Source organism: Diceros bicornis, chromosome 41, assembly GCF_020826845.1.
Source record: "Diceros bicornis minor isolate mBicDic1 chromosome 41, mDicBic1.mat.cur, whole genome shotgun sequence".
Classification (NCBI taxonomy): Eukaryota; Metazoa; Chordata; class Mammalia; order Perissodactyla; family Rhinocerotidae; genus Diceros; species Diceros bicornis.
Genome location: NC_080780.1, coordinates 10,994,337 through 11,282,694, shown reverse-complemented (window position 1 = coordinate 11,282,694; position 288,358 = coordinate 10,994,337). Strand labels below are relative to the sequence as shown.

The window sequence follows — 288,358 nt, the reverse complement described above, 5'->3', positions numbered from 1 at the left end:
CTTTTTCTTGCCTAGTTGTTGTGGCTAGGACTTCCAACAGTATGTTGAATAAAAGTGGCAAGACATCCTTATATTGTTCCTGATCTTAGAGGAAAAGCTTTCTGCTTTTCATTGAGTATGATATTAGCTGTGGATTTGTCACATATGGCCATTATTATGTTAAGGTACATTCTTTCTATGCACACTTCATTGAGATTTTTTTATCATAAATGATGTTGAATTTTGTCAAATGCTTTTTCTGCATCTATTGAGATGATCATATGATTTTTAGCCTTCGTTTTGTTAATGTGGTGTGTCTTGTTGATTGATTTGAAGATGTTGAACCATCCTTGCATCCCTGGAGTAAATCCCTCTTGATCATGGTGTATGATCCTTTTAATGTATTGTTGGATTTGGTTTCCTAACATTTTGTTGAGAACTTTTGTATCTATGTTCATTGGAGACATTGGTCTGTAATTTTCTTTTTTTGTCGTGTCTTTGTCTGGTCTTGGTATGGGGTAATGCTGTCCTTGTAAAATGAGTTTGAAAGTGTTCCTTCCTCTTCAATTGTTTGGAATAATTTGAGGATAAATATTAACTCTTCCTTAAATGTTTGGTAGAACTCACCTGTAAAGACATCTGGTCCGGGACTTTTGTTTTTGGAAATATTTGATTACTGATTTAATTTCATTGCCAGTAATAGATCTATTCAGATTTTCTATTTCTTCATGATTCAGTCTTGGAAGATTATATGTTTCTAAGAATTTATCCGTTTCTTCTAGGTTGTTAATTTGTTGGCATATAATTGTTCATGGTAGTCTCTCATGATCCTTTGTATTTCTGTGGTATCAGTTGTAACTTCTCTTTCATTTCTGATTTTATGTGTTTGGGATCTCTTTTTTCTTGGTTAGTCTGGCTAAAGGTTTATCATTTATTTAAAATCTTTTCAAAGAAACCGGCTCTTAGTTTCATTAATCTTTTCTACCATCTTTTTAGTCTCTATTTCATTTATTTCTGCTCTAATTATTATTTCCTTCCTTCTACTAACTTTGGGTTTTGTTTTTTCTTTTTCTAGTTCCTTTAGGTGTAAAGTTAGATTTTTTATTTGAGATTTTTCTTGTTTCCTGAGGTAGACCTGTATCACTATGAACTTCCCTCTTAGAACTACTTTTGCTGTATCTCATAGATTTTGGAACATTGTGTTTCCATTTTCATTTGTCTCAAGGTATTTTTTGATTTCCTGTTTGATTTCTTTGTTGACCCATTGGTTGTTTAATAGCATGTTGTTTAGACTCCATGTGTTTGTGCTTTTTCCAGTTCTCTTCTCATAATTAATTTCTAGTTTCATAACGTTGTTATTGGAAAAGATGCTTGATATGATTTCAATCTTCTTAAATTTATTGAGACTTGTTTTGTGGCCCACCATGTGGTCTATCCCAGAGAAGGTCCTATGTGCACTTGAGAAGAATGTGTATTCTGTGGTTTTGGAGTGGAATATTCTGTGTACATGTATTAAGTCCATTCAGTCTAATGTGTTGTTTAAGGCTGATGTTTCCTTATTGATTTTCTATCTGGATGATCTATCCATTGCTGTAAGTGGGGGGTTAAAGTTCCCTACTATTATTGTATTGCTTTCAGTTTCTCCCTTTGGTTCATTAATATTCGTTTTATATATTTTGGTGCTCCTCTGTTGGGTGTATATGTGTTTATAAATGTTATACGTTCTTGCTGAATTTACCCCTTTATCTTTATGTAGTCCCCTTCTTTGTCTTTTATTGCAGTCTTTGTTTCAAAATCTATTTTGTCTGATATGAGTATAGCTACATCAGATTTCTTTTCATTTCCATTTGCATGGAATATCTTTTTCCATCCCTTCACATGCTGTCTGTGTGTGACCTTAGTTCTAAAGTGAGTCTCTTATAGGCAGCATATAGATGGGTCTTGTTTTTCATCCATTCCACCACTCTGTCTTTTGATTGGTGAATTTAGTCTATTTACATTTAAAGTAATTATTGATAGATAGGTACTTATTGTCATTTTGTTAATTGTTTTCTAGCTTTTTATAGTTTTTGTTTTTATAGTTCATCTCTATTCTCTTTCCTCTTCTCTCTCTCTCCTCCCTTGTAGTTTGATGGCTTTCTTTGGTGTTATGTTTAGATTCCTTTCTCATTTTCTTTTGTGTATTCACTGTTTTTTCTTTGTGGTTACCACGAGGTTTATATATAACATCTTTTGGGTATAATAGTCTCTTTTAAGTTGATAGTAACTTAAATTTGAACACATTTCAAGTCTTAACATTTTTACTCCCCTGCATTTTATATTTTGGTGACGCATTTTACATCTTTTTACTTTATGCAACCCTTAACTAATTATTATAATTTTAGTTAATTTACTACTTTTGTCTTTTGACCTTCATATTTGATTTATAACTGAATGACCCACTACCTTTACTATAAATTTACTTTTTCCCATGAGATTATTACTTTTGTATATTTTCTTATTATTTTTTCCATTTACCAGGAACTGCTTTTTTAAAAAATTAATTTATTAAAATCATATTGTCTTCCAGGTATATTATTAATTAGTGTCTTTTCTTTTCAACTTAGGGAAGTCCCTTTAACATCACTTGTAAGGCCAGTTTAGTGGTGAAGAACTCCTTTAGCTTTTGCTTATCTGGGAAAATCTTAATCTCTCATCCAATTCTGAATGATAACCTTGCTGGGTAGAGAATTCTTGGTTGGAAATTTTTCCCTTTCAGCACTTTGAATATGTCATACCACTCCCATCTGGACTGCCAAGTTTCAGCTGAAAAACTTGCTGATAGCCTTATGGGGTTTCCCTTGTACATAATAAGTGTTTTTTACCCTGGCTGCTTTCAAGATTCTCTCTTTATCTTTAACTTTTATCATTTTAATTATAATGTGTCTTGGTGTGGTTCTCTTTGTGTTCCTCTTATTTGGAACTCTCTGGGCTTCCTGGACTTGGATGAGTATTTCTTTTCCCAGATTAGGGAGGTTTTCTGCCATAATTTCTTCAAATAATTTTCTGGCCCTTTTTCTTCTCTCTTCTCTTCTGGGACCCCTATAATGTGAATGTTATTCCACTTGACATTGTCCCAGAGGTCCCTTAAGGTATCCTTGCTTTTTTTTTTTTTTTGGCTGCTCTGTCTGGATGAGATCCATTGCTTTGTTTTGCAGCTCACTGATTTGTGCTTCTACTTCATCCATTCTGCTGTTGAACCTCTCTCATGTAGTTTTCTCATTTATAGCTTCTGTTTGGTATTTTCTTATATTTTCTCTCTTTTTGTTGAAGTTATCACTGTGTTCATCCATTCTTCGCCTGAGGTTAGTAAGCACCTTTATGACCATTACTTTGACCTCTTTATCAGATAAGTTACTTATCTCCATTTTATTGAGGTCTTTTTCTGGGGATTTGTCTTATTTATTGGTTTGGAACCAAGTCCTCTATCCTCATACTTTGCCTGATTCTGTCCATATGTATTAGGTTAAACAGCTACCTCTCCTAGACTTGAAGGTGTGGTCTTGTGTAGGAGATGATCCATGGGGCCCAGAAGTGCAATCTCCCCTGGTCTCTGGAGCCAGGTGTTCAGGGGGTGTCGCTCATGTGGACCGCATGCCCTTGCCACTGTGGCAGGGCTATGGCGACTGTTTGGTGAGGGTGGGGTGCAATTCTCTCACCAAGCCTGGTTGTGATATGGCTACTGCATGGAGTGAATGGGGCTCAGGGTGCTTGCGTGGCTCAGTTGTAATGTGGTTGCTGTGTGGGGATGGGAGGGGGCAAGGCATTCACCCAGCCCCGTTGCAGCCTGGCTGTTGTGCAGGGTGGGCAAGGTATAGAGCACAACTACCAAAGCTAGAAGGAGAGCACCAGAGCTGCCAGCTCTGTCACAAGCAAGTTAGAATGAGATTACAAAAATGGCACCTGCCACTATTTGCATCCCTGGAGAAAGTCACTGCAGGTTCCTGCCTCTCTGGCAGCCACTTTAAAATTATTAAGGGGGTCACTCTCACTTATGATCTCGGTGCTTTTCAAACTGTTGCTTTTGCCCTGGATCTCAGGGTGAGTGGCTTTGTGCATGAACCCTTTAAGAGCAGGTTCCTGGCTGCTGTGGGGTGCACAACCACCAATGCTAGCAGGGTAGAAGGAGGGCACCAAGAATGTTGCCCACCAGCTCCGTCACCAGCAAGTTAGAATGAGATTGCAAAAATGGCTCCCACCTCACTAGCATGAGTCTTGATGTATCTAAGAGGTGTTGTTTATGTCCATTTTATTTTAGGTGGTTTTTAAATATGTCCAGAAATTTTTTGACACTCCTGCCAAGAGGTAGAGTCTATGTCTCCTCCCCTTTTGTCTTGAGTCAGGTTTGTCTTGGAGTCAGCTCTGACAGCTGTAACAAAATACCACAGACAGGGGGCTTAAACAACATTTTATTCTCTTAGTTCTGGAGACTGGAAGTCTGAGATCAAGGTGCCAGTGTGGCTGGGTTTTGGTGAGGGTCCTTTTCCTGGCTTGCAGATAGCTACCTTTTCACTATGTCTCCACATGGCAGAGACAGAGAGAGAGAGGGAGAAAGCTCTCTGATATCTCTTATGAGGGCACTAATCTCATCATGAGGGCCCCCCTCCTCATGATCTCATCTAAATGTACTTAACACCCAAAGGCCCCATCTTCAAATACCATCAAATTGGGGATTAGGGCTTCAACATATGAATTTTGGAGGTGATAAAATTCAGTCCATAGAGCCTTGATCTGGGGCATTTGTGACTGCCTTGATGATAAAATACGGTGATGCTGCATAACTTCTAAAGCAGGCTTAGAAAAGGTCCTGTAGCTTCTGATGGTTTCTCTTGGGATGCTTACTTTTAGAACCCAGCCACCATGCTGTGAAGAAGCCCAGGCCACATGGAAAGTCTGCGTGTAGATGTTCCACCAACAGCCTCACACAAGATCCAGCTGATAGCCAGCATCAACCACTAGCCATGTGCATGAAGAAGTCTTAGAGAGGACTCCAGCCCCAGCCACTGTCTGACTATAATCACTTGGAAAGAATCCAAGTAAAAGCCATCTAGCCCATCCAGTCAACCCCCAGAACCAAGAGGGAGAATTATAATAAGTGGTTATTGTGGTTTATGCCACACAGCTATGGATAACCAGAACAGCAATCCTCACTGGCTATTATTTGTTTAGTTATTGCTCTTCAGAAAAAGCCTGACTTTAGTGTGCACTGTCCCAGCACTCCTGCATGCCAGGCTACATTAGAACAAAGGGCCATTGTTTTCTGCCTATCCTCACTGCACACACGTTTAGCCCAGCCATAGTCAGATACTGAAGTTCTTTGTTTACGGTGGTAGTTCTCAACCAGAGCTACATGTTAGAATCAGCTGGAGAGATTTTAAGAATTCCCCATGCCCAGGCTACAACCCTGTTAAATCGGAATCTTTGAGGATGTGGCCCAGGAATCAATATTTTTTAAAGCTCCCCAGATGATCATAATGTGCAGCCCAGCTTGAGACTCATGGACAGAGTCATTGAGGATCCAGGCCAGCTTTCTGTAGAAGTGCTAGCTTCCTCATCGCTGAGTATAATGATGCCAGCCCTCCTATGTCCTGGAGGAGCACTGCTACTCTCACTAGGAAAACAGGATAATTTGTACACAGGGATAAATTTACTTTTCTCTATTTCACTTTCAGTGAAATATTCCTGACCTACATTATTCTTTTATCTAATGCCCTTCCCTTCTCCTTTCTTCTCATCAGGGCCCAGAGTCCAATTTCCTTCATGAAGTGTCCCTGATCATTCTAGGTATATGAGTAACAAACCACCTTAACAAATCACCCCAAAACTCAGCAGGTTAAAACGACAATAGAGGGGACCGGTCCCTGGTTTAGCGGTTAAGTGCATGCGCTCCGCTACTGGTGGCCCGGGTTCTGATCCTGGGTGCTCACCGACACACTGCTTGTCCGGCCATGCTGAGGCCGCATCCCACATACAGCAACTAGAAGGATGTGCAACTATGGCATACAATTATCTACTGGGGCTTTGGGGGGAACAAAAGGAGGAGGATTGGCAATAGATGTTAGCTCAGGGCTGGTCTTCCTCAGCAAAAAAAAAAAAAAAAAAAAAGAGGAGCATTGGCATGGGTGTTAGCTCAGGGCTGATCTTTCTCACACACACACACACAAAATGACAATAGACATTTATTATTTTATATGGCTTTCTTTTGGGTCAGGAATTTAGAAGTGCCTTAGCTAGGTGGTTCTGACTTGGAGCCTCTCATCAACAGTGAGCACATCAGGAAGGACTGACATCTGAATGCTTGACTGGGGCTGGGGATCCGCTTCCAAGACGGTGCACTTGTGTGGCTGGCAAGTCGACATTAGCTATTGGCAGGATGCCTGCGTTCCTCTCCATGTGGACTTCTGCATAGGGTTGCTTAAGTGTCCCTATGATATGATGTGTCACAGCAGTAATCCAGAGAGAGTGAGGAGAAAAGCTGTGATGTCTTTTATGACCTAGCCTCTAACCACATATCATCGTTTTTGCAATACCTTGTTGGTTACACAAGTCAGGCCTAGTCATGGTGGAAGGAGCTGCACAGGGCATGGACATCAGGTGGTGTGACTCACTGGGGGTCAGCCTGGAAGCTGGCTGTCACACCAGGCCTCAATCACCTCTTCCTTCCTCACTCTACACTAGTAGTTCTCAAACCTGGATGATGTATGGAATCATCTGAGAAGTTTCTAAAAGTAAAGATGTTTTGAGAAAACCTGAGATGTTTTGATTCAGGCATGCCTGGAAATCCGTATTTTCAGTCTCCCAAAGCAATCCTGGTGATCACAGTGGGAAATTATGGTCTATTCGATTATGACACTTAGTTTCTGGCCCAAGGCGCCTCTTTTAGGTTTTGTTCCCATGTGCCAGGCCGCATGAGGAGGATCCTGCACGGCAGGAAAGGAGCTCCTGTGTTAGTTCAGTAACTGCTTTTTTTCCTTGCTCCTCTTCTGGCCACCCCTTTATTCCTGGCTCCTCCCGTTCTTACGTCCACCAGACAAGTTGCCCAACTGGCCACTTTCATGGATCCAGACCTTTAACGCAGGCTCTCATCCTTGGAGGAGAGTGTTTTGAAAGACTGAAAAATGGCCTCGGGACCTCCCACAAACATGTATGGCCTACAACCATGGGAATATACGTGTGTGGGTGGTTTAACTCTCCCCATCTCAAGAATGAAAGTTTTACAGGTCAGTTGGGCAATTCTTTAGGTGTGCTGGAGACTCTCCGTGCCCAGCCGTTGTCTGTTTTCTAGTGTTAAGAGTTGAAAGCACAGGCTCTGGAGCCAGACTTCCTGGGTTCAAATTTCGCCTCTTCTACTAACTGTCTTGTGATTTAGGTCAGGTTATTACAGTTTCTGTGGCCCTGGTCCTGCGTGTGGAAGTGAGTGGGAATAGCTCTTGTCCCTGCTTCTCCTTCATCTGCCTGGCCCAGGGGCTGTGGTGTTCACGGCACACACAGAAATCTATGCCAGAGCTTAGACAGGGGCCAGGGACCTGAGCTTGTTGGGCTGGCAGGCGGTGATAAGAAGGGGCTGGATTTGGCATTCATGAAGGGATAGTGAGTGTGACCTGCTGATGAATTCCAGCAAGAGTCCCAGGGTATATGAGAAAGAGGAGTTAATGAGGATTCTTCGAGTTTGGACTTTAAAATGGGGAAAATATTAGTGCCATCTGCTGTGATGGGGATGATTGAGGAATCCACAAGTTTGAGGGGAGTTGGTAAGAGCTTAGTTTTGCTTTTATTAAACTTGAAACACCTTCCAGACATCTACATATGCACTGAGATATGTGAGCTCGGATCTCAGGGAAAATTTGGGGGCTGGAAATAGACATTTAATAATCATGAGCATTATGATGTTATTAAAGCCATGGGACCTAGGGTGCAACCACAGATAGAAAAGGAAAATGGCTGGGAACCAAGCTTGGGGACTCAGTGTAGAGGGCAGGGAGCCAGCAAAGGGCCCTGCAGAGGAGCTGTCACTGAGAAAGAAGCATCTCAAGGGGGCACGTGGGTTCTAAGGAGATAATTTTTTAAAAGGTGAGAGATATTAGAACATGTTGTATGTTTATGGTGATAATCCAGGGGAAAGGGGTAAATTGATGATGCCAGAGAGAGAGGAGATAACTATGGGAGAAAAATTCTTGAGTTGACAAGAGGAAATGGAGTCCAGAGCACAAACGGAGGGGTTGCTCAAGGAAGGAGCAAGAAAATTTTGCCAGCTGTCATGGAGAGAACAGGGAGTTGATGATTCTAGGTCCAGGGAGTTTAGTAGATGTGGTGGTGGGAGGTTGTTGCTTCTATTTACTCAGTGAAGTAAGAGGCAATGCCGTGGATGGAGAGTGAGGGAGGAGGGGTGTGGGAAGTTCAAGTTGTGAGAAGTTATGAAATAATCTTGAAGGGAAGTGAGAGAGTAAAGGGGTTCTAGAAATACGATGGGATCACCGGGCAGGGTAGGGGCCCCTTGGGATTTATAGTATAAAGGGAGAGGCCACAGCACTAACACCACACTGAAGTCACACACCTGCAATACGAGGAATCTCACCTGCTGCTCAGCCCTGCCCTGATAGGATGGCTGTACCAGGAAGCCATAGTTGAGCTGAGCTAAAGAATGTGCCTCCACTCTAAGAACCTAGGAAGAGAGCTACAGGAGGGGAAACCATGCTGAGCACCAGGACAGATGACCTTGTGGTGTATGAACAAATGGAGCATTTATGTCACTGTTGCTTGGAACCAGTAGCAGTGACGGCAACAAAAGGAAAGCAGCCAGGAAAGGTCTGAGGGCCCCAGCATTTCCCCTGACCAGGGAAAGAGCTGCCTAGCCGGGGCTGCCTCCCTTCACGCTAAGCACTGAGAAGGAAACAGTGAGCACAGTGGACACATCCACACCTTCCTGGGGCTCAGAGTCCAGAGGCTGTTTTCCATTCACTTGTCCAGGGCGGCCACTCTGCTGACTGATCATCAGAAGGAGGTTCTTGACTGTAATCCAGCCTCTGATGCAACTGAAGCATTTGGAATTTGAAGGCCAGCTTCACTCTGTGCCCACTAGATGGACTCCAAATCATGAGGCCAGTTGACTAGGTGGGCCCTGAGCCAGGACTTCACCTGACACTTAATTTTCTTCAAGGTTGTGCCAGCAGCCCTCACTTCCTCGGTGAGGAAATGGAGCTCCTGGCCATAAAGTCCATCCTTCAGGTCTACAGACCTCCTACAGCAGGGATGTGACCAGCCGTGCTTATCGTCAGGCCACTGGAGCTTCCAGCAGCTGCAGCCTCTAGCAGCCAGCCAGCAGTGGGGCAGTAGGCCCTGTCCTTTTAGCACGTGGAGTTCAAGGTTCCTGAGGTGTTTTCTCAGGTTTTGTCCAGAAAACCATGGTATCAAGAGGGTAACATATCTACCCAGAGGTCTTGGGACACACTTATCCAGAGATCTTCACAGTCCTTGTCTTAGCTCAGGACACTGTAATGAAATGCCATAAACTGGGTGGCTTAAACAACAGTAATTTATTTCTCACAGTTTCAGAGGCTGCAAAGTCCAAGACCAAGGGCCAGCAAGGTTTGGCTTCTGGTGAGGACTCTCTTCCTAGTTTGCAGATGGCCACCTTCTTGTTGTGTGCTCACGTGGCAGAGAGAGAGAGCACTTGTACCTCTTCTTGTATAAGGACTCAGTTCTATCAGGTCAGAGCTCTACCCTTATGACCTCACTTAACCTTCATCAACTTCTTAAAGGCTCTATTTCCAATACAGCCACATGAGAGATTAGGGTTTCAACATATGAATTTTGAGAGAAGACAATTCAGTCCATAGCACTGCCATAGCCTGTTAAAAAGAAAAACCACAGGCCCAAAATGGCATAACTTGTGCTAAAGCCCAAAATACCAAACCTAGAGTTAATATCTGATCTAATTGCAGGCTCAACCTCCCCCAGAAATGTAATTTTAATCGGCCAGTCTGAAATTTTCTAGTCAGCACCAATGAGGTAATCTGTCACAGGCCTCTCCATCCTCAGAGGAAGAAGATAAAGACCCCTGCCATCCCCTTCCCAGGAGTAGATTGGCTGGCCTAAAAATAATCCTTTCTTTTCTCTTGCTATTAGCTCTCTTGCCCTACCTTTCTTCCTATAAGAACCTTCCATTTTGTACAACCCCACAGAGCGCCCTTCTACTTGCTAGGTGGGATTGCTGCCCAATGTGTGAGTTGCTTAATAAAGCCAATTAGATCTCCAAGTTCACTTGGTTGAATTTTGTTTTTTTAAGAAATCCCACCTGGACCTGACAGTCCCTTCCCGAGTCCCGAGCAGGCTGTCTCCAGTAACATTCGGCTGCTCTACCAGATTACCCAGTCACGGCTCTGGAAACAAAAACATGCAGCGAAGGTAGCTCAGGGGTGGTGTACACTCTGGAGGATGAGTTTTTGACTCAGTGCTCCACTGGGCCAACCCTGCTCTAGGATCAGGGAGCTCACTTTGCTTCTCTGGATTTCTGGGGGCTTTGCATCAGAGTGGGCATGTTTTACATCAGAGTTACATGCCCTGGGACAAAGGGCTGATGTTCTGGGTCCTGAGGCTGCAGCACCTTTGGAGGAGAGCAGCTGTCTTGTCAGACTTCATTTTGGCTCTTCTGGCTGTCCTGACACCATGACGCCATTTCAGGAATGGGGTGTGCTCAGTGAAAGGTGACCACCTCCTCTCAGGCTTGGCTCAAGTCTGGCAGGGAACCATGTTTCTTGAACGCATTCTCTCCCTGCTGCCTCCCCTGATTCACTGTTTGACATGAACACTAGGAAAGGAACAGGGAGTCTGTTGCTTGGCATTTGTCCTAATTTTAGGTGTAGGCTCAGCTGACGTCCTTTTATTCTAGCTGGGGCTAGCAACAGAAGCCCAAGTTGAATCTGCTTAGAAAGACGAGAACTATCTAGACTCTCAGAACCAGGAGTTCAGCATGTTTCTTCAGCAATAGCAGAATTCTGGTTCTCAACCCTTATTGTCAGGAGGCACTTTCTCTCCGTCTCTCAGCTCTGCTTTGCTCTGTGAGGCTCGTCCCCGGTGGTGGGAAAGATGACCTCCAGACACTCCAGGTTCACATGATTCCTACAGTTTACCATCTGATAAGGAAAGAGAACGTGGTCTCCTAACACCTCATCCCTCTCCCCGAATATTCTGATTGGTTTTGCTTGGATCATACGCTCATGCCTTAACCAGTCTCCATGTCTCGAGGGATGGGGCACATCGACAGGCCAGCCTGGGCCCTGATAGCACTACATCAGGGGCAGAAGTTTCCATAAGAAAGGCATGTGTGGCAGACGGAAGTGTAAACACGTCTGCCGTTTAAGCTCTCTGCTGCACACACCCGAGGTGGAGGTTTAGCTGGGGTGTGTGTCGACACACAAGAGAGCACTGGAAATTACACCTGCTGCTCTCAGGACAACAGGACCACTCGGCTCCCACTGCAAAGTCCACACACAGAGGTTCTCCGGATGCCTCCGTTCAGGAAACGTTGCCACTTTGGTTTTCATCCCTTGTCCATCGTACTTCTAGCATCTTTGCTGGATTTGGGTTCTAAGCAGCACTGTCATGAACAACGGGTTACACGGAGGAGAGTCAAGGAGCCTTGCTCTCCCATTGCTGCTGTCTCCCTGTGTGTAGTACTTACTGGCCACAATCTTACAGCTTCAGCTCACCACAAGGTGGCCTTCTGCCAGTGCAAGCCTTCCTTGATTTACCCTTTTCTTTTCACTGTGACCGTTCTCCAGCATGTCCCCCACCTCTTCCTCAGACTCTACCCTCCAGCACAGGGAACTCAGGTGGTGAGGGGTGATGGTGGGGAGGTGGATGGTAGCCAGGATGACCTGGTTTCTTTGAAATCATGTTCCTGGCTTCATGGAGCTTGTGGAGAGGTTTTTGGATTTTAATAATTTTTTGCTCTTTGGGTGAAAGCCCAAGGTGCCCCTCTGTCCTGCCCTCCCAACACTCACCATTGTGGAGATGGTGGCATGGTGTTAGAGCTGACTGAGAGGAAAGAACGTAGAAGAAAAGAGGATGTGTTGCAGGATCTCAAAAATATTTGTGTAGTCATTTAATGTGTTTCTCCTCCATGATCCCCCAGCATCATGAGGGTAGACATTGTGTTTGTACTGAATATGACTGCACCACGGCCTAGCATGGTGCATGACACATAGTGGTCAGTGAAAATGTTTCATGAAGGAGTGAATTAATGATTAAATTCCATCTGGAAGGAACTTTAGAGAAGGAAATGAAGCTAACATCATTTGTACATTACTTTGCAATTTTCAAAGGACTTTCATGTTCATTTTCCCATTTGATCCAAATGTATGCGGTCACTAGCATCTGCACGACTGATGACAGTGGTCCCCGCAGGAAGGCACGGCAGCGTGCCCACAGGCACTTATGTGAGCAGTGCAGAGCTGGGATGGGAAAGCAGTCTCCTGACCTATTCCATCTTGTTCAGCTTGTTACTTTCCCAGATAAAGAAACTAAAGCCTACAGAGGTCAGATCATCTTTACAGGGTCACACAACTAGCTTACATGGAAAACAGAATCATGGTGAGAATCTATCAGGTAAAAATAAGCAGTATTTCCCCCAATTATTTCCCTCTGCTTATTTTATTCTGGTCCAAGGCAGATTCCTTAGCCACTGTGTGAATACGCTTTCCTCACCAAGATGTTCCTTTAGAAAAAGTGAAATAAAATTGAATTTGAGGTCTTCATTTCTGTGAATATTGAGAGGCCATCAATCTTACTTGCTATTCACATTCTCGTAGGAAAATTCTGCCTCCGCATAGTAAAGACAATTTAGCATGCTTCTTCTTGTCCTTTCCAGTATATTCAAAATGAGAAGAAATAATTCCAATCTGGAAATGCCTTATATTTTTGTCAGGGTTTGGAAGAGAAGCCCAGGGCTAGGAGTACTGGGTGTGAATGTCTCCCTGACCCACGTTCTGCAGAATTGGGAATTAGTAGAGAGGAAAGATTGACTGGGTCCTCCCAATGCATGAGAAGACAGTGGGCCCTTGAGATCCAGTTATTCTCTGGGTCTTTATAGCTGCCCCCATGTCTTAATCCCATTGTGCTGGGAAAAAAAACAGGGTCTCCATGTTTTCCCTTGCATATTAGTACTGGGCGTCACTCAGGGCCTCCATGATAGAGCAGGACAGACAAGGAAGCCATTTAATGGTACTTAGAAAACAGTCTAGTTATTTGCAGTTGGAATATTAAAACCAAAAGAAAGAAACTACCTTATTTAGAAGCACCTTGTGGTCTGAATCACCTCACTAAGTCACCTCATTAAAAGAGATTCTTATTTTCATAGGTTGCTGGATATTGCTGCTTTGGAAAAGCAAAACTTGATGGGAAATTGTTGTGTTAAGTAGAACTATTTACTCAATTTTTCAGCAGCAGATAATAAATTACTACAGGCTTTAAAAGATAATTTCTTATTTGTCCTTGATGAGTTTACTTGTTCTTAAATAGTAGATACATCTCTGCCTTTTTAGATAGCTTCTCCTGTTGGTAATATTTTCAAGTAGAATAATACAATCTAAGAGAACAGATTTTGCTTTAAGAAAGAACCAACCTCACCCTGTGCATCTGTGGCAAACATATTTGTGGCTCAAAGTATTTGCTGCTCCTCCCTGTTGAAGGATTATAGAACCCTGTGGAACTCAGATATGGGCATGGGACTGACTTTTGCCAATGAAGAATGAGCGAAGGTGACAGTGTCATTCCTGGCAGAAGGTTTATGAGCCAGTGTGGTCCATTGTCCTGGATGAAGTATCTGTTCTGGGGTCCAGGAGAAAGACAGTGCAGAGCAGATGAGCAGTTGATCCACCATGGACGTGAAACATGAGCAAAGAAATAAGCGTTTGTTGCTGAGCGCCGCCCAGATGTGGTGTTGTTATTCCAGCATGACTTCTCCCATCCTCCTGAAGCAGGCTCCAGTGGTCTCTCCCAGGGCCTTCTAACAGTGATCTCTCATGTGGATATTTCTTTGTGTTACCTGGATATTCTGTTTAGTGCCTTTAGGGGAGGACAGGGGTTATGCTTTCTGTGGTTTTATCCAAGTCCCTCAGTGTTACTTCTGAAATCTCAATCCCAGTCCACTGTCCTGAAGAATTCTTTTTAGATAACTTTCACCTTTGATGGTGTTTTCTTCCTTACTCTTCTCACCCTACTCTTACTGTCATTATGAAAGGTTTGATTACGGGCAAAAGAAGGTTTTAATATATGCAGCTTTATATATTCCTTGTATTTTTTTGTTCTCTTACAGTAGTTAACACAGGTCATTATTTAATGCAAAACAAATGTTTTTTGAATATCTTTACTGATAATAACACTACCTGGGGAGAAGATGAGAATATACCCAAATGTAAATGAAATGAGATTAGCCTCTCTCTGTCTCTTTCTTCATAAATCAAAGGAAATAACAATCAAATGACATGAAATTTGATAATCTGGTCCACCTTCTTTATGTTCTTATGCTCATGCCTATTGACCATGTAGGTGTAGTTTTAGTGGATTAACAAAGCATTTCAAGTTTTACTTTTCCTCGTTTCTCCAGACTTCACAGATTCTACAGAGAGACCTAATTTTGTGGATACATCTTGGCTTGGTTTTTAGTCAGTTATAGTCATGACTTGTGATTGTTTACATAGAAAAACCCCAAGGAATCTACAAAAACAACTGCTAGAAATAATAAAAGATTGCAGAGAATATGGTTAATGTGCAAAAGTCAATGTGAATTTAATATATAGCAGTATACAATTGGAAAATGAAATTTTAAAAATTCCACCTACCATAACAACAGAAACATACAATACTTTGCAATAAATCAACAAAAATGTGCAAGACTTCTATAGTGAATACTACAAAATGGTACTGAGAGAAATTAAAGAAGAGTTAAATAAATGGAAAGATATACCATGTTTATGCGTTGGAAGACTCAGTAATATTGAGATATCAATTCTCCCCAAACAGGTATTCACTGCAATACCAAGTATAACCTCCAGCAGGACTTTTCATAGATATTGACAAGATGATTCTAAAATTTACATGGAAATGCAAAGGACCTAGAATATGCAAAGGACCTAGAATATGCAAAGGTATCTTGAAAAAAAAAGAAAAATTGGAGGGCTTACCCTGCCCAATTTCAAGACTCGTATAAAGCTAATAAAGCTACAGTAATCAAGACAGTGTGGTACAGGCATAAGAACTAACAAATAGGTGAAAGGGACAGCATACAGAGTCCAGTCCCAGACCCGCTCTTGTATGATCATGACTTGGCTTGGGAACAGTGGTTCTTTTTATCCTATGTTCAGTGTTCTCAAGACAAGGAGATGTGTGCTGGCTGAAAAAAAGACTGTAATTTGTAGGACAAAACACAGCACATGGTGATATTTTACGGAGTTAAAAGTTAGAGTCATTCACCATATTCATTGGAAAGAATCATCATTCTCCCTCCTCCTTCTGCCTATGTAGTAAATAAGAATTATATGACAGATATAAATCTGACATTCTCATGTAATCTCTGTACATCTTTCATGTCATCTATGAATCTTATATGTTCTTGGTCAGTTCTGAGTTCAAATAGTCTATCATCTGAATCTTATTGTTACTTAGACTTGTCAGATCACCAGTCCTAATTTGGGGTTCAGAATATTGGTGTGGGGTGGTGGCAGGAGTCCTCTTTCTTAGGAAGTTCTGATGCGCTAGCCACTGCATGACCTAGAGCCAGGAGGGGCCCCTCCCATCCCAGGAGTCATTACAGCCACACATGTCAAACTCCTGGGTACAAACACTTTACGTACATTGGACAGTTTAGTCCTAAAATCAACCCTAGTTGGTAGGATTATTTTAGCTACTAGGTTACTGACAACTATGTAAACTAAATTAGATTGAAAGATCAGTTCCTCTGAAGAGACCAGAGACATAGGAGCCAGCCAGACTAGAAACTTTTTATGGATTTTGATACAGGTTTACAAGTCCTTATCTGCAATTGTGAAATCCAAAACAGCTCTGAAAAGTGAACATTTTTGGTAACAAATTTGGTGGCAAAATCTGACCTGATGGCAGCCCTACATACTGACAGGCATTGTGACTCTCCTAGACGGGACTAAAGTGTTTGCCCATGCAAGCATTTTTTCCCTTGGAGCATCTCAAGGCAGTTTTATTTTGGGAAATGATGCCCTGAGATCATCTTGCTATTGCTATGTAAGACCTCCTAATGTCTTTTTTTGCATGAATTTGGATTTTCCTTTTCAGTTTGCTTTGATTCACTCTTTACTGCCTAAACGTGCCAGGTGGTTATTTGATGGCTCCTATCCTAATGATCACATCTATATGCATAATTCTTCAGGGTTCATAAGGCAGTTTTGTGTTCATTATCTCTTTTGGTCCTCGGTAAAACCCCTATTTTTTTAGCAGTGTGGACGTGGAGACTCAGGACACAGCTAGTGCGCGGGGAAGCAGACCTGGAGCGCGGCTCTGGCCGTCCTGCGAGGCCCGGTGCCCATCGGGGACTAACCAAAGTGCTGTCTTCAGGACGGCTTGTCAACCGCCCTGACCAGCAGTAAGAGTCGCGTGTTGTAGATAACATACACCCGCACACCTAAAAGTGAAAAGTTAGCGAGAGCAGCAGTGGAACAGCCCCAGCCGGGGTGCGGGGGTCGGGGGTGGGGGCGAGGAGCCCGTGCTGCCGTCTCGGGGCTCATTTCCTGCCAAGATTCAGATCGCAGGAAAGACGCTCTGCAACTTTCGCCGGCTCTGTGTCCTTTGTCGCGGATTCTCCCCAGACTCTGTGAAGTTGAAAAGTCAAGATGAAGTCGGTGCCATTTTATTGACCTGAAGGGTGTGGTGGTTCAGGGAGTTTTCTTGCTTCTGCAACAGGCTGGTAAAGAGTCTGGTCCCCAAACTTTCACAAGAGCCTGCGATTGATTCCCACGCTCTCCAGCAACGTCGGGACCTGATGCACTGCAGACCGCCTGGCTCAAACTCTTCATTCCGGAACAGACCACTGAGGCCTACGAGGGGAAATCACATCACAAATATGGTATCCGTAAGGCAGTCGGCAGCGAGTCGGGGCTGGAATTCAGCTTCTTCACTTCCGAGTCCGGGTCTAACACGTCTGGTTGCCATTGCTGCTCTGCTCGCGTCAGTCTCTTTTATTGTACATGCCAGGCTCCACCGGCAGAGGGCACCGACAACCTGCCGGTGGTTTCCAGAACGTCGGCGTCTAGTCCCGGCATTTTTAGGAGTGCACTAACATTTGATGAAATATAATACGGGGATATTGCATTCATAGGTTGTAAGAATAGACTGAGTACTTGAGCCGCTGGTTTTATAAAACGATAGGAAACATAGCGATGTACTCTGACTTGGAGATAGATCCATCTGTGACAAGTGGACGCTCACTGGCCAACTGGGTTTAGAGACGCAGGCCTTTTGGCCCAGCACTTCAGAAGTCACTGATAGCTCTGTTCCTGCGTTACCCAAGCACAGAAACACCCTGCCTTTTGTCCTGAGATAAAACAGGTGGAAAAACTGGGACTCATTCCCTCTTCTAGAACAATTCATCATTCCAACACTATCATATTAAAACACGCTCACGCTTCCCACAGTACACGGTTCCCGGCAGTGCGGCAGAAAGTCAGGGTGACCCTCTGCTCTGCACATTCCAGCTGTTTGACCTGGTGACAATAGAGGACCTTGCAGGACTGTTGTGGGAATTAAGTGAGACATTTATGAAAGCCATCTGGCACGACACCTGACGCATGGCAAACAGCAGCAGAGAGCACCTGTCTGCAGGTGAGGCCCCTGGCAGTGAGGTTGGGCTGGAGGCAGCGGGTCCCCTGAGATTTCTGACGGATGTTGGGAACATGGGCTTGGATCAGGATGCGAGCAGAGGCCCGCGCCTTGAACGCGGACATCCTGCGGGGTAGTCAGGAGGGCCACTGTCAGACAAGGGGTGGGACTGCGACACGAACAACGTGCGTGTGTGCGTGCTGGTGCGCGCAGGCGCCGTGTGCGCGCGTGTGTGCGCGTGTGAGTGTGCGCGCGTGTGAGCAGGTCTGGGATGGGAAGAGCATTTAAACGGCTCAGCGCCTTCTGTTCGCTCTGGGTCTTGGGACTAGAGGGCTGAGCCTGCAGGTGGCGCTGCCGGTCAAGCCAAGGTTTCTCGTTCTCAATGGGATATTAGAAATTCCCTAAGGAGGCACCTGCCCCAAAGTGTGTTCTCCTTAAAATTACCTTCCCTCTTTTCTTTCCCCCATCTCCCTCTGCCGGAGCTTTTCCTTCTCCTTCTCTTCCTCTCCTTTCCCCTGCCCTCCGCTCCTCTCCTCTTGCCTTCACATCTCCACAAGTTAGAAAGAGTGTGAGTGAGGTGACAGTCCCAACAGGAACCCATGTGGAAGCAGCAGAGACAGAACCAGCCAGACGTGGTAGGGAGACACGGATAAAAGAAGGACAGTGAAGCAAGGCGGAGTTGGTGGTGGTAATTGCAAATTCGATGAAGTGCAGAGCCTGCTGCTGTTTTTATTCTTCTCTTTTAGCGGGAAGGGTGGTAGGAGGGAGTTACTATGTTTGGTTTACATATGCAGTAAATGGGCATTTGGCCCTCAGGAGAGGGGAAAAGACTAGAGACATAAACTTCGATATTTTCCACATGGAAGTTATAAATGAAGCCACGAATGTGAATAAAATCTCTGAGGTGTACAAGAAGAAGCTGAGAGGGGCCTGAATTGAAAATTGAAATGAGTTCCTCTCTAGGTCCCAAGAGGGAACAGAGGAGCCTGAGGAGAAGATTGCAAAGGGGCTGGCAAAGGGGCTGTGAGAGGTGTGGGCAGGAACCAGGCTGCAGCAGAGAAGGGGCAGAAAGATGATGTGAGGAAAAGCACGGCCAGAGATCGGCAGGGCTTCCTCTCTTGGGACCTCAGGCGCTGAGAGTTGATTAGCTGCCATCATTGGCAAGTGCAGGGATTTGCGGTTGAAGCCACTTCACTGGGTAGGCTGAACAATGAGGCTAAAGGCAGCCTCTTCTCTGCTGAAATTACCAACAAAAATCACCACATGATGACATTGTGAACAAGTGAAACGGAATATAACAGTGAACTAATGCAATCAAAGGAACAAGATGGAAAGGATAAGGGGAGATACCAACATTCATTGAGTGCCAGTTTATGTCATTCTCACAGTTACCCTCTGAGGAAGGTATTATTGTGTCCATTTTATAGAGGAGTAGACTGAGGTTCAGCCAAGCTATTTATCCAGGGTCACAGAGGTAGTAAATGGTAGAACCACTTCTAGACAAGTTGAGTGACTCTAAAATCTAAGTTTCTTCCATGATGTCAAACAGCCTTCTAGATGCTACCTGCCTACTGGTCTGGACTGTCAGTTTTCTTTTGAGCCAATTCCTCTGTGCCCATGCGCCACCCACTTAATAAAATTATTCAATAGACACTTCTCAGTCCTTATCTCCTGTTACGTCCCTGTGGTATTTGACCCAGACTGTGTCCTCCTTCTTGAAATTCTCCTCTCCCTTGATTTCTGCAAACACACTTGACCATTTCTTTTTGATACCAGCTCAGCACAAGGTTGACATAAGGGAAGCCATATTGTAAAAAAGAAACCGTATTGTAACTTTGAATGACTTCTGATTAACCTAGCTGGATATGCACCCTCCAGAAGATATACATGTTCTGTAGATTTTACGGCCCCTCCCAGCTGCTATAAGTTGATAACTTTGTTCTTTTGAGTTCCTTAGGAATGTGATGACCCCTGGGCAGAGAGTCTGTGCTGAGAGCCATCATCAATGACAACTGAAAGATTTGGGTGTAGGGCGTTGCTCCAGGTCTCTGATGCATATCCAGTAAAACAAAAGATTATCAGGAAGTAAGGCCAGATGTCTGTCCCACCTGAAGACCGGATGCCTCCCCACACTTGGAGACCAGCCCCCTATATAACTGTCCTGTTGTCTTTGTTCTGTAAGGTGGTTCTTTTGGACATTAGTCAGTCATCTTCCCCCTTGCTAGCAAGCTGTAATAAAACCCTTTCTCTCCTACCACCTTGCCTCTCGACCATTGGCATGTCTTGTAGTAGGCAGACGACCCCCCCCTTGGGCAGTGACATTCTCACTCTGCTTCATTGACTTTTCTTTCATAGTCCACTCTGTTGACACAAAATAACCAATAACCATTCTATAGATAAAAAGAATAAGGTGAGTTATACTTAAGCCAGAGTGAGGATTATAACCCAGGAAGGGCTTAGAAAGCATTCCAGAGAAGCATGGTTTTCAGCACAGTCATATCTTTTTAGAACAAAGAACATACATTACACACACACCCAGGATACATTTTTATCAAAATTTGAAAGAGGTATTCAATTGCAAATTAGCAGGTCAACGTGACCGTGATGTCAGGAAAGGGACTAATCCTGGCATTACCAATAGGGCGCAGGAGAGGAAGCATACATTCTCATCTTAAGAGAATGTGTTCTTTACTTTAATGGTTAAGCAGATGTGCATGTATGTTTGACAGGCCATAAGTCAGGCTTTGTAGTTCAAGCCGAATCAGTTTTGAACCAGAATAGTTACCTCAATATCTGAAAATCTCTTGTCAACTCCCTTAATTGCTAGTGATCTCCAGAATTATGTCTTGGATATCTTCTCCTTTAACTTGTCAACACAAATAATCCATAATCAATCTATAAATCAAAATTGGGGTGAGTTTATTATGAGCCAAATTTGAGAACCGCATAGCCCGGGACCTTACTTCCCTAAGGAAGGAAGGGCACCAAAGAAGTGGGGTGTACAGAGCGGATATATACTGTCAAAGAGCATGTATCACATATGATTGCAATGTCCCTTTTACAATAGTCGCAAGATTGCCCTGCCAGATTGCCCTGTGCATAGCGATTGATGGACACTGCAGGTAGCAGGTCTGCTGTCTCAATGGGTGTGGCAGGTAGCAGGTCTGTTGTCTCAAGTTGGGTGGTCACAGGATGAGCGCAGCAATCAAATCCTGGCCTAGCGAGAAATGCCTGTCCTTAAGGAAATGCCAATGTGGGGGATGTTGCATCCATATCTTAAGGGCATTTGTTCGTGTCTTTGGGACATGTTAATTGCTTAAAGCAGATATGCAATGAATGTTCAGAGGCCACAGGCCCCTTTTGGAAAAACAAAGTCAGGCCTAATTAGTTTTACATCAAATGGCTTCCTCATATGCTCCAATATATCCTATTGCCTGCCATTTATTTATCAAACTTTACACGAGGAAACACAAATTAAAATGACTTTACGGGCCATGGAGGGAACATGAATGTGAACAGCCAATTAATGTAAGAAAGCAGTGACATGAACCGCTACTACTAGGTTCAGAACGACGACACAGAGACGTGTGGTCCAAGTGAGGGGTAGTGAGGAGGGTGGGCAGTCTATGAGAAATGGGCCAAGCAGTATCTAAAAGGGGCTTAGGCAGGAAGAGACTGGGAGAATGTCGGATGAGAAGGAAATTAGCCTGAGGAAGTTGGTGGGAAATTTGGGAATAAAGGAGCTCGAAAATATATGGCTAGTTAGGCCAATTAGGTATCAGAGGCTGGGAGATCACTTTTTTCATCATGCCCTTAAACAAAAGCTCTGAGTTGTATTTATAATAAGTCAGTAAATAAATAAGCAAGCAGGCTCCATTCACAGCAGCCATCTCTAGCACATCCCTGATATTTTTGAGGTCAACATTAGAACTGGCAGCAAAGCAGGAGACGTGAACCAAGGTTGGGACTGTGTCACAGTGGAGATGGGTCACCAGGACAGGGACCACTGAAAGGGCTCCAAAGGGTGTTATTGGCAAAGAAGTGGCTCCCACTAAAAAATAAGAAATTCTATTCATCTTCTCATTTGAAAAAATTTATTTTTAAGACATGTTCATTGTCCTTACTAGATATTCTGCTGGAATCAGGTGGTTGGATTAAAGTCTGATGACAGGCAACTGAAATTTTGAAGCCACCGTTGCGTCCTTAAAACGTTTTTTATATGGATGGGGGAAATTGAAATGTGAAAACTTCACACTGTTGTACTTCTACAGTCATGCTATTAGGTGAGGAGTGTGTTTGGACACACGCTTCAGGAATCCTGAGACGTCAGGGTGGCCACCAGAAGAACGTTTGATGTGGGAGTCCCTGAGCTCTTTGAGAAACGGCCCGGAAGTTTTGAGCACCAGCACTTAGGATTCTTAGGGGAGAAGATTCATGGACACAAGTGGAGCAATGAAAGTTGCTTTACCCTGGGGTATGAGGGAGAATCTCTAGGAATACATGGAATTTCATGGATCTCATCCAGGAATACCAGCTCATGAAAAGAACACTTAGGGAATGTGGTGGTGACACTTACATGCCATCAGCCCAACCCTAGCGAGATTTAAATTCTTGCACAGAAAGGACAGCAGACTAGAAGAGCAAAGCCACCTTTCAAATGCCTGTGAAGGTCATGTGAAGATTTGAAGGTGGAGTTGGAAACCCCCCGGTAACCACAGTGGTGCAGTGGAGAGGTGTGCTGGAGGGAATCCTGAAACTGTAATGACTTCTCTGTGTCTCCTTCTGCTCCCTCCTGCCAGGCTCTCAGAGCAGCCTGGTCTTCATTGTTATTATCATTATCCAGGTAAGCAGGTGAAGGACCTCCCCTCCAAGCCCCTGTGTCCCTGCCATCTCTCCTGCACCTGCGCCTGCTTTTCATTTTATTCCTGAGGCAAATACAGTCCCAGAGATTATATTCTACCCTAGTACTCCTCTGGCCAACTCTTAAGAGAAGGGTGTTTCAGCTTAATTTTCAGGCAACAGCGCCCCCAGGACCCTGAAATCATTAGCTGTATTTTGGCACATGCTGTATAACAAGTCCCTGCAGACAGACTTCAGACTTCTACCCTTCAGACCAAGGCCCTTATACTCTGTCTTGGATTTGTGATGAGGTTTCCCTGGCTCTTTTCCTGCCCCTTCTCTCTCCACACTCTTGGGGCAAGCATCATTCATGAATCAAGATGCTCCTTTCCACAGTGCCTTAGACCCACTGTGGGCAGCTGTCTCCAGCTGATAGGAACTGGTGCCCAAACTGAGATGTATTTACCTGCTGAGCCCTAGATCTTTCTAGCCTTGCCTTTTTTTGGGGGGGGGGAGATTGACCCTGAGCTAACATCTGTTGCCAATCCTCCTCTTTTCGCTGAGGAAGATTGGCCCTGAGTAACATCTGTGCCCATCTTCCCCTACTTTATATGGGACACCACCACAGCATGGCGTGAGTAAGTCCGCACCCAGGATCTGAACCTGTGAACCCCAGGCCGCTGAAGTGGAGAGTGTGAACTTAACCACTATGCCACTAGGCCGGCCCCTAGCCTTGCCTTTTACTGTACCTTGTGGCCTCACTTTGCTCTTAATTCCTAATTTGGGGCTTCCCCTTCCTAACTCCATATCTTTTCTCAGGTAGTGATTTCTACCTAGAATGCTCTAGCCACCACACAACAATTCCTCAAGTCAAGACTCTACCCATTCAGACCCCAAGGTGTAGTGATGCTGAATGAACAACAGAAACCCACACTTCCCTTACTTCCAATAGAAAACCAGGGAGGACCTCTGAAGAACAAAAGGGACAATGACTCTGCAGGGTGACAGCAAAGGAGGACCATACCCTAATCTCCAGGGAAGCTTTCATTCACGTCACTGCTATGGCAACGATTGAGAGTGCAGCTCTGCACTGTGCATGTTTGGCTTCTTAGCCAGCACAAGAGGCGGGAGGCTTACATTGCCCTCTGCCTGTAGCGCTGGGTGGAGGGGCTGTACTCACCCGGTCGAGGCGGCCACTCCTAAGATGCATGAGGACTCCCGGCCCAGCCAGAAAGGACCCCTCAACACGCATGTGGACAGTGTGGGCTGGAGATATTCTTCACACCATTTTCACACACTGTGACCAGGCTCAGTGAGATCTCCCCATGCAAGATGAATGAATGGATTTCCCTGCACATGCCAGTTACCTCCTGTAAGAAAACATGCAGAGTCAGGATGTTCCCAGTAGCTGTGCATCACTCAGAACACTCTGACTGCATGCCTCCCAAGAAGCAGGGTGCAGCACCACCAGTTCTCCCCCCAAACAGGTCCAGCTCCACACCACATTAACAAGGCATGGATGCTTACAGAAGATTTTGAATGTATTCAGTGTAGAGGGCTTATGTTACAAAGCCTTCATTACAAAATGCTCTAACTTTTGTTTTCTTTTTCCCTGAATTTTTTCCTGGAGTCAGCAGCCTCATCTTTCCACCTAAAAGTCACTGTGTCCGGGCCTCTCCGGCTAGGCTGGCTTCAGCTAGACGTGTAGGAGTGGAAGTACTCACCTCACGTCAGTGACGTGAGCAGGAGAAGACAAGTGAGAGAGATGCTGAAGGAAGGAAAGTTCTGGATGTGAGATGAGAAGGAGTGGAGAGTAGCATATGGTGACCCATGAAAGAGGGCTGGGGCGAGGTGGTCCTATGGGAGAACCCAACTTTCTGCCTAATTGTGTGCTGTGTTTTCTGGGAGTGAACTGGTCAGTCAGTTGCAGTCTTGGGGCAGTCTTGGGGCAATTCCCTAAGGAAATAATTTAGAATCCCATTGCAGGCTGGACGCTATGAAAATCAGAACAAGCCTTCCTGCTGGAGACGGCTCAGGGTAATTTCCCAGACTGACAAGAGAGATCTCCAGGGAGGAGGACCCAGACAGTGAAAGGAAAGAGGCTCATGTAAGCCACATTATTGTGAAATTTCACAGCTCATAGGACAAAAGGCAATACTAATGGCTTGTGCAGTAAAATAAACAGAAAACAACCATAATAACAAAATCTCACCATCTAGAGGCAGTATTCAAAATATCTAACACTTGGTATGGCCTGGGCACTGACCCATCAGAATGGATGCTACCGGAAGCTAGCACTAAAGCAGGCATTAGACCTTTAGCTATGTGGATTGTGGAAAGTCTAGGGGATCCAAAGAGAGCCTGCAGTGGCCAGGAACTGGGGGATTTTGGCAGAAGCTGGGGGGAGGGTCATAGGACACCGGCCATGTACCAACAGGTACAAAAGAATTTCTGTATTTTGGGGGCTGGCCCTGTGGCGTAGCGGTTAAGTGTGTGCACTCTGCTGCTGGCAGCCCGGCCCGGATCCCAGGCGCGCACCGATGCACTGCTTGTCAGGCCATGCTGTGGCAGAGTCCCATATAAAGTGGAGGAAGATGGGCACAGACGTTAGCCCAGGGCCAGTCTTCCTCGGCAAAAAGAGGAGGATTGGCATGGATGTTAGCTCAGGGCTGATCTTCCTCACAAAAAAAAAAAAAAAAGAATTTCTGTATTTTAACAATGGATGTGGCTATTTTTAGTGTTAACCAGCTGACTCGCCACCTTGCTTGTTCCCCTTCCCCTCCACCAAACCAGGGAACCGAATCAAAATTGTATTCTCAACACTGGTTCAATGCCTTTGGGTATCTGAGAAACAAAAATTCAAACTAGAATTCTTTACTTAGCCACATTGTCTGTCAGATATAAGTGATTTTCAGACTTGCAAGGCCTCAGGAAATGTAAGTCTGCAGTACCCAATGCAGTAATGGGTTCAGGTTTGGTGGTGCCTGAAGCCTACACAATTTGGGAGACTCTCTTTAAGAAAAACATTAAAAATTATTACCACAGGGGACCGGCCCAGTGGTGGAGTGGGTAAGTTCTTACTTTCCAGTTCGGCGGCCCAGGGTTCGCAGGTTCGGATCACGGGTGTGGACGTACTCACTGCTCATGAAGCCATGCTGAGGCAGCATCCCATATAGAAGAGCTACAACTCTACAACTATGATACACAACTATGTACTGGGGCTTTGAGGAGAAAAAAGGAAAAAAAGAGGAAGATTGGCCACAGATGCTAGCACAGGGGCATTCTTCCTCAAAAAAACCCAAAATTACTACCACATCATTAGGTACAAAAGTGAAAATTTATTTAGAATCATAAAAGAAATCACAACTAAATGCAAATAGCTTTAAATATTAAAACATTATAGGGGCCAGGCAGGTGGCGTAGTGGTTAAGTTCGCGTGCTTCACTTTGGTGGCCCGGGGTTCGCAGGTTCGGATCCCAGGTGCAGACCTACCCACCGCTTATCAAGCCATGCTGTGGCAGGCGTGCCATGTATAAGGTGGAGGAAGATGGGCATGGATGTTAGTCCAGGGCCAATCTTCCGCAGCAAAAAGAGGAGGATTGGTAATTGATGTTAGCTCAGGGCTAATCTTCCTCAAAAAAAAAAAATGTTAAAACATTATAAAATCCAGAAAAATTTTGATTCATTAACTGATTTCTATTATATTTTTAGCCGACATTTTTCCCATACTTTTTGGTTACTTCTTCATATGACAACTGTTTTATAATATTTTTATAGAGAGAATAGAAATATTCAGTCTTTTCTCTACTATAACAAACCTTGATCAAAGGTTTGTTATTGCTCATGATAGTATAGGAAACTAACACATTCATACTGGGATATGACCTCAGGCCCTGCCCTGGTGAAACCTGGTGGGAGTGAAGAGACACAGTGAGCGGGGGAGTGCTCCTGGCAAGAACTCAACTATACGTAGAGAGGTCCATGGCTCTTATACCCAAACTCAGTGTAAATCCAACTCAGCTTCCCCTTAGCCAAATTTCAAACATACTCATGGACCACTCCACTGTTACCCAGCAATATGGGAGGTGTGACAGAGAAGGAAGCAGGAGAGAGAGGTTTTCCTAAACAATTGCTGTTAAACTGTCTTATTTCTGCAGATTTCATAAAAATGCACTATCACGTGACCCTAAGGCAAAGGATCTTCCTTCCTAGGGCATTGGAAGAGGCACAGGCTAGCGAGTGGCCTCTAAGCATTTATGCTTCATTAACATCCTGGTAAGTCCACATTTCCTGCTCTGTGTCTGTCCTGGGAAAGTCCTGCAAGGCTGTAATCTAGCAAAAACAAGGAGCAAATAAAAAAGAAGAAGGTGTGGGATCCAGGACATAGAGGGTCCCACTCAAGAGCTCTGAGGAGAGCTGCTGGAAGACAGAGCTTCCCAGCCCTGGAAAGCAGCACGTTTCATTGAAGCGGGAGGAGGAGGACGCCTGCAGTGCACATGTGGTTTCCCAGAAAAGCAGCCATGGATACTTTGAAGATGCCCCAAGGATCCCACAAAGAAGCTCAGCCATAAGTGGCCAGACTATGCATCATCAGATGCTCACACCACGAAGATGATCTACTTTTTGCAGTAGACTTAAAAAACGCCAAGATGGAAAGAAAACTTGGTGTCCAACTGACTGCTTACTATCTCCAACAGCTAGGAATCCTAAATTATAAATCAGATCAGAAAAGGAATTAGTACAGTAATTTGGTAAATATTTTTATTTCCCATTTGTCTTTGATTAATAAATGAACATTGGTGATTATATTTTAAAAAGAGAGAAATGCATCCTGTCTATAATTAATGGAAAAATAATGTAGATATAGATATGTAAGGATATAATTTAAAGTTATAAAGGTAACAAATAAATAAATTGAAAAAGGCATTATAAACATATACTTCATATACATATATATGTGTATAGTATGTGAGTGTGTTGTAGAGAAAGATAGTGGGGGTGTAAGCAAACTGAATCCTCACTTAGCATAACAGAAAGTTAATGGATAACAAGTAAAGCTGATGCATCCAGAAATAGCTCCATGAGCTTGTTATTGAGGACTTCAGAGGCAGCCACAGAAGAACTAAATCAGAAGTGACTAAAGGTGAGGATTGCAGGATTGAAAAGCAGGATTGAGGGTGGGTGGCAGGCAGGGGACCATTGTTTTTCTTTATTAGTGTCTCTACACTATTTGATTTTGAGAAAACATGTACATGTTATTCTGATTAAAAAGAAATGTACAGCATTTGAAAAGCAGCTCAGGAGATGAGCCTCACTCAGAGTTGGGGCTGTGGGATTCATGTCAGTAACAGCACATCACTGTCAGTTTTCATTAGTTAACTCTGTTTTGCTACCTTGTCATATGTGTGTCTGTGTCTTAGTCAGCTTAGGCTGCAATAATAAAAGACCACAGATTAGGTGGCTTAAACAACAGACATTTATTTCTCATAGTTCCGGAGGCTGGAAAGTCCAAGATCACGGTGCCGGCAGATTCAGTTCTTGGTGAGGGCTCTCTTCCTGGCTTGCTGAAGGCTACCTTTTCACTGTGTGGGAGAGAAAGAGAGCAAGCTCTCTGGTGTCTCTTCTTATAAGGGCACTAATCCCATCATGAGGGCCCCACCCTCATGACCTCATCTAAACCTCATTACTCCCAAAGGCCCCACCTCCAAATACTGTTACATTCAGAGTTAGGGCTTCAACATACGAATGTTGGGAGGACACAATTCAGGCCATAGCAATATGCAAGTGAGAATGTCGATGTGCTATTGTTCCAGGATGTTAGATTTAGGTTTAGAAAGAATTTAGACTTGACTGAAGTCACAGGGCAAGTTTGCGGGCAGAGCCAGGGTGCTCTCGTCTGTGGAGTGAATGAACCGTACTGGCCAGTGGGGTCCGTGAGGGCAGATGAATCTGAGCAGTGATAAGTAGTGCATATCTCCCTCCCAGCCCCTTGCAGAGTCTCATTTCATTCGTCATTTAATGTTTTTGAGGAATCCAGCAGGAAAGAAAAAACCTTTTTTCCCAAGCATACTTTTTCCCAAGGCAGCAATTCTCAAACTTTCTTTAGCAGGACTCCTTTTCATTCTTAGAAATTATTAAGGACTCTAAGGAGCTTTTGTTAATGTGCTTTATATCCATCAATATTTACTGAAACAGAAATTGAAGGTAAGAAACTTTTAAAGCATTTATTAATTCATTTAAAAATAACATCAATAACAACAATAAACAAAAATAGTAATAGTAAACAATAATAAATAAAAATAATAAATGAACAATTTTACAAAAAATAATTGTATTTTCAAAAGAAAATGTAGTGAGAAGAGTGGCACTGTTTTGTAGTTTTAAGCATCTCTTTGATCTGGTGTGCTATACTATTATGGTTGAAATGTTTGCAGAAAACCCAGGAGGAGCATTTAAATGTCCACTTTGGATGATTATGGATCTTCTTTTTTGATACTACACCAAAACTCAACCACAGTCCCTTCCTAAAGGTTAGCTGCAATGTGGAATTGGAAACCATGTCAATTACATTTTCATACTCTGGTGCATTAAAATCAATTGTTCTACCTTGCAGTTTGAATAGAGGTTTTACCTATGCATGATTTTGTCACATTTTTTGACATTGGTCATTTGGAAAATACTGAATCTTTGAGTTATGAAGTTTTTCAAATGTTGGCACATTTCATTATACAATATCAAAAAATCACATCTGTTAATATCACTGCTGATCTTATCACAGAGGTTACTAGGTATTGGGAAACTATCAAGCTTATGGTGGCAGATACAGGTTTTCCAAAGCTCTAGTTTTTGTTAAAAAGCTTGAATTTTCTCATGGCCAACAAGTGCTCTCGATATTTTCCTTGAAGCGTCAGGCTTGGTTTGTTCATTTTTGAGAAAATGTCTACCTAATGCCAAAGTGTGAATAACGTATTTGTCTGTCAGTTGTTCGTTCAAGTAAAATTGGCATTCCATGAAAAACTAGCTAGCTCAGGTTGCAAATCAAATGTAACCTCAGGAAAGGTTATCATCTCCTTCTTGAGATAACCACCATCATCAGCATGCAGCTGAAGTGCTTTATGTGTACTTCTCATTTCATCTCACAGAATACTAAAAGGACATATAATAATGGGCTAAGATTTAATGAAATTAATAGTTTTTACCAACTTATCAAGAACATTCTTAAGAGAAACTAACCTTATTTATTGTTGCTGTTATTATTTATTTTTTTGTGACTGTAAGTACATGGTGGTGAAGAAAGCAGTGGTTACCAGCGCAGTTTGGAGCCATTGTGTTGACTCATGTGAAGGCACTGGCAGTTTTAGCCATCACTGCTTTTGTACCATCAGTGTAAGTGCCAGCACTGTGAAATCTCCATCTTTATTCTGTATTTATTAGTTTGCATTCTATTTTAAGGAAGAGCTTTCACTTCTCCTTTATTTGTTTGTCTTATACTGATATGGACTCATGAATTCCTATTTGATTCAATGGTTTACAATCTGTTATGATCATCACTCATTTTGTCCAAATTGTTATAGATTTGGAAATCTCTTGGAGCTGGTTCTCATCTGCTTCTTTCAGCTCATTTCCCCATCACGAAGATGGTCTTGGCATCCTGTGCCTGTCACCAGCTGGCCCCAAAACTGCGAGGCCATGTGGACTCTGGGCCTGTGACACGGTCTCCCCACATTTCAGCTTTGAAAGGCAACATAATACAGTAATATCTTTTTCTCTCTCACTTACAGCATTTTTTCAACCTTCAGCTTCATTTGGCCTTTATCTGGAATAGAATTAGTTTGTAATGCAGTCTTTTCATTTCAGGAGACTCAACAATATTTATATTATTTTAGAATTTCAGCCCATGTACTATTGAAAAGTTTGTTTCCACAGATTTTTGACTCAACAAAAGATCTGACTGCATACCTGGAAGAGTTTCCTTTGCAGAGGTGACATTTCTAAACTCTCCTTGATACTGATATTAGACCAGGTGTCTGAGAGATATGAATGGCTTTATTTGCCAAACCAGATGAAACCGTCTCCGTCTTCCTGAGTCTAAGACGTGAGGAAGACCTGGCAGATGCCCATAAAGAGGAAAACTTCTGGTGAATGCATTTTGTTCTTATTTTACCTATTTGTTTATTTTTATTCATTATTCTTCACTGACCTCTGAACATGGACAAAGATAAAGAAGTAATGACAAAATAGGAACAGGAAAGTAACATTTCCTGGCACTTACTACTACTAGGTCCTGAACTGGGCTCTTCACAGACACTATCTCTTGTAATGTTCTTGACATACCTGTGAGATACGTGCTGGTGACCCCTCACTATAGTTTGGAGTCTAACCCCTTGCTCATGTGATTTTTCCTATCACAAGTAAGAGCCCACACAATACTGAGTAAAGCTTGTATTTACGATAGCTACTGGAACTAACACTGGCCTGGGTGCAACGTCTGTGGAGTTGGTTGGCATTAGCCAATCCAGTCCACACTGACAGGAAACATGTTTGGTGGAGTCATGAGGTGAAAACCCTCAGCTTTCATAGGTGCATGAGCAGAGCACGAGCAGAGGCAGTAACTCCGTATGTCTCCAAACCAGGCGACATGTAGCTGAGGCATTGTCTCTTCTATGTGCTCAAGGACAGGTGTGAGACGTCACAGAATGATCAGTGGGAGCAAAGAATGGTGCAATTGCTTCAGAAAGAGATTCTGGCTCCCATAACATCCATGATTAGGGGAGGCACAAGTTCTGGACTTATGATGAAGCAGCCAGTAACCTTCTCGCGGAATATCCTACAATTCTGTCATGTGTCATGAGTGCGTTATCATCTTCTTTTCATAAATGAAGCAAGTGAAGTGCAGCATGGTTAAACTAATTGTCCGTGATCACAAGACCACCACAGAGTCCATCGCAGAGTTGAGTTAGGATTCCAACGTGTGTGTGTCCACAGCCAACGTTCTTCTCAGTGAGTCACACCAATGAAGGAGTTTTTTGTTTTTCTTTTTGTTTTTTTTTGTGAGGAAGATCAGCCCTGGGCTAACATCCGTGCCCATCTTCCTCTACTCTATATGGGACGCAGCCACAGCATGGCTTGACAAGTGGTGCGACGTCGGCGCTCAGGATCCAAACCTATGAACCCCAGGCCAGCGCAGTGGAGCACGTGCGCTTAACCGCTGCACCACCCGGCCGGCCCCAGAAGGAGTTTTTAAAAGACTGAAAAACTAAGAGAGGCAGAAGGACAGATGCTGTGCAGGTGTGGCAGAGGACTAAGAGGAGAAAGTGGGAAAAGATTAAAATTAGGGAGCCCAGGTGGGTGGCAAAAATTGCCAGAAATTCTCTCTCTCCTCTTAGTGGAAAAGATTTTCTTCACCCACAAATAAGGGTGCAGTGCTTCAAGGCACGGCAGCATCAGGCTCCTGCATGGCAGTTCACTTTCTGTGGGGTTTCAGGCCCTCAGTTTATGGCACTACGGGCACAGCCTTGGTGGGAGTTCAGTGAGACACGAGCGGCTGTAGCCTTTCCAGCTCCCCTTATCTCTATGGACAGAGCCACCTGGCGCTCCTGTCACCTCGTTGAGACACTTCTGCCTTCAGAAAATCAGCTAATGAAATTCAGCCTTGTTCCAGAATCCCAGCTGGAACTCAGGGATCGTGGTCTAGCACCAGCCAGGAAGCCAATGGTTTAGTGCTGTCCTGGGAAGATATCTGGCCCAAAGCTTCCTCTGTGTCTACCTCTTCCCCTCTGTTCCACTCCTATTTGTCTTTTATGGGCCAGACAAAGTAGAAGGAGGGAGAAGGAAGGGAGGGCAGGTGGAGGCAGCCATTCCATTTTATTTTTCTCAATTCTGGCTCACTGTTCTGCTGTCATAGCTTGGTTATCACTTTTCACCAGAATTTGAGTTGTCCTATAAGACTGATACATTCGTTTCCCAAAATTGACACTCACATAGGCATATATTCTTTCCACTTGTCCTTTTTCCCCACTTGTAGGAAGAGAATCTTATTTTACATAATCCTTTTTATAACATTGTGGTCCCCTTATGGTTTATGGTTTCCCAATGTTAGGGAACAGGCTGGGGCATGTAGGCTTTCTATAAAATATTTGCTTAGGGGGCCAGCTCCATGGCCTAGTGATTAAGTTCAGCATGCTCCACTTCAGCAGTCCAGGTTCGGTTCCCAGGTGTGGACCTACACCACTTGTTGGCGGCCATGCTGTGGGAGCGGCCCACATATGAAATAGAGGAAGACTGGCACAAATGTTAGCTCAGAGTGAATCTACCTCAGCAGAAAAAAAAAATTTTACTTAGACTTGATGAGAAAATAATTGTGCTTGTATATTAAAAAGTCTGATTTTCCTCAAGATGAGTCCTTTAAAAATGAAAAAGCTCATTTCCCTAGAATCATTGCACATTTTTAGATAGGACTAGAAGCACCCAAGACTGCCTAGTGTTTATCTCATATAAGCTTGTAAAAATCACACCAATGGCTAATTCGAAACACTCACTGCCAAGGAAGTGCTTCCTCAAGTATAACCACGTCAGCTTCCTTCTTTTTTCAGAGAACACAAAACAAAGTAAGCAAACAGCATGTCCCCACCTCTGTGTGAAACTCATTACAGACATGCAGCCTGTAACTGAGTCTCTCCTCAGTCTCCCCCGGTTCTCTTTTTTCTTTTTTTTTTAGTAGTCTGTTTCTTTTTGTTTTTGAGGAAGATTGGCCTTGCGCTAACATCTGTTGCCAATCTTCCTCTTTTTCTTTTTTCTCCCCAAAGCCCCAGTAGATAGTTGTATGTCGTGGTTGTACATCCTTCTAGTTGCTCTATGTGGGATGCCGCCTGAGCATGGCTTCATAAGCAGTGAGTAGGTCCACGCCCAGGATCCGAACCAGAGAACCCCTGGCCGAGGAAGCAGAAAGTGCAAACTTAACTGCTACACCACCGGGCAAGCCCCCCACCCCCATTCTCTTTTTCAAAGCAGGGATAACAGGAGAGAAGCTAGCCTGCTGGTAAGTGCATACGTCCAAAGGGAACACTGTGCTTAGACAATTCAGCAGTACCCCGCCATGAAAGGCATAATTAGCTTCTGTACTTTGTTTCCCATACAGCAAAAACATCCAGGATCTATTGTTTAAATGGCATGTACTTTGGGGCAGGCCTCAGTTCAAATCCTAGCCCTGACATTCAGTATTTGTTTGACTAATAAGCGTGTTATTAAGGGCAGTTTCCTCATCTGTGAAATGGGAACATTTACTGAGACCCTAGCCTCGGCAGGATGTGAGGACGCACATATAAGGACATTGGTCCTTGGACATGCATAATAACACTGGTATAAGGACACACCACCTGTGTCCAGCACAGAACAGATCCTCAATGAATACACAAAACACGGAGGAAGGTAACATCTGGATCCAAATTTCTTTTTCTGTACACTGAATTCTCTCCAAATAGATATCTGCATGTGTTTCTTTTATTATAGACAGATTGTCTGATCTTGAGACTTTAGAGGTGATAGACCTTAGAGACTCTCTGGTCCGACCTCCTCATTGTAGGGAGGATGCGGGGTTTACCCAAGGTCACACCCAGCCATGAGTGGCAGAGCCCAGGTGAGCTGCTTGGATGAGGAGAGAAGGTATGTTCCTTGTCCATCTGTGAGATAAAACCGCACTTACTCATGAAATAGGTGCTGGTATTTTTTTTTACCTTCTAATTTTGGAATCTGTAGAGTCAGCATAAACTCATGCTTTTGAAGCTACCTCAAGGCGCTTTTGTTACTGGAAAATGCATATGGATGGGCTGGACCCAGACAGTGGATTTCATTGTTTTGCTGGGAAGAAAGGCAAACTGAAGCTCCCATCACCTGCCAATTAGTCTTGGTCTACCTCCAACCCAAACTTGCGCTCAGTGAAGCAGATGAATAAAATGATGGGGCATCTCTGGCTGCTGAGAACACTTTGATGAATATGCATGTGAAATAGGCAGCGTGGCTTAAACCTTTTTTTCACCCGGGAGTTTGCCAGTAATGTTTCTCCTTTCTTGTTTTTTTGTTTTTTTTTTCTACCTTAAAGGATGCTAGAATTGTGGAGCCGGAAGGGATCTTAGGGAAGACCATCTGGTCTAGTCTCCTCATTTCAGAGATGAGCAGACTGAGGCAAGAGAGGCAAGCCCACTCAAGAGCACACAGTGAATGGCTTACAGACCTGGGACTAGACAGATCTTACAGCTCCGGTTCCCAGCGACGGTCCATGTCCACAATGCTGCAGACACTCACATGTTCTTGCTGAAGTTTGTTTATTAAGACCATATGGAAAGCAATTTGAGGCTCAAGTTACATGCATGTAAGAGAAATGTGTTGTCATGAGATCTGTCTGTGCAAAGGGCCTGAGCAAATCATGGGGTCACTCTCTGTCTTAATAGCATAGGCTCTGACAATGTCATCTTGGGACCCACTAAATGCATTCTTGAGAAATAACATGAACCTTTCTATTTCTGCAGAGCTATTCCAAACCAGAGGAGCAATGACATCATTTACGAACCCTTGTCTCACTTAGTAATCCTCACACATGCAGCAGCCTCACTTACCCAGCGGGGCAAATACCCTGATACCATGCACCATGAAGAGGTGAGCCATCGTAAAACTCACCGTGGAAGACAGATTCATCCCAGGCTAAAGCAGGAGGAATAGGGCCTTTAACTCTCATCACCTCTTGCCTGAATGTAAAAGAAACTGCAGGGCTGAAAACGAACTAACTATATCTTGACAAAACATGAGTAATATGACCAACACAATGTAGGGTGGAAAAAGCAACCTCAGGAGACCACCTAAACTTGGGTTCATTTTAGAGCTATAAGAGTCCAGCAAAATTAAATAATATACTGTTTAGAAATGCATTCTTTGTGATAAAACTACTTTTTAAAAAACCAAGAGAGTGATTAAACACACCTTTCAGGACAATGGTTAGACCCGAGAAGGCGGCAAGGGTAGGTGACAGGAGAGACACAAAAAATGGGTGATATTTTTATTTGTAAATTGTGTGGTTGGTCCAAAAAGCAGGGGAAGGGTCAGATATGAAGCCAACTTCCGGACAGAACTTCTGACTTCTTAGCAGTTTTGCAGTCTTCATTAAGCAAGATGTCTTATTCCAATAATTTCAGATAATTTACTAGGAAGAGTACCCTATATTTTATATTGTTTCGGAATGAAAATTCCAACATAAATGAGGCCATGTGCAGTTCTGTAGTAAATGATCATCATAACTATCCATGTTCTGTTCTATTAGATGGACTAAGTTGAGGAGACCAAGAGGTAGAGAGTAAAAACTGAGTTGCAACATGCAAGAGATGACAAAGTCATAAAAGAAAGTCTTTAGGTAATAAAATAAATGCATTAAGGTGCTTGACATCCCTCCTGGTGGTAAGATGGCTGCTGCACCTCCGAGCAACACATTAGAATCCTAGGTGGGAGAAGGGGCAGGAAAAGAAGTAAGGGGCCCCAGACCCAGTTCTGTGGGCCCTGAAGCACGAACAATTTTCAGGCTCTAATGTCCCCCCCAAGGTTAGCCCAGTGAGTGCCACACTCCTGTATGGAATGGGAGTGATGATGCAGAAAGATAGCAGAGGGCACCCAAGTGCGGCTTGGATGAGAAGAATCAAAGCCCAAGTCAAGAGAACGGGAAGGGAGTTATGTGGAGAAGAAGGGAAGGTTTTTCTTCTCTACCTTTCCTCTAGAAACACAAACAGGGATGAAGCACCTGGGCAGAGGTGGAAGGAGTGGGGTTGTCTGCTCCGTTATAGGGATGGGTGCAGAGAAGGCTGAGGAATAAAGTGGAGGTGAATAGGAGCTGTGAGGACTGTGTTAGTGAAGCCGAGTACCTGAGGGGTACTGTAGCTATTAAACCAATTTGCTGTTTGTCCTATTTGACTTGGGTGACTCAGGGGGTCTCCAGGATCCGTGAGCTTGTTTTACAGGGGAAAGAGAACGCCTTCAGGGAGGTTGCAGTCACCGGCTGGCTGGGCCTCAACAGCCCTTGAAGCCCAGATGTCAAATTGCCCTGGGGCTTATCGGGAGTGACCCCTTAGTTTCTCCAGAGCTCCTCCTGCCTAGCCCCTTAGCTCTATAACCCTCCCCCCCTTTCTGTTCTGGAAGGAGGTGGATTTGAGCAAACCCAGGCTCCCACCTACTCGTTTTGACCAATTTGAATAAATCTTTCTCCATCTGCAAGGACTGATGTCTCAGTGCTTGCCTTGCTGGGCATCAGGCACACAATCTTAAAATTAAGAGGTTCGGTATCCTTAACTCCTGCTTTCCCAGGCCTTCCCCTCCAGTCATCGTTGCCTCAATTAGGGTCAGCTTTAAGAGGACCTGGTCATTTCCAGCAAGGGCAGGGGCAAGGAGACTCTGGGAGCCTCACCCCTACCAGTGGGTGGAGGCCAGACTCAGTCTTCCTGCCCTAAACCTTTATTACGGAGCGAGGGCTCTCTCCACCCATGCGCACAGGAGCTGATACTGTGTATACCAGTCTTTGAGGGAAGAAAGTTTATTATGCAATCATTTGGCAAGGAGACAGGAGGACAGGCTCTCAGATCTGTCTCCTCGATCGAGGGTATAGGGTAAGGTTTAAGGGATCAGAGAGGGCAGGCTGGTATGAGGAAGCAGGAAGCAGGCAGGATGAGTTTTGACGGGGAAGTCAAAATTTTCTCTTCTGCACTTGCTTGTGGCTGGCTTTCTGCCCCTGAATAATAGCGTTAACACTCAATATTAAGATGAGGTCAGCACGGTAAACAAGAGTAAAGTTGTTCTGTACATTTAAGTCATTGCCTTCTCTACTGATAAGAGTTTCTAGAGATTTAGTCATCATCTCCTTACTGGCTCAGAGAGGAAGGCACCCTTACAAATGGAGATTTCTCTTATGAATGTAAATTTCCCTTGCAAATGGATAACCTCTACTAGGTTTTTTAGAGCTTTTCCCTGTGTCGGCTGTTTCTTAAATATAATCAGCCTAAAATAATTATTATGCCAAAAAGGCATATTTTGGGGTGACCAATTCTGTTTCTGGTCCTGTGGTTACACCTTGCTCTCAGCATTGCTGGGGTACACCTGGAGGCAACTCTGGGTTTCTGCACGTCTACCAAGTGCCAACTTTCCCCTCTGATGCTAGCTGCGTCTGCCTGGGCCACACAATCAGCTACAACTTGATTTCTCAGCTGCGCCTTCGTTTCTCAACTGCCTTCTAGTTTCCTCCTGGGGCTGCTGCCTAGCCCTGCACTTGGACTCACTTAGCTGGGCCCAAACACCCTCTTCCAGTTTTCCAGTCCCCTTTCTATGGGTTGGACTCCCCATCAGCTCTCCAGGGTTCTGGTCCACACTGGGTAGAACATGCAGTGTAACTGTAGGATTCCAAGGTCCCTGGCATCCCCAACATTCTAGAGACACATCCCAGCCCACCTGGGTACTCCCTAACATCAAGCCTCGGTTTGCCACCCTGTCTGATGGAAGTTGTGATGGGACCACTGATCACCACCCTGGTGAATTTACACCCTATATCATAGTCCTGTTTTCCCACAGCTTTCTGCTTGTTGTGTGCACTGGCTTTTATCTATCCAACAGTGTTTCTTCTGTCTTATTTTCTGCTATGGTAGCCCCAATTGTTTAGTTAGCTGGCAGAGATTCCTTGATCCTGGGAGGGTGAGCAACTACTCCAGCCCAAGTGGATGAAAACTGACTGCCCTACAAAGATCTTGTATTCTTGCTGCTGTTGGCCATTGTTCTGGCAGACGACATATAACCAATCTGCTGCATATCCTGATTCAAAGGCACTAGACTCAATTGGCATTCCTCCATCTTCTTGCCTGGAATTCTAACCTGTTATCTGGAGGTACAGTAGCCATCCTGCAAACTAATGTGATGATGAAAGCAAGCACAACAAGGATGGTAGTGTAGGAAGAAAGAATCTGGTTCCCGAAGACGATGTTGAGCAGCTGCATCAGCCCTGAGTTGCCTGCTTCCAGGCTTGCCGTAAGTAAGGAAATTAAATTCCTTTTGGTTTAAGCCTTGGAAGTCTCTGAATTTAGGCTTTTTCTGACAAAGATGAAGGGCTTTGACAGAGGGGAAGGTTTCTCCTGCTGAAAAAGTATGGTAGTCTGAAGCCTACCGGGCTCCAGAGAAGTGGGGAATCTTAAAGGAATTCACAGGCAGTGGGTGTGAGGAAGCTTTTTTCTGGCCCTGGGAGGAAGATGGGCTGGGTCATATAGGTTGATTCCTTAGCATGGAGGTGGCTGAGTACCACCCTGGCAGCCAACAACGTCCAAGAGTTCTTCTTGGAAAGACCGTCCAGGCTGTGACAGAACCTGCTGTTACCATGCAAAGGGGCACGATCTGCTTGCTGCCTGCCAAAAGCCAATCGTCAAGAGGCAAGATGGTGGCAGAGAAAGGTCATTTTATTAAGTGATATACTAGCAAATTGGAAGATGGTGGACTAGCATCCTAAAGAACCATCTTAAGGAGGGGCACAGAATCTTGAAGCAGTTATATAGGGGAAAAGGTTAGGAATGTTGACCCTCTGGTGTTACAGACTAGGGGTGGCCATACCAGATTTTTCAGTTTTCACTGATGATGGCTATCAGCATAGACTCTCTGTTTGGGGGTCATCACATTCCTAAGGAACTCAAAAGAGCAAAGTTATCACCTTATCACAGCTGGGAGGTACATACATAAGCAGGGGTCAAAAATCTACAGAGCAGGTAGATCTCCTGGAGGGTGCACATCCCACTGGGTTAGTTAGTCAGAGGTCATTACAGCATAGTTTCTTTTCTAGAATATGGCTTCCCTTATGTCAACCTTGTGTTGAACTGATATCACTGCCAAGATTTTTCAGGTCTCCCCACTGCCACCCCTCCTGCTAATTTATGTGGGGATGGATTACTCTGCTGGGAAACACCAGAGAAGCATTTTTAAGGGTTGTCCAGGAATCACATGAACCTCCTACCAGTTAAGTCCCAGGGCTGCTCCTTTGTTTTTAGGCTCCATGGGTGGCATGGGAGATGTTTCTTCCCGGGGGCTATGAAGTCAGGATAAGGGAAACTGAAAGCAGCAGCGGCACTCAGAATGTTTCCCTCGACTTTTCTCACCAAAAGCTAGGACTGTGGAAGCGAGAGCTAGGAGGCTGTGAGGGCAGAAGTGAGCAGATGGTGATGAGGGCAGCAGATCTGGAGGGATGGAGACTTAGGTCTGGAAGTGCCAACTGAGGAGCTCTCCCAGAATAGAAGAAACCACCTCACTGGGAGGATGTGTGGTCAGGCACCAGAGAGGTAGACAGTGTGTTGAAACTCAAAAATCTCTGGGTAAAAATACCCTGAAGACAGATGAAAATATGGGAAAACATTTTTATGTCCTTGGAGCAAAGGAAAGCCTTCTAAAATAAGATACATAAAGCAAATACTATGAGGGAAAAAATTAATTTGATACAAAAATGTTAAAATTATGTTTCACCAACAATAATATTTACAATATATAATGTAAGTGATTAGGAAATTGAAAATGAGAATCCAGGTTACATAATGAACTCCTATAAGTCAATAAAAAGGAGACAGACATCCCAATAGAAAAAGGTCACAAACAAAATTTGAATGGGTAATAAAATAAGAAAAATAAATGTATTTTGTATATTTTTATATTTATTGTATGTTTTATTTAAAATAAACATATTTTTACTTGCAAATATGAAAATTAAGAAGTTGCCCATCTTTATTAGAAAAATGCAAAAACAAAAAACAAAGCAAGCTAAAACAAAAACAAACCAGCTATTTAACCTCCATTGAACTGACACAAATTATAAAGTTGGATAATATTAAGAATTGGCAAGGATGTGAAAAAACAATTCCCTCATATTCGTCTGGCAATTTGACAGTATTTAAACTAAAATATCCCACCATTTGACAAATCAATTCCCTATTGCCATATCCCTGAGGGAAACTTGCAGAGGTACACAGGACGGCATATGAAATAATGTCCATTCCAAAAGTGTTTATAACAGTGAAAGATGAGAAGCAAACTACCAAAGGTCTAGCAACAGGGAGATAGCTGCTTTAAAAAAAGCTATGGTCACTCTATGGAGTACTACACAATATTTAGATAGAATAAGCTAGATTTCTATGTCATAATAGAGAGAGGTCTCCAAAACATATTGCTGAGAGAAAAGAGCAAGCTACAGAATTATGAAAAGAGCTTTCATATTCCTCTTCCCTATCAAAAAAAAAATCCTTTATCATCTGCAATGTTTTAGTTTTTAAAAGGATAGTTGAATTCATAAACACGTTACATGGATATAAGTATTAAAGGCTATACACACGTATTGCAACATTTATTAAAGGACATAGTGGAGGGAAGCAGGAGTCACACCACTGTGGAATGAGAAATGAACGATGTGCTCCTGATACGAGTCAAGAAAGAGACATGTGATATGGGACATCTCACAATGAGAGATTTCAACTAGTCATTTCATTCTGCTAATCATCTCTGATTATTGAGAAAGTAATTGTACAGAGCAAGGAGAAAGTCACTATGGGAGCCTTCCCATTCTGGATCTAAGTGAAGGATTGGTTATTAAGAGAAGAAGATGGGCATAGTGAAGGCAGGGACTATGTTAGCTCAGTTTCCCAAACCTTTACTGACCACTGAGTAAGTGCCAGTTACTGCTCTAGGCACCAGAGAATAATGATTAGTATGGCACAATCTTCGATTCCAAGGAGCCTTGACTCCAAGAAGGGGAAAAATTCCATACAATAGAATTTTCAGTGTTAATGTGATGCATAAGGGGTGCAGTGCGCTATGAAAGCCCTGAAGAGGGGCACTAGCCTGACCTGGGGGTTCAGAAGTGGCTTCCTGGAGGAGATGGCACATGTGCTGGGTCATGTTGGATGAGTGAGAGTTGGATCCCCTGAGGAAGATGGGAAGGGCAGTACAGAGGGAAAGGTGGCATGAAGCATGTGGCATGAGGGGCACCACTCAGCGTGCTTTACCAGAACAGTGAGGGGACAGTGATGAGCTATGAGGGTGGAAAGGCTGGGCTGGGTCATGAGAGCTCTGGATGTCCTGCTGAGGAGTTTGGACTTCATCCTCATGGGCAACAAAGGGGATTCAGAGGATGAGAGCTGTGGTCAGATCTAGGTTTAGATAAATCCCCTCAGCAGTGGTGGTGGAGCAGACGTATTTGAGGACCCCTTCGGTGGAGTTAGGAAGACTAGTTGGTGGGCTAGTCTGGTGGGTCCACGTGAGAGGTGGCATAATGTCTGCACTTCTTTAGGGTTTGCAATAAAGAAGGAGGGGAAGTCTGGGCTGAGTTAGATAATTCCAGACCTGGTCAGGTAGGTCTCTTCTCAAGGGACAAGAGGAATAAGCTTCTTAAAGGAAAGCTCATTGAAGAGGTTTTGAAGGTCCTCAAAAGGAATAAATATAACCCTGAGAAAAGGGACCACCTAAAGAATCCAATATGGCTGTCTGGGAACTCCTTGGTGCCTTCAGATTCAGGTATGTAAAATCATCTGTGTCGTCACAAGAAAAAGAGTGACATAAGAAATAAGCTGTAGGCTTCTAGGGGAGGGCAGGGCCATATCAGTTTGTTCCCATCAAATTCCCCATGTCTAGCACACTTTCTGGCACATAATATGTATCAAGGAAATGGACGAATGAATGAATGAATGAATGAAAACTCCTAGCGGTAAGATCTGAATAAGTCGTCCCTGCCTGGCTAATATCCTATGATAGTATTGTAGAAAATGCTAAAAGGAAACAAAATGGACATTTAAGGTTACTTTTGGAAAACAAAGAACTGCCTTTTGTGGATGGGTGCTGAAAGATAACAATCCTTGACTCGGCAACTCCTGGTTTTGGACTGAAAATGAGAGACTGTGTAGAAGTGAGACGGGACTGCGGTGGGCAGAGTGATGGGATGTAGCTAACAAGTTACGGGTCTAAAGGAGCACAGCCCACAGAGCACAGGTCACTGCACCCCTGGGTACTGGCCTGTCTGTGTCAATATCCCTACACACTCTCTCCATCACCGGGTGTGGGTAGAGAGCGCAGCAGGGTTCCCAACTGCATGGTAAAGTTTTGTCCTGGAAGTGTCTTGACTCACCTCCTTCACAGCTGAGAGTCAGAACAAATCACAAGGCCCGCTCGCCTCCTAGGGGCAGGGAAGTGCAATCTCCCCTGTGCCAAGAAGAGGCGGCACGCCGGGCAAGGCTGTCTCCAGAAGTTCTACCAGAAGTACAAATGAGAATTTATTTAAAATACACTTCTTTTTCCTTTAAGGAGATCTTTTTGTTTTTCTCAAAAAATGCTTCGTTTCTGTATCTCCCATATTATGATCTGTACTTTTTATACTAAAGAATATTATCCTACCTCTCATGCTCATTTTTTTGTTTATCTGCTTGCCCTTTACCAGGTTGTATGGTTTCAGTTGGGCTGCAACCATTCTGGTTGTCAGACTCTTCCTCTGGCAGCTGAGGGGCCGGGTGTCCACACATACGGCTCCTAGCCAACTTTCTGGTGTGTGTGCGTGTGCATGTGTATGGGTGTGCATGCGTGCAGCTTTCTTTGTTTCGGAACACTAGCCTTGGTATTCTCACAGTGCTCAACACCTGTCTCGGCACAGAGTAGGTCAATGAGAGCTGCAGGGAGCCGAGGTTCTTCACTGCATGCTGGTTAACACTGTGGACCTGTGCACTCTCAGGGGGCAGGAACCAACCCTATCCCAGAGCTAACTAGTTTTACTCTGTGTCGGGAGACCAAGCAGTGCGGTAGCTGACCCCCAGGATATCAAGCAGCTATGTGGGCTCTGGTCCCTATCAAGGTTGACATGATTTCTCCTATGTCCAAAGTAGTAGTATAATATTGCATTTCAAGTGTTTCTTCATCTGTAAAATGGGAAAATCATCTCTCTTCATAGTGTAGATGTGCACTCAGCACAGCGTCTGGTCTGCATTAAAAAATCAGTATATAGTATTAATTGTTATTGCTTCTTTAGTCAATTCTTTCATTGTTCCAAGTATTAATTAGCACTTTACTGAATCATTGAGTGTATTCCTTTTGGTTAATGTAATGGATGAAGCTTGGAATAGTCCTTTATTCTTGGACGCCAGCAGGCCTTTTTCAACTAGGCTACCTGGAGAGAATTAAGTTCTATAGAAATAATTTGAGCAACTGCTGTCTCGATTCTCCCAAGGATGGTACATAACTAGAACAATTCTAGAAGAGTAGGGGAGAAATTATCAAATATACAGTAGATTCTTGCATGCTCTAGGGCTAAGTTCTCTTATGGACTGGCTTTGGGGTGGGCTGCTTAAAGTGAAAATATTTAAGGATACTCGTCGTAACCCCCACTTGCTCCAACTCACTTTTAAAAACACATTTCATACCTTTCTGTTGCTGGTGCCTGTAGCCAATGAACTTAAAAATATTTTTTGTTTCTTAAGCTCTAAAATATTATGTATTGAAACTTTGACCTATAATGGCCAAGACTCGGATACTTGGATCAGTATCTCATTTAAAGAAAAAAGATCCAAACAGAAATTCCAGGTCATACTTGGATCTCACTTAAACTGTAGAGAACATGTACTCTTGTTAAAGTCCTCTATCCTTCCCTAGTCTCTTGCATCCTAAAATAAAGAAGCTTTTCTGTTATAGACTGAATGTTTGTGTCCCTCAAATGCATATGTTGAAGCCCTAACCCCCAATGAGATGGTATTTGGAGATGGGCCTTTGGGAGATAATTAGAGTTCGGTGAGTTCGTTAGCGTCCTTATAAGAAGAGACCCCAGAGAGCTGCCTCTCTCTCCCTCTCTCTCTGCCATGAGGGGACACATCAAGAAGACAGCTCTCTGCAAGCCAGGAAGAAGGCTCTTACTAGGAACCAAATCAGCCAGCACCTAGATCTTGGATTTCTCGTCCCCCAGAACCGTGAGAAATACATGTCTGTTGTTTAAGCCACTCAGTCTCTGGTAATTTTTTCTGGCAGCCCGAGCTGACTAAGACACTCTCGCTCTAGAGGTGCTCTGTCATCCTATGCCTGTGCGTCCATCCTCAGTCATCCCAAGGACCTGTGCACTCAGCTCAAAATGCTGCCTGCACACCACATCCTCCCTACCACCCACAGTGCCCAGGACTGCATTCTGCTTCCATTGATGGCTTTCTCAAGAGACACTGCCACAAGGAATTTGTTCTGGGGAGAGAGATCAGGAAGAAGAGAAAATTAAACACGAAATTGCTAAATGTTTTGTTGTGAGTAGAAGGAAGAGAAAGGCTATGAATGGACATACATTAAATTTTGTCCCAACACAGGTACCAAAGTAATATATATTCATTATAAAAATCCAAACAACACAGAAATATAGAAATAAAAAGTAAAATTCCTTCCTTACCACTTTATTATTTCACATTTCACTTCCTACTCACCACAGGTCTCCACCATTAATGGGTTGACATTAATATTTCCAGATGATTTCCAGATTGTATGTGTGTGTGTGTGCATACACACATACACACAGGTGTAGGTATATACACAAATATAAGCTATTTTAAAAAAACAAAAATATTATTCAGGAACTTGCTTTATTTCATTTAAAACTATATCATGGGGATATATCTCCATGTTATTGCACATGGATTTATCTTGTTCTTTCTAACAACTGCACAGAATTCCATACTATGATGCTCCATGATTTATTTAATAATTTCCCTTTTGATGGACATCAAAAACTTTCCATTTTCCCTCTATTACAAATAACGTGTTAGTGAACATTCTCATTCATATATCTTTGTATAATTGTTTGAATATTTGTCTTAGCTCAGACTGCTCAGACATACTATAGACTGGGCAGCGTAAACAATAGACATTTATTTCTCACAGTTCTGAAGGCTGGAAGTCTGAGATCAGGGTGCCAGCATGGTCAATTTCTGGTGAGAACTCTCTTCTTGGCTTGCAGATGGCTGCTTTCTCAGGGTGTCCTCACACGGCAGAGAGCAAGTGAGCTCTGGTCTCTTCCTCTTCTGATAAGGGCACTAATCCCATCATGGGGCCCCAGTCTCAAGACCTCATGTAACCCTCATCGTCTCCCAAAGGCCCCACCTCAAAATACCATCACATTGGTGGTTAGGGCTTCAACATATGAACATTGGGGGAGACAAATTCAGTCAATAGCAATATTATAGTAAAGTTTATTTCTACAAGTGAAATTGCCATATCAAAACATACACCCATTTAAAATTTTGATTGTCCTCCAAAAAGTTTATGACACTTTGTATTCCCACCAAAATGTGTGGCGAAAAGAGATTATCATTTCATTTTAATTGGCATTTTCTTGATTGTTAGTGAGGTTGAACATATATTTTCTTAAGTGTTATTAGTCATTTATAATTTTTCTATGAATTATCCATTTACACACTGCCAAAGTTTTAGTGGAGTGTTTAACTTTTTTAATGGATCCTTTGGAATTCTTAAGATTTTAGGACATTAATCCTTGATATATCTCAGTTTTTTCTCCTCATATGAATTTTGACTTTTTAATGTGTTTATTTTTTTCTTTAAAAAAAAACCAAAAATTTAGGTAGCCATTATACCAGTCTTTTTCTTTATGGCTTTGGAGTTTTGTTGTTATGCATTAGCATCACATTCCCATCCTAAGATTCAAAAATATTCACATATATTTAGGGGGCCAACCCCATGGCCTAGTGGTTAAGTTCAATGTGCTCTGCTTTGTGGCCTGGGTTTAGTCCCTGGGCACGGACCTACACCACTCATTGGCAGCCATGCTGTGGCAGCGACCCAAGTACAAAATGGAGGAAGACTGGCACAGATGTTGGCTCAGGGTGAATCTTCCTCAAGCAAAAAGAGGAAGATTGGCGATGGATGTTAGCTCAGGGTGACTCTTCCTCAGGGGGAAAAAAAATTCACATATATTTTGCCCATACATTGATTGTTTTGGGTTTTATGTTTATTCCATCTGGAATTTGTTTTGGGATAAGCTGTGGTATAGACGTCTAACTGATTTTCAAATGTATACAAGTTTTCTCCAAAACCATTTATTGGAGAGCCTTTCATTCTTCTACTATCTGGAAATGTTATCATATGCTACATTTTCATGTACATGTGTCTGTTTCTGAACTTCTAAGTTTTTTCTGTTATTTTCTGTGACTCCATTGGTACTATGTAGTTTTAATTATTCTAGTTTTATATAGTGTATTTTTGAATTATTATGTCACTACTCAATTGTTTCCCAAATGTTCTTGACTATTGTTGTGCATTTTCTTTTCTAGATTCCAAATTCTAAAACTTCTACTTCATGAAATAATGATTTAAAGTTTCATTTTTAACATTGAATTTATATAATAATTAGAGGAGAATTGGTATTTTTACAAGGTTAAGTCCTCATATGCATGAGCTTAATATATCTTGTAAGTCTTCTTTATACTTCAGGAAAGTTTTATAGTTGTTGTTTTCATACTGTTCTTGCACATTTATGTTTATATCTAGCTATTTTGCAGTTTTAGTTACTATTTTAAATGGGATTCTTTTCCATTACATTGTCTAATTAATGATTGATGGTATATAGGAAAGCTATTGATTATATTTACATATGGTCACCCTACTGAATTTTCTCATTTGCTTTAATAATTTTTTTCAGTTAGTTGTTTTGGGGTCAGCAAACTTCTTCTGTAAAGGGCCAGGTAGGAAATATTTTTGGTTTTGCAGGTCACAGGATCCCTGTTGCGACTACTCAACTCTGCCATTGTAGCGTGAAAGCAGTCATAGACAACACATAAAGGAGGAGGTGTGACTGTGTTCCAGTGAAACTTCATTTACAAAACCAGGCTGCTGGCTGGATTTGACTGGGGCATGGGATAGGGTTTGCTGACTATATTCGAAAGATGCAAATATATCATATATAAATAATATGTTTTTCCTTGTCTTCAAAACAGTGGAATTCAGAAGAGTATTGAATAATAGAAGTGATAATAGTCACTCTTGTCTTGTTCTTATTTAAGGTGTTGGTATTTTACTATTGGCCAGCCCACAGATATTCCAAATACCAGCAAGGTCACCCATGGTGAACAGATTTCAGTGGAGCTTCTGGATTAAGACAGACTAGGAAGAAGGACCTGGCCACCCACTTCAGGAAAAACTGGCCATGAAAACTCTATGACTAGCAGTGGAGCATCATCTGATGGAGCACCAGAAGGTGAGAGGACGGTGCAAAAAGACTGGGCAGGGTTCCACCCTGCTGTACACAGGGTCACTAGGAGTCAGAATCCACTTGACAGCACTAACAATTAGATTTCACCATTAAGGTCAATGTTTCTTATTAAATTTTTGTGTGTGTGTGAGGAAGACTGGCCCTGACCTAACATCTGTTGCCAGTCTTTCTCTTTTTGCTGAGGAAGATCTGCCCTGAGTTAACATCTGTGCCCATCTGCCTCTATTTTGTGTGTAGACACCACCACAGCATGGCTTGATGAGTGGTGCATCGGTCCACACCTTGGATTCGAACCTGCAAACCCCAGGCTGCTGAAATGGAGCACAAGAACTTAACCACTATGCCACCAGGCCGGCCCCTCTTATTAAATTTTTGATAGATATATTCACCCAGTTAAAGATGTTGTCATCTATTCCTAGGTTACTAAGAGATTGTAACAGCCATATGGTTGAATTTTATCAAATGCTTTGTGAGCATCTCTTAATATTTACATTTTTCCTATTATTTGCTTCATGCATATAAACAAAATATCTTATATTGAACTGTCCTTGAATTTCTGGAATAAATGATTCCATTTCCTATATTTCATTTAGGATTTCTACATCTATATTCATAAGTGAAGCTATAGTTTTCTTTTTGTGGTATTTCTTTGATTTCTATTACTATTCTAACCTTGTAGAATCAGTTAGGAAGCTTCCCATCTTTTTCTATGTTCTGAAATACTTTAAAAGCTATAGAAATTAACTATTCTTTGCAAGTTTGCCAGAACACCCAAAAACTCTTTGGGTCTAGTGAACTTTTTTAGTGATGGATCTTTGCCATTTCAACTTCTTCTATGTTTTTGATCTATATGAAACGAGTGTTCTCTCTGAATGCCTCTCTGTCCTTGATGAAGCCTGTGTGCCATATTTGGTCAATTTCATGTAGACTTGCCCTGATGGAAATTGGTCAGCCAAGTGTAAGTGTAAGAGCAAAGGAAAACTGGTCATAGGTTAAAATATTCTTGTTGGTTTTTCCCCATTTCTGCTTGGGTTCAGGAAAGGCTAAATTACACAATGGTGAAAGATAGAAGATGAGGGCTCAGGAGAAGTAGAAAAGGTGGAAGAAGCAATTTCTTTAGAAGTAAAAATAGTTGGTAAGGAGTGGCTCCAAGCCCTCTCCTCCAACCTCCACTTCCACCTAGGTGGAGCATCACTGGATTTTTTAATTGCATCACTGGTTCAAGGAAAGAGGGATTATGCACTTTAGAAAACTGAATGGACCTTTAGGCTCCTGGAAACTTGGGGTCTCCCACTTTCTATTGAGTTGTCAGGTCCCATTTGCTTGGGCAGTACCACCTTCAATTCCAGGTGTTGGGGACCCTGGGCTGTAGAGCTCTCTAGTCTCCCTGGTGTCCCCCGACCCCGCCCAATCCATAGACTGTATCCTTTCCCAGAGGTGGAGCAAGAAGTACACAGAGCCACCCACCTGGAGCCTGCCCCTCCTTTTCTGCACCATGCTCAGGTGCTGGCAACCTAGGGGTTCCTTGCCCAAGTGATCCGGAGCTGGAGGCTTGTTCAGCATCTTCACTGTGCAGACCTCTATGCTCAAGGAGTGGCCCAGGGGTGACGTGTTTGGTCCAGGCTTGAGCCACAGGTGAGAACAGAGCAGTTGGTGCTGCGGCTCCATCTGTGCTCTCGCTCTTGTTCTACATGTATAATGGACCTAGGAGTGGGAATGCTCTTTGCTTGGGCTCAAAATGGTTAACTTTCAGGAATGGGGTAAAGGATATATTTTTGTTTCCTTTAGAACCTAGTATTCAGGTTTTCTTGATACTAGAATGTAGTATAAAGGTTTAGAACCTAGTATTTCAGCCTGGAAAAAGATTCCAGGCTGCCCTGGAGGAGGACTTCAGAGTGTAGCCTTGGCTGGCCTCCCACAGTTTGTATCTCTCAGGGCTCTCAGTGTGTCAGATGGAGGAAGAGGGTGAGGCTCCTTCAAAGTACACATAAATTACAAATGTATGCCCACAGGCTCTTGATCATATTTTGTTTACTGTTTTTGAGACCAGGGCAAAAATCAGATGTAATCTTTTTTTTGTGTGTGAGGAAGATCAGCCCTGAGCTAACATCCATGCTAATCCTCCTCTTATTTTGCTGAGGAAGACTGGTTCTGAGCTAACATCTATTGCCAATCATCCTCCTTTTTTTCCCCCAAAGCCCCAGTGGATAGTTGTATGTCATTGCTGCACATCCTTCTAGTTGCTGTAAGTGGGATGCGGCCTCAGCATGGCCGGAGAAGCGGTGCGTCGGTGCGCGCCTGGAATCTGAACCCAGGCCGCCGGTAGCGGAGAGCCGGTACCTAACCACTAAGCCATGGGGCCAGCCCCTCAGATGTAATCTTATAGCCTTTCTATCCAAGTTTTTAAATGTCCTTTTCTGGGTGTGGAGGAAGGACCTTGACGGCATAGAGGAGGAGCTAGGATACTTCAAAGCCTAGAGAACTTGCCCCAGCCCTGAACAAGGGGAAAACCCAGAGCAGAAGCAGGAAAAACAATTCAGTCCTCATCCCATTCATGGGACATCTTTTCTCTCCCCAGAATGTTGTAACTACTTTTACAAGGTTGTTGGCCCAAAGGCAAAATCTCCTCAGGCTGGAACGCCATCTGCACCGGGCTTCAGCTAGAATTATGCGGGTAGATGGTGGGAGACTATGGTGCTAGTAAGGTGCCCTGAGGGGAGGGTGTTCTGTTGGGATAGTAAGCCATGGCCTCCTTTGAGGTGACATTGAGGTTCAAGGCAGCCCGTGCCCTTGAATACTCCCCATGTCTGCCTCGTTTGCTGAAATTTGCTTTTCTGTATATGGGGCTAAACCCTCAAATGGAAGGCTTTGAGGTCTACGAGGCTTTTCCCTTCTCAGGGCGCCTTCCAATGCCGGGGTGTGGAAGCTCAGGAGGCCAAGAAGCCAGGGAGGCCTGGGGGCCCAGCAGGGACACTGGCAGGTCCCTAATACGCCTGTTCTTCAAGGAGCTAGTTATCCCCAAGTCCTGCTTCCACACGAAGCACAGTTCACTCTCAGCTCAATTTGTACGTAGGCGACTGATGATCTTCAGAATGAACAACACAAAAACAAAGCTGCGGTTTTCCTGGAAATGATGCGAGTTAACACTGCAAGCGTTAGGGGTGGCTGTGAGCCAGCAGAGCGTGACATCTTGCTCTCGGTTCTCCTGTGTAAAGAAACGAGGTGGAGCATGGTATGGGGACCAGCTGGTCCAGGGACTAGTGGGGCAGGGAGGGTCAGGGCCTCATTCTGGAGTCAGAGTCTATTGGGATGTCAAAGAAACCAAAATCCCCGTGGACTATTCCATTAGGTCAGGGAAATGGATTCCAGGAGCTAGTTCCACCCTCTGAAGCAGCTTAATGAACTACATGCCCGCCTCCCTCTGCCCTGGGCTTCCCCATCTCCCACCATCCCCGCTGCTCAGTCCCTGATGCTCGCGTGCTGGGAGTTGTTCTTTCTTCCTCATGGTGTCATTTGCTCCATCAGTAAGTTTTCTTTTTCTCAGTTGTTGAGATGAGTTTAAATCCCCTAACTCTCACTCTTATGGCTTGTACAAATGAGAAAACTCTTCTTAGTCATTTATCTGTTCAAACATTTAAATGTAGAATCTGGGTTTTTATAACACTATCACCTTAATCTCGACAGAACAATTTCCTTCAGCACTAGTGTTTTCCATGAAGAGTGAATAATGGCTCCCTTAAACGAAACATGTTATGTAACAGTCCCCACCATACCAAAGTCCTTGGTGGAGTGGGAAAGTCTTCCCAAATGTAAGGGAAGTTGATATTTTAGGGGAGGACGAAATTTTCCTCTACCCTGTAGGTTCTTCTGGCTGGTCTAAGAATTAAATTGACATGAGACAATAGTGGGAGAAAATCAAATAAATTTAATAACACGTATACATAGGAGAAACCCAGGAAAACTGAGTAACTAACTCATCAAAATGGCCAAAGCCACCACCTTAAATACCATCTTCAGCTAAAGTCAAAAAAGGGTGTTGGGAATAGTGGTTTGGGACTTCAAAGGGGAGGAAGGCAATTCACATGGAGATGGAAAAGCAAATGTTTGGTAAACAAGAGTTTGCCATGCCTTGCAGAGACAACGGGACATGGAGAGGACTTTGATCAAACCGGCCTGGCGAGCTTCCTCCCTGTCCACCACACCTAGTTCACATGGTACTATAGTTATCTATGGTGAGAGCTCCTTCCTAGAATGGGCCTTCCATCTTAAATTCTTTTCAGGCAGTTAGAGGGAAGGTCAAAGTTTCTTCCTGAGTCTTTTGTTCTTAAAAATAATCAGCCCCAAATAATCCTCAAGCCAAAGAGACACATTTTGGGTGGCCAATCCTACTCTCCTACAATGGAGAGAGTGTGAGCAGCCGAGCCTGAGGTCCCTTTGCACAAGGTTGTGGTTCATTAATTCCTCCGCATTTTAGCATTCATGATTTAGCAGAATCACAACAAAATTTCTGTTCACTTTGGTGTTCTGAGGAAATAAAATCTTGCTTGCCAGAGAAAAATCTCTTCCACCAAGGCATTCCCTCTTTGCTCTGTGAAGGAGGAGAAACTATGAAGGAAATCTGGGAAGGAGAGCCCTCAGGAGGGAGTGTGAAAGGTGAGAAATGACTAGGATCTGAAGTGCTCTAGTCAGAATGCACTGTGCACAGCACTGCACTGAAAAGAAAGTGTGTCCTAATCCCACTCACACATAGGAAACTTCCAAACATTAAAATATCATCAGGCACTTGGGTGTAGACAGCGATAGTGGGAGAGGCTGGGGGAGGGCAGGAGAATATGGGAACTCTCCATAGTTTCTGCTCAATTTTGCAGTTTTTGAACCTAAAACTGCTCTAAAAATAAAGTTTATTAATTTTTAAAAGTTATCAGGAAAGAATATCTACAGTAGATCAGATATGATTAATAATGAATATCAATACCACATTCTTAACCAAGTATATAATATTATTTTTATAAGGTACTTATGAGTAAAGAACAATGGTTTAAATACATCTAATTTTTTAGTACTCAATATACAATCAACATGTTCTGATCAATAGTGTAAACCGTATAAAAGAGTCTTGCTTTTCATTTGTACCAATATTGCTTTTACCATTGCAAAACTTTACAATGTTAACAATGCACGATACATAGAAGCTATAAAGCTATTGCTTGCTTGTTTCAAAATGAAGTTATTGCTGTCTGTTGCTAATCAGTTACATTGTCACCTCTAATATCAGTCATTGGATCTACAGGATCTCTTCATTTCCAAGAGATTATATTATAAAGTAAGATTATTTTGTAGCCAAATTAGTTCAAAAGGGTTCCTTTGTTAAAAAAATAAGTAAATGCACCTGAAAATGTATATATTTAAGTTTTCCCCTGTAGTTTTATCTTCTAGATGAGAGGGTAAGGATCTTAGTACTTCTGCTGGCAATTTAGACAGGACAGACTTGTGACTTCAGAGGGGATATTGTGGCTGTGCAGTTACACATGGAAGAGAAAACAATACTAATTGCTGCAGTTTTTATCCCAGATATAATTTAAAAAGTATATATATAAAAAATGTGTCTTAAAGCAAGAATCCTCTTGTTGGACTCTTGTTCTTTTGTTTTTAAATTTTTTTTTTTTTTTTGTGAGGAAGACTGGGTCTGAGCTAACATCCATTGCCAATCTTCCTCTTTTTGCTGAGGAAGATTGGCCCTGAGCTAACATCTGTGCCCATCTTTCTCTATTTTGTATAGGGGACGCTGCCACAGCGTGGCTTGATGAGTGGTGCATAGGTCCACGCCTGGGACCTGGGCCTGCGAACCCCAGGCCGCTGAAGCGGAGCATGTGAACTTAACCACTATGCCACCAGGCTGGCCCCATTGCACTCTTGTTTTCATAAAGGCATCCAACTACTCATGCAATCCTCTTGACGTCCACCTTTTGCGATGTAAGTGAGAAGTCAATGTTTTCTTTCACTCTGGGAAATAAAGGTTACTTGGTTGCTAGAGGGAAGGGCAATAAGTTGGTTGCACAGCCAGTAAAGAATGCTCACTATCTTTATTTTACTACCAGTTCACCTTTTTTTTTTTTTTTAATTTGTCCATTTCTTCTGGCTTTGTCAGTTTTTGCTTTGTGCATTTTAAAGCTGTTGTTTGGTGCATACACATGTAGCATTGTTATATCTTCTTGGCGAATTGACCCTTTCATCATTATGTTATGTCCTTCTTTATCCCTGCTAATTTTCCTTTTCCTGATGTCTACTTTATCTGATATTAATATAGCCACTCCAGTTTTCTTTTTTTTTTTTTCCGTGAGGAAGATTAGCCCTGAGCTAACATCTGTCACCAATCCTCTTCTTTTTGCTGAGGAATACTGGCCCTGGGCTAACATCTGTGCCCATCTTCCTCCACTTTATATGTGAGATGCCACCACAGCATGGCTTGACAAGCAGTGCGTCAGTGCACGCCCGGGATCCAAAACCTGGGCTGCCGCAGCTGAGCACACGCACTTAACCGCTATGCCACCGGGCCGGCCCCACCAGTTCACTTTTAATAGAGGGAATGGAAAAAAGGTATCTGTTCTATATTTCCTTTCCTTTTCATTGATTGGTTAGTCCTCTCCTCTCTGGTACTTGGGCAAACATTGTGGAACTCCGTCTGCGCAGGTTCCTGATGCTCAGTGATGGACGGATGCAGAGGTCTTTGTGGCTTCGCGTTCTCTCACTCCGGAAGTACCTCCATCAGTTTGCGGGCAAGTCTACACCTGTGCTAACCCCTGGGCTGGCAGTTCTCAACCGTGGCTGCACATTAGAATGACTTTAGGAACTTTAACAAGTACAAATCCGGGGTTTTACCCCTAGAGATGTGTATTTTCCTGTGCAGCTGGGCCTCCAGATCTTCCAAGGCTCCCCAGGTGACTTCACTGTGCAGCAGGGCTGAGAAGCCGCCTCTGGGTGGCCGTACTTAGGCTCGGTAAGACTGTTGGCAGACTGCATCAGAATACGGACTAACCAGAACACGCTAACCATGATTAGGGCTCTCAGATATTTCTAGTCTACATTGGTAAACGCATGTCAGTTGTAAATATAAAAATAAAATAATTTGCTTCAAAGTCAGTTTAGTATATATAAACCAACAAAGTGCACAATTATTGCTTTTCTTACATTTATAGGGTCATATAGGCAGAGGAGTGGAGTATGGTATGCAGTTGGACCCATGTGTTAGTGAGAACAGACAGTTATTCTTTTCCCCTAAAATTGCCCCAAATACACTCAACAGAATCTGCTTCAGAACAACACTAAGCTAAAAGTGCTTTCCACCTTTTCTCATTTCATAAATATAAAATTCTGATTGTCTTCTTCATCAGGATAGTGACCTAGCTCACCTCTGCTGTGAGACTGTGCCTTTTCATAAGAGAGATGTTTCTCTTGCTTTTATTAAATCCCTTTAAACAAAGATTTCGGTTTCATATTTTGACTGCAAGAGAGCAGTCTTTCTAAAGTAAACTGTTTTCTTTAGTAGAAAAATGAGTTTTCCTAAAAATATACCTTACAAAGTTAGTGCTACATAAGAGGATAATACTCCTCAAAAAAGTTACAAAAATAGATTTACATTTAAAAATCCTATCTGAAGGTGCCTTTAACAGTACAAAAACATATGCTCCTGATATGGCAGGTGTGGCTGGTAATAGAGGCTGAGATATCAGTTCACTAAGGTTTTACAGCCCTCAGCCAAAGAAATGAACAGAGCATTATGTTGTAATCGTGTGCTTATCAAAGAAAGAAATGCAAAATAGACATTAAGGGCAATTTCAACAGCTGTCACTTTGAGCGAGCAGCTCATTCACTGGGGGAGGAGGCTGATTTTTCTAACTTACTTCTTAGAAAATGCAAACTGTCCCAGGGCTTTATCAAGGCTCAGATTTGGGTATTTGCCACTGTCAGGATAAATTAGCTACTGGTGACAAGGAATTAGAGGCTTTTGGAACGGCCACTAGTGGCCAAGTCCCGGGCATATTAGGGACAGCAAATTGTTGTCTGCTGCATCTGGGCATCTCTACCACACACAGTCTCTTCTTCTACCCTGACTTGGGGGCCTGGTAGAGACACAGAGGTATGTACCACTGAAGGTGACCTCACCCCTGGTTGCCCATTAGAATCACTGGGGAGCCTGAGATTCTGATTAAATTGGTCCAAAGGGACCCCAGCCCCTTTCTTTGTAAGCTCACTGGGTAATTCTAGTGGCCAGCGAGGGTGAGAACTGTGAGTCACTGTAATCCAACAGCCTCATCCTATGCTTGTGCTACCTGAGGCCTGCGGGGTGAGTTATGAGCGGGAGGCCATCAGCCCAAGGCCAAGGCTCCCGCGTTGAGCCTTGCCTTCACACCAGTGGTCCCCGAACTTTAGTGCTACCAGAACCACCTCGGGGAGCTCTGAGACGTCCCTGGTCCCAGGCTGCAACAGTCTTTTTGGTTGGTACCCAGGAGATTCCCAAGGGTGGCCACGCTTGTGAACCAGTGCCTTTGGCCTGAGCAATTCATGGTTTACTGCTGTCTGCAGTTTGGGGGTAGGGCTAATGCTCAACACCAAGAACTTTCAGCAAATACCCCGGAGCCTTGTCATCAACTGGAATGCAATATGACGCCTCCACAGTGCTCCCAGTTATAAAATCAGTGCAAATTTAGAGTTTGGAACATTCACCTCTGTTTTACTTCATGAGGTGACAGAAATATTTCTTCTGAGCATGATTGCAGGGACTCCTCAGAGATTACATGAGAAGATGTATGTGAGGATGGTGGCCAATTGTAAATGTTAGCTGTGCCAACTCTTACTTTCCCTAACTCTGTTTCCAAAGGCCAGATCTGAGGCTGAGGCCACGGGGAAAGGTTCCAGGAACTGACTGAGGAAGAAAAGCAGACAGCCTCTCTGTAGGGTCTTGGGGACTGTTGTCAATGAGGAAGAACCAAAAGGACAGAGCATAAGCTTTGAAATCTGGCCAATCGGTGCCATGATATAGAAATACTGGCGCTCTGGGGAGCCCCTCTCCCGACTCGTCCCTCGGTGACCACTGGGACCCTTGACTAGGCTCTGCTCTAGGGCTCCGCAGCATCTACAAACCCCCCTGCGTCTCCCTGGGCAGACGTGGTGAGGACATTTTGGGAAACACAATCTTAAAATTAAGAGAATTTAGCAATAGATTTTATGCAGGAAAATTGAAATACAAAGAAGAAGAAAAAACTTGAATAGTTTTTTGCTGTTTTATTATGTTATAGTAAAATATTTCAAATTACAAAAATACTACGATTTAACTGCTACAATTTGACTGGTGTACACTTGCTCTCCCTCAGCAATCATCTGTTTCTTGACAAATAAGTAATAGCAGAATGTGAATTATTCTGTTTCCAGTGCTAAATAAACATCTGATGAAAATATTTTTTTATGTTCTGAGGTGAATAAATAATGAAAGTGGTTTACTGACAATGGCATAAAATTTCAGAATCTTAGAAATGTTGTTTAATCTTCTCACTCATCATTTTCAAGTCCTCAGTGGGGATGCAACATGCAGTGAACTTGGGGGGTGCTACCAGCCTGATCCCCAGGCTGAAAGAGCAGCTCGTTAAGATGACAGCTCAGCCTCTAAACCTACTTGATTAGTGGTTCCTCTGGCAGATGCTTTCTTTGTTGGGGTTCTGCTGGAAGTACACTTTCCATTTCTCCTGTGGCTAAGACCTTGTTCATCTTTTGGCCCAACTCCACTACTGCCTCCTTGACGAGCCTTCCAGGTCTCCCCAGGCAGAACCATGACTCCCTGCCCTGTGCTGTCATAGTGCTTGGCTGACATACGGTTAGCATTTGTGAGTCCAATTCTTTTGTTAAATTGTGAATTTCTTGGAATCAGGAATTATGTTTTATTTACTTTTGTATCTTTAGTACCCATGCCAGGCTGGTATAGGTGTTAAAGAGTATTTGAGAACATAATGGAATTGAAGTGAATATAGTTTATATTTCCAGTGAGACAAAATAAAATATTTTGGTAACAAACTGAGGCCCTGATCTATCTGAGAGTCAATAAATAATTTAAAAGCAAAAGGAAAATTTTGTATGTGTGTGGTTGAATGCATCCATTGGCCAAAAATATTGTCTGAAACATTTCTTCCTTGATAAACTGGATGAGGTGGATGTTGACTAAGAGTATTTAAAAAGCTGCTTGCAAAGGACTGCCATTAACTGATCAGGTTGCAGGAACACACAGATTAGGAAAAAGGTTGGTGTCCCACCTTGAGGGTATTATGCTAAGCAAAACAAGTCAGACAGAGAAAGACAAATACCCTACAATTTCACTCATATGTGGAAGATAAAACAAACATGTAGATATGGAGAACAGACTGGTGGTTACCAGAAGGGAAGGGGGTGGAGGGAGGGAGAAAGGGGTAAAGGGGCACGTGTGTATGGTGATGGATGGAAACTAGACTTTTGGTGGTGAACACGATACAGTCTATACGGAAGTCAAAACATAATGATATACATTTGAAACTTATACAATGTTATAAACCAATGTTATCTCAATAAAATAAAAAAAAAAAAGGAAAAAATGCTGGTATCCTAACTAGCTGGATCCTCCAATTACAGGGAAATTATTTTAAGAGGGAAAATTTTTTTTCTTCTAATACACCTGTAGATGTTGTGAAGGCATTATCATCTATTTCAAACTCGAATTTCATATTTACCACTTGAACTCCACAGTATACATAATGCTATCCTTATACCTTCCTGTAAAATGTGACCACAGTGGTGAGGGCATAGATACCCCAGAGCCTGGATCCTTTTATTCACAAAGGGCAAGGAGGAGCTTTGGGAGCAGCTTACCAGGGAGGAACAAAGTACCCTTTGAGTAAAAAACTTTTAAAGTGAATTAACAAGAAAATTACCTTCCATGAGTAGCCTAAACTATTTTTTTGGTGGGGAAAGCTAAATGAGTTTTAAGAGCGGCTTCATTTTTGCAGTCTGCTACGTCTGCTCCCTGACCCCCAGAGGACTTGATGTATTTCCTCTGAGACTCGAATTTGGGGAATATGTTCTTGTGTGAACTTTTGCATTGTTGTTCCATCTTAATAAAAGCCTATTGGTCTGAATGCTGATGAATCAAATATGAGCTGATCTTGGTTATTGGTTGATGTACCGTCAAAGCATATTGAGTTTTAAAACAATGGAAAATAAACAAGTCAGTCTAATACTTATAATTAGAAAACACTGGTCAACCAATGGAGAGTTAAGTACCATGGAGACATTTATATAAAAGTCTGAGGAAGAATTCTACCCCCTCTGTTTCTTCCTTGCCAGGAAGGGTTCAAAGTGGCTTATCCTCTTGTACCTGCCGTGATTTGACACAGTACCAGTCAGGCCTGCTTAGGACATGGAGGACTTCTTGTTTATTTAATTGTCTTGCAATGGAAGAGTCTTGATGCAGAGCTGATGGAATCAAGTGTTAACTGGAAGACTGGCCCTAGCTTCTTGGTCTCAGTCGGGCCTGGATCAACTCAGTGCAGCAAGTGCTACCAGCAAGCTTCTTCCTCGTCGGCAAAGCCCATTGAAAACAAAGTCAATAATGACAATCAAAAACTCCAAAGGTCCCACAAACAATAAAACTCTTTATGTATATTTCGTTTTTTTCCAAATATATCTCATTGAAGGGTGAACTTCTGTTTAAATGGACAACATTCTTTCTGGATGCCTTTCATGGAAGCCTCACAGTTTGAAGACAAAGGAATGTTCCAGGAATGTCCCTGCAACTTCCCAAAGTGCATCCGAGTAGAGGGCGCTTTCTGGTTGAAAGATGGACCTATCAGAGCAAATATGGCCAAACCAGTCCATGGGTCCAAGAGTTAACGTGAGCATGGCCATCAGGACTGGAGCAGCTGCTGTGGCTTGGTCCTGCGGGGCTGAAGAGTGTGGAATTGTTACGGCTTTTGCTATCCTCCATGGTCACGCTCCAATAAATTCACTGCTTGGTGGTGCTACCCTTAGGTATTCTGCATTTTCAGCTGCAGGACCCTTAAAGATGCCATTTGACTTGGCTTCCTTGGGAAAGAAGTCCTGTTGGTAGTCAGGGTTGTCCAGGCTAATTTGGTGGTTTCCTTTCTGTGCCCAGAGGGCAGGGCCATCAAGCACACTGTTGTTGCAGTCAGGATGGGTGGTGTTGAGATACTCAGGGTTGTCCACGGCGTTGCTGGGGGGATTTTGATAGTGAGGGTCTCTGCCAGGAGCTGGATTTAAAGGCTGATTGTGATAGACGGGGTTCTGGACAGAGCCTGCAGGCCTTTTGGGAACGGACTGGTTTATGTACTCTGAAATCGAAAAGAAATCGGAGGTAATAAGCAAAGCATCATCCCAAGCTGGATTCCATGGCTAGTTCTGAACCCTGTGGATATTCTTCAATGAGGCAACTGATGAAGGGAAGCCTGGGGAGATGACTGTCTTGCTACTGCTGCAAAATAAATTGTGTTCTTTTCTGTACTTCTCAAAGCAATGGGCACATTTATCTTTCCCAATTTAAAGTTCTCAGACGACAGCCTGCCTTGAGGGGCAGGCTGTATGTGTGCAAGCAGGTGAGGAGTGTCTGGGGATAAAGCTTAGATTAGGGATATACATGTTTCACAGGCCAAGAATGGAGCCAGGAGAGAGAACAGGGATCGAATCTGTCGTACACATACATACACAAACACACTCACAGACACGTGCTCTCTCACACATTCACACAATGCTCACACACATTCACACACTCACACAAGTTCACTCATTCACACAATGCTCACACACACAAGTATATCTTTGCTGTTTGCTTCAAATTCTAGAAAATCTACAGATTCATTCTAAAAACAAACCTCCAACAAACAACCTGGACATGACTTGCGCTCAACACAAAGACCTGTGTGCATGTTCAGGTGTGTTGTATTGATCTGCCTCTTACTCCTTTCATTATGGCTGCAAATTGGCCATAGTCTCCACCTTTGCACCACGTTGAAGGAAGCAATTAGCCTAGGCACCAGAGGACGGAGGCAGCTGCTGCCAGATTGGGGGCTAAGGAGCATGACTGCTTCACAGCGAGCCACTCACCAGGCGCTGGGAGGAAAGTGTCATCCATGTCATCCTCAGTCAAGGTGCCGGTGGGGTCTGAGCTGTACCGCTGCAAGAAGCTGTCTTCCTTGAGGGGACAGCTCTGCTGGAGGAAATGAGGCAAGGTTACTCTAGTCTGTGCCGCTTAGACTTCAATGTATGTAAAAATCACCTGAGATCCCGTTAAAATGCAGCTTGGGGTTCAGTGGGTCTGGGGAAGGGCCTGAGTTTCTGCATTTCTAACAAGCCCCTGGTGATGCCCATACTGCTGGTCCACAGACCACAGTGCAGGCACCTGGTCTGCTATCCAGCAGAGCTTTCTGCAACCAGACATGTTCTAGAATCTGTGCTCTTCAAGATGGTAGCCACTGGCCACATGTGTGAGGAACTGAATTTTAAATTTTATTTAATTTTAGTTAATGAAAATTTAAATTTAAGTAGCCACATGTGGCAAGTGGCTTCTATATTGGTGGGTGTGGGTCTAGATCAAGGCGTCAAGTAATCAAGCATCAGCATCACCCAGAAGACTGGCTTAAATGCAGATGATGGGCTCCACCCCTGCAGACCCTGCCTCAGCGGGTCTGGGCCAGTGGCCCAACAATTTGCATTTCTACTAAACTGTCAGGTGATGCTGATGCTGCTGGTCCATGAACCACATTTTGAATAGCACTGTGATAAGTGACAACTAATTGCTGGCCTTAGGGTAGGGGGTCAAGGAAACCGTGCAGGGAAGAAACAATACAGGAAGGAAAATCAAGAGTATTTGGGTCAAGAGGGGCATTTTCTATGTCTAATAGAGCCATGATACAGAGCTGTTATTTAATTACTTAATTCCAGTTTATTAGGTTTTCATACATACCCCATTTCTATCAATGCAAACCACAGTGGAATTGTTGCTGGTGGCACTCTGGAAAAGAATTGGTTGTTTATGACATGCTTGCACATTCTCACCCATTTCCACTGAATGCAGGAGGTAGGTCTCATGGAGTGGTTACATTTAAAGGTGCTTAATTTTTTCTTGACTCATTAGCTTTAGAAAAACTAGGTTTAGTTCTGATTTAATTCTGTTTCTTAATGGACCTAAAAAGATTGCAATCCATTTGCTGCAATGCAATAAAATAATTAATACATTTAATTGATTCATACTGATTTTGGCTTTACCATTTGGTTAAAATTTACTTCTCTGTATCTATGTGAATTCTATTAGATGGGTATCATTTTCTCCAAATCGCAATTTGTTCAAACCAATACACACAGCTTGAGAAAGTGAAATTTCGTACCAGAGAACTTATGAGGGGTGTCCGGGATGTGGAGGGGCTGTGGAAGAAGCCCTGCTGCGGGATGAGGTACTCGTCGGCATCGACCACATCTTCCATGTCCTCTTCATCCATCAGGGCACGATAAAAGTTGGAGTCTGTAGGGCTTGGCAAATGCATTCTCTCATCTCCCTGGTGCAGAGATTTTTGAGACCATTAGAAAGATCCAGAGAGATGCTACTCCACTTCCTGGCTATAGGGGTAGGGGTCTATTGTCAGCAGGTGCCTGTATGTTTGCCAGTTTAGAATAAAATCCCCCTGGTTCCCTGACATATAGCTGCTTCCTCCCCTCCCCCTACCTGAAATTAAAACATTAAAAATTCCTTGATGTCTAAAAGCCCCTGAATGACTGGAAACAGCTTACAAGGGAAAAGAAAGGAATGAAGCAGCAGCATTTACTGAGTGTGTACTGTGTTGTTAGGTTCTGGGATATTGTGATTTATAATGAGACATATATATTTGGTCTTCATCCACTGTTCTGGGGCACAGAGCTCCTAAAACCCTTGGAATTTCCTAAGTAATGAGACCTATAAAGGTGTCTTTTGTTATGTTAATGAGGTGACTTTAAGACCACACCTAAAGATGGGGGCTGGCTGCCAGTGGAGCCAGCTATGGGATTAGAGGGCTGGCACTTTCAGTCCTGCCCCCCTGACCTCTGGGGAGGGAAGAGGAGCTGGAGGTTGAATCCATAGGTAATGGCCTATGATTTACTCCATCATCCCTCCCTATGTAATGAAGCCTCCATAAAAACCCAAAAGGACAGGGTTCGGAGAGCTTCCGGGTTGGTGATCAGGTGGAGATTCAGGGAGAATGGTGCCTGGGCAAGGCATGGAAGCTCTGCACCCTTTCCCCTTATCTTGCCCTATGCATCTCTTCCAACTGGCTGTTCCTGAGTTATGTCCTTTTAAAATAAACTGGTAATCTAGTGAGCAAACGGGTTTTCTGAGTTCTGAGAGCTGCTCTAGCAAATTAATTGAACCCAAGGAGGGGTTCGTGGGAACCTCCAATCTATAGCCTCTATAGAAAGTCAGAAGCACAGGTAACATCCTGGACTTGTGATTGGCATCTAAAGGTGGGAGGATAGTCTTGTGGGAGTGAGCCCTTAACCTGTGGGATATGATGCTATCTCCAGGTAGATAGTGTCAGAATTTAGTTGATTTGTAGGACACCTAGCTGGTGTCGGAGAATTGCTTGCTTCGTGGTGTGGGGACACTCCCCCCACCCGACCATGCACCCGCACACCCATACATACACACACATTGGAATTGCTAAGCAGAACCTTTAGGTGCTATGCAATGTATTTTGCATATACAATTTCACTGAATCTTTAAAACAGCCCTCTCAGCTTGGTTTTGTTAACCTAAAGCGGTAAGTGCCGAGTTGGGGATTTGAAGCCTAGTTTGCCTGATACCTAAACCCTGCTTCTCCATCAGACCTAGCTAAGGGTTTGGCTAACTGAAATATGAATATAACACGTGGAGCTGAGCATGCGGCAGCCTGTGTTCAGCACTAAGATGGGGTTCAGATGGGGATGACGAACGGAGTTGGGGGCACCACAAATGAACTCCATTTGGTTCACAATTTGGCCTGTGCCTTAACCAAGGCTTGCTCCGATGCATCAAGGATCTAATGCTGTGACCTGGGAGGCAGGAGGCCGTGTTGGCACACCATAGAACACAGTGACATCTAGTGCTCACTAGAGGGACTTCTCCCAATGCAAGTGCAGACTACGATCTGGTACCTGGATGACAAGGTAGCGCTGGGGGTCTCTGGCCATTTTGGAGAATTCAACGATCAACTCACGGAACTTTGGGCGACTGTCTGCATCTATCATCCAGCCTGGGGAAGGAATGAGGAAAAACGGTACAATTAGAACCCTGAAGGAAATGGCAAAGATAGCAGTGCTTAAAGAAAGCATTCATGGTGAGATCCTTTTAGACAAATAAATGATGAAGAAATCTAACTTTGGGATAGACTTTTCAGTCTTGGCAAACTAGCACTGATTACTGAATCAGAATGACCATAACATCCCGGAATTTTCTGCGCCGACTCTCCCGAGGGCCAGCAATCTGGTGCTGTCACCTTGGGTGATGCAGCCGTGTTACTCTATGCATCGCTATTTTTGAACTGTGCTGACTGTAAGGTGCCCTTGTGTCCAGGATCTCAAAGCCCTCACTCGACATTCACTCTCATCTATATTCACTCAGCAGTCTTGAAAGTTGGAAACTAGATTCAAGGTAGGGAAATATAAAGACTTTCTTTAAGAACCTCGGGGTTTGGGAACTCCACACAAACACGCTGGTGCTTTCATGCTATTACCTGCTCAGTAATCATGCATCAAGTGAGAAGGGGATGTTTCAGAGCCTTCCTTAGGAGAATACTTTTGTTAACCATGCTAGTGCATTTGATTACACAATGATTTAGGTCTGGATTAAACAAACTGGGGGAAGAGCTAATGACTGGAAATCCTCGTGCCTCATGAGGGTTCCCATTTATTTTCTATCAGCCGGATGTCAAGCTATTTTAGGCCAGACTGCTATGTGACCTTAGACAAATCATGTAACCTCTCTGGATTCCAGCTTCCTCGGCCCAGAGCAAGGAAGTTAAAATAGACGAACTCTGTGGTCTGAAGTTCAGAAAGGCACTAATATTTACATTAACTTGGCTTGAGCATTCTCCCTGTGCTACTTTCTTGGGTAAATGCTCATCACACACGTAATGTCACCTTCAGAGCCTACTGAACTTGTGATTCTGGTGGAATAGTACCATCAATCAAGTACCACTCTTAGTTGGATTGAAATGTTTACTTGCTACACTGCAGAAGGCCTTACATAACTCCACTATTTAGGAGGTTTAAGTTAAAGGAGAAATGTTGCTTCTATTGGCCTCATGTGGTTACTCATTGTTAGGCATTTAAAAACATTCAGTCTCTCTGGTAACAGGCTTCAAAATGTGGGGCAGCTTTTTCACTGAGCAACTCAGAGAACAGAATATTTTGGTGTAATAGCTTGTGGAGGACTTCAATTTTATTTATTTGCTTGCAAACATGGGCAAATGTCAGGTCACATGCTCTATGAGTCAAGCAAGCGCTTCCTGAAGAATGCTGGAGCGGGGTATTCACAGATGTTTCTGGACTTGAGTGCTTGCTGTAAAGAATGTGACAGTATTTCTTAAGGGGAGAGAAGGTCCCGATTGTTTGCCTAAGGCAGCAATGCCTTTCCAGGCAGAGCAGGCGGAGCGTGGATGGGCACAACAGTCACTCACACTTGACCATGATCATGTAGACATCGATGGTGCATATGGGCGGCTGCGGGAGGCGCTCTCCTTTCTCCAGGATGGTGGAGATCTCACTTGCGGGGATTCCGTCATAAGGCTTGGACCCAAAGGTCATCAATTCCCAAACGGTGACTCCTGAGAGGATGAAGTAGTTGCTTCAGGAGTTGATAATAATCACGACACCCTGTCATTAGTCATCACTGTTGGTACTGTTTCTAATGTTTAAAAACCTATTGGGCAATTTACTTGATTGCTGGAAACCTCAGTTTACCTCTCTGTAAAGTGGGATAATGACAGTATCTGTCTCATAGGATGGTTGTGAGGATCAAATGAGATAATACAACTGAAATGTTCAGACAATGCCAGGCAAATAATAAGTGGCCAGTAAATGGCGAACTTTAGGAATAACAACAAAGACAGTACAAGCACTCTAACGATGTAAGTATTATGATGTTATGGAGCAGGGGTTACAGACTCAGACATCTGCCCTGAGTGACTTGTGTCTATGGAAGTGGAAGGATGGAGATTACAAACAAGCTTATAAATAGTGCATTTTTAAATAATAAAAAAAATTAGAAACAAAAAAAACCCTATGTTCTTTTCGATAAACATAAAAATCCCATACTTTTTTGTTGCAAAGTCAAGCAATCATCTTGATTGAAAAAAATCAAAGCAGTAGTAATTTTAGAGTTGGTGTTTTTCAGACCCTCTCTGAGCTCTGATGGTCCTTCCATCTCCATGCCTCCTTTGATGGAATTCTCTGCTCTAGAAACAGGCAAACACCTTAGGGAGCTTGTCCCCACATGGACAGCGAAGGTGCCCCGTGATGCCACTAGAGGTGACCTCAGTGGGACTGAGCCTGGGTCCACACACTACATAGGGAGGGATCAGACACAGGAACCCAGCAGTTTCCTGTTCTCCAGTGGGTCCGATGACCCATTTTCTTTAGATTTGGCCTCTAGATACATATCACCACAGATCTGCTTGGATTTTCCAGGACCATTCCAAAACTGAATGAATGTGAATTAATATATAGAATGCAAGATTGGAAAATGAAGGAGAGCAATGGTCCAGGGATAAGAAAATAGATTCTTCTGTCTTCCCCCACCATATAATCAATACGGACTTGGTGAAAGAAAGAAAATCTCATTTCCAGATCTATGAAGTCAATTAATTCTCACCTAACTAGGTTTAAACATGCAGAATAAATTCCTGTAGGGAGGCAAGCTTTTTAGGTCTCTGAACAAATGGTGTAAGAGAGGGGAGTGTGTGTCCCTGGCTGTGGGTTATGAGTGGGACTGGAAGGTGGTATGGCTTCTCGCTTTTCAACTCCTAAGCAGAACACGTAGGTCCCTAATTTGTTAAAACATTTGGCCTTGACTGGAGACTAGAGCGTGGAGTAATAGGATATGTTCTTTAAACTAAAAATTCAGGTTCATGGTCCAACAATTCCACTGTGCTGCCAAGGGTAGCAGATCATAATCCCCTACAACATAATCTCCATTGAAAGGAAAAACACACGACCACTAGAGTGATGCTGACTTTCTGATACTGGGTGTCAAAGGTTTTAACTGAATTTAAGAAAGTTTTCATTTATTCGACAAATGTGGACCAAGTGTGGACTGCGGGTTGGCACACACGGGCCAGAGCACAGAGGACAAGGAGCCACACGATATTGGAAAGGCAGAAGGAGCCAATCGTGGTTAGGAGTGCAGATTCCATCTGGAATACACTTGGAAAACCAAAGAAGGATGGTAAGCAGAGAAGTAAAAGTCTAATATAGTAAAATGTATCTCGTCTGTCGTCTGGAGAATAGATGACAAGTGTGCAACACAGAAGGAAGATCTATTAGGAGCTCTTGCTGTGGGTCACTGAGGAAAGGAGGTGGCTTGGGCTAGCGTGGTGACAATGGAGATGACTCTGGGTAGGATCCGGAAGTTGGAAAAGAAGCATTTCTTTCCGTGCCTCTTGGGGAGCAGACATAGCTTGAAAATGACTGAAAATAACAAGGCAACAGAAGAGGTTTATTTCCTTATCTAGTTCATTAATTGCAGGCAGCTCAGCTCACAGGTACAGATAAAACTTCACTTATTCATTCACAAAGATCTCTCTTTGTAAAGCTGGCATTCTAGCAGAAGAGACAGACAAAGACACATGAAGTTAAAACAAATACATTTGGAATATTAGGAAGTTAATAATGCTAGGAAAAAAATTAAATGGACGATATGCTGAATGATTCTGTTTTTGTGATAAGGACTAAATTCCTCTTGGAAATTCCTGTCAATGTTGCTCTCCCCAAATACACATATCTTTGGAGGTGGAGTGACTCCTCCCCTTCACCCCCATTGCTTTAATAGCTGGGGATAGGCTGATAATTCACACCTAAATGTAGCAGATAATGTGTTTTGCAGGCTTTCAGCAGGTTGCTGAGTGACATGTGAGGATTGAGGGTGATAACAGGTGAAAGTGCCTAGCATAGCAGTCACTGAAAACGTGTTAGTGACACTTTCTCAAAAGATGAGGCCCTTGTAGGCTCAGGAAATCCTTTGCACAAAGGCAATGAGGCAAGAACATGAAAGGCATGTTTGAGAAGACGGAAGCACCCCAGAGGATAGAGCGCAGGCCTGTGCAGTGAGGGGGAAATGGAGAATCGGATCCTGATGAGATAGTCCTCACTAGAGCTACAAGCAATAAATACTTCCCTTTTCCTATTTTTTTTTCCCACAGACACACCCTCACAGTGCATTTTTGTCAAGCCATTCTCTCCAACACACGAAGACTACCATTCAATACATGAAACAATAGCCACTGAGTCAGTCCATCACAAAACCTCATTTCTCTACCAAGAAACTCTTCCCCATGAAGCCTCATTTGTCATTTCCCTTTTGTTCACTTTAAATTCATGGCAAGAGGTCAAGTTTGATTTGATTTCACAGATACAGGCAGTTCCTAAATAAGTTCAAGTTCCCTCTCCCTCCAGTCACCTTCTCTTGACAAGTTCACTGATCTCTCTAGCAACATCTATATGGTAGTTAGACTCAATTTCCTTTGTCATGTTTTCTTAGCATAATAGATAGACAGCAACTATTACATTATTAGTCATTGTCTTGGAAGAAAATACTTGAATGACAGAGCATACAATGTAAATCAACAAACAATAAAGCCAGTTAGCCTCAGTACAAACTCATTAGCATCAGGATTTTGACTCACCATAGCTCCAGACATCACTTTGGTGGGTATAAATTCGGTGTAAAATGGATTCCAAAGCCATCCACTTGATAGGCACCTTGGGATAATGGGAGATAAAGTAATAAGACAACTATTAGCTTCTCTCTGTTGAAAAAGTTAAATCATGCTGGGACAAATTATGAGTGACAAATGTGGGGAAGCGAGGCCACTCCCACACGATCCCCCAAACCTAGTGCTCCCTCCCAGCAGGAGGCATAGGTTTTAAATCTGGCAGACAACAGGGCTGTTCTGTTAGACCCCAGAGTTGATTTCACAACCACCACAGCCGAGCACCTTTGGTCTGTGGGCTGTTCTGGTGAGCTGGGTGCATGTGCTGGTACCTGGGGTCCCTGGTCATACCCTGTGGTCCTATCCACCCCGTGTTTGTGGGTGTTTGCAGGGGCCAGCTGCTTGGAGCCATACAGGGCAGAGTGAAGCTTTTTAAGTGGGGTGCAGCTGATCCAGACCATTCTGGAAGGCCTAACAGGAGACCTGTGCCCTGGAGAAGCCCCAAACCCGTTTGAGAGGAGGGAACCAACTCTACTGCTGCCAGTGCCAGGTGGCAGTCCCAGACCCTCGGGAGCCCTTGGAACAACATGGCGAACTTTCTGTATTTCTGAGATGTCCTCAACAGCAGTGTGGCACCAAATTAGCTGTGACATTTCCCAGCAGTTCTTCTGAAGGGTGCTTTATCCTGTAGGGGGAGGTTGAAATCTAAGCTTGGCTAACAGTCACCTGGAGATGGAGCTGAACTCATATTTACTGCCTTTGGTCTCTGGACATGTCAGAAACGTCTTTACTCACTCTCCCAGCAAATCCTGCTCCCAAAGCAGCTCTGGCTTGCACTGCCAGAGGAAGACCCTGGCTGGACCCAGGTGTCGATGGCAGCTGCTGTGACCTCACCCAGAATGTCCTGAGAGTGCCCTACATCAGTTAGTCTGCTGGCGGGAAAACGCTTGCCGATCGACAAGCCAGCTCCTTACTTTGCCTCCTTCTGCGTGGTATTCTTTCTCCTCAGCACCAAGCAGTTTGGCCAGCCCAAAATCGGTGATCTTGACATGCTGTGGTGTCTTCACCAGGACATTCCTGGCTGCGAGGTCACGGTGCACCAAGCGCCGGTCTTCCAGGTAGTTCATGCCCTGAAACGTGGGGCCACGCAGTGAGGGGACGGGTCGCACAGCGGAGCCCCCTGAAGAGTACAGACTCAGCAGAGAGGGCAAGGCCCTACGGCGGGAAAGTGGTGCCCGTGCTCGGGGATGTGACGTCACGTTCGCACCAGACTCGGAGCTTCTCCATGTCAGGGACTATGTTTGAGCCCACTTACGTACCTCGCTTGATGGACACAGTAACTCGCACCTTGTAAACGTTAACTATCTACTGAATAATGGATGAAAAGACAAATAAATGAAGATATAACCAGCTGCTGATTTATTAACTTTTCTCTATCCGGTTACTCAAGTGTCAAACCCAGATGAAGCAAGCAGAAGAGGACAGTGAAGAGCCAGAGTTCCGCCCCAAGGGTGAGGCCTGGCTGGAAGTTTACTCTGGAACTTTGCCCACCGTGCCCCCTGCAGTCTTTCCTTCCCTGCACTTAGTTCATCTGTAAAGTGGGGAGGGTCACCTGACCTCCCCAGGTAGGAGCAGAGCAATGCCTCTCAGTGTTGGGAAGCCACACTCTCACTACGGTTTCCTGGACTATCTTACATGATTCACTAGCAGTGAAGATTATTGTCCAGTTTTATTTTCTCTCATGTTTTTTTAAATTGAAATCATATGCGTGTTGAATTTGCTTTTATAAGGAGCCACTCCCCACGCTCTCCCTGGCTGCCTCCATAATCCTGTAGTAATCTAAGAGAAAGAAAGAAATAATATTTGAGAAGCACCCAGCACAGTGCCAGACTCATAGCGAACTCCCAGAAATATGGCCCCAACTCCAGGCCTTGCCCCAAGCCTTCTTAGCGCCTTTGTCACACGCACTTCCTCCCTGCTGGCAGGCAAGGGTCACTTGCGGCCTCCACTCCTCCTCGCTTGGTGCCTGCCTAGCTGAGCCAAGCTCCCTTGGACCCTACCAAGCTCCAGCCTATTGGCATGAGCATGGCAATCCTCACTCCTGTGCAGGGCCAGACTGGTGGGCGGGGGAAGCTGTGGATGGGGGTCAGATTCTGCAGACATCTGGTGCTGTTTACACCCCATCCTCTCCCACCTACTCACAATGCACCCTTTCTCTCTCCAGCCAGGAAAGGGAACCACATTTCCAATTTCCTTTACAGCTGATACCATGAGCTCTCCAGCAAAGAGCAGGCACCATGGAAGTGCTTACTGAACTACACAGAAGGGAAACAAATGGGTTTAACCCACCAGGCTTCACCCTCTAGCTTTTGTAGCTGTGCAGGGATCTCTGTTTCAGCGCAACTGCAAGAAAGAGCTGTAGATAGGATGGATTCCCAAATTTTCTGGCAATTCTTTGCTTCCTTTTGCACAGATCTTAGGTAAAAATTATTAGTTAGCTTGTCATATCAGAGTAAAATTTTAAAATTTTTCCTTCTGGAGCAAAACTAGCCATCACAGGAAACTGAGATCTTATAAAGACATTACCAAGAATTAGTCTTCAAGGTCTATTTTTGAGGTCTTTAATGTTTTTCTTTTCTTGGGGGAAAAAAAAAATGATTGACTCCCACGTCTCCTGTCTCTCTTGTATTGTCTAGAAAGTACTGAATGTTTAAGATGCTGTTTGATTTCAATGCTTCCCTTTCTAAGATTTCTCAGGTGCTAGGAAATAAGGTTAACGGGGCTCACGTCTACTCAAGAGGAAACGAGCAGGTTCTTCTCCGGACGGCACTTCCAAATTAGGCATTATTATTTAGGAGCAGTGTGTGGAGAGGGAGAGGAAAGGAGCAGAAACTGAGAAAACGCTTCCAAACAGAGGACCGACTTACTAGGCCCTGTCACCCCTCCTGTGACCCCCCTGCACAGGGGGCTCCTTTCCTCAGCTTCAGTCTCCCTGTGATTCTTGGGACCCTGATTGTTCTGTGCTCAGTCCCCCTGTGTTACAAAAGAGTAAGGCCTCTATTTATTAAATATGATGTACTCTCATCCATTCAGAAAGGGTTAATTATGCTTGGCCTCTTGCCTGGTTGGACCCACCATCTGCATTCTGGGCTATATTAGCTCACTGTTCTTTCTCTCTCTCTCTGTACTTCTCTCTCCTACCCTTGCTTTCTCTCTCTCCCGCCCCACGTATCTCTTTCATTCATTGCTTCACCACACATTTCCTGGAGATCTCCTCTGTGGTAGGTGTTGTGTAGGTGTCGTACATACACAGAGTAATACATCACACTGAAGTCCCTACACACAGGAACCAGTCAACCTCTCCCTGTCCCTCTCCCTTTATTTAAAATTCGTGTTGTTTGTGAGTTCATTAAACCCACAAGGAGGACTTCAGGGGGCATTCCCAGCTTGATTTAACCACCATCACTAACTTTCATTTTGCCTCGTTAAATGCCTAAAAGAGAACCTGGTACACCAGACACATTTTTACAAAAGTTTGTTGAAGAATGAATGAAGGAATGAATGAATGACAGTAGCAGCTGACAGTTTTGAGCACTGTGATGTGCCAGGCATTTCAACCACATCTGTTTGGAAGCCTCTTTTGGTGCTGGCAGGCCTGGCAGCCACATGACTGCCTGAGAGCAGGCCCAGAGGGTCCAGAGGCCGGGGTGATGCCTCACAGACCAAGTCCTCCGAGTGCCCCAGACCACCATCGGGACTATGGCCTTAATTTCCTGCTGGCGCCTCCAAGTGAAACTTGCCTCCTGGCCCAAAGGCTGCTTGGCATGCCAAAAAAACCCACCCCAAAACCCAACACCCCAGCACCTCGGCCTTGTGCCACTGGGTAAGTTCTCCTGTAAATCTAGTAAGTTGAACTGAGCTCCACTCCCCCCACCGCCCCCGCAACTTTCCCCACCCCAGACCTTTAAAGGACCAAAGCAACTTGAATAAACTGAGATGTTTGCTCAGAACATCAGTCTTCAGAGAAGGCTTGGGAAAGGGGCGGAAAGAGCAGTTTACATATTCCGGAGCACACAGCAGCTAATCAGCCAGAGGGGTTTAAATCAGAGATAATTTGGGGACAACGAGATTAGACCCATTTGAATTTAGATAAAACTCTATTCATCAGTCTCTGTCCCACACTATAGAGGCAGTTTGAAAGGCCATCTCAGTGCCCAGCAGAGTTATATTTTAACCAGTCACCAAAGATAAGAGCAGTGATTTTGCTCATGAACTCTCACAATCTAAACAGAGACACCACAGAGAGCAATGTCAGCATAAGCCTCAGTGGGGCCTCCTGGGAAACTCACTTCCTGATTCTTCTCTGAGATCCTGACTTTAATTTAATTTAATGTATTTATTTTTGTTAATTACTACAGGACAGCTAGGATGAATTTTTGAAATATTGAGGTTAAAAGGGAATTTGAAGAGCCAACCTGGAACCTCAATGTACAAAAGGAGAACACAGGACATGCTTCCCATGGATTGTGAAGACTTTTCTGGCACAACACCTATGGAAGAAGCAAGGACTGGGGGTGGCTGGGTTGACACTTAACAGACTCCCAGGGGCTGCAGCATCCTACAACTCTTGGGCGGAGTCCAGAGTAAGAGGCTGTACTGGGCTCCATTTCTGTTCTGTTTTATAAACCACCACGTGAAGAAGTTGGGGGCGAGCACTGATCGAGTGAACACAGAAACGCCAGACAGGAGGAAGTGGACAGGCTGGCAGAGGGTTTGGCAGAGTAAAGTCAATAGCATGGCTTACCCACCATTGAGCCCCTGCTCTCAGAAGAGGCAAGAAATTGTTTGGATTCCCTATTTGGTAGACAGAGATCATGGAGCACCAGCACCCCACTGTGCAGGCCAGAGGACAGCGAGGCTCACGCTGCCTGGGCTCTGCCCTGAGCTGGACATCGAATGCTGGTGCAGAGCAGCACTTGGGAGCAAGGCTGCCTGGGGTCCAATCCTGATTTTGCTACTTACTAGCTTGAGACCTTGTTACTTAAACACGTATACCTCAGTTTCCCTGTGTGTAAAGTGGGCTAAGCGGAGCTGAAATGAGTTAAGCCATACAGACCACTTAGGATGGTGCCCAGCAAGAGTCCTCCATAGGTGCCCGTGATTGTCATCATTTCCTCCGAAATGCCAAATCCCTCCTCTCTTCTCTGTCCCTTTTGCCATGACTTTGAATTAGGCCACCTCATGTCTTGCTTAGACTACTGCTACACTTTCCAAAAACACTGTGATTGTGAATGAATTCCTGCGTGGCGCCCTTTGTTTTTGTGATGCAGTTGTTTTCTCGGCTGGGCTTGCAGGGCCCCGCGGGGCCTCCCCTCTACCTCCCTGGCCCTGGCCAGGCTCCAGCTCCTCACTGCTCCCCTCACTCTTCAGCAGCCCTCAGCGTTTCTGGGCCACAGCCTGCTCCGTGCTCACCCTGTGCGTCAGCACCCTCTCACTGTGTGCTCACCCCTCAGACAGCCCACCAGGACAGAGCTGGGCCTGTCACTCATAGCCATAACACAGGGCTCTTGAGGGTGAAGGACAGGCTGGCTTGTTCACTGCTGTCTTTCCAGTACCCTGTGCTTGGCTGACAGATTGAGCCCACTCTGCTGGTCCCCGTGTGACTTTCACGGCAGCCTTCAGGAGCCTGGTCCTCCTCGCCCATAGCTCTCCAGCTCTGACCCACTCGTTTCCTGCCGCACTGTTAGCTCGGTATGGATCTGTCTCCCCAACTTGTTTTGTAAGTTTGAGAAGATAAGAAACGTTGTCTTACTTCTATATAGATTTCACATGATACCTAACACTGGCAGACAAATGCTCAAGAAATAACCCAGTGAGATGTCTAAAAGTTGATGAATATACTCTAATAGCATAGCAAATTTTGGCTTTTTAAGAACATACTGTAAAGTGATCATTTAGATTAATGAAGTTCAACTGTAATCTTTTGTGGAACAATGCAAGAGTAAATAAAAAAATAATCCAAATGACTAAAATATCTGGTAATTGGACCTGCGGTTTGGCTCTGTTGCCTGCCCGCTGTCTTTTTGCCTCGGTATTTACGCAAGTGTGTGCTTTGAAGGTGAGTGGCTCTTAGAAGTCGTCCTCTGGCCCCTGTGGATAGGAGGGGCCAGTGCTGATCACTACGCTGGGGCTGCACAGTTAGTGGGGTGGGGCTGCATCTTGGACCTCACCTTCATAAATCCTGACGTGGAGCACAGAAAAGCCAAGGGGATGAGGGAGCAGCCCCAGGCAGTGAAGGCCAGAGCCCAGCTGGGACCTAAACAGGAAGTTGTGCATTTGAAGCTCACAGAACAGCAGTGTCTCATCTCCACAGTAGCTGACTTAGAGGAACGCACCATGGCTCCTTCTCTAGTTCCTCATCCAGCATGGTTTTCACTCTCTCACACCCTTGCTCATCTATTATGAGCACATGAAAATTTGTCAACTTGGGTCTCATGACATGGCACCAGGAACTAAACACAAGTGGCCCGGAATGTTCTACATCACAGTGGAGTGATCGCTTCACTGCCCCTCACCTAGACGTGATAACCCACAGACGGCTCAGCCCGTCTCATCTCTGTTCCTTTTAGCTGCTCACGTGCACTGACAGTTCTTATTAGTGTGTGAATAACGAAAACACCTACGGCTTTTTCAAATGAACCTAGACCAAACTGTGTATCCCGTGTACTTGAAAAATAGATACTTTGCACTGAATTTTTTTTGAAGTCTGTCCTTATTAAGTTTTATCTCATAGATTGAACCAAGCATAGTTGGTGCTTATCAAGTTGTGGTCAGAGAATGATGCCCATAAATCAGCTTCTTTCTGGGATCCTCTCCCTCCCCTACCAGCTATTTTTAAATCTCACCAGGGCCTGGTCTCAAGAATTTTAAACTTGCATTATTTACCTAAAAACTCAATTCTGTGAGATCTTAATCTGGGTTAGGTGATAAGAAAGCTCTGTTGTAGAAAAAAGTTTGGGAAAATGTTAGATTAATCACAGTCTAGACAGCTTCATTTATTGTAGGACTCTGCAACAATGTGCATCGTGAGCTCTGAGGGGAAGAGTGTGACACGGCAGCGGTGTTTTCCAAACCGAACTGATGATAGGATCTTTTGGACTAGAACATTTTATGACATTACTGTGCCATCTACTATATTTTGGGATTCACTATCTGGCTTATGTTAAGAGTTATGTTAGAAAGAGTGGATGGATACACTTTCTGAAGCAACTAAGTTACTCCCAGGGAGTGAGAGCTCCCCATACCCTCCCGAGGCAGGAGTTTAGGAAGTGACGATCTTTCTGACTGGTAAGCAGTGATGGCACCACAGCTGCTGAGATCTGACAACAGAATCCATTTTCACCGTGGACGGCAAGGCAGTGGTGTGGCTCTCTTCCGTTCTCCCCATCCCAGCCTGATTTCTTTCCTAGGCCACCTATATATATTTTTTTCTTTTTCCTTTTGCTTGAGTGATATAATTTTATTTGTAGTCTTAGCAGTTTAGCCAGGATAATGAACTTGCATAACAGTGGTCAGCTCTCCATCAATATTTAGAAAACTTCCTAAGACAGTCCATGCTTTTGTGAACAATGCAGCACATTTATAAGTCAATAAATCTCACTTTGAAAATGCCAGGAGTTTAGCGTCTGGTCAGCCACTAAGTGTTTCTGGGTAGTTTCACTTCTAACTTTTACAAAGAAAACTGTTTAATACTTAAATAGTCACTAGCCCAAGAGCAAATTTCTCTCTTTACAGTTGAGGAAACCATTATTTTCCTTTCCCTCCAGGGATAGACACTCCATCACTACAGCTATTCACAAGCAGCTATTCCAAGGCAGTGGAACAAGGGTTCTTTTGTGAATTAGGAAGCAAACCTATCATAGACAGGCTCGCAGCCACAATGTGGAAGAACTTCAAATCAAAGTAAGGCTAAACCAAGTACAACAGGCAGGACAGTGGATTTAAGTAGCAGGTTGAAATTGTGAGTAATATTAGATAGAGACTACTCTGGAAGACTTTCAGGCCCCGAGAAACTTAACTCAGAAACTTTGGTAACTCATACTTGGACAAGGCCCAGGCGAAGCTGAATTCTTCCTTGTGGTGGGAACTGCCATTTCTGGGTTTTTGTGTTTTTTCATCATGCTTGTAAAAGGTTGATTTTGGGGGTCAAATAAACTTCCATCGTGCAGACACCAGTGGTCAGGTAGATTTGAATGTAAAATTGCGAAGGAGAGAGGGAAAAGGCTCATGAACAAGAGAAGAGCTGGAAACAGGAGATGCTGCTCTAAGAAACGACAAACTGATGCAGAACTAGATTAAGACAACGTTTCAGCTTAGATTTTAGTCACTAATCTAACCTAACTTATCCAAAACATGGGGAAAGAAGGGAACATTTAGTGAGCACCGGCTGTGTGCAGGGACCCGTGGCAGGCACTTCACGGAGGCTGACTGTGTTGTCCTCACTACCCGGGAGACAGACGGCAGAGTCCCCTTCATAGGCAAAGAGACTAGGCGCACAAAGACTTAGCAACTTGCCTGAGGTCACAGGGCTAATTAACGCCAGAATGAAGATTTGAATCTGTAGTCCACTGGCATCATAGGCCCAGCTCTGTATTCGGCAAAACTTGGTGAGGCTATGTGCCGCATCACATGAAAAGTCACTTTTGTGGAGCCGCAAATTGACCCAAGATAATTAGAGAAGAAACGGTAAACGTCTGGGCCCCCTCTGGTGAAGTGGGCCTCATGCATCAGGCAGGAGAAGCTGCCACGAGCGTGCAGAGTTCTGCAAGCCCTGCCCACGGTGGGCATGCAGCCAGCACAGCCTCTCACAGAGCTCCCCTCCCTGGGGGGCAGGTGGGCACAAACTCAAGTAAACAAGTAAATAAACCAGATCTCCCCAGGTAGCACTATGTGTTGAAAAGAAAATTAAACAAAGAAAGCAGGTAATAGAGACTGTCTGGGGAGGGAGGGCACGCTTCTGGTTTCCTGCCCTAGAAAATCAGGGAAGAAAGCTAAGAAGAATTTCTGGCTTCAGGAGTCAGGAATAATTCTACATTCAGTAAAACCTACTCAGAGTTAAACACCTCCTCCCCTAGATCAGCCATGGTACTGGGTTGAATAGTGTCCCTCAACATTTCCTGTCTACCTGGAACCTCAGAATGTGACCTTATTTGAACCGGGGGTTTTGCAGATCTAATAGTTAAAGATCTTGAGATGAAATCATCCTGGATTTAGGGATGACTGGTGTGCTTTAAGAGAAAGGAGAGGGCAATTTGGATTCAGACACAGGGAAGGCCATGTGAAGACAGAGGAAGAGACTGGAATGATGCTGCTACAAGCCAGGGAACACCAGGAGCCACCAGAGCTGGGAAAGGCAAGGAAGGATCCTCCCCTAGGGGCTTCGGAGGCAGCATGGCCCTTCTGACACCTTGATTTTGGACTTCTGACCTCCACGACTGTGAGAGAGGAAGTTTCTGTTGTGGTAAGCCACCAAGTTTGCAGTAATTTGTTGTGGCAGGCCTAGGAAACGAATACAGTCACACACAGAAACAACAAGAATTTTCACGAAACCACAGCATCTGAGGCTCACACACCCTCTTCCAGGACCATTATCTAATAATGACGGTGTGACTCCTCTGCTGTGTGACCAGGGTGATAGACAAGAGAATGACAAGCACACCAGGTGATTGGTGGTGGTCGGAGAGGGAGAGTGCCCCACGTCCCAGGGTGCTGGAGCGTCCAGGGGCCGTAGCTGAGAAATCGACACCAGACAGCACTGGAATAAATAGCGATGTGCTGCTGTCTGGTTATCCTGGGAGGTGGCCTCCTGCTCAGCCAACCTGGCCCAGAACCTCAGTGTCAGGAGGGGAGACTGCCTTCCCCCAGTGCCATTGCTCCTAACAAGAACCCATCCTGTGGCGTCACGGGCAGTCACCAGCTGAGTGGTGCCCAAAATATTTCTGTTTGTCTTATAAGTCACTTTCCACATCTGCTGCGAGTTGAGTGAGCAAGTTCAGAGCATCCTCAAGAGTAATTCCACAGGACCAACACCTGCCACTATGGACCAAGGGTGAGATGAGCAATGAGGAACTGGAGGAGACCTGGGGGATGATGTGCTCCCTGCCTCGTGGTCCCTGGCACACCTCTTAACACCCTGCCCATTGTCTGAGGGAAAGGAGGGAATGATCAATGTAGGCACAGAGAGGGGTCCTGCCCACAAATTCCTTCAATTAAACTGAGTACAATGTACACCCACTCTCAGAACAAAACAGAATTTAGCAAACCGGGTTGCAAATAACTGATGCAGTGGTGGGATCAAGAGGGAGAAGCTTGAGATGAAAGTAAAAGTCCTTCTGAGACCATACTGTTCATAATTGCTAAATACCTTGCTCAGTGCTCCATTCCTGTCCTAGCACACGGGTGGGGCCACCTGGCCACTGTCTGCCCTGTCAGCCTCTCCCTCACGCTGGATCAAGCCAGTGCACAGGGGGACACGTGAGGACCCCAGCGAAGCAGCAGAAGCATTTGTTCACCTCTGTCAGTCCCCCTTCAACCTGTATACCAGGCTGGGACCAGCACGCCCCCGCCCCGCCATCCACACAACCACACTGTCCCCTGTGTCCTCCGCTGAGCCTCAGCCAGCCTGGCCTGCCTTGTTACCAAGTGCTGACTGGGTGAAAACCACATCTCCTCCTCTACCAAAAATTGCCATAGTAGTCAACAAAAAGGATGCCAGAGAAATAAGAACACTAACATCAAACCATACTAAGCACCCCATAAAGAGAAAATTGTTCAAATGTAGCCAATGATTAGATTTTCAACGTGCAGTGGGACAGGCACTGATTTGATGCAAAAGACCATCAATTCAATTTCACCCAAAATAAAGTGTACCTTGTGTGTATGCGTGCGTACACATGTACACATACCCTCTTGGCAAACTCTTAGTTATCTCGGGATGGAGACCCTAATGGTTGATTTTCCAGTTGCCTTTATTTTTCCCCTTGCCGCCTCCCTTTGGGGCTCTCGGGACTCTCACTAATGATCACAGCATCCCAGGAGACGTTGGCATGAGCAGCAAGCTCAGGCAGCTACACGTCCCGCTGAGTGGGAGCCTCCGCCCACTTCCAGAGCCGGCCGCCTGCTCCGTGTGCGCTCTCCGGGCCGTGCTCTCCCTTTACCTTTGCAATCTGCACACACCAGTTGAGCAGGTACTGGGAGCCAATGTTGTCCTTGTGCTCGCGGACATAGTCCAGGAGGCAGCCAAACGGCATGAGCTGTGTGATGAGCTGGACCGTGGAGGTCAGGCAGATGCCCAGGAGGCGGCACACGTGAGGATTGTCCACACTGGCCATCACGTAGGCTTCCTGCATGGAGAAGAGGAGAGGATGGCATCAGAAAGGCTCCCCATGGTGGAAAAGGGCGAGACACACAGACCCCTTTCCAGGTAAAAAAGCATGAATGTGATTTTGAGTTTCCAAATGTGTACTTGTGGAGGACAAGCTAGCCCAGGAAACATCTAGTGCAGTGGACATTCACGCAGGACATTTCTCTGTGACAGAGGAGGCTGTGAAATGACCAGGCATTTTGTGGAAGACGGCGCCCTCCTGGGCGCATGTAGGGATTCCTCTTCACAGAGACACCCAAGCAACATTCGCCATTGGCAAAACGCTGCATGAAAACAAGACCCGATGTCTCCACGTTTGGGCGTTGCTGACGTCCTCGTTAGGAACACCTCCACCTCCAGACTGAAGATGCTGCAGTTGAAAACGTTGTCAGGGAGTGTAGAAATCCACGTTTGGTCCCTACACCTGGGATAATGACTTGCCCACTGAATCCGGACCCCTCTTTCGAGGTACTGCAGAGGTGTGGTGGTGAGAGCTCTCAGAGGAGGTCGCGCGCCAGCTGGCAGCCATGGAGAGCACTGCACTTCTCAACAGAGCAGTGTTTGTTCCTGAATGTGCTGTGGGCAATGGGGAGGGCGCCCACCTGCAACGCTGCTATGCTCCTGGGGCCACCTCTGCGAAGTAGAGCTGGAGAAGCCCTGCCACTGTACCCATTTCAGGCTTTGAAACGGACAGAGGGCATTAAATCTACAGTGACTGCAGACTTGGTTGGCTGCCCAGGCCTCATTTCTAAAGAGAGGTGGTCTGTGTTGCCCCCTGCCTCAGTTGCGGAATGGGAAAACCACACTGCTCTGCAAAACGCACCATCCCCCCCAACCAATTTGGCCAAGGCAGGAGTCTTTGTTTGACACAGATCCATGATTGTGGACTTTATTTTAACCCTTCTGCTCTTCTCGGGCAGAGGAAGCTGATTTTATTTACAACCATGCACACAACCCTCAAGTCCGACTAAGAATTAAGGAATCCTCAATTTCACCCATAAATTATCCCCCTACCTTTGAAATACAGAGGTGGGGATCTTTTATTTGGGTGTGAAAGCGACCACATGGCCTGCAAGAGAAAGTTCAGAGGCTCCTTTCCACATCTCGGCCACTCCAGTGGTTGGAGCATGGGCGTGGGTGAGCTGGGCTCTCCTTGCAGAAGCGAGCGCAGCTGGGCCAGGTGAAGGCACCAGGAGGGGGTGCTCTGGGATGCTCCAGAGCAGAGAGCACCGGCAGCCAGAGGTGAAGCAAGAGACGGGTGGTGGGGCAGAGGCAGCATGCATACATATTCCTAAACACAAAAAGACCACCCCAGCTTCTGGCCTTTACCTTCCCCTGGCCCTTGCTGTTCCCCCGGGAGGCTCCAGGCCCTGCCCATCCAGCCCTTCCTCGTGTAGCCCCCTCCTCCTCCTGCTCTCTGCTCTCTCAATCCTTCCTCAGGCCCTGGCCCATGAGGCCCTTTGTCCGGAATGCCCTTCCACCTCCCCTTTCCCTGGCTGACTCCTCCTCAGAGGGGCCTCTCCGATCCCCCAACCTGAGTGAAACTTTCCTGGCACCCTGCAGTTTCTCCTTGGGGGAGCAGGCTCTACATGGCTGGGGAACTTGCTAGAGATGCAAATTCCTGGGCCCCACCCAGGCCCTGTGTGAGAGGCAGGGAGGTAGGGCCCAGGATCTGATCTGTTTGAACAGACCTCCGGGGATTCTGAGTGCTTTGGAGCACTCCTCATAATCTGCACTTAAATATTTGTGTGATTAAAAAAAATGTCCTTGCTCGCCATGCTCTCTGAGGAGAGGTCTGCACTCTAGCTCCCAGAACACACCCAGTGCTCTTTCCCACCAAACCCTGTGGGCAAATACTACGTATCTGTTGCTTCAGTTTCCCCCACAGATGTCCATGAGAATGTGGTAAGCACTTGGGCGGGAGGGCTGGACCTCTTCTTCTTTTGTTATCCAGTGGCACCCACCACACATCTAGGCACATAACTGCCTCAACAACATCTGGGTTGAACCACACGGAAACCATGCAAAGCCAGAAATTCAAAGCAAATCAGAGACCATGCCAATTCCATTAACAAAAGAAATCCTTATTGCCTTTAATATTTGTTGCCGACGCTGGGATGCTTTTGTGAGCAGTAGGTGCTCTGCTTTCAAGTAGAGGCTGTATTTTTTTCTTTTATATTGAGAACTTAATATCCCAACAGTAAGGAGTAGATATTTAATACTTACGGACATTAGAACTTCCCTCCATCTTCGAGAAGGGCTGTTTATAAACAGTTAGAACTGGAAAGGCCCGCAAGTGCATTTCTCCTGGGGCCGTTATCTGAAGTCTGAACAGGAAATTGAGGCCCAGGGAGGCGAATGGCCCACCTGAAACCACGTTCTGAGTCTCAGCCCTGGGCCTACATGGGGTGTCCTCCCCCTGAGCCGGACCCTCCCTGACCCGCTGCTTGCCCCACATGCCATGTCGCCTGGTGGCCTCCCGTGCTGCCTTGTAGAGTCTCTGGATAAAGTTCTACCAGGAAACTCTGGACACTATGACACACACAGCACATATATAAATCTGTTTTGCATTCTCTTTCCATTGCCTGCCCTAAATTTAAACTGGAAAGTCTATGGAAAAATTAATAGGCCATGCGATTGCCAGAAAAGCACAAATCACATCTGTCCCCCAAGCCTGGGAAACTGTACAGCCATAATACCAAAGAAATCCTCTGGCCGTTCTTATTTTCTCAAGATCTGGTTGAGATTTGGAAACATATTGTATTCATTTTAGAGGGGAGAAAAATCTGCAAACTGGAGTAGTTTAAGCTCCCATCTGTTGTGGGGCCGGCGAGGAGCTGACCTGGACCCAGGAGTCAGGGAACAGAGCACTGGGCGTGGGTGTTGGGCCACACAGAGCCTGGAGCCCTGCCAAGTCCTGATCCTATTAAAACTTGATAGAGCAACAGAACCAGGTCTTCACTTCCGCCCCACCCCCTAGGCACAATGGGGACACTGTTTGGTCGTGTGTCCTGTTCAGTGTGCACAGAAGTTAAAGTGAGCTTTGTTCTTTGCTGTTTATCTTGGAATCTCAAAGGTGCACTGTGACCTACAGCAAGCATGCTTGGTATTCCACAACAATCTCTGAATTAGCTGCCCAGCCAGGCCTGCAGGCTGGTAGGAGGAGCCGACGCTCAGAGACCACAAAGGCTCATGCCTGAGTCACGTGGCAGGGGTGTCTCTGAGGCTTGGTGACCTTGAAAGTTTATTATTTTGTCCCCATTGCCCAAATAACTTGGTGCCTTCCTTCTTGCTTGTCTTCCTCATCTGTGAACTATTATAAGAATTGGGGAAAAGGATTCCATTAGATTTTAAACTCCTTCAGCAGAGGCATATGCCTGATCTTAAGAATGAAAAGAAGATGGCCCTACATTTTTGGCACTTTACCAGTTAACTAATCTACTGGTAGCAACTTAAACCAGGGGCTACAGTGTGTGCGTGTTGGGTCTCAGTGTCTGCCCTCGTGGGGGAAGGAGAGTCTGAGGGGACCCCTGACACGTGCCTGTGAGCATTTCGAAGAGCACACCAGTCCCCGGGGCTGTCCTACCACAAGGTTAACTTGCTCTTCAGCTCACTGTGGAAACTGGCCTTAGAACCGCTGGCCTTTGCTTCCTTTAGCAGAAACAGCCTGCCTCAGCCTCCCCTTTCCTTCAGGGTGCTCTCCATCCCTGCCCCACACTCTGCACCGCCGGGTCCCTGTGAGCGCCGGGCAGATGGAGCCGCGGGAAGAGCACATGAGGACGCCAGTCTCAGGCATGGTGTCCACTAAGTCACAACACCTGATATGAGAGGACCAGACAGAGATGACCAGAAAGAAGAAACGGAGGTGGGGGAGGACAGGAAATAAAAACAATGGAGGGAGAGCAGGAGAGAGGCAGAGCAAGAGGCTAAAAAGGAACTTTTTAACTTTTTAAACTTGTAAGTCTTTACTTTCTCTGTCTTCCACCCCTCCTCTGCCCTACAAAAGCCCATTTCCCCCAATTTTAGAAGTGCTGGGGAGCCCTGTTCAGTGAAAACTACTTCCTTCCCCAAAGCATAGCTATTGTCTTCAAAATCACCCTTATTCTGCATTTCAGAATGCACATTTCAACAACATTTTGTGAAATTTATTAGAATTTCTTAAATGAGTAAAAAATGAATTAAGGAAGTAAGTTCTGCAAAAAGATTTTCTTGTTAACAGTACAGGTGAGGGAGCCAGAGGTTCTAAGTGAAGAGATTTCACAAATGGCTCGTCCACTACATTTCCTGTGGTTATGTTAACAGGAGTTGACATTGTGTTAGTAGAACTTCACACTAATTTGTAAGCCATTAAAATGAAAGATAATTTTGCTTGATAAGTACATCATCGATATGTGAGATTTTCTATTGCGCTGTACTAACACATCATCTTTCATTGAGAAGTGAACCAGGGCTGGCCCGGTGGCTTAGTGGTTAAGTGCGCGCGCTCCGCTGCTGGCGGCCCGGGTTTGGATCCCGGGCACACGCCGACGCGCCGCTTCTCTGGCCATGCTGAGGCCGCGTCCCACATGCAGCAGCTGGAGGGATGTGCAGCTATGACATACAACTATCTACTGGGGCTTTGGGGGAAAAAAATAAATAAATAAAAATTATTAAAAAAAAAAAAAAGAAAAGTGAACCAGAGCAGGAATTTCCTCACTATCAGAAAAGAAGGGAAGGCTGCCTGGAGGAAAGTGAAGTGGAGACTGTTTTGCCACTGGGAAGTTCATTGTGTCTAAACACATTTTAGAAAAGGCTCATGTTTGTTTTGCTTACTATATATCCTGTGGGTTAGATACAAGAATGGAGAATATTACATCTGACTTTTGTCCTTCTTGGCTAATTTCTCTAGATTTTTGAGGCAATAAAGGCTGTCATTTTCCTTTTTCTTTGACTTTGTTTCCCTTACCCACTGCTGAGCCCTTTACCTCTCCTTTCACTGGGTCTGCCTTGGGACAGGGGCAAGAATTTTCATGAACCGACGACAAGCAGTGGCCAACGTTTTTAACACAAGACCCTGGAGGGTCTGCACACTGCATCTCCCTCAGCATCTCCTTGAAGTGGGCTCTGCCAAATTCCAGGATGGCTCAGCCTCTTTCTAAGAGTGGGCAGCCCCCACACTGGCTAATGAGGGTCCAGAGGAGGTGGAGAAAGTTCAATAGAATGGAAACTAAAAACATAACAATCATCTTGTGGAACATTCTAAAGACTTACTCCATAAAAACAATCAGCAGACACTGGAGAATAACATTTAAATTATTTTGAGAGAAAGTACAGCAAGTGGGCAACCGTTTATAGAGTGGGCATCATATTGTTAATCCTAGGGACCTTTAAAAAGCCATTTCAAAGATAAGATAACCGCCAAATGAACGTGAGTTTCAGAGTCAGAAGTAACTAGGTCTGGAATCCTACCCCAGCCGTGTGAACCTCAGCAAGTTTCTTTATGCCTCCATTTCTTCATCCAAAAAATATTGAGCATAATACCTACACCACAGGTTCATCAGAAGCATTCATGTGATAATGTGTGTAAAGCAACTGGTACTGAGACTGGCCTCCGGTAAATGCCCAGCAACTCTAAGTTTCTATCCTTTGGGGCAGATTATACGATAGATGAGCTGAGTCTTCTCTATAAGAGAAGGCCTGAGAGGGAATTATGCCAACTATAGCTAGAAGGAAAAAAGATATAAAAATTGAACATTTAGAATGTGGTGATGAAAAAAGTCTAAAACAGAGCAACATGCTGCCAGACACCAGAAAAGGTGGCTTCTGACATCTAGGCCTCTGGACAACTGGAAAACAAAGCAGACACTCACATCAAGAATTTCCTTGTTGGCTTTTGGAGACGTGGCTTCTCTTAATTCCTTGATAGCCACAGGAATTTTAACCTTCTCACCTTCTGGGATCCAGAGTCCCTACAACAAAGACAGAGGGAAGACATTAACTGGCAATCATCATACCATGCAATATGCAACTTGTGAGCTGGATGGACTTTTATTAGTGACACCATCTCAAAGGGTGAGGGACATCGAGCACAGCTCTGCACTGCAAGGCCACTGGGAGTAGGAGTGATGGCATCTCAGCAGCTCTTTAGCTATCATGTGCCATGAATTAGTCACTTAGATTAAAAAAACCCTAAACTCATGCTAGTTATAAAACCAGTGTAGATCATTTCATTCAGAATTCTAAGATGCCAGGTCCAAACTCAACTGAAATCAGACTTAATGCAAAGAGAATCTAGAAAAACAAATTAAGAGGAAGCTGTTTTGACCTGGGCTTTATTTGGATGCTGTCACTCAGTGATAGGCAACCCTCCTTCAGACTCCATCTGTGCCACCCACCCTTCTAAAAGGTCAATGTGTCATCCATAAAAATGTTTTTGCCTGTGTACAGGTCTCACAGGACCACTTATTTGCCATCATGATTATAAAAGATTTCCTCTCAATAACTTAAGAAAAACGTTGGAATTTCCCAAACTCTCAGTGACACAAAGAACAGACCATGATGATAAGCAGACCACAGCCAAGGACTCTGGATTCACCCACCTAGAATGTGAGGGGCCTGCCAACCCAAGCCCCCAGAAGCCTTGGTGTGGTGTCTCCAGCAGCCTCACCTTGTACACTGTGCCGAATGCTCCAGAACCCAGCACCTTGATCTTTTTGAATTCTGTTTCCTTTAAGATCCTCAAGAGAGCTTGGTTGGGAGCTTCCCCACTGGGCGTAAGAGGCTCAACGAGCTGTGAGAGACAAGGAAGAGGAGCAGATGCTGCTCAGTCCCAACACTCAACACCCACGGGGGAGGAGGGTGTCAGGCAGGTCCAGACACAGCACTGCGTGGTTGTGCTTTTAGCACAAAGAACTCAAAAGGAGAAATGGATGCCCTCTCTAAAGAACTGCAAAACAGACATGGTAGGAACAGGGACTTCCTGATACCAGTGTCCTTGAACAGAATGGCTCCACTTTAACAAAGGCAGTTTCTGTTTCCAGGCTAATTAGCTGGAACTGAGAAAATTTTGGTGAGCAAAATTTTTACACAGTGGTCATTGTGATAGCCTGTCCGGCCCCCTAACACACAGGTGCCACTATGCTACGAGCTGCTGTGGGTCTCTCTTCCCAGCGACTCTGGCTTCGGACACACTGCTGGACACTTGGTAAGTGTCAGGGATAACACAGTCACACACAGAGCTCAAAAGGGAACAGCACTCATGTGGACGATGGCATTTTCCAAAGTGGCATCTCCTCAACCACAGCGCCTTCACAGGAACTCAACACACACCTATCCACAAGCTCTTCTCCTGGGCAAGTGCACCGGTGCTGTACTGTAAACGGGACTCTGCGTGGCTTTGCAACCATGTTGTGTGACTTACCCTAGACACATTTGCATTTCACTGGATAGAGGTACCCAAATGTAACGAATTGCTTGTAATTGGATATTCAGAGATTCTGGTTTTTCCATCCCAAGAAATAAAGCATAATAACACAATTACATATTTAAAACACAGAATTTCAAATGGCATGTCTGCACAGCCCTTGGTCCTACCTGGGGCAGCGTCGCTTCTCCAGGGGCGCTGGCGTGGCGGGCACTCACCTCTCTTTCCTGCAGGAGTCTGCGCAGAGTGCGCTTCCGGACGATGTGCCGCCTGCGCAGAAAGAGGCCAATCCCAAGGGCTACCACCACCACCAAGAGGAGGCCGCCCACAATCCCAGTGGCGATGGATGGGATCTTGGGCCTGGAAAGAGGTGGAGACACATGGGAAGGTAAGGTTTGCTGACAGCTTTTATGACACTGGCATTTTACATATTTCTGGCATGTCTTGATACATTGACATCATTTAAAACTATCTCACCAAGTGGAATGCTGAGCAGCTTTGAAAAGGAGGAAAAAAAACTAAGAGTTCTGGGGTAGTTTCTAACTTCTTCCCACCCACCGCCTCTGCTCCGCTCTTGTGCATTTTTTAAATGGAGGTATCATCTGGACCTCTCCATATGATGGTTATATTTTAATCTTGATTAAAGATTGATGATGAAAACACATCATTCAAAAAGTAACTCAGACTTCAATAATGCTTTTTATATGAATTTGTATGTATCCCCAGAGTATCTCCATCTGTTTGAAGCCTGGCACTCCACATGCAGCAGATATGTGGTGTCTACTGACCAGGCAGGGTGAAGGGACCCTTTCAATAACATAGAGGACCCCTAAAGGAGTCCTTGGCTTTCAAGATGGGACCGCAGCCATGTGAAATGTTTTATGAATGAGCTTGAAGGAGGTTATCAAGTGACAGGCTGTTGACACAGAAAGCATCCTTGTCACAGATGAGCGGTGTCGTCACGCAGCCTCAACCACTCTAACACACCCTTCTCCCACGAGGTGGAGTTTGATTTTAGCGAGGGCAAAAATGTAAAACACAGGTTCTGAAGCTCACTGGGCAAGAACCATCTGAAGTGGCAGATTCTGAATTTAGAACCTTTATAAAGTTATTATTTTCAAGTATCTACGCCATTTAATCTTCCGCATATTTTCAGGTAAAAACGTTAACGAATATCAAATCTCAATTAGAAGCATCACTTGCACCCAAAAAATGTGCCAGCATCTTTACAAATTTCTCATAAGTAGGTCAAACGTACTTCATGAAAACAATATTTACAACACTTTCTTCTTAGCGAGTGCAAAAGCCACCTCCTGCTTTACATCATCCCCCAATTAACGAGTTTGAATTAATGGATTTTTACTATTTGAAGGGAACATAGGAAGATATAAAGAATAATTTGTTACAGAGTATGTGTTCCATGGGGAGCCGCAGATGAATGACAAGAGAAGAAACAAAATCTACAAGAGTAAACAGAACAAGGAGTGGTCGTTGACTGGTTTCAAGGTGGGGATGTGACAGAAAACATCATTACTGAGACATTGACTTGTAGCATGAAAAATAGGAAAAATTGTGCCAGGCTCCTTGTAGGCTCAGTGAAGAGGTGGGGACAGGAAATCTTTATTTCTGAGAAACTGCCTTATTTGTCTTTAATGTCTCACTTGACGGTAGGAGGGATGTGTTATCATGGCTAATTCCTGGGCAGAGGCGTAGCTGATGTTGAGGCAGGGGTGTTGAGGGATGGAGTTTTGTAGAAATGGCAGAGGGCCTGGAAGTTTGGCTGGTGGTGGGACATCAGGGACAGCCAGCAGGTGCCGTGTGTAGCTCTGCTTCCTCGCGGGACATGATTAACTGACAACGGCGCTCTCCTGGGGGTCTGCACCAGGACCCCCAGCGCGGCTTCCCTCACTGCAGCACCTCCAGCACCGAGGGCAAACGGAGCAGAACCAAAATGCTGCAGGAAGTCACGTTTAGAAAAGGAAGTAAGGGGAGAAAATCCTCCCAGGCTGGAGTTTTGTCATCAAACAGAAAGGTCATTCAAACACAGGATTGGGATGGGACCAATGGGGTCAGTGAGGGACAAAGATGAGAGGCTGGAAGAGAAGGAGCCAACAGAACTGGTATGACCAAGGGGGCAGAAGTGGGCTCCACAGAAAGAGCCGTACTGCACAGTCAGCACCCCCACGCGGGGCAGGACCCCGCACCCATGTCCTGCGTCCCTCCACTGAAGAACAGTTCACAAGGCGGGCAGTGGGTCGGGGGGTGGTCTCTGCCAGGGAGGCCTCTGCTGGCCCAGAGAAGAAGTGAGGGCTGACGAGGTGGACACAGCCAGAACAGCAGGAAGCATTCTCTTTGCCCAGAGCACACTGGGTCATTTCAGACAGGGCCCGTTAGAAACAAAGCTGTCACACTTACCCATTCGTTGCACAGCCTTCAAGACCTGGCCCTACACAGCTGTAGGAGTTGAAAGAGAAATACACATGTTGATCATTCTACTTCTTTAGCATTTTTTCTTGGAGAGTTTTTATTAAATCATAAGGCAATGTGTGTTAAATTACTCTCAAATCATTAAAATCCCAATGTGTCTCAATTTTGGGGTGGTGGTTAATCATTTGTTTATTATGCATTTATTCATTTGTTCATTCACTCAGCACATATTTTTGAGTGTCTACCCTGTGACAGGGATTGTTCTAGCATTGAACAAAGTAGACAGTTTCTGGTCTTCATAACTGAAATGTTTTCATGTGTTATTTTTGACATAGTATAGCTATCTCACAGCTGGCTTGAATGTCAATACAGGCAGGGGAGGAGAGGAAGTTGAGACTAGAACCATTTCTTGGGCCATGTTGATCAAGGGGCAGGGGGAGAGGAACAGATGAGTAAAGACATGAATCTCAGTGGCAGAGAAGTGGCGATGATGATTTCAGACCCAGGAAGCCAGGAGCAGGAGCCGGCTTGATCCACTTCCACCCAACTGAAATGTCTTACATGAAGCAGAGACAGAATTTGTCTTAATGTGACCTTGAACAGCTGGGTTCCCAGTGGGGGGAGACCACCATTAGATGATTACAGAATGACGGTTATAAAGGCAGGGTAAGTTGGCTTTGAAGTACTGCAACATTTGCCAATACAAAAGTCAACAGGAAAACAAAATATTCCAATTAAATGGCTAAGACTGACATAGCATGGCCCAGGGAAAGAAGAACTACATTTCTAACATATGAAGAGGACTGGGGATGTGTGTTTGACACTGTCATCTGGTCCTGAACACTTTCTCTCTCTTTCAAAGGGCTCTGATCTCTACATTCCACTCTTCCTGGTTTTAAGGGTCTAAGCCCTCCCTCTTTTCCGTGGTGTCAAACAGTGCAGTCTTGCCCCTGCAATGCATTTTGGGCCTTCATGCCTACACTGGACACGCAGGCTTCTTCAGGCAGTGGAATATGCAAGGAAGTCTGTTATGTGATAGTCTATTATCCCCTAGGAAAACCAAAATCATAAAAGACAAAAAACATTCACTAATGGATGACCACTGATAAAATCTGACCCTACTCACAATATCTCCCCTCACTAGTGTTTTTTCCCACAATGCCTATCAGTGTCCAGACTGTAACAGAATGGGAACACTATGCAAAGTGGGTGCAAAATGAAATTGTGAATTTTGGACAAGATCCAGGATTTTATACAGCCTCTGACAGTGCTGCAGGGATTGCGAACAAGAAGCTGTTGACAAGTGAGAAGCTCAGAGGGAAAGACGGGCCAGTGTACGCTTGAAGAGATGACTGACAAGGACAGTGACAGGACGGGTGCTGTAAGAAAGAAGGATTTGAGTATCAAGAGATTACAAGGTCCTTGGGACAGCTTATGGCGCCCTTGATAATTCTGCAGAGATGACTGTTGTACATCAAGTAAAAGAGGCTGTATCATGCTATCATTTAATTTTGTCAGAAAATTATTCTCTATCCCCCACTTAACTTATGCTTTTTTGTTACATGTAATTAAAGTGGGCAAAATTTCATATTGTTTAATTTATCAGGATAAAAATTTCAAAGAAATCCTCATGACTTACTATGAAAATGTGGTTCCATTTAAAAATGGATTTGCTTCCAGTTTCCTTACCATTCTCTTGGGTCACCAGAGCTGCCACGGTGGGCAGGCCTTGGGAAGCAGGCAGCTCCCGTGCCATACTCTGGGCTTTGTCACTACTGGCTAATGAGTTGTGGTGATGACTGAAACTTTTTAAGGCTTCCTTCAACAATACAAATGGAAAAATCCATACACCAAACTGAGGCAAGGTATGTGATAATGTTCACATCACAAATACACAATAAAAGAAATGTTTTCTTATTTTCCCTTATATTGCCATCAACATTTCTCTATATTTTAAAACTTAAATCCATTTACATCATGTAATTCCCATGTGATTAATGACTTTGGGAGAAGATACAAATAGTAATAACAGGATTATATAAAACTATATGTTCTTCTATCAACAAAAAGGCTCAGAATAAGGAAAGTAATCAAATATATGAAAGATAAAATATTGATGAAACTGTATGTCAAAGGCATAGCACCAGGATTTTATTTGAAACAAAGGGAGAAAGAGACAGAAATTGTAGAAGAAAATACAAGAAAAAATGACCATTAACATTTTTTATTTAAATCTTGAGTAAATTCCCTCTTTCTATATTTGGCAAACTGTATCTTATACAGTTTAAATTTATGGAAAATTCCAACTGCCCAAAGACTTTCTGGACGCCCCCCACCCCCACCCTGCAAGCCCAATGACACACTCACAGACACACAAATATATATATGCATCTATTTCTAAAAGATATAAAAAGGAGGTAAGATGCAACATTTGTTTTATACAGCTAATATAATTCTGTTTTATAGAGAATCGGGTCCAAATTGCTTATTTTTTGGGAATATGAAAAAAAAGATTAAGTGAAAAACTAGCAAAGTGTAGTTTATACCATGCTTTGTAGAGTTTGTCATTGGTCAATATGGCCAGCATGCTGATATACCCGAAGGGAAATATATGAAAAATCTTAAATTGCTACCAAGGAGGTATTTGGTAAAATTCAAAGCCCATTCTGGATTTAAAAAAATAATTTAAAAGTAGGAATAGATGACAATTTCCTTAACAAGATAATAAGTATCTTAAACTAATAGCAAATATTGTTCTTAATGGTGATTCATTACAGCCATTCCCACCACCATCAGATATAAAATTCCGATGTCCACTACGCTGTGTCTGGTGTTATTCTGGAAATTCTGCCCCTTGTAATAGGATCTGAAACTTTTGAAAAAGAGATGAAGATACCATTACTGGAGATGATAGGACTGTATTACTGGAAAATTCAAGATCATAAACTAAAACACTAATTTCAAAGGAAGTTCAGTAAAGCCAATCAAAGCAAGACGAATGTGCCCCTACTGCCACCAAAAAATCAAAAGGTATCTTATATATTAGCAACAACAAACTAGAAGATATCTAGAAAACAAGATCCATTTCACAACAGCAAAAATAAATACAAAATACTTAGGCGGGACACGAGAGAAGAAAACTGCAAAACTTGACTGAAACGTGAAAAAAGATGACTTAAATATATGGAGAAATATATCATTTCTCTAATATGGAATGGGAATACAAAACACTGTAAAAATGTCAGCCCTACTCAAATTAATTTTTTGGCGTTAACTTTTGTTTTTGTTTCTCTTGGCGGTAAACTTGGCAAAATATTGCTAGATCATTTGGAACAAACCAATGGATTAGACTAAGATTAGTAGGCAAAGCCAATCATTTGCAAACCACAGAAGAAATGCCCAGGTTTCTTATATGTTAGCTGAGGATTTACCTTTCAGTCACCTAGGACTGAAACTTCTGGACCACAGGGTCACAGAGTGATGGAGCCCTTCTCTCTACCCCATGGGGGCTGGGACTCAGGAAGGTGAAATGACAAAAGCTGACCATGGTACTAATCATTCCTGAGTCCAGGTCACTTGTCTCCAGGCCCAGGCTCTTCCATATAAATGTAATTAAAATACTTCTTGGTAAACTTAGGACATTTTTGGAAAATTTTTCAAGACTCTTGAATTTTAGAGGTCTAAGTGGAAGGTTCTGCATCCCTTAAGAACACTAATCATGGGCCAGCCCCGGTGGCCTAGTGGTTAAGTTTGGCGCGCTCTGCTTTGGCAGCCCAGGTTGGGTTCCCAGGTGTGGACCTATACCACGCCACAATGGCCATGCTCTGGTGGCAGCTCACATACAAAATAGAGGAGGATTGGCAACAGATGCTAGCTCAGGGCGACTCTTCCTCAGCAAACAAAAAAAAAGAGGAAGATTGGCAACAGATGTTAGCTCAGGGTGAATCTTCCTTGGCAAAAAAAAAAAAAAAGAACACTAATCAACACCATTGTCACAGGCATCATCACCACCACCACTACCACCAGCACTGGCACCAACAGCACCTCCCTTCAGCAGCATCACTGCCACCAGCACAGTCACCACCACCATCGTTGTCCTTGCTGCCTCACGGCCAGCCGCATCACCACCACCACTGCCCAGGTGTTCCAGGCACTATTTTAAGTTTTTGTTGTCAGTGCTGTGGAGTCGATTCCAACTCCTAGTGCCCCTGTGGACAGCACAGCGGAACCTGCCTGGTCGTTTTGTGCCATCCTCTCCCTTTCTGGCGCTGTATCAGACAGTGCTCTGCTGCTGTTCACAGGGTTTCCATGGCCACTTTGTTCATAAGTGGGTGGCCAGGTCCTCTTTCTAGTCTGTCTTAGTCTGGAAGCCCCACTGAAACCTGGGTGACCATGCTGGTATTTGAAATACCGGCGGCAGAGCTTTCAGCATCACAGCAACATGAAGCTGCTACACTATGACAACCAACAGATGGGTGGTGTGGTTCCCTGACTGGGAAACAAACCTGGGCCATGGTGGTGAGAGTTCTGAATCTTAACTACCAGAGCACTATTATTTTCAGTACATGATACATATTAATACAAGTTCACAAAAATCCTGTGAGCTATGCATAAAGTATTATTATCCTAATTTATAGATGAGGAAAGGGAGGTACAGAGAAGTTAAGACACTTGCCCAAGGCCACACAGCTAGTGAGAGATGGATCCCGAGGAGAAAGAGTAATGGCTCCAAATAAGGTTGAGGATTACGAGAGACACAAGGAAAAGGGGAATATTCTATATGACAACTCAACTTCTCTTTCTGATTGCTGGGAATAGTCATTTGATTGCCAAATTTATCATTTCAGTAAATAAGATACAGACTTTCAGTGCTTCTGTAAATTGCAATCAAAATAGTTTTAATGTACTTAGTAACAGCTTAGTAATCAACTAGCTAAAAGAAAGAGTGTCTTTAAGCAACATTTCAGGCAATGTTATCTTAATCACAAAACAACAATAAAAGATTCCCATATGAATCCCGGTCATCTGGAAAGATTTGCAGAAACCTCAGAGACCTGGCAGGCCCTATTGCTGTCACCCCACCTGTCACTTACTCTTTCTTGTTGGGACGTGCTGGTACTGCAGAACAGAGCCCTGGCATGACCAACACCATGAGAGGCTGAGAGGCATTCCTACGGCCCCAGGATCTGCCCACAAGCATGTCATTGCTGCTGCCACAGCCATGGAGACAAAACACCGGAAGTAAACGACTCAAATACAAACCTCTGTAATTTGTTGCCTGGAAATTTTGGAGACATTTTCAATCTACAAATTTGCAAGATAGGAAACACTTTGTTGCTCTGCATTTTCTTGTCTAGGCTGGGCTGCCACTCACCCGTAGGTACAGTTTGGATGGCACAGTTGACACACGTGATTGGCATCCGCAAACTTCCAGACCAGGGTGTTGTTCTCCCCCATGATCCCAGCCGGGCAGGCCCTGACGCAGTGGGGGCCATCGATGTAGTGCGCACACTTCACGCAGTTATCTGGTCCCTGCACCAAGGTGGGGAAATACATTTATGTATGTCTCTTTCTTTTTCAAAATGGAAGTAACTTTTTACGTAAGATACTTATTGTGAAAAAAGTCAAATAATATAGAAGTTCTTAAGTAACAAACAGCAAATTTGTCAGTGATTCTGCTTGCTTGATATGACCACTGTTAATAGCTTAGTGAAAAGTCTTCCTGATTTTAAATGCATATGATGTATAAAAACACAGAAGAAACTATACTATATACTTTATTTCATTTTACTTAATACATTGTGGGATCATTCCTTGTCAAAATGATCTTGATTGACCTTCGTGTATACTTATATCCTTATTGTCAAGTGGACTTTCTTGCGTATCATATTTGAGGTTCAAGGGAAGCTCTGAGGGAAGCCAGACTTGCCAAAGCAAATTTAAGAAAACCCACATCTACATTTTTCCAGTGATGAGAAGGTGGCAAGTGGCAAGTGAAGTGGTGGCTGCAGAATTAACTGTGTCACAGGCAAAATCTGCTTCCCTTTGTCAAACTTGGAGCGCTCTCACAAAACCCACAGGAGCGTCACCCTCGGGACTGCCGGGGTCGTGTCCCACACGCTTCCTCAAAGGGCTGAAACGAGACTGGTAGGGAAGGACTTTCCCGTTGGCTAAGTTCTCTGACGTCTGAGTTTTGTCCACTCAAGACTGAGTGTTCCCAGAGCCAGAACAACCAGAGGGTGAAGTCAGCGTCACCAGTTATTGTATTTCAATGATGAAAATGGAACCCAACGCCATGGAAACTTATACATCAGGGGTTTACTTTGTAACCAGCCATGCGGCAGCCTATACCTCAAAACAAAGTCTCCTCACCTTCCTATTTAGAGAGAACTTCTGAAAACTGTTTTCAATTAGTAGATTTAGATATGGTTGCTGAAGATCAAATCCAAACAGAGCTCCATATGTAAATAATATTGAGCATTAACAACATTAGGGCACTGGTGTGAGAGGGATCTGTCTTATTTACATGCTTTAAAAGATGATTACTGAACATGTAGATATGAAACTGAATTTTGAAAAGTTTCCGTAGGTGTTTCTTTAAAAATTCTTCAGATAATTATAAACTAATGTTAAACAAGAATTTGATAATATTTGATTAAAATGATAAAGCAAGGACGACAGATGTCAGAAATAGTGACAACTGGCTGACAATATCCCCAGTCCCAAAGGCTCCCTGTTTTGTGGTGAAAGAGTGGTCATCATTAAGTGTGTCGGGGGATGTTGGACAGAAAAGGTGAATGCTCCTGCCAGGTGGGCTGTGTGACGCCTTCAACTCCATCACAGACCCTCTGACCCGGCTGTGAGGTCAGAGCCTCTTGTCTGGGAAGTGGGCTTGGACGACTGTCCGCAGCAGCTCCAGGAGGACACTGGGTCATTGTCGAGGCTCTGCAGGGCTCTTCCCTGTGGCGCGTGAGGGAATAACACCAAACGTGCTCTTACGCGGCCGGTGCAGGTCACATTCTTGGCCTGGGGCAGGCACTCCGGATGGCACTGGATGCACTCGGAATTCTCCACAAACTCCCTTGGCTCACTGAGAGGAGGAAGAAAGGAAACTGATCAGTGCCGTTCCAAGAGATCCTGCTTCAAAATGCTGCATGGTTACAACTGTCTGAGTTGATGTGTCTGAAATCTCAGATGACATGAATCACCTCTCTCAGAAATTCACAACAATTTTAGGTGCAAGTCAAATGATTGAGACTCTAGGACTAAATAGAATAAAGTGATTCTGAATTAACTGAATCCTTGGTCATCTTCTCCCTGCACAAACACATAAGCTTCATTTATAATCAAAGCAACTTCCCTACATTTTTCTACAGGCACAGTTTTTGTATACTAGGGAAGCAACCCAACAAATGATAAAAAAGAAAACAGTCCTTAAGAGGCACCCCCTCTCTCCTGTATCAGATTCATGGATATTTAAATTAAACTGGAAAGAAATGGTAACTAAACTAATGCACAGGAAAAAGAAGGAGAGATATTAAAACTTGCTCAAGGGGTAAAAACAGTACTAAAATCAGTAAATATGGAACACAGGTGTGAAAAAATTTGCTTGTAGTATTTTCACCATTCTCCAAAGATGTACATCAATGCTAAGCAAGAAGCTGATGTTTGGTTGAAAAGACAAAATAGTTGTGACGGCTGTTAAGAAGACTGCAATCTGCCTAGTGATTAACCACGAGTCTTCGCTCCAGGCAGTGAACAAGGGATGTTTACACCCAAAAACATGTTCCATAAGTCCTCCCTTCCAGGCAGATGGCGTCAATGAAACCAAACACTTGGAACTCTTTTTTCCTGTGCTTCTTCTCTGGGTTACCATGGTTGCTGAAGGACCTGTCTTGAAAAGGGAGCAGGTGCTGCCAGACACCAGGGTTCTCTATGGCAAAGGCACGGGGCACCACCGATGTCGTTATTTTAATTACTTTGTCTCTTTAAAGAGATGTGAAAACTGCAAACATGAGATTAGTGTCAATTTGTAGCAGTCAGGATTGCACAGTATTTCCTACTTGTTGAAACAGCACCATCAATTATGCAAAATACTCTGTTAGGTTAATAAGCTTGCCAGCTAAAGGATTCCTACAGAACTGAACTTGGTCCTCATTCTGCTCCTGAATGTTTCTGGATCCAAGCTGTGGCCTAAGCCCTGATAGCAGAACAGGAAGTAAGATTTTCTATAGCCATATGTAATGCCTATGGCTCTTCTCTACCACAAAATTTCCCTTTTTTCTTCAATTTTTTTAAAAAACTGACTCTGCCTCTCCCTTTCAATTTTAATTTCCTATTAATTTATTTTTAGTCATTATCTGTGGTCATTCAAAGCTTTACATTAATATCAAGATTCTCATAAAATCAACAAACTATATACTTTTTATTCATTGCAAATAAATTCAACAAATGTTATACAATTATTTCTTTGTTCATGGTTATCTTTAAAGTTATTAGCACTGTTCAGTGTTTCTTGAACATATAACAATAATTAACCAGGAAATGTAATTTGTATTAATATATTTTGACACAGCAGGATGAGTGTACTGCAAAGAAAAGAACAAACGGCCATGGTCTTGGCCATATGAACCACCGATGACTGTTCTATTTGTCTTGGGAACTTTGCAGGTGAGAAAAATATAAGATATTTCCATAAAAAGAGATTCTATAAATTATTGGATTGGATTAAGCAATGAAAAAATTTTGTTCATTTCCTATTGTGATTAACAGTTGCCAACAAACAAAAACAAAAGCATCAAACTGAATAACTATAAACCTATAAAAGCTATAAAATCCTGTCTTATTTTTCTATCAGAACAAATGGATTAAAGAGAACCTCCTACCCCTCCAGAATGCTGCACTTCTCCACACACTCCTTGCCACGGCTCACGTTCTGGCAGGACACGCAGTCTCTGGGATCCGGGCCCCAGCAGCCCTCTGATGAGCATAACGGATGACAGATGTGGCCAGTGGCCTCTGAGAAGACAGAGTGAGTGCAAGGAGTCAGCTACGGAAAAGTGAGCAGAGGCCCAGTTGAGACAGGCCCTGTAAGTGAGGTGCTGGGTCCTCTGTGACCTTGAGTTTCACAGACACACTGGGGGCCCCGAAGGATCAGTGACACAGAAGTGGCTTCCAGCGGCTGACTGCAAGTTTCCTTTTCCCTACTGGGGGCCGAGGGGACCTGGACTAGACCTGGGTGGTATTTTGCTGATGAATGTCATAGCTGATGGTAACAATAGGGAAAGCTTGTGGTCACTTGCCATGTGCCAGGCACCGCGCCAAGAGCTTTACGTACAGAATTTCATTTACTTCTCTCAATAGCAATGGGAATCATCATCAGCTCCATTTCATGGATGAGAAAGCCAAAGCTTAAAGATATTAAGTAAATGGACGAAGGTATCAAAGCTAGGAAGGGCTAGAGGCAGGATTCGAACTCAGATGTGTTTCTACCAGGGGCATGGTCTCAGAACAAGGAGATGGTGCACGCCCAGCTTTGGCAGCACGCTGTGGCTCTAAACTCAGCATAGGAAATGCCAGTGTGGAATGCTTATCCCACTCGTGTGTGTGCGCGCATGCGCGTGCACGCAACTATAGTCATTAGAGGTGGAGATGAGCAGGGAGGAACCTACAGCTAAAATGTCATATAATTAACCCTACATTTAGTTTATAAACTACAAATAATTGATAGCATAAACCTCAAGGCAAATTCATCCTGTGAAATGAGAATGATCTAGAAACAATTCTGATGAACTTCACATAATAACTTCACAATTAAGAAAATATAGACTTCTTTTAATTTGCTTCTTTAGGAATGAAAAAAGTAATTTAAATGTGTAGGAATGTCCCTTCAATATTTTGAATCAAAACAAGTGACCCATTGGAACCATTTCCACAACCAAACCAAAGTGATTACTTACTGCAGTCTTTTTCACCACTGTTGTTTATAATTTTGGTTTTCTGACTTGAGGTCCCAAATAGTTTTTTCCAGTTTATTGTATTTGCATAGCATAAGTTTCGGTTTCCGGAAATGATCACATCCCCATCACTTATCTCCTTGAGGGAGCGTAATCCCAAGGACATTATGTCCAGGCCGACGACGGCAAGAGAAAACTGACCACTAATTTGGAAAGAAGAAAAACAACATTCTGAAAAATTATGATAACATAATATCACTAAAAACTTTATTTTTTTTTTCTGGACCACTTTAGATTTACTGCAGACTGCCTTTCAGTGATCGTAAGTCACACTGTGGAATGTATGTACTACAACTTTTGAAAATGGCAAGTGTTTTTTAAGCTCCTCCAGGAAAAAGCTAGCTCCTTGTTCATTTAGTATCTTTAATCCCAGTAGCAGACTGCGGGCTGAATAAATGTGTTTTTTTGTTGTTTGTTTTGTTGTGTGAGGAAGATTGGCCCTGAGCTAACAACTGTTGTCAGTCTTCCTCCATCCACCCATCCATATATTGAACACACTGCCATAGCATGGCTTGACGAGCGATGTGTAGGTCTGTGCCTGGGATCTGAACCTTCATACTCCGGGCCCCTGAAGAGGAGTGTGTGAACTTAACCACTATGCCACCAGGCTGGACCCTGAATAAATGTTTTAATGTCATTATTTTATTTACTGCATTTTTATTCTGCCTGGGAATTGAGAACATGTTCCAATCTCTCAAACATCCAAATACATTTCAAAAGTCATAGGTTCATCTTTCCATCCATCCACTCATCCATATATTCAACAAACATTTGAGGTAATATGTGACTAATTCTCTGTAGGTTAAGTGTATGTTTCCTATTCTCAAGGAACCCTTTGTCTAGTGAGGATATAATCATATGAGCAGATAATTTTAACCCAGCACCATTAGTATGGTGATAATGGGCATCACAGAGGCAAAGAGCAGGGGCATCTAAACAAGCCTGGGGAGGGATGTCTAGGAAGGGGTGGCTTCCTGGAAGAGGTGATGCCTGACTGTGAGGACCTCAGGAACAGGAACTATGATATTTTCTTCACCACGCAACACTGGGCTAGAATCCCACCAGGAGATCAGTATGTGTTCATCAAGCGAGTGGATGAAAGTTATTCAGACTAAAGGGAGGGAAGTCCTGAACCAGCTGAAGGAGCGGGAAGGTGAGAAAGCACCGGACAGCTGCTGAGAACCACGAGCTACTGCTGGAGCAGAACTGTGGAGGCGGGGAGGCCTGGGAGAGGGGTCTGGGGAGGCTGGAAGAGGCCAGAGCACAGAAGACCTGGACAGCGCATGGAGGAGCTTGAGTCGTTGTTTGCAGATGATGGGAAACCACAGGAAACATATCTGCATTTTTAGGAGGCTCACTGGACCCCAAGACGGAGAAGGAGCCAGTTGAGACAGTACTGAATGAAGAGGCTGATAATTAAGGCGTGAGATGACAAAAGTTTCAAGTGTAATTTGGAGACTCCTTCTCTCCTTGTTTCTCTCCCTCTCTCCACCCTTTCTCCCTCTCTCTTCCCACAGTCTGGCCCCTGGGGAAAGCAAGGCACCCTGTGTAGAAGGCCTGCACCACCACTGTTAGGAATTCTCCCCAGCACGCACCCAGGGGAGCCAAGATGGCAGAGACACAGCTGGGGTCTTCCCTGCAGGGCAGGCCTGGCCTTGGTGAGCCACCACCTTGGGACCAGCAGTCACCCTGCCCCCGTAGGGACTGTGTTTCACTGGACTTCTTGGCAAAAACAAAAAAGTAATCTTCATCTTCTTTAAATCCCTAAAACTAAGCCAAGAAGTATATACCAATCACCCAGGAAAACTGATCCCAGTCTCTTGTCTCTGTGTGAACCTCGGGCAAAGGAAGTATTCCTGAGAGCTCAGAGCAGAGGGGCCTTTCTGGGAAGCGATGGTAGCTAAGTGTTTAGCATCAGAGACACATAGCCAAGGCAGTTTTTGGAAAGCAATGCTTATTTTATGTGTACCATATCCTGATTTTCTTTAACATTGCACAATACTATGTAGTCCTTTTAGGGGTCAATTATGGGAAATAGTTCTTGGAACCAGACTGTTTCCAAGTCATGTTTGACCAAGAGATTCCCAAATTCCTCCTCACCATAAAACTCATTATTACACTTATTATGTTAAAGATGCTTGTATGTGTGTGTGTGTGTGTGTGTGTGTATGTGTGCGTGTGTGTGTGTGTGTGTGTGTGTACTTCACTGTTGCAGTTGGACAAGTGGAAATCCCAAAAGAAACATTTAATGCCCAAAAGCCCCTCAGGTCCCCCGATACGATGTGCTGAGAAGGACACGTCACCTCAGCGCTCTTCTTGCCCAAAATGCGTAACACCAGTTGACTCTTGAGAAAAAATCAGCCATTCTACAAAATGCCTGACCAGTACTTTTCAAAAGCGTCAAGGCCACGGAAGAGAAGGAAAGACATAGGAACTATAAGATCGCAAGGGACTAAGGAGACGTAACACAACGGAATGCAATGTGGGATACTGGACTGGACACTGAAACAGAACAAAGGCATTCATGGAAAAATGGGTGAAGTCATAACCAAGTCTGTGCCGATGTTAATTTCCTCATTTTGATACTTACGCTAGGCTCATGTAAGATGTTAACATTAGGCGAAGTTGTGTGAAGGATATAGGGAATTCTCTGTAGTGTCTTTGCAACATACTGTGAGTTTAATTTCAAACTCTTCTGTAAGTCTTATTTCAAAATAAAAAAGTAAGAAAGGATCTACTGGGCTCTGGCTGAGGTCAACTTACTGCTGCTTGGTTCTACCACGTATGATTTCCAGGTTCTCGAAAGCATGGAGGTCAGTCCTGTTTTCTGGCCAGGCCTGAATCAGCAAAAACCCTATAAGGCAGTAGGAAGATTCAGACACACACCGCTTAGAAATTTCTTTCTTGTATGAGACATTATTATAGGATTCTCAAGAGACTATAGTAGGAGCAGGAAATGTGAACGTTTGGTTTGATTCGTGTTGTCACCTTCACTGAGTCTACACACGCACGTGCAGACGCAAGCCAAGGCACAATGCTCCAGCGGGCATCCTGCCCCTCCCCTGGAATTCCTCTGCCTTGCTGTCTCTCTCCCACTGCCCAACTCCCATCCAACAGGCTGTCCCCATGCTGCTGTGGCCCTGAGAACCTTGCTGGGCTACATATCTGATGACCCAAACAGGCTCCTGCTCTCGATGACAGTGGCCCAGTATTGAGCTGTTCTTACATACAAGGAGATTTACATATTTTCCCTATTTAATTTCAATCTTCAAAACAATATTGTTATTTAGGTCTCATTATTCCCTTTTTAGGGATGAGGGAAGTGGAGCTCTGATGGCAGACATGGACCCAAGGCCTGCTGGTGACCGAGCAGGGACACGAAGTCTAGTCTCCGAGACTTGAGAGCCTGTGCGGTTCCTGCCCCATTTGCCCTCCTTCTCCCTCTACCCACAGAAGTCGCTGGGCCATCAGGACATTGCCCTAGGCTGGGGAGCTGAGGGATTCAACATGTTCACACGAAGTCATGAATGACCCGACTCTTTGCTTAAAGTGTTCACCCCTCACATGCAGGGGAAATTGCATTTTTGAAAAATATCAAGGAATTATTAGTCATTAATGACAGAATTTCAGAAAAAAGCTTTTTATGCTGAGGGAGAAGGAAATATGTCTAAAAGTTCTCTCTATGAAACCCTGATTTCCCCTTCATGTTCATATGAAATGTTGCAGCACACACCTGTTATCTCCTTCACAGTTTTTAGAATATCCAGTTCCTTGGGATCCAGAGGTGGGGTCCGTGTGAAGGAGTCACTGAAACAAGTAAGGGATGATTATTGATTCCCAGTCTCTACCAGTGAACGAGGCAAATATTGTTTTTCTCTACACCAGTAACTTTATCTGTTACTTACCCCCTAAATGCTACTGGCAGGATGTGAAGATCTCCACTGATTGAGGTACAATTTTTGAAGTGTTTAATATTGGTAGCATTTATGGAAAGTGTGTCTTTAAATTCACCAATTCCTATTCCGTTACAAACTGTAAAGATAAGGGAGATGTTTATTGCATTCCCATTTGCTGAATTAGGAATTGCTAGGGTTCCCCAGGCAGTGGGGAGCAGGAAGGGAATTGTAGCCCTGAGAACCATCACTGCCATGCCATCATTCATTCACTCAACAAACATCAATGAAGGGCCTGCTAGGTACCAGGAACCTTGGTGGGCTTTGGGGTTACAGTGGCTAGAGAAGGAGACACTGTCGCTGTTGTGGTCCTCACTGGACTGGCATTCTCCTCATTATTTCCCACTTGTACCAGAATCTAATTGCTCTTAACAACTCCTGCTTCCTCTCCACAACAGTGCTGTCAGGACTGCATCTGTGCACATGCTCAGTGGGTATCCCCCTGCCTAAACCTTCAATGCCTTTCCACTGCCCTAACCTAAGTGGCAGCTTTGTCTTCTACCTTAAAGAAACCATGCACAGATTTTTTTGGCAAGAGTAAGATGCATTCATTTAAGAAAATATTGAAAACACAGAATAAAGAGGAACAAAATGACCAGCAATTCCACTATCTACCTTTAATATTTTAGAAAATTTCGTTCCAGCTATCCTCCATGGTTATGTCCCACTAGATATGTAGTTGGTATTTTGTTTTTCTTCTCTTATTATGCCATGAACATTCGTCATATCATTAAAACTATTCACAGACATGATTTTTAGCAGCTGTCTAATACTACATCACAGGAAATACTGTCATAACTTTTATCAGATAAACTACTTTTCTTCCAGTGTTTACGTGAACCAAATGCTTTGATCTGTGTCCTATTGCTACATCAATCTAAAATGCCCTTTTCCACGCTCTGAGCCCATTTATTAATTTACATCCTCTCTGGAATCTCCATCTCAAATGCCATCACTACCCTAAAGCCCATTTATCTGTCACAGCTCTCCCTCTAGAATTCACAGTGCAATTTTTGGTACCTATCTTCCAGACTTTACCTTTACTTTGAAGTATAATCACTGAAAATCTCACTGTTCAGGATGAGGTCATATCCTATCCTCCCACAGGACTTCCTGGGGACACGGTCACACCCTGCTACTCCACCATCCCCTCTGTGCTCCCTTTGCTAGGAGTCTCTTGTCGCAAAGAAACCTCCAGCTGCCAACTGGATGCCGAGCCCATCCCCCCAGGCGCTGGATCTCCACGCTGCCCTGTGCTGCATCTACCCCATGTGGGTTGTGGAATTCAATGGCCAGGCTAGTTGGGGATTCCCAGGATCTGGCTGACTACAGAGAATGAGATGGTGTCAGCAAGACAAGCCCTGGGGCAGTCACTTGCTATACAGGGACTTGCCATTTAATTACGGGTCTGGAAGAGAATGCCACGTGTTTGATAGAAGATTCATTCTCTCTCTGCTTGTGTGTGATGGTGATGGTGGGGTTACTTTAATTCCTAAATTTGGAAATAAATTATACATTCACCCCTAGACACATCAGATTTGGAGAAGCTGTGGGCCATCAGCACCCACATGTTTCAGGCCTTTGTTTTCCCAGCACCTCCTCCCTCACCCAGTGGCTTTGCCCTAAACACACAAGGATCTCAGTTGGCCACTACTCCAAGGATGTGAACTGGGAGGGTAGAAAAATAGAGCATGAGGCTTATAGGAGAATTGAAATGTTTGTTGAACAAGAAATAAAAACAAAAACAATCTCTGATTTTGTCTATCCATTTGAGGATGCTGATAGTAACCTTCTCTCTCTTCGGTGACTTAACTCTTCTTTTTTTTTTTTTTTGTGAGGAAGATCAGCCCTGAGCTAACATCCATGCTAATCCTCCTCTTTTTGCTGAGGAAGACCGGCTCTGAGCTAACATCTATTGCCAATCCTCCTCCTTTTTTTCCCCCAAAGTCCCAGTAGATAGTCGTATGTCATAGCTGCACATCCTTCTAGTTGCTGTATGTGGGACGTGGCCTCAGCACGGCCGGAGAAGCGGTGTGTCAGTGCGTGCCTGGGATCCGAACCCGGGCTGCCAGTAGCAGAGCGCGTGCACTTAACCGCTAAGCCATGGGGGCCGGCCCCTTAACTCTTCTTTTTCACTTCCTCTGTGCCAGGAACCCCCCACAAGTTTTTTTTTTCTTTTTCTTTTCGTATCCATTTTTTTATTGATATCATAGTAGTTTACAACATTGTGAGATTCCAGTTGTACATTATTATTTGACAGTCACCATATAAGTGTGTCCCTTCACCCCTTGTGCCCACCCCCAACTCCCTTTCCCCTGGTAACCACCAAACTGTTCTTTCTGTCTGTGTGTTAGTTTATCTTCCACGTATGAGTGAAATCATGTGGTGTTTGTTTTTCTCTGTCTGGCTTATTTCACTTAACATAATACTTTCCAGGTCCATCCATGTTGTTGCAAATGGGACGATTTTGTCTTTTTTTATGACTGAGTAGTATTCCATTGTGTATATATACCACATCTTCTTTATCCAATCATCTGTTGATAGACACTTGGGTTGCTTCCACTTCTTGGCTATAGTGAATAATGCTGCAATGAACATAGGGGTGCATAAGCCTCTTTGGATTGTTGATTTCAGGTTCTTTGGATAAATACCCAGTGGTGAGATAGCTGGATCATAAGGTATTTCTATTTTTAATTTTTTTGAGGAATCTCCATACTGTTTTCCACAGAGGTTGCACCAGTTTGCATTCCCACCAGCAGTGAATGAGGGTTCCCTTTTCTCCACAATTCCTTTCCAATATTTATTTTTTGTCTTGGTGATTATAGACATTCTAATGGGTGTAAAGTGATATCTTAGTGTTGTTTTGATTTGCATTTCCCTCATGATCAGTGATGTTGAACATCTTTTCATGTGCCTATTGGCCATCTGTATATCTTCCTTGGAAAAAACTCTGTTCATATCCTCTGCCCATTTTCTGATCAGGTTGTTTGTTTTTTTGTTGTTCAGTTGTGTGAGTCCTTTATATATTGTGGAGATTAACCCCTTGTCAGATATATGCTTTCCAAATACTTTCTCCCAGCTGGTGGGTTGTCTTTTCATTTTGATTCTGGTTTCACTTGCCTTGCAGAAGCTCTTTAGTCTAATGAAGTCTCACTTGTTTGTTTTTTCTTTTGTTTCCCTTGTCCGTGTAGACATGGAATTCGAAAAGATCCCTCTATGACCAGTGTCAAAGAGTGTGCTGCCTATATTTTCTTCTAGGAGTTTTATAGTTTCAGGTCTTACCTTCAAGTCTCTGATCCATTTTGAGTTAATTTTTGTGTGTGGCGAAAGAAGATGGTCTACTTTCATTCTTTTGCATGTGGCTGTCCAGTTTTCCCAGCACCATTTATTGAAGAGACTTTCCTTTCTCCATTGTATGTTCTTAGCTCCTTTGTTGAAGATTAGCTGTCCGCAGATGTATGGTTTTATTTCTGGGTTTTCAATTCTGTTCCATTGATCTGTGTGTCTGCTTTTGTACCAGTATCATGCTGTTTTAATTATTATAGCTTTGTAGAATATTTTGAAGTCAGGGATTGTGATGCCTCCAGCTTTGTTCTTTTTTCTCAGGATTGCTTTGGCTATTCAGGGTCTTTTTTTGCCCCATATGAATTTTAGTATTATGTGTACTATTTCTGTGAAGAATGTCATTGGGATTCTGATTGGGATTGCATTGAATCTGTAGATTGTTTTAGGTAGTATGGACATCTTAACTATGTTTATTTTTCTGATCCATGTGCATGGGATATCTTTCCATTTCTTTATGTCATCATCGATTTCTTTCACTAACATCTTATAGTTTTCATTGTATAGCTCTTTCACCTCCTCGGTTAAACTTATTCCTAGATATTTTATTCTTTTTTAAATTTTATTTATTTATTTTTTTCCCCCAAAGCCCCAGTAGATAGTTGTATGTCATAGCTGCACATCCTACTAGTTGCTGTATGTGGGACACGGCCTCAGCATGGCCGGAGAAGCGGTGCATCGGTGCGCACCCGGGATCCGAACCCGGGCGGCCAGCAGCGTAGCGCACACACCTAACCGCTAAGCCACGGGGCCGGCCCTGATATTTTATTCTTTTTGTTGCGATTGTAAATGGGATTGTATTCTTGAGTTCTCTTTCTGTTTGTTCGTTATTAGAGTATAGAAATGCAACTGATTTTTATAAGTTGATTTTGTACCCTGTGACGCTGCTGTAGTTGATTATTTCTAATAGTTTTCCTATGGATTCTTTAGGGTTTTCTATATATAAGACCATGTCATCTGCAAACAGCACAAGTTTTACTTCTTTGTTGCCTATTTGGATTCCTTTTATTCCTCTTACTTGCCTAATTGCTCTGGCCAGAACCTCCGGTACTATGTTGAATAGGAGTGGCGAGAGTGGGCACTCTTGTCTTGTTCCTGTTCTCAGACGGATGGTTTTCAGTTTTTCCCCATTGAGTATGATGTTGGCTGTGGGTTTGTCATATATGGCCTTTATTATGTTGAGGCACTTTCCTTCTGCACCCATTTTATTGAGGGTTTTTATGATAAATGGATGTTGTATCTTGTCAAATGTCTTCTCTGCATCTATTGAGATGATCATGTGGTTTTATTCCTCGTTTTGTTAATATGGTGTATCACACTGATTGATTTGCAGATGTTGAACCATCCCTGCATCCTTGGTATAAATCCCACTTGATCATGGTGTAAGATCTTTTTAATGTATTGCTGTATTCAGTTTGCCAACATTTTGTTGAGGATTTTTGCATCTATGTTCATCAGCGATATTGGCCTGTAATTTTCCTTCTTTGTGTTGTTCTTGTCTGGCTTTGGTATCAGGGTGATGTTGGCCTCACAGAATGTGCTAGGAAGTGTTCCATCTTCCTCTATTTTTTGGAATAGTTTGAGAAAGATAGGTATTAAATCTTCTTTGAATGTTTGGTAAAATTCTCCAGAGAAGCCATCTGGTCCTGGACTTTTATTTTTTGGGAGGTCTTGGATTACTGTTTCAATCTCTTTACTTGTGATTGGTCTATTCAGATTCTCTATTTCTCCTTGATTCAGTATGGGAGGTTGTATGAGTCTAAGAATTTATCCATTTCTTCTAGATTGTCTAATTTGTTGGCATATAGTTTTTCATAATATTCTCTTATAATCCTTTGTATTTCTGTGCTGTCCATTGTAATTTCTCATCTTTCATTTCTAATTTTATTTATTTGAGCCTTCTCTCTTTTTTTTCTTAGTGAGTCTGGCTAAGGATTTTTCAATTTTGTTTATCTTCTCAAAGAACGAGCTCTTCAGTTCAATTGATCATTTCTACTGCTTTTGCTTCAATTTAATTTATTTCTGCTCTAATTTTTATTATTTCTCTCCTTCTGCTAACTTTGGGCTTTGTTTGTTCTTCTTTTTCTAATTCTGTTAGGTGTAGTTTAAGGTTGGTTATTTGGGATTTTTCTTGTTTGTTAGGGTGGGCCTGTATTGCTATGAGTTTCCCTCTCAGGTCTGCTTTAGCTGCATCCCATATGAGTTGGTATGGTGTATTTTCATTTTCATTTGTCTCCCCCGATGTTCTGATTTCTCCTTTAATTTCTTCAATGATCCATGGTTGTTTAGTAGCATGTTGTTTAGCTTCCACATCTTTGTCACTTTCTCAGTTTTTTTCTTGTAGTTCATTTCTAGTTTCATAGCATTATGGTCAGAAAAGATGCTTCTTATGATTTCAATCTTCTTACATTTATAGAGGCTTTCCTTGTTTCCCAACATCTGGTCTATCCTTGAGAATGTTCCAAATGCATGCTTGAGAAGAATGTGTAATCTGCTGTGTTTGGATGGAATGCTCTATGTATATCTATTAAATCCATCTTCTCTATAGTTTTTCATTTAATTCCACTATTTCCTTATTGACTTTCTGTCTGGATGATCTATCCACTGATCTAAGTGGGGTGTTAAGATCCCCTAATATTATTGTGTTGTTGTTAATATCTCCTTTTAGCTTTGTTAATAGTTGCTTTATGTACTTTGGTGCTCCTGTGTTGGTGCTTATATAAATGATATTTCTTCTTGGTGGAGTGTCCCTTTTATCATTATATATTGCCCCTCTTTGCCTCTCATTGCCTGTTTTTTCTTGAAGTCTATCTACTTTGTCTAATATAAGTATGGTGACACCTGCTTTCTTTTGTTTGCCATTAGCTTGGAGTATTGTCTTCTATCCTTTCACTCTGAGCCTGTGTTTGTCTTTAGAGCCGAGATGTGTTTCCTGGAGGCAGCATATGGTTGGATCTTGTTTTTTAATCGATCCCACCACTCTGTGTCTTTTGATTGGAGAATTCAATCTATTTACACTTAGAGTGATTATTGATATATGAGGGCTTAATGGTGCTATTTTATCCCTCATGTTCCAGTTCTTTTACATTTGCTTTGTTTCTCGTCCTGTGTGTTTCTGACTACCAATTCAGTTTGGTAGTTCTGTATGATGGTTTTCTCAGCTTTCTCTTTATTTTATTGTGTCTCTGTTCTGTTTACTTGTTTAGAGGTTGCCATGAGGTTTGTATAAAAAATCTCATGGATGAGATAGTTCATTTTCTGATGGCCTCTTCTTTCCTTAGACTAAGTCGATTGCATCCCTTTCCTCTTCCCCTTCTAAGCTATTATTGTCACAATTTATTCCATCTTGTGTTGTGAGTTTGTGTTTAAAGTGATGAGGTTATATTTATTTTTGGTGTTTTCCTTCCCTTAATCTTTGATGTCATAATTGTTTGCTAACCTATTCTGATAGAGAGCTGCAATTTTTCTGATTTTGTCTACCTATTTTTCTCCTTGCTCAAAGCTTTGTATCCCCTTTCTCTCTTTTTTTTTTTTTCCAAGCATGAAGGCCTTTTTGAGCATTTCTTGTGGTGGGAATCTTGTGGCAATGAACTCCCTTAGTTTTTGTTTATCTGGGAAAGCTATTATTTCTCCATCATATCTGAAGGATATTTTCACTGGATAGAGTATTCTTGGCTGAAAGTTTTTGTCTTTCAGAATTTTGAATATATCATTCCACTCTCTCCCATAGGGCCTGTAAAATTTCTGTTGAGAAATCGGCTGAGAGCCTGATAGGAATTCCTTTGTATGCATTTTTTTTTCTTTTTTGTCTTGCTGTCCTTTAATATCTTTTCTTTGTCATTGACTTTTGCCAGCTTTACTACTATAGGCCTTAGAGAGGGTCTTTTTATGTTGTTATATTTAGGAGATCTATTGACTTCATTCACTTGTATTTCCGGCTCCTTCCCCAGGTTTGGGAAGTTCTCAGCTATAATTTCTTTGAATAAGCTCTCTGCTCCTTTTTCCCTTTCTTCTCCCTCTGGAATACCTATAATCCTTATGTTGCATTTCCTAATTGAGTTGGATATTTCTCGGAGAATTTCTTCATTTTTCAGTCTTAGTTCTCTCTCCTCCACCATCTGGAGCATTTCTGCATTCCCATCCTCAATAATGCTTTCTTTCCTCCACATTTTCAGCTCTGTTCTTTAAAGATTCCAGATCTTTCTTTATCTCCTCCATTGTGTTTTTCATCTCCAACATTTCTGATTGGTTTTTCTTTAGTTTCGATCTCTTTTGTGAAGAAGTTCCTGATTTCATTGAATTGTCTATTTATGTTTTCTTGTAATTCATTGAGCTTTTTTATGATAGCTATTTTGAATTCTCTGTGGTTTAGGTTATAAATTTCTGTGCCTTCAGGATTGATTTGTGGGTGCTTGTCATTTTCCTTCTGGCCTGGACATTTAATATATTTTTGCATACTGCTTGAGGGCGTGGGCTTATTTTTCCTCATTCTGAAACCTCTGACCGCAGCTTCCACCTGCCGCCACTAGGTGGGGGTCAAGAGCTGCGTATTCTGGGCCTGCTGCGATCTGCGGGCACTCTGGCCGACTGGCTATGCTGGTGCTGCAGGCAGGGGGAGGGGCTCTTTCTTTCTCCTGCCCAATCCCAGGGGCTTCTCATGCTTCCCTTGCTATCTGCTCTCCTGGGGTACTAGCGTGATGAAAGCACCACCACAACAGTTCAGTCCCCTCCGTATGGGAATTTCCCACAGGCTGTGAGAGAGCTTGGAGAGTGATGGTTTTCCCACAGAGGGTTGCCTCTCGCCCCTTCTCTCTTTGAGAGCCATGCCGACCTGGTCCCAGGGTTGCTGTCATTGGGGAAGGAGAGGAGTTCCCCTTACCTCCTTCCACTTTCTCTGGGGGTTCCAGCACCTCCACCTTCAGATGTAAGGCTGCATGTGTCTCTCAGACGTCTTTTGTGTTGTGTGAGTGTCCTCTGTTGGTATTTGAATGTCCTTTTTGTTGTTTCTTATGGGGGAGAGTCTACGGGGAATGCTCACTCCACCTTGATGCTCCCCAAGTTTTTATTTCCTTCCTTCCATGTCTCCTCTGCCAGGAAGTTTCCTGAAGCCAAAGGGTACTCATCTCTGAGGGCACCAACCCACCTGCCCCACAGGAGTTACAAGACCAGGAAGACAGACACGGCCAGGTTTGGCCTGGGACTGAGACTACAAGAGCTTCAAATCTCAACTCTGTCATTCCCAGCTGCTGGACCTTGGACAAGTCATTTAGATTCTCTATGACTTAGTGTCCTCATCTGCAGAATGGGGATCATAAAAACACAGACCTCCTAGAGGGGTTGAGAGGATTCGATGACTTGGAACATGAAGGCTGAGCCTGCTCCATGAAAGAATACACATGAAGTGTCTATAGAAGCAATCAGTTTTAACTGAAATCACAGATGGCTTCATAGGGAAGGTGGCATCTGAAGTGGATATTCCAGGTAAGCAGCTATTCATTGAGGTGTTATTTATAACAGCAACACAGTGGACGCAATATAAATGACTGTATGAAGGGAGATGGGCTGAATGAATTATGGTTCAGTCACACAGTGGAGTCACTTACAAAGCAGAATGAGGAAGATTCACACAGCCTCATCTGGAGTGACCTCCAGGATATGTTAAGTTTAAGCAGCAAGGTACAAAGAGTGTAGAGAGTATGTTTTGAGTGAAGACATGATCTGGACACGGGACGTGCCAAAGGGACACAGGAGCCAGCTGGAGAGGCTCCTACCAGCCACGTGTGAGACACTAGAATGAATAATGACAGGAATGGATTACAATAAATTGAATAAAAAAGGATTCTATAATTTCACATGGATACTAAAAAAAATCTTTTTTAAAAAGAATGTCAACTAATAAATGTAGAAGAAATAATTGAAACAGGAAATAACTCTTCTATAACCACCAGGAAATCCAAGGAACACTACCTGAATCATATTATCAGATTTGTCATCATGAGTAATGGGATAAAATGGCATCGTGTACCACCTGCCGTGGTCCAGTGAGAGGAGATCAATGGCCTCTGCAGTGCTCCTGCCCAAAATGCTCAGCCAGAATCCAACTCTGAGGAACAACAACCTGCAAAGCTACATTGAGGGACATTCTGCAAAACACCTGGCCTGGACTCTTCACAACATCAGGTCACGGGAGAGAAAAGAAAGAATGTGGGGGAGGGGAGCTGAGAAAAGTTCATGAGTAATGAAGAGTATGGAGACAGCACATCTAAATGAACCCCATGATCCTTGACTGGCTTCTGGATGGAAAAACGCCTAAAAATGACTTGGGATAATAGGGGAAGTTTAAATTAAATCGAATACTAGAAGATAGTAGTGAGCGAAATTAAACTCGGGATGAGTGTGAAACTGTCTTTCATTACTTAGGAGAATGCCTCCCTTTGTAGGAAAAGTATGCTGACACATGGAGGGGTGAAGTGTTATAGTGTCTGTAATCACCACAAAGTTCAGAAAAAATGCACACACGGATGCACACATACATGTACACACACACAGAGAAACACAAACATGGAGAGAGTGAAAGCAGTGTGGCAAAATATTAAAAATTGGTGAATTTGTGTGAAAGGCATATGGGTGTTCTTTGCACTATTCTTGCAACATTTCTGGGTGTTTGAAAAATTTCAAAATAAAAGATAACATAAAGGCCAAGTAGGAATAAATTGGCATTGAGGATATTCCAAGAACAGGACACGATATAAAGGAAGGAACAAATTTCTGAGGCTAAAGAAAGAAATTTACTCAAATCTCTTCTAAGTGTGATGCTGAGGGGGCCTGGCAGGGGAGCTTCAGGACCAGAGAAAGAGCCTTGACTCCACACGGAGCAGGCTCCCTACCTTTGCGACAAGGCCCTTCACACTTTTTACATTTGCGCACTCCGTCTTCCTCCACCTCGTAGCTGTCAGAACTGCAGGCGCGGACACAGGAGCCATGGTCTGTAACCACATAGTTACCTGGGGAAGAAACAATGAAAGGAAGGTGGCGAAGGAGGCTCCAGGTGCTTCTGGGTCTCACACAATTGTCTCGTGTCCTCCTATAACGGGGCTGATGAAAAGGGTACATACTCCTCTGGTTTTATTTATTTTAAAGACAAAGAATGAAAGGCTGCAAACAGAAAAGGAATAGAGTTCAAGAGTTTTAATAGCTTTCCACACCATGATATGGAGAAATAAAGATATCTCATCACAGGCAAGAAAACAGATGTGTTACAGAGAAAACAGTGTGCAGGTTCACAAGTTTAAACACCTCTGCAGTTCATTTATTTGTGTAGGTTCTACCTTCGGGACTTATGGTTAAAGCTTGAATATTTATTAAAAATACGTGAACCTAAACAAAGACCACTCTTCCACTGAAGCTGCTACATTTGAGGTTGCGTTTAATTCTTGTGGGTGGCGTCTTCCCCTTCCATGATCCTCTTGGCCTGGCGATCTTCCCTTTGCTGGGGGTGGTAGGACCAACTGGTTCTGCATGAAGCCAGGTGCATGGGTTGTTTTCTCAGCCTCCCCTCCCCCTTGAAGTAATTTATTTGTGCCAATATTAACATGAATACTAATATTTTTTAGGAGCTCTATGTGTTCCTGTTTTGGCTTCCCCAAGTAGCTCCTCAGACATATTTACTGGACATTTGTCATTTTTCTTCTGTGAGTTGTCTGCTTGTGTTCTCTTAGGCTGTGAGTGTTCTCTTGTGTATTTTTAAACTCTACTTCTTTCACAGATTATATCTGTGTCATAGTTGTGGCAAGTTTTTCTTTATCTTAGTTTTTCATTTACCTTACAATGGCTTATTATTCCATTTGTGTTTTATTTTTTCTGCACAGAATTTAAAAATTTTCATATCCACAAATCTGGTAGGGCAAATCTCCCCTTCATAATTGTTCTTAATTTTTTTTTCCTTAGTGAATCACCCTCCTAGAAATCAAGATTGGTTTCTAAAGCTCTTTAATCAGACAACTCTACACTTTCTCGATTAGGAAATAATTCACGTCACCATTTCCCCAAACACTATAGCCACTTGTAGAATGCAAACATAAATAAGCAACACTAAACAACTGAAGCCAAACCCAACAACAAACAGAGCCTGTGCGGCACTCCTGAGAGGCACGGCTTTCATCAGAATCATAACGGCCAAAGAAGGCCGACAGGCTCTCTAATTCAGGACCATCGATACCTGCCTGTCAAACGGCCCGATCGCTGTGGCCTTGTGCCAGTCAGACAAGGGAATATTCTGGACTGCTACACTGGACCTCAGTTCCAGGGGGCCACACAACAGGCAGGTCTCTTGTCCTGGCCACCACAGCACGAGCAGCCCCACCAAGGAGCAGAGCGGCAGCCCTCACCTGTCGCCTGCAGCGGCAGGCTGGCGTCTCGCCTGTACACCCAAACGGGCCCACGGTCACCTGCCTGGCCACGAAGCAGACACACAGACCCAAAGACTCCCCGAGACAGGGGACTCAGGGTTCCAGTAGGAGCCCAAACAGGAAAGGGCTGCCAACCAAGGCAAGGGGCCCTTTGCGATGCACTCACGGGGGCACTTCTTCACGCAGGTGGCGCCAAAGCTGTACTTCCCATCGGGGTTGACGTCCATCTGGTACGTGGTGGGGTTGTAGAGCATGAGTGGCGGGCAGGTGTCCTTGCATGTGGCTTCGTCCCGGAACTTGCGGCACACCTGTCACAGGAGAGGTGGCATACTGGTCAGGCTGGGCCAGGACGCTCAGCAATGTGTGACTGGGTGCAGAAAGCTCATGTTACAGTCCTTACTGTGCAGGCGTGCGATTAGGGCAGAAAAATCTAGCAAAGTACTTTCAGCAGAGTCAGAAAGACCTTTCTCTTAAATATACTGTCCCAGCTGTGATAATTTCTGGACTATGATGAAAGAAAAATACATTTCTTTATTAATTTACAAAATGATGAAGGAGTTCACACACCAGAGTGGTAACTATGGAGTGAAATTATTTTTAAACTCAATTTACATTAGGTTTCCCTCATAAAGAACACTTGAGATACGTTTTAGAATTTATTGCCAAACCACAGAAAACCTTGACTAGGAAGGGTGCCATGCACAGAGGACCAGACCAAACACAGTGGTGGCCTCTCCAGCTACACATTAGAATCAGCCCAGACCAAACGAGGCAAAATCTTTGGGGCCGGGTCCAGCCTCTGGAATTTAAAAATCGTCCTTTCCCTGACACAGTGTTTTGGATTCCACCTTAGGTGGGCCTCCTTGTCTGGAGCCCACGAAGGTCTTGTCACACTCGGCGCTGACTCCAGGACTCAGCTCTGCCAGTCCTGGTGTCTCCAGGACTTCCAAGGTGCTCACAACCAAGAGGCCACCTATGTGTGGTGTACCCACAGCCTACTGGGGCAACAAGGCTTTTGTTAGAGCTTTCTGCAGGAACAGGGACAAAAGTGAGTGCTTCAAGACCCCTTGGGGGTGGGCAGGAGGCAGCTGAGCCATGATGGAAAGAGCAGAGGGACTGGGTCAGAAGATCCAAATGTAGTCCCAGCCATGACACTCAAGATCTGTGTGGCTCTGGATGGGTCTCTTAACATCTCTGTATATATTGTAGATATATATCTCTATATCAGTATCAACTCCCTAGGTTTGTAACGAAAATTAAGTTAAATGATAAGGAGTGTGACAATACTGCTGCTGGCCACAATAAACATTAATGACAAATAACACATATTTCATATTTATGCTCATTCTATGCCCAGATCCTGGTTATGGATGCCACATGCATTGTGTCATTTAGACTACTTGACAGTTAGGTACCTTACTATCCACCATTGTCAGACGAGGAAACTGAGGCATGGTGATGTCATATAATTTGCCCAAGGTCACAAAGTAGGTGGTGAAGGCAGGACAATAAAAGATGGTTTGTTACTTGGCAAAGGACAACATCCATGTCACTACTACCAGCGTTAATCGGCAGACTTCTCCCACAGAGAGGCCCCTAAATCCTGGGCCAGAGAAGCGCCCCATGTTGGGCTGGGGCGCTCTTACCAGGCAGTCACTCTCCCGGGGCCCTGTGCAGCCGGCAGCACACTGGTTGTGGCAGCAGTCGCTGGGGGACCTGCCGCGGCAGCGCCCTGAACACTGCTGGGCACAGATGGTCTTGGTCACTGAAAAGAGCAAAGGTCACCCATGAGCTGAAGAGCAGAGAGGACGGAAGGGTCATTTCCCACGGACCTTGCAGAGTACTTGCAAACAGTGGATGAACAAGTGAAGGAAAGGATGGACTCCACAATTCAGTGGCTTGTTAACGTCCTCAAACATTCGCATTCTGCCAAATGACACCGAGTCATGACGTTTCTTTATTGTACTCCTTTTTTTTCCTATTTAGAGCTGAGTTTTGGGGTAATACGGACAGCATGCACAAATAACAAAAAGGCCTGACAGGAAGTAGCATTTAAAAGGACATAACAGTCATGTCACAAGTAAACTTAGGACAGATGGTCAAGTGTTAAGCTGACATGTCCCCAGATTCCTTGGCCATCCACGCTCCTAAACAACAATTCTCGCAGGAAAAGCCTCTTGAAAAAAGGTGCTTGTGCTTCTACGTAGGTGGGTACCAAAAGAGAGGGGGAAACGGAGGGAAAGCAAGAAGTGTAGACTCAGGTAACAAAGTCTTCCATTCTCAGAAAAATCTGCCAAACATATTGTTCAGAGAGAATGCCTGGTAGACGGGTGGCTGACTTTCACTTATTTACGACAGGCTGAAGCGCCAAGAATAGCCCACACGGGATTAACCGCATGCAGGGAGATTTGCAAGACCGTCATTCACATTACTGCTAACATCTGGCCTTATCACCAAGGATGCTTTTTGGAGTCTTCAAAGGGAAAACAAAGACAGTCAGCTGAGTATGAGGGGGAGGAGGTGGCCACATATTTATCTGAAAGTCTGCTCAGTGACTTACATTTCTGGCAGTTCTCTTTTCCCACACCCCAACAGCTTCCATTGGGACAGCCTGGATCACACTTTTGGCCTAAAATATAAAAGTAATAGTTAATTCATATCTCAGGGAAAGGCAACGAGTGACAAGAAACTGACACTCTTCTTAAGTCCCTGAGCAAAGTGACATTCTAGAAACGAGGAATAGCTTTCAAATTTCTTATTCTGTTTGTTTGTTTGTCTGGTTGCTTTGTAAGATGACTTAAAACACTCTTGTAGGAATAAAAAGATGAACCATGTACTGCTTCTGTTTACATTTCAGCTGTGGAAACTGAGGCAGAGAGTGATTATTGACTTCTCACAGGCCGCAAAAACCAGGATTTAAATGAACTCAAGGGTCCAGATTTCAAATTTGCTTAGGCTTGGAAGCCTAGCATCTCCCACAATAAGGTTAAGAGTGTTGGCACACCAGCCATCTCCCACAGTAATGTTAAAAGTATCTAATCTGGTGCACCCACTACATTCTTGCTATGTCCAGTCTTGAGTGACTGGGTGGTCAGTCACCCAGGGGGAGCTGGGGTCCTGTAAATAAAAACCCCTGGACTCCAAGTCAGAGAGAGGCACAGGATGCTGCACAAAGAGTGAAATGTTCATAGTGTGTGTCACTTTGTTGATTATCTAGAACCTTAGCTATTAATTTGCAAGCTACTGTCTGAAAATATTTGCAATTGATCAATCAATTTTTGCAGTTTTTATAAATGAGCAAGTACAAATTACAGCTGCAGTGGTTTTTAATCTCATTAGTTGTGTTTTGTTTTTATCAGCATTGAAAAGTCTGAAGACCAAAGTGTTCTATCTATACATAGAGAACAAGTTGACACTAAAGTTGTCATGCAGTTTTCTGCATGGCGCAGACACAATAACCTAAAGGAGTTAATATGTGTCCCAACGTCTCCCACAGGCAGGAAGAATTTAGTATCTGAGAGAATGTAGATTTCAAACAGAAGAGCTGACGATTTGTCACGTGATTGCTGAACCAGGACACCCTTTTAATATGACTGACAATCTTTACGATCATCCCGGGGCGGGAAGGCATTAATGCAAGGCTGGTGCTCCTTAGAATCATGCAAGACCATGAGGCTGAACCCTAGATGAACGGTGTGGCTGTACGCTGTGAAGACGGAGAGACACAGAGAGAGAAGGAGACAGGGAGAGCAGCAGCAATGCAGATAAATGTTAAAGTGCTTGCGTCTGTATGGGGATATGTTATTTTCGCTTTTTACCTTACACTTCCCCTATTTTTCAAATTTCTATTATAAGCATGTAATACGTTTATAAAAGAAAACTATTTAAAATAAAAATGTTTAATGGCATCTTTCTGTAATAGAGGAAAACATTTGAAACCAAGGAACTCAAGGTCTGCTTATAATTCTATTCTTAACTGTAACAGAAAAGAAATGCAGACACATTATATAAGATAGGGATAATAGAAAAAAGCAAAAAGAAGAAAGCATCCAGAGGTAATTAATACAGACATGGAAGTGTATGTGTATATAAGAATTGATGTCACACTATACATTGCATTATAACTTAAAAAAAAAACTAATAAAAGGTTATGACAATTTTCCCCTGTCTTTAAATATCCTTCTACCTAACATGATTTTTAATGGCAAGGCTGTATCATAACTTATTTAACCAATCTCTTATTTTTAGATGTATAAGTTGTTTATAAAATTTATTATAAACAAGACTGCAAGGAATATTTTTCTACAAAAACGCTTTTTTACATTCCTTATGATTTTCACTCTCCTCATTATTATTATTTTCTTTGGTGAGGAAGATTGGCCCTGAGCTAACATCCATTGCCAATGTTCCTCTTTTTGCTGAGGAAGATTAGCCCTGAGCTAAACATCCACGCCCATCTTCCTCCATTTTGCACGTGGGACGCCGCCACAGCATGGCTTGAGGAGCAGTATACAGGTCCGCGGCTGGGATCCGAACCTGAGAAGCCCAGGCTGCCAAAGTCAAGTGCGCACACTTAACCACTATGGCACCAGACCAGCCCCTCCCCTTATTATTTATTTTCTTATTATTCCTAGACACGCAATTCATGGGTCAGAGGTGTGCACACTTTAAAGCTTTAACACATATTGCCAAAATTCTCTCCCTGCCTATGTATGTATGCCCACAAGCACAATATGAGAATTTCTGTTTCTCCACACCCTTGCTGATCCAGGTACCTAAGAATCAAAATGAACCCAAAGGGGCTGGCCCGGTGAAGTGGTTAAGTTCTCGTGCTCTGCTTCAGTGGCCTGGGGTTCGTGGGTTCAGATCCTGGGCATGGATCTATGCACCGCTTGTCAAGCCCTGCTGTGGTGGCGTCCCATATAAAGTGGAGGAAGATGGGCACGGATGTTAGCCCAGGGCCAATCTTCCTCAGCAAAAAGAGGAGGATTGGCATCGGATGTTAGCTCAGGGCTGGTCTTCCCTACCAAAAAAAAAAAAAAAAAAAGCCAAGGGGCCAGCCCCATGCCTTAGCGGTTAAGTGTGAGCGCTCCGCTGCTGGCGGCCCGGGTTCAGATCCCGGGCGCGCACCGACACACCGCTTGTCAGGCCATGCTGTGGTGATGTCCCACATAAAGTGGAGGAAGACTGGCACGGATGTTAGCCCAGGGCCAGTCTTCCTCAGCAAAAAGAGGAGGATTGGCATGGATGTTAGCTTGGGGCTGATCTTCCCCACACACAAAAAAAAGAACAATGTAATGTTGGGGCACATTTCTTGGGGCACATTGGGTAACCTTTCTAAATCTCAAATGCCTGTTCATCAAGCACTTAAATCACCTTGTGAGATTTTTGGGTAAAGATTAAATGAGATAAGTTCTCAGAAGTCATATGTGGCCTGAAAAGCACTAGGTGAGGGCGGGGTTTCTCCTTCCACAAGGAGAGTGTCAGGCTCCTGAACTTGTCACTGGTCAGGTAACAAATGTGGAAAATGCAGGTGGCAGGTGAATGGTGATTTGGTAATTTCCAATGTGACTAACCTAATATCCCTAGTTCCTTCTAAAAAAAATCCTTTATAGTTCTGCCACTTTGATATTTTCCCCCTAGTAGTAAAATCATTCCAGAAGAATTTATTGAATAATGAATTCTTCCCTTATTTGCTTGAAATGTCATTTCTTTATGGACATTTGATTTAGTTAGGCTTATTCTTATTATGTTATTCTTACATGTCTATGGCTTATTCTTATATGTCTATTCTTAACAATATCATATTGGTTTATAGTTCATAGCTTTGTAATATTTGAATCTTGTTCTTGCATAAACCTGTCCATCACTCTTCTTTCTCAATACTTTCCTGCCAGATCTTTCCCACGGTTGCAGTGTGATAAGGGCTGGTGTGCCAATTTGGGCTGCCTGATCTAGTCCATGGCAAACCCATACAAGCCTCACAACCTTTACATGTCACTTCTTTTGTTATAAATGCGCAAAATTTAACCTCCCCATTGTCCATTAGATGGCTGAGGAAAGGCGAACTGTGATCTCATGGACAATATAAACTTTTGCATTGTAAAATAAAGCTTTCAGTTTCTTGCAAACACAGCAGCTGCCATCCTGGGTATCTCTTGGAATAATATATTTATAAAACAAAGGAGCTCAACACCCATGTTCACAGCAGCATTATTTGCAATTGTCGAAAGGTGAAAGCAACCCAAGCGCTCATTGATGGATGAATGGATTAAAAAAATGTGTATATAGACACATGGAATATTATTCAGCCATATAAAGGAAGGAAATTCTGACACACGCTACAACATGGATGATTCTTGAAGACACTGTGGTAAGTGAAAGAAGCCAGTCACAAAAGGACAAATACTGTGTGATTCTACTCATATGGGGCAGCTAGAGAAGTCAAATTCATAGAGACAGAAAGTAGAATGGTGGATGCCGGGGGCTGGGGGAGGGGAAATGGGGCGTTAGTGTTTAACGGGTGCAGAGTTTCAGTTCTGCAAGGTGAAAAGAGTTCTGGAGATGGATGGTGGTGGTGATGGCTGCACAACGATGTGAATGTACTTAATTCCACTGAATTGTACACTTAAAAATTGCTTAAGATGGTAAATGTTATGTTAAAGGTATTTTATCACAATCAATCAATCAAATCAAATGAAAAACAAACAAAAAACAAAGGGGATCTAGTTGATTATGAAAATCCATGTTAACTCCAAATTGAGACCAAAAAGCCCACGCACCCACTGCACAGCTGTGGGGAAACAGAGAAGCAGGACATGGTGACGGCTCCTTATGTTAAAGGATTGAAAGACCAGGGAGACCAGGAGCGGGCAAGCTAAGTGAAGCTTGGTAAGTGTAAGCCCCCAAGCACGTGTCTTCAGAGTTTCCCACACTGCGCTGCTGACGGGGCAAGTGGTGCAGCCCTGACCTCCAGATGGCCCCCCGCCAGCCTCTGCCTCGCACAGGCTGCTTTACTGTTGAATGGGCAGGGACTAGGTCATGGGCATAGGGAATACGGACAAACTCCCTCCCCAAGCACTCATCCAGTTTTGCTGCGGGGCAGTGTGGGATTGCCCAGGCCCATCAGCGGGAGGGCAGAGTTCAGGCCCAATGCTACGAGAGGGCCTGGCGCCACGTTGAGACTCAGCAGCAAGTGAGAAGCACACAAAAGTTGGGCCAATCTCCTCATGGCAGGATGGGAGGAGCCCCCGTGCCAGGACTGACGGCCTCTTTTCAATGGCCACAGGAGGGCTCAGCTGTCCTGGGGGGTGATCTGTCTTGCCAGCAAGGGTGCTGTCACCATGAAAAATAGACTTATCCTCTCTGTCCTAAATATGTGCTTTTCTAGAGGGCAGATAATTTGTTTACTATAGTCATGCACCACATAATGATGTTCAGTTGACGACAGACCACATACACACGGTGGTCCCAGAAGATCAGCACCACAGAGCCCAGGTGCTCTGTGTAGCTGGACTCTGTGTAGGTGTAGGAGGCTGTACCATCCAGGTGTGTGTAAGTACACTCCATGATATTTGCACAGCGACAAAATCACCTAATGACGCATTTCTCAGAACGTATCCCTGTCATTAAGCGACATGTGACTGTACTTATTTTTGTTTTAATATGACTTACCATCAACTCTGTCTTCTCTCACCTCCACCCCAACACTCTACAGCATTGCCCAACCATAGGAGCTCGGGGCAGAGGGGACTTCTGTGGAACACTTACAACCGCCCAGTTGGTTCTGAAAGTCCACTGACATATTGGTTAGAAAATCGCTGCTGACAATGTCCCGCCACTGGATGGTGTCCACGTTGCAGAGGACAGGGTTGTTGCTGAATCGCACAGCGCCCTGCAGGATTTCTGTGAGAGAAAGGAACCTCAGTAATCAAACCTGCCATCTCTTCTAAACTCTCATGAAGTATGCATGCGTTTCTTTACATTTTGTGTTCTGCTAAAACGATGCCAGTGTGCAGATAAGACTCCTCAAAGACCTTCAGCAAGGGCAGATGAGAAATGAGTGGATGACAGTGCCACGGAGGAGGTAGCGTTTCCCCTGAATTGGGCCTTTGAACAACGAGTGATCAGAAATTAGAAACACGGGGAGGAAGGGGATAATGCTTTTAGTCAGTGGACATAGCATAAACGATGAGTGTACGGGGAATTGGGGGTTCCTGAGGAGGCTGATCCGGGCCAGACAGGAACGACAGTACGACAACATGAAGGGGCAAGCGGCAATAACCAGCATTGGAGGCTGGTAATGTCAGGAGAAGGTGGGGATGCTGTGCGGTGCTTTTGGAGCATTTCATTGGAGAAAGGGGTGTGACGAGTGATGTAGAGCAAGAAGAATTTGTATGTACGATGAAGAGACAGGGTGGACACCAGGAATGCAAAGGATGTAAAAGACTGTACAACTGTTTCAAAGGAAGAACTGATAGGACATGAAAAATTAGGAGTGATTAAAAAAACTCAAGCCCGAGCAAAGGGAGAGTATCGCATCAATGACATTAAATGTAAACATTTACTGAATGACTTATATGCACAAAACATGGTAGCAAGTGCGTTAGGGTCTGCAAAGATGAATTGGATCAACGGGCTTCTCGCTAAGAACTGACACGCGTGGGGAGACAGACAGGTCACACAGCGAACAACTTCATGCACACAAGAGACCATGACACATGGCAGGGCCGGGTACCATGTGAGTTGATACATACGCATTATTTTAGTTAATCCTCACAAAGGTCCCATGACTCTGTAGTTTAAATATAGATACACAAATAATGCCGCACATGCCACAGGCAGGGAATGGATACACCATGCACACAAAGTGCCAGCGTAGAGAAGGGAGGGTGCTCCCAGGGAGGATATCTTAGGCTGTTGGAAAGAACGACATGTCCCAGCACGCTGACGGGAGCATCCTGCATAGGGACACGGAGGGAGGGTGCTGAAGGCTCCAGGCAGACAGAAGACGGAGCAAAGACACAGAGGGCAGGACAGGTGGGCAGTTTCTTCAGTGGATGGTGGAGAACATCACAGAAGACAGGCTGGGAGGTCAGAAAGGGCCAAATTGTGGAGCTTTGGATGTAAAGTCAGAGATGACAGCAGGACAGTCAAGTGAAAACATTCACTACAGAGGGGGCCAGAGTCAGGTGGACGAAACCGATGAGAAGTCAGAATTGGAAATGCAGAATAGGGATGTCAAGGCTGTCGTGACCATTAGGACAACAGACCAGGGCGCCAAGAAAGAGCGTATAAGATGCGAGGTCAAGGTGGGGCCTTACAGAACACCTGCGATCAGCAACTGTGAGAGGTCAAGGGAGGCAGCAAGGTGCTGACGGATTCAGGGGCCCTTCTAAGCCTGATAGCTTAGAAGAGAAAGAGGCAGTAATCCGGAGGCAGTCATTCTTTTATTTTTACTTTCAACATTGAATGACTGCCCACTTTATGGTAGGCACTGGGTTAATTATTAACAACAGTATTTAATTAATATTAAATAATTCACATTAAATAATTATTTAATCTGGATTTATACAACACTAATACCAGCAAGAGAAATAACATCATCAATAGAAACAGCTCCTAAGTGCTTTACCTATAGTCATTCACTTAATTTTCTCAACAACTCTAGGAAGTATGTTACCATTGTCATCCACATTTTGAAGATGAGGAAACTAAGACACAGAGAGAACATGCTCTGGGGGCATCTGGCTGGTGACGGCTGCAGCCAGACTGGAACCCAGACAGTCTGGCTCTGGGGTCCACGCTCTTAACCACACCTGCCTGTCACCATGAGATCGTGAGAGGCAAGACAGGCACACTGAGGTGTGCCAATGCACAGAACAGTGCATTTCACAAAAAGTGTGAATAGCACAAACTAGTGTTAGCATCAACACAGAAAGCTGCGCATGGGTGCTCTGTGCAGTTAAAGTGGTGAATGGAAATTCTTAAGGCAGTTTTATAGAATGGCAAAACCCAGGAGCTGAACCAGAGGGCCATGCCTGGCGAGTTCCATGCTGGGTTTGGGCACATTGCCCAGCCCCAGCATTGCTACCTGTTGGGCTCCCACCATTGCCAGGATGACTCTTTCTGGTAGGCATCCTCTGCTTTCGTCTCCTTTCCTGGTCAGCTCCTTCCCAGGAGAACTGCACAGCACATGGGAAGGGCGAGGGCTCGGGGGCAGGGATTTGGAGGCCATCCCTGGCCATTTTTTCACTAGTTTGGGACCTTAGGAGGGTTCTTTTGCCCCCATTTCTTTATTTGTAAAACGGCAGATTGTAACAGCTGCTTTGAGGACAGTTGTGAGCATCCAATGAAGTAACCAATTGAACATGCCTGGCTCTGCACCTGCCACAGAGGGAGGCACAGGCATCGTTCTCTTCAGTCAGTTTACATCAGCTTCCTGTCTCTTCTACCATCTTCCACAGTTTCCCCTCACGGGACCCTCACAGTGTCCTACTCACAAGAATTCAGACTTCTGTAATACCTTCATTCTCTACCCTTAACTTTAACAGGGCTTCGGTATAACAGTTTTACTCTGGAAACTGTTTCAAATAGGGGTTGATTTTTTTCTTTTTTATTGTAAGGAACATTAGCCCTGAGCTAACATCCATTGCCCATCCTCCTCTTTTTTGGCTGAGGAAGACTGGCCCTGGGCTAACATCTGTGCCCACCTTCCTCTACTTTATATGGGACGCTGCCACAACACGGCTTGATGAGCGGTGCGTCAGTGCACACCCGGGATCCGAACCTGCGAACCCCAGGCCACTGAAGTAGAGCACACGCACTTAACCACTAAGCCGCTGGGCCGGCCCCTAGGGGTTGATTTTTAATGTATGTTCCTTATACCTGAGGTAGGTAGTAAGATTGACAGTTTATTCACTCCCTAGGCACAAAAAGTCTGCATTCCCGCCCAGGTTATCTGGTCATACTCTCTTTTCCCTAGAACCTTTATCATCTTACTAACTCTCTGGATTTTTTTCCATGAACATGGGAGAAATGGTACCTGGCTTAAATCTTCCCTTTCCATCCCATTGCCCACCATCTTCTTAGTAACTTCCACCTGCTGTATCCTGCACACAGCTGCCACTCACTACATTTGTATTTGATGAATCAAAGTCTTTTCTGAGCGGAATTAAGAAAAGTGACAGGTTTGCTGAGCACCACCCGGGCTGCCCTCTGCATTGAGAGCCTCCTCGTGCCCTGGCCTCTCACCCTGTAAGTTCCTCATGGGAAGCTCCCTCAGTCCGGCTTTATTTGCACCATAGTTGGATAAGACTGATAAGGCATGAGTGTTTTCATAGAGCACATTTCCTCGGATGATCTGCAGGTTTTCCAAAGGAATCGTCTCCACTGTGTTGAGGGCAATGAGTACATAGCCAGCAACCTCCTGGATGGTCTAAGGAGATAAAACGTGAACATGTTATTCTTCTTTTGAGGAACTCAAGAATTCAAGGTCTAAAATGGGTCCAGAGAACCCAGGACACCTAAATGAATGATGCACGTGAGTGGCTGACAAATCTAAAGCACATAGATGACTACAGCTGCATGTGGGGTGACAGGATTTCCGAGGATTCTTTACCTTCGCCTCTCGCACCTGCTGCAACAGTGGAGGGCAACGTGTGTTACTTAGGAGTGCTGTGACCCTCACTTTACCTGGTGTTCAACACACTCAGATGAAAATGGAAATGTTGTATTAATTTATTTTGTATCTTGCATGCTTTCATATTTAAAAAAAAAAAATAAAGAAACCCAGGAGAAGGCCAATCAACTCCAAAGTTCCACTACCACCAAACCCTGGAAGCCTTCAGAGCTGCTCCTATTGGCTCACTAGAGCCTACTGTGAAATATTCGGGAATTTTGTGAACTGGCTGTTAAAACTGTTGGTAGCTGGAAATCAACCATGGTGAGAATATTTACAAGGAAATAAGCCAAGGAAATAGGCAAATGCTACAAAGCAGAACCTTCTTTTTTAAGAGCCAGGATAGCACAGCTGAAGCAATGGTTAAAAGATGAACATCAGCGTCTTGGATGATAGCGAGATGCCAGAATACCTGTCTGTTTTGGATATTCTTTTATAGCTATAACTTGACACCAGCTGGTAAAGGAGCTTCCCGTAAAACTCACCTCTGCATTCCCTGGGACTTGTAACTGTCAGAGCAAAAGCAAATACACTTCCAGTTAAATTCTGCCAAGGCCTTTGTCTACTTATCTTTACTTCTATTATATTTGAGTAAGACAATCAAATTCATAGAACTAACCTTTAAGAAGGAAAGGTCATAATTCCTTTGCATGTAGGTAATTTCCAAATTCCCAAGGACCACCTCACAGTTATTGAACATTCTCTGGAGGCTCAGAAAGTGGTCCTCAAAAGTGCCCAGCTGGGTAAGCCTGTTACTCGTGCCTTGGCAAACTGGAGAAAAGGAAAACAAGATATCACATGAAATGCCAAGTAAAGTAGCAAAACTAAAATAACACAATATTCACAAACTTCAACTAACTTTGTGCACTTCAGTGACTTGGAGTATTAATGCTGATCAAAGGTCACTCAAGGCAAATGTGACAAAAAAATGTTTGAGTTCATATAAGGCGCAGTTCATAACAAGGAATAACTCATCACTATAATGGATGGAATTATTTAAAAATGTTAAAAATTTAAGGGAAATAGATGAAAATTCCATGAAAATCTTTAAGACAAAATAGTCTGTAAGAGCTTTAGTACACAAAAAATACATATCACAAGGCATTTAAATAATATAATTATAATGTTGAGTTAAGAACTGTATAATGAATTTTTTACTTTGCAAAAAGATGGCCTATCACATTATTGTGTGTCCAAAGAATATTTACAAACATAACATACACTAGGCAATATTTTCTGACCACAACATTGTACAACCTAAAGTCAATAGAGAGTTTAAATTAAACTCAGCTGGCTGGATATTAAAAATATTCTTCTAAACCAATGCATCAAAGAATAAATCAAAGGTCTAATTATATAACACATAGAAAATAACAAATGAAAACATACATTTATTTTCTTTTTTTATTGAAGTATAGTTGACATACAATGTTATATTTGTTTCAGATGTACATCATAATGATTCAACATTTATATACATTACAAAATGATCACCACAAGTCTAGTAACCATCTGTCACCATACAAAGTTATGACAATATGATTGACTATATTCCCTATACTGTATATTACATCCCAATAACTTACTTATTTTATAACTAGAAGTATGTATCTCTTAATCCCCTTCACCTATTTCACCCAACTCTCCACCCTCTTCCCCTCTCGTGACCACTAGTTTGTTTTCTGTATCTATGAGTCTGTTTCTGTCTTGTTTTGTTTGTTCATTTGTTTTTTAGATTCCACATATAAGTGAAATCATATGGTATTTGTCTTTCTCTGTCTGACCTCTTTCACTTAGCATAATACCCTCTAGGTCCATCTATGTTGTCACAATGGCAAGATTTCATTCTTTTTTATGGCTGAGTAGTATCCCATTGTGTGTGTGTGTGTGTGTGTATACAGTAATACAGTATAATAGTAATATATATAGTACATATAGTATACATACTATATATATATGGTAATATAATATATATATATATAGTATAGTATAGTAAAATGGTAATATATATATACACACAAACACGCACTACATCTTCTTTATTCATTCATCCATTGATGGACACTTTGGTTGCTTCCATATCTTGGCTATTGTAAATAATGCTGCAGTGAACATAAGGGTGCATATATCTTTTCAAATTAGTGTTTTTGGTTTTTTTCGGATGAATACCCAGAAGTGGAATTGCTAGATCATAGCAAAACTATGTAGTTTGAGTTTTAATTTTGAGAAACCTCCATACTGTGTTCCACAGTGGCTGCACCAACTTGCATTCCCACCAACAGTGTACTAGGGTTCCCTTTTCTCTGCATCCTCACCAACATTTGTTATTTCTTATCTTGTTGAGAACAGTCATTCTGAAAGGTGTGAAGTGATAGCCTATTGTGGTTTTGATTTGCATTCCCCTGATGATTAGTGACATTGAGCATCTTTTTATATGTTTCTTGGCCATCTGTATGTCGTCTTTGGAAAAATGTCTATTCAGGTCTTCTGCCCATTTTTTAATCAGACTGTTTGTTTTTTTGATGTTGAGTTGTATGAGTTCTTTATATATTTTGGATATTAACCCTTTATCAGATATATCATTTGCAGATATCGTCTCCCAATCAGTAGCTTGCCTTTTCGTTTTGTTGATGGTTTCCTTCTGTGCGAAAACTTTTCAGTTTGAGGTAGTCCCATTTGTTTATTTTTGCTGTTGTTGCCTTTGCCTGAGGAGACGGATCCAAAAAAATATTGCTAAGACTGATGTCAAAGAGCTGACTGCCTATGTTTACTTCTAGGAGTGAAAATATACATTTAAAAACACACTCGCCTACTGAGAACCCAACACATCCTTCCGTTTGTCCACCAGCACAGGTGGATGTGCCATTGCTTTGCCTCTCCTGCCAATACACAACCTTGGCAGACTTCACTCCCTAATGTTTTAAGGTGTCAAACTTAATAGAAGAAAATATTTTAAATTAGGGGACAAATTTAGACTATGGAAATACACTTCATAGTCTATATGTAACAGCAAAGGAGAGGATTATAATAAAGTCATATTTCCAAACCTAGTTCTTTTAAAGACATGTTTAGGCAAGCATAACAAAACAAAGAGGTTTGGGGCTTTTCAAGCAGCAGCTTGTTAAGGGACTACACTTTGAACCAAAATTATCATAAGAGTGAAGAAATAAGGCCTCTGGCTGTGGAGGTTAGATCCAGAACTGGCCAGGTTCTTCCCGGCTCCAAAGGCACGGCTGCAATCAGCAGTTAGGTGGTTGAGCTCAAAAACAAGACCAAAGTCAATATGCAGGTACTCGCTTCAGGAACTCTTTCTAAATTAACATTTCTGTTTCATAGGCTTCTTTGTTCCCTCCCCATGGGAATGCTCTGAAGAGCATCATCTGACTGTCTGCCCTTGCATTTTGGTGCCATGGCAGTGAGCACATGTTCAGATACCACATACTCAACCCAAAGCATTTACACCAACATTAAATATGAAGCAATCTTCATGTCCTCTTGAACTCTATGGGGATTTCCCTCTTCTCCCCTTCTCTGCTCCCATTCAAATTCAGTGATAGAGAGAACTCTCACATGGGAACTATGACAGGTGACAAGATAGAGCCCCTGTCTACTGGCTCCAGGGTGGAATGATTCATCATTCTTCCAACCATAACACTGGATTGGTCAACATCTCCAGGCTGCTTTCACGTAGGAGCACGGGCCGCTTTGAATGCAACCTCAGGTTGGAAGAGTTGTACACAGTTGGCTGCAACCCATGCAGATGGGGCCAGACTGATTTCCCAACTCTAAAGTCCTTAAAGATGCCACCACTGATGTAGGTACAGGGTTTTGACAATAATGCGTGACCTTTCAGTTGGCACACCATGGAACTAAAGCTGCTTTCCTAGCTGAAAGACTGTGGTCTCTCAACTTCAGCCTAACCAATTGGCTGTGGTCTAGATAACCACAAGTATTGGTCACACCCTTCATGGCAGCTGGGGAAACAGGGTTGGAGCACATTTCAGAATTTCTTCAGTACTCAGAGGGATGAAAACAGTAACAGCTGCTTTCATTTTAAATGATCAAGGAAAACAGCTTGTAAGTTTCTCTCAGCTGAACCAAAGAATTTTTATTATTAAATCAATGAGAAAGTAACTTTTGTCAGTAAAAAAGGAAAGCATGCCATTTAACTTTAGCCTGTTACATTATAGAAAAAATAATTTCAAAAAGACTGTACTTGTGCTTTCATTCATTCATTCAAAAAGTGCTAAATGAACACCTGAAGTATTTATTGGATGAACACCTATTATGACCCTTCATCGTTTACAATTAGTATGAATTACTTTTATATTCAGAAAAAGATTCTATATTTGGAAGATAATAGCGACATTACACATTATTGATGTGAATGTTAATTCATAAAACATTCTGGGAAGCAACTGGATAACTTCTGTAAACAAATAAACATGCTTAAATTCTACATCATGATGACTCCACTTTGGAAAACGTATTCTGAGGAAATAGACCTAAATACAGAAAAAGCTTCATGCAAAATTTATTTTTTTAATAATGGCAAAATATTGCAAAGAACTCTAAACACCCAACTGTCCAACATGTCTATTCTTGAGAAGAAGAAAGCAGTTGATAATAGTATTTGATTCAGTTTAAGACAAGTCCATTGTGAATCCTACGCCAGGGTTAATTACTCAAGTATCAAAAGAAATTATTATAAGGCTGTGTCTTCTGAGGCTTTCTCCTGTCTTATGCCCAAAAGGAGATGACAGCATCTAAGTGAAATCTAGGTGAGGATCAGAATGCCTTGCCCTAAGGGGCCGGCCAGGTGGTGCAGCAGTTAAGTGCGCTGCTCCGCTGCGGTGGCCCCGGGGGTCCGCAGGTTCGGATCTCAGGCACACACCGACGCACCACTTGTCAAGCCATACTGTGGCGGCGTCCCATATAAAGTAGAGGAAGATGGGCATAGATCTTAGCCCAGGGCCAATCTTCCTCAGCAAAAAAGAAGAAGACTGGCAACAGATGTTAGTTCAGAGCCAATCTTCCTCACCAAAAAAAAGAAAGAAAGAAAGAAAGAAAAAGACTTGGCCTAGGTTTGATTGAACAAAGTATGATCTTGGTTCCATCTTTATACCAAATATCTCATGCTATGAACATAAAACAATGAGAAATTTAAATGTGAGACCACTAAATCGGTAAAATTATTAAAAACTAAAAATCACAAACTAGTTAGACAGAATTAGGACAAAACTGCAAAGAGCAAGAGTGTTTTAATTCACCCAGGAGAAAGTTTTTGTTCAGCCACATCCTCATTATGTGACCTTGAAGGACTTCTCTAAGTTCCCTGAGCCACGCTTTCCTCAAATATAGACATGTTAAAAATAATATTGGCCTCCCAGAATTATTTTGACAATTGAATGAATACAAAAGCTTTCAACTTTCTTTTGTTAAAGTTAACTACTGAGAAATGTGACAGTTATGTAACATAAGGTGCACTGGACAGATGTTAGGGACCTCCGTGGACGTGCACTTGCCCTCAGGTACTGTCTGAACTGGGCGTGTTTGGATCTGCAGATAGGCTTACTCAAAGATTGGGCATTAAGCAGAGTTACTTTGTCTGTAGAATATTTATCAAATCAGAAAAGGAAAGAAAAAAGGGATACATTTTACTTTAAGAATTTCATTAAAATATAGATTTAAGTGTTTAAGCAATTTATTCAAAGAGAAATTTAACATTTCTTTAGGGCTATACATCTGAAAACCAGACAACCGAAGTGTTTGTGTCAAGCTTCACACAAACGCTAATGATTTGCTCTACCCCTTGCAAAACTGAAGACAGATTTTACTGAAACAAGAGCAGCAGGCCCCAGGGCGTGGGCCCTACAAAGCACTTAGCTTTTCATCCTCAAATTTTATTATGCAGATTTATAAGTGTATAGAAAAGTGGAAAGAACTGTACTGCGAACATCCTTGATTAGCATTATACTATGTTCACTTTATCACATATCTATCCATCTTATTTTTGATGCATTTCAAAGTAAGGTACAGATATTAGTACACGTTGCCCTGGCGTGCCATCAGTTATAGTTCAATATTAGTTTACAGTTGTTGTTGTTGAGGTAACATCCACAAACTGTGAGATAATTAGTCTTAACTGTACCATTTGATGAGTTTCAACAAACGCATACACTGTAACCCACACTCCCATCATAATACAGAACGTCGCCGCCCCCCTAGTGAGTTCCCTTATGCCCTTTCCAGTCAGCCTCTGCCCCACACCCCATAGACCACTACTCTGACTGTTTTTCACTTAGAACAGTTTTGCCTATTTTAGAACTTCACATTAATGGAATTACACAGTATTGCCCTTTTGTGTAAGTCTTTTTTCACAGCATTGTTTTTATGAGATTTATCCATGTTGCCGTGTTGCACTTAGCCATTAGTGACAGATACATATCGGCAAGTGTTTTATTATCCTTGGACATCTAGGGCTGATCCACAGTCTGGTTACTCTTTTTCTCAAGAACCCCCCAATTTATCTTAACTAAAATAAAAATAGTCTGCTTCTCCTAAGTCTTGAAATGTCCCGGATTTTACAGGGTAGGGCCTTGGCTTTCTGTGTCATGATGGGGGTGTACACCTCTCTTTGCCCACAAGCCTGGGCAAATCTGTATTGCTGATTAAGACACAACATTAAAACAAGTTTCTCTAGATTTTCCCAAATCCACTGAAACACTTTTGGAATTGCCTAAGTAAATTTATAATTGCTTTAATTTGTTGTTTTCTCAACTACACATTAATGGCTGCCAAAATAGTTGGGCTCTTGTAAATCTCTCCCCTTGGCCCCCTCAGTTGACTCTTTTATCCTTGCCCCATTTTCCACAGAGCACCTCATTTTGCAGCAGAATCACATCGCACTACTCCTTGGTTTGAACTATCCCCAAGTTTCCCAGTGTAACTAGAACACAGCACAAGCTCCTCTCCGTGGTCTGCAAGGCCTCGTTCACTGTCTCCTCTCAGCCTCTCTCCCTGCTCTCTGTCCCAGCCACACGCCCTATTTCTCTCCCCGGCCCAGTTCTTGCCTACCTCAGAGGGGCTCCATCTGCTTGGAATGCTCTTCCATTTCTCCCCAGATCTTTGCATCTTTGTCTACCTTTTATCACTGAGATTCCAACTCAATGGTCATCCCTTCAGGAACCAGATTAGCTTAAGTACCCACCATTACATTCTATCATATCACCCTCCTTTCTTTTCTTCTTAGCGTTTGTCACCACTTAAAATTACTATTTGTTTATGCAACTATATATATTATTTGTTTATTCATACATCCATGGTGGGGAGAGGTGGATCATATATGTACACATACAACTCATTGGACCAACTGCCATGACGTGTCCACATATGTCACTGCATTTATACTTTAGATGTGAAAGCAATGGTGGCCATGTGACCACAGTCTTGGATGACTTGACAAGGGTCTCTTTGCCTTTCTTTCCACATGTCTGATGGACGAGGAGGAGGCAGAATGTCTTAGAAGAGTCTCAGTCCTCACAGCTTTCTGGTTGGTCACTGTAAAACCTTTCCAGTCTAGGTAACACATTTGAGTAAGCTTTAAAAGCCAGAGGATTTTTTTCCACTTTCATGCTGAAAAGGTTTAAGGAAATCTCAAATAAAATAATATTTACATAATAGATTTAGAAATATATAAGGAAAAGACACTCAAGAGAGTTTGCCAGAGGTTTCGTTGTATCAGGATTTATCATTTCTTTTGCCTTACTGAAATTGTGTTATGGTGGTAATTTCCAAATGTGTAAGCATGTACATCGCAACTATGTTAAAACGCACAGAAATATGACAGGAAGAAAATACACCAAGCTGTTAACAATGGTCTTTTATGAATAGTGAGATTCTAGGTGTTTTTCTTATTTCTTCCTTATAGTTTCTGCATTTTTCAAATTTCCTGTAGTGACCATGTATTACTTTATAATAAAAAATTGCTGGGGATAAAATTTATAAAAATAGGTGTGGAACAAGCCCAAAAGAAGAATATTTTAATATAATACATTTTTTTAAACGGTGAAATGATCATGCGTAACTATTAAGATCCTCAAAGTTTTACCTTATTCGTGTTAAATGGCTTTGTGAAAGTGCTTTAAAAAATTAGAAATAATTGATGAACAATGAAATATTATATACAAAAAGTGTTAGAAGGGCAAGTAAGTTGTAGTTTATTCACCTCTTTATTGTTCAGAATAGTTGTACATGGCAGCTCTTGGAAAACACCATTCATCGCACAGAGATGGTTTTGCTTCAAACAGTAATAGACTTGAAGAGTCCTCAAGTTGCATTTTTTTTTCTGATCTATGAATACATTTTTTACCTTGGTTTTGGGGAGCATAGAGTACATTTATGCCACAGAAAAATGTTATAAATTGTGATTATAGTATCAGGCTAGCCTACGAAACTTATTTAACCCACACGACAGTTTGTAATAATAGGAAAGTAGAAAATCTATGGTTGAGTCATAATGAAATAATTGGGAAAACAATAAAAGTAAATACAAAGTGGCATTTAAATTTTCATTGTGGGTTTAATCAAAGGTTTTGTGGAATGGAAAAAGTCTCATTATAATTGTGAAGAAGATTTTTCTTTGTTTTCCAAAACTTTATATTTTACCACTAGTTCCTTATTTTATTGCATTTGATTTCGTAACTGATAAATAGTTCTCAGTTTGTAGGCATCCAAAGATAGTCATCAAACTGAATTTGAATCTACACTGCAACTTGGAAACGCATATGTAATACTCAAAAAGTCCTCTTAAATACTGGATAATTTGCCATGTGCATTTCAGTATGCCTGCTGGACTAAACACGCTGAGCTTTGGCATGTACAACACAGCTACAAATTAAAGTAACGCTAATTAAGAAGACTTTAAAATAACATTTCTTTCATTTTTGAGTTGGGGAACAGAACACCTAAACTGGTTGATTTCCATCCCCGTGATTCTCCTCCTAGCCCTTAAAATAATCCCAAGCCAAGTTTATGATTTTTAAAAAATATACCAAGTAGGGGCCGGCCCGGTGGCGCAAGCGGTTAAGTGCGCGCGCTCCGCTGCGGCGGCCCGGGGTTCGCTGGTTCAGATCCCGGGCGCGCACCGACGCACTGCTTGGTAAGCCATGCTGTGGCGGCGTCCCATATAAAGTGGAGGAAGATAGGCACCGATGTTAGCCCAGGGCCGTCTTCCTCAGCAAAAAAAAAAAAAGAGGAGGATTGGCGGATGTTAGCTCAGGGCTGATCTCCTCACAAAAAAAAAAAAAAAAAAAAAAATATACCAAGTAGAGTTAGGATACCTTTGCGTATTGTGTCCACTCTCCTGGGAGTTAACCGATGTTTCTGAACCCCAGCAAGGCCAGTTCTGGGAGGGACTGTGGAGTATGTTTCCAGTTACATTATGAAATATCCCTCTGTCAGTGTGAAGACTGTGATAGGAGCATTATGGCATGATCTCCAGCCAGCTATCTAAACTTTCTGGGTCTCAGTGTTCTCACTGGTTAAAATGGGACCAGCTCAATGTATTTGACAGGTAGTTAGGAGCAGTAATGAAATTGTATACATGGAAGTGCTTCATAAATCACAAATCTCGCTAAATGTAAATAATGTGTGACACTGAGGCTTTACCATAGCGGTATTCACAGCAACCAAACCACTGCAACCTATTTCTGCCTATGTGTCTTCAATGATACCAGCAAACTATTTTTTTTTTCCCCAGGGATTTTTAAATTTTAAATGGACTCAGCCCAGTTGACGAGTTGTGTTGAAATTTGGGATGTTTTAAAATTCTAAAACAAAAAACATCACTTTTCATTATCATAGGATGTTGTCCAAAAAATGGTCTTAACAATGAAAATTAAACATCTCAAATTACAGGGCTGGCAATCCATTCCATATTTTTTTTACAGGTAGTTGAATGGCCAGTAAATAGAAAATAAATTTGACCTATTATTGGACTATCAGAAACTGATTTGGACTAAAAAAGATTTCAGAGAGTAATACCCATCACTCTTTTATTCATTCAATCCATAAATCCCTTTTGAGTACCTACTATGTGCCTGGCAATACACTTTGTCTTGGTGGCCAGTGTCTCTGATCGTCTGTATTTTAAATGCATGGACATGTACTAAACAAAACTTCATGGATGGAGGAATTATATATATGAGATATACAACAGAATCTATATCAGGTCATATAGAATTAGACCTATATGTGGCTAGAGTGTTCCTTGCCTGAATATTGAATGCTGAGCGGGGTGCACTGAAGAAAGGACAGAATGCTGGATTTGGTTTAAAATCTTTCTATGAGAAAATATAAACAATAGTGAATTTGGTGTGCCTGGTTTTTCTTTCTAGAGATGTCATGAGTAAGCTCCTCCTCTCTGGCCTGGGTTCTGTTTTTCTAATCTCTTAGCTGGGGACTATTGCTTATTCATGTTCAGGGGCTCTCTCTTCACATACAGGCATAACTTTTGAAGTGAATAATACCACTTCCCTTCCAAAAGTCTGTTGACCAAACCACGGCTTATATCCGTTGTCTCCACTGCCATTTCAGTGCTTCTGACCTATTTCTTCAGAGCTTTGCTGCTTTCTCAGATTAGTACTTCAGACCTACCAGTGCAGGGCAGTGCAGAGCCAAGAATAACATCAGTACCTGACAGTTGCACAGTCATTCCCAGTTTCCAAAGCTCTTCTTCAAGACAGCTACCGCTGTGGGGCACACCTGGTGGCGCAGTGGTTAAGTCTGAATGCTCTGCTTCAGAGGGCCAGGGTTTGTAGGTTTGGATCCTGGGTGCAGACCTACACACTACTTATCAAGCTATGCTGTGGTAGGCGTCCCACATATAAAGTAGAGGAAGATGGGCACAGATGTTAGCTCAGAGCCACTCTTTCACAGCAAAAAAAAAAAAAAATGGCTAACCTGCCTGTTACCTGGATGTGGAAGAGATGTTGAAGAGCTAGTTGCTTTTACCACAGAAGAACCCACCAAAATAGGATGAGTTTGCCCATCTGATTAATTGGCTGCCATCATAGAAAGCTAGGAGACTTGAACAAACGGGGCAGTATGGGGTGGGGGATGGGGTGAATTGGGAAATATAAAATTCCAAAATGGGTCTGTGTCAGAGACTGCTGCTTAAAAACCAGGTTCAAAACCTGACTGAAGTTTGACTCAAGACTGCCCTCTGTTTACCAAACCTTTTACCTATGACTTGAGATGGCTGTGCAACAAAGAACTGGTAAGCAGAGAACAGTGTGAAGGGTTGCTGGTGGGTGGGAGCACGATCCCTCGGGTCAACATTCCCATGACCCTTGGCGGGCTGGTCTGGCAACTTGCTATTTCTTCAACAGTTTCTCACAGGACAGTTTAATGCCACACATCAGGGTGCAGCTTTTCTCCTCCAAGATCTGCCCTCACAATCTATGTCATTCCAAGCGAGGTGACGTGGAGTTAAAGTGAGGCAGGGCTGACAAGATTTCACTCCTCTGGGCCGATCCCCACCCAACTCACACAGCTTCCGTTTTTTATTCTGCTCAGGCCCACATGACTCATTCCCTAACAACAAAGGCTGAGTAATATTCCCCACATTGGGCTGTTGACGCTGGCTGAGCTGTCCCCTAGAATTCATGTGAATGTCATGCGTGGCTACGAGACAGCATGGCAGGGTGGAGTCCTTAGCCTTAGGTGTTACTTGGCCACTCAGTAAGGGTCATTCCACTTGTGCTCTGTGATCTGCACCAGGGCCATGAGGGGCTGTGTGTTCTTTGTTCATTCACTTATTCAACTAAAACCTATTTAATAAAATAGTACAATGACACTTGCCAAGAATGAATCAGAAGTCCTCATAGCCCTAGAGGAATATACTAGTCCTTTGGGGGGATGACTTTGCACATGAAGTCATCCTAGGGCGTCCCAAAGCCATGCAACGTAGAGACATGCTAAAGGAACACAAGACAGAAAGTGAGAAATCACCAATCTTGAGTTACCTGGGAAGGGGATTGCAACATTCCTTATTACCAAGCAAATGAAAACATGATACTTCACATTCAGAGTGAAAGAGTAAGCTGCCTACAACTGCCAAGTATGGGGCTTGGTGATTTCACCATACACAGTTCCACAATTTACCACACTAAGAAAATAAGGTTTCTTCCATTTCTATTTTTTTCCTCCCTTCCCCTCCTCTGGGTCATTGCCCATATTCTTATTTAGGGGTACACGCAATCTGTTCTGGGTTTGTTTAGAGTTACCTATAAGAATAGTTTCTCCACCCATTCTTCTTACTGAAAAAATTCTGGAAAAGATTTGCAATTTGCAAAGACATAAAAGATTTCCAATTCAGAATGGGGAATAATGACGTTTTTTGCGAGCGTTTCTCTGCAGAGACTCTGGGTTCTACGTGGCAGTGCATGTCTACCTCCTACCCCAAGATGGTTTAAATGTTCCTTTAAATTTTTTCTTCTACATTACCCATGGTTTTTTTGTGTGTGCGTGCTTTTTTTTATTGTGAAATTTTTGTTGTACATTATTGTTTATCAGTCACCGTATAAGTGCATCCTTCCACCGGTTGTGCCCACCCCCCACCCCCCTAGCCCCTGGTAACCACCAAACAGTTCTATCTGTCTGTGTGTTGGTTCACCTTCCACATATAAGTGAAATCATGCACTGTTTTGTCTTTCTCTTTCTGGCTTATTTCACTTAACATAATACCCTCCAGGTCCATCCATGTTGTCGCAAATGGGACGATTTCGTATTTTTTATGGCTGAGTAGTATTCCATGGTGTATATATACCACATCTTCTTTATCCAATCATCAGTCAAGGGACACTTGGGTTGCTTCCACTTCTTGGCTATAGTGAATAATGCTGCGATGAACATAGGGGTGCATAAACCTCTTTGGATTGTTGATTTCAGGTTCGTTGGGTAGATACCCAGTAGTGGGATAGCTGGATCATATTGTATTTCCATTTTTAATTTTTTGAGGAATCTCCATACTGTTTTCCATAGAGGTTGCACCAGTTTGCATTCCCACCAGCAGTGGATTAGGGTTCCCATTTCTCCACAGCCTCTCCAGCATTTGTTGCTTTTTGTCTTGGTGATTATGGCTATTCTAACGGGTGTAAGATGATATCTTAGTGTGTTTTTTTTTTGTGTGTGTGAGGAAGATCAGCCCTGAGCTAACATCCATGCTAATCCTCCTCTTTTTGCTGAGGAAGACCGGCTCTGAGCTAACATCTATTGCCAATCCTCCTCCTTTTTTTTCCCCAAAGCCCCAGTAGATAGTTTTACGTCATAGTTGCATACCCTTCTAGCTGTTATACGTGGGACGCGGCCTCAGCATGGCCGGAGAAGCGATGCGTTGGTGCGCACCTGGGATGCGAACCCGGGCCGCCAGTAGCGGAGCGTGAGCACTTAACCGCTAAGCCACGGGGCCGGCCCTTAGTGTTGTTTAGATTTGCATTTCCCTGAGGATTAGTGATGTCAGCATCTTTTCATGTGCCTATTGGCCATCTGTATATCTTCTTTGGAGAAGTGTCTCTTCATTTCTTCTGCCCATTTTTTGATTGGGTTGTTTGTTTTTTTGTTATTCAGTTGTGTGAGTTCTTTATATGTTATGGAGATTAATCCCTTGTCAGATATATGGTTTGCAAATATTTTTTCCCAGCTGGTGGGTTCCCTATTCATTTTGATTCTGGTTTCATTTGTCTTGTAGAAGCTCTGTAATCTGATGAAGTCCCACTTGTTTATTTTTTCTTTTGTTTCCCTTGTCCGAGTAGACATGGAATTCAAAAAGATCCCTTTATGGCTGATGGTGAGTAGTATACTACTTATATTTTCCTCCAGGAGTTTTTACAGTTTCAGGTCTCACCTTCAGGTCTTTGATCTATTTTGAGTTAATTTTTGTGTATGGCGAAAGAAGATGGTCTACTTTCATTCTCTTGCAAGTGGCTGTCCAGTTTTCCCAGCACCATTTATTGAAGAGACTTTCCTTTCTCCACTGTATGTCCTTAGCTCCTTTGTCAAAGATTAGCTGCCCATAGATATGAGGTTTTATTTTGGGATTTTCAATTATGCTCCATTGATCTCTTTGTCTGTTTTTGTACCAGTACCATGCTATTTTAATTACTATTGCTTTGTAGTATGTTTTGAAGTCAGGGATTGTGATGCCTCCAGTCTTGTTCTTCTTTTTCAGGACTGCTTTAGCTCTATGGGGTCTCTTGTTGCCCCATATAAATGCTAGTATTTTTTGCTCTATTTCTGTGAAGAATGTCCTTGGGATTCTCAATGGGATTGCACTGAATCTGTAGATTGCTTTAGGTAGTATGGACATTTTAACAATGTTTATTCTTCCAATCCAAGTGCATGGACTATTTTTCCATTTCTTTACGTCATCATTGATTTCACTCAGTAATGTCTTATAGTTTTCATTGTATAGGTCTTTCACTTCCTTGGTTAACTTTACTCCTAGATATTTTATTCTTTTTGTTGCAATTGTACATGAGATTGTCTTCTTGAGTTCTCTTTCTGTTAGTTCGTTGTTGGTATGTAGCAATGCAACTGATTTCTGTAAGTTGATCTCGTACCCTGCCACTTGGCTGTAATTGTTGATTATTTCTAATAGTTTTCCGATGGATTCTTTAGGGTTTTCTATATATAAGGCCATGTCATCTGCAAACAGCGAGAGTTTCATTTCTTCGTTGCCTATTTGGATTCCTTTTATTCCTTTTTCTTGCCTAATTGCTCTGGCCACAACCTCCAGTACTATGTTGAATAAGAGCGGCGAGAGTGGGCACCCTTGTCTTGTCCCTGTTTTCAGAGGGATGGCTTTCAGTTTTTCCCCATTGAGTATGATGTTGACTGTGGGTTTGTCATATATGGCCTTTATTATGTTAAGGTACTTTCCTTCTATACCCATTTTGCTGCGAGTTTTTATCATAAATGGATGTTGGATCCTGTCAAAAGCCTTCTCTGCATCTATTATCATTACCCATGTTTTAAAAAAAAATCAACCTCTAACGCAAAATTATGTTTTAAGGACATCTCCCTAAATATACACACATTTAAGTTGGTAAGCCAACTTAAATGAGCACTAGGAAAAAAAACAAGCACAAAAATAGTCCCCCCTCCCCCCCCCAAAAAAACCCAAAGCAAATGACAACAACAAAACTCTAAACAAGGGAGCAATCACTAAGACACTAGGAAAGGGTCATTATACCAGTGCTTTCTTCTGAAGACAAAGATGCTCCCAGCCCCACCCCTTCCCCTGCCATGGTAAAGCAGTGACATTCAGCATCCCGCCCACCCTTTGCTGTGTGAAGACTTCCGAAGGCGTCTCTTGCAGAACCACAGGAAAGCCCAGAAATGACGTCCGGAGAAATCACAGAGGGCTTCCTACACAGCACCTATAAGAGCGATGGCAGATCTGGAATCTGCCCATGAGCATCAAACGTGGAACTACCAGTACCTAAAGAAGCAGGGAAAAATGCAGCAAAGATGTGGGGAGGCAGAAGGAAGCTCAGTCACTCTACAGGAGGGACTTGGGAAAGAAATGGATGTGGGAGATGGGGTGGGGTGTGCGGAGGGGACAGAGCCGACACGGCTGAGACTTCTAAGCCGCTTCTCAAGTCTGAGCTTGCACTGTGCTCCTTCAGGCTGGAAGTGTTCTCTGTGTGGTAGTCATCATATCCCTTTTGCTGCTGAGAACAAATGAGAAGCAGTGAAAGGAAGAAAAATAATCTCCTTAAAAAGATTAGTGGCTTGATTTCACCAATGAGCAGAGTCTACCTGTTTTTTCTCAAGTTCAAGAAACATGTCAGGTCCTCAGCAGAACTATTTGAAGCAATACTTCATGTTTATGTCTTAAAGGATTCGAAAAGGAAAAAAAGTGGAAAGCTAACCCCCAGCCACTTCAACTACAGAACAATAAGCATGGAGTCACAGGTCTGGATTAGAACTCTGGTTCCACTACCACCAAGGCAACTTCTCGATCATGTTGAGTCTCTTTTTCTTCTTCTATCAAATAGGGACTTACAACTCTTGGGAGGATGCAGTGAGATGGGAGAATCCCTGGTCAAAGCACCTGACACATGGTAGACCCTTAATAAACATTACTATGACCTGAATCTGAACTAAAGCTGGACCGGGTCCCAGTCGAATGAATTGCTTCCTTCCTTCCTTCCAAGCACTCTCGGAGGTTGAGCCCTTCTGCCCTTCTGCTCACATGTTGTGTGTGGCCTGGCAAGCAGCCGTGAGCTCTTGCTGCTGAGGAACAGCTGATGCTGACCCCAGCTCATTGGCCTGCCCTGGTCGCAGGGACGAACCTACAGCTTGAAAGGGAGGTATCTGGACCCATACCTGACCAGGGAGCCCAGGCCGGGCACTGAAAGCTGAGGAAGCCACACCAATTGTGCGCCTTTTAGAAGAATTCTCTTAAGAGAACTCCCAGCTTGCTGCTCAGAACATTCTCTACTGCTGTGATTTTTCATTTAGAGAAAGGCCTCGCCTGACCCTTTGTGGTGGTTTTGTAAGTATAGTTGGATTTGTGTGCTGTGTGTAAGCACATGTTTTTATTTAATGCTTGTTTTAAAATGAACAATTTTTTTCACTTACTCCTACTTAATTTAAATATTCCTTTTAAGTTTCATTTTAAAATAGGAAGAGGAGGTAGCAGTGCAAAGAGCACAGGCAGGAGGACAGATTTCGTCCCCGTGGGGGGACCCGAAGCCTCTGTCTCTAGTTCGCTCTGTGACCCAAAGCTCACTTCCTGGGTTTATTGACTAGGAAAGACAGACTTGAAAATCACTAACAACTACTAAGTTAACTCAGGAGAAGCCCAAACCAAGTTTCCGCCACAGAAGAATCTTAATTTTGGCTCAGGTACTGCTGTTTCTAGAACATATTAGCCTTCCATGAAGAGGGCTATCAATTAAAAGGAACAGTTCTCCTACAGAACCGTTTGACATTAGATAGGTCACCTGCCGAAAAGAAAAGGGAATGGGTGATGCCAACCAGAGCTGCAGCAGGTCCAAGACTAGAAAACAGAGTCTGACGCATCCTTTATGATGGATGTTCCAGAGCAGGGGCTGGCAAACTTTCTCTGAAAAGAGCCAGAAAGGAAAGATTTCCAGGTTTGCAGATCATATGGTCTCTGTCCCAACCACTCAACTCTGCTGCTAAAGTGTAAAAACAGCCACAGACAATAAGCAAATGAATGAGCATGGTGCTATCGTGTGCCAATAAAACTATTTTCAAAAACAGGCAGCAGCTGAATTTGACCCATGGGCTGTACTTTGCCGACCTCTGTTTTAGAGGAAGGCCTAACAGGAGGTCAGAAAGTATATGAGTAAAATTCCCTTTATCTTGTGCTCCAGAAGATAAACCTGGTTAAAGTGATTCATTTTCCTCCAAGACCAAACTCCAAAAGGGTTTTCTTAGGTTTAAGATCTTTCTGTTTCATCATCAGCTAAAAAGAGGACTTGAAGATACAAGGTCCTGAAGGCTGACAGGGAAGTGCAGGGGCTGGGAACTGTTATTTCTGTGTGTGTTTGTGTAGTGGGTATTGCAGCTCTGTGCTAGGCATCACTTACTTTCAGAAGTGGATATCCAACTCGATATGTCCACGTCTGGGAATCCCTGCTTTCCATATTCATTACAAATGGTTGTCAAGTCCTGCTTGTCCGTTCTGAGTAAGAGTTTTAATCTTGCTAAGAGTTTGTGAAGCAGTCCACTCTTACATTTACAACTGTGTCACATCAGTATTCCTCACGTTGATCTGAAGCTAGCCCCCTGATAATTTCCTCCGGCTTAACACATATGCAGCTTGTTTCTCCTCGACCTCACAGCCCTGCAGAGAGTTGAAGACAGTGACTGTTTCTCACCGCTTTTCTCACCTAGGTGCTTTCCTCCAGACTCCCCTCCTCCCTTGGGAATTCCATGTGCGGGGCCTCCCTTCATAGCGACATCCTCCAGAAAGACGCCCCCTCCAGCTCCTCTTCCTGGGTTCCTCAGCCCTGTGGCTGGTCTTATGGATTTGCACTCACTCATAGCTGGGTGGTGAAAGCATTCTGTTGTTTCACAGCACGTGTTCTCTCTTTAAAGAATATGTCATCTGAGAACAGCAGCAAACATTTTGTTTCCTTTGGCTTCCCTTTAGTTTATTGAACTGAGAAATTTAGCAAGAAATAAAAGATGAATAAATATTGCTGAATTACTGAAATATCTGCATTAACGTCATATATAAGTTTTCAGCAGACTCGATTCATTTTTTTTAATTTAATAATTAATACGGCAGTTGAGCAATGAAAATGGAATCTCCACTGCATCTATTAATAGTAGGCCTGACAGTAAATTCCTCTCAAGCTTGGAAGAGAAAGTGTTTTTCCTTGCTTGGGTCTCTCTTAGGTTTTAGTTTCTATCACATCCTACTAGCCTAAAAGAATTAGATTTGCTACTAACTGCAGATATAGAATTCTGTTGTTGAAAGCCCATTTTCTGACTGAACATATTTGAGATTTAACCAAAGTGATGTCTTCCAAAAACATGAGTCTATTGGAATAACAGACAAGAAAACATATCATTGCCATCCTTGCTTCATTATTGATTATCCAGGAGAATACATAAAAATAACTCACACAGGGGATTCACAAAACATATTTTAATCTTCTTTTGAAAAAAATCCTACCTTCAACTTTTATGTTTTCATCTTGCCTACCGAAAACATTTTATACTTCTTTTTCTTTGTTAAGCTTTCTTAAATAGCCTTCACATTTCAGTGCAAAGACTAAGGTGAAACCGCCCCAGCATGACAATAATTCCAGGCCAAAGAATACCGGAGTGGATTTCCTTATCTCTTAGTAAGAAACTCATTGAATTTTTTTCCCTTGGGGACAATTAGACACTAATCTCCAGGAGCCACATATGCTGGTTTTGGTCATCAGAAGTGTCTTTCAAAATGCAGGTACCCTTGAGTGAAGTTACAGGCATTCACCACTATGCTCTACACTGAAAGAAACTTCATCCGTTTGCTTGTAATCCTAACTCTAGGAGACTCCTGGCAATTAAGGGAGAGGAGTGGAGTGATGGGGCTGGAGCCAAGTCCCTGGGTCTAGAAAACCACCACAAGTGAAAGCTGCTTACCCCCACGATATGTCTAAGTACCAAATCCAGGCTCAACAATTCACGCCAGGGATGGGAAACCTTTTTATTTGTTCTTGTGCCAGCCCTGGCTTGTCTGGCTGCCCCATTCAGTCTGACAGAACACGTTGACGGAGATAAAGTCATTCCTGGCAACCTGGGGCTCTGCCTGTCCCTGCCAGGCCAGTGCTGTGTGAGGACGGTTGTCCAATGGCCTTTCACACGGCTGGAGGCCTGGGCCTACTGCAGTGGACATATTTCAGTAAATTGGTAATCTGTAATCTAAAGCACTTTTTTTATTTATTTGTTTTTTGCCTTTTAAGCTGACTGCCTGGTTATTGAGACCAGTAACCAAAGAAGTAAAAAACTGTAAGTGTGTGCTTTATGTTTTAACTGAACTCATCCTTACACTGTTTATTCTGGCACCTTGTCAAGTCTTTAGAGGGGAGGTGGCAGCAGAGGTTTCCTCTACGGGGCTGTAGGAGTGCCCCCCAGTAAACTAACTTCTACTCTGTGGAATGGCCACTCCAACCATGGTTTTTCCCTTGAAGCCGAGAAAGTTTTCTACACAAGCATTTCTTTGTAAGCTCAATTAACTTTTACAATAATTTGTGCTTTTAGTTTAAGAACTACAGATGTTGTGTGGGTGGTAGCAAGGGTGAGGGGTGGGAATGAGAGGACGAGAGTGTAAGGATATACACGCCTCCCCCTTAGGAAAATGTGGTAACACTTCCTTTCATGGAAAAAGCACATCAATTTTTAGAATTGATTTAAATCGTTTGTAGAACAACTAAAGAAAGCCACGGCTGTTTGGTTTGGGGGAGGGCAGACTGGGCCATCTCCCAGCTTCCCTCTCTCCTAATGAGACCCAGATCTTTGTGACAGGATTATCTGGAATTGTAATTTTATGCTTGGAAGCAGTCCAAAAGTTGGGTAGCAGAACCTGGCCTTTCATCAAATGCTAGCTCAGTTTGCAAAGGAAATACAAAACCAAAAATATTAAATAACAATTAGGAGTAAATGTTGATGTGCCAAGGGATAGAGGAACTCTTATTAACTAGACAATAAATTAATTTTCACTGGGAAGTGGCTTTTACCATTAGAAACACACTTGCACCCCCTCCCGTCGGTCCATCCATTTATTATTTAGTGTTGATTTGAGGCTAAATGGGGGTGTTTGGGTTTTGCTGGATGTTTGTGGTTATTTCATAGGACAATTCCTAAGTAAATTTTATACCCCAAATCCCACAATACTTTTCATCTAATGAATGTTACATTCATTATACACTCATCTGCTTACAAATAAAATAATATTTACAAAAATGTTTTGTAGGTTACACTTGCAAATAACCTAGACTTTCTAATTCAGGTCTACCTAATACTTAAGCTATTTAAAAAAATCAACCTAATAAGAAAACTATGTACTGAGAATCAAGCCCACTAGAACGAAAGCCCCTTGCAGTCTTTGTACATGTGTCACTTCTAAGCAGTAGTTAATCAGAGCCAGCTCAGGAAACATTTCCCTTCATTCGTCCAGCACATGTTCACTGAACATCTTACCAATGCGTGTGGTGGCCAAGTGTGCACACGCTGGCCATCGGGGCAGAATTCAGTTGCGTTTCAGCACATGGATTCCAGCTCCGGGTGCCTGCCTTTGAACCAGCTCTCAGGGTACTAGCGGTGTCACCTCGGGCAAATTACTTCTCCTCACTGAGCCTCGCTTTCCTCATCTGTAAAATGAGGGTAAAAAGTGCCTGTCTCATGGGGTTGTCATAAGAATTAAATTGTTAATATCTGTAAAACAGTGTCTGGCTCCTATAAGCTATTGCTGTTATCATCATCATCATCGTGGTCATTTTAGTGTTAGTGTGCGCCAGACAACACGTGAGGTTCAGGGACACGGCACAGACAGGACTGATGCTCGTTCCTGCCTCATGAAGCTTCCAGTCCAGTGGAGAGACAGACATTCACCAAATCATGGAACAATTCTGTGCTGAATTGCAGCTCTGATCGTGGCTGTGGGATGCTTTGAGAGTGTAGAAACCTGCCCTAACCTAAGAGGTTGTGGCAGGATTCCTTGAGGAAGGGCCTTTCAGCTGAGCTCTCAAGGATCAGAGGAGCTTGGCCAAGTGTGGGGAGGAGCCTGGGGGGCTTCCTTGTAGGAGGAGTTCCACGGCTGGAGAGAAGTCTAGTAGAGATGAAGCTGAGAGCGCAAGAGGAAGTGTGCGGCAGAGGGGCCAGCTGAAGCGCTTGTGGCTAAGGATCTTAGATTCCATTTTGAAGGCAAACAGAAGCCTCTGATAGATTTCAAACAATGAGGAACATACTCAGATTTGTGTTTTAATCATACTTGCTGCATTTTGGAGAAGGCCCTAGATGGCACCCAGAAGTGGGCATGTCTGTAATAGGGAAACATGAGGATCCTGTGGTGATGGAAATGTCCTGGTTGAGATAGTGCAAGATGCCCCTGTCAGAGAAAACTGGGTCAAAGGTACACGGGACTTCTCTGTATCATTTCTTACAGCAACATGTGAATCAACACTTTTCTCAATATAAAAAGTTTAATTACATAACTTATTTAGAAGCACAAGCTGTAAGGCAGAGGTCTTGCAAAGGACTATCATCTGTAGGTATGTGTTAGCTTTGTGGGAAGAGCCACCACCCGATGCTGGGGCCCACGGTGCTGTTGGCAATGACCTTGGCTCCTGGCAGTGCCCTGGTGACAGGTGGCTCTTTCCCTCTAGGTGGGATAGATGGCACAATAGCTTGTAATTTTCAAATACCGTGATTTTTTTCTTATAAAGATAGAAGCTATTATTTTTTAAGGCATATGGTTTCAGTGGTGCATACTTGATTTACGACTAAGAATTATTTTTCTCTATGCCACGTTGCACCTTAGTAAAATTACATAATCTCCCTCTTCTAACTTACAAAAAGGCCTTGCTGCCATGTGGAGAAGGGCCTAGCAGGCCTCCAGGGGGCTGTGGAGAGACCGGTCAGGCTGCAGCAGATGTCTAGAGGCTCACGCCTCCGAGTGTGGTCTGCAGATTGGCAGCCTCGGCCTCGCCTGGGAGAGTCTGTTAGAAATGAGGAGGCCTGGGCCCCATCACAGACTCGCAGGGTCAGAATCTGCATCGTAACAAGCTCTCCAGAGACGTCCTTGCACTGGGCTTTCCCAGCACTGCACGAGAACGGCGGCAGGGTCGTGGACAGCCCCGACAGGTATCACGGAGTATGAATCAACACAAGTAGGGATGGCATAATTACAGATGTGTAGCAGAGGATGGTGGCAGGAGCACTGACCTTTCCAGGTGGAGATCTGGATTGTTCGAGCTAGTCATGGCAGAAGGGAACATCCAAGGCCTAGATCACAGGGGAAGACACTGAGTTCAGTCTGGACAAGACAAGAGGGGCTGCAAGTCTAGGACAGTGCTTGATCTCCCTGCTAGGGCTGCAGATAAGAGCAGTGCACCCAAGGGACAGTCAGGCGGTGATGGCTCCTGACTGTTCTCCTCTGGGCTCGAGTCAGCCAAGGGCATTGCCCACAGGGGTCCATCCTTTGAGTTAGTTATGCCTGGTCCAAACCTGCATATGATGACAATGCAGATCATAAAAATCCTGAGATCCACGGTATTCATAGAGAGTCCCCTATAGTTTTCCAACCACAGGTTGCAACCAAAGAATATCATGAATAGCACCATAATTGTAGAATTTAAATTGGCAATTTTGAAAATCTGAAAACTTAACAACACGTCAAACAAGCTCTCCAGAACCTTGATCCATTCCTCTGTCGTATTCAGCCTCCATTTTGAATGATTTAGTCAATTTCATGCCTATGGTGCCTATACAGAAACCTGGTAGAGATTTGAAGTGTATCACTATCAACAAAACACGCTGAAACAAAGCTTTTAGATTTGATTGAACTAGTATGGAATGTCATGGGGACATTTTGTGCCAATAGCACAGGAAAAAAATATCAACAAGTCTGGACATTTTAAAACCATGACTGATCTAAAGCAAAGTTTTTTCCTGTAGCTTAAGCCAATCTACCCATCCACTCATCACCATTTACTGAGCGCCACACTGTGCGCTGCCCTGCCCTGAAGAAGCTCAGTCAGCAGCAGAGATAGAATGAGACCCGCTGGAAAAGAAGTTAAAGCAACTGCTCAAACTGCTGATTTCTTCCTATTCCTAAGGAAGGATAGAGGGCATCTTAAAAAAAAAAGGTTCCTAAAGGATTTGATGCTTGAGCTGTATGGTGAAGAATAATTTGCAGTTGTGCAGAGGAGAAAAGGGGCGAAAGAGCAAAGGAAAAGAATATGAGAAGACACAGGAGTGGGAGGCAGCGGAGAGACACAAGGACGTCTGCTGAGCAAGTGAGGACCTCGATGCCAGTGGGAAGAGCACCTCCAGAAGTGTGCCAGGCACTGATTAGAAGGAAGGGGCCACACAAAAAGGGCTGGCAGTTGCCTCCAGCAGGGGTGGGGAGCGGGCAGGAGGAGTGATGGGGAAGACAGCAGCATGTGGGCTGGTTAAAAACGGGAGTGAGACTAAACAGGAGCTGCTAGATGAAAACTCCCATTATCAAAGCACGGGATGACGGAGGTCTGGTGCGCTCCAGGAGGGAGGCTGAGAGCTGGGAGGGAAGGAGGTGCGAGAGAAATGTGGGTGTTGGGGGTTTTAGAGGTGGAGCCTTCCCGGTTACGGTAAGGTCTCAGCGGGCTCTTAGGGAGGAGATTCCTTTGGTGAGTTATATGCTCGTTTCACAAAGTCTACTTAAGTAAATTGTTATCGTTTCTTCCACAAAGTGGGCTCAGATTCCACCCTATAAATCTCTTTTGGATAGTAAAGAACTCCTAATATGGATTAAAGAGATTCTAATGGTCTGAATTGAATTTTTAAAATCAAATAGGCAGCATGTCTATATTAATTTTTAAAAATTTTATTGTGGTAAGACACTTAACATGAGATCTATCCTCATAACAAGTTTTACGTGCACAATAAGTATGACTTGAGGGAATCAGATAGCAAGGAACCACCTGCATAAAATAGACCCTGACAGGATGCTCCCCATTCCCAGTCACGCCAGGATGACAAATATACTTGTTAGATGACAATTAATTACCGCCCACACTTGACTGCATCCCTTAAATGCCTTTTTACTCTGGTAGGGGGAAGTTCTTCTAATATTAAGTTCAATGAGTTGAAGTTATCCAGGAAAGCTTGGTAATCTAAAACAAAAGACAAAAACCACCAATTACGCTGAAGAGTGTTTTTAACAGTGATTATAACTAGTCTGTTTTTAATGGTAATTCTCTGAACCCAGTGTTCCTGGAGAGAAAGAGTAAGCTAGGTAATGGTGGTTGGGCAGGGGGACACGGAAAGGAAGACTAGAGCAAAAGAAAGCATGGCTCCAGGCGGCTGTTTATGAGGACAAATGGAATCTCTAGAAGGCAGCACCTTTTGGTTCTTCCCATCAAGGAACACACAAGGATGCCTAAGACATTCTTCTAATGGCCAAGCGATTACCTGAGGAAGGGGAGCACATAATGGCCTTGAGACATGTTATATCTGTCATGCTCCAGGTCTGGGAGGAGCAGTGGTGTCATTTTGCACCTCCTCTGTTGAAGTGGCTTCTGAAAGAGCAGAGGCAAGCAAAGGAGAAGAGGCAGATTTTTCCTGAGAATGCCTGCTGAAAAAGTTCACTTTTTCTTTGGTCTCAGAGTTTTATCCCCAAATCTACTCATGGCCATAAACATCTAAGCACTCAGAGGTTTGGATCATATGTGCTTTCCAAAGAGAACAGTGTGACGGATTTTTGTTTTAATGTTCATTTGGGGGCTTCATTCCCCTGTGCAGTCTGAGACATTTCCCTATGTTGTAACACTTGGATCTGGTTCATGGAATCTTCCCCGCTTACAAAACAGATGACCTCTCACTGGAAGATTCACTTATCTTCTTCCCTCTGGCCCTGTAAACCAGTCCAGCAAAGTCCTAACTTGCAACAAGCAGGCAATTCACTCTACCAGAAAACACAGTTATCTAATCTCCCAAAAATGACACCTGGCAAGTTTCTAACCATAATGCCATTTGACTCATTTCCATCAACATTTCTTCTTACAAGCAATATTAACAATGCCTTTTAAGTCTGAAGGCACTATAACCAGTGGAAAATAAAATAATAATAATATGCAGCCTGATGAGCAGCCTCCACTCCAAATGAGTGTTTGAAGATGTGCCAACAATGTTCCAAGGAGAATGAAGGCGTTCATGCACATTCATCAAATGTTTATTGGGCCTGAATACGTGCCACGCCCTGTGCTTGCTGCTGGAGACACAAACGGTCTTTGCCCTCGAGGAGCCGACGGTCTGGGAAGGAGGACGGAGCCTGAATGCTGCAGGTGAGTATTTCTCACACCACCAGTGCCGAGTGGACTCGCAGGGACGATGAGTAGATGCCTCTTCAGATAGCTCATTTCCACATAATGTCCTCACTGTTGTCATACATTCTTTACTAAAGTGAATAACTTTCAAATGAAAGAATGGAAGCAATTTTTTGTCAAACCAAGAAAGTACTTCCTTTTGCCATTAGTAAAGTTGCCCAACACCCATGTAGAGAGCTGAGTTATTCATACAGAATACCAGGAAGTAGACTAGTCACAAATAAGCCCTCTTTGGCCATCCACGTGTAGAGGGACAGCCTTGGAGAGCAGGCTGTGTCGTGTGCCGTCAGCGAGTACCGGAGCTCATCCTGCCCGTGGTCCTCCTGCCCAGGAGCACAGCACCTGAACTCACAGAGAGACACAGCAACGTGAGGAGAAACAAGAGAGAACAGCTTGTGGCGGCCCAGGTGGATGACCCTGGATCCATCCAGAGTCGAAAGAAACAAAAAGATTCCCCACCTGTATCTATCCACTCAATTGGAACACTGACCTCAGCAACAGTCATACTTGGGAGCTTATCAGACCCCTTCTCAAGCCCTAATGGGCATATGAATCACCTGGGATTTCGTTAAAATGCAGATTCAGAGATTCTCAGGGGACCTGAGATTCTGCATTTCTAACAAGCTCCAGGTGGGGGTGATGCAGGATGCATTAGGGAGGTGATACAGCCTCACAGGGGTCACGACTGCAACAGAGTGTGTCCTCCCAACAGGAGCAGCCATCAAAGACACTAAGAAAGAGAGATCAAGGAGACAGGGAACCAGGACAGGGCGGGGTCCCCAAGGCAGGAGACACAAGCAGATACCATGTTTCAAATGCTGCAAAAGGGTGGGACAGATAAGAGGGAAAGGCAGATACTAATTTAGCCACACAAAGATCACAGTGGTAAATCCTTTGAACCTTTCCCAGATGAGTTTCAGTGAAGTGGTTAGAACAGAGAGATTATATTCTGAAGAAATTCAGACATTGAATAGGAGGAGAAAATGCACAGTGATATTCTCTTCTCACAACATCTGCTGGGATAAGACCATCTCTGAATACAGTGAAATTTTAGTTGCCAACTGTTAAACATTGTTAGACAGGTAAAATTCAGTGCCAACGTTATTTTCATATATTTTTTTCCCAGCCTTACTGAGGTATAATTGACAAATAAAAATTGTATATATTTAGGGTGTACAATGTGACGATTTAATATATGTACAAATTGTGAAATGATTACCACAATCAAGTTAATTAATATATCCGCCATCTCCCATAGTTACCATTCTTTGGTGTGTGCTGAGAACACTTCAGATCTACTCTCTTAGCAAATTTCAGGTATACAATGTAATATTATTAACTATAGTCACCATATTTTTAAACACTCCAAAGACTGCATTGGTGTCAGGCACTTATGTCATATCCCACTGTTATCAAAGAAAGGGAGAGTCTGGCTCTCCATTCTGAGTCTATAATCTCACTCTGTTACGTTTCACAGGAAAAGGATTTGTAGACCGTGCATACAGGGAAAAAAGAGTACTCAATGTGTTATTAGAAGTCTTTCAAAAGGCCTGTAGTTATTAATTAAAAATGAATTTCATAGCATTCATATTCTTATCAGATTAGACATATAAAATTGAGTCTTAATAATGATACATGTCTTTTCTTGAATGAGAAACATAGTAATGCTCTAATTGTACAATGAGCAGTGGGGCAGCGGGCAATGGTTTCAGGCTTACTTGATCCCCATCCTTTTCTCCCTGACTTTGGAAGAAAGGTAGGATTTGTTAAAAAAAATAAATAGATAAAAACTTTTAACAAATTTTTTATTAAAGCTAAACTCTAGCTTTCCAGTTTGAATTTTTAAAATGGAACAAATTAACCAATTTTCCTGCTAGTTTGGTCCTGAGAAAACAGTGACAGGAAGAATCTGGGTAGCATTTCAAGCTGTTGGGCCCCCTTCTAATCTGCCACTTCAATACTCAGCCCTGGGGTCGCCTGCCCGGGAGCCTCCTGAGGGAGCAGCCAGATTTTGGCCCCCATCACCGCCCCTCGGCACTTGTCCCGTGGCTCTGAAGGATATATTTACTTGCCCCTGTGCCTCGTGGATGTGACATTTCTGAGGGTAAGCACAGTGTCTATTGGACTTGCTGCAGCCCTGCCTGGCTGGTCGCCGACACACGTGGGAGGCTGACGTGTGTTTGCTGATGAACCCAAAGGTGCTGAGCCCTTCAAGCAGCGGGGAGCGGGTGTGCACCGGGGCAGCTCACCTGCCGGGACCAGAGTGGGGACATTGGGTTAACATTAGGATGGGTCTTCCATCACCCACTGGGCTCCCCTGCTCTAGCATTTCTGCTTAAAACTGAGGCAACTTCCTTCTAAGCATTTTATGAACACAAATAAAGGAATCAATAAAAATTTAACTTGTGCTAGAGACTTTAAAAGCTACTAATAATGTAGAAGTATAATTATAAGGCAATTCTAAGGCTGGATTGACAGACGGAGTCTGGGCAGGGTCAGTCCACATTCAGGTCCTGGTTTTCTTCTTTCTCCTCCCTCTAGGCCCAGTGCAGCACAGGCCCACGTCTCAAACTCACTCCAGTCTCCCCAGCATCAGCGCTGAGGTCCTACCTGCAACACAGTCTCAGTTTGTCTGTCTGCATATCCAACATTTTCAAATGTCCGAGGCCTCACATAACACTTTACCAGTGGTTTTCTACAGCCTGACTAAACCCCTCACACTCACCACTGCACAAATGCACAAGTGCGGAAACCTGAGACACGGTTTTCTTCATTGCTCTCAGCGAGATGCCTATGTGGCTGCCTCTGGATTATTCTACAGAGTTCTTTTAGTTAGGGCGGGCCATGTTCCACAGGAATGTCACCCTCATTCAGAGCTGCTTCTTCAGGGTTGCTGTTACTTTCCTTGGATCAAATTTGTGCCACCCCTCCCCACCCCCGCCTGCTGCAGCAGCCACAGCCAAAACTCCTTCCGTTTTGACAAGTTGCCTTGTTTATTTTTTGCAGCTTAACTGTAACATGCTTTCTAAATGTGGGAGTTAGAAAGTATGGGTTTTCCCAGAGGATATGGCCCTCTCTCCTAGACTATTACATCTTTCATTGGGTGCTATCTCATCCATTCACACCTTCATTCAACAAACATTTACTGATCTAAAAAAGTGGCAAGAAAACCTTTAACTACAATCCTACCCCACTTTATAAACCATTTGAAACAAAAGAGAAAATAAATTTCCCTTTGAATTTACTGAATAGTTAAGTCATTGGTATGGGAGACATGCACAGCAATCTTTTGGGGTTTATGGTGAACAATCTGGAAATTACAGTACCTGCATATGTCACAAGTTATTTTCATTTTCATTATTGCTTGAAAACAGATTTATGCCTTAATTATTATAAAAGGCAACAAACACTGTGGGACTAGCACTAGCAACAGAATCAGAGGGTCTGTGTTCCAGCTGCCTCTAGGCCACAGCTACCTGTGGGGTCTTGGGAGAGTCATTCAACCTCTCTGAGGCTCAGTGGCAGTTTTAGCGGAATTGTTGGGCTGGATGATTTCCAAGCTCTCTTTTAAGTGTCAGACTCTATGATTTTAGGAATGGCCATGGGAAAACTATGAAAATTCATCTTATCTAGGAAGAGAACAAAGCAAAAGAGACCCAGTGTCGGTTCATCATCCTTGGTCACAGCTGATTGCAGCCCATGGCCGTGCACAAAGGAAGGAAGCTTTTCTGGAGCAAATATGAATTTGTGTCAAAAAAAAAAAGAATCTGTAGAGAGTGGAGTATAAACAACAAACCATTATCAAATCTAGTATGCCTGAGGGCATTGCTGTTTTCAGATATTATGTCATTTAATCTTCACTCAATCTTGTCCTTTATTTCCGTTTTACAAAAGGAGAAACTGAGGTTTACCGATCTTAAGTTACTCCACTGACAAGGGGCAGAAGCAATATTCAAACCCGTCTCTGCCTGGCTCCACGGCTTGTACACTGTCCAAGGCCCCATGCTGCCTCCTTGGCATTAAAGGCCATATGTATCAATTCATGAAAGTTAATTAATTTTTAGAGAAGGTTAATTAATATTAATTTTCATCGTTAGATTTCCAGGGAGCAAACTCATCAGAACAGCTAAAATGAAAAAGTCAGACAATACGTGCCTTGGGGAGGATCCAGAGCAACTGAAACTTTCAAACAATGCTGGTGGAGTAGAGTTTGCTGAAATCACTTTGGAAAACTTTTTGGCAATATGTACTAAAGCTGAGCAAACCCATACCCTATGACTCAGCAATTCCACTGGCAGGTACCCAACAGCAAAGCATACAAAAGTGCACCAAGAGACATGTGCCACGATACTCATAGTCTCATAATTGCAAAAAAAGAGAAACAACCCACACACCCATCAGTGGGAGAATGGATAAACACAGCATGGTATGCTCTTACAATGAACTATACAGCTGAGAATGGAAGAAAAACGACATAGAACAACACGAACAGATTTTGAACACATAATGTTGAGCAAAAGAAACCAGACACAAAAGAGTACACACTGTATGATTCCATTTATACAAAATTCAAGAATAGGCAACACTAATCCATGGTGTCAGCATCAAGACAGTGGTTACCATATCCCAGAACGAAGCACAAGAGGCTTGTCGTCCTGATCCGGGCGCTGGTTACAAAAGGGGGTTTGGTTTGTGAAATCTGTCAAATTGCACATCTTTGATCTGTGCCCTTTTCTGACTTTATGTTATACTTGAATTGAAAGTTTACTTGAAAAAATTCTAGGAAAGCTGCTCCCTATGAGAAAAGCTGCCAGGGTGGAACAGAATCCCCCATGAGGAACTCAAGTTTTCAGCAGGGAGCTGGCAGAGTGCTTGGGGCTGGCAGAGTATCTGAATGGGAGAGCACTGAGGAGGCCAGAATGATGTGATCCAGCTCAGGACCCTTCATAGCCTCTCACTAAGTTATAAGCAAAAGGTGAGGTGCTTGGTGTGATTGGATTCCTTGTGGAGAGCTGGCAGGGGGGGAATTTTGAGCACAGTGTGGGCACAGAGGTCTCAAACACCTGTCCTAGAGCAGAAGTAGAGAGCAGAAGGCTGGGACTCTGCCGAAGTTTGAGATCCGGGGATCTACCTGCATACAGAGTTATTTAGATGAAGAACATGTATGACTTTCTTGAATTCATGCTGCCAAGTCTTTCTTTGCCTGGGTAATCTTTCTTTTCTAGCATGATTAAGATATACTTACAGGTGTCAAACAAGTCAAGTTATAACAATAACCATGGCTCCACATTTTTGCCCCCTATTCCAAATTGAGTAAGCTAACACAAAACACTGAACTCTCGCTCAGGAATACTTTTATTTCCAACTTCACATTCTCCAACTTCACATACTTATCCATATTACTTGGGAAGTGCTGTGCGTGTGTATGCATCTTCCTACACATAACCTGCTGTCATTTAAAACATAAAATTATAACAATACATGATTGCCCTGAGGATTATAAAGTTTACTGATGTCATTCTCCATTCCAGTTATGCAATCCAGGAGCCAACCAGTCCAACTACCCAGAGACACTGGCATGTTGTTGTAGGAATGGAATTAGACGGGGACGGAAGGGCGCACAGGAAGTTCTCCTCGTAATTGACAGACGATGTAAATAAACGACCGGGTCCTGATAGCAGCAGCCTCATGTAGGAAAGGAACCTGTGGGTGGGAAGTGAAACCTGTGGCGGCCATGCCCCTGCTGCCCCAGCAGCCCCCATACCAGGGGCTCGTGGTCCCCACAGTCTCCGCCTGCAAGGAGGCTTCCAGGAAACCCTTGAGATTTAGCGATCGTGAGTCACCCTTCCATCCTGAGACTGATTATAGAATCTACTTTTAAAAGACAGAATAGCTAAAATCTTATGTAATGATAAATATAACTTCTTAAAATGTGATACAGGACAATACCTATTTGTTAAACAGAATTCATAAAAACAGCAACCACTGGGGCCGGCCCGGAGGCGTAGCAGTTAAGTTTACGCTTTCGGCTTCGGAGGCCCAGGGTTTGCCGGTTCAGATCCTCGGATCCTGGGCATGGACCTACTCACCGCTCATCAAGTCATGCTGAGGCAGCGTCACACAGAGAAGAGCTACAACTCTACAACTATGATACACAACTACGTACTGGGGCTTTGGGGAAGAAAAAGAAAGAAAAACAGGAAGATTGGCAACAGATCTTAGTGCAGGGCCAGTCTTCCTCAAAAAAATACAGCAACCACTGATTGAATTCATTTACTTTATGTGGGCAATGTGCGTGGTATTTTTGCAGTAATCCTGGCAGGTAACATCCTTATCCACGAGCCTTTAAAAAGTGATCATGCCTGTAAAGTGTCTGACACACTTTTATTGTACTTTTGTCTAAGTATAGTCCAGAATGGCCATGCCTTATTTGTTAAATCAAAGAGAAGGTACTAAGTGTGGAGAAAAAAGGAAAAAGCCACTAGTAGTATCTTTCTGGAGCAGTGTTTCCTGCCCTGGCTACACATTAGAGTCCCTCCCACCAAGGCAGCACCTGGACCCAGGAGATCAGGACGTGGGGCGGAGCCTGGGCCTCAGTGTTTGTGCAACTCCATGTGGCCCCAGGGCTCCTGCAGGAAGGCATGTGTCCTGCTTTCTGGCGGTTTGTGGGCATTTGGGTGGGACTTGAACTATTATCAAAAAATCCTAGAGCCAAAACATAGTGGTGCTTCTTATCAAAATACCTTGGTCAAAGCTAAATATTCAGGGATGTTTGTATCAGAATGTTGAACAAAAGCTAGATTTCTGAGCTATGTTTTTGGATCAATAGTGAACCTAATGGAAGCTTTCAATGAATTTCCCCTTTTGATTCCTTTTCGGAATGGTCCATTGAAAAAACTGTAAGACTGTGGAGAGATGATTTACTTATCTACAGGGCAAAAACATAATATTTATACACATCAAAGACTTTTCACATTTTTAGAGGAAAAATGAAATCAAAGCCACCCTCCTGCAAACAGATGGGAAAAGTGAGAGCTAACAGGTGTTTTCAACTGTCCATTCACTTGGAAAACAAGAAGGAAATTGCCTGAGTGCGAGGTGATTTGACTAGGAAATTTTTGTGTGGATTAACAAGTTTACTGAACGCTCACTGCTCACTATACACGAGGCACACACATTATCTCACCTAGTCACGACACAATGAGACGGAGTTAGCAGTATTAACAGCATGGTGTCATTATTAGTCAGAATGTTGAGGGAATGAGTTGTTCTAATTCACTGAACTCTCTAACTGAAAGTTGAGTAACAAAGCCTCTTTCCAATTTGACTTTTGAAAACCTTTTGAAGTGTATGGGAAGGATTGTTCTGCTGCCCAGACAGTCTTCTTCATACTGGTTCCAGGGTCTAGTCCAGTTACCTCCATCTTTCCACTCAAAAGTGTCCTAGTTTGGAGGGAAAATTATATGGACACCTTGAGTCTACAGGACATAATTTTATCTTCCTTTGATGACATCTTGGGATCATCATGCTAAAATCGGTACCTATGGCAGAAGACCACGGCTGTACTCCAGGGACTGGGCTGCAGTTCCAGCATGACCGTAAGGCTGTGTTGTGTAATGAAAAGTACACAGGCTGGAGGTCAGGAGACAGATTCCAGGGCTCGGCACAATGCCACTAAGTGCCTGTGTGACCTGGGCCACTCAGAGAAGCCCTCTGGACAGCAATTTCATAGCCTGTACAAGGACTGTCAAGATATCACATTTCCAACAATGTTCACATCCATTGTTTACTTTTCAATTCTAATGGCAAAAGCCTGAGAAGCATGTAGGACAACCCCCATCGGTTTTCATGTGAGGCTACTGATGCACAGATGGGTGGCCCAGCTCTGAGCTGGCTTTCTGATCTGGACCTGCCCTTCCTCCATGCTTCCCTGTCTGCCAAGGAGCCCGCCAGGGAGCCCCCAGGCCTCATTCTGAGGCCATGTCTAGACAATGCTAAAGCCCTTGATTGAAAGTGACAACCCCTAACTAATCATCTGTTTGTTATGACCCCAAATTACAGGTTGAGCAGTAGACCTCTCCCACCAGCTGCCTCAGCCGCCTGGCTCCTGTGCTGTCACGGTTGGCCCGAGGTTCCGTCCCCGCCACTCAGGGCACAGAAGTCTTTTATTGCTGCACTCGGAGCTGGGATGAGAGAAGAACACTGAGCTGCAGCAGTCAAAATATCATGACGAAACCAGCCTTAAATCAATGTTGACATCAACGTGAAATATCCGTACATCATGAGACACAGAAGGCTTGAAAACTGTCCCTTTGTGAAGGTTTTTGCACGTAATATAAAGGAGTAAGCTGTAGAGCACAGGTTAAATTCTTGTCATTATTGTGTTGGTTTTTTTTCACCCTGAGAAAGCCTATGTAAAAGGCAGCTTCTATGCATCAGGCAGAACGGCCTTTGCTGCCCTGTCACCTATGAATCTTGTGCACTGATCAGCGGAGGGTGTTTCAGGTGAGGCTGGAGATCCCAGGGGTTGGCATCAGTCCCGCCTTGAGTTTCAGTTCTAGCTCTGTCATGCACTGGCGGGAGATGTCAAGCCCATCACTCAGCCTCTCCCAGCTCCTGTGTCCCCACCTGAACGTCAACTGTGGGTGGCTCCTGGATTAAGCAAGATAATGTAACAAAAGCTGTTAGCACAATGCCTGGCACAGAGTAATACATAATCAGGAGTATGTGTTTCACCTCCTTCCTGCTTTGAAAATGTCTCCTTTTATTAGCATGATCCCAAGCCCTCCTAAGTGTGGTATTTATATGGTATTTACTAGTGGGCTGCTAACATAAAAGGCCAGGGCTTTTACAGAAGATCTCTCTAATATCAAGGAGCCCAAAATGCTTCTCAGGCTCACACTGGTCTATTCTGATCTTATCTTAATTAAACTTATTTAACTGAACTCATTCACTCCTGAGGTAAAGCCAGCTCACACTTCAAGTCAAGGAATTCATTTCTATGGGATTTTATTCAATCTATCTAGTAGCAATATTTTTTTTAATGTTGTTTTAGACCACATTTTGGGCAATTTTAAACCTACTAATACATTTATTGCTGCATTTTATTCAAGAAGGCTGGCAGGTCGTGCTTGGAGCCTGTCTGAATTGGTTATAACAACAGGTTCAGGAAACTGAAACCCAAGTCTAATAAAAAAAGGTGTGAGGGAAAAAAAATCCAGCAAGCAAGCAAGAGGAAACTTGCCTAGTTGGGCAGCTGCTCTGAAACTGGTTACTGTGGATTGCAAATCATACCCTGGTTGATTGAGCCCCAGACCACAAAATGTCTAAAGAATGAAGCAAAACACTTTAGTTCTAGTGCACTTTGCTGTAAGATGTGAGTCGACTGGAGTCAGCAGACCCAGCCAGGCACCCAGAAGAGCATGCTCCACTTAATACTCTCACCCAGCTGGCAGGATTTCTTGGGAAGAGTGCAGTCAGCTGTCTACCAGCGTTCAGTGATTCCAAATCCAATTTCTATGGTTTCTGAATCAGTTCCTGGGATATAAATGGAAGGGGGAAAAACAACAATGATGCTTCCAAGAATGAAAGCAGTGTAAGTCTGGAAACCCCCCAAAACTCCACTTGCTGGAAGGAAGCTTTTCTGAAGGCACTTGAATCCCCTTCATTTCTGCATAGTGTCAATGGAAAATGAAATCACTCCCTTCCTGGGTTTGAAATGCTTCTCCAGCTACTTCACACCTGGGCCAAAAATCTGCCAGGGGCCAGCTGGTCATTGTGCAGAGTCTGGTGGCTGATGGCCAATGAGGGGCAAGAGAAAAGGAAGTTTGGCTAAAATTGGTCCCCCAAAAAGTCTGAAAAGCAATATTTGAAATTTGACTTCCAGATATGAAAGGGAAGCAGCATAGAAACCCAGTAATGACAGGAGAGGGAGATGCCTGGGTCCTTGATTCTGTTCATGCAGCAATAGTCTCTTATGAATTTCTTGGTTATGGATACATGTTAATTGAGCTATAAATAATATCATAATCTTAAGCCATTTAAGATTTAAAAAAAAGCCCTACAAATCATTGAGGTTGGTGCCAATGAAAACCTTGGATTGTGCCCAATCTCTGCCTGCCTTTCCTGGAAGCAGAAGGCAAGGGAGGGCTGCACCATGCTGAGGGACTGTACCCGGAAGGCTGGGCAGGCTGGGCTGCAGCCACCCAGACACAAATTTCTGTTTCATTATCTACTGGGATGAGCAGTGATCAATTCACAGAGACATCTATCCCTATAGAGAAGCCTTTTCTCTCACCTAGGCTACATTCCTATGAAAGTTAAAAACATCTCTCTCTTTGGACATTCTCATAAGATTCATACGGATCTCCTCCCCTACCCTCTTCTCCAACAAAATCTTATAATCACACTCTTAACAATACATGTCTGTATTATTATATCTAAAATGTTTCTATCTTTTTGTGTGCCCTCACCGGTTTTCACATTTGGTTATCTCGATAACCTTCTTGGGTGTGGAGAGGTAGCTAGCTGAGATCATGCATTGCAAATGCACAACCAACCTTGACTAGGACTGGTTTCCTCTTCCTTCTGAAGTTCACTGGAGAACTATTTTGGTACTCATTCAAAAAGAGAATGGTTTTATATGTCTGTTTTTGTTTGTTGAAGTACCAAAGAGGCCTCTTTGTCCTGCAAGTAAACACATGCCCACAGTCCTAGGCCCAAAGGATTGATAGAATCTGTCCTTTGAGACACAAGTTTACCAGGAGGAAGTATCATTTTAAGGTCTGAAAGGAATGAAACCTCTGCAAAGGTAGTGCTCTGACTAACAGTGGCTCATATGGGAAAGAGAGCAAGCCTTTGAAATGACTCCTTCAGGACTTGTCTTGTCGTGCTTTCTGCTTGGTCTCTGGGGACCGGACTACTGGCAACCAGTAAGCAGCAAGCACTGCGCTGGCGCCTTACAGCAGGCCCTGGCATCTTGCGAAGAGGCCGGAAGGCCGCAGCTCAGGGCAGAGTCAGCCTGAAGTCACTGCCACCTGGGAACACAGCCCAGTGCCAGTCTTCCACTCCTCTAGATACTCCTTACAAGCTTTCCAACAAGAATGTAAGCATCCTGGTTTACCTACAGTAGCATTTGATACTTGGGAAGAATATAAGCCCTTGTCGATACCCTTTGTTTGGATTACATTAATATACTTTATGTGGAAAGAGACTTTAGGTGACTTTGCAGATCCTGTAATTTAATCTTCTACGCACATTAATATCCTCTCTTTCTAACTTCAAGGCCACGGAGTTTACTGCCTAGCAAGGCAGCCTATTCTTCACTTGGGCCTTTGCTGTTTATCCTATTAAATGTTGCTCCTTCCCCCTCCCTTCCAGTCACTCTCTATCACATTATTCTACTTTTTTCCAATGGGTTTGACCTTGTTTTTTGATATGTTCACTTCTGCATTTTCCTACTTCTCAACTAAAATGCAAGCTCATGAGAGCAGGCATCTCCTCCAAGTGTGTTCCTGCTGCCAAGGCGGGGCCTAGAACACTCAGGCAGCCAGCCCCTTTGTTGAGCTGAAACAATCCCAAACCTAAGAAAGCTGAACTTTAAGTCAAACTTTGTTACCATTTCACTGCCACCCATTCACTGTCTTGTATTCTGCCGCCTGGAGTCCTACAGATTATTAATTCTAATCCTGCTTTTGAATGACAGCTCCTTGAAAACTTGAGGATGGCTGTCATATCTGCAACTGCCTCCCCATCCCTCCTGTCATGACTTAATCACCTCAGCTCTTTCAGCCATTATTCACAAACCCCAGGCTTGCTACTTTTCTTCAGTCTTACTGCAGTTTCCCACCTTCTTAAAATGTAGCACTTAAAACTCTCAGAAATCTCTGACCAGAGGCTTTTACTTCCAGGAATTATCCAATGGTGACTTGCCTAAGTGTATAAAAATGCATGAATAAGGATGCTCATAGCAACCCTTTATAGAAATAACCCAAATATTCAACAACAGAGGATTGGACAGACAAATCAGGGCTCATTCATACACTGAAATTCAGGGCGGATATTAAAAGGAGGTGGGCCTTGATGTGTGGACATGGAAACCTGCTCAAGCTGTAGTGTGAAGTTAAAAAGAAAAAAGGAACTTTTAGAACACGATTATGAACATGAGTTTGAGATTTAAATTAAGAATATGAAAAATTCTATTATCTATCTATCTATATCCATACAGACACATATATGCTATATTGCAGGCAAAAAATTTGTGGAAAGCTGTGTTATTTCTCAGTTGTGGGGTGATAGAAATTTATGGAGATTTTTATTTTGTGTCATATATTTTTGAAGTTTTTTTTTTTTAAATATATATAAGTATAATGTTACTTTGAATATCAACAAAACAAAATATTACTCCAGAGGTCGACTGGCTAGGGAAAAGCAGATCAGGGCTACTCTCTCCTTTGCTCTGGATACCAATCATCTTTCCATTAATTCATAAGAGGTGCTCCAGGAGTGTTTTGGAATGCAGTGTGTAAGTTTGCATTAATTTTCAGGGTAGGGATGGGAACAGCCACGTATGGCTCTCATGAAGCTTGAGTCAACCACAACTGCTGGTCTGTGCCCTGGTCTCCAGACCCACACTACACAAGTGAGTCTACAGATGGCCATGGTTTCTCTAGGCTCCTATGAGAAAAACAGACTCGTTCAGGGTCAGAGAATTTTGCATTTGGAATGAGTCATGGTGCAGCTAAGGATCACCTTTCAGAAGTTCTGCCAACTTAAAAAGAATAGAACTTTTGTTTCAGTTTCATCTTTCAAGGACAATTACCGAAGAGGAAATACAGATCCTTCTAAGAGATCCAATGGGATCCAGTAAAAAGATGTTTCACTTACACAGTGGCGGAGTTGTTTATGAGTTGTTCCTTGTTTATTGACATTTTTATGCATAGTATAACCATTTACATGGATTTTAAATATTTTTCTTAGTTTGCAAAGCATTTATTTTACAAGTAGGCCTGTCTTTTTAGTAATTTGTTTCAGATAACAGAGGGAAAAAAATGTAGGAGTGAGTGTGCAAACTCTCTCTAGATAACTTATAGGCGCTTGTGCAAAAATCATCTTCCAGTTTCATAAGCAAACACCTCTGTCTTCACATCAGTGCCCTCAGGAAGGTGGAGGTCAAATGGATTCTGAACAAGCAGAATTCACTCCTGTGCTCTACAATGCGCTCTGTCTAGCAGGACTGCTGGGCACCACAGGAGACGAGAAGACAGGAACCCTGGGCTCTCTTCTCACTCCTGTGGCATCCACTCCTCACATATGTCCTTTGTTTTGGGTTATACCACCAATATTGCACATGAAATTCATTAAACAAGAACACCTGAAAAAATAATAGGTTTTTTTATATCACTTAACTCGATAGGTACTACGGAAAACAAAATAAAGCAACTGGGAAAAAAGCTCTATACCACTGAATACCAGAACCTAATGGGCACTCTTCTTCATTGAGGGAACACTATTTTAGAGCTAATTTGCCTGTAACGTGGCTTTCCAATGGAAATGAGAAAAAAATATACACCTAATATCAGAAAGAAAAAAGTGAGGAGGAAGAGGAGGTAATGGACAGGAAATGAAAACATTTGTTGTTACAACGTGAACTATTTTGTGTAAACAATGAGAATGTTTGAGTTTTAATAAACCAGAAGCTGCCAAATTATGCGTAATATCTGTTTTTTCTGACAAAACAGACTGACTTTTCTTGTATTGTAACTTTGCTTGGAAAGGTACAAAGTTGGAAATACATACATGCATCTACTTTTACATATATATTTAAAATATTTACTATGAAAACAATTCAAAAACATTTGAGTTATGAGAGTTGAAGACAATTCCATGGGTAATAGGGTAATGTCTTCATTCCTAAATTTTCAACAAACTCTCCAAGTATCACTTCTTAAAAACTCATTTTAAAATGCACATTTTACAATACAGGTTTTGGGGAATAAATGATAAACTACTGCAAGGGAAACAAAAGAAAAAATAAACAGTGGGACTACATCAAACCAAAAAGCTTCTGTACAGCAAAGGAAACCATCAACAAAATGAAAAGACAACCTACCATTTGGGAGAAGATATTTGTAAACCATATATCTGATAAAGGGTTAATTTCCAAAATATATAAAGAACTCATACAACGCAACAGCAACAACAAAAAACAACCCAATCAAAACATGGGCAGACGATATATAACAGACATTTTTCCAAAGAAGATTTACAGATGGCCAACAGGCACATGAAAAGATGTTCAACATCGCTAATTATTAGGGAAATGCCAATCAAAACCACAAGATATCACCTCACACCCGCCAGAATGGCTATTATTAAAAAGACAAGAAATAACAAGTGTTGGAGAGAATGTGGAGAAAAGGGAACCCTCATACACTGCTGGTGGGGATGTAAACTGGTGCAGCCACTATGGAAAATAGTATGGAGATTCTTCAAAAAATTAAAAATAGAAATAGCAATATGATCCAGCTATTCCACTTCCGGGTATTTATCCAAAGAACATGAAATCAACAATACAAAGAGATCTATGCACCCCTACATTCACTGCAGCATTATTCACAATAGCCAAGACTTGAAAACAACCTAAGTGCCCAATGACGGATGAATGGATAAAGAAGATGTGGTCCATATATACAGTGGAATACTACTCAGCCTCAAAAAGACGAAGTCTTGCCATTTGTGACAACATGGATGGACCTTGAGGGCATTATGCTAAGCAAAATAAATCAGATGGAGAAAGAAAAATACCGTATGATCTCACTCATGTGTGGAAGATAAAACAACAACAACAACAAGCAAACACATAGATACAAAGAACAGATTGGTGGTTACCAGAGGGGAAGTGGGGAAGGAGGGTCAAAGGGGCACATCTCTATGGTGACAGATAGCAACTAGACTTTTGGTGGTGAACATGATGCAGTCTATACAGAAGTCAAAATATAATGATGTACACCTGAAATTTATATAATGTTATAAACTAATGTTACAGCAATAAAAAAATAAATTAAAAAAAAACGATAAACCACTGCATGTTGACAGGGTCCAACAAAATTCCAGAGTCTGGGGAAAAATGTCTTAGAATTAAAAAGTCTGGAAAGTCACTTTGTATTCATTAGGTCTAGACTTTTGTGTGAAATAATTAATTTGCCTGCTTCACTATGGGCTCGGGGAGCTGGGAGAAGTGAGGAAGGTGGCTAATCATCTGGCCTAGAGAGGCCAGGCAAAGGTGGTTGCATGACCCACACACTCGTCATCTCTCCAGTGACAATATCAATCACTGCTAACATTCTGGACTACCTAGGAGATACTGGGTACTGAGTGCCGGGCGTAGCCTTCGAATCCTTAAAATAGACCCTAGTTTTTCTTAATTTATAGATGAGAAAAATGAGGCCCAAGAAAATGACCTTGCCAAGGTCATACAGCCTGTAGGCAACTGGGTGGGATTTAAACCCAGCCTGTCTCAGTATCCCACGAGACTTCAAATCTCTGTCTATCCAGACATCATTCATTCACGGCAGCCATGGCAGAGGGGCTAGGAACCAATGGACTAGGGCTTCAGTCCAGCTTGGCAACTTGCTAGCTTTGTGGCCTCAGGAAGCTTGCTTAGAGCCTCTACGCATCAGTTTCCTCATGCTGAATTGAGTACGATGCTTCTCACCACATAGTTAATGAGACTAAAGCCCACAGGACAGGAAGCATTCGATAGGCATCTCCTATTATTATTAGCAACAAGTGTTCTTTTATATTCAGCATGTCCATGGGTGCTTCTAGACAGGCATATATCCTACAAATCAAGTTTTGATTTACACAGAGATTAACACGAGCACAGAGGCTCTGTTGTTTAACATGAGCACAGGTGCTTCTACCCTTCTTGCATAGAAAAATAAAAACAAAACAATGTAATTCAAGTAATGAATTCTTAGAAACCATATCATTCAAGAAAAATTAACTTTCATAAATTAAAAGATGTGAACGTCCCATACATCATCCTTTATCCTTGCAACCAGAGATGACAAAATCTGTATGAATATTCCTAAATCATGTTTAAGATGTTTAGGTTTGGGCTGGCCCCGTGGCTTGGCGGTTGGGTGCGCGTGCTCCGCTGCTGGCGGCCCGGGTTCAGACCCCAGGCACACACCGATGCACCGCTTCTCCGGCCCTGCTGAGGCCACGTCCCACATACAGCAACTGGAAGGATGTGCAGCTATGACATACAACAATCTACTGGGGCTTTGGGGGGAAAAAAAATAAATAAATAAAATCTTTAAAAAAAAAAAGATGTTTAGGTTCAATTACATATACGGTAAAAATGAGGGGGCAGGTTCCAGAATATTTAGAGGTCTTCTACAGGACATTATTCTATAGACTCTTGTGTTTAAAAGAATGTAGTCTGGTGTCTAAATTCCCCCTTGATAATATTCTTTGCTCAGATTTGGACACCACCATCACTGGCATCTCATTCCTTCCCAAGCACTCCACCTGCATAACTCTGACTATACAAACCTTCTTCCTAGGTTGAGCTTCAAATGCAACACGGCAACTTTCAACTCAGTTTCTTAAGGTGACACTACAGGTTCATGAATTTTGAATTAATTTTGCAAAGGTATCTTTACAAAAATGCATTAGGAAGTGGTAGGAAAGTAGAACTATTTTAAGGCATATTACAATTATGCACTTCTGCAATCAGCTCATCCAGTTAACTAAACCATAATATTAATTAGTAAATTAGTTTTAAAAAAAACCAAGCCCCTCTAAAAAAAAATCCCTTTCCATATATTAAGCACATGATTCAGATAATGCTCAGAAAGGACACGTATTTAAGGACTTGTCTGGACTTGGCAATGATTGTCAACTTATGAAACTCCCTGGCTGTCCTCTAGAAGGTTTCAAAAGGAATTCAAGTCTTAGCTGTTTCCTTGGAATTGTTATTTAGCCACTGAGTCTGTGGAGATACCGCACGCTACGAGTTCTTTAGTGAGGAGCGTTTGTCTGCCTAGGCTGGCCAGGAACGCACTCAAGGCCTGTGAACAGACAGAAGCAGCCTGAAAGACGTTGAAGATGTTTTGAAGGAGTTCACCATCTCGATGAATAAAATTGAACAAAATGTAATTTTACAGTTTATTCTAGCTAAGTAAATCAACCAACAGCTACAGAGTGCAACTTATAAAAATTTTGTCAAGACTTTTTATTATCATTAAGGCTTTTTTTTTTTTCTAAAGAGCAGTTTAATGGCCACAGCAAAATTGAGGGGAAGGTACAGGGATTTCCCATATACCCACAGTGCTACACACGCATAGCCTCTCCCATTACCAACATTTCCCACTGGAGTGGTACATTTGTTACGATTGATAAACCTACATCGATCCATCCTTATCACTCAAACTCCATAGTTTACATTACAGTTCACTCTTGGTGTGAACACTCTATAGGTTTGCCCTAACGTATAATGACATGTATCCATCATTATGGTATCATACAGAATAGTTTCACTGCCCTAAAATTCCCCTGTGCTCCACCATGTCATCCCTACTGATCTTTTTACTGTCCCCATAGTTCTGCCTTTTACAGAATGTCATATAGTTGGAATCATACAGTATGTAGCCTTTTCAGATTGGATCCTTTCAACTAGTAATATGCATCTGAGTTTCCTCCATGTCCTTTCACAGCCTGTTAGCTCATTTCTTTTTAGTGCTGAATAATACTCCATTGTCTGGATGGACCACAGTTTCTTTATTTATTCACCTACTGCAGGACATCTTGATGTCTTCCAAGTTTTGGCAATTATGAATAAAGCTGCTAAAAACATCCACGTGCAGGTTTTTGTGTGGACATAAATTTTCAATTCCTTTGAGTAAATAGCAAGGAGCACAAAGGAATTTCTTGAGTAATTTTTTTAAATCTTAACTTAGGATATATAAAGGAAATGGAATGTGATGGGAAGAAGACGAGCCAAAATTGCTGAATACTGTTGTTCAACCTTAGGGAATCCCAGAAAATACAGCATGCTGTGGGAAACTGTTGACAGGCAAATTTGTTCTAATTTTCAAAAAGAGAATGAAGATGAAGATAAATACCCATCTCAGGAAAAAATACAGACAGTTATGAAAATTGAATGTATACAGGCAAACTTGTTCTAACTTTCAAAAAGAGAAAGAAGATGAAGATAAATACCCATCTCAGGAAAAAATACAGGTATGAAAATTGAATGTATACAGGCAAATTTGTTCTAATTTTCAAAAAGAGAAAGAAGATGAAGATAAATACCCATCTCAGGAAAAAATACAGACAGCTATGAAAATTGAATGTATGCACGTCCAAAGACAGAGAGTTTGTTACTTGTACATCAAGGGAGCGCAGTAAATGCAGATCATATGTGGTTAACTTGTTTCATTTGGGGGCAGCATTAGAAAGTTGACAGATCAGGCAGTAGCTGAAGCCAACCAGCCACATAAATACAATGTATTTGGCAAGTCTCTCCTAATACAACTGCCAAGTAAAAGGAAAGATGCAGTGGCTGATAGGATTTCACGGATTCCTGTAGGGTAAACAAAGCCTGTTGATAAGTGGATTGACTTCTAAGCAGATGAGGGTTACTGGAGTTAATGATGTAGAGCTCAGCCTTGTTCAACATTTTCATTATGATTCGGTAAGTACAGCCATAGAAAGCACGAGGAAACAAGGTCAAGCAGAACTGTGTATGCTAGATGACAGAACTGGATCTGAGGTGACCTCAAGAAGCTAGAATGAAGAAGTGTTGATAACTGTATTAATTTTAAAAGGGACAAATGGCAAGTGCTTTACTTAGGTCCCAAACCCCGACAATACCAGGGTAGAGTGCAGTAGAGGGAGAGGGCAAGCGCAGTAAGGGTTACAGATCTTGGTCACTGCCTTCCACTCAGGGCTGCTCAGGAAGCACCAAGTCCCTTTCCAGGCGACCCTCACAGATGTGTCCATGACAAGAGCTGTCAGCCGGTGGCAGAGAGGGGGCTGCTCCACCACAGGAAGAGGAAAGTCAGCTGTCTTTAAACTAGAGGGCTGGCACAAAGAAAAACATCTTAGAATGTGGTGTCAGAGGGCCAGAATAAAGGTGAGGCAGGGACACAGACACTTGTGTTAACTTCTAAAAAAATTATTAGAGCTGCCAAAAAAAATCAAACACAGAATGTCTCTGGTGGTGGTACGTTCCCTGTCTTGGAAGTGTTCAAACAAACTTTAGGGCTGCCAGCCCTTGGGTGCTTACAAAGATCGGGGTGTTCTCTTAGGCTCACACTGACCCTGAGACGGCAGCAGAGCATCTGCAGTGGGCTCAGAGGCTCAGGGGGCAGGCTCCCTGTCATGTAATCCAGTGCGTGCAGGACCCCGAGGACGTGTACACGCGGGGATGACAATGAGGCCCCCGCGACGTGCTCTAAGAGGGCGGAAGCTGAGATCCCCCTCAAAGCCTCAAGTAGCCGCAGCTGTGAGCAGGGTCACTCTGCAGTAAACAGCTGTGGTGGCTCTAGAACAATTGAGAAAACAGCTATAGGGGGAGCGAATTTCCTACAGACATTTCTCTATTGAGGGCCTTCCCGCCCACCTCAGACTTCACCCAAACCCAGAGGATCTGGCGAGGATGATATTTTCAAGATGTAATTAATACAACTGTTTACACAGAACATCTGCCGGGTCATAGAGGACCGTTGTGTGCATGACACAGCTGTGACTGGAGCAGTCTTATGGCCGTGAGCTCACGATGTGCTCAAGGGAGCTACTGTCTTGGTGAACCCACTTGACATAATTAAAACTAGAAAACTAGGTCAGGCGGCCCAGGGCAGCTTAGGTGGAAGGCTTTGTGATCTTCCAGCACTTCCCCTTCTCAACGAGCGTGATCAGGTGTCAGAGGAGGGATGTGCGCTGGCTCCTGAACCTGCTGGAAGGCTCCGCTGAAGTACGCACAGGCCGCTCCGGGGAGGCCTTGGAGATGCTGGCTTGCCACTCAGATTGGCCGCCAAGCCCACAATGAAAATGGACCTCTTTTTGACAAAACTGGCAGCCTATTGGGTTGCATGGAGTGCTCCTAGACATAGTGTCTTTTAGAAAAATTAAAAAAGAAAAGATAGAAACTCTGAGATGCAGCCTACCTTGTTATATCTGTAAACACCAGCGCATTTAATGCATCAGTTCTCTCTCTGAGATTTTAGACAAGTCATTAGCCTATCCTCTTCTATCAAAAATGTTTCAGTTATCATATTGAGAATGGAGGTCCTTTTTTTTTAATGCCACATCTGTTCATAGAAGTTGGCAGAAGACACTGGGAGCAATTGTGAAATCCATACCCTGCTTTTGCATGGATCTGATTCTGGGAGAGGGTGCCCAGAGCTGTCAGCCGGAGGAGGCCTCGCACCCGCCACATGAGGGGCTGCTCAGTGCAGTCACAGCCTGGTGACACTGCTCTCAAAGGAGAGCCACCTCTGGTGCCAGCGGGCACCCCTCAAGAAGGTGGCTTTGGCAGCAGTGGGTCCTGCAGTATCTGACTATAGCTCTCAAGGCTACAAAGAGCAAAGTGCTCTTTTCCGAGCTATTGCTCTGTGACAAAAGTTCCTCCTGTGCTCTGAGACAAAAGTGTCCTGCTCAGCCATTTCAAGCAATTATTCCACCTTTTTATAGAAAGGACGTTGCCCTCACTCTCATGGCTTGTACCATCACACTGACTTCCAGCTCTGACAGCCACAGAGTGGCTTTTAATTCTTAAAAGAACGTAGCATTAAAAAAAAAAAAATCACCAACCCATGCCTAAAACAGAAGGAGTCAGATGGGGCTGCCCGGCCCCAGAGCGCGCATCCGTTACAGCATCTAAAATGTGTGTGTAACTGATAAGACGTGGGGGTCGACCAAGCACAGTCTCCACAGCATTCTGGGCATGGACTCGTGAGCCACTTGGTTCCAGAGCATAAAGCAAAGAGAGTACAGGGAAAATCGCACCCCGGCACGGGTGAAAAGAACAGGTAAGGAAAAGAACACAGGAGTATTTTAGAAATTGATTTTATTTCCTCTTTGAGACCATGAGAAAGAAGAGTGAAAGAGGGGAGAAAACATGGACACTTATTAAGAGCCTGCTAACGGCTGAGTGCTGAGAACCTTCACAGGCTCTGTCCTCAGTTCCTCCTGGGGCAGCAGGCGGGTGGGGGGCTCCTATAGCACCCACCACTGCCTGGAAATCAGAAGACTTCAGGAGGCAAGAATCAAGCCACTTACTAAATAGGCTCACAGATGACACTTGAACACCTTTTGTGGTTTACTCGTCCACAGATGATGTCAATACCTTGTTGAACCCTTTTCACAAGTGACAAAGCTGAAGCGTCACATTATAAAAGGATGACAGCGTGGGGGCCAGGTCTGCCTCCTCTTGCTGTCTTTTTAATTGTAAGATAATTTAATTATTTTATTTTTATATTGCTGGAGGAACATGAAGCAAAATTGGGATTATAGATAAGCAAACAGAAAAAAAAGACAAAATAACCAATGATAATCATATGGTATTCGTATTTTCAGAATTCTTTCTATGCATTCATGGCAAATAAGTGAATGTATTTACAAAAACAGGATTTTACTACACATAATTTTTGACACTTGCCTTTTTCATTTAATATGTTGCAAAATTTTTCATCTTAATAAATATTTATCTACAAAATACTTTTTACTGGCTGAGAAGAATTTCATCATATAGAGTCACCATTATACAGTCACGTACCATATAACGATGTTTCTTTCGGTCAAAGACGGACCACATACATAACAGCGGTTCCATAAGATTCGAACCATAGAGCCTGGGTGTGTGGTAGGCTGTACCATCTAGGTTTGTGTAAGTACACTCTATGATGTTTGCACAATGACAAAATCGCCTAACAACACATTTCTCAGAACGTGTCCCCATCGTTAAGCAACACATGACTGTATACTTAACCAGTCCCTGGTTGTTGGAAGGCATTGCAAGTCTTTAGAAATATGTTGTCAAGCCAGCATCCTAATAGTAGGCAAGCAGGAGCGCTCCCCTCTCTCTGGTCCCAGCCAGTCCGCAAGTTAGTTATTGAGAGAAACACAGGCTATTTAGGTGTTGAAAAATCAATGAGCTTTCAATTTCTAATAAGGCTACCAATACCCTCACTTTTTTCCTCTCTTCATGGTCTGCAACCAAATAGAGGTCTCCTAAAGGAGACTTTTTCCAGCAACTACACCATCAAGGCAAAGGGCAACTCTGGGGTCTGTACTGGAAGAAACACAAATTTTATAGACGTTAGCAGTAGTTATTGCTGTGAGGCATGATTTGAGAATATTTTCTCATTATATTTTTAATTATTTTCCAAACTTCCCATGAAAAAAATCTGTACTTTTTTTTTTTTTTTTCTGGTGAGGAAGATCAGCCATGAGCTAACATCCAATGCTAATCCCCCTCTTTTTGCTGAGGAAGATTGGCCCTGAGTTAACATTCACGCCCATCCTCCTCCACTTTATATGGGACGCTGCCACAGCATGGCTTGACATGCGGTGCATCAGTGCGCGCCCGGGATCCGAACCCAGGAACCCTGGACCACTGAAGTGGAGCACGCGCACTTAACTGCTGCGCCACTGCGCAGCCCCTGTACTTTTCTAATTAGGAAAATAAAAGAATGAATGCCATTTTTTAAAAGTTTGGGGAAAGATCAAGAGTACAGAAGGCTATGGGGCAAAATATTGTAATTTTTAGAGGCACAGAGATGCACACAAATATATCTCACTTCTTTTTTTCACAAATGGGACTGTCCTATGGATACTGCTAGGCAAAATACAAAGTCCATCTTGGACGCCACTCACTAGGCACACCATGGTCTGCTGTGGTCTGCTGCATGCAGCACCCCCTGGGTGACCGCAGAGGTGGACGTGAGCTTGTGGGCCCTGAAGCTTATGCATACAAAATCAGAGACAAAGTGAAAATGAATAATTGGAATGAGAAATCACAAAAATTGGACAAAATGATGTTTTTCCTTATGCAAATCACATAAAATATAAGGCACTGTCAGCACACTGCTGGGACCATGCAGGGCCTGGGAAGGGGCTTAAGTTTCATTACCTTTACAATAAATCCCCTCTAGGTGAATGTGGAGTGATTCACTTATCCATTTGCATTTTGATGAATAGTTGGGTTGTTTACAATTTTATTCTGTTTTGTTTTATTAAAACAATACTGGGGAACAAGTCTGAGCGGGAGGCTTTGCCAGCTGAGGCCATTCTCACAGGTTGCGTTGTCTTCCCTTCCTCTGTAGATCTGAGCACTCAGCACATCAGGCAAGGAGCCAGAAGGAGGCTGGAGTTCTGCACTCCAGGCAGCAGCACCTTAGGGAAGTGGCCATCAAAGTGTCATGAGACTCACCTAGGGTGCTTGTGAAAACACCAGTTCCTGGGACCCACTCCAGAGCTTCTGATCCTGTGGATCTGGGAGGGCCACAGAAATCTGCATTTTGACAAACATCCTCAGGAGTTTCTTTGCATGCGAGAATTCTAGAATCACTAATCCAGGCTTCAGAAAGAGCTGGGTACAAGGCCTTGGGTAAGTCAGTTTCCCTTGCTCGATTTCCTTATTAATCAAAGGAGGCCAATAATATGCATCTGGAGGGTTGGCATAATATTACACTCATTCCATTCACTCCTTTCCACAAGCATGGCGCACAGCAGTTTTTACTAATATCTAATCTAGGCAGAATCTCCAGTAATTTCAGCAAGGGAGCAGTCAAGAAAGCCCGCCAGGCCCCATGCTCTGCCCTGCCTCCTGCAAGGACACAGCCACTCACCAGCCCCACCTGGAGCTGGGAGAAGATACCATGGCACAGACTCTGTCACCAGTGAAAAGACAGGAGAGATTTCTTTTTCCAGGGAACTAACACATTTCTACTTTACAAATGTGAAAGTGGAAGTTTAATAAGGAGCAGCTTGGCTTGGAACACCTGATCAATCAATTTATGTCCAAGTGAAAAAAATATTTTGGTTTTCTGGTCCCTGAAATCATGATGCTTCCTATTTTCCTGGAAGTAAAATAGCCATACATGGAATTTGTTGTTTTTAAATAACAAGTGATCTCTGTTATCTAATTCCACTGCTTGATATAATTTTTATAAAGGAGCAGAAAAACTCAGCATGAATTGCAAAGATATCTTCTTCCCACTATGTGCATGCAGGCTGTAGTCCACAGGTGCCCCAGAGTTAACTCTACAACAAATTTCAATACATATGGGTATATTTTACAGGATTCTTAATTGTTACCAATATAGCTGGAAAATTATCTCAACTACAAGTTTAAAGTCTTCATTTTATCAAGGATTTGCAAAGGGAATTTTATCTAAATTATTAGAAAGAAAAAAGGCTGCTAACTGCAAGAGGAATAACAGTAATTATAAGGATGCTTGGAAGGTTGAACACAGAAGAACTGAACATGTCTCATCAGCCTTGTCCAAATCTCTCTCACATTACGCCACAGGGCAGCACTCAGGAAGCGGCCTGGAGCACTTATAACACAGCCAACAAGCCATGTATCTATAGAACAGGAGCCAGTGCCCTGAGAATCCTCCGAGGAACTATGGACCTTCAGAGAGAGAGCGGATTTCAAAACCATTGTCATGAGAAGTCCTCACCAAAACCATGGTCGCACTGCAAGACATCTGAAGAGGTGACGACTGAGAGAACAATGACTTAAGGAACACAAGAATTTAACCAGGAGGGAGAAAGGGGAGGCATTGTTAGATGAGGGGACAAGGCTCCATTATCAAAGAATGAAATAGTACAAGGTGTTTGTGCAACCCTAGCTATGTAATTTTTTTTTAACCAGAGTGTTAAGTTTGGATATGTGATATCAGACTTTAAGATTTCTGAGGTAAAACAGCTCCAATGCCCTGGGAGTAGGCAGAAAAAAGTGAGTGGAGTTGAACACCTTTGGGATCCTCAATGTCATCCTTAAGAGCATTGAGTGAGAAGCCTCCAGGACAAGGAAGTGCGCACCTAATCGCCTGGAGAGAGCATCTGAGAACTACGAAATGCCATCCACCCCTCTGTGCACCTCAGTGCCTGAGATATAAGTTGTGGTGCAGCTACTGTGGAGCCCTTCAGAGAAGACCCAGAGGAAGTGCTCAGTGAAGATGCTCAAGAGTTAATACAGAACTGGGCTCCCTGGACACAGGGTTAGGAGAGAAGCTGCCTCTAGAAGGAGTCAGAGGTGTGGAAGCATAGAGCAGGGGAGGGTGAGGGTACAGAAATTTGGAGGGACAGAGACTAGGGGAAGATAAGTTGTTACAGAATAGGTTAAGGACCCAGCCAGTACCATCTATTAGCATTTAAATTTCACATATGAGGAAGTGAGCCCAAAAGGTAAGGTTCAGGTCAACAACAAGCAAGGGAGCTAAGAATAGGGCCTGTCATGATACCAAGAGGTGTAGTCAATCCACTAAGCACTAGTGACTGGATCTGTCCTGATAGGACTGTACCAATGGGGGAAAATGAGAAGGTGGGGCTGTGCCTGCTTTACGGCTGTGTGCCCAGATGTGTCCACCATTCAGTAAACACTCAACAGACACTTGATGAGATATTTGTTGAATACATGAGTGAGAGAGTGAACAAATCCTTTAGTAGCCATCACTGACCGTAACTCAGGGTGTGCTGACACGTTTTCTTAATTCAATGTAACTACAAACTGTTTAGAAAGAGAATGTTGCACAATAATCAGACAATCTCAGTCAATAAGAAAAAACTTACTGACATACAAATGCACCCTTCAACACTTGCTGAGGAGAGAAATCCCCTACGCTTTTCTAGAAAGGTGCCTTAAGTTGAATTCTGATAGACAGAACCAGCAGTGCTATAACACAGAACCAAGAGTTGCCAAACCTAGAAAACACAAGAGAGGGAGTTCACAAACAATAAAATTAAAGGAAAAAAACTTGTTAACTGATAAGTTGTGTTAGATAATCAGTAAGTCACTGGAGGGCTTTTAAAAAACATTATTTGTAAAGAGTCTGAATTAATCGTTCTGGGATAGGCGTCTTCAGATGATTCCAATGGACAGCCAGAGCTGAGAACCATTGAACTAAAGGCTGGTGAAGGGAGGAGCAATTCCTGGTAGCAGCGATTGCCGGACTTCTGTCTGCATTCTACTTGGCTTCCCATTCCAAGTAGCTGATGCTGCCTGCTCCCATCTGCCGGATATTACTATAGGCTCAGATTTACACAAGCTTGTCTTTGTGTGTGCATGTGTATATTAATTAGGAAGAGAGAGGTGCACATAAGTAATTACCTTGTTCACACACTGCCCTACTGTCAACCTAGTCCTCTGTGTTCTTGTCACTGCTCTTGTGACTTTTCTTCCCACTTGGAGATTCTGTTTCTCAGATTTTGGTATGTTTTTATCACATTTATCCTCCGTCCCTTTGAGGTAAGATGCATAATTATAATTGTTTCTTGCTATCAGACCACACAAGGCTAAGAATTCAAAAAAAGACATTAAAAAATATTTGAGTATGTGTATGAGTGCGAGCATGAAAATTTCACAGAGAAAATGCTTGGGTGGGGGCTGGGATTCACTTTTGTGTTCTCTCCTCTGAGTCTCCGTTTTCACTTCTGTAAAAAGTGGAAAGAAATGAGCTTCACTTTCTCCTCCTTGACTAGTGAATATTACTTTACCTTTGTGTGTGTGTGTGTGTCTGTGTCTATGTGTGTCTCTGTGTGTGATCCTGTGAGTCAGGTATTAATTCTCTCATTACACAAATCAGGAAACTGAGGCGTGAGGCTAAGCTGGCCCCAATTCCCAGCACAGCACAGAGCGGGGAGTGGCCATGGGAACCAGAGCTGTCCCCCAGAGGAAAGGGCCTGACAGAGTGCCCATGAACACAGCTTCAGGGAAATGACCGTCTGTGGCACACCTGCCTGGGGCAGAGAAGAGACTAGTAGTAACAGCCGCTAACGTTACTGGGCAGCTCTGCTTCCTTTATCCTCACAACACCCCCAGTATTTCCCCCACTTTAGAGAAAAGGAAATCGAATTTTAGAAAGGTTAAGTGATCTGACCTTTTGAATTTTGCATGGTGGAGGGAAAACTGAACAAACAGATGAAACAAAAGACAAGACTCCCTTGGGGTGGATCCATGTTTTGTGGGGCCTGAAACTTGTAAGTGTAGGGGTGGGGCTTGAGAGGGGGATGCTGGATTATGAAGACATAACTGAGGCAGGGCCTTGGGTGGTGCCCGTCCAGAGAAGTATGAGCGTCCCTAGCTTCATAAGGAATCTCTCTGCATCACTGCTTTCTTTAAAAGATAAATCTTTTTTCTCTTTTATTAGGAGAAATAAAAGCCAGAGATACGACTGCTGGCGCTAGTTGGCACCTGGGTTTAGCACATGGGGAAAGATTTCTCGTGCTGCCACCCTGCTGTCTCCTATGGGATCTGAGGCTCACCCACCTCACTTTGTTTTTCCCCCTCAAGCACTTAAAACTTCAAATGCTGACTCTGGGTGCCCAGTAGAAACGCCAGGTGCAGGGTGTGCAGCCTGCCGCACTCTGTGGACCCCAGCGAGCTCTCCGAGGTGGATTCCTCTGTCAGGAAACCTGCCTTGTGTTTCTCGAGACAACAGGAATGTCAGTGGTTTCAGGCAGAGAAACAGAAGCGCCTCCCAGAAGCTGGCAGGGAGCAGGGCGCAAGGAGGGCAGCTTAGAGGACTCATGAAGATCCTTTCCTGAAAAGCGGTGGTTGGCTCTGTAAGCGCCACCAGGAATCGAAAATTAATACATTCAGTTCTCACAAGATAATTTCTAACAAGGTTACTCTATAGTTTCCACTGAATCATAGGTAAAATAAAACACAAACTTTAGTTTTCAAATACAATTTTCTCCTTTCCCTGTGACGTCTATTCAACCAAATCTTACCGAAATTCTTCCTTACCAGTATTAAGAATGCGTGAAGCTCCAAGATCAACCTGCATTCATTCCTGAGTTTCCTGTTTAGCTGGACATGATTCTAATTTCCAAGGTCACCAGTTCATTCCCCCAGCATTTCCCTAGTGTGTGCACCCATGAACTGTGGTGAGCACTCGAGGGCACAGGGATGGTCTAGAGAGACCACGGCAACAGTGCCAAGAGTCTGGGCACCAAGGAGAGTTACAAAAGAACAGGAAGATCAAGTTAGTGTCCTGAAGGAAATGACCGTGTTTTGGTCCACGCTTGCGAGGCAGTTCCACTGGAAAAGGACATGGGGTCATTCAGAATCACTGGGACCTTGAGCCTTAATTTGAGAAAGGTGAATAACAGACGACTCAAGGAGGAGCCTCCCTCTCCAAGTCTTTAGAGAATTTCTCAAGTCTGGATGTCCCCAGGAACTCTGTTTTGCTTAACTAAAGTTAGAGTCAAGGAATTGCATTACTACGACTTACAGTTTTGAATGGTCCAAAATGCTTCTGCTAAATTTGTCTGGGCCTTTCTAATATTTCAAAGATATCTGCTTCAGCTGCCAATGGGCAGGGTCTGTCCAGAGTACAAAGTGAAATCCCCCAGCAATTACGACAGCCAGTAATGTCCCTAAAGCATGAGGTAGTGACTTCTTTCTACCCTGTTTCCAAAATGGGTCTGAGATGACTGCATGGATACAAAGTCCTGGAGTATCAGCACAAGTGAAAGATGAAGCTAGAAAAGAAACTGTTAGAATGCTCGATAGTATATTCCTCTTCCTATTTTCATTATGGACTCTTAGTAGAAAACTATGACCTAGATATTGGTCTCTGAAGTAAGGCTTCTCCAAGCACTGTCTATCGACTGCCCAAAAACTAGATCCTTGCAAACCTTTCTCTGACTGGACCTCCTGACGTGGCAGGCCAGCCTGTCCTCAGAAGGTCCCCTCGACAGTAGGAGGGCCTACACCGAGGCTGCTGCCGTGCTCAAGAGGAGCACTGTGCAAACCTCTCAGGCCTGGCACTCATACCAGGCAGCTGCCTCTCATGACCCACCAGGAGCTCTCTCTCTCAAGGATGAGGAGCTGGATGCTGGGTTAGGCCAATTCATTTTTCTCTTTACCTGTCAGTGGAAACTCGCTTCTAAGATTAATTTCCAAATGAATAAATGTTATCACCGGATGTCATCCTTACAAGCAGCCCCTCTTGAGGACAAACATCTCCTTTGTAATGGGGAAAACATAACTTCTATGAGCCTATGCACAGTTCTGTGCAATAAATTTCATTTTTTATGTTATACACGCCTCACATTGGCTGTACTGTAAGTTCCTGGTGGAGACACTTCCTGTCCTGCATATGGTTTTACCATCATCTACAGTATAACTGATGTTTTATGAAGCCAACTGCTGCGTGTCTGTCGGCACCTCCACACTCCTGTCTTCCTCAGCGGCTCCCTGGGCTTCCCGGAGCACTTACGTGACTGGGAAACTGCCATGCCGCCGCCAGAGCAGACTGAACTCAAACGGTAAGCCTTAAACTACACAGCCTAAGAGAAACTTACAGAAGTTAGTCCTTGGATAACAGCTGGGAATTTCTTCATGCCACTAAATTAAGAAAACTCGCATATGTTTAAAAAAAAACTAAACAAACAAACCCCAGACTCTAGCAAAAACTTTCCATCAAAATTAGAATGGGTATAAATACAGTTTCCTCCTCGTAAAAATCACTTCTTCATTATTGATTTTCCACAGATATGAGCAGAAATTACTGTTTCCAGAACAGAAACTTGTGTAATATCATGAAAGGACAAGGAGGAGCAGTGCAGGGGCACACAAGCGGAGTGAGAAACGCTCCAGTTTTGTTCATCATTAACTAGGACCCAACTCAGAAAGCAGCAGTGGAAAGAGGGTATGGAGTGGGCTACTATGGTCACCTATTGATTCATTACTAACGGCATGTTAACAATTTGGGGTTATAAATCGGCCAGGCTAGTGATTCCAAAATGAAGTGGAGTAAAAATGATCAATACAACCATCAACAAAAAAGCAATTTCATTTAAAAAGCACAGAGATACGGTTTCTGTGATTTCAAACATGGAAAGTAGAACTAAAACAGTAGAAGGCAAAAGCTGGTATAATGGGGCACTACTGACAAATGTATGCTACCAGCTGGATTCCAGAATGAGCAGTTATGGGCACACATGTTGGAAGGGACCCATTAGAGCACCTAGATCATTTTCTCTTCTCCAGATGTCAGTGGAGGAAATTAAGACACACGCAGGCTAAATGATTTTTCAAAGTCCCATTTAGGTTTGGATTCTTTTGATTAAAATTAAAAGTGTGAAATGTTGGGCATGTTAGAAGGATGGGACACATAAAGATAACCAATTAAGTGAACTTAATTCATACATATTTTCAGGCTAGACCTCAATGAGCTAACTGGTTATTTGTAGAAATGCTAGGACTAGAAGCCCTCCAAATTCCTAATCTCTAATCCAATCTCTAAATTGACAGATCTTTAGCAATATCATCAAAACCACATTTATTATCTGCAAATTGCTAGAGACGCACAGGCAGCTGGCCCTGCCCAGTGGGTGATGCCAGGGTAGGCAGCTGTAATTAGCCTGGCACAAGAATGGCGTTCATCTGCTCATCATTGTACTTCGTGACATTTGATAGGACCGCTTGCTTTGAACTGGTGAAAAAGGTATATGAATTTGATTCCATAAAGATATTTCATGTGACATAAAATTTGAATACTTTGTTCAAAACCAATTATTCTGTAATAAATATAGAAAAATCAGTTCTACGGAATGAAAAACAGGATCATTTTTCTCGCTGAATTTGTAGGGATAGGTAAAATGTAAAAGTGCTGAGCTGTAGGTCTGGCATGGATTCACAAGTGGCCTACACTACAGAACCAGGAGAGTGGAGCCCGACTGTGGCACACCTCACCGCAGGGCTCCGGGGAGGCCGCGCTGATCCTACCAATGCAGATCTCGCTGCAGTAATTAAAGGGAATGGTCAGCCTGACAGGGAGCCACCTAATCTCACCCTCTAGGGCATTTCCCGGCCTCCTCAACTAAATTTGCAGGACTCAGTGTCTAATTGAATTGTCAGGCCAAATGCATAGGGAAGCAAGGGATAGTTTACAAAGTTTCACCCACAATATTGTGTTACAAGCCATTCTGTTCTCAGCATAGCAGGAATCACAGGCACAATGGGAGAACAGAGGCAGCTTAGTCACCAGTAAGGCTTCGTTAGGGTATGCATTGTTTGGCCAACTTCAATAGTGTGTGCACACACCGAGCTAGGACTGGACCTTGAGCCTGCATATAGCTCTCCAGGAGACCAATGGGCCTTGTCTGAGGCAAGCTCTGCCATAGTTCAAGTAGTACTCACGTACCTTGCCTGCCACTACTCAGGGCTAGATTTTTGAACATGGTAAGAGGCTCTTTTGACTAACAGCTTGGGAATTTCCCAAATCGTTCCACTCTGCCTGGCCCTGCTCTCTGGCAGGTGACAATAAAGGGGCGTGCGTGTTAGAGGGAGGCTGGAGGGGATGACAGCTGACCACATGCCTCTCGCCAGCCTTTCCTTCGTCTCTCTTTCCTGACTGGTACTGGTAGTTCCCCCACCCACATACCTTTCTCTGCATTAGGAACTACTATCACCAGACCCTTTCAAGAGGGCAGCTTTCATCACTTTTACACTATAATAGATACGTACAGATGAAAGACTCACTGATCATATCTATCATCATAGCTCTCTTCCAGACATTACTAATCCTTTTAACTCAAAAGGCCCATTTTGCAAAGTTGAGAGCATCCTTCTTTAGAACATGATATTGTGGAAAGAACACTGATCTTAAAATTTATAGTTAAAATATTGGCTCTACTGTTTATCAACCTGGTGATCTTGGGTAATACCACTCTTCAGGTTAGTACCTCTCTCGCTACGTTGCTGAGAAGGTCAAATGAGATCATGGTGAAGTGCTAGGCACAGTGCCTGATATCTAGAAGAACATCATATATCTTAAAAAAACAAAATCCATATTAAAAAAAACTTTATATATAAAACTATAGTTTGTCTTTTATAAAATATACAACTATAGGTTAGGTCCTTAAAAATCAGAATGCGCTTTTCAGTTCTTCAGAATTAAAATAAGATTTTTTCTGCAAACAGGAGTTACTGCTGCCTGCAGATAAAATTTCACTTCTTACTGGCCTTGTTCCTTTAAGTCAGGATGGTCATCTTTCAAAGAATACAAAAAAAGATTAGATATATACTTTAAAAATTCAGGGCTGCCAACTAAATAATCCTTTTATATATGTACAATGAAGTTTTCCATTTCTCTAGTGCTAAACAAAAAAATTCAACAGTCACATATTACTCTCTGAACACACATGGCTTGTCATTCATTCCTCAGTATCTCTGGCCATACGTCTGGGTTAAGCTTTGACTATTAGCCAGAGCTTAACCTGTGCATTTTTCACAAATTTGGAGAATCTTTCAAATTGTAAGATTGGTGGTTTTAGTAAGTCATATGCTTTCTACTCTTGTAAATTCCCCTGTGTTATGTTTTATCTCCTCTTTGATCATTATATCTGAATCCTAAATCATATGGCCAATTCAAGGGAAACGAGGTATGCGACATTGAAGAAAGAACTCCTTGTGGGGCAGTGGATGGAGCACAGGCCTGGGGATGGGCTGTGGCCCCGGCTTGGGGCTTCCTGGCTGTGCGCCCTTAGCCAGTCACCTGACCCCTTTGTACTGCCAGTTTTCCCATCTGCAAACAAGGGCTACGCACCTTACAGATCATCTGAACTCTTTTCTAAAAAGATTATTATCAAAACTAAAAATGTGCATAATAACCCCTGATGCAGTATGAAGTAGAGAGCATCACTTAGGCAGAAGTCAGGCTCAGAGAGGTGAATTTACATCTAATTAATCCTTCGAGAAACCTGCAGGGACAGGAAGTAGAGAAGATAGCGTAGGAAGCTAGTAGAAAGCACGATGAAGCAAACCCAGCAGGCGGGATATCTCCTAGGACAGATGTAAAGAAACCCACTGGCTTCCACAAGCCAATCACACACACACACAAACATCATAGAAAGGGGGCTGCTCTAGGCTGAGAATTAGAGATGACAATGAAAGGCGAGGTGTGGGCTTAATTTTGGGATCATGACTCCAACAAACCAGCAGTTAAAAGGCATTTTTGAGGCAATTGGAAAAATGTCAATGAGACTGGTTGTTAGACGACATAAAAGATTTGTGGTTAATTTTTTAGGTATGATGAGGGCACTGTGATTACATAAGGAAAACCATAGTTTTAGAGATGTGTAATGAAGTATGGAGTGGTGAAATGATGTGATTTCTTAGATGTCACATGGTTAACTTTAAAATGTTTCATAGGTGGTGAAAAGAGCAATAATCTTGATGATTTGGGGCTCTGGATGTATATTACAACTTCCACGTATGATCGAAATTTAAAAAAAATTTTATTGAAAAATCCATTTAACAGTACCTCCCCTTCCATATCTCTTCTGGAAAACCCCTTCCCATGTGCACACAGAAGCTTGTACAAACATGTTCACTGAAGCACTCAGGGTGCTGGCTAACAAACCCAAAGCAATCTAAATGCCATCAGCGGTGGCAGGCCACACCGAAGATAAGGCGACAAATACACAAATGAGGCTATTTTGTACACACTGCAATTTGGAAAGCTCCCTAGTGAAATTAAGTTAACAAGAAAGAAGATGGCAAAACAATATGCATTATATGAACTCATTTGTATAAAAATATAAACAAAATCTAAACTATCTATTTTTATTTGTACATATATTTGTATGTAAACTACAGAGAATAAATTCTGCAAGGAGACCTCCCAGACTCTTGACAGTGGAAGAGGGGTCTGAGGAAGGCTGAAAGCATGGCTCTTGCCTTCTACTCTCAAATTTTCTGCAACCACTGAACTTTTTACAAAGAGGAGGTATTTTTGTATCATGTAATTAAAATGCAAGCCAAATAAATAGATAAATAGAGTCAGAAAAAAATAATGAAGGGAGTGAAAGATGAAAGGAAGACTGAAGGAATAGAGGAAGGCTGGCAAATTTCCAGAGCATGATGTTTTCATATTCAAAGGAACAGGAGTGCAGTGCACAATATTTTAGTTTAATTGGCAAAGGCCGTTCATTCCAAAAAGAAAACAGTGTCAGCATTATGGAAATGGGGTTGGGCCAGCCCCCATGGCCTAGTGGTTAAGTTCAGTGCGCTCTGCTTTGGCAGCCTGGGTTCGGTTCCTGGGTGCAGACCTACACCACTTGTCTATCAGTGGCCATGCTGTGATGGTGGCTCACACACAAAATAGAGGAAGATTAGCAACAGATGTTAGCTCAGGGGGAATCTTTCTCAGCAAAAAAAAAAAAAAAAGAAATGGGGTTGATAACGTGGTTACGTCCTCATCAGCAGAAGGAAGGAGGCTTTCCTCAGGGCTGAGAGGAGGACGACGGCTCCCCTGGTAATCCCAGGGACAATCCAGATGACTGTAAAAGCTGCATGCCCCAGGTGCACCCCTATAATCTGTACTGTAATGAACTGTTACCTTCACAAAACAGTGTGCCAGCCATTTAATCTGCACGTGCAGATGCCTGTCAGTTGACTTTAAAATCACTCTGAAATTACCCTGTGTAATCTGAACAACCAGAGTGTAACCAGGGCTTGATTCAGGGAGAGTTGCCCGTGGGGGAAACCGCCGGTTGTGAAGCTTAACTTCTACTGAAGGTGTTAGACGCATCTGTGTTCTGACTCACGAAGACGTCCTAGGAACATTTCCTGCATCTGCTTTGCAGTTTTACGGATTGGATTTCAGGTTCTTATACGGCGTCCTCTGTGCCAAGGAGGCCTCCCCTGATTTGGTCCCATCTTCCGAGCAGGGGCAGGTGGAAGTGCACTTCCACAGTGCACAGTCTGAAAAAGGGTTTTCTTCTCCTTGGAGGTGATCACTCTGTTCCTTTCTAGGTACCTCGGGCTTTCTGGGGCTGTTTATCAAGGTGGGAGAGGGATGGGCACTGGGCAAGTGCAGCAGATGCCAAGGATGTGGGGGAGAGATGCTTTCTACTCCCCTGCATTGTACCAGAGCTTGAGGAAGGAGATCAGTATTTTCATCCATCACCTCCCCTGTGGGCCATCTCAATCAGCTACCAATCCACACACCTTTTCCCTTTGGATTAAAGGATTAAGAAGACCCAAAGCTACTACAATCAGTTCCTTTCTGTTGCCTGTGACACAGGGATGGAGGAGTTCAGGAGGAAGATGACACCATTGCACACTGGGTACTGGAATATTCCCTGGCTCACCTGCACAGGTTCCTGTAGGCCTTAACTCAGGGTCAGCCCTTTCTACATCCTTGATGAGAGCATGGCCGAGGGCTGGTCTAACATGGGTCCATGCGTGTTCATGCGATAATTAACCCAATAGGGAAGCTTCCAACTCGTCATAACATCAAAAAGAGTGTGTGAGAAAATGCAGCTATCTTATTCCTCCTTCAAAGTTTGATTTTGTTATTCATGCTGCTAATAAAAATCATAAATCCTTGGTGCTAATAAAACATATTTTACCATTCCTTTTAAATGTTTTACGTGCTTCAGGTGCAAGCAAGGGCTCTTCTTTGTTTGGGTGCAGAGAATCAGACTCAGAATGAACATTCCTGAGACCCACCCTCCAACAGTCTCACTCAGGAGGCACCAGGCAGAGCCTAAGAATATGCATTTTAATAAGTGCCATTGCTGGTGGGTTTTAAATAAAGGGATTGTCAGCATACGCACATAGCACAGATTTAAAAAAAATAATTGCGAAACTTCTTAAAATGAATAAAAAGCAGGGTGAGCATGAAGTGTTGTGCTGGGCAGCATGACAGCTTTGCTGACTGAGTTCTCGATGGAAACACGTGCACGTCTGAGCGTTTGCGGTCAGATCTAAACAGCACCCTCAAGGCAGTGGGGAACATATTTTTTTCCCTGTTTCAAGTGGGCAGTGGAAGTAGTGAAAGCCTAAGTAAACTCTGGCCATTAGATAATGGGCCATTATAACTCTGGACGACTTCCTGAATGGCTCTAAAAACATGGGTTTCTCATTTCCTGCCTGGAGAAAAGAGAAATATTAGGATAGCATTGTGTACAAAGAATGGGAACACGCAATGGGACAGGGACAGAGCCAGGGAGGGGGAGCAGACAAGGGAGAGAGAGATGGAGATTGATTCATGACTTAGAAGGGAAAACAAAAAGAAAAGAAAAAAATCCTGTTCTCTCAGGGGCCATCAAAGCCCCACATCGCACCCGTCCTCCCCGCTTGGCCTGCCAGCTGCAGCCGCCTCCACAGCTGCCCGCCCCCGCAGGTCCCCCTCCCCCCGAGGAGCCGCAGCAGGAGCAGGAGCTGGGCCTCAGCCTCGGAGGGCGACGGGGTGACTGCGACCAGCGAGGCGGTCGGGTGGGCGAAGTCATAAAATTAACGAGGCAAAAGAAAGGGGAGAGAGATGAAAGCATTGAAGAAAAAACAGTCACCCTGCAGCTCCTACTAACGCAGAAAACTCGGCCACAGTTGGTTTTATTCCAAGATGCCGCCAGGAAAGAAGCGGCTCACAGAAAAGCCACAGCTTCATTTTTTCCCATACTCCAGTGACATGCTTTCCAGTGCGCTGTTTTCCTCCGAGGGAGCAAAATAATCTCAATTTTTGGATTACCACAGACTGTCTTTTTATTGGCAAATCTTACAACCTGTAATTACTGGTTTTGAAATATTAAGAACATTCTGGGTTGGAAGGCCCTGGATCTATACTGACCAGCCGTGTGAACCGGAGCAAATCATTCGTCTCTCGGAGAGTCACTGTCCTTAACAGTGATCTGACAGTATTAAGCAGGGAAATTGTGAGACAACATAGAAATTAGATCATTCATAACAATTACTTAGCACAGGGCCTGTACGTGACAACCATTTGACAAACAGCAGCTATTATAATACTATTAATAATGGTTTTAAACTATGTACAAGACATAAAGGAAGCTATTAGTGGAAGAGGGTCGGTCATCTGCTTCTGGGGCAGGGGTGATTGTGAACATTGTCAAACTTAGGGCAACATGTTTAGTGGACAAAACATGGAGATAAATGTATGTAAGCTCGAATTCTGCATCTGCCACTGTGTCCACTGGGTCCATGATGAATCTCCATTTTCTTATTTTAAAATAGAAAGTTAACGTGAGAATTGAGAGATATGATGTGTAAAGAACCTAGTATTGTGCCAGTAGACAGAAGTATCCCCTAAATGTCAATTCTCTTCTCTGCTCTGATACTTAGCAAATCTTATTTAGCAGAATTTCAATTTTTTTTTAAATACTTTTTTTTGCTGAGGAGGATCAGCCCTGAGCTAACATCTGTGCCAGTCTTCCTCTATTTTGCATGTGGGACACCACCACAGCATGGCATGATGAGCGGTGTGTAGGTCCATGCGTGGGATCTGAACCTGCGAACCCCAGGCTGCCAAAGTGGAGCACTTGCACTTAAAACCACTACGCCACTGGGCTGGCCCCAGAATTTCACACTTTGGACTTTTACGGTGTGGCTAAAACGAAATTTCTAAATGTTCAAGAATTCTTGTTCAGCTACTTCAGAGGTAGTTTTCAAAAAGTAGGAGAAATACTATTTATGAAGCACCATGTACTTTATTCTCTTTTTCCTTTAGAGATGAGAATGATCCCAATTTTATAGAGAAGAAAATGCGCTTAGTAAGATGGAACAAATGTCCAGGGGTCAAGGAGCACATGGCAGACCTGGGATTTCAAGCCAGCGCCAATCTGACCCCGGAGCCCATGAGCTTGCCATTCTACCATGCTGGATCCCATAGAAAAACAGATGCACACAAAAGACTTAAAGAAGACAGGAATGACTTGAGGTTTTGTAATATTAAAAGGATTTGGAAAAAGGGCAAGTGAATGTTAACTCTGATACCCCAGGCAATATACAATTGACAATGTGGCCTTTAGAATTTTTTTCAATCTGGTATGTATTCTTTACATGAATAAATACAAAATACCTGTGAGGATGTTTTTTCTAGGCAGGCTGACTACTGTGCACTTAAGTGCCAGAAACTTTTGAAGGCTTCTTGTGTCCTGACTTTCTGCTGCTCAATGACCATTTGAGGGTCTAGAGAAATGGCAAAGGGAAGGAGATACCTTCACTGGGTTTGAGCATGCCCTCCAGTAGATCATTCCAATGAAAACGTGCCTTTGTCACAGTTATTTCTCTATTTATTGTGTCCACAATACGTCTGATTGCTAAAGATTATGGACAGGCTGTACTCCTCTGGAATTCAGCCAAGAGCCTGAACTAGGAGAGCCAGGAAAGAACTAGCAGGCGAGCGCCAGGCTGGAATGAATGCCTCAGGACTCTATCACTCCTCTCTGAAGGCCAGAAAACCAGTATGTCGAATTCCTCTTCCCGATAACATCCCTCCAAATATTTGGAGACAACTATCATATCCTCCCTTAGTTTTCTCCCAGAACAGCATCCCCAGTCCATCTTCATCTGTTACTGTGACTTTTTCCATGTGCCTTCCCCACCCTTTGGCCCATTCCAGTTTGCAAACAGCCCTGCTATGGACCAGCTATGGGGAGGGGCAGCCTCTAGGAGCCACGGGCCTCAGTCCTACAACCTCAAGGAACTGGATTCTGCCAACAACCTGGATGAGCTTAGAGGACTGTGAGCTTCAGATGAGAACCCAGCTCGATCACAGCCTTGCGAGTCCTGAGAACCCAGGCAAGGAAACAATGCCATGATACTTGTGTGTTGTTTTAAGCCACGACATTTGTGGTAATTTGTTACAACATCATAGTTTGGGCTTTTATTTTGTTATGGTAAACTAAACCAACTATTTTTCATAGGTGCATTTGTTAAGCCAGCTTTCCTCCACCTCGTAGCCAAGCAGCTGGCTTTGCCTTGACTTTGTTATTAATAAACTCCCTAATTCTGTTCTATTCATCATGGTCCGTGTTTGAGGATTCTGATCTTGCCAACTTATATATTCTAATCTCTCCTCATTTTTTTTTAATTAATTTTTTTTTTTGGAGAGGAAGATTGGCCCTGAGATAACATCTGTGCCCATCTTCCTCTATTCTGTATGTGGGAGGCCGACACAGCATGTCTTGATGAGCAGGGTCTAGGTCCGTGCCTGGGATCCAAACCCACGAACCCCAGGCTGCCAAAGGAGAGCATGCAAACTTAACCAGTATGCTGCCAGCCAGTGCCGTCTCCTCATTTTTTGTATTCAAAGAATCTGGGTACTCACTGGACCTTAACAATCATTCCCAGCACGGTGCCTGTTGACCATGTAAGTAATATTCAGAGACAGCGGATTTCATTTCACCAAAGACTTCTCAGTATATTTAAATATTATTGACTATCTGCATTATATAAATTCACATATTTTTAAATCACAAAAATGATTAATGAGTAGCAATTTTTTCCGGGAAGAATAGGATTCTCTTTCCTCAGTCTTCAATTATCATCAGTAGACCCACCAGAGATCTCCACTCGGCCAGAAGTAACATAAAACTCGGGATGTACACCTGTCTCACATACTGCTCCTTCTCTTGTACTGCAGATAGGCTTTCGTGTCCTATACGAGTGACCTACTGTGTGTCCTTCTCATAATGCATTCACCAAAGACAGTACTCAGCAGAGGGCTCTAGACCATGCATAGACCTTCTGGACTGTGGTAAGAGCTCAGTGGAGTTTGTCGGGAAGAAAATCCAAAGGAAGCTCTTCACTGGAGTTCAAGGCTTACTAAGGAAGTGAACACAATGTCTTAAGTGCATTTCAGAGATCATATGCTTCAGCTGTCTGTGACACTGGTGATACTGCAGTGGTTAAGACCACCAAAATCAGAATTTCCAGGGGCCGGCCCTGTGGCTTAGCAGTTAAATGCTCACGCTCCACTACTGGCGGCCGGGGTTCGGATCCCGGGTGCACACCGACGCACCGCTTGTCGGGCCATGGTGAGGTGGTGTCCCACATACAGCAACTAGAAGGATATGCAACTATGACATACAACTATCTACTGGGACTTTGGGGAGAAAAAGGGAAAAAAAAGGAGGAGGATTGGCAATAGATGTTAGCTCAGGGCTGGTCTTCCTCAGCAAAAAAAGAGGAAGATTGGCATGGATGTTAGCTCAGGGCTGATCTTCCTCACACACACACAAAAAGACTTTTCAACGAGGAAGGTATAAATGTTTGTGTGTTGTGAGTTGAAAGGTTCAATAAGATATGTTCAAATCCTAATCTCTAGTACCTGTGACTGTGACCTTATTTGGAAATTGGGTCTTTGAAGATGTAATGAGTTCATACCGGATTAGGGTGGGCCCTAATCAATGACTGGTATCAGAGGGAGGAAAGGAAAATGGGAAATAATGTAAGATAATGCATCTTCTACAGATGCATGAGGTTCAAAGACTTATCTGCCTACTCATTGAAGAACCAAGATGACCCAAGTTCCCTCATATAGCTGATGTCATAAGTTTTCCAATCTGGACTCTGCCACTTTGTAACTAGCTTTAAACAACTTTGGGTTAATCACTTATCTGCTGATGGCCTCAGTTTCCTCTTCTGTATGGTGAGAGGCATGCACTGGATTGTTGTTTCAGGCTGTAGGTCTCAACCCAGCAGTGTGTCGTGAAGTCACTTTAGGGGGTTGAGACCAGCATAACACAGAAGGGAAAGAAAGATAAATAGAATAGCAAGAAGAAAAGAAAATGGACAATATCAGAATGATACTGTAATGGCAGTGTTATTTCATGAAACTTTATATATAGTTATGCATATATGTCATGATTTCAAAATTCATTTCTTAGTTTGGTAAGGTCAAAAATGTTTGAAAGCCACTGAGCTAAATGTTATCTTGGAACCTTTCCTGTGCCAACTTTTTGTGAGTCTATGATAGGCTTCAAAATCCCTTATAGAATAAACAACACTAACAACACATTCTGCAGAGAGGAAAACAGTTTGCAAATTAAAAAAACCTTCACTACTCCAAAATGATCTCTTTAGTCGCTGTCTCTCCAACAGGCACCTAGGAGGTGTGTGATTCGGTAATTGCTTGCTTGCCCAGGGGAAGTGCTGCTTTGCCATGGGGACACCGAGGGGCCCAGAATTCAGAGGCTGCTCCCACCTCTGCACAACAATATGTGGCTGAGGGCAGGTAAGCCCGGATACCATGGCTCCAGTTCTCCCACACCGCAGGTTCCTGAGGTCCTGGCCCTTGTCAAGGGTCTGCAACACACTGCCAAGAAGAGAGCAGATCCAGTCAAAGCAAGACTGCTGCCTCATCCGGCAACAGGAATGACCAAGAGATGCCCACCCTCTGCGCAGCACAGATCCTCCTGCTCCTTGCAGTGGGTGAGGGAGGAAACTGTCCTGAGAATCCAACATCTAAGGTGCCTGTCCCAGGCCCACACCACATCAAAAGACAACATTCCCTCTGCTGCCAAAAGTCTACAGTTGATAACAGCCCTGTTAATCATTTCCACTCCCTATCTGCAAGGAGCCCTGCCAAAAGCACGTTTCAAAATGCTTTCTGTTCAAATTAAATTGCTGTTACTTTACATGAGGAAAAATTCTACCTGTAAAACTGTTTGACATAAACGTGGCAATCAGGTGTACTTTTTAAACACCCAGGATTGAGTTTTCATTCTTTGCACCTTTTGCAGGTAGTTTTACTAACTGTGCAGCAGCTCAGCAGGAAGGCGTGCTGTCATCAACAGCACCCCAAGCTCTGCACCAATACCTGCTGTCACTGCATTACCCTCGGGTCATAGCTCAACAGGGAGGAATGGCCCACATTTGTCCCCACCACAGCCATGTTGCAGAGATTGACTTTTATTAAAAACAAAGCAAGGGCCAGCCCCGTGGCTCAGCAGTTAAGTGCGCGCGCTCCACTACTGGCGGCCCGGGTTCAGAACCCGGGCGCGCACCGACGCAGCACTTCTCTGGCCATGCTGAGGCCGCGTCCTACATACAGCAACTAGAAGGATGTGCAACTATGACACACAACTATCCACTGGGGCTTTGGAGAAAAAAAAGGAGGAGGATTGGCAATAGATGTTAGCTCAGAGCTGGTCTTCCTCAGCAAAAAGAGGAGGATTAGCGTGGATGTTAGTTCAGGGCTGATCTTCCTCACAAAAAAAAAAAAAAAAGAGTAACTGGCCTTAAAATATATATATATAAATAAAATAAAAACAAAACAAAAAGAAACAAAAGCCCCTGAGTATTACACCTATGTAATAAGTCTTGAAATCAGTTCGAGTCTTTTCTACAAATGACGCTGGAGCAATCAGACATTTGAGGAAAAAAGTGAACCTCAACCTAAACCTCACACATTATACAAATGTTAACTCAAAATGGATCATAAAGTTAAGTTTAAAACACAAAACTGTGCAACTTTTAGAAGATAACAAAAGAGAAAACCTTCTTCAGGATTTAGAGTTTGGTGCGGAGTTCTTAGACATGACACCAAAAGCAAGATGCATAAAAGACAAAACAATTTTGATAAACTGGACTTCGTAATTAAAAGCTGAGCAAAAGACCCTATTTAAGGGTTGAAAAGACAAGCTACAGACTGGGGGTAAATATTTGCAGATCACACATCTGACAAAGGACTCATATATAGAACATATAAAGAACTCTCAAAAAACGCAAATGTTAACTTCTGGCAACAGCCTAAGTGTGTTCAGCTCCGTTAAGACCCCCGGGGTGAGGGAGGGGAGGATACTTTCTCACAAACTATTGGGCTTCTCTCCTTTCTCCTCTCAGATTTAAATGCAGACAGGATCCAATGCCTGCCTCACTGGTCACCCTAATCCTGGCTCTGGAATGAAAACCAATGGAAAGAACACAGCTTTTGGGGAAATAAAGTGAAATATACAATCCTAACATCTTCAATTTATTTTCTTAATTAGTTTTCTGCACGTAAATAGTACCACTTGAGCTCCTTCCATCTTTAACATCAGCCCGACTCCTTGTGGACCCCGTGCATCTTCTTCCCTGAACAGCCAAGCTTCTCCAGGGCAGCGTCCACTTCTTCACCTGCCTGTCACTAAACACAGTGGTCCCTGCTCTGTCCCCTCACAGACCCTGCCTGTTCTCTTCTCATCGCTCTGGGTGCTCCATCCAGCCCTGGATGTGGCATCCTCGAGTTCCACCTCAGTCTGGCCCCAGGTGTGGCATCCCCGTCTTCCACCTCAGTCTGGCCTGTCTCATTCTGCACAGTCTCCCAGCTCGGCTCACTTCCTCTCAGTGTCCTGCAGTGCCACACTCTCTCCCGCTGCTAGGCCTGCGAGCTGCGGCATCCAGAGTGCCTGTCACCCAGGGCAGGAAAGAGTGGAGAACTCCTGTGTGCCGAACTTCTCTTCTCTTCTTTTTTTTTTTTTTTAATTTTATTTATTTATTTTTTTTCCCCCCAAAGCCCCAGTAGATAGTTGTATGTCATAGCTGCACATCCTTCTAATTGCTGTATGTGGGACGCGGCCTCAGCATGGCCGGAGAAGCGGTGCGTCGGTGCGCGCCCAGGATCCAAACCCGGGCCGCCAGCAGCGGAGTGCGCACACTTAACCGCTAAGCCACGGGGCCGGCCCTCTTCTCTTCTTTTTGAAACCAAAACTGAACACAAGCACCCTGCCTGGTGCTGGAGGTGGGCAGAGGAAGGGGGAGCCTGGAGCCCTGCGTCTGTACCAGGTTCTACACCACACAAGGATGTGGGGGCTACAAAGAACAGTGGAGCTCCTGAAGCTTCATGCCCCATGTATCTGTGGAGAAGGCACAGGTGATGGAGAAGACGTTCTGGGACCCAGAGACCTAGCATGGCCCAAGGGCTGCCCAAGCCTCCGCTTCCAAGCAGAGCCCTGCCTTGTGGACCCATCACAGCACCCAGGCTCTTACTACGCTGGCCACATCGGCAGTTAAACTGCACAGATGTGGTCCCCAAACTGACAAGTATATACAAAAATTTTCTACAGGTGTAGAAAGACACGTAACAGTGTGTAAAAACAGTTCTCAGGGTGTTGGGATCAGAGGAAGGATGGAAGAAGCTTATAAACTCTGTACACTTAGGTATTATTTGGCTTAGTATAACCAGCATATATTCTTTAGTAATAAGAAGAATAAAATAAAAAAATATTTTTCTGAATGTACGTGGTACCTCTGGAGACAGTGGGGTACCTAAAGGTATGGCTGTGCAGAGGAACCTTTCTGGCACTATTGGCGTTAGGGAAGGAACGGGCACACGGAGGCCAGGGTCTTCATGTTGCCCTTCCACATGCCCCACAGCTGTCACCCTGTTCCCCTTCCTTCCCCTCCCCACATGCCCACAAGCCACAGAACATTCAGGGATTGGAATATATCACAAGGGGAAAAGAGTAAACACTCTAGAGCTTCTGGAAAGCCATAAGGAACCTATGCAGCCTATCCTAGACTGTTCGTCTGCCCAAGTAGGAAAGCCAGGCCCGCTGTGTACTTTACCCCAAGAGAGCCAGCTCAGGTGCCCGCCCCTCCCCCATCTCCACACCCACAGTGTCATTGGCTCACCACTGATAGTGCTGAACTGGTAGAACATTACAATCACGCGGAGCTTTGCTAGCCAAACAAAACAGCCTGATGGCGTCAAAGCCCACTCCAGTCCCAGCCCAGGGGACAATGTCCAGCTCTCTGTCACTGCCTCAGCTTAAAAGAAAAGGCAGGTTGCATCTGGAAAAGCACCTCTCCAAGGTTTCTTTTTTGTGAGCATTTAACCAACCTAGCACCAAAGAGTTTCTATGGCCTCCCAGAAGCTTTCCCTTCTTCCGGAGGAGCCTAACGTTCCTGCCCTTGCCTCTTTCCAGCTCTGCAGCAGGCCTCGAGCTGTTAGCCTGAACACAGCCCCAGCCTGGGTTACTCTGGGGTAGTTCCACAAGGAAGTCAACATGTTTGTCATCTAATTACACCATAATCATGCTGGAAGATATTAAACTAGAAAATGTGTGGTAGGCAAAAATTAACTCAAATGGATTAAAGACTTGAATGTAAGACTTGAAACCATAAAAATCCTAGAAGAAAATATAGGCAGTAGACTCTTTGACATTGGACTTAGAAGGATCTTTTTGAATACCATGTCTACTCAGGCAAGGGAAATAAAAGAAAAAATAAACAAATGGGACTACAAGAGACTAAAAAGCTTCTGCAAGGCAAAGGAAATCATGAACAAAACAAAAAGACAACACACAAACTGGGAGAAAATATTTGCAAATCATAAATCTGACAAGGGGTTAATTTCCAAACTATATAAAGAACTCATACAACTCAACAACAAAAAGACAAACAACCCAATTAAAAATGGGCAGAAGACATGAACAGACATTTTTCCAAAGAAGATATAAAGATGGCCAACAGGCACATGAAAAGATGTACAACATCACTAATTATTAGGGAAATGCAAATCAAAACTACAATGAGATATCACTTCACACTGGTCAGAATGGCTATAATTAACAAGATGAGGAATAATAAGTATCGGAGAGGACGTGGAGCAAAGGTCCCCCTCATACACTGCTGGTAGGATTGCAAACTGGTGCAGCCACTATGGATAACAGTATGGAGACTTCTCAAAAAATTAAAAACAGAAATACCATATGATGCAGCTACCCCAATACTGGGTATTTATCCAAAGAACAAGAAATCAACAACATAAAGAGATCTATGCACCCCCAAGTTCACTGCAGCATTATTCACAATAGCCAAGACGTGGAAGCAATCCAAGTGCCCACCAACTGACAAATGGATAAAAAAGATGTGGTATATATACACAATGGAATACTACTCAGCTATAAAAAAAGACAAAAATCATCCTATTTGCAACAACATGGATGGACCTTGAGGGTATTATGTTAAACAAAATACGCCAGACAGAGAAAGACAAGCACCACATGATTTCACTTATATGTGGAAGATAAACAGACACATGGATAAAGAGAACAGATTAGTGGTTACCAGAGGGGAAGCAGGGGGTAGGTGAAAGGGGTAAAGGGGTACATATGTATGGTGATGGATAAAAACTAGACTATTGGTGGTGAGCATGATGCAGTCTATACAGAAACTGATGTATAACAATGTACACCTGAAATTACACAATGTTATAAACCAATATGACCTCAATAAAAGAAAAAAAGAAAAAGTGTGGTAGGGCATGCAAAAGGGCACACATACATACACATTTTTCACTTTAGAGGAAAAAAAGACGAATCACCCATTTTTATTTTCTATGTAAATGACGAGACCAAGATCAGAAAATTTAGCTATGAAATTGTACTACAATTTATGTTGTGCTAAATATTTTGCTATTTACTATTTTAACCATCCAGGAAAATAATGTTACAGTCTTACTATGATCTTTTTCACTGAAATTTTATTCAGCAATTATCGAGAAATTTCTATTTGCCCTAGACCAGGCACACTGAGGCATCTTTTTAAAAATACTATATCTAGCACAGAATATCAGTTAACTTCCATTTTCACCTAGATTTACAAAGGATGAAAATCTGACCCAAATATCTTCTTTGGAATCTTCTGAGTCTAAATAATCTGTAACTGATCTCAGAAAGACATTGAATGATTTATTAACACCTGCATAGTGGAGTTAACTCCTCCATTAACTACTACATGGGTGTTTGTTCAATAATTGTACTGACAGATTGGTATTAACATGGATTTCTGTACGATTTTCATTCTGCCTTTATATGGTCCTACAATGGCAGTGAACTCGGTTTTCAAACACCAAAGCAGAGAAGGTTCAGATCCTTGGTTGCTAGTCAATTTCCCTCATTGTCTCACTGTTTTATTCGTCATATATTTATTTACAGCCTACATGACAATACCAATGTTGGGGTGGCAGGCATTCCAAAGGTCCAAAATAAAGAAAGGGGTGCTCAGAGCTCTGATGGGCATTGTATTCTAGTAGGGGAAGCACAACATCTGCACAAATAACCCTTCTTCAAGAGTGGATGGGCTATATATATGCTACAAATGAAATTCAAAGGAAAGGAAATTATTTCCTTGGGGGTGGGAGAGACTGTTGGAAGAAGCAGGGATCAAGTATTGAGTAGATCTTATTGAGGTGAGCTTCGAAAAACTCATATAGATGAATTAGATGAAGGTGTGAGTATGTGCATGGCTGTTTGGGGATGGTGTGTTTGTGCATGGGTGTGTGTGAAAATAGGTGTACCAGATGACAGAAATAAAAAGGAGACTTGCTCCCTTGACATTAATTGTGTTCCTAAGTGCAGGCCACACAATACTCTGAAAATTTTAGTCATCTAAGGGAACAAACACAGTGGTTCTTAGGATTCTCACTACCAGTGCAGCAGCTTTCGCTGTGATCCCTGAATCCTGACAACAGAGCCGTCCTGTACGGCCCCTTAGATAGCAGCAGTTTACAAGGCTTTCTTGGGTGTTAAGGGCATTTAACATTTGTTACCATTTCTGTTGATCTATTCAGTTATGAGAATCACATTTCAATTAAGAATTTCAGCAAGGCATGCCACCTGAAAAACTAATAAAGCTCACATACAGTTTGGGTTTTAATAATTTCCCGCTGGTAAAACAACGCTAATAGAATGTCAGAGTAACAGCAGTACCACCTCAACTGAGATGTTTTAATATCAAATGTCCCGTTCATAACTAATTACTAACGGAGAATTGCTAGACTGGACAAATGGACGAAGACAATTAATTGAGGTAAACAGGCTTGAACACTTCCAGTTGAATGGAAATTATCATGCAATGTGCTTGTCTGCCTTTTTTTTAAAGAACTGTCATGCAGAGTTATATTACTGCACCCCCACCAATTGAAAGCTGGCCCGTTTAATGGCCTTTTTAGCTCAGCAAATTCCGATTTGGAGAGCTGATTTACATGGATTTTTGTGCAATCCTATTTACAAACCAACTGAAAAAAATAAAGCGTTCCAATCCCCGAGTACAGCGTGTAGCTTGGCGCTTGCCAGAGAAGGCAGCTGCTGCACTTGTGACAGCCCCTGTGCGCCTGTCCCCACCGCTGCAGCCAGCTCTGCCTCCTGAGGCGTTTACGTCAGGAACCTGAGCTTCAGGTAGCCCATTGTAATCAAGTTCCCAAGATTCAGGAGACGCACAACTATGTATCAGCTGTGATGTTTGTGCAACCAAATCTGAAGAAAAATTCAGATTGACAAATTTGTTCCAAAATATATCAGGTTTTTGTTTGTTTGTCTTATTGTTGTTGCTAAATCCACTCTCCCCAGTGAGCACATTCTGAAATTCAATATAAACGGTTTCTATTATAAAAGTCCTAAGACAAGAACTTCTGTCATCGTCTTTACAACTCACTTGATACAATGACCTCCATAAGAAGGGCTCAGAGCAAAATGAACATGGCTGCAGGTGCTGAGGGAGCTGCAGGCTGTGCTCTCCCTAAGACAAGGGTGAGGCGGTACAAAGACGAGGGAAGCCCAGGTGTTACAGATGGTGTCCTCTGGTTGGTAACATTATTCACACAGTTGTTTCTCACAGCGTTACCTTCTCCTGTGTCACTTTGCTCCTCCCTTTAGAAGAAGGAAGACTGGAACCGCCTGACTCCGCCACACAGCCGTGACCTTCTATTACAATGCTCTTTATAAGTTGTAAGAGAGTGACAAAGGGATTTTACTGCTATTGTGAGATGTTTTCTTGAGTTATTCCTATATTGATTTTCCATTAATGTAATTGTTTGAGTAACAACCTTCACCAAAGATGTCTAAAATACCATACAATCTCAAGGTTCAAATTCTGGATGAAAAGGTTTTGTTGAAATACCCTTCGAAGAGAACTCTTTAACTAGTAATTAGAACGACAGGTTAGCCATTATTCCTCAGCCACTTTAAGAAAAAATAATATTAATTTTGCCAGCAAATCAACTTACTAATTGATTACAAATTTCTTTTGACTTCAATGAATGGGTCAATTTGTAGTAGTTTATAATATGAAAATGTGTATTCCTAAATATTAGATATTCCTTAATAATATTATACATCTAGGTAAAAGCATCAGGTGTTTGTGGAATAGGCAAGAGGATGTCTAAAATAATTAGCTATTTTTTAAAATCCATATAAATCTCAAAAATAATTCTGAAAAGACTTTTAGTGGCCTTTCACATTGAGTGAAAGAACATGATGTCACTCCTTACACTTTCTGTTTCTATTTTCTATACACAGACCAGACGAGGGGAAGCAGCTGTACACAGTGCTCGACTCTGATGACAGTGTCATGACTTTCAGTTCTAACTCAGGACAGCCAGAGTGCACGCGTCGCAAGAGCATCACAGTCTGCAGTAATGGATCCACCAGGAGGGGAATCAAAATGGAATTGCACAGCAAACATGTGGTCCTCCAGGAGTTTTTCGCGGATCTAGATGGGGACTCATTGTCAAAACAGATATTCTGAAACACTGTCAGCATGACTCAGAGCAAGAGGGAAGGGCGGAAGCCAGCCTCTTTGTTTTCTCTTGGGGTTAATAGTGTGACCCTTAGAATGAGCCACAGCACGGCAGGAAGAACAGAACGTGGTGCGTGCTCCCAGAGAACCACAAGGAGTGAACGAGAGAGCATCAGGGACCACTGGGCCACTGCCTGAGGTGCCGTCCCAATAATCCCTACACTACCTCAAATTGTTTGGTGCCCCACGAACCCAGGAATGCCTCTCATACCAGGTGAACGGTGTGGCTTGCACTCACTTTCCCTCAGAAAGAGCTATTTTAACTCAATCTAACATGATTATTTCAATTCTAAAAGGAAAGAGATGTAAACAGCATTTTAATTATAATTTGCCTAAAATTTATTCCTTGTAGAGGACACACATCCCTGTAAATATGCAAAGTCTTGAAAGAAAAATATATGTTATAATTGACTAAGTGACAGAGTAAACAGCATGTGTGCCTTTTTTTATGTGAAGCTGATAACATCTTAAGAGGTGGGAGAAATCAAACCTGATGTGGGTGTGGATGTCTCTATGTAATTAACAGGGTGGCAGAAGAGCAGGAATGGGATTCAGAAGACTCTAGAAAGTACTTTAATTTCTGTTCCTTGGTTTCCTCATGGGAAAAATGGGACAAAGTAGATATAAATGCTCTTAACAGCAGCCAAGAGCCAATAATGTTACATAAATTCAAAACTGAGTTCACACTTCAACTTTATAAATTAATACACATTTCATTTCCCTATGGGCCACATACAAAACATGAGCTGCATTCAAAGCCGTGGTCAGGAGGTTTGGGGTAATATGTCTATACCATTTTGGTGTCCACATTGGGCACTGCATCAATCATAGTGATTGCAGAAGTATCATGCCTCGTCCACATACTGTGCTCAAGTCTTTCAATGAGTATTTGATTTATTCTCACCAAAAATCCTACTAGGAAGGCACTTACATCTATCTCACAGAGGAGGAAACAGGCTGAGCGGTGAGACACTGCGGGTGGTAAGCAGAATCCACTAGTCTGAAGTGGACGATGGCACTCAACCATCGAATTATGCTGCCCCACAATAGCGCATTACCCCTCTGAACCTGGACATATATGAAATTGAGGAAGACTTTCAGTATCTGGAAAAATCATAATTAAACGGTTGAATAACAGAAAAAAGACTGAGAAGTTAGATATTTGCATCATTCCAAGGAAGCAGAAATGATGGCAAAACCGGTCAGGTAGTTAGCTGAGAGCTCGGCTCCAATGGTGATGAGACATAGCAAAGCCTGAGTACTGCTTATCTAAAAGTAATGAGATGTTAACCTGAGAAATTTTAGTCTGATTGTCAGGAAAATTTCCAGACGGTGAAATGAAGTGAACTGTAGCCATGTACCTAAAATAACAATAATAATGAGATTCCTTTGTATGTAACATTTTAGAAACTGGCAAGTACACAAGGTAAAATAACAGCTTCCCTGGGAGATGTTGGAAGACCCCTGACATCTTTTCCTCTGCACTGTCCTTTTTCAGAGACCTCTCTGAGGATCAAAAAAAGAGACAAAACAGTAGATAGTTAAAAGCATTTGTCAGTATTTATCTAAACACAACTACACAACTGATTGTGGTACAGCCAGCAGTCATAAAATGACTCAACAACCATTGCTGGTCCTACAGTGGAAACAACTGATGGATAAACGAGCTGACATGGAGCTGTCCTTATGTAGTTGCTGCCTTTCAAGGAAAAGTCACTTCCTTAGAAGGGGAAGCCATCACCAGCCTCAGTAAGGACAGCAGCCAAGACACCATGTGCTGGGCACTGCTCCACTTCACAGCCACTCGCAAACCTCATCCACGCCACAGCCCTCTGAGGTAAGTACTATCATTAGCTCCATGGTCCCTATAAGAAAACGCAGGCGCAGATGGCCTAAGAAACTGACTACAAACCCATGCTGGTGAATAGGAGAGCTGGGATGTGCACCTCCTTTGTCTGACTCCAACGTACGTGCTTTTTCCACTGTGATACAATGCTACAAATAAAGCTCTAAAATCCACCTTGAGTAAGTTGTATGTGCCATAGTGTGTGCAAAGTTCCTTGAAGAAGAAAGTCCCAAATTACTTTGCTAGTCATAGCTATGACACTTAAATTGATGTTTTTTTTAAAGATTTTATTTATTTATTTATTTATTTCCACCCCCCAAAGCCCCAGTAGATAGTTGTATGTCATAGCTGCACATCCTTCTAGTTGCTGTAAGTGGGACGCGGCCCCAGCATGGCCGAGAAGTGGTGCGTCGGTGCGCGCCCAGGATCCAAACCCGGGCCGCCAGCAGCAGAGCGCGCGTACTCAACGGCTAAGCCACGGGGCCGGCCCTAAATTGATGTTATGTTCATTAAAAATTAAGTTTGCACTTGGACGTTATAAAGGTACACGTTTCACTTTGCTGTAGGTCACATACAAAATGAGAGCTGCAGTCCAAGTCCTGGTCAGGGAGTTTTTGGTAATGTATCTATTTTTGCGGTATATCTACGGGGAGGAGCTCTGATCACGGTGACCACAGAACTCTCAAGTTTCTCTCCACTGTCTTCTCTGTGGTACTTTCTGATCCAATCCAAGAGAAAAATGTGCTGCAATATTGGCTCGATTCTGTTTATGTTGCTAAGTTACTGAATATTTTGCCTTGCCTTGCCCAGAAAACTGTGTTAATGGTCTTTAAAGAGATAAGCTACATTCTGGAACATCTTTGTACATGTGAGCTAAATGTGCTGAGAGTTTTTTTGTAAAATAAATTTTGTTTTTTCTTTCTCTTTCATGTACAATTTGGAGAGAATCGTGTGATTCTGTACTGATTTGAAATGAAGATTCCAAACATACTAGTATTTGAGCAGAAATATATCTATTTAGAGTTCTCGTGAGCTCCACATGTGCACGCACCCAGAAACACACATACACACATACTGGTAAGACTGGAAAAGAAGACTGTTCACACTCTGAAAGAGATGATGAGATCGAACGAAGCAGATAAATGATCACAACTCTGCCAATATACACAGGATGGTTGAGAGGGACAGAATAAGCTGGGCCCTATATTTTAATATACTCATGCTATCTGTTTTCAATTCTCTTTTCAAAAAAAAAAAATTCTGAGAGAACTTTTCATTAGTTCTTGAAGATTCTGAATTAAAAAAAAGAGAGTAGGTAAAACATAATTATAAGTAGCAGAAGGTAAGTTGAAGCATATATTTAAAATGATATTTCTTTCCTCTTGCCCCTAAAGCCTTTACACAAAAATACACAAAGTCAATTTTGGAAATAAGCACGTGCATTTATATCTTTTATGAGTTTTCCACTATCGCATAAAATTAATGGAATAGGAATGATAGAGAGAGCCCTCTTCTACCCACATAGTTCTTCCTGCTTTTGAACAGTCACACAAATTCTCCAAATTCCTTTCTGCTTCTTCCTAACAGTGTTGGAAGCTGCTGAAACAGTATTTGCTTTGCTTCAGTGGTTAGTATTAGGGAGATTCTTCTCAGTCTCAAAGCAAAGGCTGAGACACTGATGGAATAACAGAAGGGGTAGCATTGTAACTCTGGGGCTTGTCTCCACATTGTCTCCTGCTCAAAGAATTTGGCACAGACTTTACCTGCTCCAAGCTACTGAAACATCCAGAGGGATGTGTATACCCATGTTGCCATGGAATAAAGCAAAACTTTATACGGCTGGGATTAAATAAGATTCTTCTGGGAAGAAAGCCCATCAACTTTGTTCATTTCTTTTTCTTTTTTCCATGTCCTTTCCTTTCTGCAAGACTAGTGTAGGAGAATGAGAGAAATGCAAGAGTCGATCAATTATTCTATCCAGGGAAAGGAATAGCAACATAGGAGAAGTCCAAGCTCTAGTGCATGTGATTTGTTCTTGTATATCCTTGTATATTTGCTTCTAAAATCAGCACTAGCTGTGAATTACAGCATAAATTGGAGGACTAGAAGATCATCTGCAAATGGTATCTGCATATGCCTCGATTCTCTCAACTGTAAAGAAGACACTGAACTGGAGATGGCAAAGACCCACTCTAACTCCAGCACCTCAGCCTTTTTTTTTTTTTTTTTTGTGAGGAGGACCAGCCCTGAGCTAACATCCAATGCCAATCTTCCTCTTTTTTTGCTGAGGAAGACTGGCCCTGGGCTAACACCCATGCCCATCTTCCTCCACTTTATATGGGACGCCGCCACAGCATGGCTTAACAAGCGGTGCGTCAGTGCACACCCGGGATCCGAACCCGCGAACCCCCGGGCCGCCGCAGCGGAACGTGTGCACTTAACCGCTTGTGCCACCGGGCCGGCCCTCCTCAGTCTTTTTTTAAAGGCTGTTGCTACTTTAATTTAAGTACTTATGTATGTGTGTGTATATACTGAAATCCCAGAACTCTAAATGGATATTAGATCAGAAATTCCACACTTTGGTTCTTTTCCCACTATCGTTATGGAGCTCCTTTCGAAAATGGATAGCTTGCTATACTTTAGATAGTGGAAGTTTTGCTGAGGCAGGAAAGTCGGTGATTCTTATGAACACAAAAGAGAATAAGTCGGTGACATTAGGGGACTCATAAGAGCACAATTTTAGTTATCAAAATCTATGCCTGTCTAGACGGGGAACTGAACCGAAACTGAACTGAACAGGTGGGGAAACCCGGACCTTCTTTATTCAAAAAAGACATAGAATATTCCCTTTTATTTTTCCTAGATGCAGCCTGGGACAGGAGAGAAAATGTAACCTTCAGAGAAAGGTGGGATAAGGCATGTAGCATTATTCTCCTTTTTAAATAATCTGAAACCTGTTTTTCTAAGTATATTTGTATCCATGTGCTTTTCAAGTGTGATGTTTGAAAAATGACACAGCATGCATTGCTCTCTACTAGATCTAAAGAAACTTCAGGTAGGATTTCATTTTGGTACATGATGTATTCCTGGAAACTTCTAAAAGTAGACTGTCTGAAAGTTAAGCAATAAGATTGTGTGTGTGTGTGTGTGTGTGTGTGTGTGTGTGGGAGAGAGAGAGAGAGAGAAAGAGAACATGTGGTTGTGTGTATAATGAAACCTCTGTGGTTGGTGGAGGTAGCAGGTAGATACCTTTTGGGCCGCCTTGTAAGAATTCTGTCCTTGAAAACTAGGGAAGTCTATTTAGGCATTTCTCGGGTTCACTGCGTTTACCCAAACCCTGCTGTGGGTGGTCTAATATTTCAGTTCCCATTGGCAATGTCACAGGTAGCTGGAACAGGGAGGAGGGAAAGGGGTGGGTCTCTGCCCATCATGGTATCATGACCTAGAACGTCTTAGCGCCTCGAGAGGAGGACAGAGTTGAGTAGGGAGTCTGGTCTCGGCAGGCAAAGTACCTGTTGGGTTCTGTGGCCCCCAGGACTCAGCAAGTTCTAGGTCTGATGTGCCTGCTCACGAGGGCCCATGAGATCCCACAGCGGGCCGTCAGGATGGGGTGGGGCAGGGGGTTCTTTTAGGCATGGCACCACAAGCCCTGGTAAAGACTGACTGCCTCTTTTTCTGAGGCTGTTTATTATTTACTCAACAAATACTTATTGGACCTATGTGTGCAGCAGAGTCAACACAGGGCTGAAAATCGTCTATTGCCGGGTGGTCACAAACGACTTCATGTTGCAGCTGAGCACATGGAAGTCAAGGGCCATCTGTGTAAAACTTTTCTCTTTACATGCACAGCAGTTGCAGGAGAATCAATTGTCTTAATTATCTGAATTTTAGACGAAAAATTAACTGTAGAGCTTTCACTAGGTTTCTTTGCCTTTCCTGAAATGAGAATTTCATTTAAAAGAATACAATAAAAATAAAGCTTTATATTCATCTCTGTAATCAATCTGAAACTGAATGCCTCAAACTGCTTTATAAGAAGACTCGAGTCTCATGACTTTTCTCTGCAGAAATAGTAGCAAAAAGAAGTGAATACTGTTCCCAATGAGTCCTAGCAGTTCAATAATCAAGCTGGACCTCTCGACTCCAGATACACGGCTGAATGCTTTTCCACCTGCTCCTTCACCCCCATCTCCATCCCCGCCACTAATTTTTGTACATTTCTAATGTAAGTTTGGAGGAGGTCTTTTGAAGGGATCCTCTCTCTCTACCCTAAGCTTTATCCAAATTTGTTCTTAGATGTTGTCAACATCTGTCAGAATATTGCCTCCTGGCCAATGGATTCTTTTGTTATTTCAGCCATCCGCAGATGGCTGTGACATGATGATTCCACTGCACACTGTGGTGGTGCCTTCAGTGAGACTGGAGGGAGGAAAGCAGAGTGACCAGCAAGGGCAAGTCTCAGGGAGCATCCAGCCAATGGACCATCACTGTGTCCCCCACACACAGACATCAGCAATCTTCGCTGTGACCTTGCTCGGCATCTCACCCTAGGCTACTTCTGACGAAAACCATTGTCTAAGCCAGAGCTGCCTTGGCCAGAAACGACCGGAGCCAGCAGAAACACTGTGCCCCAGGAAGCCGGAGGCAGCAGGACACGAGAAAAAAGAGAATGGCTGCCATCGATATGCCTGAATCTTGTCTTCTTATCTCTCTCTTTTCAGGAAAAAACTTCAACATCAAGCCTGAAGTCTCTGAGGAACGATGAAACAGAATGATGAGGTAAATGGAAGATTTCTGTCTATGGAAGATTATCATTGTTCTGATATTTCAAAACAAGAAGACAGGCCAAAACCATGACTGTTCTAACGAGGTGGCGCTGGGGCTCCCACCTCAGGTTTGGAACATCGTGGACAGTGACGAGCCTCTCACTGGATTTTTTGCTGGATTGATTTAATGTGCATTTTCCACGTGGTGACTTCCTCGAATAAACGCAGTACTTTGAAATAATTTTCTCGTGGGTTCCATTTCTCCCCTCATATTGTGTCCCTCACTTATCTTGAAAGCATTTTAGGACACAACAGCATTTTCCATCTTGAGCTTTTTTTCAGTTCTGACCTTCATCATTTAACTCTGAAATCACAGAGCTGTGCTCCCTGGATGCACCCCCAGGTGTCAGGCCCTGCAGGAGGTGCCATGTGTCCCTACCTGATGCGATCCCCACGGCGGGCTGCTGGAGAGACGCCCTGAGGAGGCAGACTCAGCCAAGGATCACCCAGGCAGCAACTCGGTGGGGGAGCTAAGGCACAAACACAGATCTGTCGATTGCAAGGCACATGTGCCTTGGTGTCCTGCCTCCTGGAATTACCAACCTCAGTCTCGAGTGCTACAATTCCAATTCCACGTGAATGTGTTAATTATTGTCAAGTTTCAGGATGTCTGTGTGAATGTGAAATCACGTATTTTTCTTGCTATATCATTTTTCAAGCTTAAGAACTGTACACATCATTAGCCTTTGTTGCAGTCTATTTCGGAGGAATATGACTCTGACCTATAGAACGGACCCCAGGAGAGGAACTGGCTGTTCACCCGCTGAGACAAGTGTCCTGAGGAGGCACTCTGTCCTCTGCGAATCCTCAGCATTGTGTGTAATGAAAAACCATCAATGTGAGTTCCACCTCCAACCTATCAGGGAGGAAGAATTTATTTTCTTCTAATAGCATCTAAGAAGCAAAGTTTTTGAACTGCCTTTTTTTGTAACTCAGCAAACTCAACTTGACATTGAAAAGAGATGCCTCTGTGAGGTACTGAAGATAATTTGTTACAGTGAGTTTTGAACTAATTTGCTTGCAGAAATCTTGGTTTTATATTCTATTTATTTAAAACCAAGATTTGTCTGGTGCAGGCTGACGGTACTCCTTGACTTGAGCACCCGGTCCTGTAACCTCTGCTATACCAACTCGCCAAGGCACGTGTCACATGGAACATTTCTTTGTATTTAAAAAAAGAACTGCAACAGTCTGAAAACAATATACAGCATGGCAGTGACTCCTCTTCTATCAAATGCCACAATATTATAACCACTGTATTAATTCTTCAGTTTTCAATTCTGTGATTTTTTTTTAAAACATGGGCTGTAATTCTCCAAAGTCAAACTAGATTATGGTGGTTTACAAATGTTATTTCACATTTCTGAGGATGAGAACGACAGCTGCTGAAAGGTAAAACAGTCTTTCCAAATCGAGGGAAAACATTAACCTGCAAAAAAGAGAAAGGAGTGCAGCAAACTCTATAGGGTGGCTTCTCCATATGCCACGGAGACATTTGTAGCCCTTACGCAGACGCCATATGTGCACTGCACTTGAGTCATGTAGTCATAACTGGAAAAAAACACGCTAGAAACAATCTGCAGCTTTTTGGAATAGTTCATCTTTTTCACAATACATAACAGGAAGATACTTCAGGAACCCCTCTCCAGAGTTACACAGGGAAGTGAGGGAGGAAGGAAGGTAGCAGCAAAGAGTAGTTTGGGAATGACAGAGGCTGTAGGATTCAGCTTCATTTGGCAGAAAAATTAGTTCGCTTATTCTGTTGTCCCCCAGTGTCTTCAGGTCTGCCATGTATGTGGAAAACCTGTTAGTGGAGAGAAGTAGGGAAATATGGTTCCTGTCCCCTAACTCCGCAACACCCTCTGGTGATGCTTCATCTCACCTCTGGTTTTGTTCACAGACCTCTCCCCAGCCAGAGTTAACATGTTTACAATATGATTCACGGTGCCACGATCCCAAGCTATTTCTTGTTCCTTTTCCAACAGGAACCTTTTAATGAATACTCTCAAAAATGGGAAACTGGCTGTCAGTCTTGAACGACTTTCCAGCTCTTGCTTTGTACTTTGTACCAAGGAAAATAAAATAGAACTTAAAATAGAACTTTTTAAGGCTACAAATGTGTCAGTAGTCACCCAGGTACTTCTAGTGAGTAAATGACTCTTCTGGACTCACAAATTAGAGGCTTCTGAAAGTGCAGTAACTCTTTAGATGCCCCGTGCAGCACAGGGAGTTTCCACACAGCACGTGAGTCACCAGCAAAGGCTCATCCTCATCCTCATCCACCCCCTCCTCCCTGGGGAGTTACTGACTTAGAACATCGAAGTGTTTACACACGAAAAACCCAGAATGCAGCAAGAATCTCCAGAAAGACTAATGAATTCCGGAATTACATTTCTGAGAAAGGAGAGGGGAAAATCCTCAACTGGCCCTCCCATTTATTAAGGATCAAGCAATCACCAAAAAATGTCACCTTCCGGATAATTCAGGTTGACTTCTATAAGTCTCGAGAAAGCTTATTTAAATGCTGTTAGATAAATATTTCTAAAATGTTCACTCTACGCCCTCCGACGTTACTAGACTTGGTTTGTACAGGTGTGGCGTGCAGGTGAGCCTTTCCATGCCGTGCAGGGTGGTCGTGCTGACCAGGTGATGCTGGGATACACGGCTCTCTCGGGCGACTGGAACGTTGTGGGTTGTCTGCTGTTAACACAGACAACCTAGCCGACTAGGTTCGTGTCTGCTTTTCACGTCCTTTACCCCCTGACCTTTCCTTTGTTTCAGAGTTTGATATGAGGATTTCTACAATTCAGAAGTCTGAGATCAACGAGAAAATCTATCCTTGTTAAGCAGCCTTTCCCTTGTTATATAATTGCTTCACTATCTCTTTTTGCTGCTGTCAAGCTTTTCAAATCCCTTGTGGACACGTAACAGCTTCTGGTTTCTAATTAGATTTAAATTGTACCTACAACAAGAGCAAATGAGCATTGAATGAGAGTCTGAAGGACCCAGTGAGAGAAAAAAAGTAAATAAACCTCAGTGGTTCCTTTAAAATCTCTGTTTGGTTTGCATCTATGTGTTCTTCTCTGTACTTCAAAAGTGGGAATATGGACTCTGAAAAGGCAAGGGGCCCTTTCTGGATGTCTGGACACTAACAAATCCTCCTTAACAAAGCAATACAGGCTGCTCTGTGAAAAGTATCCAATCCTGGATTTGTGAAATCACAATGAGCACTCCACTAATGAGCACTCCACTAAATTATTCTCCATGTGTGGATGGCAAAGTCTGCATAATTGGCTTTCTGGAGGGGAGGAATATGACCCAATTATTATGAATTAAAATACTTCTATTTGACAGTCAAACACGCCTATGAATAATACATACAATCTATTATTAAACATTCATTCCATATCTTATAGGTTTGTATATAAACCTACATGCATTTTTAAATTAAATCTAAATAGTTAGGACATAGTTTAAAGAAATTATTTTGTTGCACATCAAAAACTGATGTTCGGGGCCGGCCCGGTGGCGCAAGCGGTTAAGTGCGCGCGCTCCGCTGCGGCGGCCCGGGGTTCGCTGGTTCGGATCCCGGGCGCGCACCGACGCACTGCTTGGTAAGCCATGCTGTGGCGGCGTCCCATATAAAGTGGAGGAGGATGGGCACGGATGTTAGCCCAGGGCCGTCTTCCTCAGCAAAAAAAAGAGGAGGATTGGCGGATGTTAGCTCAGGGCTGATCTCCTCACAAAAAAAAAAAAAAAAACCTGATGTTCACTTGGGCCTGGAAGTTCTCCTTGAGTCCATGGAAGACTCATTGTTCTTTTTTTAAAATAGAAAAACCATCTCCTATTATGTTCAGGCAAATAAACCCAAAACGCTGGCTACGATCTTCCTGCCTCTCGTGCATCACACATAATGAGGTACTGCTGAGATAAGAATGTTGCCAGGAACCGCCTTTCCGTTAGCAGTGAAGGACAGCAGTGTTCAAATGACGAAAACTCACTAAAACCTCTACTTTTCATATTAGATTTTTATTCCCTAAGGGTTGCGTGTGGAGGCGAAAAGCCAAGGAAAACAAGACAAGTGTTCAGCACCAGAAAAATAATCCCAAGAACTACTGCACTAATTTAGCTTTGTTTTTAGTTTAAGAAGGGAGCAGTTGGAATTTACAATCCAGGACAAGTTAACACACCTCCAGTCTTGAGGTGCACTGGTCTGCCTTGTTATTTTGTCTCCTTTATGAACAGCTTACCTTCATAAATTATTCTCTTTGCTCCTCTTGCTGTACAGAGTGATGTACTTTTGTTGGCCTTGCTGATGGTGTGTGTAGTCCTGTCGATTTCAAGATGGCCCAGCTCAGAGGACTGGGAATAAGCTCTGTGCGCGCCGATGGTAAAATACTTTGGGAGGATCTCATGGGAATAAAACTTTTTCCGTAAGTGTAGGTTTAGTATTCACTTTAAAAAAATCTATTTTTTGTTCATCATATTTCCTCCTCCACACCTGGTCTTTTAATCTTGAAACACACACACTCAACCCCTCCACAATTGTACCGCTGTCCCGAGAATTCCACAATGTTCCAATTGTGTCGGCACATGTGGTTCCATCTAAATTATGGACCAAAGTAAAACAGAAGCCTGGACCTTAATGACTTCACCAGGGAAGAGGTTTCAAACAAGATCAAGGAGAAAAGTGAGGGAGAGAAAATCTGCCAAAAGGCAGAAAAAGATGGAAACAAGAGGAGGTGAATAGAGCCAGTTTAATGAGGCCAGTCCTCCTTGCTTCCGGGCATAGATTCCTTAATTACGCTCATTGTTTGAAACTTGACCCCATCTGTTCTTTCCATTTGACCCTAAATGAAGAGGATGGAGACAAAATGTGGTGTAGAGGAGCAAACAGACTTTGGCAGCATATAGCTCTGGGCTCAGGTTTCGGCTCTGTGAGTTTGGAGAAATCACTCCATCTCTCCAATCCTCCGTTTCCTCATCAGCAAAAAGGAACCATGATGTCTCTCTTGAAAGCTAATTTTAAGTGCTAAAATGAGGAAATAATGGAGTTAAAGCGTATTTGTCTGGCTTGGGACAAGCATCCACAACATGGTAAGATTCATCTCCTCTGAGCAGCAAGAGCTCAAAGTTTATGGAAACTTTGTATTTGTATTGCACATTTTCAAGTTCAGAGCACAGCATTACCTTTTAAGTAGCTTTTCAAAGATGCCACAAGTCAGTTGCTGATATTTCCAAAGAACTGGGAAGGAAAGAAGGCAACTGGGAGTTCAGAACATAACCCCCCCCACCTCTGTGTGAAACAGTAATGTGGACCTGCAGTAACACGCTGCGTGCCTGCCTATCAAATATGATCCACACGGCACAAATATAATGGAAACACACACCACAAAATTATACTTAGAGACTCGTGTAACACTTTTCCATGCAAATGAGTGATGACGAAAGAGAAAACATATGTTCATTCAAGCAATAAGGTATAAACGATCAACAGTTAATTATTTGTAAATTATTTCTAGGGCTATGATCTTGATTGAAGGGATAAGAAACGGGTCCTTGGGGTGTGGAGTCTTCCATTTCTCTACTGTTCACCCTTTCATGTCCATGTCTTACTCCAATTTTAACTTATACGCTTTTGAAGGCAGAACTCCTACCTCTTATGCAGTGGACCACAAATGCAAGAGATAATATGCCGGAATTCCCCGCCATGTCTTTGAAGACTGATCTTAATTCAGAAATGAAGTTTCCTGTTCTACCAAGTCTTGGGAGCTGCTGGTGCTGTGGCTGAGACCAGTCCCTCTCTCTCTTTCCCGTCATTCCACCTCGAGCTTCTGGCCTTGGGGCTCTCTTGTTCCTAAAGGCTCGATTTCTTACTTTTCACTTATCTCCCCAGCACCGAATTCTTCTCCCGGTTCATGGGTCTTTTAGTTCTTCCTCCAGGGTCCCAAATTCCCTGGGAACCGAGATGACAGTTCCATAATCCCACAATTAGATCCCTTCCCCCCATTCCAGCCTAGAGTGACAAGGAGCACTTGATCTTTTGAGGAACACTCAGTCCAAGCCACTTATCTCCAACAACCTATCCACTTAGTGACTTTGGTTTTCACAATGCTTGAAGGAATTCATTTCTTGGGTGCTGCATAAATTATGTCAATCAAGTTATAAACTGCCTAGTAGGTTAAGGAGATTAGATCATAGTTGGTCCACCTTTTCCAGTCTCTTGGCTAAGTTCCATTTGTCTTGGTTCCAAAAATCCACATATGGAAAATGAAGTTTCAGACAGAGATATGTTTATATTTATGTAGTGATTTACATATATGTCATCCTTGGAGAGCCTCGTCCACGGTGGGGACAAGTGTGCCTCACAGACAGCAAATCTGGCTTAGGAAGCACTCATTTAATCAGAGCAAAGAGATGTATGCAGTGCAAGAGCTGCAGTAAAGGAGAGAGCTGTGTGATAAAAGCATATCCAGTGCTGTCTCCGCTCCCTCTGTGGTTTAAAATTTGCATCGACATGGGAGAATTGTACCGATAAAGACACAACCTGGGGTTATGTATATTGGGGCTAATTGGAAGCAGCTGACAACAGTGGGCAGCAAAGCTATCCACATTTGGACAACTGCTTTCCTTAGCGTGGGTGGGCCAGTTTATAAAGGCCCTGTAGCATTCCCAGGGCTGGGACCTGAAAGCTGAATTGCAACACCCATCTTACATAAGACGCAAGAATCCTCACCCACGTGAGAGACCTACACGACCATTACCAAGTGGCCTATTACATACAACGAAGAGAATCTGCTGGATTCACTTTATGTGAATCACAGCGGGACATGTTGTTTTCAACTCAGATATTGCTGATGGAAATACGGTCAGGAGCAACCTGCATGGGTGCTTCGGTTGTAGTTTGCCCCCTGTTTAAACAGCACAAGGAATGTCTCTCAACACATAGTTCACCTTCTTTAGGGTCACTTGAAAAGACTGGCATGTGGCAGAAGTTAAAGTATAGCAGATTTGGCCATGTGTGTAAGATAATTGAAAATAACAATAATTTGCTGAGCTCCCACTCTATGCTATCCAAAGCACACACATCAGTTTTAAGGCTCACATGGTTATGCAGTTGCTAACAGGCAGAGTTGGGACTGAGCCCAGGTCTCTCAAGCTCCAAAGCCCAGGCTCCTTCTCCAGACCACGCAGCATCCAGTGTTCCAAAAACCTGCTCGTCTACTTTTCAGAGGGAACTGCATTGTTACACTGGGAACAAGCCCAAATAATCTTCTCAACTATGGTGTCTACCATACAGCCAGCCTCCTGCCATAACCATGTGTGGCTCCCAAAACACAAGATGTAAAGTTATAAAATGTTTTCCTGAAATAGAGGCAAAATAATGAGAGACCCCCTGTGGCCATAATTATGGAGGGATATGTACTAGATTTCGGGTCCTTGAAATAGCCTGGTGTTGCAAAAAGATGGATGGAAAGATACTAAGAAAAGGTCAATTTTAAAAGTTCTTTTGTGCCTCATTATACTTTCCCTGTAGAATGTGAGACTTTGAAAAATCAGCATTATACTGTGAAATTCAAAAATTACCATGAGATTGCAGTAATTTCACTTCTTGAACTATACCCAAAGGAAATAATCCAAAAGAGAAAAATAATTTTGTGTAAAACTACTGATGCACTATTGAAAACAGGAAGATTTTCACACAAAGTGGCCCAATAAAAGAATGGTTGAGCAAACTGGAATATATTAATTGAATGAAATAAAATCATATTACTTTAAATGACAATTCTGTGATTAAAAGTACATAAAACCATGCACTGGCAAAGGTAAGTAAAATAAGAGCAACAGAAATAAATTAGAATTAAGTTGTTCTTTGTGGGTGGAGGGAGTCCCTGCAAGTGTTTCCCAGAATCACCTGTGTCTTGTCCCCAGGTGGCTAACATAGATTAGCCTGTAACCCCTGGAAGCTGCCAGCAGGTAGTCAACATGTGCTCCCAGGCCCTCCTGCTCTCCTGAGGTCCAGCAGTCCCAGAGTGAGCGCTGGCTTCTGTGTCTCCAGCTCAAGTTTCACCCAGACATTATCTGGATCAAGAATAACTCCAGTGTCCCCTCAGCGCCTCTCTGTGAAAATGCTGTTTTCTCATAATGATGATGTAATGGATAAGAAATCTTGCAAAACTTTGATCATTCATGCATTAATGCAAATACTTATTCCACAAATATTTATGGAGCACCTACTATAGACTAAGTAGTTTCACGTCATTGAAATATGGTAAGCATACAGTAATACAAAGGATAAGAATAAATACATTAGTAGAAGGTGGAGTGGTTTGCCAGCAGTTCGGGGAAAGGAGGGATGAATAGGTGGAGCACAGGGTTGTTGTTGTTTTTTTTTTAATATGAGGAAGATCAGCCCTGAGCTAACATCCATGCCAATCTTCCTCTTTTTGCTGAGGAAGACTGGCCCTGGGCTAACATCCGTGCCCATCTTCCTCCACTTTATGTGGGATGCCACCACAGCATGGCCTGATGAGCGGTGCGTCGGTGCATGCCCGGGATCCAAACCCTGGGCTGCCGGCAGCAGAGCGCACCCACTTAACCGCTACGCCACAGGGCTGGCCCCCACAGGGGTTTTTTTAGGGCAATGAAACTATTCTATATGATACTGTAATGTGGATACGTGTCTTGTACATTTGTCAAAACCCACAGAATGTTCAACACCAAGAGTAAACTGTGGACTTGAGTTAATAACAATGTATCAATATTGGCTCATCAATTGTACCAAATGGGGCACCACACTAAGGCAGGATGTTAATTACAGGGGACTCTGGGGGGAGGCTACCATGGAAGAGGGGTATAGGAGAACTCTCTGTACTTTCTGCTCAATTTTTCTGTAAACTTAAAACTGCTCAAAAAATTAAGTCTACTAATTAATAAAAGAAAAGGTTCTTTTACTCTTCACCCTGATGCTACCCTCGAGGACAAACACTGCTGGGCACAAAGGAGACAGATGACAACCAGTGAGGACTTGCTTCCTGGTCCTGGTGTACTCAGAAATCCTAGTTGCACATTCTGTGGCTGGCAGACTTGTCCCCCAGAATTTGGCAGGTGATATTTAATCCTTTGTTCAATGCGATCTCTCTTATTAGTACTCACATGACTCCCATGTCCACCCACAAATCTGAAACCTCAGGAGGCAACACCAAGCCCACCAGGAAAAGGAAGGGTTAAAATTCTGATTCTTCCTGAGTTATTTCAGCCTTACCATCACTGAACACCTTATTCTTTCTTTTTTTTTTTCTGTTACAGCCCTCCAGACACATATTTTTTAGATTACCAAATCAACATTTGCCAAGTTAAATTCTTAATTAAGGTGTTATGTTTAATATACTGCAGCTCTTGACTTGGTTAATAACAAAACTTACCACTTGCTTTTAAGCAACTTTGATCAACTATTTAAAAAAAAATACATTTCTTTAGTGAAATGGACTTTAGTGCTTCAATGTCATTGATCTCTGCACATTCTTCACCAGGGACGTTTCCCACAAAACAGAGGATCCATTACAGTCCGAAGGCAGGAGAGCGTCTCCTCCCAGCTTTGCTGGAATGTGAACAGTACCACATAGCTACTGAACTAGCAGAATGCAGAGTGCAGACCACCGGAACGTCAAATTTTCCAGCTCCATCCTCATTTTACATCAGAAAATCAAGTGCCTGAGATCTTAACATACATGCAAGAGGGCTGGTGAAAATGCATTTTGCACAAAAGTGTCAGTTCCAAGTAAAGTCCAATAAAATGCTAAAATGTAACCACACCTACCACACACATACTCTTTCTCTTAAACTTCAGTTTTATTCTAACCAAAACTCAGATTTTTTGTAGTGTCTGTAGAAGAGGAGGTAGGTTTCTTTAACAGTGTTACCAAGAAATCCAAGCTGCAGACTTAACATAAATAAAATAACATAAATAAAATAGCTTCTTTGAAATCTTGAGCTTTGTTAATTTATGAGATGCTTGTATTAAGAGATGCTTAGTGGCCAGGAAGCCCAAATTCCTTGTGAATGCCAGCATCTCCTCTATGGAGAGATTACTAACAACTGCCCATCCCAACTTTGCTTAAATGCTTCCAGGGTGAGGCATTTACAAATTTATGAACAGCAAATTCCACTTTAGGATCGCTCTAGCTGTTTATGAAATTCTTTCTTATGTTGATCCAAAATTTGCCTCCCTCTAACTTGACACCATTTGTCTTAGTTCTGTACTCTGGAGCCAGAAGAGTAAAGTCTACTTCTCTTTCCACATCAAAGCACCTCAGATATATGAGGACAGCTGTCATAGCACCCATAAGTCTGTCCACTGTGCTGAATGTCCCTTGAGCCTTCAACTACTCTTTGCGTGGACTCTAATTCTCCACCTTCTTGGCTACACTCCCCTCCACAAACTCCAGCTCGCTGTGGTACCTTTAAAATACGCTTTGAATTACCTTCTACACTCCACACACACTCTGACCAGCACAGGGCATGGCCAGACGAGTACCTCCTTAATTCAGGACACTGTACTCTTATTAGTGTGCTCTAACATCCACGGACACTGTTGTGGGCTCATATGGAACTTGCTGCCAACCAAAACACCCCGATCTTTTTCACACTTATGCAATGGTGTTTTTTCATTCCGTCAGTCACTCAACAAATATTGCCTTCAAGAAAATTATTTCCACACCAAAGGCTGACAATTTTCCATAAGATGATTGGGTGAGAAATAGACTAGGGAAACAGACAGACTTTTGACCTACAATTGAACCTGAAATTAAATTTTTCCATGTTAATTTAAAAGTTAACTATATTATTTATCGGTTGGTTGTTAAAGGCAAAGCAACCACACAGAATTCCCAGTGACACGTGAAATGGGAACCACAACAGACAAACAAGGTAAAATTCCATCACAGTTCACACGATGTTCAAATGGGCTTGTTTAGAGGGCATAAAGTATATTTCTGAGAAGGGTCAGATCCTGAATACTGCCAATTTGAACATCAGTGGAAATCAAACTTTTAGGTCAAAAATGTTATTCTTAGAAATTATATAAATAGCACTGGTAGCTGCTTTACTATGACACAGCAGACAAGTTCCTTAATTTTCCAGGTGCTACCCTACATATAAACACAGGATGACCATCTATTTTACTTAAACATTGAAAATACACATGAGTTTTCCACAAAACTCTTAAGCTACCAAAATTGCTATAGAATTATAAGATGCCTTTATTCAATCTGTCCTCACCTATCTGGTTTTCCACATTTCGTGAATCATTTGTTAGTAGCCACAGATCTCACTCACCTTTTGTATTCTCTTGTTAATGGATAAAGTGTTGGAGGATCAATTATTATCAAGAGCAAATACAAGCTCAGAGCTGGAGCAGCCCAGTTACTGTACAATGAGGACACCAAGGCTTACAGAAGTTGTCCTTCATTCCTTCAGGCATGGTGAGCACTGTGCTGGGCACTGTGAATGCATGAAGCTCAAGAAAATGACCTTAAATAGGTGGAAATCCCACTGAGAAGAGAAAGCACAGGTGAACAGAAGAGTAAATGACAAACTCGAAGGAGTTCAAGACAAAGTTCAGTGTAGATGACACTGATCCTGGTGTCTGTGGGGGGCAGGTGGATTGTTGGGGGAAGGAGAGGGAAAGGTGAGAGGGGAAGTTGGATAACTAGATGTGGGGCAGTTCAAGGAGGAACCCACACGTCATGCATCTGAGGAAAATAATCACGTGTACTATTATGCATATAACATATATAACTACAGTAAAAAGTTCCTAAATAACGCTCATGGGCTGAATGAGTTAATGCACAAGTCTAAATTTGTATACAGATTCCAGATATGTTCAATTTTCAACTTTAGATAAAGGGAACTACCTACAAGGTTTAAGTAGCTAGTAACATGATCAGATTGGCATTTTAGAACAACCCTACCTACACATTACCACATGAAGAGCTTTCAAAAAATACCTATAAGGCCCCCACTCCAGACCAACTACAGCAGAATCTCAGGGGTTGGGCCAAGGTTAGGATTTTTTAAGGCTCCTCAGGCTTATAATCACAGCTAAGGTTGTGAACCACTGTTTTACAGATTGCTTTGGCAGCAACATAGAGAAAATCTAAGACAGAGCAAGGGAGAGGAGGAGGAGACAGTTACAGACGTTCTCATGGGAGATGGCGAGAGCTGGCGCAAGGCCGGATGGACGAAGTGGGGAGTCGGGGAGTCTGGGATGGCTCCCGTGGTGCTCAGGTACATGTGAGAACGTGAGTGTGACTCCCCGGGGCACCGCAGGAGGAGCTGCACCTGCACAAGCTGAACTGGAAGCGGTTACAGGGCCCGCTGGGGGGCAACCTGCAGGGGCTCTCTACACAAGGTGCAGACACAAGGCTCTGCATCACAGGTCAGAGGCGGCCTTTAATGACGAGCATGGAGAAGAGCATTTAAACGGAGAAGGAGAGGAAGGCCAAGGATAGAGCTGGGAGATCCTGAAGTGAAAATAAAAGCAGTAATGCCATGAGAAAACCGCAAGGTCCCACAAGCACGTGAGGAATGTGAACTCAGAGGCACCTGGCTACCCATTGCCTTGCTCTGCGTCCAGGGTTTCAGCCGCCTGGTAGTCCAGACCTTCAAGCAGATTTCACACATTCGGGCTTGTTGTCAAGCCACACTTCAGATTAAGTGTCCCAATTTTTGGAACAAAAGACACAGTCAGGGTTTGACGGCCTGGAGCACCAGAGTTGCTGATTTGTCTAGAGTAACTGTTGAGAGATGCGGAAACTCTTCCCTCTTCCTGAGCCCCAGTCCCTGCTGGTGAGCCAGGAAAAAGCAGCATTAAAGGAGCTGCTGGCATGGCTAAAATAAAGCCACGCTCTCTGCCCAGATCCATGCCACTCCTGCCTGGACAGACATGGCTCTTCCTGATGTCTTCAGAATGGTTTTCAGTCTGCAAGTGGTGTTTCCCATGCAACATTAACTTAGTCCTGCACACGCCAAAAGGAGGGTGACTTGGGGGTGAAATTCTGAGAAACTTGTCACAGTCACCCAAGGTCAAGTTGGAGGTTGAACTAGAATGGCTAGGTTCTTGCTGGAGCCCTCGATCCTTTTTTTTTTGTGTGTGTGTGAGGAAGATCTGCCCTGTGCTAACATCTGCCAATCCTCCTCTTTTTGCTGAGGAAGACTGGCCTTGGGCTAACATCTGTGCCCATCTTCCTCTACTTTATATGGGACGCCGCCACAGCATGGCTTGACAAGTGGCGCATCAGTGTGCGCCAGGGATCAGAACCAGCGAACCCCGGGCCACCGCAGTGGAGCGCGGGCACTTAACCGCTTGCGCCACCGGGCCGGCCCCTTGATCCTTTCTAAAAAACAGAGCTTGGCCTTGCAAGACCCTAGGTTAGGTCGTCTGAGTGAGTGAAGTGCCAGATATAAGTGGGAATGTTTAGGTCTTCCAGCAAGGCGGAGGGTGGGGAAGCCAGGGCAGATAATGGACAAGAACAGGCAGCCTGGTAGGCACTGCTTTCCTCTTCCAGGGTTGACAGAAGTCCCAGACATGAACCGCACTCAGCAACTGTTAACATGCATGGAAAATATTCCACTGAGAGGGACGGAGGGAACCTGTCTTTCTGCAAGTTGGGGAAAATGCAAACTTTTCCTCAGAGCCTGAAGAAGTTATCACTGTCCCTGGCAAGCGGGTTTGTCTGCTTCAAACAAAACTAGTTCATTGTAAAGCAGATCAGTTAAGAGCTAAAAGAAAAACGAGTGTGAGCTTATGTGAATCACCTGAAGGGAATGGCCGAGAATCAAATGTCCTAGAAAATGTGCCACCCCACTGAGGTCACCCAGGACACGGGGCAGCTGGGCTGGGGAGAGGAGTGGCGCAGGCCTGCACCCAAAACGAAAGTCGAAAGTCAGAATTCTCAGATTTGCCAACCTTTGCATTTTAATTGTAACCTTTGCTTTTTGGCCCTGGGCACCTAACAAATAATTACATAATCCACATTTCTCTCAGGCCTACCAGCCCGGGGACAGGGACAGGCTGAGGACGCCTCTTCAGGGCTCAGAGCAGGCGGGCCTTCCCGCAGGCAGCCGCTCGCCAGAGGTCGGCAATGCTGATTCTAAATGGAAAGCAGGGTAAGTTGAGCTCTAATGAGATGGGTGGTGCTCTGTAATCGCTTTGTGAAACTCCTGGGAGTAGAAAACATGTACACGAGGGAGGTGGCTCCAATGACTGCCAAAACTGGAAAATTTCAGAGAAGGCCAAGAGACGCTCAAGTCACAGAGTGGTCTTGACAACCTGCCACAGGCAAATGGAATTCCATGCGGACACATACTTTCAGATCAGGCATCATCCTTTGGAGATGAGACACGCATCGTTTTTGCCACAGTGACTTCGGCTATGTGGTTGGTCTCATTTCTAGAGATGTGTCCATTCAGTGGTCAAGGAGTTGTCCCCAGCCCCTGACACCGAGGACTGAGTTCCTGCAGGAATCAGGCTGTGAAGTCTTATTTACTCAAACACAAAGTTAGGATATTGAAGCATGTCAGGGAACCACAGGGATTTTCTTAAATAAGCAAAACACACATTAAACTGGTAATAATTAAAACAGTCTGCCCTGAAAAATGTGCAATGGGTTGCATTTTTTCCCTGACCTAAGAAAGGCAAATATCCTCTCAGAGTTAGAAAGCTAAAATAACATCTTTCTCAACAAAAATGTATCCCTAAAATGTTTGAAGGGCACTATTTTCAGAGACCGGGGTGGGGAATCTCTCAATATTGGGAAGCCGGGTTTTCTCCTCTCCCAGTCAAGACTTCACTCTGTCTCAAGGGTCCCTGGAGAGGTGACCTGCTTGGGTGAAGCAGGAACAAGAAGTCAGGAAGAGTCAAGGGCTGTGCAATCTCTCATCCACTGTTTTTCCAGAACAGCTCCTCCACCTTTGTCAGTGGCACTAGTGCCATGGCCAGCGGCTCCACCCCGTCCCCACTGGGAGCCGTGCATACCCTCTCGGGTCTCCCACTCCACGGGGCCCTGCCTGGCATTCGCTCCTCGGCCACTTACTTCAACCATCGTGTGCAAAAGCCTGGCCAGCACATCACAGCTCAAACTCCTGTCTTGAGCTAGTCGCCTTGAGAGGTTGAGCTGCACAACCTCTAGCTGGTTGTCCTGGTTGCCTCCTTCCTTGTTCCATCAGGGTCCACACCCCTGAGCATGAAATCTCCCTGAGGTTTCTGGGGAGGGCAGCATTGAGGCTGCTTCCAGTAGAACACAGTCAGCGTGGGGCAGGATCACACTCATTATGATTACCACTATAACGATTGATTGATTACTGAAACCATTAAAAGAAAAGCCTGACTTTTGAAGAATAAAAAGGGTTAAAAAGTGGAGGACTCAGGCAAGGACATCAAAGACCAGAGTGCGTAATCACTTCTTAAGAACCCTTTTCTCAACACAGATTTAATTAATGAATAAACTGTGCATGAGGAAGGAATTCTATGTAAGTCTATTGCAAGTCCTGGAGCTGACTGTTCCTCATCCTAAGTGTGCAGGCACTGGCTCACCTGGCTCTGTGCCTTCCCTGTGAGTGCTCCAAGACAGCCCAGAGAGGGGAATTTTCATATTTTATGGAAGAGGAAGCTAAGGCCCAGGGAGAACAAGGGACTCAACCAAAGCCACCCAACTGAAAGAAGACGCTGCAGACTGGGCTCCCAGGGTCTCCCACTCTAGACCCTGCCTTCCAGGGCTGGGTCTGTGAGTGCACAGGTAAAGGCAGCAGGTAAGGGCACTATCCCTGTGGAGCTGAGACATTTAAAAAGCAAACACACACCCCTGCAAGGCGAGGAGGAACCTACATCTGAAGATCTGGGGGAAAAGCTTTCCAGGCAGAGGGAACAGCTTGTGCAAAGGCCCCAAGTGAGTAAGAACCTCAATTTGAGAAACTAAGCTGTGGCCAGTGTGGCCAGAGCCAGGTGAGCCAGGGGACGGGGGAGTGACATGACCTTGGAGAATAGATGGGGCCAGGCCACATTGCAATGTGGCTCTTGAAAAGTTCCTTTGAACCTTGGATGAGAGACTTCAGAGGTCTGTGACCCAAACTTGACCAAAGAAGGCCAAACCCCATCTTTGTATAAAGGGTTCCTGAGGCCATGCCTGCCACACAGGTCATGTCTCTGGTGACCAGATGAACTCATGCGAAGAGCTATGACCTTGGCAGCAACTGGAGTCTGCAAAAAACCACTTAACAAGGGCTCTCCTGTGGGTCAGGAGCTGTCACACTGCTAAAGGGACCTTTCCAGTAAGTTGGGCACTTAATCAGAGAAGAGCGGACACTTCAGACCAGGATTTCCAAAATGAACTAGACACTGTGCCCACCCTCCAGGAGCTCAGACCCTAGATGTGACACAGATACACAAACAGCCTATTCCAGGACCATAGCAGAGGCCAGGACACTGGAACTCTTTGGGTTTTTGATTTTTGATTTCTTTGAAAGAAACAAGATTTTAAAATGTAGAGATACTGGAATTGCATTCTAGATAGAGGGCAGAGCATGGACATAGGCAGAGAGTTACAGAAATGCAAGGCCTTGCCCAAGGACGATGAGAAAGAAGACTCATGGGAGGGCTGGCGGGAAAAAACTACCGGAGTCCTGGCCTTTATCCTACAGGTGGGGGAGCTGTTGAGGATTTTAAGCTGGGGAGTGACTTGATCAGATTTGGGCTTTAAAAGAGAACAGTGGACACCAATGGTCACAAGAGCATTATTCACAATAGCCAAATGGTAGAAGCAACCCAAGTGTCCATCTATTGATGAATGGATAACCAAAATGTGGTAAATGCATGCAGTGGAATGTTATTCAGCCTTAAAAATAAAGAGAATTCTGCAATATGCCACAACATGGATGAACTTGGAGGATATTATGGTAAGTGAAACATGTCAGTCACAAAAGGACAAATACTGTATGATTCCAGACTCTTATGAGGTCCCTAGAGTAGTCAAAATCATACAGACAGACAGCAGAATGGTGGGTGCCAGGGGCTGGGGGAGGGGAAATAGGGAGTTAGTGTTTAATGGGAGTAGAGTTTCAGTTTTGCAAGATGAAAAGAGTTCTGTGGATGGATGGTGGTGATGGCTGCACAACAATGTAAATGTACTTAATGCCACTAAACTGCACACTGAAAAATGGTTAAGATGGTAAATTTTGTGTTATGTTTATTTTGGCCACAATTAAAAATAGTAAGAGAAGGAGAGAGAGAAGGGGGGAGCTGAGCAGAGCAAGCTTGGCAGAGAAGTGGGGAGGTTGTCACAATGCTCTGCTCCAAGCAACACCAGGATGTGGGGGTGGCGAAGGGGGCTGAAGGGATAGATTTCAGCAGCATTTTCAGAGAGAAAGTGGAAGTCTATGGATGTGAGGATGCAAGTGGGTATTCTGCAGTTAAGATGACTGCCAAATTCTAGGTCAGGGCTAATTTTAAAGGCTGCCCTCTATGCTGCACGTAAGCAAGGGATTTGTACTCCTCTGATCTTGTGGACACCCAGTCCAAATTTTGTTTGAGTTTATCATTTTATAAATAAAAGAGCCCCACCTGCTCCCTGTTGGCCTATTCCTGAGACGGGCCCTGCTGGGCACCATCCTGTTGGTTCCACGCTGCTCAGAGGCCTTGCTGCTGCTGCCCCTGGAGGGAGAGGACGGATGACCAGGGGTGGGAGCTGCATGAAGCAGCGAAGCAGCATAGCCTCGGCCAGGCACTGAGGAGGGAAGGGCCTGGAGGAGGCGGAGAGGAGAAAGCAAGTGTCCAATGCTGAGGGACACCTAATCCCCAACTGTCAAAAATGGATTAGGAGCAAGTATCAAATTTCCTTCTCTAGAGCTGTTTAAAGGCTGATACAAGCACTCGTCTGCTTGACAAGCCTAGGTCTAACCCTCCAGTGCAGGGTGGTGTGGGGAAGGCCTGGTAGCTGAGTTCTCTGGGGATTTGTGCCTCAGGTGAAATAATGAAGAGGGAAGGGATCTAGTAATGAAATCCACTGAGGAAGGAGAGTGCAGTAGTTTCAAGTTTTCCCCATATTAAAGATACATTAAAACTCTATTCTCTTCGTGCCCAGTTTCTATGGAGATATCAATGATCATTATTTGTATGTCTAATCTATAAAGATCACACTATAATTTATAATGTTGATGGAATTCATATTTTTACTAATTTGAGTATAAAAGTCATGTTATATTATATTGCATTAGCAAGATCGAAGTGCTTCTTGTTGTTAAGCATACATACTAAAAGTAAATAACACTTCCATTTATTTTAAAGGATTGAAAATATTATTTTAACATAGCATTTTGAGTTTCTAGTTCCATCTTTGATGTAACTGTAGAGCATCTGTGCTCCCAGTCATCAAAGCACAGCCACTCCATGGGTCTATGCCATTCGAACGTCTTAGTGAAAATTAAGCTAGCTGGCTTCTGTTATCCTAATAGCCTGGGGTTTTCCAAAATGCCTTTCTTCGTTCTGGTGTTTATAGAAGCAACTGAGGTCTAAAGATTTAGTTTGTGGTCCTAACTCTCCAGTAACTGATCATGAGTTCTTCTTACCACGTAACCTTTGGGACACCAGTGCCTAATACAGCACCCAGTTCATAAAAGCCACCGAACGCACGAACCAATTCCGGTTACACTCTCGCACGCACCATTCACAGCTAATAAAAATGCTGACACAGCACTTTTTTGTGATGAATAAAAGAATTTCAAACTGCTTTTCAGACCTATTATTCTTGTTAAATTGTGTGTGTGTGTGTGTGTATAATAGTTGGGATTTGTTAAATACCTCTAATATCATAAATATTACCATGCTTGCTTACTTTTAAAATTGTGGGGGATGAGGTAGATAAGTCTTAGATGCAACAATAGTCATAACACAGTGTTTTCTTTTTTAAAAAAATATTATAGATTAAATTTCCCAGAAAGGTATGTGGGTTAAAACTGACATAGTAAGCATTTGGGAAAATGTAATATGATTCCTATAAAATTTAAACTCGGAAAACAATTTTAAGCATTGGATCAAGTAAAGCACAGCTGAGACAACTCACCCTTAACTGTAACACAGTTTGCAGAGAATTAGGTGCCTCAAAAGACAAGGATAATAAAAACTTGGGGTTGTTTGGGGTTGATTTGAAATACAGGGTCACCCTTTCTATGTTTCACAGATGCTGTATCCGCAGCCAGGCCATAACCAACATCGGCACATACTTGAGGAAAAGATTTAACCTTAGGGCCTCCAAGTTCAGGCAACAATGGGCTGATGACTTTATTTCCGCTCTATGCTATAATTCAAACTCAGCCCATAAAACCAAAGAGTCCCCTCTTGGGGAACCAAGTTTACTTGGTGTCTGCACCAAAAATCAAAGCGGAAAGGCTGGGAAATATTTACTAACAGAAAAAGGAGAGCCTTGCTCAGCCTTGGTTTCATGTGTATAAAACGGCTTGTTCGTACTATTTGTGTTAATAGTCTGGATTTCCTTTAATTAAGAGACAGCTCTTATTTGATGTACAGCTCCTTCCTGAGTGTCAACAGCATTTTATGCTATTTCAATTCTCAGAGTCATTCAAAAGAAGAAATCTGTCCTAGGTCATTTAATTTATTTTTCTCCTTGCTTGAATTCTGAATCAGCTGCTACTGTATTTTATCTAACTGTGCCATGACAGTCTCCATGAACTTCTGCACTAGGCTGCACGCATTGTCCCATTCAGTGCTCCAACAGAAAGGAAAGGCTCGACCTCATTCCCAAGCTGAGGAATTTACCGTCATGCCCAAGGTCACACGGCCAGGGAGAGACGCAGCTCTAGTCTGAACCCAATCTGTCTATAAAGAGGTGCCTTTAACCACTGTATTCTATTGGCTCACATGAAAGTCGGTTAACCAAAAAAAAAAAAAAAAAAACAGACAAAACCACTTCAGAAGCATCATGGAAAGTTCTACCTTGCTAAAAAAGATGCATCTCCAAAGGTAAATTACAGTGATGTCCACGGTCATCCTGAGGCCATCAGGCAGTCCAAGCTGTGTTTACCTCAACTTCGTTAACTTCATCAGCACTTATAATTCACATTCCATGCAGGGCTCCAGAATCAGCTTAAACAGCTTTACACAATGCACACGCTTGTCACCTACTGCCCACACCTCACCCCGGAGTCAGGCATGCGTCATTTTAAAAAGTTTAAAAACTATGCCTCCTTACTGATTGGAAAACGGTGCACTGAAGTGGAGTAAGAAGGTCTGCATGTTTTTGATCATCATCCCTGTTAGCAAAAGCACTTTGAGAACATCCCCCTAATAAATGATTAGTTATTTAATTATAATGTGTATATATATTGTATTCATCCATGGGCATTAAGAAATAGAAAATGATGAGATAATTAAAGAGTTTTTTTTTCTATCACCAGCCACAGCTACCTTTACATGAGTGTGTGTACATGTGGTGAGAATGCTTAAAATGTGCTCTTTTAGCAAAAGTTCAAGTATACAATACAGTATTATTAACTATAGTCACCATGCTGTACATTAGATCATCAGAAATCATTCATCTTATAACTGAAAGTCTGTACCCTTTGACCAGCATCTCCTCATTTCCCCCACCCTCCAGCCCCTGGCAACCACCATTCTATGAGTTCAACTTTTTTTTTAGATTCCACACATAAATGAGATAATACAATATTTGTCTTTCTCTGTCTGGCTTATTTCACTTAGAATAATGTCTTCCAGGTTCATTCATCTTGTCACAAATGGCAGGATTTCCTTCTTCTTTATGGCTGAATAATATTCCATTGTATCATCTTTTTCTGTATCCATTCATCTGGAGGTGGACACTTCGGTTGTTTCCATATCTTGGCTATTGTAAACAATGCTGCAGTGAATATGGGAGTGCAGATATCTCTTTGAGATTTAATTTCCTTTGGATAAATACCCAGAAGTGGGATTGCTGGATCATATAGTAGTTCTATTTTTAATTTCTTGAGGAACTCCATACTGTTTTCCATAGTGGCTGTACCAGTTCACATTTCTACCAACAATGCACAAGGGTTCCCTTTTCTCCACATCCTCACCAACACTTGTTATCTCTCATCTTTTTGATAATAGCCATTCTATCAGGTGTGAGGTGATATCTCACTGTGGTTTTGATTTGCATATCCCAGATGATTAGTGATATTGAGCACCTTTTCATGTACCTGTTGGCCATTTGTAGGCCTTCTTTGGAAAATATGTCTATTCATGGCCTTTGCCCATTTTTTAATTGGATTATTTGTTTTTTTGCTATTGAGTTATAAGAATTCCTGACATATTCTGGTAATTAACCCTTTACCAGACATATGGTTGCACACAGATTTCTTTGACCCCAGTTTTAAAAGCAGCAGGCCAGATCAAGTACACACACAATATATTTTCCATTTAAAAAACATTTTGATTGAATGCATTAAGCTTCTTTCTTTTCAGGTTTTTTTAATAAAGAAGTTTTTCTGAATAACAATACTCCAGTAATGCATAATCCTCTAAACTGAAATCTGCAGTAACTAGATGTTCTAGGAGATACCCCCAGAGCTGGCCTTGCATACTGTGACTTCGGCAGCAATCAAACCAGGCCTGGAGTTCCCTGGAGTTCGGACCAGGCACCTGCAAAGGCCTCCCTGCAGGAGGGGACTCAGAGCTGGCTCCCATGCTCACCTGCCACAACCACCAACAGCCCTAGCAGAGCCCTCTCCTCTGCTTTATGACTTTGTTTTTGTTACTTCACAATTTTGCTAGAATGGCCCTATCATATTGGTAACTCGCACAGGATGTCTCAACTATTTTCAGGAAATAGACTGATTATAAATAAATATAAAGTTAAGGCAGACCTTTAGAAATTTTTTCCTTATGTTACTTATCTAAACAAGGCATTATTTTTTAATGTCATTTGACAAACCAAGAATAAGAACAGTATTAATAACAGGTTGACATACTTGCAAAACAGCAATTACTCTGTGTTTTTCCCCTTCACTCTTTTTAGAGAAGCACTTTTATCAGTGATCTCTTCCAACACAAGCATTAAGTAAAGAGTAGTCTCAAACATTTCATAGGGACTGTTTCAACCTGCCCTTCCCTGAAAACACTGCTCAGGTGAGTGGACACTTTTCATTATTTGAGAGAGTGTTTCTGAAACTGTGTTCCATGCAGACAGCGGGCTGTGTCTCATAGACGTTCTTTGAAAAAAATGATTCTGTGGTCAAATAAATTTGAGAAATTTTGGGTTGTAACAATGTTAGATTGGCTTTTTTATTACAGGATTTTTAAGAACCTTTAACATGAAATGTACACAAGAAGAGGTCTTGTAGATGCATTGCTTTCCAAGCTTGATTGACCACAGAATGCTTTTTTTCAAGAACATTTATTAAGACTAACATGTGTCTAAGAAACAGCTGGGAAACACTGATTGAAGAAGCACCAAGCCAGGTGCTGCCCTTTATAATGAAGCCTATGCCGTAAAGGATGACCCACATGCAAGTTTAGTGACACTTTCTCAGTAGGCTCTCTGAAGAGTAAGGAAGTGAATTTCACTCCATTTACTGGAAATAGATTTATGCTTAAACAGTACCTTCCCTTGGCCAGAGCAGAACAGTCAAAAAGGAAATTAAATCCATATTTGCCTAGATGCTTATTCTTTCTCATCTATTAATGCCAACTCTTCAGAGTTAAAATAAAGCCTACAAAAGTAGACATTCAGGTTCAAGATCCAAGGTTTGGAAGTGGAGGAGACTAGGAGATACTTTAAGGTTGTAACTAATATGCAGCCCATTTCTGGGACCCTCACCACACATACTGCCCACAGTCCAGTCTAGTAATGTAATGCCAGCCACATGCGTCATTTAAAATTTTGTAGTAGCCACATTAATGTAAAAAGAAACAGCTGAAATTAGCCTTAATAATATATTTTATTTAATGCAATATACCCAAAATATTTTCATTTCAATGTGTAATTAATTCAAAAAAGTATTAATGAGGTTTTTACGTACTTTTTCTTGTACTAAGTTGTCAAAATCCACTACGTATTCTACACTCACAGCACGTCTTAGTTTGGACGAGCCACATTTCAAGCGCCCCACAGCCACCAAGGTGGCTCACAGTTACCTTGCTGGATGGCAGCCATCTAGAAACCACAACATCAATAACAGCAGCAGCAGCAATAAAATAGTTAACATGTACCTCTCAGAATCCTCACTACGGTCCTATGCCTTACGTGCCATTATGTTGGCGTTTGAGGAAACTGAGGCACAAAGAGGTGCCTCTACGAGGTCACACAGTCACTAAGTGCAGTGCTGACTCAGGGGCTCCCGGACCCCTGGGAACACTGTCTAGGATCTTCTCTTTAGGGCATTTTTCTTAGACTTGGATGGTACCTTAGCTAATGACATCTAACTCCTTTTTACAGATGGGAAAACGGGGGTCTTTTATTGGAAAAAACATATCCTATACGAGTCCAAATAAAGCTCAGTCAGTTTTGTAGCTGGGTATAGTCACAACGAATTTGATTAAAATGTGTCTAATTTATAAAAAAAATTCTGTTTGGTTCTCTAAAACTTATTAATTTATATGGAGAGGAATACTTGCATTGTATTCATATAGATAGAGCAATAACTAATATATATGATAAAGTAAAATTTTTTAAAAATCTTACTTAATGGAGCGAAACATTTGAAAATATCTATTTCATTGTTGTTAAATGAGAGCATTAAACTAAGCTCCCATCCAGTTCTGAACTCATTCATTCACTCAACAAATATTTATTGAGCACCTGTTGTATGCCAGGCACCATTATAGGTGTGGCTCTAAAGTTCAAGAAATTATTGTTTTATGATACATATGAATTATGGGGAAAAACAAGTGTTACTGAACTCAAGCTCACAATCAGATTTGTTTTTCAAGTTGGCTAACAATTCCAACAGGACCCTTGATCATCTGCCCTGCCCAAATACCAAGGGAACACCCCACAGATGTGACGCCCTGTTCCAAGACGCTGGTAATTCCCTTCAGGCACAGCCAAAGGCATGGTGACTTCTCAGCTCTTTCAGAGATTTCGGGTGGCTGGTGGGTCAGGGCCCCAATACTGATGCAGTGACCTCTGCCCAGCAGAAGTCTTCCTTTCCTTCTGCTAGGCCATTAGATGGAGTAATCTAAAACCTTAGCATTGTTCTAGAGTACCATAAAGCAGAAACACATAGACATTTACCATTCACTTGCGTAATTCAAACTATTAAACACATTTTCCCCCTTGGACAGGCTGCTCTCAGAGAAAGGATATTTCAGAATGGAGCAGCTGCCTTCTCTCCACGACAAAGCTGGGCTAGAACAAGCTGGTTTTTCTTCCGGTTCTGAGGGAGCGGTGTGGTGCAAGATTTCTTACCTAATGGTGCTCTTGCACCAGGAGGGGGAAAAAAAGAAGGAAAAGGAAAAGCACAAGTTTTATGTTAAATGTATGTTGTTTCTACAACAGTGAAGGAGCCAATTTCTAATGCCAGCGCCTCACTGATTCCTTTTTAAGCAAGTTCATGGTGGGTTTAATTAAGGCGTCTTCACACGACTCTTGCTTTCACTCGGTGAGTCTTCAGGTTGGACAAGCTGGTGCAGGTGAAGCTGGAATGCTGGCTGAGTGCAACCTGACAGGAATGCCAAACTCCGCGCTGGCTGCTGCACTTCTGGGCACATGAGAAACTCAGCAAAGGAATAAGTAGTGCCAAAGCAAGAGGAATAAAGCAGACAAGTGTATTCTAGTGCAGTATTAAAGAAGATGGGTAAGTAAGAGCTGAATATGGTTGGCTAGGCCCAGCCCAGGATTTCTCAACCTCAGCACTATTCACATTCGGGGCTGGGATCATTCCTCGTGGTGGTGGCTGTGCTAGGCATTACAGAAGGTTTCACAGCATCCCTGGCCTCCACCCACTAGACGCCAGTAACACAGTCCAGTGTGAAAACCAAAAATCGCTCCTGACATTGCCAAATGTCTCCTGACGGGAGGCGGGCAGAATCGTCTCCAGTTGAGAAGTTGAGAACTGCTGGTCTAGACCCCCATATTCCTGAAATCTATTAACTTCATCTGCAACTCAAGTCCTAGGCAGTATTTTAAGTCCTAACTTTGAGGGTAACAACTTGCATATAGTAGACAGTCACTAAATGGCAGCTTGAAGGACAGATAGCTTTCGATTTGAAATAGGTAGAGTATATACTAATAGAGGGCTGTGCTTTATATTTCTAAAGGATGCCAGTTTATCATAATATTTGACATTTAAATGTGATAGTCTAGGGGCCGGCCCGGTGGCGCAAGCGGTTAAGTGCGCGCGCTCTGCTGCGGCGGCCCGGGGTTCACAGGTTCAGATCCCTGGCGCGCACCGACGCACTGCTTGGCAAGCCATGGCGGCGTCCCATATAAAGTGGAGGAAGATGGGTACAGATGTTAGCCCAGGGCCAGTCTTCCTCAGCAAAAAAAAAGAGGAGGACTGGCAGATGTTAGCACAGGGCTGATCTCCTCACAAAAAAAAAAAAAAGAAAGAAAAAAAATAAAATAAATGTGACAGTCTATCTTAAAAAACAACAAAAGGAAGTTCACAGCCTCTACATCCCAGTAAAGTCACCTGCCATGCTAATTTCCATTTCTAGAGAAATAAGAAAGAACCATTAGTTAAACTCGTACGTGCAAAGTCAAGACCAATACTCCTCTCCAGAATCATGTGTGGCAGCAAAGTCTGACCTGCTATCATTATTTTGTGTAGATAATTCTTTCGATTCCCCCTATTTTAGGTCTTCTGGTTTGAAGATTCAAAAAATCATCTGGTTGATGGTTCAAAATTTTCTATCTTCATAACTCGCTCACACACTTACATAGAGTAAATTGCATTAACTCCCTTTGTAAAGGAGATTCTCACTCACATCCACGCACACAGAAATAGAAATCAAACACGGGGGAAATCTTGCACTGAGTGTACAAAAGCATATTTGGGATATGAGTCACAGGATTAAATGAACTTTGCTTTCCCTGTCATTGAAATTCAATTCTATTTCATTAATAACTCCTCATTTAGTACCTGTGGTCTTATCATTGTGCCAACCCCGAGCAGATCCAGACAGACAGACAGGACATGACTTCTGCCTCTTGTCATTAATAAATAACCACCAGCTATTTGACTTTCACAACACTCTGGCATGGAGCAAGCTCACTGTTCATAGTGTTTCTTGAGGTTACAGTTAATAGTTATTTCCAAGGTAAATGAAAGTCAAACTTATTTTTCTTTGATGTACTATTTAAGAGTTGTCATGGTTATGAACTTTTATTATCCACCTAAAATCACTTTATCATATTCCATGCAAAATAATTAGTTTTTTTAATTGCTAAGGGGACTCTGAAGACCCTATACTACTCTGAACTGCCTGCCAAGGTCTACCAATTTGAATTAAAAAAAAAAATAGAAATCCATCCCCCCCGAGTTGTTTGGATGATGGTGAATACTGCAGATAGTTCTTAGACCCTTCTATATGAAGAGGTCTAGTCATGATTGCATGAAGAAAAGGCATACTTTTCCCTGATAAGTCAATTTTAATCGAACTACTGATTCCTTAAAAATACTTTTAAACCAATCTATGTTCTTTATTTTAGAGACAAATTCTCTGAAAAGTAAAATAAGAAAACACTTGTCACACTCCTTTAAACATGTTTGTTTTTCTACGTACTCCTAATTAAGTACAAAGAAGGCCAACAAGGAAATTCATGAATTGAGATCATTATAACCTAATCATTTGCTTGTTTAAACAAGTCTCTTTTTTCCCTTTTTTTCAATACATTCATGCTTGTCAGTGAATAAAGATGTGTTAGGGTTTCAGAAGTTTATCTCAAATGCAATCATATCTTAGATATGTAATGCATGTAGTTGGTATTTATTTAGTACCCACTGTGTACATGCACGGTGCTGGGAGTTATGGGCTGAATGAACCAGACAGCTGCTTTTCACATGGAGCTTTCCATCTAGTGAGAAAGCTCTACCAGAACACAAATAATGATCACGAATTTAGAATGCCAGAAAAGAAGTGCAAATTACCTCAGGCTCACTCCATGTCTTTATATGTAACTTCCACCCATAATCAATGACTCTGACCTCATGCCTACAGTCATGACATTGACCACAACAGAGGCCCAGACGGAATTTACTAAGGTTGTCCATCATTGTGAACAGCCCAGAGTGGCCTTGTTAACTCGGGAAAGACATGAAGTTGTTGGGGTTTCTGTCACTGAACGTAGAGATTTCCAAATAGAACCACATGTGTTCTTTCTCACATAGGTAATTTTATTCCTAGATGAATAACAACCATTCTCTGATATAGATGCAGCACACTTCACCTGCCAATTTTAGAAGTTGATAGTGAAATTCTAAATGTTCCAATGACCTCTTACCTAGTTAGTAGCATAAAGTATATACAAAGGTTACTGAATTTCTCATGCTCCTATAAACAAGATCAGATAAACATCCAGTGCCTATTTAATGTTAACCTGAGATTTTCTGGGAAAAGGCATGCTGTCCCCAAAACACGGTAATTCAAAAAACATGCTTTATAAGTAGACGCTGAAAAACAAAAACAAAGAAAGTCTCTCTCTAGTTATTTAGTAATCCGATAATAAAATGTAGAGTAAAGAAGAGTTTAGGAAAGCACTTTTTTTTTTTTTTTTTTTGTGAGGAGATCAGCCCTGTGCTAACATCCGCCAATCCTCCTCTTTTTTTGCTGAGGAAGACGGCCCTGGGCTAACATCTGTGCCCATCTTCCTCCACTTTATATGGGACGCCGCCACAGCATGGCTTGCCAAGCAGTGCGTCGGTGCGCGCCCGGGATCCGAACCAGCGAACCCCGGGCCGCCGCAGCGGAGCGCGCGCACTTAACCGCTTGCGCCACCGGGCCGGCCCCTAGGAAAGCACTTTTAAATATTACTTTGTAATATTTTAAACCAGTTCTGAAATAAAAATAGCAATGGGTAAAATACACTGCAAAGGTCTAATCACCCATTTTTTTATTTACCAAAGCTTCTCTCCAATGGAAAAATGTTCCAACTACATCAAACAGAGGGCATATAATCATGCAGATTTTCTAAGCCCACCTTTTTCTTAAGTATCTCTGAATTCTACTTGACTTTAGCTGTCAGTCTCAGGATTAACAGCTCTTTGAAGAAATGCAGGATATATATATATATATATATATATATATACAGTAGTTCCACAGAAAGTTCATACGCAATCTAGCTACAGAGGAATAATCCACTTTTTATATTTTCCTGGGGAAAAAATCATTCTTCTGACCCCCACACGGCCAGATTCCAAGCCTGATGCAGAAAACTCATATATCCCCGCAACGAGACTTTCCGACAAGCAACTTTCTCTGTCGGAACACAACTCAGTGGAGACAACGCTGATTCTAATCTATACAAAAACTTGTTTAAGAACACTTGCTTACAAACTGTGACACATTCAGGGAATTCTGAATTTCTGCTTCACCATCAGTGTGTGAGTTAAGAGGACAGCCACGTGTCAGAGCTTAATTAGTTGGTCTAAGAAAGAGAAAGATATCAGGCAAAAGTGAACCCCATCTCTCCCCAGCATCCTTCAGTCTCAATCCCTCAGGAACAGTTAGCTCCTTGCTCGCCGCCTGTTGGGGTCACAGTTCAGGGACTGCTTCCTTTGTGACCACTGTGACAGCACAAGAAAATATGAAAAGAAACAGGATGCACAGAGTTTATTTCTTAAATACCTACATAAGTATTCCTAGGCCTTCCGTTCTTACTCTCTCTATAAATGAACCTGTACCTCAGTAATAACCCCACAAGTGACTGCTTGGTCCACAAACACCTCCAGGGACAGAGGGGCTCTCCCTCACTGAAGCACATTCCTCTCCGGATTATGAGCTGAAATGATTTGTGCCTCCAGTGCCTTTCACTACCTTTTCTCGTCCCCACATCCTCTTCTCCCTGCCAACCTACAGAGGCAGATATGGCCCCTCAAAGTTCCTCTCCTTCCCATTAAACACCCTCAGCTGTTTGAACTGTTCTCCAGGCTCCCACACTTCGCCATCTCCACTGCTCCTCACACTCGTCTTCTAGGTCTCCTTACAGCACGACCTGTGCAACAGGACTGCTGAGCCTTGGTTTATTTTTGCTACCCAAATGTCAACCAAGTGCTTAATGTTCAGGTCCCTAATACAGTATGTTGAACAAGACAGAGTATCTCTCTGTTCCTCTGAGCTCCATTACATCTAGGACATACATTCACTTATAGTGATGTTTCTCGAATTTAATAATATATGAGCCCTTTTTACAGAAAAACAGTTTCCTTGGACCCCAATTGGAAAAGCACTAACTGTGAAAGGAAGTTTTTAACTTATAAAAATTTCACCCATACACTTCTGCTTCTGGTCACTGCTGAGTGACTGGTACCAGACCTGTTCTCCTGCCGTGAACAATCAAAAACTGAGCAAATGTTTGAGGCAACTGTTTTCAGGCAACAGACAATGGGCAGTGCAGGAATGAATGACCGAAGAGAAGGGAAGCACAAGGTAAATATGTGGGTCAACATAAAACAACAGCTTTCCTTTCTCCTCTTACTTCCTTAAGACACAAGTGACTGTTTAAAGTCATATCATTGTGAGGTGGGGTTTACCATAAACACACACACACACACACACACACAGAGGATGATTGTGATTTACTGCTACAAAATGGTTCAGTCTGCACATAAGTTCAAAAGAATTTATGATTACCCTCAAAAAGAATAAACAAAATTTTAAAATCTTATAAAATTCTCAGGCCCTTCCCCAAGGGTACATTTGTGGCTCCCAGTTTGAGAAAATGACTTTTAATAATTGTTGCACTGCTATTTAAAAGCCTCCTTGAGGGGGGATCAACACATGTTTACATCCCCGAAGCAAGACCAGCCCGAGTCATGACACACAGTAGGTGCTCAATAAAATGCTGCTGTATAACGCAAGGCGCCTCCAGTGTGAGGGGGTCCGCTCAGCAGCATTCACTGAGTGTGCCGTCCACAGTCCACGGCCTCCTCTGCAGGAAGCATGACTGCTGTTGAAAGGGCCAGTGCTCCAGGCAGGGCCTGTTTCCTCTTTTCCTCTACTCGGTGTTTGCACACTACCGCGCTGCTGATGTCCTCAGACACAAGGCAGCAGAGCTCACACTGGGGTGAGGGTCTCCCATGGTACAGGACTTCCCAGAGACACGGGCACAGCAGACCACCTTCCAGGTTTTCACCTTCTATCGTGTTCTCACCTAAAGCCAACCCACCTGATTGTGCCATGGCACCAGCTTCTCCTTTCTACCGCCCCTTTCACAGTCACCCCTCTTGTCATCTTCAACCGTCAGTGTTTCAGCCCCAGTGCAAACCCTTCCAGGTGCCACACAAAGGGAGAGCAGGGTGCCTGACTCAACACTGAAACACTGAAGGCAGAGGCGGCTTCCTTCCTCCAGTCACCAAATCATGACTCGTCTCCCCGCCCCATCTTCCCATCAACATGTCAAAATATCCACCGTAGAACTGGCCTTCAGAACCGAGATGGATCTTCTGAGGAAAGCATTCACAAGTTTATGGGGGTCGGCCTGGTGGCATAGCAGTTAAGTTCGTGTGCTCCGCTCCGGCGGCCCCAGCTTCTCGGATTTGGATCCCAGGCGCGCACCAACGCACAGCTCACAAGCCACGCTGAGACGGTGTCCCACATAGAGCAACTAGGAGGATGTACAGCTATGACATACAACTATCTACTGGGGTATTGGGGAGAAAAAAGGAAAAAAGGGAGAAGTTTGGCAACAGATGTTAGCTTAGGGCCAATCTTCCTCAAAAAAAGAAAAAAAGTTTTTTGATCAGAAAAAAACGTAAAAATCTTTCTGGCAGAAAGTAAATGAGTTGACTGGCTGCTTTACCAAATGATTGAAATTGTCTCTTTTACAAATGTTAAGCTTATGGTAAACAATTTTAGATGTCAACTTAGAAACATGAAGAGAATACACAGATTTTCAGAACTAATTCGGTCCTTCTATGAGCACGGAAGCTTGACACTTGTTATCTACTGTATCACCCTGATCAAGAAATCAAAAAGGGAAATGAGGCTCTTCTCACACGATTATTCAAGTGAGACACAGTGTGTAAAGGCTCTGAGAAAGCTGTGCAGTGCTCTGCAAAGCTATGTTATGCTTAACATTCACACACACACACACACACACACACACAGGTGCACACGTGTGCATTTCAGTGAACCCATTCTGGCTTCCTGTGATTTTCATTTCAGTTCTGAAGCACTCACAAATCAACATTAGACTGAATTCTCATTTTCCTGAATGCGATGGAATGAATGGGGTTCTGGACTACAGGCTCCTGGGGGCAGAGACTACATTTTCTGTCTATGTAATCCAGCACCCGGCAGCTTTTTGGAACACAGCATGCAGTAAACATGTAAGCATGCCTATTGAGTTGAACTGAACTGAAAAATGAAAATGAAATATGAACATAAGATTCATATTATACTCAATTATATTCAATCTATTAAAATAAACCACCCCTGCCGTATTGGAAACATAGTTTATGGCTATGCAATATAATAGCTGTTAGAATCAGGCCTCAGAATGCTTGGAGATCTGGAAGGCTCTAAAACTCCCACAAAGGATCTGCAGTGTGGGAATTCATTTGCTATGTGAACTGGGAGCTTTCCTTTACCACGGGATTGTTTTCTCTCCTCTTTCCCTGTGTTGGTCTGAATACAGCTCCACAAGAGCCTGACCCTGGGAGGTGACAGACAGGGAAGGAAGCTGTGGTTACCCCTGAACGACACTGTCTTTCTGCAAGGATTCGGCAGTTGGTTAATACCTGCTAAAAGAGGCTTTCCTTAGAGTAATTTATATATATGTAAGGCAGCAGGAGTTTGCCACTTTGTCGCCATCCTTTTTCAAGCCTTTTTTTAAAATAATTTGTAATTGACTTAGAGTACATTGAGTAAGTAAGAGGAGTGTCAACTTGAGCTGAAGAGATCTTTTTACTACTTATACCAAAACAAAGAAGAGATGCATTGCCTTGACTTTAAGTCAAATACCTTCTTTGAGATCCTGAATTTTCTAATAAAATCTTGGCTTTCCCAGTAGGTTTTTTTATCATCTCTACCAAGTGACTGTGAGTCCAGTATTTACAACTTTTTATTACAGTAGAACATACATGTGGAAAAGTGTGCAAATCAAAAATGTGCAGCCCCATGGATGTTTCACCAAACGACTGCATCTTTGTAACCAGTGTGTGAATCAAGAACCATGCCATCACCAGCATCCTAGAAGACCCTCACCCGGGATAGGTACCTATCCCAGAAATGAAGACAGCAAAACAGACCAGAGAGATGGGAAAAAACACAGGCTGCAGAGAGGGGCACACACACAAAAATCCAACCTCCTGTGATTTGAACAGAATACACACTCAGCGAATTAATCTGAAAACTACAAGAGAGTGTTTGGTTTGTCTAGTCAATCCATCTCTCTCTCTCTATTTCTCTATTTGTCTGTCTGTTGACCAATGTTCTCCCTCGTTCCCTTGTTCCCCTTTCCTCCTCGTGCCTCGATGGCCTCCAAATGTTAAAGACCAAAAAATTTCAATTAAAAACAATTAACTTCTAAACAGTATTGTGAAGGCTATGATTTCTATAATATCACCCCACTAGCTAATTAAAACAGTGAATGTTTACCCTAGGTTAATATTAGATAAAAATGTCAAACTAAATACCTAAAACTTTGCTACTAAGATGTTCCATTGGGAGAGGCTGGAGGAGTGCACAGGCCCTCTCTGCGTCTATTTTGCAACTTCCCGTGAATCTGTAATTCTTTAAAAATAAAAAGTTAACAACAAAAAGCTTTGCTATTGCAGTAAACTACTATTCATATTTACATAAGGTAGTCAGTATTTTGGTTTTAGTAGGACTTTTCTAAGAACTACAACAATTAAAAAAAGTCCTCTTAACTTCTCTATTAAGTAACAAAAAAAATTGAGAAAAAATAAGATGAAACCATTAAGTTCAAACAAATACCTACTCTAAAATGTGTTTTGCAAGTGAAGAACTTAATGCTTAAAAACATCATCTAGGGGACATACAACAGTTAACTTCTTTAACTCTAACCTTTCTAACCACACATTTTTGTCTCCCCTTCTTAATATTAAAAAACAAAAAATGCTAACCATAAAGTTAATATTCAAAGAAAATAAACGTTTGCCTCCCAAAGCCTTCTGTGTCAGGGGCAACAGTCACTTCCGCTGTGTCTTTGATGTTTCAAATGTATGGGTCCCAAGCATGTCACAGCCCCTGAAGGAGCCAGTACCGCTCCAAAAGCCCATGGATGGCAAAACCAGCACAAAGGTTAGACCACCCTTCAATCCATTTGTAAGTCAAATATCTCATTAAATCCTCTCACTGCCTGAAGCAACGACGCTGCTAGCAATGCCTAGGAAATAAATTATCATCTTTGAACTGTTAGCTTTTCCATTTTTGGTGTTTCTTGCCACAAAACCAATTTATTTTTACTCACAGATTTAAAACAACTTTAAAAATAACTTTTATATGCTGCTGGTAGGAAAGAGCAAATCTCTAGTATATGTTACTTCATGACCAGTCTGTTACCTTGCAAAATCTAAAACAATGCTAGATAGATAGATAGGTTAAAAGATGGATAGATAAATGGTGTATTTTCATGGTTCCAACGTAAGCACCTGCAGGTCTTCTTATTACAAACTTGGTGAAGGACAAGAAGCCTAAGGCAGTTCTGAGGATGGAGTCCCAGATGGAAGTAGCAGCCCCTGGGTGTGGGCGTGCAGTGGCTCAGAACCCACCACAAGTGCACTGGGCATTGCCTGAAACAGCTCAGTTAACTTCAGATCCAATCATAACTGAAAGGGGGAATACAGATCCATTCTTTTCTCTCTTTAGGAACCTTAACTATTGCTGAAAGGGCCAAGGGCTCCAGACAGGGTATTTGTCTTTCTCCTCATGAGATGGTCCAGGTGTCCAGGGACCACGAAGACAAAAAGACTGGACTGGGGAAACGTGTGTGGCCATCACTGCCACATGTGCTTTAGTGAGGAAAGCAAAGAAAGGCTCAGCAGGGGAAAACAGACCAGAAATGAGGCCTTCACAGGAACCATCATAAAAGTCCCAATGTGAAAACAGCACAGGAATAAATCATCAGGCTGTATAATGAAATCAAGAGCAGTTTAAAAACCGGCCCAGGGCTATACAGGAAAAACAACAACAAAATCAACGCTCTTCTAAAGGAAGGTAAGCCTGTAAATCCTGGTTCCTTATGTCATGATACACACCCCCCCAAAATGTCAGAGCCAATCCGGATCACGCCAGGTTCTGCTTGCTGCACAATAGAAGTGTGTGCAGATAAAGCTCTACTCAGAGAGTGAAACTTCACAGGAATAAACTCTCTTGCAAAGGAAATTCATCTGCAGACACACTTTTTTCCCCTGAGAGGCACACTGAAACTCTGCCCCACTGCACAAAGCTGCTTCCTCAGACAGAGACAGACTCAATAATCTCACCGTTCTCTCTCCATCTCTAAGATCATGCTATTGAGTTGGCATGTTTGATGGCTCCTTTCAAAATCACTGGGTATTAATTAATTACTATCTGTCACTTTTGAAAATACACTTAACACTTAGCCTGGGCCTTTTTTGGCTTGGAGGACATCTTGTGAACAGGACATGTGATGATCACAAGATCAGCACTACTGTGATTACATTATGTGGTACCTAGTGCTTCTCTTTTAATTAAAAATCAACCTTGTAAAACAGTGTTCAGAAGCCACCCAGCCTGTAAAACTTCTACTGGACTACAAAGTGCATTCAGCATCCCTAGGGTCACCATCATTGCATTTTACCTGTGGTGACCATCCCATTCTACTCTTCCTTTATCACCTAAATGAAAGAATGCAGCCTAGGGGGGAAATAAAGTACAACCTCCTTCTGAAATGAAGTCCAGGGAGGAAAGAAAAAAAAATCCCCGAAATTGCAATAGAAGAACACACTATTGGCAACTTTCCTCGCCTTGGCATCCCATTTTCATTGGCTCCATTAGCATGGTTCAGGCCTTGAATTCATGACTACTTATTTCCCCGGCCATAGTTTGAATGTTTTGTTTTTGCAACTGGGCAACATTATGAATATTTAGTAGCCATTGCCCAATAATCCAAAAGCCTAGCCTTTCTAGCCGAGACTTTAAGAACAATACTGTGTCATGAGGGAAGATGGACTCAGATAACCACCCACGTCTTCCATCCATCTGGGACTTTTCTCACTCAATATCTCTCCTCCAAACCAGGCACATCACTAAATTTCCATTTAAACAAGAAGGAGTCTATAGAAGACAAAAGTGAAGTGAAAAACTGAGCAACGTGTCTGACTATGTTGTCCCATTTCACCAAGTTGCTCAACTTTCTGTTCTGCCTTGGCTGGGCAGACTTAGTTGGTTCAAGGTGAAATGGCATAGCTTTAGCCCAAATAACTTTTGCAAGACACAGAGGTCCAATTCCTAAAGCCATCCTGAAATCAATACACTAACTGCCTGTTTACTGGAAAAGTTTACTTTTCAACGAGAGATGCATCATCTCAGGCTCAAAGAATCCATGTGTTCTCTTAGTGATATTCTCTAAACTGCAGTCCATCAATGGTAACTGAAGATCAATGATTCAGCTCACATACAGGACTTTTTCCTAGTTCACTTTATAATTATGAAATATAAATATGCTATTGGGGAATAAACAATAACAAAACAAAGTTCTTTCCCTCCTAATGGGGGAAAATGGGCACTGTATTTTGACATTTCTCTTAGAAAAGGTATATCACCATCAATGAGAGCTCTACTGTCATTCCACGTTCCATTCGTTCAACAAACAAAGCTCCTCAAAGTGAATAATTTTGATTTTTGTAATAATTTCTCCTTAAAGTCAATTCTTCAAAGTATATTCCCAGCCAGAATAGCTTCTTATAAAGAGTAGAGATAAACAATGAGCAATCCTGTAGTGCCAACTATTTGTGAAGTTTGTCTATTCTTGTAATAGCTGCTTACACACCCTAATGAGTTTAAGTGTGTGATCCATTTAAATCACAGAAATGACTCTTATCTGTGAGTGAATTACCACATGTAGCCACAGGCATTGCTACCTGACCCAACTACTACATCAAGCTGCTTTCTCCCCTCCTTTTTTCTTCAAGTATTTATAGGTCTGGCAAATTTACAGAAGCTTATGACACAACTTTAAAAAGTCATACTTCTAATTTCTAAAGTAAATATTTTCAAGGCTCATAAATTCATTGCCCTATATTTTATGAAATGGGCAATTATAATACATACATAAAAGACTTAACTCTGAAAAAATACTTCAAAACAATAGAAAAAGTGGGAAAGGAATAAAACTGGAGCAGAACATAGAGAGATTGTGAAGAACATCTGTACAACCTGCTGTGTCAGTTGCACAGCAGGAAAAGCTCCTGGAACCTGCATGTTGACCAGCCCAGGGATCACAGTCACACTGTGGAATCTGTGAGTCCCTCCCCTTCAAACTTGGGTAATTACACCCACCCTGTGGGGTTGTTAGGAGGCTTGGAGAGATGGGTGTTAAGGCATTGTGTAAACTGTCAAGTGCTATACAAATACAAAGTGTTATTATTATTATGACATCAATACGTTAGCACCTAAATTATAGGGACAACACACTTATTATCTACATGTTTAAATACATGTCTTGCACACATTTAGATTTGCTTTTAATTTCATAAATGTTTCCAGGTGGAAGGAGGCTTGGAACCATCTAGTTTGGTTATTTCAGGAAAGTTGAAACTGGGAAGGTAGATTCTAACCTGTTTTCTCTTCCTATTGTAACTAACAACAGATTACAGGGAAAAAAAATACAATAAGCTATGTCCTAAGAAAAACTCCTTAAGCAACACCACTTCTCAAGGAATGAAACATGTATATGCATATTTGTATTAAAAATAGTCAGAACCACCGAATGTCTTTGACATTTTCTAACTTTAAGAAATTATATAGTATGTTTTTGCAGTCATTTGCCAAAATTCTTTCTCTGTGAAGACTTATTCATAACAGCTTGCAAAAAAAAGAAAGAAAGAGAGGAAGGAAGGAAGGGAGGAAGGCAGAGAGAAAGGAGGAAGGACAGATTAAGGCAATACATTATTCTCACATGCATAACGTACCAGGAAAAGGCATCAGAGATACAGAAACCAAGAATGAACTCTAAGGATAAGGTTTCTGATTCTTTATTAACTTTGCAGCAAATAAAAACCAAGAAAACATTCTGAAATCCATCATTCTTAAAAGCTACTTAAAATCACTACCTTAAAAACCAATAGGTGACATAATAATTCTCCAACAACCACCTTTTGTTTTTCTGTCATTCATCTGGACTTAATCAAAAATGGATGAAATTGGGGGTTCTGGGGTTTTATTTTCTTGTAAAAGAGATGATAATTGTTTAACTTTCTAATACTATATTAAAATATACTTTAGAAAAAAAAAAGAATCTTGCAAGTTAGTACTAGATTCAATAAATGATTTGTTTTTATTCTAGACACCAAAATAGTGACAAATTTATGAGTATGGGCAAAGAAACTAAAAATCCAGAGTTTTTCACATACAAATGTCAGTTTACCATATTGGAGAGACTATATGCAATGCATTAATTTTCTCCAAAACCTGAAGTAAAAGAAAAGAACTTCAACACATGGTCACAATGATGTCACGTGCAAGGAAGCACAGCTGGTAAAGCCATCATGACGTCACCATCATGTGCAGGCCTGCGTGCCCACAGCAGTAGAACCTTCAGATACCACATTTCTGCTCTTAAATAAAATCCTTCAAAAACGTTCTGAAAACAGCTGCTAAATAAACAATGGTCTAGAACCCCTTCTCTCTTTCCTTTGACATAAAGGCACGAATAGACAGGCTGCACGACAGCCCTAGTTTATCCTCTATTTGGTACAAATCTACCTGTTAGCTTCCAAATGATCTCTGCAAACAAACAGGTGAATCTGTGCAATTTTCAACAGTGAGTCAGGAAATGCACATCTTCTAACTCCCAAGTGGCGGTGGCTCAGTTAATCTGAGAGACTCTCTGAGTCAGTGTGATTCAACATGTATTGATTGTTACGCAGACAATAAATCAGAATTATGCAGACATCTGCTTCCTTTCTTTGCTTTCTGTAGTAGGAGTTACATAAAGGATGTGAAGTAGTCATCTTTCTTATTCTAACAACTTTTAGGGACAAATCATGCTATTGGGAGAAGGTTAAAATGATCAACCATATTCCAGATTCTAGTTCAATTGCTCACATCTAGTTGTTACTTTAAAAAAAAAAATGACCAAATGACCACCTCAATTTTTAAATGCAAAATGTGTCACCTCTTGGGCACTCTACTTTTGACATTGTAAGTTTCCTCATGGTCATTTAGAAAAATAAAGCAGGAAATTCTGAAACCCCGGCATCAGGCCCACAGCATCTTCTCATTCTCTTCCCTTTGCCTGGAGACCAGGCAAAATCTCATTCTTCGAAGTCCAGCTAAATGTTCTTTTTGAGAAACTGCCCCTACCACAGAGGTCGAATTACCCCCTTTCCTGGGCTCCCACCGAAGTCCCAAATCCCTCTATTATAAGACGCTGCATACAGTGACTGTTCACGCGTCTCTCTCCCTGCTCGGCCCTTCCAAACGTGAGTCCTTTACGGACAAGCACAGCTCCCTCGTTCCTTTAGTACATCCCAAGCCCACACGGGGTCTGCAGAGTATATCAGCAGTTCTCGAACTCGGAAGCGCAGAATCTCCCAGAGGTCTTGTGTTCACAGATTTGGGCCCCATCCCACAGTATCTTATTCTGAGGTCTGGGTTTAGAATCCAAGAACGTGCATTCCTATCAAGTTCAAGGTGCTGCTTCTGTTGTCTCGGGGAACACACTCTGAGAGCCATTGTAGCAGAATTTTCATGGAATAATTCATGAAAAAAATGTAACTTTGAGACTGATTTACTAATGAAGTATAAAACTGTTCCTGGATCTTGAGGAAGCTCACGCAATGAGAAAGAAATGGGAGTTGGAGAACAAATACAAATTTCTTCTCTGCCACAAGCTACACACACCACTTAATCCACTCATCAGAATGGCCCAGGGAGTTTTCAAAAATGTGTATGTTGCTCCATCCCCCAGAAATGTTGACTCAATTGGTCTGGAGTGGAGCAAGGCACCCTCATTTTCAAAAGCTCCTTGCAGGATCTAAGGTACGTTCAAGGTTCAAAAACTACTGCTTAAAAAAAGAAAAAAGTCACCTCCTAGTTTTTTTTGTTCAGTCACTAAAGTACAAAACCAAGTAATCTGATGCTGTCTTAAATAAGAAATGGGGGATTCCCATCTGAGGATTTGCAGCAACATACAAATATGATTCCCAATGTACTTATATGCTCAATATATTATTTATCAGTTGCTGATTCCTGCAACTAATCAGGCTGCTAACCACAGCAGCCTCGTCTGGAAAGCAGCCAGTAACCCAGAACCCGGCCTGGCTCAATATGGATGGCAACAGTGAGCATGAGACAGGCTGGGGCGGGTTATTCTACAGCTAAAGGTAATACCTGCAATTGAAGTATCCAATAAAACTACAGCTCAAGGCCACACTGCTCTCTTGGGCTCCAGACTGGTATACTCTACTGTGTCCTGGCCTCTTCCACCTGAACACTTCGAATCCCCTCAATTGACTCTACTCTTCCTGGAGCATTCACAGCCTCCAAGAATGGATTCCATATTTATCCAGGCATCCAAGTCAGAGGACTGTGTGTCATCCTGGGATTCTCCATTTCCTATACTCATATAACGACCAATCAGTTCTACCTCCTGATCAGTCCGAGTCACCTGTTCTGCATCCTCATTGCTCCTGCTTCATGGTCTCTCCATGTCTCATTCACCACTGATCTCCCTGCTTCCAGTGTTGCCTCCACAATCCATTCCCCACATTGCTGCTAGAGTTATCTTCCTGAGACACGAAACACCTCACGCCGGTTCCTAGCTTACAACTCCACAGAGACCCTCCTTTCATACAGGAGGATAGTGAAGCTCTCCATGAACTGTAGCCTCACCATCTACCCTTCCTGTCCCATTACGCTGAACAACCAGTGCTCTTCAGAACATAGCTACTACTGGCACTTCTCTTGGAATGCACGTCACATGGTAATCTGTGGGGAAACATCCATAGCTCTTTGCAGGCTCAAATAAGTAATCCTTTCCATTTGGGGCTATCCCTGGCCCTCTCTCTAGGTAGAATTAAAAGCAAAGACTAATACCAGAAGACTTCTTTATCCTGTACAGAATTCTATCATTGTTTCTGTGACATTTTCACACTTGTCATTCTATAGATCGCTCTTTCCCTAATCGACTTGCAGACACTTAAGGGCAAGTACCAACTCTGATTCATTCCTACAGCTCAAAATGTGGAACAGCACAAATTGCTCACCGTAGCTGGAGCATAAAGAAAAAAATGCAAATAAAAGCCCACGTTGTAATAGGTAGCAATACTTGTCCTTATACTCAAAGGACAAACAATAGTGGTTAATTTGTGTAATTATTTATACTAAATCAAGGCCACGTGTGCTGGCGTACTAGTAACAGGGTGCAACTGTGGGTGTATTTAGGACTGTGTACAGGCATTCTCATCAACCATTAGTCCCTGGAACTGCAATTTAGGGCTCTTGTTAATGAGAAGTTCCAGATATATTCAGAAAAGACACTTGGACTCTGTATCTTTTCGTGAGAACCCACCAGAATGGGAGATAATGTGGAGCAGAGAAGGAAATGCCTAGAGCTTAGCTATCCCTCCATGCTAGCTTTCACACACTACTTTCTTAAGCAAGCTACTGAAATTTGTTTGGTAAGAGTAAAATTTACTTTAAGCATATGTAGTTCACTGATGCTTAGTCAACAGGGTCAGGTATTAGATATTATACTTCAGAGATTAAAATGTCAAATCCAACACTTAGCCTCTAACAGGGCTAAGTAAACAAGCCACCACGGCTCACTGGCCCCACCACCTCTCCTGCTCCCAGCTGGCTCAGGAAACTTTATAGAGAGTTGAATTGAGTGTGTCTATCTAAATGTGTAGGAAGGAAGCTGTACCTAATGACTCTGAAAAAGTGAAAATTTCAGTCAAACCGGTTTTTTGATGTAAATCTCAAAGCCTGGATCCTTGCCCAAATTCAAACTAACCTGCTTATGCGCATGGCCGGATGGCAGACTACCCTAAGATGTTGTGCAAAGAGCCAACTGTTGGAACGTTCTTAGAAAACACAATCTTTTAGGAGGAAAATGAGAAATAAGGTATGGGCAGAAGCTATGACGTCAAATGAAAATGATCGAGGAGCACAAGCTAAGATTTATACTTTTTTATATTTATTTATTCCCTATGTGTTGATGGTTCCAGTATAAACCAGTAGTAATTAACGGAGACCAAAAATGTTTCTGATCATAATTTCAAATGTCCATAGGTGACAGAAGAAAACAAAACGGCATTCATTCAGTACAGATCTGAGGAGCAGAATCTAGTTTTTAAATTGTATTTACGTGGAAACAATGCATAGGTAAGGCATATTCTAGAATTTGGATCTTGTCTCAAAACATACCCCTACCAGTAAAACTTAACTTTAAATAAGCCCATTTCTACTGTACTTACTAAGTCCAAAATAAAACACACACACACAAACACCACTTTTACAGCAAGCCACATGGCAAGGGTCAAATAATTTCCCAGGTGGGTCCTTCAACAAGCTAAGTGTCCCCATCATTCTGATCCCATCCCCATTTCAGGGTCTGGGACACCAGCGTGGGGCTATCTTCCCTTAAACACCCATAATCATCAATTTAATATTACAATTGGCTTGCAACTCCTGTCAAAAAAGTTTCAGACACTAGCTGCTGGTCCTGGAACTTTAGATCAAAGGAAAAACAGAGTATTTTCTTTTTAACCAGGGTGGAATCCTTCATCTTTATTGACACTACCTCTAAAAACATTTCAAAACATGTTAGTGCTGTCATGTGGACCAAGTCTAAATATGTAGCACAATGGATTTTGGCAATTGGCTTCTTCAAAATTCAGAATAAGTTTTTGAAAACTTATGGACTATGAAACTAAATATTTGAAGCCAGAAATGACAGCCAAAAGCCTGTGGGAGCTATCAGCCACTTACCTCTACACAGAGCTCCATGGGTGTGAACATAGGATAGAAATAGAGACCACCAGTCTCCTTTTCAGATTTGAAAAGCATTTTACTAATACTTAATTAGTGGCTTAAAGAATCACATTCTGAAAGCAATAATAGAAACCATTAAGATTACCCCTCTCCTTTTAACTCATAATGTCTGGCACATTCTACGCACTCAATAAGTATTCACTGAATTCAGAAATGAGGACTCAGAAGCTGGAGCTGGTAAGTGACACGTCCAGGTTCACACCGAGCTGGAATGGGAAGACAGGCCTCCTGGCTTCCAGGCCAGAACTGAACTGGGCTTCCTCAGAACTCATCTCCTGAGAGAAAGGACGGTTCACCTTGGATAAGATTCAGAATCCCTGAGTCTGTTCCCTTCAATACAGCCCAGACCTAACCAACCAAGAATGTTTTCAGAGGAGGGGCCAGGGCAGGCTTGTCCAGTAAGGAATTCCTCAACTCCTTGGAATACCACCCAGGATCGCTTCTAGGGCAACACTTTTACTTCTGTTGTGCAAGAGCAAGGGGCTTGCTCAACATCTCTCGCGCAATTTCCAAGTTCACGGTTAATTTGGTGACAGCTGCCTTCACGAAAGGTGGCCACGGTGACCACTGAGTAATTGTGAGCAGCAGTCTAGACCGTGAACAGACTCACACAAGGGGCCTTCCTAACGAGCCTGTTCCCGGGCCCTTCCCTCCCTGTCCCAGCATCTGACGTTAGACGCTCACACACACTTACCCTGGCTTTCCTAAAACCAGGACTCACGCAAGGCAGTGGAGGCAGGTGGTTGAGGGAGGGCTCTGGGGCTGGAAGGCCTGAGTTCAAATCCTGGTTCTGCCTCTTACTAACTGGGAAAGTCACTTTACCTCTCTGTACCTCAGTTTCCTCACATATAATGAGGGTACCCACATCACATGCTTGATGTAAGGACTAAAAGGACACTTGAAACAGTGTCTGACAGTACTAAGTGCAACAAAGAACAGAAGATACCATATCTCAGAACCAAATAAATCTCTTTAAAATGAGTAAATTTTCCTGAACAAAACTGACTAAATTTGATTGATATGAGTCTTCGACGCTTTTTGTAAAAAGACCTCATCTTATATTTTTACTAATTTGCTCCTTAAATTTGGTCTTTTCATGTTACTTTAACTGAATGACATGTGTTCACCTACACTCACTATTTTATTCAGGAGCATTCTGTTTTAAGCAAATATGGGACTAACAGGCAAAATAAGTGGTATTTATGTTCTTCTCAGAAACAAATCTCCAAGCACTAATAGCAGTGTTCAAACAGGTAACAGCAATGAGCTGGGATCATTTCTGGAGTGAGAAGTGATGCTTTGGAGGCGCTCTAAGAGTTTAATCTAGAATAAGGATGGGGTCCCCTGCAGCAAAAAGGGAGAGATCACCTGCCTCAGAGAACCCTGCAGTCAGCCAATTCAGGAACAGGCTCACAGCCACTGGGGCACAGCACGGAGGAGGCAGAACCCTGCAGCCTCCATAGAGAGGAAAAGCTTTCAGGGAAAAGACTAATCCCTTAGTATTGAAATCACCTCCCACCTCCTCTGTCCCACATTTTGCAAGATTGTTAGAACTCCAGAAGTTCCAAAAGAGCTCCTTACATTGGCAGGTAATCTTTCCCAAGACTTGACCAATCTCTCCTCTGTGCCAGGGTTCCCCAAACCTCGCTATCCAACAGAATCACCTGAGGAGCTTTTAAAAACCCGGATGCCCAGGTCTCACCCCAGACCAATGAAATCAGCATGTCTAGAGGTGGGAGCCAGACATCGATTTTTGTTGTTTCGTTTTAAATCCCAAGTGATTCTAATTTGCAACAAAGTTTGGGAACCACTGCTTTATGCCTTAACGCTCCCCCAACAAACGCACTCAGCCTCAAACTCCTCTTCTCTGTGCCAATGGCATCACCAGCAAGTACAGACCTGACTCTTGGAACCCGGGCTGCTCGATTTTGAAACTGTGCAATTAAACCTTCCGAGGCATGTTTCTCAGGTCAAGTGCCTATATGGTCGGTACTCACGAAGCCAGACTCGCTCAGGCTGGGTCTGGACATTTGCCACACGTGCACCATGGATATCAGTCCTTTCTTTTTTCAATTAAGTTTAATATTTTGGTTGGCCCAATGTCATACTCTTCAAAAAGCTAAAAGAAACATCCCAAAGAAAAAATCTGGGGATTTTGAGGTGGAAAGTTTGCTATGAGCCTTATTTTGAAAAACTATGGGGACCTGGCCAGATGGGTTCCGCCCACAGAGAGGTCGGCACCAGGACCCAGCTGTCCAGCCGCGGCCGGTCCCACCGCTCTGTCCAGCTCCACCGCAAAGCCTAGAGAGGTGACCAAAGGGCAGCAGGTGGGGCCAAATCTCGAGAGTTCCCAGGAAGCCACCACTTCACGAGACCCACGCGCTCAAGGGGCGAGGGCGCCGGGGAGGGAGCTCTGGGCTGGCAGGGAGCCTGGGTCCCGGGGCGGCAGCAAGACCGCGCGGAGCGAAGGATCTGCGCCCCAGGCGGGGTCCGACCTCACCCTCCTTCTCTTGCCGAAGACGAAACTAAGTCCTCCCTTCCCGGTAGCCACAGGTAGGTAGTGGCAGACGAGTTCTCCGGCCTCCCGGTTCAAGGCTGCGGCTCCACACCCGGGAAAAGGGCTTGCAAGGACCCAAGAGCGGGGCCGGGACCCAGGCTGGCAAGGCCGGGTGCAGCGAGCCACCTTAAGTGTGAGACGCGGAGCGTCCGCTCCTGTCCCAGGAGGTCGGAGAGGAGTGGGGTGGATTCCCGCCGGTCCGTCCTCAGCTTCCCTAAGCCCCTCGGGGGAGTCCCCCGGCACGGTTGGACCCCCAGGTGACAGCCCGGGGCGCACGTGCGGAAACACGAGCCGCCCCGCGCCCACCCCGTGTCAAGTTTTCTCCCTCGGCCGTCGACCCCGCGCAGGAAGGCAGGAAAGTGAAGCCGGAAAGTTGCGAGCGCTCCGGGCGCCGAGCTCCGGGCGACAGTTCCCACACCCGCCCGCAGCCCCGCGGCCCCGCGTCCGGAGTGTCCCCTCCTCGGGCCGCCGCGGACTCGCCCAGCCCAGAAACGAAACGTCCACTGCCTCCCACGGTCCCGGCCAGAGGCGCAGCCGACCCTCAAGGAAACAGGAGAGGAGCGGCGGGCGGCGCGGGACGCGGAGCCGGTGCGCCGAGCGCGGGCTGGGCCGGGACGGCGGCGCGGGGCCGGGGGGCACGCCCTTACCTTTCTTCTCCTCCAGCGCCGGACTCGCCTGGAAGTGCGCAGCCAGCAGCACCAGGAGCGCGGCGCCGACCGTCCCCGACGATCGCATCCTGCCTCCGAGACGCTCGCTCCGGGTCTCCGCAATTAGCCCCGGACGGAGTCGGAGTCGGAGTGGGAGTCGGAGTCGGGCGCCGTGCGCGGCGGCGGCGGCGAGGCGGGGACTCCGGCGGACGCGGAGGTAGCCTGTTGCCCGGACCGGGAGGCGGCGGCCGGGGCTCGCTCGGGGCTCGCGCGGGATTCGGCCGCCCTGGCCGCGGGCGTGCACACCGTGCCGGGGGCGGAGGCTGCGGCCGCCGCGCTGCGCTGGGGGCTGCCCAGACGTCTAGCTCGCGGGGCGGGGGCGCGGGAGCGAAGGCTGGGCTGGAAGGAGGAGGGACCAGGAGGAGGAGGAGGGATCGGGAGGAGCAGAGGAGGAGCAGAATACGAGGAGGAGGGAGGCAGAGCCAGCAGCTAGGACCACAGGCAGGCAGCCACTAGGAGGTGGGGACGGCGGTGGCCCCCGTGGGCCCGAGCGCTCAGTGAGGGCGGGAGCGGGGGCGGCGTGCGGGACCCGAGGGTGCCCGTAAGAGTTAACTTCCGAGTGGGGCGTTCCCTGCGCTGTCCCCCAGGACCCGGTCCGCGAGGACTCGCCCTGCTCTCTCCGGGGCCAGCCTTCGTCGATCCTCATTTGTACAGGGTTCCCATTTCCCCGCCCCACCCTCTAACTTGAGGAGCGAACTTGTACCAGCTCTGGGCAGACTAGCTGAGCCTTAGGCCCAGGATGGGATGAGGAAAAAAACCCCTGTACTCTGGCCCCCAACTCCTCCACAGCACCCCGGGATCCTAGTGGGGGGTCGGAGGCTAGCCTGGCAGCCTAGTTGTCCTTTGCTGCGCCTTGCTGTGCCAGGTGTCTGAGAGGGTGCTCTCAGGTACGAGAGGCCTTCAGATCCTGTCACCCTCGAAATCGTCTGAAATGAGGGCACCCGACTCCTGGCACAGAGACAGGCCTTGGGAAATGTTTGTTGAATGAATGCATGAGTACCGAGGGAACCCACAGCGTTTCATATGCCGGGAATCATCCAGGGGTACTTGAAAAGCAAATAAATGGGGTAAATTACCTCGCAAAACTTTGCGAAAAATTACACTTTTAGAGAAGCCAGGTGCCCCATTGTCCTGAGACAGCACACGTAACCCAAGCAGGAGAAAAGCCAGGGAAATCTGCTAAGCGTTTGGCCAGAAGAAAGTATGCTTTCTCGGGCTGCAGGAACTTGAGCTCAACTCTCTCAGCGAAGTCTGCCCTACTCCCACTGCCCCTCCGCCCACAGGATACATGTCCTCAGGCCCCATTTTACAACCAAATCCCCTCTTCTCCTCCCAAGATCCACTGGTGACATTCAGGCAGGTTCAGCGCTGGTCTCCCCACTGTTGAAGAAGGGATCACAAACCTAAAGGAAATGGAGTTAAGACTGGGACCTTTCCTGTCCATGGAGGAGAGGAACTGTGCATCCTTCCTTTCCACCCAGCAAGGGTAGGGCACCGGGCTCCTCACCATCCACAGAGCCCATGACTTTTCCTCTGAACTGAGAGTCATTTGTGTTCATTTGTTTTAAGAAATCAGGAAGACCACTGAGCCCTCTGAACTCGTTTAGCCCCTGGGTGGAAAAGGCTATGAAGATTCTGCAGGCTATGGGTTTGGTTCCCTCCACATGTTCCGAACAAGGACTTCAAGAAGTATGTAAAGACACAGCTACAGAAAAATTACACAAATTAGAGAAGGTCAAACTGGAAACACAACAGTGGAAGGTAGAGTGAAGCCAGGAGAGAGTCTTAGAGAAGACCTGCGCACACCCAGGTCCTGCATTTCCTCAGCAAGGGCCACCGATTTGGCTCTAAGCCATCTGTCAAGGAAACATGAGAGGTGGCACAAATCTATTGTCCATATGTTAATACACTAATCAACTGAAGCTACAACTAATCTTTAAGACTGCATAGAAATTTATCCCATGAATCCCCCGAAGCACACAGTGTGTGAAGGTATCCCAGCTCTCACTGACTGCTTTTAGAATAGACAGCACCACCTTCACGGTGCTGTCTTCTTATAATGTCCCTCCACATGATCTGATGGCATCTCAAGAAGCAGAGCTTTGTGAAAACAATTCCCCAAGGAGACAGTGTGACACTTCAGGCACACAACCCAATAGTGGGTTGATCCCAGCGAAGGGAGAGGAACGGGTGAGTTAAAGATCCTCCTGGGACACCTGTGTTAAGTTTGAGTTTCTGCTCTGAGCTTGTGAGGCATTCAGGATGCTTTTGTACCCCTTGGCAGGTACATGGAGTGTACTGATAACTGTGTTACTTGTTAAGTAAAAAAACTAATGGCCAAGCTGGCAGAAATGACATCCTCTTGAGAAAACGGAGCCTTGCCTAGGCTGAGCTATGCATAGAGGGTGCTTGGGCATCCAGTCTCTGCAGGGAGTGATCCCAAGTCACATCCCAGGCCACATCCCAGGCGAAGGCTGCCGCCACAGGAACAGCACCAGGAACCCTGGCTGCATGCTGCTAGGTACTGATCAGAAATGAGCTTATCTGACCGCTGTAAGCCAGGTTACACCTTTGTCTGCCTTTTATGACAGGGTGATGCTGTGTCTTAGCAGCATTAAATAAATCGCTTGTCCGAAGTCCCCAAGCGTACTTGCTAGTATGAGGCCAGCCTTGAACCCAAATCTAGGCCATGTTCTTCTTTACTCTTTTGCTGCAACTTTTCTAAACCTGAGACAGATAGAGACTTTGGGACCCCAAATTCTGTTTCAGAATATCTTGGAAACTTTTTAGAGGAGGTACAACCAAAATTTCTGCTTGGCCAAAAACTTCCTAGATAAAGCATCCACGTACACCATATTAGCAAGCATGTACTGCAACCGTAGTATATCCCACATTAACTCTCATATGTGCTGTCAATTTTCCTAACACAAGCTGTTCATTCTCTTTGCCATCTACAAATGGGAAACTTTTTTTTTTTCCTTCTCTGATGAGCATTTTTCCTCTTGGAAGAGGCTTCTGAGTATTTAAATGAGTTTAATCTTTTCTGGAAGGAACATGGCAGGGAATCCCCAGAAATCACATACCTTGTGGAAGGAGAGGAGAAACTGGAGTTATTTTGCAGGATGATGATAGGAAGGCTTCGAATGTTTTGAGTTCCGTCTTAGGCCAGAGGCATTTGACCACCTGTTTTCTCTGGCCTTTGAGGTCAAAGCAAGGATTAATGAGGAAAAACATCAGAGGGGCAGATTTCAGAATTAAAAAAATTATCTTTTATAAACTACTGGAGCTATCTAAAAGTGGAATGAGCTGCCTCTGAGTGGAATGAGTTTCTCCATCCTTAGAAAGATTTGTATGCAGGAGCAGTGCTAAGGGAGACTGTGAATTAAGGACTGAACCAGGTCCCTTCCAATCCTAAAATTCCGTGGGAACATGCATTTCTAACATAGGCTTCTATTTCAATGTACATGGACTCAACAGCTCTTCTAAAGATACATTTTAAGAAGACACAAGAATGTGGTAACAGGGTTGCCACTGGGGAGGATAATTAGGTAGCTGGAGATCAGGGTTTGGAGGGAGACTTATTTTTCAACTGTCTGTCCATTTATACCTTTGCAATCTTGTACTGTGAGCAGGCATGGCCTATTTCTGTAAGGTAAGGGTCAGTGACCTCAGTAGGTGACCTTGTTGAGGTTCCTGGGCACTCCTGGTGGCAGCCTTTCTTGGTTTCCTCCGCCATTTGCTCTCTTCTTTTGAGTCAAGTTATATGCACTTGACTCTGAGTTGAGAATATGGAAGAAACAACTTCTTTCTCAGGGATAATATGCTGACACAAAACTGCTGAGGCATTCATTTGTCATTAGTATTCTTATTAGTGTTGTATGTCATTAGTATTTATCGTTATCTCTAGGGTTGAGGGTTATGTAATGCTTGGAAAGCAGGATCTCTGTTTTGAACATTAGTTTCTGGCTTTGTTGCTTGTTAATTACTTTGCATCGGGATCTTATAGGAAATTTCTGGACCCTGCACAATGCTTTGCCTATGTTAAAGGTTTAAAACTGAGATTAAATAATTTTGTCCAAGGTGTCACTACTTGTCTCAGGGGTGGTTATCATTAGAAATATTAGCCTCAAGGTTGCAACTGGTGGCTTGCAGACCAAGTTTAGGATACAGATGTGGTTTTGTGGGGCCCACTCAATATTTCTTTTAATTGAATTAATGGCATCATTTAAAAATCAGGAGATTTCATATTTAAAATATGATTTTAAATTTTATGTTTCTCTTGAAAAATGGGAAGTGCTGGCCAACTGCCAACTGGGTCTGCTTTCATGCAAGATGGCAATTGGCTGGGTGATAACTGTCCCCTTCAGAAAGGACATTAAGTCTCCAGCTCTCACCAACACCACCAAGCCTGATTCACCAGTTCATGGGGCCTGCGTGGCTACTGTAAGCATTCAAGTTTGCAGCCTCACCCTTCCTGGTTAAATAATGCTATTGCCACTTTATAGGTATGATTCTCATCTCTGGTTTTCCTCTCTCCCTTATCTTCCTTTCTCTATCCAACTCATTCTTCCTCATCTCATCTACATTTGTTGATAGATTTTGGTCCAGAGGTCATAATACATTATATATCATGATAGACCTCACTTCAAATTAGCATATTTCAAATATGGAGTAATATAAAAGCACAAATTTTATCAAAGCTCATGATTATACCTTATCATTATTATGGTTAACATTCTGTAGGCATATATATATGGTACTGATCAGAAATGAGTATATCTGACCACCTGTGAGCCAGGTTACACTTTTGTCTTAAAACCAATGAAAAATTGCTGGAGACAAATACTTTCTTGTCGAAGAATAGAGAAAGAAGGGTCTACCTCTCAATTTGTGGTGCATGTGCAGTGACTGTGTACCATGAGCTGACCATGAGCTGGCACTGGAGTGAATCGGGATGGGAGGTAGAGGATTGGGAGACTGGCTAGACTAAATATCGTTGCTTATCTTGCAAATCAGCAAGTTTTGTCTGGCTTATTTGTCTATGATAAACTGTAATAAATGATAGAATGTGTGCTTTATTAGGAAACAACTAAAGAGACATTTTGAGGCATTTTAGCTATTTGTAATTTAATTGTTTTAATTATTACAATTAAGTCTCATCTCATGTAATAAAGGTCACGTGGCAAAGACCTATTGTTAAGTTTATATTCTTCTAAAGAGGAATTCAGGCACTTCATACACTGAGAGATAATTATGTCATTTTATTTTTTCTCACAAAGACTATAGATGCAGAGAATGAAGGTTTCATCTGTACTATAGAAAGAAAGAAATCACTTTTAAGGAAGCCACCAGAAGTTAGATTCAAAGTGCATTTTTAGATGGTGGCAGATCTGGAACATCTGCAAGGGGGAGAATATTGTAGCTTTAAAATAATCAACAGGGGGCGGCCCCGTGGCTTAGCGGTTAAGTGCGCGCGCTCCACTACTGGTGGCCCGGTCCCAACCCCGGGCGCCTGCCGACGCCGACACACTGCTTGTCCGGCCATGCTGAGGCCGCATACCACATACAGCAACTAGAAGGATGTACAACTATGACATACTGGGGCTTTGGGGAGAAAAAGGAAAAAAAAAGGAGGAGGATTGGCAATAGATGTTAGCTCAGAGCTGGTCTTCCTCAGCAAAAAGAGGAGGATTAGCATGGATGTTAGCTCAGGGCTGATCTTCCTCACAAAAAAATAAATAAATAAAATAATTCATAGGGCTAGAGAAATCCAAAGTAAATTGGTTTTCTGTTTCTGCAATTGAATGGAAAGTTAGAAATTCTTGTGGTTGATGATTTTGAAGACCTGAGCCACAAGGAAGCCTGAGTCATTGAAACTCCCATGGGAGAGGGACCTCAGAGATAGGCCCTGCCATTTTACAGGTGACAGGGTAAGCACTTGTCCAAATGAATTGTTTCAGGGAGAAGGAAAGAATTAATAAATACTGTTTTATTAATTAAATGAAACACGTGGGAGTTTTGGGGGTTGTTAGTTATTTTATTAAAATTCAAGTTGGAATAAATGGCATTTACTCAACACTCACTTATTGAGTCTAAAGTGGCTGGGAGACAGAGGTCAGTTACCCGTTCCTGCCCTCACAGAAGTTATAGTCAGCCTGTTAAAGGTCACCCAGACCAATCAGATGTGTGTGTGTATGTGTGTGTGTGTGTGTGTGTGTGTGTGTGTGTGTGTTATGTAAGAATAGGAACCTTTCTATTCTTCCTTAATCAATTTTACTGATAACACCACCAAAAAAATAGAAAGTTTTAGTATCCCACTATAAAAATGAATGTCAAACATAACTAGACTTCTCAATGCCTGCATTTAGGGAAATTACTGTGTTATTGGAGATTAGTGAGTTTTCTGACTGGGGCATTTACTTTTGCTACCCAGTAATGTCACTTGGCAAGTGCATGCTGTCTTTCCTTCTTAGCAACCTCGCTTGAGACCTGTTAATTGTAGCCTAGGGGAGAAGTGTAGAGTGTGGCCTTCAGGATCCAGCTCCCCCACCCCTGTGGGAGGATGGTACTTTCTAGTGCCCTGGAAGTCAGCCTTGGATTTGTGTAACATGTTAATGGAGGGCTCTGTGTCACTTCTGGGCAGAAGCTCTCGGAAGTGGACACCCTTCCCCACACCGTTCCCTCTATCTTGTTGGCTGGAAGTCCTCCAGAGAGTGGCTTCTTCCTCAGCCGGGGCCTGAAGAAAGGAGGATGACAGGGAACAGACCCTTCAGGTGACATCTACATGATGGGCATGAAGAGTGACAGAGAAACACCCCTGTGTTAGGCTACCAGAGTTTTCAGGCTGTTTCTTACTCCATTATACCCTAGCGTACCTTCATTTATATAAGAAGGTATTCAATCCCTAGTTAAATATTTACATTATATATTTTATATATACTTTATATTAAATTATTTATTTTGTTTGATATATAAGTGTTCATACCTTATATTTCTCTACTATATACGTATTTATATCTGTATATATTACACACACACACACATACACACATATTTGTATATATGTGGAGGGGGGGCATGGAGTAACCAAATTAACAAAGATCTCAAAATTGCCACTAACTAAATGTGACTTTGAGAGTGTTTTATTTTTTCAATCTTTCTAACCAAAAGCCTTAGTTTTATTCTCTGTAAATTGTCATAAATTCTCGCCACACGAGATCGTTATGACTTGAAATAATGTAGGAGAAGCACCTAGCACACAACACTCGACAAAACGAGTGTGCGTGTGTGCTCTTGGAGCTGCAGGGTGTGTATATACAGTCTTTTCTCTCCCTGGGTGTTTTCTACGCCTTCCCCCTAAGTGCAGACAGAGCAATAAACCCAGTTCACTGGCTCAGCTCTCGGCCCCCTTGGTGGAGTGCAGCCCCTTATATTTATCCATAGTTAGTCTTCATGGTCATATGAACAATCTAAACATAGAATTAATCATTTAAATATTTTTAAAAAGACTTTCAGCCTCCCCGTGGCACAAGTTAGCTACAACGATGTTTTTCCCTGAGATTTCTAATTACGAACTTTGAGGACCGGTGCTGTTCCTTGCCTTCACAAAAAACTGCTATTTGTTGTAGCAGCTGCAAGGGAGAAAAGGGTAATGAATGTCCCAAAGCGGGCTGGCACCGCAGTCCGTGCGCAGCCGTCGCAGATGGACACGCTAATGGGCCCGCGATGGCTGCTATCGATTGGCACTTTGGCTCCCGCTGGAGGGCCTCGGGCGGCCAGCGCCTCCGCACAATAGCTCCTCGATAGCCTTTCTTCAAAGGTCGCTTTGAAGCCTGCTTCCTTTCGTGTGGGGTAGGGGTGGGGAGAAGTCTCTGATTCCAGACCGATTCTGGAATCTCAGTGCAACTGGGAAGGTGAACGTTGGCTGCATTCAGGGCGGAGGGATGTGGAGGCCGAGCGCAGACACTTGGTAGGGAGGCGCTGGTGCTCCCGGGGCCTTGGCGAAGACTGGAGGCGGAGGCGCGCGACACCCCAGGGCCTCCTGCCCCGGGGCACTTGGCCGGGGTTTGCGGGGGTTGACGTTGTCGAGTTTCACCTGAGACCTGCGGGGAGCGGGGCCTTCATCTGAGCTGCCGCTTGCGGTACGGTGCTCGGAGGGATGGTTATCTCTGGTTCGGCCAGAGTTGATGGCCTGACCCTTTCTTATGATTTTGCTAATAGGATTTGTTTGTAGCTGCTTCTTTTCATTATTTTTTGACCCCCCCCCCAACCCCATCCCAGGAATTCTTTTGTTTGCTTCTTTTTTAATGTTTCACTTTTAAATGAGGAATTGGAAGCAGGATTAGCCGGGGAGGATTACGTTTTCCCTGATGTTGGCAGGAGGAAGGAGGGGAATATTGGTTGCTTTTCTGATCCCTCCTTTTCTGAGATTTGGGGATGTTTCTCCAGTTTGTTTTTCAAATCGTTGCTTCGATTTCCCTCAGTGTCTTTTGCCCAGTACCTGCTGCAGAAGAGAGAGGTCCCAAAAGTCTCCAGGGAAACTGACTGGGGGCGGGTGCGTGTGTCCACACACGTTCAGCTGTCAGCAAGGAGCCAGCGCGTCGCCGCGGTCCTCCGGGACCAGCGGAAGGAGCTGCAGATTGAGCTCCCAGACCCGCCGCGGGGGGCTTGACCCTCCACCGTCCAGTGATGTCCTGAGATGCCTCTCCTCTACGCGCCGGTCTGCTCCGGCTTGACCGGAGGCCGAGCCGGGGTGCGCCTGGTCAGCCCTCTCTAGGCGCGGGGCAGGCCTTTCCTCGGCGCCGCCGGCCTTGCCTTCGCCCGGCCCTGCTCCGGCTGCGTGGCTCCCAAGTGTACTGAGTAAATGCCCTCGGTGGGCTCTTGGGGGGACATCGGTGTCCTTCCTAGACACCGAATGTAACTCGTTCTCCGAGGAGGGTGACTGGACAGACCCGGCCCTTTGGACATAGTCCTACGAAGTCTTCAAGGAAGTGCCACGTGGTCACCCCAACCCGACAGTCCCTCTGAACTGATTGTTATTTGAGGCTGGAACCACCTTCAAGAGGTCCACATCTTCTGAAGGGAACAGCTCTCTGTTCTGAAACTGGTGAGAATGAAGCTGTCATCTGCGTCCTGTCGCCTGACCCTTGCTGTTTCTACACTGCAGGCGCAAAGACAGGTCAGCTGGCAGTGGTTTTCCTCGGGTGGGGCACCTTTACCTAGCCTTAGGAGGCCTATGACCCCAAGGTCTAGATAAAGATTAAGATAAATTCTGTGGTGTCAGACGGCTTCACGGACCGGTCTGGTCAGTGATGTGTCTTCCCCTGAATCTCAGGCTGCCCTCTGGGGTAGAGAAGACAGAAGGAAGCTATATTCTGGAAAACCCAGATCCTCTGCTTCCTGTCAAGTTCCAGCTGCTTGTAGCCCCTGCACCACCTCCTTTCACAAGGCATCCCTGGGCCTAGGATTCTGGCTAGGAAGTGTTCCCTGACGCCGAGACAGAGAATTATGCCTCTGCTGTGAACAGACCATTGGGTTAGTTAGCCCAGAACCAGCTCCAGGAGGCTGTGCCCTCTCCAAGGCAGTTTATACGCAGCATCACCAAGTCCTTTCTCTCCAGCAGCAGCCAGCATGCTCTCTGGTCACCTCCCAGGACAGCTCATTGATTTGTCACCTCTTATACCAGCTGTGGGACATGGAGCTGTGGAAACTAGACCTTTGCCCTTGTTTCCACATCTTGTTTGGGGTTAAGGAGAAAAGTGAGTGGAAGATGGCCTTCAGCTAGTTCCAGCTGAGTGTGAAGTTGTCTCATTTGTGTAGTCAGCTCCTCAGTCGTCACATCTTCACGCGTGCACTTTGTGGAGAGACTTGAGTGTGCTGGGCACTGCTGACTGTTCAATCCCAGGTTGTGAGAACAGTGCCCAGCACACATTCTAGTGGGTGGGAGACTGTCAGTAAGCGGAGCTGTCACAGGATAAGGGCTCTGCAGGATACTGAAAAAAGGAAGGCGATGAAGATCAATGCATCTTAACTGAGACGGTGTGGAGGCCTCACTGAGGAGGCCCTGGAGCGCGTGGAGGAGGGGCGGTGAGTCAAGTGGAGTCAGGGGAAGGAGGCTTCAGGACCTGGGAGTAAGCATACAGGAGACAGCAAGGAGGCCAGTGTGACTGGAGTGCAGTGGGGAGTGGCAGGGGCTGAGGTCAGAGTGGGAGGGAGCTGTAGGGCCTTAGTAGGGCATTGTAATATTTTCAGCTTTTTACTAAAAAATAGATGGGAAAAAAATTGGAAGACTTTAAACAGAGAAGTGACACACGATGGACTTAGGCCTTAACTGGATCCCTGTTGAGGCTGTGTCCCAGAGGGAATGAAGGCAGGTAAGAGGCTATTGCAATAATCCAAGTGAGATTTGGGCCTGGCTTGGAGCTGTGGAGTGGTGAGATGTGGTTAGATCCTGGATGTACTTCAGAGAAAGAGTTGACACAAATTACTGATGAATTGAATCTGAGGCGTGAGAGAAAGACCAGAGCCAAGGATGACCTCAAAGTTTTGGTCAGCCAGAGGGAATGGTAGTCTTCACTGAGATGGAAAATCGAGGGAGAGGAAAGTTTTGGAAGGGGAAAATCAGGAATTTGGTTTTGGACTTGCTATGGTTGAGATACTTTTAGGTTTTCACATGGAGAGATTGGAGAAGTAGTTAGATATATGAATTTGAGCATCAGGAGAGAGGTGCAGGTAGGAGAAAAAGTTGGGATCATCTGGGGCGAGGCTGGTGGCGCAGGCGGTTAAGTGCGCGCGCTCTGCTGCGGCGGCGTGGGGTTCACCGGTTCGGATCCCGGGCGTGCACCGACGCACTGCTTGGCAAGCCATGCTGTGGCGGCGTCCCATATAAAGTCAAGGAAGATGGGCACTGGTGTTAGCCCAGGGCCAGTCTTCCTCAGCAAAAAAAGAGGAGGATTGGCGGATGTTAGCACAGGGCTGATCTTTCTCACAAAAGGAAAAAAAAAATTGGGATCGTCAATATACAGATGCTACCTAAAGTCTTGAGATTGAATGAGATCATAAAGGGCTTAGAAGAGAATAAATATGGCAAGGAGAAGTGACTAGAGTCCTGAGCCCTGGGGCCCTGTAATGTGAAGAGACCCAGGAGATAAGGAGGAAGAAGCAAAGGAGACTGAGAAGGAGTGGCCGCATCAACTGTCCTGGAGGCAATGAGAAGGGGTTTCAAAGAGGAGGGGTTAATCAGCTCCTTCAAAAGCCGCAGATGTCAGAATGGAATCTGGCACTGGAGTGTAGTTGGTGTCCTTATCAAGAGAAAGTTTCACTGGAGTGGTGGGGCAAGAGTCTGATTGGAACGGGGTTCTAGTTGGAATTTTATTAAATTTATAGAAATGTTTAGGAAGTATTGACATTTAAAATACTTTCTTCAGGGCTGGCCCATGGCTTAGCGGTTAAGCGCGCGAGCTCCACTACTGGCGGCCCGGGTTCGGATCCCGGGCCCACGCCAACGCACTGCTTCTCCGGCCATGCTGAGGCCGTGTCCCACGTACAGCAACTAGAAGGATGTGCAACTACGACATGCAACTATCTACTGGGGCTTTGGGGGAAAAAAAAGGAAAAAAAATAAAATACTTTCTCCACCTCCTTATAATATTAAATCTTCACATTCAGAAAAGTAATGTTTTCCCATTTATATGTCTTCCTTTTTTTCATATATTTCGTAGGGAGACATCAAGTGACAATTTTGCTGTGCCGCGGTCTGAAAGATGTCTGTGGAGGGAGGGCGGAGGGCTGTGCTACCCGTTCGGACAGCTACAGTAGGGGCTGCGAGTGTCCAAGGACTGGGAGAGAACAAGGAAGCATCAAAGCAGAGGTCAGAAGGAGCAGGGAGGAGAAGGAAGGGGAAAGGGCTCACTGCGCTCGCGAGACCTGCCTTGGCCTCTGGTGAAAGTTCAATGGACCCTTGAGAAAAGGCACCAGCTTTTGATACGCTTAAGAGACATGGTCGGCTGTTTGTGTCCACTTATTTTATTAATTTAACTTAATTTAAACTTAATACATTCACATGGTTCAAAATTAAATAGATTTAAAATGTGTTGAGTGAAAATCTTCTGTCCCGCCCCTGTCCTGCCAGCCATGTAGTGGGGGTTCTTCCAGAAGCACTCTCTATATACAGAGTCTTCTCTCTGCACTTAGAAAAAATACGTAGTAATACATGGTGGAGCTCAGTTCATATCAGTATTTAACAGTTCCTCGTTCTTTCTTGCCACAGTAGAGTATTTCCTTTTCTGTGTGTACTACAATTTATTTACCTCATTCCCTGCTGAAGGACGTTGAGAATGTTTCCAAACACTGCTGAATGAATAACCTGTAGTACTGATTTCCCACATTTGCAAGTGGACTTTCTGAATGTTTTGTTTCTGATTTAAAAATAAATTTTATTTTTATTCTCTTTTTTAAGAACTTTAAAAATTAAGGTATAATTTACATGCAATAAAATGCATGTGTTAAATGGTATTATGTGGTTTACATTTGTATTTCTCTGTTGTCGAATGGTGTTCACCTTTTGTCATGTACTTGTTGGCTGTTTGTGGAGTACCTATTTTAAGTCTTTTGCCTATTAAAAAAAACTCGTTATCAGCTTGGTGAAGGTATAGTTCACATATACTAAACTGCGTCTGTTTCAAGTGTACAGTTCAGTGAGTGTCGACATTGTAAGCCGCTGTGAGGATACAGGGCATTGTCATCACCACAAAAGGCTGCTCATGCTCCGTTGCAGACCTCCTCCCTCTGCCCCTCGCCCCAGGCAACTGCTCATCTACGTTACGTCCCTCTAGACTAGTTTGCCTTTTCTACAATTTGAAAGGGAATCTAGATTTCAAAAAGAATGATATAGTTTGAGGTATTCTGTGTCTGGCTTTTTTTCACTGGACTTAATGATTTTGAGGTTCCTCCCTGTTGTTGCATTTATCAGTAGTTTGTTCCCTTTTATTGTTGAATTGGTACTCCATCATATGGATATGCCACATTTTATCATTCACCAGTTGTTGGACATTGAGTTGTTTCCAATTCTTGGCTATTATCAATATCAGTGAAATTGCTGTGAATATCCATGTACAAGTCTTTGTGTGGACATATGTTTTTATTTCACTTGGGTAAAAACCTAGGAGCAGAATTGCTGAGCCAAAGGGCAAATGCGTGTTTCACTGCTCCTTATTCCTCTTCTGCTGCTGTATCATGTCCACCTTAAAGCTGCTGTATTTTGCTAGGGCTGCGAAAACATTTCTTTGGCCATAATTGCCAAGGAATAGTTAAGGATTTTAAGGTTAATCAGAAATTATTTGGACAGTTGACTGGAGAGCTAGTATCATTTGAAACATTCAAACACAGTGGTCATCCTTACCTCTTTTCTACAGTAAAATCTGATGTGCTAGAGCTAGGAGAGGGAAGAAGTTAGTGACACATTTCTCTACAGTGTTTTATTTTAGCAAACTCTAAAAGCTTAGCATGGCAGTAATTTTTATTAGTGTCTCAGACTTTCTATAATGTCTCTTTGGGCAGGATCTAGAGGTGGGGTTGGACGTAATAATAGTAATTGATGTCAGTAAGACAGCTCTGGGGGCCGGCCCTGTGGCCTAGTGGTTAAGTTCAGTGCGCTCTGTTTTGGCGGCCTGGGTTTGGTTCCCGGGCATGGACCTACACCACTTGTTGGCGGCCATGCTGTGGCGGTGACCCACATACAAAATAGGTGAAGATTGGCTCAGATGTTAGCTCAGGGGGAATCTTCTTCAAGCAAAAAGAGGAAGATTGGCAAGAGCTGGTAGCTCAGGGAGACTCTTCCTCAGTAAGAAAACAAAAGGCAGCTGTGCAGTGCTGTGTATCTGGCTGTTTCCTCACCATGGCTCAATCTGCATGAAAGGAAACAATAGAACGTGAGTTCCTAGTGGATGTCTCTGTAATCAAATAGATTTGCCTCATAAATAACACAGGTCACCTGGAATTTACTAGAAGAGTGAATCTCTTGCCTACACTCCATTTCAACATTGAATATGTGGTGTTAATTAGTAAATTAAAATGAAAGACCAATTTCTCTTCTTGGGACGGGGGGCACTTTTTCAGACTTCTGCAGAAATCATTGGGAGACTAAATATTAATGAAATTGCACACTCTATTTCTCATAAAAATACTAATAAAATCACTTTGAAAAATCTTTAGCTGTAGCTGAAATGAAAACCATAGAGATGTCAGAATTTTCAATTAAACTAATAAAGATTAGAACAAGTGCACACAAAATACAACACTAATTACCAACCAAATTAGGATCTCTAATATCTTTGATTAATTAGATATATAAATTAAAATTTTTGTAAGAGCTTAAAGTAAACATATGTGGTATTAAAAACTAGGTTATTTACCACCCATCAAAGGTGAAAATGTAAAAGGAAATGGAGCACAGTGCATACATAAAAATCTATAATGGGAAAGGACAGCAGAGTGGGATAACTGGAGAATGATTAGAACAGAATTATAAATGACAGTGAAGTGCAAAACAAAACCTGTCAAAATAAATGGACATAAAAGTATGAATGTACAACTCAAACAGGAATAAAACAAATAGAAACTTTTTTTTCTTTTTGTATATTTCTGAAAAATATTTTTCTTAGGAATCAAAGAAGAAAAAACTTAATCACTTTTCAGTGATTATATATATGAGATCAGGGTGAAACTGGACATTTATTCCTTGCTGGTAGCATTCTAAAATTGTGAGAACAATATGAGAAAAACCTTCAGGATCTTTAAAAATGTTTATACCCTTGGAGTCACTGAGTTTACCCTTAAAGCAACAATTTCTTATGTAGCACTTGTCCAAAAGCCACCTTCCAGGGTATGGGACAAACAAACACCCCAAAGCCTGCCATCTGCCGTCTGACCTCTTAGGGAGGCACGTCAACCTGCCCCTCTTGTACGCTGGCCTTTATGCAGAGAAATGACCCAGTTCTGGTCCAGAAAGACACAGGGAGACCTGTCAGCCACAAACACGGGAGAGGCTTTGTTGTTCTCCTGGGCCTTCCTGGTGTGGGATGAGGCCTTGGTCTCCCAGATTTCCCTGCTGCTTATAGCTGGTTCACAATGCCTTTCTGACTGTTTAGAGACTAGAGAAGCTTGAGGAGTCCTCAAGTTCTGCAGAAACTGTAAAAGTGACCCAATGAAAGAAACTGTAGTATCTACATGGTTCAGGGGCTCTGCCTCCAGACGTCAGCTCCCCAAGGCTGCTGCTGTCTTTGCTGGCTGCCCTCCCCCTGCAGGGCTGACCATCCTCCACTGCAGGGCAGAGGGAAGAAGGGAGGAGGGGAGATGTCACACAGGCCACCACAGCTGGAGACCATCTTCACTGATGTGCATGCAGCTCTCTCTGTAGCAGACACCTTCAGTTGAAAGTAAAAAATCCAGGGGCTGGCCTGGAGGCGCAGCGGTTAAGTGCGCGCACTCCGCTGCGGCGGCCCGGGGTTTGCAGGGTCGGATCCCAGGCGCGCACTGGCATACCTCTTGTCAAACCATGCTGTGGCGGCGTCCCATATAAAGTAGAGGAAGATGCGCACGGATATTAGCCCAGGGCTAGTCTTTCTCAGCAAAAAAGAGGAGGATGGGCATCGGATGTTAGTTCAGGGCTAATCTTCCTCACACACACCCACACAAAGAGTAAGAAATCTATGTTTAGCTAAGGGATTTATAGTGGAATTACTACTTTTGTTTTTGGTATACCCATCAAGTGGATGAACAAACCTGTATGGTCTGGAAGGGAGAGACTAAGACAGTTACTGCATCAAGATCCTTCTTAACATCCAGGAAGAAAATGGTAAAGGACTTCTTTAATGGTCCTCAGAGAATCTGAATGGATTCAGAGACTCCAAGAAATACACACATATGAATACTCAGGGCAGCATTTTCTATAACATCATGGAAATACAATCTTTCTGCTTATTATGTAAAAGACCTGCAATATTTTGTAATGTAATGTTGCTAATAAAAGGGTCACTAGGAAGACTGTAGAAACATGATACAATGCAAAATTTCAATGGCAAGTTATAATAGAAACATGCACAGTAATATGGATGCAATGCTTGCAGCAATGTAACTGTAAAAGTTATCTTCCTGCTAGGTAACACATAGACATGTAAGGAGTGATTTTGCTAGGGTAGAGGAACAAAGAGTGGCAGATCATCCTTAGATTTTTTTTTTTTAAGTGAAGGTTTTGTTAGTGTTTCAATTTAAATCTCCTTTTTTAATGATTTAAATCATTAGATTGCACGTCTGAGTAAGTAAAGTGTCAACTTTAGGATGTGCACTGTGGCAACAAAATCAATTTCCTGTCCTCAAAAGTAATTTTAAGTTTGTATTTCAAGCTTGTAGAGTATGTTGGGTTTAATTATCAGCATAGGAGGTCAATTTATTATAATTATTTTTTCATTACTTTTTGTTGCTACTTTGCTTTAAATTAAAAGATCAGATTTTATTTTATTAAAAATTTTTTTAAATTTCTTATTGATGTCATAATAGTTTATAACATTGTGAAATTTTAGTTGTACATTATCGTTTGTGAGTCACTGCATAAATGCATCCCTTCCCCCCTTATGCCCACCCTCAACCCGCTTCCCCCTGGTAACCACCAAACAGTTCTGTCTGTCCATGTATTAGTGTATCTTCCACTTATGAGTGAAATCATGCGGTGTTTGTAAAAGATCAGATTTTAAAACACCAACTGAATGACTAATAAAGATGTAATGTCAGAAAGAAAGATAAATGGAGGACTGACACAGATGACTTGGATCAGGAGTAAATGGATAAGCACGTTGTTAAAAACAATTTCAGCAATATATTCTGGGTCGGTAATAAATTCCACCTAGGGCAATGACAAAACTATTAATATTAAAGTCTAATCTGATATTTTCTAGTCATGGGAGATCAATCTGGAAGGGTCAAACGCAAATATGCCGTTCTCAAATAAGTTCTTTTCATTAAATTTCAGGCTTCTAAGTTGGTAAATTTATGACTAACTCTTTTATTATTTTTATTAATTAATTTTTCATATTTGTGTTGAAGCAATGCGTTCAGTCCCTGCGTTACTACAGCTTACCAGCTAAGATAATATCAGATATTTTTTGCTACCTTAGTAAATGTGAAAAGAGTTTCTTAGACGTTCATTTCTATTAGCGCTTTTAGACCACTTGGCTGTTTAGGCTAAAAAGAGAGAAACTAAATCCCAGGTGCTGAACATGTGGGATAAGACGGTCAGGGCTCTTTCATTTGCAAATAACAGAAAAAAAACCCAAAAACAAACAAACCCCAAACTCCAACTGATTTAAGGCAAAAAGCAGAATTTACAGGCTCAGTTACCAAAAAGCCTAGAGTGGGGGTTGGCAAGTACAGCCTGTGGGCCAAAGCTGGCTGATGGCCTGTTGTAAAGCCAGCGAGCTAAGAATAGTTTTTGCACTTTTTAAATGGCTGGGGAAAAAGTCAAGAGAAGAATAATATTTTGGGGTACATAAAAATTATATGAAATTCAAATTTCAGTATCCATAAAACAATTTTATTGGAACATAACTATTCTCATTAGGTTACCTATTGTCTGTGGCTGCTCTTGTGCTGTTAAGGTAGTTGAGTAGTCACAACAGAGACCACAGGCTCACAAAGCCTAACATATTTACTAGTTGGCCATTTACAGAAAAAGTTTTCATCCCTGCCCTAGAAGCATGATGGTGCCAGCGCTCAAATTATGTCCGTTGACGTCATCTTACTGTTTCTCACTACTGCTTTTCTGTGTATTGGCTCCATTTTCATCTTGTGAGGTCAAAAGGGCAGGAAACCATGGCATACTTTCTTCCTATCCTCTCAGCCAAGGAAAGAGGGAGGAGAGTTTCTCTTTCCCACTCAGTCCAAAGAACCAGAATTGAGTCCCGTTGGTCTGACTGTGTCCATCTGTGTGCCAGTCACTTGGGCCAGGGGATGTTGTGCTCTCACTGCCTGGACTTGGATCTCCTGCCCACCTCTGAACCACATAGATTGATTGAAGGTTGTGTGCTAAGGTAGTATGCTCAGGTGTTGGATACTGGACTAACCCAAGCAATGGGAATCCACTGGGGATGGTCTTCAGGCCTTGAAGAAATTTCTCTTTTTGGGGAAGTAAAAGTGGGAGGCAAGAATGGGAAAGACAGTCTAGAGCTGATCAAGTTACCTTAGATCTATGCAAAATTGCTTTCAATACTACAATATCTAGCACAAACTTGGCTGCCATTTTAACTCCACTCTTGCCCAAATTAAAAAAATTAAAAAGTATATTGCAAATTTCTATAGTGGAAGTATATTAAATTCTGAGTTGAAAGTTAGTGGGGAAATACCATTTAACAAAACAGCAACAATCACAACAATAAAAATTCTTTAACAATAACTCAGCTTTGTAAAGTCAAAGAAATCTAAAGATGAAGTCAAACATTTATTACCTTATAAATCAATGACACGTATTCTTCACTACTAACACCAAATCACACTCACTGTAAGCCAGACATACCTGGGTACTGCCTACCCACTGCCTGATCTGTATGAGCTATGGACACTCCCAAGCCCCCTCAGGACTGCCTCCCTCCTCCTTCCCTCCTTCCTTTCTTCCTTCCTTTCTTCATTTGACAAATACTCACATATCACCATTGCGCAAAACACTGTGCTGGACCCTGGAATTCAATGATGAGCAATCTCCATGGCTCTGTCCTCCCGGAGCTTATAGTTCATTGAGAAAGAGAGACCTTAATCAAAGTATACAATATATAGGGACCTATGAAAAATGTATTAGGTATTAGGGGAACTTGATCCTGTGTGTGTGTGTGTGTGTGTGTGTGTGTGTGTGTGTGAGATGGAGGTGCAAAAAGTACAGGGATTCCTGAGAAAGTGACATTTGAGTTGAGATCTAAGGATTAACCAAGCGAGGGGTAGTGGTAGGGGTGAGAACATTCCAGGTAGAAAGATAGAATGTCAAAGCCCTGAGGCCAAAGGTGGCATGATGTGTTCTACAAACTGAAAGAAGACCACTGGTGGCTAGAACCCGGAAATAGAGAATTGGTATAGATTGAGATGGGCCTAGAAATGAAGGCAGAAGTTAGATCATTCAGGAATGTATAGACCATGTTACAAACTTGAAGTTTTACTCTAAGGTTAGTGGGATGATGTAGTCAGATTTGTGTTTTAAAAAAATGTCTCTGGGGCCAGCCCGGTGGCTTAGCGGTTAAGTGCTCACGCTCTGCTGCTGGCGGCCTGGGTTCGGATCCCGGGCGCGCACCGACGCACCGCTTCTCCGGCCATGCTGAGGCCGTGTCCCACATACAGCAACTAGAAGGATGTGCAGCTATGACATACAACTATCTACTGGGACTTTGGGGGGAAAAATAAATAAATAAAAGTTTAAAAAAAAAGATATCTCTGGTGGCAACATAAAGAATGAATTGGAGGAGCCCAAGAGAAGAGGTAGAGAGACCAATTAGATATGATTCCAGGAAAAAAAAAAAAAAGATAATTGGTAGTTTTGTATGTGAGGACTGAGGGAGAGAGGGATAATAAAGATCATACTAAGGTTCTGCCTTGCTCAAGTGGGTAGACGTGCTCATTCATCAAGATTGAGACTACTAAAGAAAATTAGGATTAAGATTGTGACTTTGTATTTGAATGTACTCACTTTGAACTGCCTGTAAAATATCCAAACAGCAATGCCAAGTAGGCAATTGGCAAATCAAGTCTGAAGAGCAGAAGTGTAGTGTAGGATGGGAAATAAAATTTTAAAGAGCCATCAACTTGTCAATAATATTTAAGGCCGCAAGAATGGATGAGTTTACTTGAGAGAGAGCGAGAGAGAGAGAGAGAGAGAGAGAGAGAGAGGCAGAAGAGAAGGAAGTCTCACCTTGATCTTGAAAAACCCCCATGTTTATTGCTGAGGTGGAGGAGGATGAAGTGGCAAATGAGTCTGAGATGGAGCAGACAGATAGGTAAGAGGAAGAGCTGGGCAAAGTGTGGTAGGGAAGCCAAGGGTAAACAATGATTCGCAAAGGAGGAAATGGTCAGAATGCCAAATGCTACTGAGAAGCCATGCACGATGAAGACTAAATATTACCCATTGGATTTGGTGATGTCAAAGTCAATGGTGACATTAGTGAGAGCTGTTTTGGGAAAGTTTGGGGGATGCAAGCCCGATTTAAGTGGGCTGAAGAGTGACTCAGATCCTGTTTTCATAGGACTCCTGACTTTTGATTCTGTCCTTTTACATTACATGTCTGTCCTTTGAACCTGCTCTCCCTGTCTTGACTCTCAGACTTGACTCAGCTCCAACCTACAAGACCTTCCTCCCTTCCTAATTAGTCCCTTTGGAACCCAGTTCTTGGTTCTGGCCCATCCAGCATCCCAGACAATGCATGAGCTATTCCGTAAGTGAAGATAATTCAAGCTTTACCCCTTTAAGTAATGAGATGTGTACCTCAGGCTTGAATCCAGGCTTTACCACTAATTACATAAAATTGGAAGGTTGCTTAACTTCAGTTTCCTCATCGGTAAAGTGATGACTAATCATGCCTATTTTACTGTGTCATTGTGAGGATTAATGTTCCTGGTACATGACGGTTGCTTGGTAAATGGTGGTTACCTTCCCCCATCTTCCCTGTCCTTTCAGGAAAATAGCATCCCTTTAACCATCTTTCTAAGGAGCATTCCTAAATTTAAAGAAATGTTTCTAAAGTGACAAATAAACAAAGTGATATATTGTAAAGTGATAAAGTGATATATTGTAATCAAGGAATATAGATGCTTCCCTGGTGACATTTCTTTATTCATCCAACATTTATTTATCAAGCACCTTTCATGTGACAAGCGCAGCATCAGGATTTGGGCAGTCAATGATGAACAAGAAGGATATGGCTCTCTGCCCCATGGAGCTCATAATCTAGTGCAGCAAGTAGACAAATGTAGCAAAAAGTCAAGTCATAAATAACATGATTATAAATTTTTGTAGGTGCTGGGAAGGAGATATAAAGGCTACTGAGAAACAGAATGATGGGTTAGGGCTGCTTCAAGTAGATTCAATGGAGGAAGGTTTTTCTGAGAATTTGATGTGTAAGCTGTCATCAGAAGGGCATGAAGGAACCAAGGACATTCATCATTCTTGACATCCATTGATTGACTGGGCTATAATAGGGTGATCCCCTAGGGACTAATGAGGTGTGCTGGTGTATTAGCCTCTAAAATGTATCCACATCTAGGTGGCTATGCATTTATTAACTTTTCTTTCTCCTTCACCATCTGTCAGTTGATCAAGTCAATCACTTTTAAATACTTGCTATTTCTATCTGTTTGTGGGCTAAGAAATCTTACAGTCATGCTGGTTAGAAATACGTAAAGATGATAATGAAATTGGCTTTGGATGAGGCCCCTCCCATGAGTAAAGTACTTAGGTACGAACTTTGCACTGGTTCATCAAGTTTCTCGGAGGCCAGTTTTGCTCCTGAGTTCTTGGCTAAGTTCTGACAAGTAGGGTTCTGGCTAAGTGACCTCTGGATAAGTGAGATGATGCTGTGCAATCCTAAGCAATTATGACACGTTGTCTTTATAAATTAGGTGATCACTTGAATCTTTGTAGAGCCCTAGTGCGCAAAGGATTAACTGTAAACCTGGGAGGGCCCTGCGCAGACAGACTGACTAGTTCCCTCTCTGACATGGTTTTCTGTCTCTCCACTGGTGCCTGTCACTTCTGCCACATGATAAGGTCCTTCTTAGGATCTCTATCTTTGCATTCTTCTGGACAGACAGCTTAGTTTAGAACAACTGTGTTTGGAGTAAGAGGAAATAGGGTGAGAGAAATGCCCAAGTGCCTCACCTCCTGAGTTAAGTTGACGGCTGCTCATTAAGTGTTGTTTTAGAAGCTCAGAGATACCCTCCGTATATTTGAACTTCAGTCTGACTAAGAGAGAATAGAAGGAGTGTTTTTATAGCAGCCTCTTCCAGGGTGTACACAGTTTCATCTGAAATTAACGTTCACCTCCTACAAGAAAGTTTGATGATGGGGAGGTGAGTAAAAGGGAAGCAAGTCCTAAAACGATTTTCCACCCTTCAAGAGAAATAGGAATTATTGTGTTCCTTGCCCCTTTGTTACAATGTCTCCCTTGCAGGATAATTTTTTCTCCCCTACTCCAAGAATACCAGCCCTGCTTCAGATAACTCCAAATCAAGGCCAAGTAGGGAGACAGGGGAACAAAGGATAGATTAGATTTTGAGATTTTATTCTTACTATTAAAATGCTCTTCTCAACTGTGTAGTTAAATTACAGAATATGTTTCCCTCCTCAGAAACCAAAGAGTTCATCCCCAGAGAGGGCTCAAGAGTTACAAGACAAGTTTGCAGGAACGATCTATGAATTCAAGACAGAAATGTAGTATTTACATACTTGTTTTGTTATAGCTTTCCAAAAGCCCATCTAGCTCAAGAACTGAGCAGAGGTGTGAGGGGCTGGGAGAGCTCCAGAGAGCCTCCCCTACTGGATACTGATTTTGGGGACAAATGATTGGCAGACAGTGGGTGTTGTGGAAAGCATTAGAGAGCAATCAAGAGGCCCAGTGGTTGTGGTTGGCTCTGAGACTAATTCACTGTGTAACTTTGAGCAAATTACATAATTTATTTTGGTCCTAATTTCCTCATTTTAAAACTGAGATTGCCCTCTAACAGTTGTTATGGACTCTTCCAGCTTGGAAATGCTGCTTTTGTGGGTAAATAGTGCATTTCTAGGACCAGTCTAAATCTACAGTAAACCTATGGAAGTCCTAAAAATCCATTTAGATGTTTTATATGAGGATGTCCAAGTCAGTACAGCATTAAGTAGATTCGAGGAATAGGTAGATTAGAAGTGGTGTGTACAAAGTGGCTACTGCATGAAAATGTTCCCCAGCTGGTAGTCATTGTTATTGCTATTGTCATGTTTATAACTGAAATGACAATATTTCATGTAAGATCATAACATAGATTATACATAGAGTTGATGATAACTATGAAAACAAGACCCCTTTACACATAGGGAAAAAGACTGGAAAGAAATGAAATGCACTCTTTTGAAAACATAGTTGTATTTGAATGATGGAACTAAGAAGTATTTTTTTCTTTTTTCTACTTCTCTGCATTTTTATGTTTTTCTTTGAGTATTAACTATTTTGTGATCAATAAACACAATTTTATTTTGTACTATTTTTTACCTAAGTACAAGGTGAATTTCTTTTATGGCCAACAATAATAATGGCAGAATTATTATGGCATCCTGGCCAAATTAATGACTCTTGATAGAAGGCTTCACATTTATCCCTAAAAATTTGCATTAGATTTTTCATTTCTATGCAAAAACTTACTTTTAATAGAAAAATCTGAGACAAAGACAGCACTCAGTTCTGTAGTCTTCTCAGAAATATTTTAATTTAGATGACATGTTTGAATTTCATAGGTCACAGTGGTAACAGGGAGAGAAAATAGGAAAACTTCTATTTAGCAGAATTTAGAAAATATCAGTCTTTTTGGAAAAGAAATCCTCTATACTTAGAAAACTCAGCAGTTAAAATGATTTGCTGGAATTTTGGCATCAGACATTCCACATATTAGTTTCTTTTGTAGGATGAGAAATTGGAAAAAGGACTCAGTTCTTTCTAGCAGTAAAAGGGTCATTAAGCCCTCATCTTGGTTTGAAATTCCTCCTTTTTCATTATTTACGTTGGTTCTTATTCAGCACTTCTCTCACTATATTTCACATAAAGTCTGTTCTTGTTATTCTATTTTTAGTTCTAACCCTTTTTCCTGCCCCTGCCCGCCACCGGGATTGGAAGATTGGGTTTCATTTCAAGTTTTCAACTGCTGGCTGAAAGCCCCACTGAGATCTTCTTGCTTCCTGGTATTCTGGTGGGAAAATGTTTTTTCTCTCTCTCTGAGGGGGAATGTACTGAAAACCTTCTCTACCTTTGCCACAGGGCTATCAGAGGTGATGTCTTTGGAGAAGGACAGGGCTCTTGCTCTCTGAGCAATGATGGCTGCCCGGCTGGTCTCCATTCCGTACTTCTCTGGAAGCTCATATGATGTGAGCTGGCAGCAGGAAGCCTGTCGTCAGCTTCCATCCGGCAGGGCCTCAGCACTTACTCCTTGCAGTCGCAGCTGTTCACGAACTTGTGTCCTTTATGCCTCTGCCAGCAGTGGTTCCCAATGGCTCCTAGCAGCAGTGATTCCCCCAAAGCGTCTCTTACTCCAAATGCTCCAATGAGCAAGTCCGGCAGCTACCATCATGGGGAACTTGATGGTGTTCTCTGTGTTGCTCCGGGCACTCTTAACCTCCTAAGGCATTTGTTGTGTCCATGATGCCTAGAGAGGTCAGTGCTGCTCTAAAGGGCAGCCTCAGCTCAATCCATGCAAAGCCCTATGGTGATGGGTGGGTACCTTGACACCAGGCTCTTTTGATGAATGTCATTTGTTCTTTCATTCATTCAGCAATTGTTGATTGAATGTCAGTTATGTGCCAGACACTGCTAGGTGGTAGGGATTTCCAAAGGAATTTAACAATTGGCTGAGCCTCTGAGCAGAAGACTAGTACGAAAGATCCAAATCAAAAACAAACAATAAAATTAATTAGGCAACATCAGAAATGTATTTAGACAAACCATAGAGTACAGAGGAAACAAAGATTAATTCTTCCTCCAGGATCCTTCAGTCTTCCTGGGGGAGGCAAATGTTCAGCCATTCTTTTGGAACAGGGTTGGAGAGAGAGCAAGAATATCATGCACAAAGGCAAAGAGATATGGAACAGCCTGCAAGATTTTCAATATTGTTAGAACATAAGTTTCTAGGAACAAGGAAGTTGCAGCAGATAAAGCTAGTGTGGAAGACAAGGTCATGATGTCATGATGGGAGTTACATATCCTTTGCTGAGGAATTTGTATATATTCTCTGAATCCTTTCACTGCAAGCAAGAAAGAGAAATATTGACTCTAACTCTAAAAGATAATTCTTTGGCAGTGTGGACGGTGGGCAGGCAGAAGGAAATGCCTGGAGTATAAAATGGTGGTTGTATTGAAATAGTTTGCAGCTTGGAAGTCCTGGGAAATGCGCAGGGTACAGCTGCATTCTTTCAGAGGAGCAGGGCCTGAGGACTGGCTGGAGATGGTGGAGTAAATGAGTACCCAGGAGGCAGCAGCAGGGGTAGCCAGGGGCGTGTGAAGGTTGACGTCCGGGTGACACGTGCTTGCCCTTGAGCATATCTGGATGCCCCTTGGGGCCTCCCTGAATTAACTAAGTAGGTGAGCGGGGTGTGTAGGTAGCTGAGGTCCCACGTGAGCTAATGAGCCTGCAAACTTTGACTTCACATTCTGTCTGCAGGTTGGTAAACATTTGAAGGACAGTGAATTTTTATTCTGAGGGCTGGACATCATGGAAGTGAAGGGTTTGTCACACAGCAGAGTGTGTAACTCTGTAAAGTGAGATTTTCTTTCTTTCTGACAAAGAAAGAAAACCTCAGAGAGCCTGAGTGATTTGCCCGAGGGCGCAGAGCAGGACACCTGCTGTTTGTCTGAGAGAGAATCTTGGCATCTTGGCCTAATTTTCGATTCTCTTTCCTAAATGAGAAGTTGTCGTTAAATCTCTACTGGGAGCTCAGTAGTCACTTGTGAGGATGAAATTCAAATATTGTTTCTTAATGAACAAACTCAATAAGTTTCTGTAATCATATTTGTATAAAAATGTGGTTTTCAGCAACCAGTCACTATGGAGTCACAAGACATAAATCCCTGTTTCTGTCTCCACTCCACTCTATTTATTTTTCAAAACCATAAAAGAAATGAAAGCATATAAGTTCCAAAAATATTTACATTCACAAATCAGGCAATACAACATGAGGTTTTCATAAACATGACTCAGCCACGTGATATGTATTCTGAGTTAAGTACGCCACAAACATCATCACATCTGGTCTTCAAAAATGACGTTTCTTTTATGTGGTGTGTGGACAATTTTGCAATTTTATATTGCTTGTGTGTTATTAACTTATAAAAGTGGTTCAAATCATATTTTCATTGTTATAAAAAATGGCATTAAGTGCCCACATGTGCACTGTGTTGTTCCAGACCCTGGAGAAGAGCTGTGAATCTAATACAGGTGTTTCCAGTGAGCAGCTTACAAGCACGGCTGTGTCTAGCCAATATTCTACTAGGCAACAGTGAAAAGGGCAAATCAATTGAATTAGCAAGATTAAAGGTAGATAGATCATCCAGTAGGAATATATTGATGTATTCTTCCCACTTCTCCTCACTCACACAGTATTAACTGTGCAACTACCAGCTTCCTAGCAGCTAGTGAACTCTAAATCTCACCGTTTCATTTGAACTACAGAGAGACAGGTGTGCAGTCAGGTGTTGATGGTTGTACTGCAGAGGGAAGATCCAAATTCCTAACGTCGAGGTCCTTGGAACAGCAAAAATCCCAAGAACTATTTTGTGTTTGTTGCTGTCGGTGGTGGTATTTCCTGGATCCTATCATTTGTTTCAGCATCCCTCCATAGAAGAACTCCCTTTCTACTCCTTACACACGGTTAAGATGGATTTTGTTGTTTGCAACCTGAAAAGCTATTTTGAACACAAATATTGATAGTATAAAATATACAAGGTATGCCTAAAGAGTAGTGATATCAGTCCCACAAACATCTTTCTGTTCAGATCTATGAAGAACTCTGCAGTCATGGAAGTTGGCCACCTGGCAGGTGGTGAGTTTCCTGAAGCTGGAGGTGCTCGAGTAGGAGCTGAGTGACCATATGTCAGGATAGCTGGGACTGTGGGCAAGGTTGGACTGATGAATGCCCAACTCTATGATTTTATGATGGCCAATTATGTTATTACATAATTAAGCTGTGTCAATACATGGTGACATGCCCAGTCAACTGTACAAATATTAGACATAGATTCAATTGAAGATTTAGATTACGTATCCCTGCTAGTACGAGAGTTTTTGGTGTGGCGCCGAGTCTGGAATAAAATATATGAGTTGTATGTTCAGAGATTAAGATAAAGTGACAAATTAATGCCTGCTCCTTAATGATTGGGAAAATTTCCAACTAATTATGAAAATTAAACATCTGAATGCTCTTTTTAATTTTATCTATAAATGAAAAAAGTAGGTTACTAGTACACTGCAATGTTTTGCTTTAAAAACATCTTTTACAAAGATAAAAATAAAATGATTGCTGAAATGGTGAAAATGAATTTTTATAAAGGTCTTAGTCAAGTAAGGTTTTACTTATTAAAACTATTCTTCATTAAAATCAATAACCAGGGGCCAGCCCGGTGGCGCAAGTGGTTAAGTATGGGCGCTCCACTGCGGTGGCCCGGGGTTCACCGGTTCGGATCCCAGGCGTGCACCAATGCACTGCTTGGCAAGCCATGCTGTGGCAGCGTCCCATATAAAGTGCAGGAGGATGGGCACGGATGTTAGCCCAGGGCCTGTCTTCCTCAGCAAAAAAAAAAAAAAAAAAAAGCAGAGGATTGGCAGATGTTAGCACAGGTCTGATCTCCTCACAAAAAAAAAATAAAAAAAAGAAATAACCAACATCTTGGCCTCCAAGTCCATGCTATTCCATTTACAGTTTTCACCTTTTACAAAGTCATATCAATAAGTTATCAAAACTAACCAAAGTAGATTTTACAGTGGAAAATCTGACTTGAAACAATTTTTACCACAGTGTGCTTTTTCCAGACAGAACTTGTAAAATTACTGAGAAACGAATGTTTCAAAAAACAATATTGTGAAAAGCTTCATCATTCCTGCAGTCTTCTTTCATACTGGATCTCAGGCGTTGTAGTTTCTTCCGTCTGTCTGCCTCAGGGAAACTTTGACCCTCCTTTTAAATCTTTTGTTCACCTGATTGTCGTCCTAAAAGACAGTAACCTCTGCAAGGTCAGGACGGCGCTTTGCTTGCTTTTCTTTCTGGTTGTTATTTGTTTCAGATTAAAAATGGCACATATCCACAATTTAAATCATATAAAAATACGAAAAATAAAGTTAAAAACTTGACCTCAAATCTTATTAATGGGAGTTAGGCATTCTTGGCATTGACACACATTTTTATAAATATCTCGTAATGTGTAGATGCAGATATAAAGATAGAAAAAGTGTACAGACATAATTTTAGAAAAACAGAATCAAATTATATATGCTATTTCAAAATAAATTACATTTAATTTTATTTGAACTTAAAAGAAACTAAGTGAAATTGAAAGAACAACTGAAATTTATTTTTATCACAATTCTAAATAATCTCTTTCCATTCAAAAAAGGTTGTAAAAAACTTTAAAAGACCAAAGTGATTATTTGGTTTAATTAAATATTTCAACATTAGGTTTTAGTTATTTTTTCTCCCATAATCTCCAAGTTTTCTTATTTATATTATTATTTAAATTAAAAAAAATTTTATTTTGAGATAATTGTAGATTCACATCTACAAAGAAATTTAAAAAATAATACAGAGAGATCCTATCTACCTTTCGCCCAGTTTCCCTCAAAGATAACATCTTTCTATGCACGTTTATGTACGTGTTTGTCAGTGAACATAAGTTTTCATTTCTCTGGGATAAATACTTGAGAATGCATTTTCTGGGTTGTATGGGAAGCATATGTTTAGTTTTCCAAGAAACTGCCGCACTCCAGAGTGGCTGTACCATTTTGCATTCCCACTCACAGTGTATGAGTGATTCAGTTTCTTTGTATCCTTGCAAGCATTTGGTATTACCATATATTACTTTTACATGTCCATGGCAATAATATTTATGTCCTTTCTTATAGTCACTATTTACCACAATTATTTCTTCCCATAGTTGTATACTTAAATACAATGAAAACTCACCATTAATGAATGCTGTATTTGGATTGGTGGATGGATTTTATTAAGCACTTTTGTTGTTGTGCTTTGTATTTAAAATCTTATTTAAAAAATTTTTATTGGTATAGTAGTCCCTTCATTCTTACATGGTTGAGAATATTTTTGATTTTTATACTTGAAGGACAACTTGAGGGTATAACAATTCTGATGGGCATTGCTCCATTGTTTCTGGCATTTCTGGTTATTATAAAGAATCTGAATCCCCCTCCCCCCCAAATGTAGCTTGTTTTTCCTACCTGGATGCTTTCATAATTCTTTGTCTTTCAAATACAGTAGTTTCACTGCCTGTGTCTTGCTGTGGATTTTCCTGAATGTGTTTATTCTGGGTTAATCTGCATAGTCAAATATTTCTTTATTTCAGAAAAGCTTTCTTGTACCTTTGAGTATTTTCTGTTTACTTTTCCTTGTTTTGTTCTTAAGAAACAACAATTCAGGGGCCGGTCCGGTGGCGCAAGCGGTTAAGTGCACGGGTTCTGCTGTGGTGGCCCAGGGTTTGCCGGTTCGGATCCCGGGTGCACACTGACGCACCACTTGTGAAGCCATGCTATGGCGGCGTCCCATATAAAGTAGAGGAAGGTGGGCATGGATGTTAGCCCAGGGCCAGTCTTCCTCAGCAAAAAGAGGAGGATTGGCAGATGTTAGCTCAGGGCTGATCTTCCTCACACACACACACAAAAAACAGTTCATTTTACCTCTGGCAGGCTCTTTCTGCTGAGAGGCGATAGAAATGGCGAGTTGATACAGCTGCCCATCTCCCAACATTTCATGGTGCTGAAGTGTGTCTTCGTGGGGACATTCTGCCGTCCCCATGGTCTTGTTGAATCTTGCAACTGTGGTCTCAGTGATGTGGCTGATGTGTCTCCTGATTGGGGATTTTCCAGGGAATCCTCAGTCTTGCTCTACTGCACTTGAGTCCAGGCTGTGTAACAGCTGGCAGGTATGCCTCACGGTTGCGTGGGATTTGGAAATTTCTTTGCTTCATAAAAATGGTGTTTTTTCCTTTACCTTTCATCTCGTTTTGGTTGTTTTTGAAGGATTTGGGGAAGAAGAAAGCAAAATGCCTAGCACATCCATCTTTAATAGAAAGTGTCCATGACCTCATCTTCACCTTGCTCTCCTCTGGCTCCTGGCAGAGTGTTGACACAGTTGGATAACACTTATTGAATGACTGAACAGATGAGTAAATTAACAAATAAATTATGTTCTTTACTAAGCAGAAGTCATAGAAAACAATAGTGGCTGCAATCAGCTAAAAGAAATAAAAAGACTAGCTCTGACAACCGTGATTGAGTGACCCACTAAAGAACTCATTTGGTATTTTTCATCATTTCCTGAATTGCCCATATACAAATCAAGTAAATGAATCATTAATAATCTGTTCCCATTGTGACAATTGCTGAAATAAAAGGATCATTATAGTCTAGTAATTTTGGTTGTAAGAACATAGCTATCTTCATTAAGCTTCTAGGGTCTGCCAGATTTTAACAATCGTAATTACTATTGAAATTTCGTGGGGAAAAAGAAATAAAAGAACTTCCAGGTGGCAAGAATAATCTGACCACCATATAGCATCATGTTCTGTGGGTTTTCTGACTGACCCTGTTCTGTGTCAACACAGGGCTGGGTATCAACACATGGATATCATGTCAGCGCTCCGGTTTTCTGAGGATACTGGTAAAATCATGGTAAATAATTGCAAAGTTTAGAATTCTGAAATTCTTTGTCTTAGGTGCAAATATTCTAGTAAGTCTTTATTAACCTTAACAAATGTTAACTTAAAAAAGAAATAAATGAACCAGGGAACTTTTGTAATTGTTGGTGTACAAAAATCAAAGAGGCACAGCCACTGGAAATGGGAACTATCTGTTAAAGGTGAAAAATGCATTATCTGCAAACCAGTAATTTAGCTTCTAGATGTACACCTGACAGAAATTCATGCCCATGTTCACCAAAAGACATATACAAGGTATTTATAGCAGCATTATTTGTAATAGCTCTGAATTAGAAACAACCAAAATGGTCATCAAGAGTAGAATGAATAAATTGTGGTAATTCATATGAGGAAATGCTATCTATTAATTTAGATGAATGAACTAGAGTTAACATGGGTCAATCTCACAAACATAATATTGAGTGAAAGAGACAGGCTCAGAGGAAGAAATAGTGCACTGTTCCTTTGGTATAAATCCAGAACCCGGTAAACCCAATCTATGGTGTGAGAAGTCAGAGTGGTGCTTCCTTTTGGGTGGAGAGAGGAGGTGGTGATTGGCAGGGCAGGAATGGAGCTTCCGGGGTGCTGGCAAGATTTCATTTCCTGACATGGGTGAAGGTTATGTGAGTGTGTTCACATTGTGATAAGCCATCAGAATTGTTCACTTTTGGTTTGTGTGCTGTGCTGTGTGTGTATTATACCTCAGTAAAAAGTTGAAAATATATAAAAACAAACCAATAGGGCAGAGACTTTCAGAAGGGAGATTGGAAAAAGAAGAGAAAATAGCAGTAGAAAACAAACCTGGCAATTGTGTGTGTGTGTGTGTGTGTGTGTGTGTGTGTGTGTGTGTGTATAAATGGGTAAGACTAAACATCTTAGGAATAGGAACTACCATTGCAAATGACCACTCTTGAAACAAGGAGACCACCTCTAAGGGAAATCCTGATATGTATTAACTTAGGTTAGTGAAACATTGGAGTTGCCTGGGGTAGGGGCAGAGGGAGGGGCATATGACCATTGTTTTACAGATCACAATGAGATGAGAGACTTAAGGGGTGGGGAAGGGAGTCTATTTCTTTTTCTTTTTAATAAATTTTATTTAAATGTAATCTTTAATATTCATAATATGTAACATCACATAGTGTTTGACTTACTTCAGCTATATAATAGAAAGCATAATTTATTAAGTTTTATAATGGTATTTTATGTTTGGTTTAGGGACTAAATACATATAAGAAAGTAGGTTAAAATTTAGTAGCCTGTTATGACCTTAAATAACTGCTCGTGAGCTGATATTTGGAATGCTTAATGTTTTACTTTTAAAATGAAATAATGGAGGTTTATCCATTATCCAGCAAACCTCCATTTGCTGGAAATTTCCATAAATAGCACATTAGGTGTTTTGGTCTTTTCTTCAATATATGTAAAGCTAAATTAAATATTACTATTATTCCAAAATTTTCTCTCTTTAACTTTGTTTTTTTTGTTTGTCTTTTTATTGAGGTAACTTTGGTTTATAACATATAAATTTCAGGTATACATCATTATATTTGGATTTCTGTGTAGATTACATCATGTTCACCACCCTAAGACTAATTACAATCCATCACCACACACATGTGCCTAAGCACCCCTTTTGTCCTCCCCGTCCCCCCTTCCCCTCTGATAACCACCAATCCAATCTCTGTCTCTATGTGTTTGTTTGTTGTTATCTTTTATTTATGAGTGAGATCATATGGTATTTGACTTTCTACCTCTGACTTATTTTGCTTAGCATAATACCCTCAAGGTCCATCCATGTTGTCGCAAATGGCAAGATTTTATCTTTTTTTATGGCTGAGTAGTATTCCATCGTGTATATATATATATATATACCACATCTTCTTTATCCGTTTGCCCCTTGATGGGCACTTAGGTTACGTCCAAGTCTTGGCTATTGTATTAATACTGCAAAATACTGAAAAAGATCATATATCTTTGTGCATTCATGTTTTCATGTTCTTTGGATAAATACCCAGCAGTGGAATAGCTGGATGGTATGGTAGTTCTCCATACTGTTTTCCTTAGTGGCTGTACCAGTTTGCACTCCCACTATCAGTGTATGAGAGTTCCCTTTTCTCCACATCCTCTCCAACATTTGTTATTTCTTGTCTTGTTAATTATAGCTATTGTGATGGGTGTGAGGTGATATCTCATTGTAGTTTCAATTTGCGTTACCCTAATAATTAGTGATGTTGAACATCTTTTCATGTACCTGTTGGCCATCTGTATTGCTATAAACTTCTCTCTTAGAACTGCTTTTCCTGTGTCCCATAAGTTTTGGCATGTCATATTTTCTTTTTCATTTGTCTCCCAGTATTTTTTGATTTCTCCTTTAATTTCTTCATTGACCCAATCGTTGTTCAGTAGCATTTTGTTTAATCTCCGCATATTTGTGGCTTTTCTGATTTTTTTCTTGTAGTTGCTTTCTAGTTTCATACCGTTGTGGTCAGAAAAGATGGTTGGTATTATTTCAATCTTCTTAAATTTATTGAGACTTGTTTTGTGGCCTAAAATGTGA

General features: G+C 43.2%; 1 protein-coding gene across 4 annotated transcripts; it reads right to left on the bottom strand.

The window, feature by feature from the left end:
• Positions 1 to 56,103: 56,103 nt before the first annotated feature.
• EGFR (epidermal growth factor receptor) lies at positions 56,104 to 255,365 on the bottom strand. Of its 4 annotated transcripts, none has more exons than XM_058534824.1 (28): positions 255,059 to 255,365; positions 128,213 to 128,364; positions 127,167 to 127,350; positions 123,684 to 123,818; positions 118,474 to 118,542; positions 117,560 to 117,678; positions 116,080 to 116,221; positions 114,393 to 114,509; positions 104,116 to 104,242; positions 103,944 to 104,017; positions 102,974 to 103,064; positions 100,154 to 100,353; positions 99,080 to 99,212; positions 97,194 to 97,284; positions 95,569 to 95,726; positions 90,183 to 90,221; positions 87,986 to 88,127; positions 87,012 to 87,134; positions 86,215 to 86,313; positions 80,160 to 80,345; positions 69,918 to 70,073; positions 68,917 to 68,992; positions 65,695 to 65,841; positions 64,172 to 64,269; positions 62,395 to 62,562; positions 61,974 to 62,021; positions 61,115 to 61,220; positions 56,104 to 60,345 (listed from the first exon to the last, which is right to left on the bottom strand). In XM_058534824.1, exons 1-28 carry the CDS (start codon positions 255,144 to 255,146, stop codon positions 59,984 to 59,986), a joined length of 3,630 nt encoding a protein of 1,209 aa, XP_058390807.1. In that variant the 5' UTR covers positions 255,147 to 255,365; the 3' UTR covers positions 56,104 to 59,983. The 4 variants fall into 4 exon arrangements, with proteins under 4 accessions (XP_058390807.1, XP_058390808.1, XP_058390810.1 ...); XM_058534825.1 differs by having other exon boundaries at positions 61,115 to 61,217; XM_058534827.1 differs by lacking the exon at positions 255,059 to 255,365 and adding an exon at positions 145,218 to 145,330.
• Positions 255,366 to 288,358: the final 32,993 nt, after the last annotated feature.

What these genes read in the sequence shown, in the direction of transcription:
- EGFR (XM_058534824.1), bottom strand. Translation starts at nt 255,146, where the DNA reads ATGCGATCGTCGGGGACGGTCGGCGCCGCGCTCCTGGTGCTGCTGGCT. An exon ending in CCCGGGAGAGTGACTGCCTG is followed by an intron (nt 116,222 to 117,559) that starts GTAAGAGCGCCC and finishes CTCCTGTGACAG; the next exon opens with GTGTGCCGCAAGTTCCGGGA. An exon ending in CTACATGATCATGGTCAAGT is followed by an intron (nt 64,270 to 65,694) that starts GTGAGTGACTGT and finishes TTCCTTCCCCAG; the next exon opens with GCTGGATGATAGATGCAGAC.